The sequence below is a fragment of the Sciurus vulgaris genome, assembly GCF_902686455.1.
Source record: "Sciurus vulgaris genome assembly, chromosome: 9".
Lineage (NCBI taxonomy): Eukaryota > Metazoa > Chordata > Mammalia > Rodentia > Sciuridae > Sciurus > Sciurus vulgaris.
This window is the reverse complement of record NC_136469.1, coordinates 41,470,581-41,758,938: the sequence shown is the minus strand read 5'-3', so window position 1 is coordinate 41,758,938 and position 288,358 is coordinate 41,470,581. Positions and strand designations below refer to the sequence as shown.

Sequence of the window (288,358 nt, the reverse complement as noted above, 5' to 3'; positions counted from 1 at the left end):
TTTGTTGAAGAGGCTATCTTTTCTCCATTGCATGTTTTTGGCACCTTTGTCTAGTATGAGAAAATGGTATTTATTTGGGTTTGTGTCCATGTCCTCTATTCTGTACCATTGATCTACCTGTGTATTTTGGTATCAGTGCCATGCCGTTTTTGTTACTATTGCTTTGTAATGGAGTTGAAGATCTGGTATTGTGATACCCCCTGCTTCGCTCTTTCTACTGAGAATTGCTTTAGCTATTCTGGTTTTCTTATTCTTCCAGATGAATTCCATGATTGCTTGCTCTATTTCTGTAAGGTACACCATTGGGATTTTAATTGGAATTGCATTGAATCTGTATAGCACTTTAGGTAGTATGGCCATTTTGACAATATTAATTCTTCCTATCCAAGAACATGGGAGATCTTTCCATCTGCTAAGGTTTTCTTTAATTTCTTTCTCTAGTGTTCTGTAGTTTTCATTGTAGAGGTCTTTCACCTCTTATGTGAAATTGATTCCCAAGTATTTTATTTTTTTCGATGCTATTTTGAATGGGGTAGTTTTCCTAATTTCTCTTTCTGAAGATTCATCACTTATGTATAAAAATGCATTGGATTTATGAGCAATGATCTTGTAACCTGCTACTTTACTGAATTCACTTATGAGTTCTAAGAGTTTTCTGGTGGAATTTCCAGGTTCCTCTAAATACATAATCATGTCATCAGCGAACAGGGATAGTTTGAGTTCCTCTTTTCCAATTCGTATCCCTTTAATTTCTTTGGTTTGTCTAATTGCTCTGGCTAGAGTCTCAAAACGATATTGAATAAGAAGTGGTGAAAGAGGGCATCCCTGTCTTGTTCCAGTTTTTAGGGGGAATGCTTTCAGTTTTTCACCATTTAGAATGATATTGGCCATGGGCTTAGTGTAGATGGCCTTTACAATGTTAAGGAAAGTTCCCACTACCCCAATTTTCTCTAGGGTTTTGAGCATGAAGGGGTGCTGTATTTTATCAAATGCTTTTTCTGCATCTATTGAAATAATCATGTGATTCTTAACTTTTAGTCTGTTGATATGGTGAATGACATTTATTGATTTCTGTATGTTGAACCAACCTTGCAACCCTGGGATAAAATCCACTTGATCGTGGTGCACTATCTTTTTAATATATTTTTGTATGCTTTTTGCTAAAATTTTGTTGAGAATTTTTGCGTCGATGTTCATTAAGGATATTGGTCTGAAATTTTCTTTCCTTGATGTGTCTCTGTCTGCTTTAGGTATCAGGGTGATATTGGCTTCATAGAATGTGTTTGGGAGGGTTCCCTCCTCTTCTATTTTATGGAATACTTTGAGAAGTATTGGAATGAGCTCTTCTTTAAAGGTTTTGTAGAACTCGGCTGAGAACCCATCTGGTCCCGGACTTTTCTTTGTTGGTAGGCTTTTGATGACCTCTTGTATTTCATTGCTTGAAATTGATTTATTTAAGTTGTGTATGTCTTCCTTGTAAAGTTTAGGTAATTCATATGTCTCTAGAAACTCTTTGATTTCTTCAAGGTTCTCTTTGTTGGAGTACAGATTTTCAAAATAGCTTCTAATTATGTTTTGTATTTCGCTCGTGTCTGTAGTGATATTTCCTTGTTCATTCCGAATTTTAGTAATTTGAGTTTTCTCCGTCTTTCTCTTTGTTAGTGTGGCTAAGGGTTTATCAATTTTGTTTATTTTTTCAAAGAACCAACTATTTATTTTGTTAATTTTTCCTGTTGTTTCTTTTGTTTCAATTCGTTGATTTCGGCTCTGAATTTGACTATTTCTGGTCTTCTACTACTTTTGGTGTTGGTCTGCTCTTCTTTTTCTAGGGCTTTGAGCTGTAGTGTTAAGTCGTTTATTTGTTGATTTCTACTTCTTTTGTTGAATGCGCCCCATGAAATAAAAATCTTCCTCTAAGTACTGCTTCCATAGTGTCCCAGAGATTTTGATATGATGTGTCTTTGTTCTAGTTTACTTCTAAAAATTTTTTTATTTCCCTCCTGATGTCTTCTGTTATCCATTCATCATATAATAGTGTATTATTTAATCTCCAGGTATTGGAGAAGTTTCTGTTTTTTATTCTGTCATTTTTTTCTAATTTCAATCCATTATGGTCTGATAGAGTCCAAGGTAGTTTCTCTATCTTCTTGTATTTGCTAATCCTAGCTTTGTGGCATAAGACATGGTCTGTTTTAGAGAAGGATCCATGTGCTGCTGAGAAGAAAGTGTATTCGTTCTTTGTTGGATGGTATATTCTGTATAAGTCGGTTAAGTCTAAATTGTTGATTGTGTTATTGAGATCTATGGTTTCTTTATTCAATTTTTGTTTGGACGTTCTATCCAGTGGTGAGAGAGGTGTGTTAAAATCGCCTAGTATTTTTGTGTTGTGGTCTATTTGATTTCTGGATTTGAGAAGGATTTGTTTGACATACATGGATGAGCCAATGTTCGGGGCATAGATATTTATGATTGTTATGTCTTGCTGATTTATGCTTCCCTTAAGCAGTATGTAATGTCCTTCTTTATCCCTTCTGACTAGTTTTGGCTTGAAGTCCACATTTTCTGAAATGAGGATGGATACTCCAGCTTTTTTGCTGTGTCCGTGTGCATGGTATGTTTTTTCCCATCCTTTCACCTTTAGTCTATGGGTATCTCTTTCTACGAGATGAGTCTCTTGCAGGCAGCAAATTGTTGGATTTTTTTTTTTTAATCCATTCGCCAGTCTATGTCTTTTGATTGATGAGTTCAGGCCATTAACATTCAGGGTTATTATTGTGATATGATTTGTATTCCCAGTCATTTGACTCATTTTTGTTTTTTGACATGATTTGGTTTCCCCTTTATTTGGCTATTCCTTTAGGCTAGTTTCTCCCGTTGCTGATTTGCATCATTGTTTTTCATCTCTTCCTCATGGAATATTTTGCTGAGAATGTTCTGCAATGCTGGCTTTCTTTTTGTAAATTCCTTTAGCTTTTGTTTATCATGGAAGGATCTTATTTTATCGTCAAATCTGAAGGTAAGTTTTGCTGGGTATAAGATTCTTGGTTGGCATCCATTTTCTTTCAGGGCTTGGTAAATGTTGTTCCAGGCCCTCCTAGCTTTTAGGGTCTGGATTGAAAAATCTGCTGATATCCGTATTGGTTTCCCCCTGAATGTAATTTGGTTCTTTTCTCTCGTGGCCTTTAAAATTCTGTCTTTATTTTGTATGTTAGGTATTTTCATAATAATGTGCCTTGGTGTGGGTCTGTTGTAATTTTGTATATTTCGAGTCCTATAGCCTCTTGTACTTGGTTTTCCATTTCATTTTTCAGATTTGGGAAATTTTCTGATATTATTTCATTGAATAGATTGTTCATTCCTTTGGTTTGTTTCTCTAAGCCTTCCTCAATCCCAATAATTCTTAAATTTGGCCTTTTCATGATATCCCATAGTTCTTGGAGATTCTGTTCATGATTTCTTACCATCTTTTCTGTTTGGTCAACTTTGTTTTCAAGATTATATATTTTGTCTTCAATATCTGAGGTTCTGTCTTCCAGGTGTTCTATCCTATTGGTTATGCTTTCTATGGAGTTTTTAACTTGGTTTATTGTTTCCTTCATTTCAAGGATTTCTGTTTGGATATTTTTCAATATCTCTAACTCTTTATTGAAATGATCTCTTGCTTCCCATATTTGCTCCTTTAACTGTTGATTGGTGCAACATTTAATGCCTGCTTTTGCTCTTTCATCTCTTCCTTCAATGCCTGCATTTGCTCTTTCATCTCCTCGTTTGCTTCCCTGATTGTTTTAATTATGTACATTCTGACCTCCCTTTCTGACATTTCTTCTGCTCTGCTGTCATTGGGTTTTATTGATATAGTATCTAGATTTGTTTGGGACATTTTCTTCCCTTGTTTTCTCATATTGGTCAGATGTCAGTGGGACTTTGTGATATTGCAGAATTCTTCTATTCGCTTATATTGTCCCTGTAGATTTCCAGTGTATTACCTTCCTGCCTTCAGTAGCCTGAAGTCTTGGAGCAACTTGATAATGCAGTGCTTCCAAGGAAAGCTGCCCTTAGCCCGCTACTGGTTCCAGGACTTGGAGCTTGCTCTGTGTGGAAAGGCTCTCACTGGGGGGGTCTGCTCCAAGAAGCTAGCGTGGAAAGGCGCTTCCCGCCGGAGGAGGCCGGGCTGCGGGCTGCTTGGGGAAGTCCCTGGCTGCCCTGTCCTGGTCCCTGAAGCAACCTGCGGGCAGGAACTCACCGCCCTGGTTCAGGGACTTGAAGCTTGGTTCTGTGCAGAAAGGCTCTCACTGGGGGGCCTGCTCCGAGATGCTGGAGAATCTGGTCCTGTGGGAGTAGCCCACTGCCGGAGTGCGACAGGTTGCCTGGGGAGGACTCTAGCTGCTCTGCCCTACTCTAATAAGCCACTGGAATCCGGGCCTGTCGCCGTGTCAGCACTTCACCGGGTGGGGGAGATTCACCCTATGGCTCTATTTTAGTCCGAGTCTCTCAATGCCTCCCCTTCTTGGATCCTGGGTTCTGGAGCAACTGGAGATGCAGTCACCCTCTAGTCCACCATCTTGGATTGCCCTGTGGAAAAAACCTGCGGCCGGGGGGGCGGGAGGGCAGGTCCACCTGGAGAGGTCTCTGGCTGCCTTGCCCAGGTCCCAGAGGCTGTTTGCGGGCCGGAGGTCACCGCTGGCTTGGGGACTTGTGGCTGGCTCTCGTGGCTCTATTTTAGTCCGAGTCTCTCAATGCCTCCCCTTCTTTGATCCTGGGTTCTGGAGCGACTGGAGATGCAGTCACCCTCTAGTCCACCATTTTGGATCACCCAGAACATTCACTTTTTATCATATTCACTAGCTCTACAGTAAATACTAGAAAGGGACAATATTTATTAGTGATGGTAATTATTTAAAATCTTAACAGCACCTATAACCCTGCCACTCTGGGGAACAAACCTCCAACAAAATGAACACTTTGGGGGCAAAACTATATCCAAACTACAGCATAATCCTTGTCTTATTGCTCATCTTAGATAAAAGATTTCAAATTCTTATCGGGAAAGATAGTGTTAGCCCTAGTTTTGTTACATAAAACCTTTATCATGTTGAGTTATACTCCTTTTATAATAAATTCATTATTGGTTTTATCATGAAAGGATGCTGAATTTTTAAAATAATTTTTCTCCATCTTTTGAGATAACCTTATGATTTTGTTATTCATTCTGTTAATGTGGTGCATTACATTAATTGATTTGCATATGTTGAACCATTCTTGCATACTTGGGATTAATCCCACTTGATCATAGTGTATGATCATTTTAGGTTTTTTTGTATTTGGTTTGCTAGTATCCTGCTGAGAATTTTTGCATCTGTTTTTGCACAGCAAAGGATATAATCAACAATGTGAAAAGGTCACCTATGGAACAGGAGAAAAATGTTTATAAACTATATATCTGATAATCTGATAAATGCCTAGTATGTGTAACATAGAAGACCTTGTACAATTAGATAGCAAAAATTAAAAGGGAAATAATCTAATTTTTAAAATGGACCAAGAGCCTAAACAGACATTTTTCCACAGAAGACATAAAATGCCCAATAGGTTTATTAAAAAGTGTTCATTAATTATCAATGCCACAATGAAATATCACTTCACACCTGTTAGGAAAATAACATTTGAGGACAGTGGAGTTTGTGAGACCAGTAGAGAGTTCATTACTTTGTCCAACAGTGGAATTCTCAAGAGGCCTCTGGATCCAGACACCCAGCAGAAATTTGCATCTATTTGACAATGGGGTAGGTGAAGCTATCCTCTCTATAGCAGATAATTCACAAAAAAAGTTTAAAAGGTTGGTTGGAACTAAATGCCAGCCACTCAAAATTCACATTTACAACTTTGCATTAGCCCACCCTGGGAAGGTATCTGCCTAGTTTACATGGACAAAACTCCAATTGTCTCTACTGTCTATTGATCACTACTGTTATTGCCCTTGCTTGTTTGCCCTTTTGCAAAGAAGGGCAGGGAAGCCACTGGTACACAATGAATTCACAGGGTACAGACTTCACAACTAAACTACATTCACATGCCAGTAAAGTGAGAGTGCACTTTCCTTCACACAAAAACTAATCCTGCTCAAATTTCAACAATAACACATAGAATGTGGGAGACAAAAACCCCAAACCAATGACGAGGACCCCAGTAAGAATAACTAGGGGAGATATCAATTTATATTCTTGGTCATCAACTCCTTCAGCAAAATCAGAGAACAATTAAAAAATAATGACTTAGGAATACCCACAGAGTTACAACAGTTCTACACAAGTGAATGAAATCAGTAGTTCTGCAGTGTACTGAGAGGTATTGATGATTAAAACCTGGATTACACTGAGTTTACATGTTGAAGAGATAACAATATAGAATTTATTACAAAATTACTACCTACACACCAAAGAACATCCTCACAAAAGAGGAAGGAGAATTCATCTCTGTAAATCCAAGACCACTGAAAACATAGAAACAGGCAAACAAGTGTCCCCCCAAAAGTAATCACACCAAAAGGGAATGCACAGACGTGACATGGGATTAAATGGCAGAGAAATGATTTTCTTAAATGGATTATTAAATGATTAATGAGATAAAAAAATCTAAGAAATGAATGAAATAATTAATGAAGAGAGTAATTACAGGGGATGAAAGACCATTTCCATAAAGAGATAGAGACGCAAAAAAAATAATAATAATAATCAGAACTGCTGGGAAATAAAAAACACAAATGAAATAAAATTTTCCTTGAAAGTATCACCAAAAGACTAGATTACGTAGAAAACAGAACCTCAGTCCTCAAAGACAGGGTGTTTAAAGTGAAACACCCTTTAAAGTTTAAAGGGAAAACTTTTCTTTATTGGGACAACTTGAAGAGACTATCATAAGAGATCTCAGATAGAAAAGGACATAGAAATACAGGCCAATGGCATTAAGAAACTTGTCAGTTTCAAAGTAGCAGAAAAATATCTAGACCTTAGGAATGAGATGGACATTCACATATAGTAGTCATATAAAAGCCAAAAACAAGATTAAAAAAGAAACTTTTTTATTGTAGAAGCCCTTAGATTTATTCTTAATTTCTGAGGCTATTGTGAATGGAATAGTTTTCTTGATTAATTTATTGGCAGATTCATTATTATCACAAGAAAGCTTTTGACTTTTGTATGATCTTGTATCCTGGTATTAACTGAATTTGTTTATTAGATCTAGAGGTTTTCTGGTGGAGATTTGTTGGCTCGTGAAGGTATAGAATCATGTCATCAGCAAACAGACAGTTTGGCTTGTTTTCCTGTTTGTATTCCTTTAATTTGCTTCTCTTGCTTGACTTTTAAGTTCCAGATAGACACAAATCCAATAATATTGGTTAATTTTAACGTATCCCTCTCAAAAAGAGGCAGGTAATCCAGGTATAAAATAGACAAATACATTTCTGATAAATGATATTATAAAACAAAAGCTATAGAAAATTTTAGGTAAAACACCTTAATTTACTTTCTTTTCAGAAGCTCGTGGAAGTTTTTCCAATATAGCATATTTTAGGAGACAAAGCAAGTCTCGATACCACCAATGATGAGAATCAATCAGGGCTGAGTTCTGTTTCCCCAGATGTGAAGATTGAACACCAAAGAAACCCTGAAAGCCCAAGGCAAGTATAGAAAGCAAGTTTTACTTAAAGGATAGAACAGAGATAGACTTCTCGGTAGAGAAGGGGTCCCAGAGTTCGGTACTCAAAGAAGTGGGGGTGTCCTGCCCCTTTTATACATTTTAGAATTCCTTTGTTCTCATGCTCTCCTTCCCTGCTTATCTTGCCTTTCTCCTTTCCCCATCCTGTGTTTGAAACCAAAAGGTGGACCAAAAGGTGAAGGTGAAGTGATCCAAGGGCAGGAATGAAGTTGCCCAGGAATATGGGCAGGAAGGGACCAGCCCAAGAGACATTAATTAACAACTCCTACAATTTCCTGCAGAGAGGATAAATTTCTGGGGGCAGGTTACCTTAGCAATGGGTTAGAGGAGGAGAGGGAAGAGCTTTTAAGATGTCAGCATTTGATTTCCTTTCCTTTCCAACCACCTCCCATCTTCCCAATGTGACCCAATTATTTATTGTCTACACTGACTACCTTTTGTCCCCCAACTTCAGTCTTACCAAATTCAAAAAAGTAATTATATTATCCTTGCATCTTCAAAAAAAGTAATTATATTATCCTTGCATCAAATCATAATGAATTGAAATGAGAAACTAACAACTAGAAAACATATAACATAAGGACACTGCACTGAACAATATTCTTTTTAATGAGGAATGGATTGTAAGAAAAATTAGATATATTTTTAAATTTCTAGAATCAGACAAGAAAAGTGATACAACATATTAAAATCCCTGGGACACTATAAAGACAGTAATAAGAGGAATATTTATGTATTTATTACCCATGTTAAAAACAGAAAAATTTAAAAAAACTTACACTATATCTCAAGATCCTAAATAAATCAGGAACAAACCAATTCTAAACTACTAGAAGACATGAAATATTAACATCAGAATTAATATCAGAGCTGAGGTTAATAAAATAAAAATTAAAAATGAATAAAAAGAATCAATGCAACACAGAGTTGGCTCTCTAAAAACATAAATAAGATTTAAAAACCCCTCTCCAAACAAACAAAAGTAATGAGAGAAGAATCAAGTCAACAAAATAAGAGATGAAAAATGAGATATCATCCCAGATATATCTGTAATCTAGAAAATCATTAAGGACCATTTTGAAAACACATATTCCACTAAACTGGAAAATCTATAATATATTGACAAATTTCTAGACACCTAGGACCTATGCAAATTGAATATGAGAGTATAGAAAACCTAAACAGACCCTTGTCAAGCAATGAGATTGAAGCAGTATAAAAAAGCATTCTAACAAAGAAAAACAAGAATCAGATAAATTCTCAACTGAATCTACCATATCTTTAAAGAAAGTAGGAAATAGGAAAAAGGGAGGGAACACTGCCATACTCATTCTATAAATCCAGTATCACCCAGAGAGCGAAACCAGATAGACACATAGAGCCAGTATCCCTGATGGACATAGATGCAAAAGTCTTTAATAAAATATTAATAAACTGCATTCAAGAGCACAGTAAAAAGATTATATATCATAATCAAGTTAGATTCATACTAGGAGTACAAGATTGGTTCAATAGACATAAATCAATGAATATAATTCTTCCCATGAATAGAATCAAGGACAAAAATGATAGGATCATTTTAATAGATACAGGAAGACCTTTGGCAAAATTCAGTGTCCATTCATGTTAAAACTACTGAAGAAACTATGGATAGAAGGAACTTACCTCAACATCATAAAGGCTATGTACATCTAACCCAAAGACAATATCATACTGAATGGAGAAAGACTAAAGGAATTTACTCTAAAATCTGGAAAAGAAAAGAATCTCTACAATCACCACTCCCATTCAGTATAGTTCTTGAAACTCTAGACAGAGCATTCAAGCAAGAGAAGAAAATTGAAGAAACACAAGTACAAAAAGAAGTCAAACTATCTCTCATTACTGATGGCTTTATTTTATGCCTATAGTACTCAAACACTTCATCAGAAGACTTCTAGATCTGATAAATTTAGCAAAGTGGTAGAATTCAAGATCAACATACAAAAATCAATAGATTCTTTTTATTCAATAATGAATCCACCTAGAAAGAAATCAATAAAACTACTTCATTCACAAGAGACTAGGAAAAGAAAAAAAGAAAAAGAAAAACTTAGAAATAAATCTAAAGACATGAAAAAATTCTACAAGCAAAATTATAAAACACTGAGGAAACAAATTGAAGAAGATAGAAAGACAATTTTCATGAATATATAAAATTAATTTCCTCAAAAAGGCCATATTACCAGAATAAATCTGTGGATTTAATACAATCCCTACCAAAATATCAACATTTTTCTCAGTAGGAAAAATAGTTCTAAAATTTATATGGAATAATAAAAGAGCCATAATATCCAAAACAATTCTGAACATCAAGAATGAGGCCAGAACCATCATACTACTTGATCTTAAATTATACTATAAAACTATAGTAAACAAACAAACAAAAACTGTATGGTATTGTCAAAATAACAGATACAAAGACTAGTAGTATAGACTAGAAAACAAAGGGATGAATCCATAAAATAGAATCATCTGATCCTTGACAAAGGTTCACAAAGCACACGTTAAAGAAACAATAGCTTTTTAAAAAGTGGTGCTGAGATGTATAAACATATGTAGAAGAATGAAATTGGATCCCTCCCTCTCACTCTGCACAGAAGTCAACTCAAAGTGAATGAAAGACCTGGGAATTATAGCAGAAACGGTGAAATTGCTAGAAGAAACAAGGAGCAACACTCCAACATATTCGGTGTGGCCACTAAATTTCTTAATAATACTCTAAAGCTCAATAAATAAAACCAAAGGTCAATACATTGAATAACTTTAAATTTTAAAAAAATGTTGCTGAACAAAAAATAATTAAGAGGCTGAGGAGAGAGCCTACAGAATTGGAGAAAATCTCTGCAAGCTACTCTGTCAAGAGGCAAATAATAAGGAAAATACATAAAGAACTAAAAATAAATTAACACCCCCCTAAAAAGACCTAAAAACCCTTTCAATAAATGGGCAAAAGATCTAGAGACATTTATCAAAAGAAGAAATGCAAATGGCTCAAGACATGAAAACATGTTCAAAATTCATAGTAGTCATGTAATCAAAACTACATTGGAATTTCATTTCATCCCAGATAGAATGCAATCATCAAGAATACAAAAAATTGTAATTGCTCATGAGGATGTGGGGAGAAAATGTGCACTTATACATTGTTGATGGGACTGTAAGTTAGTACAACCACTATGGAAAGCAGTATGGGGATTTCTCAAAAGACTAGGAATGGAATCACCATACAACCAAGCTCTCCTGCCATTTCATTTTTATACAAAAGTAGTAAAATCAGCATACTGTAGTGACACACATATATCAATATTTATAAAAGCACAATCCATAATAGCCAAACTTTGGAATTCTCCTAGGTTGCCCATCAATAGATGAATGTTGAAAGGAAATATGGAATATATACATAATAAAATTCTACTCACAATAAAGAACAGTGAAATTATGTGTTTTGCTGGTAAGTAGGTAGAACTGGAGAACATCATGGTAAGTGAATAAGCCAGACTCAGAAATGCAAGGGTCAATTTTTTTTTTTTTCAGATGGAGAAATTATAGAGAAAAAAAGGAATAATAAGGGGTCTCTCAAAAGATAGAAGGGAGATTGGCAGAGTACGTGTGGGGAACAAAGTAGGAGGGTAGAGCAAAAGGAAAGGGGAAGAAGAGAAGGATGTGCAAGTATATCATAATGCATTCCACTTTTATATGTAATTATAATGTACCAAGTGAAAATTAATAAACAAATAGAAGGAAGATCCACAGTTTAGAGGAATTGGCTTAGTTGGAGAAGGGAGGGGAGGTAAAAGGAAAGTACTGGGAAATGAAATGGAGCAAACTATGTGATGTGCATTTATGAATATGTCAGAATGAACTGCACTATTATGTATAACTATACTGCACTAATAAAAACATTTTCAAAAAAACAAAAATATTCAGTGTAAAAATATATTATGGTTAAGTATACTATAAATATATTTTAATGAAACAATTATGATACTCCATACTCATCTGACAATCATTTCAAGATAAGTCAGTTTTACCTGTATATCATTCACTGCGTGTACCAGTTTTATTTTGAAGTAAATATCTGAATTATGTCACTTCCTCTTCAGGTATTTTATTGTGGATTCCTAAAGATGGAAACTATTTTAAACATAATCACAGTATAATTATCATACCATAAATATTTTAATATTTAACAAAACTTTGAATATATTTCTTAATAGTCAAACATTCTTTAATGTCATTAGACATTCAGTTATTAAGAACAATTATTCTTTATCCCAAAATAGTTTTAGTAATACACATTAAAATAATTATTCATATACCTAGAAGTTACTCTCAGTTCTAAGAAAGCTTTGAAGTAAAATGTAAAGCATAAAATCTCAGGAAGTTAGAAAATCAAAGTATAGTGAAAATATATTTTGTTTACTTTTGATATGAGAAGGCTCTATGAAGACAGTATTTTGAAGTCTATAATTGGAAGCAAGAGCACAGAGAAAGAATCCCCATTATGACACATGGATACACAGACTGTCAAAGGAGAAAGTGGATCCAAACATGGAGAAAACCCATCCAGATCCCCAAATTCAAGACTAAGAACAATCTAGCAGGGGTCTACATCTGAAGGAATCTGAATTGTATTGAGCTCTGAATTTGGATATAGCAAAAGCAAAAGCAAAACCCAAATCAATCACTGATCAAAACTATTCGATCCCCAAAACTAATGACCCAAGAGGAGAACTTATGATCATTTTAAGAAGAAATATTATGTATAGACAAAAAGGCATGAAAAAATAGAGATAAAATATTTAACAGAAGAAGATCCAGCACTAGAAATAAAAACATGATATTAAAGATGAAGAATTATTTGAATGAACTTATAAACACACTAGACAAAGCTGAAGAAAGAATCAGTAAAATTGAAGGCATACCAATAGAATTTATCAAAACACACTCACAAAATGGAGTACAAAATGGAGTACAAAATAGAGGATACAGAAGTTTCAGGATAGTATAATTATCTAATATATATGCAGCTAATTTTTAGAGTAAACAGGGACAATGGAACAGAAAAAAATATTTGAAGAGATAATGGCTAAGAAATTTTTTATGAAAAAAAGCAATAAACCATAGATAAAAGAATTTCAAATAGGAGTGGGAATGTAACTCAGTGGTAGATTGCTTGCCTAGCATGTGTGGGGCACTGGGTTTGATCCTCAGAACCACATAAAAATAAATAAATAAAAATAAAGGTATTAAAAAATAAATAAAGGTATTATGTCCTTCTACAACTAAAAATATATTTTAAAACAAACAAAAACAAGAAGTTCAAAGAAAATCCAAGCAGGATACATATTTTTAAAATTAGATACATCATAATCAAACTGCTAAATGACAAAAATAACATAAAAATGATTTAAAAACAAATAAAAATGAAACATTATCTACCAGTAAAGTTTCAGCAGACTTGTTAGAAATGCATAATGGAAAACTAGTTAATAATGAAGCATTGAGAGCAATCACAGTCAAAACAAATCTTTACTCAACAAAAATATCTTGCAAGCATAAAAGCAAAATAAAGACTTTTTCAGACACTTGTCTCATAAAAAGTGGATAAAATGCATCTTAGAATACCTGCACTAAGAGAAATATTAAAGGATGTTCTTCCTTAGGCAAGAAGTATGATACCAGATTGAACTTTTTAGTTGCATTAAAGAATTAAGAGCTTCGGAAGTAGTAAACAAAGGAAACAAATATTTAGAACATTTTTATCTGATTTTCAAGTCTTAAAATTATTGTTAAAAATTATTGTAATAATATATTGTGATACACTATATATATCACTGTCATTGGTTTTATTATATATATGTATATACAAAATTATAATAAGTGGGTATCATTTAGTACAAAAATAAAACTTACACAAATGAATATATAATCACTAACCATGATAAATGTCATCAAGGAAATGTTAGGGTTTTTCAGGGGCTAAATTATTTGTGATTTTATAGCACATGCTAAGATTCTTATAATACAGCAAGATCATGAGAAAGTCATCTAGAAATGTTAAGCTAGGAGTTCTAGTAAAATTTTCCTTTTAAAATGGTCACTCTAGGGGCTGGGGGGATAGCTCAGTCGGTAGAGTGCTTGCATTGCAAGCACAAGTCCCTGGGTTTGATCCCCAGCACGCCCCGCCCCCCCAAAAAAAATTAGTTACTCTCTGAATATCATATGATAGTGCAAAATGAATTCAAGAGACAGCAATTAAGAGACTTTTCTCCAGATTAAAAAGCAAACAGTAAAGTTTTGGCCTAGAATGGATACAGGGAAGAAGGGAACACGTAGACTCTTCTGAAACACATTTGAGAGGTTAAAAAAAGCAATGGAGCTAGGGGTAAAAAGGTAGCACCAACATTTCTCTTTTTCTTCAGGTCATGCAGGACTATTCTGGTAAAATACAGGCAATTTCCCAAGGGGGAAAAAAAAAAAAAGTTAAAAGAGTATTCAGAAAACACTACAATAATTCTTCATTAAAGTTTATCAAGTCCAAATATACTTAAAATTTGAGATACAGAATACAACTTAATTTCATCTAAAACAAACAGCACATTAGGAGCCTAGTATAGATATTTTCAGATATTTAAATTCCTCTTATTTGTCTAATCCCTGGTTTTGTGTTCTGAATCAGGTCATTATTTATGAGAACAAGTAGAGTTATAAGACTTGTAACTGTAAGTACAGCTATGTAAGAACTATTCAACTAAATCATTTTTAAATAGTTTATGGTAGTTAATCTTTTAATGACAAGTTAGCAAACCATAGCATTGGTTTGTACAACCACGGAATTTAAATTCTAAAATATAACTTGCTATGTGGATATTGATTTTTTTTTTATAACTCCAAATTGCCTTGACATTGCAAAAAGAAGAATCCAATTATTCATCCTGTTTTCCCTGAATTTATTTCTGCAGGATCTTTAAAAATATAGAAACCAAAAATTTGGAGGCATAAAATCTTCTTTGGCATTCAGAAATTTATATCTAGACTGCTTTCTTGTTCTCTCTCTCTCTTTCTCTCTTTCTCTCCCTCTCTCTCTCTCTCTTTAAAGAGAAAAAACAAACAGTATACTGATCATATGGGAGAAATTGTTTTATATTTTTATTTTTTGTTTATTCTAATTAGTTATACATGACAGTAGAATACATTTTGATACATCATGCATAAATGGAGTATAACTTCTCATTCTGCTGGTTGTATATGATGTAGCTACACAGGTTGTGTAGTCATATATGCAAACATAGGGTAGTGATGTCCAATTCATTCTACTATCATTCCTATCCCCATACTCCTTCCTCTCTCTTCACTCCCCTCTATCCATTGCAAAGGAATTTTATACTTTCTCTCTCTCTTTATTGTGAATTAGCATCTGCATATCAGAGAAAACATTCAGCTTTTGGTTCTTTGGAATTGTTTTATTTCCCTTAGCATAATATTCTCTAGTCCATCCATTACCAACTAATATAATTTCATTCTTTTTTTTTTAAGAATGAGTAGTATTCCATTGTGTATGTATACCACAATTTCTTTATCCATTATCTGTTGAAGGCACCTAGGTTGGTTCCACAGTTAAGCTATTGTGAACTGAGCTCTACAAACATTGGTGTGGCTGTGTCACTGTATTTTGAGTCCTTTGTGTATAAACTGAGGAGTGGTGTTTCAATCAGCTTTTTCACTGCTGTGACTAAATGACCCAACTCGTACAACTGTAGGGGAGGAAGAGTTATTTGAGGGCTCACAGTTTCAGAGTTGTTAGTCCCTAGAAGGCCAACTCGATCTTTCAGGACTTGAGGTGAGGCTGAACATTATGGGGAGAAGAGTGTGGTGAAGGGAACCAGTTCACATGGTGATCAGGAAGCAGAGAGAGTTTGCACTTGTCAGGTACAAATATATACCCCAAACCCACGCCCCAATTCTCCCTCCTCTAGCTAACTTCAGTTCTCACTCAATCCCTATCAGGGGATTAAATCACTGATTGGGTTAAGACTTTTACAACCCAATCGTTTCTCCTCTGAACCTTCTTGTCTCACATGTGAGCTTTTGTGGGATACCTCACAACCAAACCATCACAGATGGGTCAAATGGTGGTTCCATTCCAAGTTTTCTGAGAAATCTATGGGAGAAATCTTAATCAGAGTTAAATCAAGGCAGTGACATAGAACGCTGGCTTTTATAGTTTCTTCCTTTCTCTCAAATTTTTTGGATTATCTAAATCTACCAGTATGATTTTAAATTACAGAGACATGATGAGTACCAACAAGTAATGGTGATTTTCCTTATGTCTGAATAAATTTCATCCAAAATAAGAACATTAAAACAAAGAGGAGATATGAGTATGAGAAAAATATTTTGTTTTCAATTTTTTATTCATTTATTTATCTTTGGGAGTGGGGATTAATCCCCAGAGATACTTTTCCAGTGAACTGCATCCTTTTATTTTTTTTAAATTTTGACACAGGCCCTTGCTGAGTTGCTGACAGTCTCGCTAAGTTGCTGAGAATAACCTCAAACTGGTCATCCTCTTGTTTCAGACTCCCAAGTCACTGGGATTACAGGTGTGTGCCATCATACACAGCAAGAAAAATATTTTGCATTAAACATTCAAAGATTATAATGTTAATTTAATTTTTTTAAATATGACAATAATGAGTTTTAATTGCAAAGACATTTTCTGAAAAATATCTGCTACTGCTTGTGGCTCCACATGATAGAATAAATTACATATACACTTTATTTTTCCTTTCTGTACAGTCATGCTGAAATGTCAGGAAAATGTCTGAAAATATAGAATATCTCTGGAGGCTCTGGATGTAGGAGAGAATGTTGCAGGGATGATAGCTTGTCTGTCCAGTAACTCCTCAGGGGAATATCAAGCTGTCATTCACTGGGGAAGAGAGCAAAAAAAGACTATGAAAGTTATGGAAGTTATTTCAAAAGGATCACAGTAGAGTTGATTAGAGTATTTGTAGATATCATAGTAAAAATGCTAATGGCACACACATGCTCCAACTACCCTTCACAGAAGACACCAGTCCACATATCTTATTTCCAGGTTAAAGAGCCAGGATATCATAAACCAGGAAAGAAAGTGGCCATTTTAATTTTCCTTGAAAATTATCCTTTTGTGTAGATTTTCCCACTTACCATTATAGATTCATACTTAGTACTCACTGGTAAATTTTTTAAACACTTGACAAGTAAAGATAGATATATTTGCTTTGTCACCCCTAGTGTTCCTGATTTACATTTCCCCCTCTTTGTGTTTTATTTGTATTCGCTTTTCTCCCCTTACACTTTCAGATAATAAAAATCTTGATATAAATAATAGATCCTGTGAATTTAACCCATTAAATATTTCTCAAAAACTTCCATTTTCCTTCATCCTCACCAATATCATGCTTGTCCAAAATGCCATCATCCTTTGTGTGGCACCAGTGAAATCCTCAAACAACATTACCAACGTTCTACCTGACCTTCCTCCAATTCCTCCTCCACACTTCACGCAGAGCCACCATCACAATAAAGAAATTTTGCTCCATCTCCATTCCTGCTTCAACATTTCATTTCCTTCCAATTTTGTACTCATAGGAAAATGTCAAAACTCTAAGATGACTACAAATTCTGTGCAGTCAGGACCCCACTGACAGCTCATCTCCAGTCCCCTTTATTAATAAATTTCTATTAAATATCTTGGGATACATTCTCTAAATTTTTTATCTTTTTCTCACATTGCTAGATCTCTGACTTTTTGGTTACTGTTGGAAGACTTCTTTGACTTTATCTTCTTTTTTTCAGGGGTGAGTACTAGGGATTGAACTCAAGGACACTCAACCACTGAAACACATCCCAGTTCTATTTTGTATTTTTTTTTTATTTTAGAGACAGGTCTCACTGAGTTGCTTAGTGCCTGCCTCACTTTTGCTAAGGCTGGTTTTGAACTCGTGATCCTCCTGACCCATCCTCCTGAGCTGCTGGGATTATAAGCATCACCACGCCTGTCCAACTTTATCTTCTTAACATTTTTTTACTTATTACACATTTTAATATTTACGAACACTCTGATTATCCCTGAATATTTTTTTACTCTACGTATTTTATCATTTTTTGTAATTTTTCTTCTGCCCCATGCATTGTATCTGTTTTTCTTAAATTCCATTTTCTACTGATTTGCTTTTGTTTTTGTATTTAATCCTGGAGATTTCTCTCAAATATATTATGATTACTTTTGGTTTATTAATATCTAAGAGATACTACCAGACAGATTGGAAGTTCTGCATGAATGGGCACATTTTGTTTAGTGGAACCCAGCCAACTTGTAGAGATTTCCCCAAATGTCAGCTAGCCATATGTCTTTCCTCAGCAGATATACAATTTATCCAAGGAAGAATGTGCCCAGTAAACTTTAATCTAAGAGCAATATTGTGTCAAAAGTCACAAATCCAAATGGCATAAGAAAGCTAGTTGGTCTCACCATTCAGTTTGTGTTTTTTCATATAATAACCTAGTTTTTGATAAGGCAATTCTTACTTATATTCTATTATGTCCTTAGTTCCTGGACTGGGCTCTCCTGGTTCAATGTCCTCAAAGAAAACAACAAAAAATAAACAAACCAAAACCCAGATTGCTGTCCAAGTAAGGGAGGGAGCAGTTTCTAACTGTATAGTATGCAAGCAGAGACCACAGTCTCTAACTCATCTTCTTTGATTTTTTTGAACACTCTTCTTTTTAGACCTTTAATTCATACCTTTAAATTTTTTCATAAAATCACCACTACTTTTGTAGCAAAGAAAATGTTAAAGGAAGTCATTCTGTAATTTTTCTTATGATTTTATTCTAAGACTGACATTGTCTTTATAATCAATAATCATTCAATGGGATTTTTCTCCCATTAAATGTACTATGAGGTGTTATAGAATATATTATAAGCATAGACGATGTCTTGTTCCACTTGTTTCTTTAAGCAGTAGAAATAACAGATGCATTTAGGTTTAAATAACTTAATTAAAGTTGTTCAAGCTAAGATTTTATATCTGAAGAATCAACATGGATCATGGAGAAAAATATGACTGGGAACAAAATGAGCTATATATCAATTCTCACTTTTCCAAAATGTTGCACCTTTAGACAGCTTGGTTGACTTCCCTGGACTTTAGTTTCTGCATCTACACAATGATGAGATTGTATTACGGATCTCTAAGTTTCTTTCTCCTTCTCATATCATAGCATTGAGTATAGTGATGTCACTGAGCACCCAGTAATATGTAATAACAGATGAAAATACCTACTGTATTTGCATTAACATTTGAAGGAAGTTTTGGCTCCTTTCAAGTAATTGACTGAAAGGTTAATTACAAAATCACCCAAAGATAGAAATTTTATACTCATTACCATACTTGTTTAAAATTGATATGATCTTCTGTCCCTCTTTAATAGTTTGATTTTTTTCTTAATACTGCCAGGGTTAGGGTTCTTTCTAAATAATTTCATATATTCCTATAGTATTTTACAGTTCTCAATGCATTTTACCTATATTTTCTATCTAATTGTCATAATGACATCAAGAAAGTTGGGAAAATTGGCATTATTTTCATTTCCCAAGTGGTAATATAAAGAGTTTCTCAGTGTCACAAAGACATTAAATGGCAAAAGCTAGAATTTCTAACTTCAGATGTGATTTTCATACTTTGTGCTGCTTTTACTACTGGATAGGTTCAGAAGATAAGCACACTCTCTTTGTAAGTACATATAGCTGAATAATCTGTTAAAGGCCCCAATAAAATAAAGATTATGAGCTAGTAAGTACTGGATCCAGATCTCAGAGTATTTATTCCTAGTATGACTTTCAGATTTCAAAGATAATTTTCACTTCATAACTTAAATCTACAAGTTTATCTATAGTTCTGTGTTGGAAGAAGTCACCTCTATGTTTATATAATAGTCCACAAGATTCTGACTCTCCTTTACAGTTAATGCTATTATTGCTAAAATTATGAGTTGTCCCACAATTATTTTAGAACTCTTTCATATTTGAAGTGGACATCACACTTGGAACAAAAAGTACCTTTAGATTAGTTATTTCATCCATCCAAACAAAGCAACATGGAGTTAGCCTTTGTAACTTCCTAGTGCTCTAAACTTCAAAGTAATACTAACCCACTTGTTATGTAGGGTAGCTCATGCAGATTGCAAATTGTCAGGGCCCTGGGTGTTTCTTTCCTGCCACTAACCTCTGGATTTGAAAGAGTATATCCTCTGTTCCCTCAGTTATTTCCATTAGGCTCTAAAAGCACACAGATAATCTTGAATTGTCCACAAGGAATGTCCATGTAGCATCACCTTCATTCCAACAGATGTGACCTCTGCCTCAGAACAAAGTTCTCACTTCTTCAGAAATGAGTCATTTGAGAATGCATTCCTCCACAGAGTTTAAGCTGTCAACATCACAGAGATGTATTTGGATCCAGAATTCACTGAAGCAAGTGATGAATTGAAATGGATCATTTCATTCCATCTCCTGTGAATAATTCTCAACCATAACTTAGAGCCTTGAAAAATCAATCTTTTCCATAATCAAATGGAAAGAAGTAGATAAAATTGTAAAGTAAAATTTTAAATTTTCATCCTGTGAGTTTGCTTAAGTAATTTATTGGCTTCTATAATTTCTTTCTAGATTTATGCCTGATAAAAGGACTAAATACAATTCCTCTACTAATAGCATCCAGCCTCTCTTTCTTTCCAAGCCTCTACTATGCTTCTACAATGAAAGCATCAGCACATGCAGTGTACTCCTCCTTCATATAGCAAAATACCTGTGTGATTTACAAAATTCATGTCCTTGTTTTCCAGCAAAAGTTACTTCCCACCTCCCTGGCTCCATCTGGATTATTTTCCCATCTCTCAGTAGATCTCTACTGAGAGTAATTTGACCATTTCTTGGGTCAATTCAACCACATTCAAACTGTATTGACCTAAATGAGTATTTTCCAACCTGTAGTTGATACCTCATTTGTGAGCCATACCTTCAATACGGTGGACAGCAAGCAATGATTTCTAAGTGAATATCAATAAAAGTATCAGAGTGAATCAGCATAAATAATATGTTTTGCTGAGACTTCCTTAGTTTTGTATAAATGTATATGTGTTTGGTGGGAAGCGATGGAATTTTTTTTTTTTCCTATGCACTTAAATGGAAAGTTTGAAAGGTGGTAGTTAGAATAAGAAATTCAAATTTTTCAAAGAAAAATCAGGATGTTGATTGTAAATGGAAATAGGCACTAAGTAGTGACCAAAATATAAATATATACTATAAAGTACTTATTTGCTACTGATTCATTTATATTTTTTCTAACATGCAAATTATTTGCTCTCCCTTAATAACTATAGTTTGAAGCCAGAATTGGGGACAGACAGTTAGTATAGAAATAGGGAATTGGGTCAAATGGAGGAAATGGCCATGAAAGCCACTATCTGCCTCTGGAAGTTGGAAACTGTCCCTGGGAGAATGGAATGTCAAGGATCTCCAGAGCCCATTGATTAGCAAATTTACCTGCCCTGGTCAGGGACTACAGGCAAGGAGTTGCTAATTAATGCCCCCTGGGCATTTACCTGGTTGAATCACTTTGGCCCTCCCCCTGCCCATCCATTTCTCACTTTTTGCATCTCACCTGCAAACCTGGGCCTAGTCACTTAGGCTGGAAGGAGAGAGAAGCAGGGAGAGACTGGAGAACAAAAGAGACCTTAACCTGTAAGAAATCCCCCGAAAACCACGCCAGACACGGGAAATCACATAAGGGAGTTTATTAAGCAAACAGTATCTCCCTGCAGGGTAAAAGAGAAAATGAGAGGAAAAGAGAAAGGGCATGCGCAAGAAAGAGTGTGAAAAGTGAGGAGGAGAAAGAAAGTAGGAAAGAGAAAGCATGAGAAAAAGATAGCTGGGTAGCTACCCTTAAGCAGTTGAATTCCGCCGGGCTAACAGGAGACCAATAACAGAGAAGGATACTTGCAAGTTGACTGATGAACCAATAGCTAGTTAGGATGGTCACAGAATGACAAGTAGTTGGAAAGTGGGGAAAATGGCTGCAGGGGAAAGGCAGGGAGAACAGCTTTCAGACTGACAAGCTAGGTTGAGATGCAATGGAAAGGACCAGGGAGCAGCTTTGTATTACATAACCTATAAAAGATATAGGGTGCTTTCACTTCTCAGGGGTTCTAGAACATCAGCATGGCCCCCTTCTCCCTCCTCGAAGAAGTCAGTATTATTACCTTTAAATAAAACCTGCTTAATATGCTTACCTTGGCGTGCTTCTCTGATGTTGTACTTCAACACCTGAGGAAGCAGGACTCATTACTGGTAAAAGGCGTTATCAGTTTGCTAAACTAAGAATAGCAGTTTCATGAATGTTTTCTATGAATTTGGGAAAGCAATTTACTTATTAAGCCATTTAAATTTGTCATCTCTGCTATCCTTCCCATTCTAAGAAGCTTATTCCACCTGTGTCAAGTAGTAACATCTTTAGCTTGAAAGGTCTCTTGCATGCTCAAACACTGAGTTACTTCTTAACAATTCCAGTCTCTTCTATTTAGGAAGGTTATTTTTTATTTTAACTTAGGGACTTCCCTGAGACCAATATCTAGTGTCTGAATGTGTAAGGAGGCTATAAGATAACTGAAAAAGAATGGGACCAGTAATCAGAATGCCCAGACCAGCCACAGGTCTACAATGAGTCATTGCATTGAACTCCATAACCTTGGACAGATAGACTGCCCTTTTGGGTTTCTTTCAGTACAATGGTGCTGAAAGGCATGCCCATTTTCAGGTGGCTGCTGTTAATGGGGCAGATTCCATGCCTGGTGTGGGATTTATGGGTTCGATAACTTTGAATTTAGGTGCCTGCTGCCCTGGGGTGAAAGAAATATGGGCGTGCTCAACAGCCTTAAGGTGCCAGCTGTCTGGAGCAAGAAGACATCATGCAAATAAATAAGCCCCAAATAACCTGTCCCTGCTGACTTTGTTTAAATTGAAGAACATTTCCTGACAACAAATCCCTCTGATGTGCTTCCCTTAAATAAAATATTTGCAGCCCTTTTTCCTTTGTTAGGAATCCAACTCATCAGGTCTGATCCACCTACCAGGTCCTCACTTCTAAAACTATTTTCTATGACTTTTGTCTTTATTTTTAGATATTATTTCAGACTTTTAATTTCTCAGCTGACTCACACCTCCCTGTAATTATCTGACCCCTCCTTGTGCAGGACACAGCAGCAGGATATATTGGGACTTCAAATACTCTGTGACTCAGTTTCTTTAAGTGTGAAAAGAAGAAATAGGGTGAATTTGTCACCTAAGATAGCTTTATTTTATCTGACCCACTCAGGTAACAGTACATTGATCATTTGGTTTTTAAGGAAAAAATAAATAGCACTTTTTATTTTTAAATCACCAATACTAGCACATAGGGAAAAAGAAGACTCCTGACAGCTACTTAAGGCAAAAATACACCCAGAAAGAGAAAACAGACACTAGGCCAATGAAGGAAAAAGGATCAGAAATTTACTCTCATTTGTATACTACTACTTCTTTTTTCGCACTGTCCCTTTGTCTTGCCCAAATACTCTCTGTATTTGTTGCTTTTAATTCTCTAGACTCTTCTCCTTACTTTTCCTCATTTTCTTCTTCCTGGATAATATAACATGGTTAGGTGATACAGGAAGAGAGGTAGAAGCTGTCTCATACTAGTTCTACAATTTTTGTCAAGTTGCTTAAATTCTCAGTTTCAATAAAGTAGAGATAATAATAAAGATCTTACAGTGTCATATTTATGAAATGTTAAAATATGTACAACATTTAGCACATTGGTGCTGGTAGGCTCTCAATAAAAGGAAAAGAATATCAATAATTATATGGTAAATAATTTTGAATTTCATCAGAAACAAAATAAATACAATATAACATGGTGATACATTACTTTTCACCAGTAATATTAACAAAGATGAATGAGAGTGATTATGCCCTAATTTTTAAGGTGAAGTGTAATCATGCAGATCCTTGCATAAAAGTAGTATCTAGTAGGATATAATAACTATATCTGTGTTGAAGCAAAGGTGAGGGGAAAGAAAAGTAAGAATTGTAAATATATTTACATGATCCAAGACCACTTAGCAAATTCCTCCAGTTCTGCTTCCAACATGACATAGTTTTTTTCAACTCCATATCCATTGTTCAAACTTTATTAAGAATTAAAAAAAAACTAAATAAACAAAATGAATGTATTGTGTCCATCTACAACTAAAAATATTTTTAAAAAAAGAAGAGTAATTTAATCTGAGATGCATTCCCTCTGTGCCCAGTTTTGAACTGTATATTGTAGTAGATATCAACCTAGAAAATAAAATAACTATTTTTAGAAAAATAACTATTTTTAGATGCTATTCATCTTCATGAACACACCCTTCTGTTCTCTGCACTTATTAGGAAGACAAGATTTCACATTGGAGAGTAGGATCCTACTCTCTAAATAATAGAAGAGGATTGATGAATGGCCAATCGTGGTGTACAGGCTAAGTGGTACAGATTATAGACAAGGAGAATCTGTATAGACCAACCACTCATAAAAAGCTTTGCCTGAAAGACAGAATCTACTAATCCTCTACATAAAAATCTCCTTTCCACTTCCCTATAAATATACCAAAATTTAAATTTGGCATGTATATTTAAAATTCTCAGAAACTTGAGGAAATCAAATAAATAAATAAATGATGTTGCAAAAGCATTACAAAGTTCCTGCCAGTGTATTTCTAGACAGTGTAGCCCTCATATCCTTCCTAAGTCTCCATGGTAGAATAGTCCATAGGGATCATTTTACCATCTGCAACTGTTAATGGAGCATTCTTTGAATACCCACCTCATTTCTAATTGTCATATATCAGTTTCCATAGGAAGAAAGTAATAAGATAGTTTTGTGTGTAAGGCAGTTGCTAGGAAGGTTATTAGACTTAATATCTGTGAAAAGAAGGGGATAAAAACAGGACTGGGCAAAAGTTGTTTGAACATTAGTGCAATTTTAGTGAGACTTAAGCCTACTCTGGGAAATTGTAAAGCTGAGTGAGTCTTCTAAGTTGTTCTGAATCAATGGGATAAGACTAACATTTTATATCCCATGTAGACCAGGCGTTGATGCAGGTCACTCCAGAAATGCAAAGTGTCCTGTGTGAGGTGGTTTCTTAGCAGCAATATCTTGTATAGAAGGCTGGTAGCTGAAGTCCTTATGCTTGAAGCATTCCCAGTATCTGGGGGAGTAAACTTTTCAACTTGGAAGTGGAAATCTGAGTCATCATATTGGACTCTGTGTGGCCCATGTTTTTAATGCTGCATCATTCCAATGCCTCCCTGTGCCCTCAGCACAGAGTTCTGCTGGTCATGTTTATCATGCACATGCCTTTTGTATTTGATGTTACTGGAAAAAGACCCTAAAATATACCTATCTCTGGAAAAACAAGTATATAAGGCACATATAAAAGTCACACTGAGGTCAAAATTCTGAAGTCATCATATCTGCAGCCCAAACTGATCTATATTGATGGAATTCTTTTTTTTTCCAATATTGACATGATAGATGATAGAGTAGTGGCTCCATGACTGCTTCTCTTTATCATTAATGTGCCTACATGAGTTAGGACCCCAGAAAACAGAAAAATCTTCCCTCATTGCTCTATGTCATGCTTCTGCTGCTTTGTCACATATGTACTTCCAAGATCTAGAACCCAGGAAGGCCCATGACTCCATCCAGAGGGAATGTGTTTTGTTTTTGTTTTCCTATCTACCCTACCTTACACTCCCTACCTACTTCCTCAAAGACACTCCAAAGCTAAGGCCTTTCCCTTCTCTAACCCAAATCACATTTCTTGCCAGACCGTTTAGTCTTCTCCCATGGAATAAGCAGCTCTTTTCTCTCTCTGAACCTTGTGAGGAAACATATCCCACCCATTTGAGCATAAATGGCATTGCCACAGTGTGATGGTCAGCACTGCAGGTATAAAACAGATAGAGCTACTAGGGTCACATGAACCTACTATCTGGCAACTGTGGTTGGAAGACTAAGGATCAGTCAAAATGATCAAATCTATGGAAAACAACAACAACAGTCCTCTTGTAGAGGAGTGCAACACCATTCATTTAGTATTTTAACATGGCATGTTCAAGATGTGATGTTAAAGGGCTGTCAGCCTTGTGGAAGGGCTTAAGCTGGTATTTTTCTCAATCTAGCAAGATGAGAAAGACAGCTGCTTCAGAAAAAGAGCCAAGCTCTTCTGCTAAGGAGCAACATGATGTATTGTTTGTTACTTTTCCTCTCAACCTTAGTTTCCTGGTTGGAAATGGGAGAAAATCTCATTTCATGATAGAATTTTTGTGAGGATTTGATGAAAATAAATAAAGAATGATCTAATATAGTAACTAGCAGATGGCAGGCACTCAGAAAATAGGAGCTTGATTATCACTTCATATGGAATCTGATGGGGCCTGTTATCACCAAAGAGCAAACTATATCCTATAATCAAGGATGTTTAGATTTTTCCATGCTACCTCTATTCCTCTTTGTTGTCTCTAACTATTGAGAAGATGATTCAAATGTTCCCAATTCAGTGTTTCTTTTAAGAGAAAACCAAAATCCGTATTCAAGTTTTTGAGCACTAAGGAAGGACTGTGGTCAGTCACTGAAGTGGTGACACTTTTGACTGCAGCATAGAAATAGCAAAGCAAACATTGAGCCTTAGATTCTGGGTTCCTCCTCCCAGAAGATTACTAGAGTTCAAAGACTGGGTATTATTTTATTAAGGATTTTTTTTTTCCTGCAATGCCAGCATTTTGTAGGTATAATAGTGTGTAGGCACTTTTGAGAGAATAAAAGGCTAACATGACTAAGAGAGGTTGATTCTCAAGTGCCCACAGGGACTTGGCAGGTAACATATTTAAGTGTTTAATTGAAGCAGGTCAGATGTAAAAACAATTTGACAGACAAGAGAAATCCAGGACTGTGGTATTCAGAACACATGGAGGGCACATAATATATCCTAAAGAAAAGCCCTAACAACCGAGGGATAGGAGTATAGATTGCTACCACATCCATATTTTTTTCAAGAAAAGATAAATAAAGGGACTGCTATGTGAAATTTATAATTTTTTAATGTTGTCCTACTAATTCAAAATTTTAAGCTCATTTTTATTCCACTTGTGCAGGTTCTAAATCTTATGTGGAAGAAAAGTAAGAATAAAATCCAAAAATGTCAGAATCTCAACATTCTCATAACATTAGTATGACTTCTGTTTATTAATACTTCTCAGTATTTAATGCACAGAGAATATTTCCTAACTAATTAAAAATCAAGGGTTCATAAGAGTGCTTTGGTCAGGACATGATAATCTGGAACAGTTAATGAAACTCAAGTAAACACCATAAACTCTTATCAAGTTTCACAGCCAATCATTCACATATATACTAAGCTACATGTGTAATTATGAAGGCAGTCTTTTGAAATGAAGTCATCTTTACTGATGCTCTTCACTTCATGAACACAGAATAAAATCTTCTTTATTTCCTTATCTCCAAATCTTTTCTTCATCAATCCTTCCATTGTTACTTCTCATAATTAATGTCACTTGCATCATGTAATCCATCTCTTCTAATTCTAAACTAGAATACATAATCAATGGACATGAAGAGTTTATTTAATCCTTTGGCCTAGGTACAAGGTAGACAATGCAGTAGTTGGTTCATAACAGATAACAGAAGACTGAACCTTGAGTCTATCATCCCTACCCTGAGGAAATAGCTGTGTTGGGAATCAAGTGATAAGATTTCATCCAGGAGGAAGAATAGGGTCGAACATAAAATATCCAAGCTTAAGTGGATGTTCAAAGAAATGATCAAGGCACTATTTCATAATTTAATATTACTATTGACAGTAACATCCTGTTTATTTATAGCAGTTTTCAATGTTCTAAAGATCCAACAATGCGTGGTCTCTGAGAATCAGACAGAAAGGGTCGTATGATAAGGATTTATATATTTACAGAATGATTATTTGGTCTTCATGTCTGAGGCAATTTGCAGGCAATAATGACAATGAGGGAAAATCCATCTACCAGAGGACATACACTTCTGAAAACTTCTGGAAGCACAGTGGTCATGATACCTCGAATATGGCAACAGTAGAACCCAACACAAATTGTTCTGAAGTTTTCAACTGGCCTGCTAGAAAGCTGTATGGAAATCATGGAGTCTCTAAGTAAGCAAAAGGTCTCCCCATGGAGACTGTTCTGAAAGCCACAGAAAGCTTTGGTATTAGCATTGCCAACAACCTGACAGGCCACCATTGTTCTAATGTAATCCTGTATCTACCCACACTCCCAGTAGTTACAAAGTTGGGAAAATCCTTTGTGTCCTTCCTTTGACTTCTAATTCCTTTGCCTTCCTTTGCCTTCCCTTGACTTCTAATTTTTTCATTCATTCTGTAAGTTTAATTAGGTTTCTGAATAATTTTATGGCTACAAAAAAACAAATTAATCTAAAAATCACTAGGAGATACAGCACAGTTGGGATGTGGGTCAAGGGTATTTAAAAATGACTATATACAGAAATCATGAAGGTGGGACATCAGAGAGACCCAAGTAGACACAATTAGAGCTCAGTGGCTAAAATATGCTATTATAGGAGTACAAATAAAGAAACTAAAGGACCAAGAAAATTGAGATTATCTGGATTATCAGTACAAAAACCACTTACTGAAACCAGAGTCTTCAAGACACTACTGTTCTAAAGAACACAACTGTTCAAAAGCCGTATGTGTTCCAGGCCAGTGTCAGTTTAATATAAAGGATCCTGGTATACTGGACTAAATACATGATTTAATTTAGACACTGTCTGAGAGGGTAAGCTCTGTCATATTTCCTCTTCTGGAGATTGTGGACCACAAATTTTGAGATCATCCTACTTAAAAAAAAAAATGACAAATTACATGCAAAATGACCAAATAGTCAATGTTAGCTATTAATTCAAAACCAAAGCACTGCTCAACCAAACGCAGAAGTCAAAGGATCTAGCTTTGTAGACTGTACATACACTAGTAGAAATTAAGGAAGTTGGTATATCACAAACAATCCATAAATTGTATAGAAATATATTCACTTTTCTAATTTGGTGGAGAAATAACATTTGACTTAGGATTAGCAAAAAAACTATTTTTGTGACAATGTAGATTTTGGCAAAGAAATATGTGTCTTTTCTTTTTAATAGTAGTAATTTTGGGTAAGTATAGTTAAATAAAACCAATTAAGTATTTAATGTAAGGATAAACTACCTCTTGTTTCTCAGATTCATTTTTTAAAGTATATCTAATAAAAATAATGTCATATCTGAAATCTGCCAGTCTGCCCATAGAGGATGGCTTAAGAATTTTCTGGGCTTTGTTGAAATCTACTCTGGACAATGAATGTTTCTGGAACTGAATAAAATTTTCATTGATATCTGGCATTTTCACTGTGTACATAAGTCTGTCAGTCTTTCTAGCCAAACAGAAGGAAATGAACATGCTCCTTGGTCCTAGAGATGGAAGACTAATTAAGTTTTCTTTAAAAATGACTGAAGTATTCTGAGATTAATTTTTTCAGTGTTTTGTTTTATCCAGTTCCTATATGATATTAAAGTTATACATCAAAGACAGGAAATCAAGTAAAGCTGAGAATTCTACTGAGAACATCAACTGAGGCCCATAGGATTTGTGTATCAGATTGTAATTCATTTCCCACTTACTCAGAGCTCATTACCATATACTTCTGATAAATAAACTAAATTGTGAAACTCAGAAACTACCAGGGCTGGACAGAAATGCTGCTCAACACAAAAGGAAGCAATCTAATACACCTGAAATGCCAAGGGACTTAAAAAACAAAAGGTCTTTTACATCTGCCATTTTCTTGGAATACATTAATCAAAATCATAAAGACTACATGCAGGCTGAAGATGCTTTTACAAAGACCCAAAATACTTTGCAGTAGAAAAATGCATACTACTATATTTTTTAAAGACAATTTCAAATATATAAAAAAATAAATAAGAGAGATATAAAAACCAGGAACAAAAAGTAAAAGCAATAAATTTTGTCAAATTCATTATCTAGTAAGTGTATGGTAGTAAGAATGGTGATAGCTAGTAAGATACATAAACAGTTGTTTCACTAAGGAAACTAAAAACTGAACATGGCCAGAAAACAAGGTCATGAAATGATATTTTCACAGTCTTACAATGCAAATATTTTGAAAGAAAAAAATGAGATAAGGCAAAACAGCATTTGTAACCAAAAGAAAGCTAAAATTGGGTTTGGGGAGCTTAGTTGGTAGAATGTTTGTCTATAGGCACAAAGCCCTGAGTTCAACCCCCAGCACCATAAAAAAAAAAAAAAAAAAAAAAAAAAAAAAAAAAAAAAAAAAAAAAAATCAAAATCAATTCATAAAAGAAATGAATGAATTTAGCCTGTGTTTTCATAGAGGAAAGGAATTTGAGTCCAGTTTTTTAGGACAGGTGCAAAAATTATAAACTTAATTTATTTAAATCAAATATGGTCCTTGCCTGTGTGGTCTCTTGAAGACAAGTGACTATTGTTTATATGCCAAATTTTGAGAGGAGAATCTTTTGTTTTTAAGTAATGTCATGGAAGCTTTGCATTTGGTAGTGGATTTTTATTTTATTTTTCATGGTGCTGGGGATTGAACCCAGGACTTTGCACATGGTAGGCAATCATTCTGCCACTGAGCCACATCCCAGCCAAACAGAAGAATCTTGGTCAATGCTAGCTCTCTGGTACCTCAATTCTCTTCCACTTTATGTAGAAATTCTCTTTTCACATTTTACAATTCATGTAGTCCCCTCTCCTTCTATTCTCAATATTGGCATTACTTTCTGTAGAGGACTGAATAGTACCCCGTTTACCCATGCCCACCCAGAACCTGAGAATGTGACTTTAGAAATAGGATCTATTTAGTAGATCAGTAGCTGTAATTCATTTAAGATATCAAGAGGAAATCATCCTGAATTTAGGGTAGGCCTGAAATCCTATATAACCATCCTTATAAGAAGATGAAAAGACACAGAGGCATAAGAAATGAGTCCCAAATGATGATCAAGGCAAAGATTGAAGTGGTGTGTTTACATAGGCTAAGAAGTGCCTGTGTTACAATTGGGATCTTAAATTTCTCCCAAAAGTCTGTATTTTAAAGCCTTAGTCCTCTGCTTGGTGCTATTAAGAAGGAGTAGAACCTATACGCAGTGGTGCCTAGAGGAAGTTTGTTTTTTGTTTTAGTCAACTTTGACCAAAAGACCTGACAGGAACAACTAGAGGAAGAAAAGTTTATTTGGGAACTCATGGTTTCAGAAGTCCACAGAAGGCCAACTCCATTTCTCAGGACCCAAGGTAAGGCAGAAGTCATGGCAGAAGTGTGTGGAAGAGGAGAGAAACTGGGAATATGGCATTCAGGAAAAGGAGAAAGAGGGAGAAGGAGAGAGAAAGAGAGAGAGAGGGAGAGTGAGAGAGAAAAAGAGAGAGAGGGAGGGAGGGAAGGAAGGAGAGAGAGAGAGAGAGAGAGAGAGAAACAGAGAGAGACCACTAGGGTGCTCTTTACCAGGACAAGATATAAACCCCAAAGGCACACCAAGAGACACCCACCTCCTCCTGCCAGACACTACCTGTCTAGTTACCAGGTTAATCCCTATCAGGGGATTAATGCACTGATTGAGTTAAACCTCAATCAGTTAAACCTCTTATAACCCACATTTCAGCTCTAAACTTTCTTGCATTGTCTCGTACAAGAACTTTTGGAGGACACACCAATCTACACTGTACAGAGTTCTTCTTTTGTTGAAGGCATGCTCTTGAATAGACTAGTGGCACTCCAGTTCCCATCTCTTTTTCTTTCTGTTCCAGTCATAAGGTGAAGAGATTTACTCTGTCTTCTCTCTTGCCATGATTTGTTGCCATACTTCCAAATCAACAGGGCCAAATGACCATGTACTCAAATCTCCAAAACTGTGAATGAAAATTATTTATTTCAGGTATTTGTTATAGTAATAGAAAGCTGATTATCACAGTCTGAGAACCTCTTTGGACAGGGAGAAAAAGTAAATAACAACACACAAAATAATATCTCAAAAGTCATACTGTCTCACCTGTAAAGTTTATGGACAAAAGTGCAGGTTGGAATGTAAGTAATCACCTTTATGATTATATAAATGATTATGATGTAAGAAAACATCAATTTATTATATTTAGAAATATAATAAATTATATGTAAAAATATATAAAATATAGCAAACATATTTTGGCAGGTAAGCAAATAAATGATATGCCCAATCACACATATCCTCACAGCATGTTCACTGAAACCATCCAGTGCTGCATATTTTTTAGATGATGTAATAAATCTATAATACTAAGTAGGAAATAGATGGGCCTTAATCTATGAACTATAGGAATTATTTTTTATTGGATATTGCATAAATCATCAATAAATAATTAGCTAATTCGTCATAATGCACCACACATTTAAAAAATAGAAGACATTTTCAAAGAAAAATCTGCAATTTACATGTCTAAAGTCAGTTATTTCCACTCTCCCCCCCCCCCCCCAGGAAATGGTCATTTGGATTGAAACTTATATATGTGATAGTAGTGTACACAAAATTTGCTTTTCACCTCTTGCCATTTAATCTGATATCTCAAATACTTTCATATGTTGACTTATTTCCACAACTTTATTTAATAATACCATAATATTCTATCAACTGACAGTACTTTGTGTATTAGTCAGGGTTCTCTAGAGGAATAGAACCAAAAGGATTATAAAGGGAATTTATTAGATTGGCTTACTCAACCAGAAGCATCTGGACAATTCACAATGGCCATCTGCAGGCTGGAGAGCTGAAGAGCTGGAGGAACTGGTAGCTGTGGAATCTAAGATGCTAAATCCTCAGAATAAGAGGGATCCATGATGCTACTCCAGTCTGAGACTGAAGGTCTTTGGAAACTCTGTGGAGAATTACCGGCAGATTCGACTTTGGAAAAGTGAAGGAGAGAGTCTAATATCCTCAGGCAATCACAACAGCAATCAAGAATCCATTCAAGAGGAATCCAGCTTGCATCTGCTACAACTTCCTTGTTCTTCCAACTTTCATTCCATCCAAGATTCCAACCTATTGGAGGGTGCTGAGGACACTTAGGGAGGGTCTTCACTTCGCTATCCCACATGTCAATCATTCCCAGACACACACTTATTGACACACCCAAAAGCCTCTTAATTTTCAGCATCTCTTAATTCAATCAAGTAGACAATTAAAATTAACCTTTACACTTTGACTTAGCTATTTTTCATATTTTTAGTATTAAATTTATTCTTAACTTTTCATTAACTTGTAATTGGTACTTAATGAATTCTTCATACTCATAGGTTTCTTTTTCTTCTTTTGAAGTTTCCTTGGAATCATTCCCAAGAGGAAGTACAGAGTCAGATAACATAAAGTTTTCAATGGTTTGTGATATACAATATCAAATTGTTTTCTAAGAGGTGTATGAAGTCATATGTAATATACCAGTATTTGGGGGGACTTTCCAGCATTAAGATGTTATTAATTTTAATGTTTATGTTAGTATAAAGTTTTCAGAATTGCCTGATTATTGTTTCAATTTGTATTCCTTTGAATAAGTAAGACTGAATATTTTAAAATGATATTTGATATACTGAATAAGTTAAATATTAATTTTTCTTTATTTAAAAAGTAGAAGCAAGATACCTCACAATGCATCTTAACACCAAAAAAATGCTGGAAAAAAGAGAAACAAATTGATTAAAAAAAATTCCTCAGTTTATCAAGCATGCGATATAATCACAAAATCCTGTCATAAAATCATCCATACACATGGAATTATTTTTCTTGAGTTGAATCCTATAATGGGCCATTCTGATATTCTCAATTACACCCAACTATTAAAGAACTCTTTGCTGTATGGTATTTTCATTTAGTTGTAAATAGTCCTATATACTTGAATCATAGAAAAAAGACTCATTCAAATCTTCGTATGATTACCTTCATTCATTGATTCTTCTTTTTGGTTGAATTCACAATAACTAAGAAACAACTCAGAAAATTTTAATGCAGCTTTGACTTTAAAATTGCAATTAAATGCAATACTCTTAGTGTGGCTACTAGAGATAAGATATTTTTATGTGCTACTAGTAAAGCCAATACTTTCTGCTGTTTACTTTATGTGCAATTGTAGTTGGGTGGCTTTTAATCTGTCTGATTCATTGAAGTTCTGTATATCTCCCTGATTTTGACAAAATCTACCTATCTAACTATCAGTAATTCAGGAGAGAAAATGCATACCCACCAAAAGGATATCACACTAAAGACTATTTGCAGATGTCCCAAAATTATTTTTCTGTGTAGTAGGTTTTAACAGAATAGTAAATAATAAATATAATATGCTTATAATAAAGGTCAAGAAATTGAGTTCAAGAGTTGAAAATAATTATTCAAGTGATAATATTACTTTTTCTTTTTTTTCTTTAAAATAGTTTTAAAATGGACTGATAATGAGTTTTTAATACTATTGAAAAGAAGGTAAGTTTATGCACTAAGTATGTAATTTGCAAAAACTGTTCTTTATTTTGGTTTGACTAGATTTCTGTGTATTTTGTCAAATAAAGATGAATTGACTTTTAGGAGAATTGTCAAGTACAACAAAGATAGTTCCTATGATTTTTGGATTGTAGAATATGGTTCCTAGAAAATTTACATTCATTTAGTATTTTACATGGGTTCCTTTGAATCAATTCATATTATTTATAAAGACTGAAAATTTATAGTAAGGAAATAATTCATGAAAGCACATGTATATTTACTGAAAGAGGAAGGAAAGAGAATAAAGGAATAAAGGGAGTGAGGGAGGAGAAGAAAAGAGAAGGAACAAGAGGGAAGGATGTAGTAGGTATTTCACTAAATAAGTAATAAATATAATAGATTATATTAATCTAAATATAATAGATTATATGAATAGCTCAAATTTTAAAATCCAGTACCTTCTAAGATGGTGAAAAATATTTTTCTGTTGATTAAAAAAAAGTAAGTTAGACTTGGGATAAAATGAATTAGGATTAATACTAATTAGATTACTAGTAATACTAAAATTACTATTAATGCTAATTAAATTAATTCTAATTCATTTAATCCCAAGTTTAACTTATTTTTCTTTTTAATCAAGAAAAAAACTCACATTGCTATAAAGAACTGGAAAAAAATTGCCTGGAAAACAATTTTAAATATGCATCAAATATCTTAAAAATGCTGATATCATTTGATGGAGTTTCACTTTAGAAATCTGGCCAAAAGAAAAAAATCAGAGATCAGAACAAATATGTATGTATAAAAATGCCATTTTGTGCCATAAATTGTGGCAGCATAATATTGGAAATAGTTAAAACAGTGAAGAAAGAATCTGATATCATATCTGTGTACATATGTGTATGTATATATACATAATAATTTGTATATGAATGTATATTTATGTTTGTACATTAATATATTTTTTCTATTTCTCTATCATATACATACATAACTATAAAGGAAATTAATAATAAAATGTTGGCTAACTGGTTTTTAAAAAATTCTGTAACATGCATTTCTTTAATCAAAAAATCAAAAACTAATCTAAAATTGAAATTTCAATGTGATGTTATTTTTCTTTTGAAAGCATACTCTTAAAGAAAGCAATTTCTTGCCTGTTCTGAGAATTTTCCAGAATATTTGAACAATAGATTTTTCTATGCAGTTGGCAACAAAACCTGTATTGTTATTTTGGATTTGTAGATTAATTAATCTATAATTTCCTTTCATTTTTATGTCATTTAGATGTTCATCAGATAAATATTCAGAAATTGTTCTATCATGTTATCTGTAAAGTTCAGCAACTAAAATTCAGTTAATTTCTCCATTCTTTTGTGTCCTTATTGATAAAATGAGATGGAATTTGATCATTATGATCAATAAAGAACAAGAATTTTTCCTGTATGTCAGGAATAAGAATTGTTATAAAATGCAAATACAGGTAAATGGTCTGGGAAAAATTTAGGAGGTCTTCTTCTGATTACCTTTGACCTTTCAATTACAGAGTCAAATGAAGTCAAATTAAATTTTTGAAGTTTTCAAATTAAGTCTTTGAATCTTAAACAGATTGACAATTGTATTTCTACATATCTCTAATGCTATTTTATCTGAATCTTTTCTTTTTATATACATATTAACAACTGGGCACTTTTGTAGCAGTGGAACTTACACTACTTAAGTTTTGGAAAAATAAGCCTTTCAGCATTCAAATTACTTAATTGTCTTTCCCATTTGACCTTTCAACACATCAGCAGAATCAAACAGGAAAAATCAAAGGCCCTCTACACTCCTAAACTTGAAAGCATCAGTGAACAGATTTTATGCAAAATATCCTCCCGAGGCTAAAGGGTGAGATCACACAACCTTTCTTTGGCTTCTTAGACACTCTTAATTCTCTATCTTGGTACTTTCTGATAAAGCAGCAGTCATATTATGAATGATAGTACTCTATTGATTTGGAGCTAACTTGTCCATTAAACCATAAGATTTGCATTATGTTAAGTTACTGATAAATTATCCTTTTCTGTTTAAGCATTACTTTATTCACCATAATTATTGATCCCTGAAAGCCATTTTTTGTGCTATAGTGCTTTAACCAAAGTGCTTTAATAGAAAGTTCATTAGTGACCTCATAAAGTTACACACACACACACACACACACACACACACACAGACAAAAGGAAAATAATTAGAAGAGTTAAGTCACATAAATAACAAAGTTAGAATATGCCATACAGTGCTGGAAATCTTTTAATAGACTTCATTCACATATGAACAAGTAATATAAAGAGGAATCTAAAGTGTGTAGATGCTGGGTCCTGTCCAAAATGAAATACAATTCAAGATTTCCTACAGAGATTCCACAGTGATCAGTCATATATCAGACATAAGGAAGTGGAAAAACAATGGTAATGTGTTAAAATACATTTTCAGTAGACCTCAGACCAAGCCCTGGAAATCTACAAATAATGAATTTAGAGGGGAAGAATATGGCCCTGCATAGTACAGTAATTCTTTTTATCTAATAAGGTATAAGACAGACACAAGTGTGTATAAATCATTTTGTGTTGTTCCATTTGTGCCATATGTGGATTCATAGGAGTACTTTGGACATGGTTGATGTCAAAGAGAAGAAATATGATAGCAGTTAGATAGGAAAGGTTATATTCTTTTGTTAAAAGCACGAAGCTCACTTCTTCTAATCTATGATTATGAATTAATCACAAATGGCTGTTGGAATTTTAAAAATTTAGAGATGATACAACTAGAAATTTTGTGCTCAAAAATTCCCATACACTTGCAAACAACATGACTTAGTAGGACTATGAAACAAAATTATTTCAAATTCCAGTTGTTCTAAATTTACCACAAGTAATGTAACAGGAGAAACAAATTCAATTAGTAATGGGAGAAAGTCTTAAGTTTTCATCCTATAGAATATATATACAATGAACAGATTATGCATTAATAATTTTTTAACAATTACAGGTTGCCTGGGGAGGACTCTAGCTGCTCTGCCCTACTTTAATAAGCCACTGGAATCCGGGCCTGTCGCCGTGTCAGCACTTCACCGGGTGGGGGAGATTCACCCTATGGCTCTATTTTAGTCCGAGTCTCTCAATGCCTCCCCTTCTTGGATCCTGGGTTCTGGAGCAACTGGAGATGCAGTCACCCTCTAGTCCACCATCTTGGATTGCCCTGTGGAAAAAACCTGCGGCCGGGGGGCGGGAGGGCAGGTCCACCTGGAGAGGTCTCTGGCTGCCTTGCCCAGGTCCCAGAGGCTGTTTGCGGGCCGGAGGTCACCGCTGGCTTGGGGACTTGTGGCTGGCTCTCGTGGCTCTATTTTAGTCCGAGTCTCTCAATGCCTCCCCTTCTTTGATCCTGGGTTCTGGAGCGACTGGAGATGCAGTCACCCTCTAGTCCACCATTTTGGATCACCCAGAACATTCACTTTTTATCATATTCACTAGCTCTACAGTAAATACTAGAAAGGGACAATATTTATTAGTGATGGTAATTATTTAAAATCTTAACAGCACCTATAACCCTGCCACTCTGGGGAACAAACCTCCAACAAAATGAACACTTTGGGGGCAAAACTATATCCAAACTACAGCATAATCCTTGTCTTATTGCTCATCTTAGATAAAAGATTTCAAATTCTTATCGGGAAAGATAGTGTTAGCCCTAGTTTTGTTACATAAAACCTTTATCATGTTGAGTTATACTCCTTTTATAATAAATTCATTATTGGTTTTATCATGAAAGGATGCTGAATTTTTAAAATAATTTTTCTCCATCTTTTGAGATAACCTTATGATTTTGTTATTCATTCTGTTAATGTGGTGCATTACATTAATTGATTTGCATATGTTGAACCATTCTTGCATACTTGGGATTAATCCCACTTGATCATAGTGTATGATCATTTTAGGTTTTTTTGTATTTGGTTTGCTAGTATCCTGCTGAGAATTTTTGCATCTGTTTTTGCACAGCAAAGGATATAATCAACAATGTGAAAAGGTCACCTATGGAACAGGAGAAAAATGTTTATAAACTATATATCTGATAATCTGATAAATGCCTAGTATGTGTAACATAGAAGACCTTGTACAATTAGATAGCAAAAATTAAAAGGGAAATAATCTAATTTTTAAAATGGACCAAGAGCCTAAACAGACATTTTTCCACAGAAGACATAAAATGCCCAATAGGTTTATTAAAAAGTGTTCATTAATTATCAATGCCACAATGAAATATCACTTCACACCTGTTAGGAAAATAACATTTGAGGACAGTGGAGTTTGTGAGACCAGTAGAGAGTTCATTACTTTGTCCAACAGTGGAATTCTCAAGAGGCCCTGGATCCAGACACCCAGCAGAAATTTGCATCTATTGACAATGGGGTAGGTGAAGCTATCCTCTCTATAGCAGATAATTCACAAAAAAAGTTTAAAAGGTTGGTTGGAACTAAATGCCAGCCACTCAAAATTCACATTTACAACTTTGCATTAGCCCACCCTGGGAAGGTATCTGCCTAGTTTACATGGACAAAACTCCAATTGTCTCTACTGTCTATTGATCACTACTGTTATTGCCCTTGCTTGTTTGCCCTTTTGCAAAGAAGGGCAGGGAAGCCACTGGTACACAATGAATTCACAGGGTACAGACTTCACAACTAAACTACATTCACATGCCAGTAAAGTGAGAGTGCACTTTCCTTCACACAAAAACTAATCCTGCTCAAATTTCAACAATAACACATAGAATGTGGGAGACAAAAACCCCAAACCAATGACGAGGACCCCAGTAAGAATAACTAGGGGAGATATCAATTTATATTCTTGGTCATCAACTCCTTCAGCAAAATCAGAGAACAATTAAAAAATAATGACTTAGGAATACCCACAGAGTTACAACAGTTCTACACAAGTGAATGAAATCAGTAGTTCTGCAGTGTACTGAGAGGTATTGATGATTAAAACCTGGATTACACTGAGTTTACATGTTGAAGAGATAACAATATAGAATTTATTACAAAATTACTACCTACACACCAAAGAACATCCTCACAAAAGAGGAAGGAGAATTCATCTCTGTAAATCCAAGACCACTGAAAACATAGAAACAGGCAAACAAGTGTCCCCCCAAAAGTAATCACACCAAAAGGGAATGCACAGACGTGACATGGGATTAAATGGCAGAGAAATGATTTTCTTAAATGGATTATTAAATGATTAATGAGATAAAAAAATCTAAGAAATGAATGAAATAATTAATGAAGAGAGTAATTACAGGGATGAAAGACCATTTCCATAAAGAGATAGAGACGCAAAAAAAATAATAATAATAATCAGAACTGCTGGGAAATAAAAACACAAATGAAATAAAATTTTCCTTGAAAGTATCACCAAAAGACTAGATTACGTAGAAAACAGAACCTCAGTCCTCAAAGACAGGGTGTTTAAAGTGAAACACCCTTTAAAGTTTAAAGGGAAAACTTTTCTTTATTGGGACAACTTGAAGAGACTATCATAAGAGATCTCAGATAGAAAAGGACATAGAAATACAGGCCAATGGCATTAAGAAACTTGTCAGTTTCAAAGTAGCAGAAAAATATCTAGACCTTAGGAATGAGATGGACATTCACATATAGTAGTCATATAAAAGCCAAAAACAAGATTAAAAAAGAAACTTTTTTATTGTAGAAGCCCTTAGATTTATTCTTAATTTCTGAGGCTATTGTGAATGGAATAGTTTTCTTGATTAATTTATTGGCAGATTCATTATTATCACAAGAAAGCTTTTGACTTTTGTATGATCTTGTATCCTGGTATTAACTGAATTTGTTTATTAGATCTAGAGGTTTTCTGGTGGAGATTTGTTGGCTCGTGAAGGTATAGAATCATGTCATCAGCAAACAGACAGTTTGGCTTGTTTTCCTGTTTGTATTCCTTTAATTTGCTTCTCTTGCTTGACTTTTAAGTTCCAGATAGACACAAATCCAATAATATTGGTTAATTTTAACGTATCCCTCTCAAAAAGAGGCAGGTAATCCAGGTATAAAATAGACAAATACATTTCTGATAAATGATATTATAAAACAAAAGCTATAGAAAATTTTAGGTAAAACACCTTAATTTACTTTCTTTTCAGAAGCTCGTGGAAGTTTTTCCAATATAGCATATTTTAGGAGACAAAGCAAGTCTCGATACCACCAATGATGAGAATCAATCAGGGCTGAGTTCTGTTTCCCCAGATGTGAAGATTGAACACCAAAGAAACCCTGAAAGCCCAAGGCAAGTATAGAAAGCAAGTTTTACTTAAAGGATAGAACAGAGATAGACTTCTCGGTAGAGAAGGGGTCCCAGAGTTCGGTACTCAAAGAAGTGGGGGTGTCCTGCCCCTTTTATACATTTTAGAATTCCTTTGTTCTCATGCTCTCCTTCCCTGCTTATCTTGCCTTTCTCCTTTCCCCATCCTGTGTTTGAAACCAAAAGGTGGACCAAAAGGTGAAGGTGAAGTGATCCAAGGGCAGGAATGAAGTTGCCCAGGAATATGGGCAGGAAGGGACCAGCCCAAGAGACATTAATTAACAACTCCTACAATTTCCTGCAGAGAGGATAAATTTCTGGGGGCAGGTTACCTTAGCAATGGGTTAGAGGAGGAGAGGGAAGAGCTTTTAAGATGTCAGCATTTGATTTCCTTTCCTTTCCAACCACCTCCCATCTTCCCAATGTGACCCAATTATTTTTGTCTACACTGACTACCTTTTGTCCCCCAACTTCAGTCTTACCAAATTCAAAAAATAATTATATTATCCTTGCATCTTCAAAAAAAGTAATTATATTATCCTTGCATCAAATCATAATGAATTGAAATGAGAAACTAACAACTAGAAAACATATAACATAAGGACACTGCACTGAACAATATTCTTTTTAATGAGGAATGGATTGTAAGAAAAATTAGATATATTTTAAATTTCTAGAATCAGACAAGAAAAGTGATACAACATATTAAAATCCCTGGGACACTATAAAGACAGTAATAAGAGGAATATTTATGTATTTATTACCCATGTTAAAAACAGAAAAATTTAAAAAAACTTACACTATATCTCAAGATCCTAAATAAATCAGGAACAAACCAATTCTAAACTACTAGAAGACATGAAATATTAACATCAGAATTAATATCAGAGCTGAGGTTAATAAAATAAAAATTAAAAATAATAAAAAGAATCAATGCAACACAGAGTTGGCTCTCTAAAAACATAAATAAGATTTAAAAACCCCTCTCCAAACAAACAAAAGTAATGAGAGAAGAATCAAGTCAACAAAATAAGAGATGAAAAATGAGATATCATCCCAGATATATCTGTAATCTAGAAAATCATTAAGGACCATTTTGAAAACACATATTCCACTAAACTGGAAAATCTATAATATATTGACAAATTTCTAGACACCTAGGACCTATGCAAATTGAATATGAGAGTATAGAAAACCTAAACAGACCCTTGTCAAGCAATGAGATTGAAGCAGTATAAAAAAGCATTCTAACAAAGAAAAACAAGAATCAGATAAATTCTCAACTGAATCTACCATATCTTTAAAGAAAGTAGGAAATAGGAAAAAGGGAGGGAACACTGCCATACTCATTCTATAAATCCAGTATCACCCAGAGAGCGAAACCAGATAGACACATAGAGCCAGTATCCCTGATGGACATAGATGCAAAAGTCTTTAATAAAATATTAATAAACTGCATTCAAGAGCACAGTAAAAATTATATATCATAATCAAGTTAGATTCATACTAGGAGTACAAGATTGGTTCAATAGACATAAATCAATGAATATAATTCTTCCCATGAATAGAATCAAGGACAAAAATGATAGGATCATTTTAATAGATACAGGAAGACCTTTGGCAAAATTCAGTGTCCATTCATGTTAAAACTACTGAAGAAACTATGGATAGAAGGAACTTACCTCAACATCATAAAGGCTATGTACATCTAACCCAAAGACAATATCATACTGAATGGAGAAAGACTAAAGGAATTTACTCTAAAATCTGGAAAAGAAAAGAATCTCTACAATCACCACTCCCATTCAGTATAGTTCTTGAAACTCTAGACAGAGCATTCAAGCAAGAGAAGAAAATTGAAGAAACACAAGTACAAAAAGAAGTCAAACTATCTCTCATTACTGATGGCTTTTTTTATGCCTATAGTACTCAAACACTTCATCAGAAGACTTCTAGATCTGATAAATTTAGCAAAGTGGTAGAATTCAAGATCAACATACAAAAATCAATAGATTCTTTTTATTCAATAATGAATCCACCTAGAAAGAAATCAATAAAACTACTTCATTCACAAGAGACTAGGAAAAGAAAAAAAGAAAAAGAAAAACTTAGAAATAAATCTAAAGACATGAAAAAATTCTACAAGCAAAATTATAAAACACTGAGGAAACAAATTGAAGAAGATAGAAAGACAATTTTCATGAATATATAAAATTAATTTCCTCAAAAAGGCCATATTACCAGAATAAATCTGTGGATTTAATACAATCCCTACCAAAATATCAACATTTTTCTCAGTAGGAAAAATAGTTCTAAAATTTATATGGAATAATAAAAGAGCCATAATATCCAAAACAATTCTGAACATCAAGAATGAGGCCAGAACCATCATACTACTTGATCTTAAATTATACTATAAAACTATAGTAAACAAACAAACAAAACTGTATGGTATTGTCAAAATAACAGATACAAAGACTAGTAGTATAGACTAGAAAACAAAGGGATGAATCCATAAAATAGAATCATCTGATCCTTGACAAAGGTTCACAAAGCACACGTTAAAGAAACAATAGCTTTTTAAAAAGTGGTGCTGAGATGTATAAACATATGTAGAAGAATGAAATTGGATCCCTCCCTCTCACTCTGCACAGAAGTCAACTCAAAGTGAATGAAAGACCTGGGAATTATAGCAGAAACGGTGAAATTGCTAGAAGAAACAAGGAGCAACACTCCAACATATTCGGTGTGGCCACTAAATTTCTTAATAATACTCTAAAGCTCAATAAATAAACCAAAGGTCAATACATTGAATAACTTTAAATTTTAAAAAATGTTGCTGAACAAAAAATAATTAAGAGGCTGAGGAGAGAGCCTACAGAATTGGAGAAAATCTCTGCAAGCTACTCTGTCAAGAGGCAAATTAAGGAAAATACATAAAGAACTAAAAATAAATTAACACCCCCTAAAAAGACCTAAAAACCCTTTCAATAAATGGGCAAAAGATCTAGAGACATTTATCAAAAGAAGAAATGCAAATGGCTCAAGACATGAAACATGTTCAAAATTCATAGTAGTCATGTAATCAAAACTACATTGGAATTTCATTTCATCCCAGATAGAATGCAATCATCAAGAATACAAAAAATTGTAATTGCTCATGAGGATGTGGGGAGAAAATGTGCACTTATACATTGTTGATGGGACTGTAAGTTAGTACAACCACTATGGAAAGCAGTATGGGGATTTCTCAAAAGACTAGGAATGGAATCACCATACAACCAAGCTCTCTGCCATTTCATTTTTATACAAAAGTAGTAAAATCAGCATACTGTAGTGACACATATATCAATATTTATAAAAGCACAATCCATAATAGCCAAACTTTGGAATTCTCCTAGGTTGCCCATCAATAGATGAATGTTGAAAGGAAATATGGAATATATACATAATAAAATTCTACTCACAATAAAGAACAGTGAAATTATGTGTTTTGCTGGTAAGTAGGTAGAACTGGAGAACATCATGGTAAGTGAATAAGCCAGACTCAGAAATGCAAGGGTCAATTTTTTTTTTTTCAGATGGAGAAATTATAGAGAAAAAAAGGAATAAAAGGGGTCTCTCAAAAGATAGAAGGGAGATTGGCAGAGTACGTGTGGGGAACAAAGTAGGAGGGTAGAGCAAAAGGAAAGGGGAAGAAGAGAAGGATGTGCAAGTATATCATAATGCATTCCACTTTTATATGTAATTATAATGTACCAAGTGAAAATTAATACAAATAGAAGGAAGATCCACAGTTTAGAGGAATTGGCTTAGTTGGAGAAGGGAGGGGAGGTAAAAGGAAAGTACTGGGAAATGAAATGGAGCAAACTATGTGATGTGCATTTATGAATATGTCAGAATGAACTGCACTATTATGTATAACTATACTGCACTAATAAAAACATTTTCAAAAAAACAAAAATATTCAGTGTAAAAATATATTATGGTTAAGTATACTATAAATAATTTTAATGAAACAATTATGATACTCCATACTCATCTGACAATCATTTCAAGATAAGTCAGTTTTACCTGTATATCATTCACTGCGTGTACCAGTTTTATTTTGAAGTAAATATCTGAATTATGTCATTCCTCTTCAGGTATTTTATTGTGGATTCCTAAAGATGGAAACTATTTTAAACATAATCACAGTATAATTATCATACCATAAATATTTAATATTTAACAAAACTTTGAATATATTTCTTAATAGTCAAACATTCTTTAATGTCATTAGACATTCAGTTATTAAGAACAATTATTCTTTATCCCAAAATAGTTTTAGTAATACACATTAAAATAATTATTCATATACCTAGAAGTTACTCTCAGTTCTAAGAAAGCTTTGAAGTAAAATGTAAAGCATAAAATCTCAGGAAGTTAGAAAATCAAAGTATAGTGAAAATATATTTTGTTTACTTTTGATATGAGAAGGCTCTATGAAGACAGTATTTTGAAGTCTATATTGGAAGCAAGAGCACAGAGAAAGAATCCCCATTATGACACATGGATACACAGACTGTCAAAGGAGAAAGTGGATCCAAACATGGAGAAAACCCATCCAGATCCCCAAATTCAAGACTAAGAACAATCTAGCAGGGGTCTACATCTGAAGGAATCTGAATTGTATTGAGCTCTGAATTTGGATATAGCAAAAGCAAAAGCAAAACCCAAATCAATCACTGATCAAAACTATTCGATCCCCAAAACTAATGACCCAAGAGGAGAACTTATGATCATTTTAAGAAGAAAATTATGTATAGACAAAAAGGCATGAAAAAATAGAGAAAAATTTAACAGAAGAAGATCCAGCACTAGAAATAAAAACATGATATTAAAGATGAAGAATTATTTGAATGAACTTATAAACACTAGACAAAGCTGAAGAAAGAATCAGTAAAATTGAAGGCATACCAATAGAATTTATCAAACACACTCACAAAATGGAGTACAAAATGGAGTACAAAATAGAGGATACAGAAGTTTCAGGATAGTATAATTATCTAATATATGCAGCTAATTTTTAGAGTAAACAGGGACAATGGAACAGAAAAAAATATTTGAAGAGATAATGGCTAAGAAATTTTTTATGAAAAAAGCAATAAACCATAGATAAAAGAATTTCAAATAGGAGTGGGAATGTAACTCAGTGGTAGATTGCTTGCCTAGCATGTGTGGGGCACTGGGTTTGATCCTCAGAACCACATAAAAATAAATAAATAAAAATAAAGGTATTAAAAAATAAATAAAGGTATTATGTCCTTCTACAACTAAAAATATATTTTAAAACAAACAAAAACAAGAAGTTCAAAGAAAATCCAAGCAGGATACATATTTTTAAAATTAGATACATCATAATCAAACTGCTAAATGACAAAAATAACATAAAAATGATTTAAAAACAAATAAAAATGAAACATTATCTACCAGTAAAGTTTCAGCAGACTTGTTAGAAATGCATAATGGAAAACTAGTTAATAATGAAGCATTGAGAGCAATCACAGTCAAAACAAATCTTTACTCAACAAAATATCTTGCAAGCATAAAAGCAAATAAAGACTTTTTCAGACACTTGTCTCATAAAAAGTGGATAAAATGCATCTTAGAATACCTGCACTAAGAAATATTAAAGGATGTTCTTCCTTAGGCAAGAAGTATGATACCAGATTGAACTTTTTAGTTGCATTAAAGAATTAAGAGCTTCGGAAGTAGTAAACAAAGGAAACAATATTTAGAACATTTTTATCTGATTTTCAAGTCTTAAAATTATTGTTAAAAATTATTGTAATAATATATTGTGATACACTATATATATCACTGTCATTGGTTTTATTATATATGTATATACAAAATTATAATAAGTGGGTATCATTTAGTACAAAAAAATTACACAAATGAATATATAATCACTAACCATGATAAATGTCATCAAGGAAATGTTAGGGTTTTTCAGGGGCTAAATTATTTGTGATTTTATAGCACATGCTAAGATTCTTATAATACAGCAAGATCATGAGAAAGTCATCTAGAAATGTTAAGCTAGGAGTTCTAGTAAAATTTTCCTTTTAAAATGGTCACTCTAGGGGCTGGGGGGATAGCTCAGTCGGTAGAGTGCTTGCATTGCAAGCACAAGTCCCTGGGTTTGATCCCCAGCACGCCCCGCCCCCCCAAAAAAAATTAGTTACTCTCTGAATATCATATGATAGTGCAAAATGAATTCAAGAGACAGCAATTAAGAGACTTTTCTCCAGATTAAAAAGCAAACAGTAAAGTTTTGGCCTAGAATGGATACAGGGAAGAAGGGAACACGTAGACTCTTCTGACATTTGAGAGGTTAAAAAAAGCAATGGAGCTAGGGGTAAAAAGGTAGCACCAACATTTCTCTTTTTCTTCAGGTCATGCAGGACTATTCTGGTAAAATACAGGCAATTTCCCAAGGGGAAAAAAAAAAAAAGTTAAAAGAGTATTCAGAAAACACTACAATAATTCTTCATTAACTTAAAATTTGAGATACAGAATACAACTTAATTTCATCTAAAACAAACAGCACATTAGGAGCCTAGTATAGATATTTTCAGATATTTAAATTCCTCTTATTTGTCTAATCCCTGGTTTTGTGTTCTGAATCAGGTCATTATTTATGAGAACAAGTAGAGTTATAAGACTTGTAACTGTAAGTACAGCTATGTAAGAACTATTCAACTAAATCATTTTTAAATAGTTTATGGTAGTTAATCTTTAATGACAAGTTAGCAAACCATAGCATTGGTTTGTACAACCACGGAATTTAAATTCTAAAATATAACTTGCTATGTGGATATTGATTTTTTTTTTATAACTCCAAATTGCCTTGACATTGCAAAAAGAGAATCCAATTATTCATCCTGTTTTCCCTGAATTTATTTCTGCAGGATCTTTAAAATATAGAAACCAAAAATTTGGAGGCATAAAATCTTCTTTGGCATTCAGAAATTTATATCTAGACTGCTTTCTTGTTCTCTCTCTCTCTTTCTCTCTTTCTCTCCCTCTCTCTCTCTCTTTAAAGAGAAAAACAAACAGTATACTGATCATATGGGAGAAATTGTTTATATTTTTATTTTTTGTTTATTCTAATTAGTTATACATGACAGTAGAATACATTTTGATACATCATGCATAAATGGAGTATAACTTCTCATTCTGCTGGTTGTATATGATGTAGCTACACAGGTTGTGTAGTCATATATGCAAACATAGGGTAGTGATGTCCAATTCATTCTACTATCATTCCTATCCCCATACTCCTTCCTCTCTCTTCACTCCCCTCTATCCATTGCAAAGGAATTTTATACTTTCTCTCTCTCTTTATTGTGAATTAGCATCTGCATATCAGAGAAAACATTCAGCTTTTGGTTCTTTGGAATTGTTTTATTTCCCTTAGCATAATATTCTCTAGTCCATCCATTACCAACTAATATAATTTCATTCTTTTTTTTTAAGAATGAGTAGTATTCCATTGTGTATGTATACCACAATTTCTTTATCCATTATCTGTTGAAGGCACCTAGGTTGGTTCCACAGTTAAGCTATTGTGAACTGAGCTCTACAAACATTGGTGTGGCTGTGTCACTGTATTTTGAGTCCTTTGTGTATAAACTGAGGAGTGGTGTTTCAATCAGCTTTTTCACTGCTGTGACTAAATGACCCAACTCGTACAACTGTAGGGGAGGAAGAGTTATTTGAGGGCTCACAGTTTCAGAGTTGTTAGTCCCTAGAAGGCCACTCGATCTTTCAGGACTTGAGGTGAGGCTGAACATTATGGGGAGAAGAGTGTGGTGAAGGGAACCAGTTCACATGGTGATCAGGAAGCAGAGAGAGTTTGCACTTGTCAGGTACAAATATATACCCCAAACCCACGCCCCAATTCTCCCTCCTCTAGCTAACTTCAGTTCTCACTCAATCCCTATCAGGGGATTAAATCACTGATTGGGTTAAGACTTTTACAACCCAATCATTTCTCCTCTGAACCTTCTTGTCTCACATGTGAGCTTTTGTGGGATACCTCACAACCAAACCATCACAGATGGGTCAAATGGTGGTTCCATTCCAAGTTTTCTGAGAAATCTATGGGAGAAATCTTAATCAGAGTTAAATCAAGGCAGTGACATAGAACGCTGGCTTTTATAGTTTCTTCCTTTCTCTCAAATTTTTTGGATTATCTAAATCTACCAGTATGATTTTAAATTACAGAGACATGATGAGTACCAACAAGTAATGGTGATTTTCCTTATGTCTGAATAAATTTCATCCAAAATAAGAACATTAAAACAAAGAGGAGATATGAGTATGAGAAAAATATTTTGTTTTCAATTTTTTATTCATTTATTTATCTTTGGTAGTGGGGATTAATCCCCAGAGATACTTTTCCAGTGAACTGCATCCTTTTATTTTTTTTAAATTTTGACACAGGCCCTTGCTGAGTTGCTGACAGTCTCGCTAAGTTGCTGAGAATAACCTCAAACTGGTCATCCTCTTGTTTCAGACTCCCAAGTCACTGGGATTACAGGTGTGTGCCATCATACACAGCAAGAAAAATATTTGCATTAAACATTCAAAGATTATAATGTTAATTTAATTTTTTTAAATATGACAATAATGAGTTTTAATTGCAAAGACATTTTCTGAAAAATATCTGCTACTGCTTGTGGCTCCACATGATAGAATAAATTACATATACACTTTATTTTCCTTTCTGTACAGTCATGCTGAAATGTCAGGAAAATGTCTGAAAATATAGAATATCTCTGGAGGCTCTGGATGTAGGAGAGAATGTTGCAGGGATGATAGCTTGTCTGTCCAGTAACTCCTCAGGGGAATATCAAGCTGTCATTCACTGGGGAAGAGAGCAAAAAAAGACTATGAAAGTTATGGAAGTTATTTCAAAAGGATCACAGTAGAGTTGATTAGAGTATTTGTAGATATCATAGTAAAAATGCTAATGGCACACACATGCTCCAACTACCCTTCACAGAAGACACCAGTCCACATATCTTATTTCCAGGTTAAAGAGCCAGGATATCATAAACCAGGAAAGAAGTGGCCATTTTAATTTTCCTTGAAAATTATCCTTTTGTGTAGATTTTCCCACTTACCATTATAGATTCATACTTAGTACTCACTGGTAAATTTTTTAAACACTTGACAAGTAAAGATAGATATATTTGCTTTGTCACCCCTAGTGTTCCTGATTTACATTTCCCCCTCTTTGTGTTTTATTGTATTCGCTTTTCTCCCCTTACACTTTCAGATAATAAAAATCTTGATATAAATAATAGATCCTGTGAATTTAACCCATTAAATATTTCTCAAAAACTTCCATTTTCCTTCATCCTCACCAATATCATGCTTGTCCAAAATGCCATCATCCTTTGTGTGGCACCAGTGAAATCCTCAAACAACATTACCAACGTTCTACCTGACCTTCCTCCAATTCCTCCTCCACACTTCACGCAGAGCCACCATCACAATAAAGAAATTTTGCTCCATCTCCATTCCTGCTTCAACATTTCATTTCCTTCCAATTTTGTACTCATAGGAAAATGTCAAAACTCTAAGATGACTACAAATTCTGTGCAGTCAGGACCCCACTGACAGCTCATCTCCAGTCCCCTTTATTAATAAATTTCTATTAAATATCTTGGGATACATTCTCTAAATTTTTTATCTTTTTCTCACATTGCTAGATCTCTGACTTTTTGGTTACTGTTGGAAGACTTCTTTGACTTTATCTTCTTTTTTTCAGGGGTGAGTACTAGGGATTGAACTCAAGGACACTCAACCACTGAAACACATCCCAGTTCTATTTTGTATTTTTTTTTATTTTAGAGACAGGTCTCACTGAGTTGCTTAGTGCCTGCCTCACTTTTGCTAAGGCTGGTTTTGAACTCGTGATCCTCCTGACCCATCCTCCTGAGCTGCTGGGATTATAAGCATCACCACGCCTGTCCAACTTTATCTTCTTAACATTTTTTTACTTATTACACATTTTAATATTTACGAACACTCTGATTATCCCTGAATATTTTTTTACTCTACGTATTTTATCATTTTTTGTAATTTTTCTTCTGCCCCATGCATTGTATCTGTTTTTCTTAAATTCCATTTTCTACTGATTTGCTTTTGTTTTTGTATTTAATCCTGGAGATTTCTCTCAAATATATTGATTATTTTGGTTTATTAATATCTAAGAGATACTACCAGACAGATTGGAAGTTCTGCATGAATGGGCACATTTTGTTTAGTGGAACCCAGCCAACTTGTAGAGATTTCCCCAAATGTCAGCTAGCCATATGTCTTTCCTCAGCAGATATACAATTTATCCAAGGAAGAATGTGCCCAGTAAACTTTAATCTAAGAGCAATATTGTGTCAAAAGTCACAAATCCAAATGGCATAAGAAAGCTAGTTGGTCTCACCATTCAGTTTGTGTTTTTTCATATAATAACCTAGTTTTTGATAAGGCAATTCTTACTTATATTCTATTATGTCCTTAGTTCCTGGACTGGGCTCTCCTGGTTCAATGTCCTCAAAGAAACAACAAAAAATAAACAAACCAAAACCCAGATTGCTGTCCAAGTAAGGGAGGGAGCAGTTTCTAACTGTATAGTATGCAAGCAGAGACCACAGTCTCTAACTCATCTTCTTTGATTTTTTGAACACTCTTCTTTTTAGACCTTTAATTCATACCTTTAAATTTTTTCATAAAATCACCACTACTTTTGTAGCAAAGAAAATGTTAAAGGAAGTCATTCTGAATTTTTCTTATGATTTTATTCTAAGACTGACATTGTCTTTATAATCAATAATCATTCAATGGGATTTTTCTCCCATTAAATGTACTATGAGGTGTTAGAATATATTATAAGCATAGACGATGTCTTGTTCCACTTGTTTCTTTAAGCAGTAGAAATAACAGATGCATTTAGGTTTAAATAACTTAATTAAAGTTGTTCAAGCTAAGATTTTATATCTGAAGAATCAACATGGATCATGGAGAAAAATATGACTGGGAACAAAATGAGCTATATATCAATTCTCACTTTTCCAAAATGTTGCACCTTTAGACAGCTTGGTTGACTTCCCTGGACTTTAGTTTCTGCATCTACACAATGATGAGATTGTATTAGGATCTCTAAGTTTCTTTCTCCTTCTCATATCATAGCATTGAGTATAGTGATGTCACTGAGCACCCAGTAATATGTAATAACAGATGAAAATACCTACTGTATTTGCATTAACATTTGAAGGAAGTTTTGGCTCCTTTCAAGTAATTGACTGAAAGGTTAATTACAAAATCACCCAAAGATAGAAATTTTATACTCATTACCATACTTGTTTAAAATTGATATGATCTTCTGTCCCTCTTTAATAGTTTGATTTTTTTCTTAATACTGCCAGGGTTAGGGTTCTTTCTAAATAATTTCATATATTCCTATAGTATTTTACAGTTCTCAATGCATTTTACCTATATTTTCTATCTAATTGTCATAATGACATCAAGAAAGTTGGGAAAATTGGCATTATTTTCCCAAGTGGTAATATAAAGAGTTTCTCAGTGTCACAAAGACATTAAATGGCAAAAGCTAGAATTTCTAACTTCAGATGTGATTTTCATACTTTGTGCTGCTTTTACTACTGGATAGGTTCAGAAGATAAGCACACTCTCTTTGTAAGTAGATATAGCTGAATAATCTGTTAAAGGCCCCGATAAAATAAAGATTATGAGCTAGTAAGTACTGGATCCAGATCTCAGAGTATTTATTCCTAGTATGACTTTCAGATTTCAAAGATAATTTTCACTTCATAACTTAAATCTACAAGTTTATCTATAGTTCTGTGTTGGAAGAAGTCACTCTATGTATATAATAGTCCACAAGATTCTGACTCTCCTTTACAGTTAATGCTATTATTGCTAAAATTATGAGTTGTCCCACAATTATTTTAGAACTCTTTCATATTTGAAGTGGACATCACACTTGGAACAAAAAGTACCTTTAGATTAGTTATTTCCATCCAAACAAAGCAACATGGAGTTAGCCTTTGTAACTTCCTAGTGCTCTAAACTTCAAAGTAATACTAACCCACTTGTTATGTAGGGTAGCTCATGCAGATTGCAAATTGTCAGGGCCCTGGGTGTTTCTTTCCTGCCACTAACCTCTGGATTTGAAAGAGTATATCCTCTGTTCCCTCAGTTATTTCCATTAGGCTCTAAAAGCACACAGATAATCTTGAATTGTCCACAAGGAATGTCCATGTAGCATCACCTTCATTCCAACAGATGTGACCTCTGCCTCAGAACAAAGTTCTCACTTCTTCAGAAATGAGTCATTTGAGAATGCATTCCTCCACAGAGTTTAAGCTGTCAACATCACAGAGATGTATTTGGATCCAGAATTCACTGAAGCAAGTGATGAATTGAAATGGATCATTTCATTCCATCTCCTGTGAATAATTCTCAACCATAACTTAGAGCCTTGAAAAATCAATCTTTTCCATAATCAAATGGAAAGAAGTAGATAAAATTGTAAAGTAAAATTTTAAATTTTCATCCTGTGAGTTTGCTTAAGTAATTTATTGGCTTCTATAATTTCTTTCTAGATTTATGCCTGATAAAAGGACTAAATACAATTCCTCTACTAATAGCATCCAGCCTCTCTTTCTTTCCAAGCCTCTACTATGCTTCTACAATGAAAGCATCAGCACATGCAGTGTACTCCTCCTTCATATAGCAAAATACCTGTGTGATTTACAAAATTCATGTCCTTGTTTTCCAGCAAAAGTTACTTCCCACCTCCCTGGCTCCATCTGGATTATTTTCCCATCTCTCAGTAGATCTCTACTGAGAGTAATTTGACCATTTCTTGGGTCAATTCAACCACATTCAAACTGTATTGACCTAAATGAGTATTTTCCAACCTGTAGTTGATACCTCATTTGTGAGCCATACCTTCAATACGATGGACAGCAAGCAATGATTTCTAAGTGAATATCAATAAAAGTATCAGAGTGAATCAGCATAAATAATATGTTTTGCTGAGACTTCCTTAGTTTTGTATAAATGTATATGTGTTTGGTGGGAAGCGATGGAATTTTTTTTTTTCCTATGCACTTAAATGGAAAGTTTGAAAGGTGGTAGTTAGAATAAGAAATTCAAATTTTTCAAAGAAAAATCAGGATGTTGATTGTAAATGGAAATAGGCACTAAGTAGTGACCAAAATATAAATATATACTATAAAGTACTTATTTGCTACTGATTCATTTATATTTTTTCTAACATGCAAATTATTTGCTCTCCCTTAATAACTATAGTTTGAAGACAGAATTGGGGACAGACAGTTAGTATAGAAATAGGGAATTGGGTCAAATGGAGGAAATGGCCATGAAAGCCACTATCTGCCTCTGGAAGTTGGAAACTGTCCCTGGGAGAATGGAATGTCAAGGATCTCCAGAGCCCATTGATTAGCAAATTTACCTGCCCTGGTCAGGGACTACAGGCAAGGAGTTGCTAATTAATGCCCCCTGGGCATTTACCTGGTTGAATCACTTTGGCCCTCCCCCTGCCCATCCATTTCTCACTTTTTGCATCTCACCTGCAAACCTGGGCCTAGTCACTTAGGCTGGAAGGAGAGAGAAGCAGGGAGACTGGAGAACAAAAGAGACCTTAACCTGTAAGAAATCCCACGAAAACCACGCCAGACACGGGAAATCACATAAGGGAGTTTATTAAGCAAACAGTATCTCCCTGCAGGGTAAAAGAAAATGAGAGGAAAGAGAAAGGGCATGCGCAAGAAAGAGTGTGAAAAGTGAGGAGGAGAAAGAAAGTAGGAAAGAGAAAGCATGAGAAAAAGATAGCTGGGTAGCTACCCTTAAGCAGTTGAATTCCGCCGGGCTAACAGGAGACCAATAACAGAGAAGGATACTTGCAAGTTGACTGATGAACCAATAGCTAGTTAGGATGGTCACAGAATGACAAGTAGTTGGAAAGTGGGGAAAATGGCTGCAGCGGAAAGGCAGGGAGAACAGCTTTCAGACTGACAAGCTAGGTTGAATGCAATGGAAAGGACCGGGAGCAGCTTTGTATTACATAACCTATAAAAGATATAGGGTGCTTTCACTTCTCAGGGGTTCTAGAACATCAGCATGGCCCCCTTCTCCCTCCTCGGAAGTCAGTATTATTACCTTTAAATAAAACCTGCTTAATATGCTTACCTTGGCGTGCTTCTCTGATGTTGTACTTCAACACCTGAGGAAGCAGGACTCATTACTGGTAAAAGGGTTATCAGTTTGCTAAACTAAGAATAGCAGTTTCATGAATGTTTTCTATGAATTTGGGAAAGCAATTTACTTATTAAGCCATTTAAATTTGTCATCTCTGCTATCCTTCCCATTCTAAAAGCTTATTCCACCTGTGTCAAGTAGTAACATCTTTAGCTTGAAAGGTCTCTTGCATGCTCAAACACTGAGTTACTTCTTAACAATTCCAGTCTCTTCTATTTAGGAAGGTTATTTTTTACTTTAACTTAGGGACTTCCCTGAGACCAATATCTAGTGTCTGAATGTGTAAGGAGGCTATAAGATAACTGAAAAAGAATGGGACCAGTAATCAGAATGCCCAGACCAGCCACAGGTCTACAATGAGTCATTGCATTGAACTCCATAACCTTGGACAGATAGACTGCCCTTTTGGGTTTCTTTCAGTACAATGGTGCTGAAAGGCATGCCCATTTTCAGGTGGCTGCTGTTAATGGGGCAGATTCCATGCCTGGTGTGGGATTTATGGGTTCGATAACTTTGAATTTAGGTGCCTGCTGCCCTGGGGTGAAAGAAATATGGGCGTGCTCAACAGCCTTAAGGTGCCAGCTGTCTGGAGCAAGAAGACATCATGCAAATAAATAAGCCCCAAATAACCTGTCCCTGCTGACTTTGTTTAAATTGAAGAACATTTCCTGACAACAAATCCCTCTGATGTGCTTCCCTTAAATAAAATATTTGCAGCCCTTTTTCCTTTGTTAGGAATCCAACTCATCAGGTCTGATCCACCTACCAGGTCCTCACTTCTAAAACTATTTTCTATGACTTTGTCTTTATTTTTAGATATTATTTCAGACTTTTAATTTCTCAGCTGACTCACACCTCCCTGTAATTATCTGACCCCTCCTTGTGCAGGACACAGCAGCAGGATATATTGGGACTTCAAATACTCTGTGACTCAGTTTCTTTAAGTGTGAAAAGAAGAAATAGGGTGAATTTGTCACCTAAGATAGCTTTATTTTTATCTGACCCACTCAGGTAACAGTACATTGATCATTTGGTTTTTAAGGAAAAAATAAATAGCACTTTTTATTTTTAAATCACCAAATACTAGCACATAGGGAAAAAGAAGACTCCTGACAGCTACTTAAGGCAAAAATACACCCAGAAAGAGAAAACAGACACTAGGCCAATGAAGGAAAAAGGATCAGAAATTTACTCTCATTTGTATACTACTACTTCTTTTTTCGCACTGTCCCTTTGTCTTGCCCAAATACTCTCTGTATTTGTTGCTTTTAATTCTCTAGACTCTTCTCCTTACTTTTCCTCATTTTCTTCTTCCTGGATAATATAACATGGTTAGGTGATACAGGAAGAGAGGTAGAAGCTGTCTCATACTAGTTCTACAATTTTTGTCAAGTTGCTTAAATTCTCAGTTTTAATAAAGTAGAGATAATAATAAAGATCTTACAGTGTCATATTTATGAAATGTTAAAATATGTACAACATTTAGCACATTGGTGCTGGTAGGCTCTCAATAAAAGGAAAAGAATATCAATAATTATATGGTAAATAATTTTGAATTTCATCAGAAACAAAATAAATACAATATAACATGGTGATACATTACTTTTCACCAGTAATATTAACAAAGATGAATGAGAGTGATTATGCCCTAATTTTTTAGGTGAGTGTAATCATGCAGATCCTTGCATAAAAGTAGTATCTAGTAGGATATAATAACTATATCTGTGTTGAAGCAAAGGTGAGGGGAAAGAAAAGTAAGAATTGTAAATATATTTACATGATCCAAGACCACTTAGCAAATTCCTCCAGTTCTGCTTCCAACATGACATAGTTTTTTCAACTCCATATCCATTGTTCAAACTTTATTAAGAATTAAAAAAAAACTAAATAAACAAAATGAATGTATTGTGTCCATCTACAACTAAAAATATTTTTAAAAAAAGAAGAGTAATTAATCTGAGATGCATTCCCTCTGTGCCCAGTTTTGAACTGTATATTGTAGTAGATATCAACCTAGAAAATAAAATAACTATTTTTAAAAAAATAACTATTTTTAGATGCTATTCATCTTCATGAACACACCCTTCTGTTCTCTGCACTTATTAGGAAGACAAGATTTCACATTGGAGAGTAGGATCCTACTCTCTAAATAATAGAAGAGGATTGATGAATGGCCAATCGTGGTGTACAGGCTAAGTGGTACAGATTATAGACAAGGAGAATCTGTATAGACCAACCACTCATAAAAAGCTTTGCCTGAAAGACAGAATCTACTAATCCTCTACATAAAAATCTCCTTTCCACTTCCCTATAAATATACCAAAATTTAAATTTGACATGTATATTTAAAATTCTCAGAAACTTGAGGAAATCAAATAAATAAATGATGTTGCAAAAGCATTACAAAGTTCCTGCCAGTGTATTTCTAGACAGTGTAGCCCTCATATCCTTCCTAAGTCTCCATGGTAGAATAGTCCATAGGGATCATTTTACCATCTGCAACTGTTAATGGAGCATTCTTTGAATACCCACCTCATTTCTAATTGTCATATATCAGTTTCCATAGGAAGAAAGTAATAAGATAGTTTTGTGTAAGGCAGTTGCTAGGAAGGTTATTAGACTTAATATCTGTGAAAAGAAGGGGATAAAAACAGGACTGGGCAAAAGTTGTTTGAACATTAGTGCAATTTTAGTGAGACTTAAGCCTACTCTGGGAAATTGTAAAGCTGAGTGAGTCTTCTAAGTTGTTCTGAATCAATGGGATAAGACTAACATTTTATATCCCATGTAGACCAGGCGTTGATGCAGGTCACTCCAGAAATGCAAAGTGTCCTGTGTGAGGTGGTTTCTTAGCAGCAATATCTTGTATAGAAGGCTGGTAGCTGAAGTCCTTATGCTTGAAGCATTCCCAGTATCTGGGGGAGTAAACTTTTCAACTTGGAAGTGGAAATCTGAGTCATCATATTGGACTCTGTGTGGCCCATGTTTTTAATGCTGCATCATTCCAATGCCTCTCTGTGCCCTCAGCACAGAGTTCTGCTGGTCATGTTTATCATGCACATGCCTTTTGTATTTGATGTTACTGGAAAAAGACCCTAAAATATACCTATCTCTGGAAAAACAAGTATATAAGGCACATATAAAAGTCACACTGAGGTCAAAATTCTGAAGTCATCATATCTGCAGCCCAAACTGATCTATATTGATGGAATTCTTTTTTTTCCAATATTGACATGATAGATGATAGAGTAGTGGCTCCATGACTGCTTCTCTTTATCATTAATGTGCCTACATGAGTTAGGACCCCAGAAAACAGAAAATCTTCCCTCATTGCTCTATGTCATGCTTCTGCTGCTTTGTCACATATGTACTTCCAAGATCTAGAACCCAGGAAGGCCCATGACTCCATCCAGAGGGAATGTGTTTTGTTTTTGTTTTCCTATCTACCCTACCTTACACTCCTACCTACTTCCTCAAAGACACTCCAAAGCTAAGGCCTTTCCCTTCTCTAACCCAAATCACATTTCTTGCCAGACCGTTTAGTCTTCTCCCATGGAATAAGCAGCTCTTTTCTCTCTCTGAACCTTGTGAGGAAACATATCCCACCCATTTGAGCATAAATGGCATTGCCACAGTGTGATGGTCAGCACTGCAGGTATAAAACAGATAGAGCTACTAGGGTCACATGAACCTACTATCTGGCAACTGTGGTTGGAAGACTAAGGATCAGTCAAAATGATCAAATCTATGGAAAACAACAACAACAGTCCTCTTGTAGAGGAGTGCAACACCATTCATTTAGTATTTTAACATGGCATGTTCAAGATGTGATGTTAAAGGGCTGTCAGCCTTGTGGAAGGGCTTAAGCTGGTATTTTTCTCAATCTAGCAAGATGACAAAGACAGCTGCTTCAGAAAAAGAGCCAAGCTCTTCTGCTAAGGAGCAACATGATGTATTGTTTGTTACTTTTCCTCTCAATCTTAGTTTCCTGGTTGGAAATGGGAGAAAATCTCATTTCATGATAGAATTTTTGTGAGGATTTGATGAAAATAAATAAAGAATGATCTAATATAGTAACTAGCAGATGGCAGGCACTCAGAAAATAGGAGCTTGATTATCACTTCATATGGAATCTGATGGGGCCTGTTATCACCAAAGAGCAAACTATATCCTATAATCAAGGATGTTTAGATTTTTCCATGCTACCTCTATTCCTCTTTGTTGTCTCTAACTATTGAGAAGATGATTCAAATGTTCCCAATTCAGTGTTTCTTTTAAGAGAAAACCAAATCCGTATTCAAGTTTTTGAGCACTAAGGAAGGACTGTGGTCAGTCACTGAAGTGGTGACACTTTTGACTGCAGCATAGAAATAGCAAAGCAAACATTGAGCCTTAGATTCTGGTTCCTCCTCCCAGAAGATTACTAGAGTTCAAAGACTGGGTATTATTTTATAAGGATTTTTTTTTTCCTGCAATGCCAGCATTTTGTAGGTATAATAGTGTGTAGGCACTTTTGAGAGAATAAAGGCTAACATGACTAAGAGAGGTTGATCTCAAGTGCCCACAGGGACTTGGCAGGTAACATATTTAAGTGTTTAATTGAAGCAGGTCAGATGTAAAAACAATTTGACAGACAAGAGAAATCCAGGACGTGGTATTCAGAACACATGGAGGGCACAAATATATCCTAAAGAAAAGCCCCTAACAACCGAGGGATAGGAGTATAGATTGCTACCACATCCATATTTTTTTTCAAGAAAAGATAAATACAGGGACTGCTATGTGAAATTTATAATTTTTTAATGTTGTCCTACTAATCAAAATTTTAAGCTCATTTTTATTCCACTTGTGCAGGTTCTAAATCTTATGTGGAAGAAAAGTAAGAATAAAATCCAAAAATGTCAGAATCTCAACATTCTCATAACATTAGTATGACTTCTGTTTATTAATACTTCTCCAGTATTTAATTGCACAGAGGAAATATTTCCTAAACTAATTAAAAATCAAGGGTTCATAAGAGTGCTTTGGTCAGGACATGATAATCTGGAACAGTTAATGAAACTCAAGTAAACACCATAAACTCTATCAAGTTCACAGCCAATCATTCACATATATACTAAGCTACATGTGTAATTATGAAGGCAGTCTTTTGAAATGAAGTCATCTTTACTGATGCTCTTCACTTCATGAACACAGAATAAATCTTCTTTATTTCCTTATCTCCAAATCTTTTCTTCATCAATCCTTCCATTGTTTACTTCTCATAATTAATGTCACTTGCATCATGTAATCCATCTCTTCTAATTCTAAACTAAGAATACATAATCAATGGACATGAAGAGTTTATTTAATCCTTTGGCCTAGGTACAAGGTAGACAATGCAGTAGTTGGTTCATAACAGATAAAGAAGGACTGAACCTTGAGTCTATCATCCCTACCCTGAGGAAATAGCTGTGTTGGGAATCAAGTGATAAGATTTCATCCAGGAGGAAGAATAGGGTCGAACATAAAATATCCAAGCTTAGTGATTGTTCAAAGAAATGATCAAGGCACTATTTCATAATTTAATATTACTAGTGACAGTAACATCCTGTTTATTTATAGCAGTTTTCAATGTTCTAAAGATCCAACAATGCGTGGTCTCTGAGAAATCCGACAGAAAGGTCGTATGATAAGGATTTATATATTTACAGAATGATTATTTGGTCTTCATGTCTGAGGGCAATTTGCAGGCAATCATGACATGAGGGAAAATCCATCTACCAGAGGACATACACTTCTGAAAACTTCTGGAAGCACAGTGGTCATGATACCTCGAATATGGCAACAGTAGAACCCAACACAAATTGTTCTGAAGTTTTCAACTGGCCTGCTAGAAAGCTGTATGGAAATCATGGAGTCTCTAAGTAAGCAAAAGTCTCCCCATGGAGACTGTTCTGAAAGCCACAGAAAGCTTTGGTCATTAGCATTGCCAACAACCTGACAGGCCACCATTGTTCAATGTAATCCTGTATCTACCCACACTCCCAGTAGTTACAAAGTTGGGAAAATCCTTTGTGTCCTTCCTTTGACTTCTAATTCCTTTGCCTTCCTTTGCCTTCCCTTGACTTCTAATTTTTTCATTCATTCTGTAAGTTTAATTAGGTTTCTGATAATTTTATGGCTACAAAAAAACAAATTAATCTAAAAATCACTAGGAGATACAGCACAGTTGGGATGTGGGTCAAGGGTATTAAAAATGACTATATACAGAAATCATGAAGGGGGACATCAGAGAGACCCAAGTAGACACAATTAGAGCTCAGTGGCTAAAATATGCTATTATAGGAGTACAAATAAAGAAACTAAAGGACCAAGAAAATTGAGATTATCTGGATTATCAGTACAAAAACCACTTACTGAAACCAGAGTCTTCAAGACACTACTGTTCTAAAGAACACAACTGTTCAAAAGCCGTATGTGTTCCAGGCCAGTGTCAGTTTAATATAAAGGATCCTGTATACTGGTGGGACTAAATACATGATTTAATTTAGACACTGTCTGAGAGGGTAAGCTCTGTCATATTTCCTCTTCTGGAGATTGTGGACACAAATTTTGAGATCATCCATACTTAAAAAAAAAAATGACAAATTACATGCAAAATGACCAAATAGTCAATGTTAGCTATTAATTCAAAACCAAAGCACTGCTCAACCAAACGCAGGAAGTCAAAGGATCTAGCTTTGTAGACTGTACATACACTAGTAGAAATTAAGGAAGTTGGTATATCACAAACAATCCATAAATTGTATAGAAATATATTCACTTTTCTAATTTGGTGGAGAAATAACATTTGACTTAGGATTAGCAAAAAACTATTTTTGTGACAATGTAGATTTGCAAAGAAATATGTGTCTTTCTTTTTAATAGTAGTAATTTTGGGTAAGTATAGTTAAATAAAACCAATTAAGTATTTAATGTAAGGATAAACTACCTCTTGTTTCTCAGATTCATTTTTTAAAGTATATCTAATAAAATAATGTCATATCTGAAATCTGCCAGTCTGCCCATAGAGGATGGCTTAAGAATTTTCTGGGCTTTGTTGAAATCTACTCTGGACAATGAATGTTTCTGGAACTGAATAAAATTTTCATTGATATCTGGCATTTTCACTGTGTACATAAGTCTGTCAGTCTTTCTAGCCAAACAGAAGGAAATGAACATGCTCCTTGGTCCTAGAGATGGAAGACTAATTAAGTTTTCTTTAAAAATGACTGAAGTATTCTGAGATTAATTTTTTCAGTGTTTTGTTTTATCCAGTTCCTATATGATATTAAAGTTATACATCAAAGACAGGAAATCAAGTAAGCTGAGAATTCTACTGAGAACATCAACTGAGGCCCATAGGATTTGTGTATCAGATTGTAATTCATTTCCCACTTACTCAGAGCTCATTACCATATACTTCTGATAAATAAACTAAATTGTGAAACTCAGAAACTACCAGGGCTGGACAGAAATGCTGCTCAACACAAAAGGAAGCAATCTAATACACCTGAAATGCCAAGGGACTTAAAAAACAAAAGGTCTTTTTACATCTGCCATTTTCTTGGAATACATTAATCAAAATCATAAAGACTACATGCAGGCTGAAGATGCTTTTACAAAGACCCAAAATACTTTGCAGTAGAAAAATGCATACTACTATATTTTTTAAAGACAATTTCAAATATATAAAAAAATAAATAAGAGAGATATAAAAACCAGGAACAAAAAGTAAAAGCAATAAATTTGTCAAATTCATTATCTAGTAAGTGTATGGTAGTAAGAATGGTGATAGCTAGTAAGATACATAAACAGTTGTTTCACTAAGGAAACTAAAACTGAACATGGCCAGAAACAAGGTCATGAAATGATATTTTCACAGTCTTACAATGCAAATATTTTGAAAGAAAAAAATGAGATAAGGCAAAACAGCATTTGTAACCAAAAGAAAGCTAAAATTGGGTTTGGGGAGCTTAGTTGGTAGAATGTTTGTCTATAGGCACAAAGCCCTGAGTTCAACCCCCAGCACCATAAAAAAAAAAAAAAAAAAAAAAAAAAAAAAAAAAAAAAAATCAAAATCAATTCATAAAGAAATGAATGAATTAGCCTGTGTTTTCATAGAGGAAAGGAATTTGAGTCCAGTTTTTTTAGGACAGGTGCAAAAATTATAAACTTAATTTATTTAAATCAATATGGTCCTTGCCTGTGTGGTCTCTTGAAGACAAGTGACTATTGTTTATATGCCAAATTTTGAGAGGAGAATCTTTTGTTTTTAAGTAATGTCATGGAAGCTTTGCATTTGGTAGTGGATTTTTATTTATTTTTCATGGTGCTGGGGATTGAACCCAGGACTTTGCACATGGTAGGCAATCATTCTGCCACTGAGCCACATCCCAGCCAAACAGAAGAATCTTGGTCAATGCTAGCTCTCTGGTACCTCAATTCTCTTCCACTTTATGTAGAAATTCTCTTTTCACATTTTACAATTCATGTAGTCCCCTCTCCTTCTATTCTCAATATTGGCATTACTTTCTGTAGAGGACTGAATAGTACCCCGTTTACCCATGCCCACCCAGAACCTGAGAATGTGACTTAGAAATAGGATCTATTTAGTAGATCAGTAGCTGTAATTCATTTAAGATATCAAGAGGAAATCATCCTGAATTTAGGGTAGGCCTGAAATCCTATATAACCATCCTTATAAGAAGATGAAAAGACACAGAGGCATAAGAAATGAGTCCCAAATGATGATCAAGGCAAAGATTGAAGTGGTGTGTTTACATAGGCTAAGAAGTGCCTGTGTTACAATTGGGATCTTAAATTTCTCCCAAAAGTCTGTATTTTAAAGCCTTAGTCCTCTGCTTGGTGCTATTAAGAAGGAGTAGAACCTATACGCAGTGGTGCCTAGAGGAAGTTTGTTTTTTGTTTTAGTCAACTTTGACCAAAAGACCTGACAGGAACAACTAGAGGAAGAAAAGTTTATTTGGGAACTCATGGTTTCAGAAGTCCACAGAAGGCCAACTCCATTTCTCAGGACCCAAGGTAAGGCAGAAGTCATGGCAGAAGTGTGTGGAAGAGGAGAGAAACTGGGAATATGGCATTCAGGAAAAGGAGAAAGAGGGAGAAGGAGAGAGAAAGAGAGAGAGAGGGGAGAGTGAGAGAGAAAAAGAGAGAGAGGGAGGGAGGGAAGGAAGGAGAGAGAGAGAGAGAGAGAGAGAGAGAAACAGAGAGAGACCACTAGGGTGCTCTTTACCAGGACAAGATATAAACCCCAAAGGCACACCAAGAGACACCCACCTCCTCCTGCCAGACACTACCTGTCTAGTTACCAGGTTAATCCCTATCAGGGGATTAATGCACTGATTGAGTTAAACCTCAATCAGTTAAACCTCTTATAACCCAACATTTCAGCTCTAAACTTTCTTGCATTGTCTCGTACAAGAACTTTTGGAGGACACACCAATCTACACTGTACAGAGTTCTTCTTTTTGTTGAAGGCATGCTCTTGAATAGACTAGTGGCACTCCAGTTCCCATCTCTTTTTCTTTCTGTTCCAGTCATAAGGTGAAGAGATTTACTCTGTCTTCTCTCTTGCCATGATTTGTTGCCATACTTCCAAATCAACAGGGCCAAATGACCATGTACTCAAATCTCCAAAACTGTGAATGAAAATTATTTATTTCAGGTATTTGTTATAGTAATAGAAAGCTGATTATCACAGTCTGAGAACCTCTTTGGACAGGGAGAAAAAGTAAATAACAACACACAAAATAATATCTCAAAAGTCATACTGTCTCACCTGTAAAGTTTATGGACAAAAGTGCAGGTTGGAATGTAAGTAATCACCTTTATGATTATATAAATGATTATGATGTAAGAAAACATCAATTTATTATATTTAGAAATATAATAAATTATATGTAAAAATATATAAAATATAGCAAACATATTTTGGCAGGTAAGCAAATAAATGATATGCCCAATCACACATATCCTCACAGCATGTTCACTGAAACCATCCAGTGCTGCATATTTTTTAGATGATGTAATAAATCTATAATACTAAGTAGGAAATAGATGGGCCTTAATCTATGAACTATAGGAATTATTTTTTATTGGATATTGCATAAATCATCAATAAATAATTAGCTAATTCGTCATAATGCACCACACATTTAAAAAAATAGAAGACATTTTCAAAGAAAAAATCTGCAATTTACATGTCTAAAGTCAGTTATTTCCACTCTCCCCCCCCCCCCCCCCAGGAAATGGTCATTTGGATTGAAACTTATATATGTGATAGTAGTGTACACAAAATTTTGCTTTTCACCTCTTGCCATTTAATCTGATATCTCAAATACTTTCATATGTTGACTTATTTCCACAACTTTTATTTAATAATACCATAATATTCTATCAACTGACAGTACTTTGTGTATTAGTCAGGGTTCTCTAGAGGAATAGAACCAAAAGGATTATAAAGGGAATTTATTAGATTGGCTTACTCAACCAGAAGCATCTGGACAATTCACAATGGCCATCTGCAGGCTGGAGAGCTGAAGAGCTGGAGGAACTGGTAGCTGTGGAATCTAAGATGCTAAATCCTCAGAATAAGAGGGATCCATGATGCTACTCCAGTCTGAGACTGAAGGTCTTTGGAAACTCTGTGGAGAATTACCGGCAGATTCGACTTTGGAAAAGTGAAGGAGAGAGTCTAATATCCTCAGGCAATCACAACAGCAATCAAGAATCCATTCAAGAGGAATCCAGCTTGCATCTGCTACAACTTCCTTGTTCTTCCAACTTTCATTCCATCCAAGATTCCAACCTATTGGAGGGTGCTGAGGACACTTAGGGAGGGTCTTCACTTCGCTATCCCACATGTCAATCATTCCCAGACACACACTTATTGACACACCCAAAAGCCTCTTAATTTTCAGCATCTCTTAATTCAATCAAGTAGACAATTAAAATTAACCTTTACACTTTGACTTAGCTATTTTTCATATTTTTAGTATTAAATTTATTCTTAACTTTTCATTGTAATTGGTACTTAATGAATTCTTCATACTCATAGATTTCTTTTTCTTCTTTTGAAGTTTCCTTGGAATAATTCCCAAGAGGAAGTACAGAGTCAGATAACATAAAGTTTTCAATGGTTTGTGATATACAATATCAAATTGTTTTCTAAGAGGTGTATGAAGTCATATGTAATATACCAGTATTTGGGGGGACTTTCCAGCATTAAGATGTTATTAATTTTAATGTTTATGTTAGTATAAAAGTTTTCAGAATTGCCTGATTATTGTTTCAATTTGTATTCCTTTGAATAAGTAAGACTGAATATTTTAAAATGATATTTGATATACTGAATAAGTTAAATAATTAATTTTTCTTTATTTAAAAAGTAGAAGCAAGATAACTCACAATGCATCTTAACACCAAAAAAATGCTGGAAAAAAGAGAAACAAATTGATTAAAAAAAATTCCTCAGTTTATCGAAGCATGCGATATAATCACAAAATCCTGTCATAAAATCATCCATACACATGGAATTATTTTTCTTGAGTTGAATCCTATAATGGGCCATTCTGATATTCTCAATGTACACCCAACTATTAAAGAACTCTTTGCTGTATGGTATTTTCATTTAGTTGTAAATAGTCCTATATACTTGAATCATAGAAAATAAGACTCATTCAAATCTTCGTATGATTACCTTCATTCATTGATTCTTCTTTTTGGTTGAATTCACAATAACTAAGAAACAACTCAGAAAATTTTAATGCAGCTTTGACTTTAAAATTGCAATTAAATGCAATACTCTTAGTGTGGCTACTAGAGATAAGATATTTTTATGTGCTACTAGTAAAGCCAATACTTTCTGCTGTTTATTTTATGTGCAATTGTAGTTGGGTGGCTTTTAATCTGTCTGATTCATTGAAGTTCTGTATATCTCCCTGATTTTGACAAAATCTACCTATCTAACTATCAGTAATTCAGGAGAGAAAATGCATACCCACCAAAAGGATATCACACTAAAGACTATTTGCAGATGTCCCAAAATTATTTTTCTGTGTAGTAGGTTTTAACAGAATAGTAAATAATAAATATAATATGCTTATAATAAAGGTCAAGAAATTGAGTTCAAGAGTTGAAAAATAATTATTCAAGTGATAATATTACTTTTTCTTTTTTTTCTTTAAAATAGTTTTAAAATGGACTGATAATGAGTTTTTAATACTATTGAAAAGAAGGTAAGTTTATGCACTAAGTATGTAATTTGCAAAAACTGTTCTTTATTTTGGTTTGACTAGATTTCTGTGTATTTTGTCAAATAAAGATGAATTGACTTTTAGGAGAATTGTCAAGTACAACAAAGATAGTTCCTATGATTTTTGGATTGTAGAATATGGTTCCTAGAAAATTTACATTCATTTAGTATTTTACATGGGTTCCTTTGAATCAATTCATATTATTTATAAAGACTGAAAATATTATAGTAAGGAAATAATTCATGAAAGCACATGTATATTTACTGAAAGAGGAAGGAAAGAGAATAAAGGAATAAAGGGAGTGAGGGAGGAAGGGAAGAAAGAGAAGGAACAAGAGGGAAGGATGTAGTAGGTATTTCACTAAATAAGTATAATAAATATAATAGATTATATTAATCTAAATATAATAGATTATATGAATAGCTCAAATTTTAAAATCCAGTACCTTCTAAGATGGTGAAAAATATTTTTCTGTTGATTAAAAAAAAGTAAGTTAGACTTGGGATAAAATGAATTAGGATTAATACTAATTAGATTACTAGTAATACTAATAATTACTATTAATGCTAATTAAATTAATTCTAATTCATTTAATCCCAAGTTTAACTTATTTTTCTTTTTAATCAAGAAAAAAACTCACATTGCTATAAAGAACTGGAAAAAAATTGCCTGGAAAACAATTTTAAATATGCATCAAATATCTTAAAAATGCTGATATCATTTGATGGAGTTTCACTTTAGAAATCTGGCCAAAAGAAAAAAATCAGAGATCAGAACAAATATGTATGTATAAAAATGCCATTTTGTGCCATAAATTGTGGCAGCATAATATTGGAAATAGTTAAAACAGTGAAGAAAGAATCTGATATCATATCTGTGTACATATGTGTATGTATATATACATAAATAATTTGTATATGAATGTATATTTATGTTTGTACATTAATATATTTTTTCTATTTCTCTATCATATACATACATAACTATAAAGGAAATTAATAATAAAATGTTGGCTAACTTTGGTTTTTAAAAAATTCTGTAACATGCATTTCTTTAATCAAAAAATCAAAAAACTAATCTAAAATTGAAATTTCAATGTGATGTTATTTTTCTTTTGAAAGCATACTCTTAAAGAAAGCAATTTCTTGCCTGTTCTGAGAATTTTCCAGAATATTTGAACAATAGATTTTTCTATGCAGTTGGCAACAAAACCTGTATTGTTATTTTGGATTTGTAGATTAATTAATCTATAATTTCCTTTCATTTTTATGTCATTTAGATGTTCATCAGATAAATATTCAGAAATTGTTCTATCATGTATATCTGTAAAGTTCAGCAACTAAAATTCAGTTAATTTCTCCATTCTTTTGTGTCCTTATTGATAAAATGAGATGGAATTTGATCATTATGATCAATAAAGAACAAGAATTTTTCCTGTATGTCAGGAATAAGAATTGTTATAAAATGCAAATACAGGTAAATGGTCTGGGAAAAATTTAGGAGGTCTTCTTCTGATTACCTTTGACCTTTCAATTACAGAGTCAAATGAAGTCAAATTAAATTTTTGAAGTATTTTCAAATTAAGTCTTTGAATCTTAAACAGATTGACAATTGTATTTCTACATATCTCTAATGCTATTTTATCTGAATCTTTTCTTTTTATATACATATTAACAACTGGGCACTTTTGTAGCAGTGGAACTTACACTACTTAAGTTTTGGAACAAATAAGCCTTTCAGCATTCAAATTACTTAATTGTCTTTCCCATTTGACCTTTCAACACATCAGCAGAATCAAACAGGAAAAATCAAAGGCCCTCTACACTCCTAAACTTGAAAGCATCAGTGAACAGATTTTATGCAAAATATCCTCCCGAGGCTAAAGGGTGAGATCACACAACCTTTCTTTGGCTTCTTAGACACTCTTAATTCTCTATCTTGGTACTTTCTGATAAAGCAGCAGTCATATTATGAATGATAGTACTCTATAGAGTGATAGATTGGAGCTAACTTGTCCATTAAACCATAAGATGTTGTGCATTTATGAAGTTACTGATAAATTATCCTTTTCTGTATTAAGGCATTACTTTATTCACCATAATTATTGATCCCTGAAAGCCATTTTTTGTGCTATAGTGCTTTAACCAAAGTGCTTTAATAGAAAGTTCATTAGTGACCTCATAAAGTTACACACACACACACACACACACACACACACACACAGACAAAAGGAAAATAATTAGAAGAGTTAAGTCACATAAATAACAAAGTTAGAATATGCCATACAGTGCTGGAAATCTTTTAATAGACTTCATTCACATATGAACAAGTAATATAAAGAGGAATCTAAAGTGTGTAGATGCTGGGTCCTGTCCAAAATGAAATACAATTCAAGATTTCCTACAGAGATTCCACAGTGATCAGTCATATATCAGACATAAGGAAGTGGAAAAACAATGGTAATGTGTTAAAATACATTTTCAGTAGACCTCAGACCAAGCCCTGGAAATCTACAAATAATGAATTTAGAGGGGAAGAATATGGCCCTGCATAGTACAGTAATTCTTTTTATCTAATAAGGTATAAGACAGACACAAGTGTGTATAAATCATTTTGTGTTTGTTCCATTTGTGCCATATGTGGATTCATAGGAGTACTTTGGACATGGTTGATGTCAAAGAGAAGAAATATGATAGCAGTTAGATAGGAAAGGTTATATTCTTTTGTTAAAAGCACGAAGCTCACTTCTTCTAATCTATGATTATGAATTAATCACAAATGGCTGTTGGAATTTTAAAAATTTAGAGATGATACAACTAGAAATTTTGTGCTCAAAAAATTCCCATACACTTGCAAACAACATGACTTAGTGAGGACTATGAAACAAAATTATTTCAAATTCCAGTTGTTCTAAATTTACCACAAGTAATGTAACAGGAGAAACAAATTCAATTAGTAATGGGAGAAAGTCTTAAGTTTTCATCCTATAGAATATATATACAATGAACAGATTATGCATTAATAATTTTTTAACAATTAACACTATTTAATCCTATAGTTCAAGTGTTTTCCCTCAACTTCTCTTTTGTTGTTCTTTTACTACACTTCTGTCTTCTTGTGAGAGTATTTCTTAGAGTAGTTTTAAGACTACAATGAGATAGATTGGGGGGAAATATACTCAAATGTATTGTTGAACAAATATCGTGTGTCTAAAATTAGGTCAAATACATCAATGTGTCATTTAAAAGGAACACTTGTAAAAATTACCCCAACCGTTGATTTTTGCAATGTTGTTCATTGAAACTATTGGTTTATACACTTTTTTAAAAAGAATGCTTCTCCATCTAACATTATGACAACTTTAAAGTTGTGATTTGCTTTTTTAAAAAAGTTGAAGTTGATATTTCAGTAGTAATAAATACTTCATGAAATGTTCTTAGGTATATTTAATGTTTGGATTTAGGTTCATTATTATTTTAACTATGCATTTTAGGAGATAAGAAAAATCATTTCCTCCTGAATTGGAAGCCAACGATTAAGTTAGTCTCAAATCTTACTCAAGATCTGGGTTGCAGGTAGAGAGAGTGCCTCATTGGTAGAGGGCAAAAAAGATTTTCAGACAGTGCATGTTACATGGTGGGTCTACATATAAGGCACTATTCCCAAAACACAACTATTTATACTCTTTCTTCCTATTTTTGCATAAAGGTTTCAGGCAGAATGTTTTGCCTTTACATTTTTCCTATTAATATTATGTTTAATGAAAAATTTTAATCTGAATTCTCTAAGACATTCCAAGCATAGGAACTCACAGTGTTAACTAGTCCCAGCCCTCAAATATTGCCTCAGATAATCATGCAAAGCATACTGCAAATCAGCATCCTCTTTTCTTTTTCTACATTAAAAAAAATATCTTCATACTGTAATTTCTTTATCTTTACACAGACCCATATGTTTTCCCCTGTATTTCATTCAGGACAGTCTAAGAGGTAGAAAAAGCTATTAATAAGATACAATAATATACACTTCACAGAAGAAGATCTACAAGCAATCAACAAACACATGGAAAAATGTTCAACATCTCTAGTAATAAGAGAAATGCAAATCAAAACCACCCTAAGGTTCCATCTCACCCCAATTAGAATGGCGATTATCAAGAATACGAGCAACAACAGGTGTTGGCGAGGATGTGGGGAGAAAGGTACACTCATACACTGCTGGTGGGGCTGCAAATTAGTGCAGCCGCTATGGAAAGCAGTGTGGAGATTCCTTAGAAAACTTGGAATGGAACCACCATTTGACCCAGCTATCCCACTCCTTGGCCTATACCCAAAGGACTTAAAATCTGCATACTACAGAAATACAGCCACATCAATGTTCATAGCTGCTCAATTCACAATAGCCAGACTGTGGAACCAACCTAGATGCCCTTCAATTGATGAGTGGATAAAGAAACTGTGGTATATATATACTATGGAATATTACTCAGCCATAAAGAATGATAAAATTATGACATTTGCAGGCAAATGGATGAAATTGGAGAATATCATGCTAAGTGAGATAAGCCAATCTCAAAAAGCCAAAGGACGAATGATATCGCTAATAAGTGGAGGTTGACACATAATGGGGGGGAGGGAAGGGTTAGAGTTAGGGTTAGGGAGGGGGGCAAGTATGGAGGAAGGAACTACTGTATAGAGGGTAAAGAGGGGTGGGAGGGGTGGGGGGAAGGGAAAAAAATAACAGAATGAATCAAACAACATTGCTCTATGTAAATTTATGATTACACAAATGGTATGCCTTTACGCCATGTACAAACAGAGAAACAACATGTATCCCATTTGTTTACAATAAAAAAAGAAAAAAAAAAAAAAAAAGATACAATAATATAGTATTTTAAAAATCAAGCTAAAATATTGCTTGGAGGAATTTTATGAGAATTTGCTCCCCTTATGGAGCTTGTGGTGCTTGCAAAAAAGTGAAATTCATTATCATCTCTAATTTTAGTATCACTAAATAATCACTTGATTATTTCACTTTATTATTATCTTCATTCTCCTTCAAGGATCTTCAATCATCCTGATTTTTTATTTCAGTGTTTTCTTCAGTACCAAATTCTTGATGAAATAATACCTGACTGAGGAATCATTGTAGGATTTGTTGGCAATGTGATCATTCAGCAGCTTGATCATCTCCTTCATCTCCACTGTATCTTAACTCTTTTCTTCTTTGAAGGGTATAACATTACACTAATATTATGCTCTTTGTGTTCTAAAACCAGGACAAGGGAAACCACACAGCACTGAATTCTAAAATTTTAGATAAAAAAATCACACTGAAAAGTAAATAAAACATGGCTACAATGTACAATGTTTATAAGGTTAAATGTTATCTAGAATTATAGATTATAAATTTCCATTCATGGGATGATAATAATTTAAACAAAATGACTACAGTGCCCCACATTATCATACTGAAGTACTAATGGAATCAATAGAGCTAGAGAATAAAAACATGCTTAAAACCCTTAAACATTTTATGCTTTCACTTTATAGGTAAGAAAAATTAAGGAAGAATAGATATGAATACAGGATCTTATATTTTTCTGGTTTTGTTTGGATTTTTGTTGTTGTTGATGTTTTTTGTTTTTAATTTTTTTGTGGTGCCTGTACATATGAGGAAAGTTCTTTACCAACTGAGATATATCCCTGGCCCAGGATCTTATATTTTTCAGTGCACAGGAATCACTAAAGGTGACTGTAAAAACACAGCTTCCCAATATGTACCAAAGATTTTAATTAAATAGGTTTAGGCAGATTTGACAGGACCTCCATTTTCACAAATGTTCTCAGTGATTCTGATTCAGAGATTACACATTAAAATTCTTAAGTGTCTATGGAGTTTTGACCATAACTTGTAGAAAGGTTGACATATAGAAATGTAACCATTTCTTCGAGTGTTTGACTTACTTATCTACACAAAAGTCATTTTGTCTCTTTTCCTATTATGGTACAGAGAGGAATGACTAACATGTGATTGGTGGTTTCCAATTTAAAATAGAGCTGAGAACTCAAAAATTGACCCATGGGCTAGAAAAGAACCTCTGACTGGTGTAAGATTTACAAGGACAACACCATCTTGAACACATAAATGACAGCTTTGATTTGCTCTCATTAAATGCACTCTGGTTAAAAGTACTGCACTCTTTGAAATTGAAATTCATTCTTAAAATGCCAAATAGTCGAAATATTTTCCTTACACAGAATCTTAAAAAAATAAAACTGCAACAAAATGGAATCTGAAGTCATACATCAAATGTATGAAGCAATATGCTTATGAAGAATAGAAAAGAAATTTCCCATCTTTTATTAGCCTTCTGTTTTAGCTCCTAGAAAAATAGGATTTCTAATTCTTTCTGCTTGGATCTATCAGAAAAGCAGCTATATCTGAGACTGAAATGAAATGAAAGAAATACTGTAGAAAATTTATTTTCAGAGAGTGAGAGTTAAAAAACAGAGCTGATCTGTTTAAGATAATCATCAGGTTTTTGCAATTTAAATAAACAAAAAGCTTATTATTCTTAATTGTAATTACCTATCATGACTTAAAACACCATAGTACCACAAATAAAAATACATTTTTCTCAAGAATGATAAGTTTATCTGAAGGAATTAAAGGACCAGGGTTGAAGCCTTCATTGTATCACTAACTTGAACTTCTAAAAGTCTTGTCTGCTGTACCTGTACAGTAATGCATGGAATCATTTAAGAGTGAAATGAGATTTTTTTGACAAATATTTTGCTTATTTTTAAAAAGCAAAAAATAATATGTTAAAAAAGATGCAGAGAAAAAAGGCTAACATACTTAGTGGTAATGTAAATTAGTACAGTCATTATGTAAAATATTTTGATTATTTGGCATATGGAGAGCAATAGGAAAGTTCCTTACAAAACTAAAGTAGATCTCCCACATGTTCCAACTATCCCACCTCTGGTTTTATAACCAAAGGAAATGATGTCAGCATGTCAAAGAGATACCTTCGTGCCACTATTTATTGTAGCATTACTCATAATAACTAAAATATGGAATTTACTGACATATCCATTAGCAGATTTATGGATATAGAGAACATGGTGTTTGGGTACATAATAATAGAACATTATTCAGTCATAAAAATGAACTAAACACTGTCATTTTTGGCAAGATGGGTGGAACAGGATGACACTGTTACATGAAACAAGCCAGACACAGAAAGATAAACACTGTATGTTCATACTCCATGTAGGAGCTAAAAAAGTTGACCTCAAAGAAGAATAAGTAGAATAGTGATTTCTATCAGGTAGAAAGGATAGAGAGGTAGTGGAGATATAGAAGGAAGTTGAATAATGAATACCAAAATATAGGTAGAAGAATAAGCTCTCGTACTCCACAGCACAGCAGGATGACTATGTTCCAAACAATCTACTGTATATTTTATGATGAACTTAGAAAAGAGGAGCCTGAAAACTTCAAACATAATTAAATTATAAGAATCTGTAAATGCCAATTACTCCAATTTGGTCATTACACATTGTATAAACTTACTGAAGTATCACACTGTATACCATAAATAACTACAATTATTATTTGTCAATTTAAAAGAAAAAGAAACAAACTTCCTAACTCCAACTGAAAACCAAAATCCCAGACTAATGTGATCACAAGTAATTGTTGCAGCGAACAGGTAACCATTTCCTTCTCTCAGGTGCCTCCAGTGTGGTGTTTGTCTGAAAACCCACTGTGTATACACTGTGATGAGAGTATAGAGCTGATCTTCATAATCAAATATGATGGACTGATGATTGACATCTACACAATCCAAACAAATCTATTGTTATCTGCATCCTCTCCAGCAACAGTATGTCTGCTGTATTAAAAAATAAAAGAAAGAAAAACGCTTTAAATAAAGTTTTAGGTTTGAAAACAAATATTTTGCAAACCATAAAGTCACCATATAAATTCTTGCCTATATTTTCATTTTCTGAAAAGCACAAATTCATTTTAGGTTTTAAAAGTTTCTAGCATAACTTCGAGAAGTTATCAAGTTTAAGAAAAACTTACAACTATTGCATTAAGCACATGAAATGTGCTTCATGGGATCCCGGCATCAGATATCGTATTGTTCTGCAATATAAAGATACAGTTAAACATTCTGGAGGCCTTTCAGAAAAGGAACATTTCAATATGGTTATCTATTCTCTGTGAAGTACTCTGGAACATGAAAGGCTCTGGGTGTTAATTGACATTTCACCTTGAATTGAAGAGTCTCTATAAATCACCAACATTATTTTTAAATGTCACATTGTACTCTTTACACCTTTTTATTCCATTTTCTTCATTTCCAAAGGAAATTCAGTATGATTACATGCACAGATTTGCTTCCATTAAGGATAATGCACACGAAATTCAATGACCCTCTCCATTCCTCCTTGACATAGCTCTAGTTCAGAACATAAATTTGTTACAAATTTACAAAATTCAGGTTTATATTTCCTCATTTTTTAAACTCTTCTTAAATTTTTCCTCACCTGTGAAGTAAATTCATAGACTTTTCATTAAAAAAAAAAAGACTAATTTAGCAAGGAGAAAATACAGTTACCAATATAGTTTTAATCTGCATTTATTAAGTAACTGTTCAGTAGTAATTCTAATAGATTAATGCTAATAAAGATTTAATGCTACCAAATCTCTAGGCAGTCAAGTGATGAGAGGTGAGAATAAGAATGTCCTTTACCTCAGGTAGAAGTAAAGGGTGCTTAATGCCATCTAAGTAGGATGAGAGGAATGATCTGGGTTGGGGGATAGAGAAATCACAGAGGAATGCCCTGATCTAATAGAGATTTCATGAAGAAGTTGATAGTTCAAATGAACTTTAAAGGAACACTTCATTTTGGTAAGTGCAGAGCTGAGAAGAGAGCGTTATAAACTAAAATGCTGAGTAAAGGTATGCAGGAAAGAACCATAACTTATTTAGCGCAGGCAAGTTTGTCTAAAGCTAAGAATTGATTTATAAATAAGTTTATAAGGATAGATTGTATCATTATAAAAAGGCTCATAACTAGTAAGAACCTTGGACATGAGGAATTTTAAAACTCACAACTAATAAATATTTAGCAAATTTTTAATTTCCAAAAAATGCAATAGGATAGTAAGTTTGAGTTTGCCTAAATTTTTAACTATCATGTGAAAATATCAACAAAATCAAAGTTCATATATGTACAAATTTAAAGGAGTTAATCAGTATTAAAAAAATCTAGATTATTTGGGTATGTGAAATAAACTCCTGCATTAATAGTCAGGACTTGGAAATCTAACTTCTTTATGTTTCTAGTTATTGAGGTTTCCGAATACATAAAAAATGACCTAAACTGACTTTTAAAAAAAAAATGCTTAAATTTAACTAAAAGATGCTTAAATTTAATTAAAAGATGCATGAATTTAACTAAAATATGGATGAGATTTTTTTTCATGCTACATGCTTGTTTTGATTGCATTTTTCTACATTGCAGCCAGATGTTTTAAAGTGATTTCAAGAAACTTTTTCTTACAACAAGAAGTCATGACATTTAAATGTCACAAATATTCGCTACAGAGGTCTTCATTTTGAAAAAGTTAGATCAAGATACTTATAAAAGCACACCAAAATGTTAATATAAAGATATCTCTAAGTATAAAGTAATGGGTCCTATTTCTTCTTTGATATACTTTGTACTTTAAAAATCACCTATAATTAACATGATTCTTACAGAAAAAAGTAAAATGAAACTAATTTCACTTAACCATACCTACTATATTATGTGTAATAATTCAACATCAAATGATTTAAAAGTGAAAAAACAGCAATGGCTCAAATAAGATAAATACTTATGTTCACATGAATACCCCTCAGGAATACAGATCTGTTCTATCTCAAGGCTCCACAGTCTTGAAGGTGCGACCCTTATCTTCTTGATTCAGTAAAGTTGTAACTGAATTCTCAGCAACAAAATGGGAAAAGACAAGGGAAAAAAAAAGAAAAAAAAATAAGAAAGAGAGTAAAACCTGGGTCATCAGAGGTTATTAGTTATCTGTTGTCATATAACAAATTATCATGAATTTAGCAATTTTTTAAACCTTTTTTATTTGTTCTTTTTAAATATACATGACAGTAGAGTGTATTTTAACATATTGTATATACATGGAGTATGACTTATTCTAATTAGGATCCCATTCTTGTGGTTGTTCATGATGTGGAGTTTCACTGGTGGTGTATTCATATATGAAGGTAGGAAAGTTATAATTTAAGCAAAAATTACCTTCTGGTTTCCATGGGTCAGGAGTATAGATAGTTCAGTTCCTCTGCCTAAGGTTTCACAATGTTGCTATCAAGATGTTTGGTTACTGGATTCCCATCTGGAAGTTCAAATGGATAAGTATCATTTTCAAGCTGGTTCAAATTGTTAGCAGAATTCATTTCCTGTGGTGGTAGGACTGAAGGCCCCAGATTCTTAATGGCTATTGACTGAAGGTTTTCCTAAAAGCTTTGACTGAAGGTTCTTTTCAGTTTCAATTCATCATATAATGATGCAGTCAATCTTTAAATCAGCTAAATCCCTAAATCTTTAAATCCCTAAATCAGCTCTTAATTTTAGGGAAACTGGTCTTTCCCAGTAAGTCTTACATGGTCCTTTCCTACACATTTTTAATCAGTCTTCTAGTATACAGTGGTCTCTTCCCTACTCTTCCTTTAAAGTTCAATTGAACTCTCAGTTTCTCTGTGAAACCTCTCTTAGATAAGATCAAGTCCTAGCCTCAGTGCCTAGAAGCTATTCATAGCTGCCAAAGTCCTCCCAGTTTCTACCTCCTCCTGCAGTTTGCTACCACATTATCTTCTTCATTGTGGTCCTTACTTTATTCAGCAGAAAAGAGAGCCTCTTAAGAGTCAGTCTACTAACAAGATGGGCTCTATGTAACATAAGATTACATGTGACATCACCTGACCTTTGCCACATTCTATTGGTTAGAAATTAGTCATATATTCTGCCTGCACTAATGTGAGAGTATTTTACCAGTGCCCAAACACTAGGGAGCAGGAAATAAGGAGGCTTCTTTGCAGTCTTGTCTAACACAGGAATGTTCACAGAAACAATCACACAGTTCTCTCTCTTGTAGTCCATTGACAAGAGATGAGCCACCCCTGGTTGGGAAATGTAGACTCTTTTTCTTTTCTTTTCTGGATGGCTATATGTCTTGAAACAAAGACAACTAGAAAACTGTTTTTCCAATCAGAAATTTGTAGCAAGTAAGTGAAATCTGTAGCAAATAAGGAAAATGATGACATCTAGTGTAGATTAGAATGGTGTTATATGATTACAACTACTAAACTTACTATCAGTTGTAGTTTAAAAGAATAATTGAAATTAAATTCCCAGGTCCATAAACTAGTTTATTATTTTCTTCTGCTGTAAATAAAAAGCTATTACAAGTTTTATAACTCTTGGAAGACCAATGTTAACCATATACCCCTACTCTGCTCAGTAAGAGACTTAAGTTCTACACACACGATTTACAAACTAACAGGATCTTTCAATGATTAATTCTTTAGAATTGAATTCATTTGTCCAATAAGTATTTATTTGCCTTTTCCAGAGGATTTAACCATATTCTGTGGAAGGAAAATAAAATTATCATACATCTCAATGATTAAAACAGTATTCTCTGTTGACCATTAGTTCCTATGATTTCATTTCATTTCATTTGTATGTGTTTGATTTCAAGTGTGTATCATGAGAAAAGTGAATAAGAGCATCTACTACCATTTCTCCCAAAATGCAAAAGATGCTGAGCAACATTTAAATTTAGAACAGGATGAATGGGGTTCCTATTGCCTATTTCTTCTATTGCTACTGAGGCCCTTTGTTCCTGTTTGAAGAAAGAAACTAAATATGCATGAATTGTCTCTCTTCCCAATTAAAATTTTCATTTTTAATACTCATTCTCTAATGCAAGTGTTTCATGGAGAATTCAGTCAAAAAGCCTCCAGTTTAAAAATATTGGATTTGTCAATCCAGAATATACAGGGCATCTCAATTTTCTCTGCCATTTCTCTTTATTCTAGAAACATTTCATTTCACTACTTCAAAAAACATACTTTTAAGGGAACAAAACAAAATTAATTCACACAACTCTTACTTGTTAAATGTTTATTATTCACTTCAACTTCTTGAAATCCAAAGATCAGATATAATAGAGAAACATCATAGTAAGCTGGTAGTGAGTGAAAGTATTCTTGGGTATTTATTAAGCCTGTTTTCAGATAAATTGAAAGAGAAATCATTCATTTTTCTCTCGCAGTGAATCTGTCTTATACTGCATGGCATGAGGCCAAACTATAAAATGATGTTTTAATGTTGCGAGTTAGATCAAAGAAACACCTTAATGATGTTTGGTCTTTCCAGAATATTAAGAGATAGCTTTGAAGACCCATACAATATGTTCTGCAATCTGATGATTGCTTATATTTCCTCATTAAGATGGAGTAAAAGTTCTTTCAATGGTTTATGCTAAGCCTATAGATATGAATGCTTTTAATGCCAAATAGTCATCACCCAAGGCTTGTAATTAACTACATAGCTTATGATTAGAACATTAAAGTTTAAGCTAGTCTCACATAGGGAAAAGCACTACTTTTGAAGACAGACTATTTAAAAGTTGAGAAGGAATTATAAAAATAATGTGTAAAGGATCTTTGTAGATAAGACCTGTTTTTAATTGACAGAATAAAATAAGGTGATTTCATTCAGCAGGGACAGTATAAACCATTACCTCTTAAGAAAAAAAATCTTCCTTTTCTTTAGTGTATACTAAATGTAGGTTGATGTGCAAGAAAATGAAAATGAACCAGGGACTGCAGAAGTCTTGAGGAGGTTTCACTCACCTGTTACCCCTATCTTGCTAGTTTTTACCATTCTAAAATCTCTCTATTTTTAAATGTAATTTTCTTTTCCTTATTTAAATGATTTTATGCAAAAACAATTAAAATACTGAATTTATTGTTTATTATGATTAAGAAAACAGGGAAGTAGTTTACAGTAATAAATGTTCATTTATAAAAATATATAAAAGGCTGAATGTTCTCTGATATGCAGATGCTAACTCACAATGAGGGGGCATAGGGAAGAATAGAAGTACTTCGGATTAGACAAAGGAGAATGAGGGGGAGGGATGGAGAATGAGAGTAGGAAAGATAGAATGAATTGGACATTACTTTCCTATGCATATATGAATACATGACCAATGTAATTCCACATCAGGTACAATCCAAAAGAATGGAAAGTTATACTTCATATATGTATAAAATGTCAAAGAATTCTGCTGTCATATAGAATGACATGTATAACTAATAAGAACAAATAAAAAAATATACAAAAATATACTCTGTGTTCTGAAGAAGCTCTAATCCAACAGTTCTTGAAGTGTGTTCTCAGATAAGCAGCATTTGTGTAACCTGTCGCTTAGTAAAACACAAATTCTCAGGCCTCAACCTGGATCTGAATCAGAAACACTGAGGGGTGGGGCCCAGCAACCAATGACAGAATGAACCCTCCAGGTAATACTGATGTGCACTAAAGTTTGAAAATTACTGCTCCAATCTAGTCTGCTAAGGTTTCAATTTTGGGTGGTTTATAAATTATCATGGGACTTTTACATTGCAAATTCAACTTTGCTTATTTTTATTTTTTATAAGAAATATCTGCAAGGAGACCTAGAGGCAGTTATATTTCTGTAGCTTAAATGTTCCATTTGTACAGATGGAAACTTCTGGAATAAAGCTAAGATTTGACCATGTCATGGGAAAAGATGGCATCAGCTGTTTATACTTCCAGAGGTATGGTTGAAAGTAGCAGAAGCTGGTGAAGGCAGCAACTCTCCCCAAAGCAATGGGAAATTTGATTATGCCTCCAGTCCAACCTAACAAAAGAAACTCCCAAAATATAGTCATAAATACATTGTGTCTTATTCTGTAGAAAAGAGTTTTTTTTTTTTGTTTTTGTTTTGCAGAAAAGAAAGAAAAAGAAAGAAGAAATGTGAATGCATTCGTAAGTACACCTATGCACTTTGAAACATTCAGAAATGTATAGACTTACAAATCCTGTCCATTCACTGAAATCTCGTGGAAGAGCCCAAACTCCTTTCCCTTAATCAGTACATTAAAAGCTACTGAAGGACAAGAAATGTTTCTGCTTTTTCTTTCCCTTCCTTTTTTTTTTTTTTTTTTCTGTAATATTCTATTCCCAGAACCATTTAGTAGGTATTCAATAATTTTTAGACAACTTAAAATAATGAATGTTATTGATGCTCTGAAGATAGAGTAGGCACTCTAGAGTAAATATGTAAAGTGTAAAAATATTGAAAGTTTTCTTTTTCTTTTTTAACTTTTTTTTAAAAAAAATTTTTTGTGGTGCTAGGAATTGAACCCTGGACTTTGTACATGCTAGGAAAGTGCTCTGTCACTTAAGTAAATCCCCAGCCCATGTAGGTTCCTAAAATTCCTCATAAATAAAGGACTCTCAAGGGAGCCTCCAACTAAAATGAATAAAATCAATCTGATACATGGCATCGGGCCAAAGAATTCTACCTTACTGACATTTCCGTATGCTCCCAGAAGGAGCAATGGTTTCAGTTACTTTGTATACTCTTCTATACACTGAGCAAGAAAAATATACAACTTTGTAGCCTTGAAGAAATTCTAATTCAAAGATATTGTGATGTAATTGAGAATCTTCTACATATCCAAAGTCTTCGTAAAGTTAAACAACCCAAATCTTTGATTTCTATATCCTTTGGGTCTCTTTGAGTTCCATTGGATAGAAAATTTAGTCCAACCTGTTTAAGCCAAATGTGAATTTACTGATTCATGTATGAAAATAGCCAGATGTAGAACTTGTTTCAGCCATAACAAAATTCTGGGTTAAACAATCTCCATCTGGGCTTTTCTTTTTTCCAACTGCCAGGTCTGCCTCTCTTGAACATTGGCTTCACTTTCTGACTGCACATTGGCACAGAAGGTCTAAGCTCAGATCTTCACTGTGCAAAACCCTGAAGAGTCTATTTGTTCAAAGAAGGTAAAACCTACCCCCAGAATGATTCCTTTTTGTATTTGATCACCTAGTCTTGGTCACACGCCAATCCCAGTAGCAGGAAGAAGACATGGCTATCACTGGCCAGACCTGAGTAGTAGGTCACCCTGCCCTAACAAGTCAGAGCAGATAGTAATATCACCTGAAATAAATGGATTGAGGAGTAGGATGGTGGTTGCATCCTCCAAAATAACAGGGGTATTCTTTCTATAGAGGAATGAGTACTGGGAAATAAAATCACAAACGTCCACTACAGGTTCATTAGTAGATGCTACTAACTAAAACTCTCACGTGTTTTAGCGGAGTCAAATGAGATTTTAAAGCAATCATTCAATTTAGGCTCCTAATCAAACTATAGTTTCGGAGAGCATAACTTGAATCCAAACTATCGTCTCCGAAATATCTCATTTGCTGACCTTCCACTTGCCTTCAGGGACTGGGGATACACAGGGACCTTCAGAAAGCTGATGAACACAGGACACTCTGAGCATACAACCTTGCAGCAGCCCGCCGCGCTGCTCTGTCCAGTGCCAATGGCAGGGGATCATGCCGGTGCACCCTACCATCCTCTGTCGCTTAGAGGCCCGCAACCATTTCCTTGGCGGCACAACCCAGCTTTCAACAATCCTTTCGGAGGGGCGTTCAGAACGTGAAGCCTAGGGAAGGACCCCAGGGTCTCCACGAGGCCGCAGCGGCCAGATCAGCGTGGCCACCCTGGTGGATGGGTGGCGCGGATGGAGGCTGCTCGCGTCCGAGGTTCCCGCCTCCGCCCCTTCCCCGGCGGGTGCGCGCGGGCTGTGAGCGGGGAGGCGGCGGCGGAGCCCGCCCCGGGAGGCAGCGTGAGGGCGGCGGCGGCGGCGGCGGCGCGGCCAGGCGGGTCCCGGGGATACGGTTTGCAGGCTAGCGAGCGCAGGAGGATCCGGCGCGGCCGCCCGGCTGGCCCGGCAGCCACTCTCCGAAAGGCGCGGCCGGTACTGACCACCCAGTCGGCGTCGCCCACCGACTGGGTCGGCGGGGACGCGGGGCGGGCAAAGGGGAGGATCGCCCGCGAGTCGTCCCTACCGGGCTGGAGTACCGCGCCGCCGGGACCGTAGGGCAGCCTCTGGAAGCCCGGGAGGCCGAGGACCCCGGAAGGAGGATGCCTGCGGATCGCTGCAGCCCGAGGTAATCATGATGGATGACCGGACAGGTCCTGGGCTAGAAACAGAACCCGGCGAGTTGAAATGTGTACTCCAGAGGAGGCACCGCGATCAGAACAAGTTTCTCGGGGCTTGAAATGAAGGTGTCTTGAAATTGACACTCGTTTTGTTAATCGGTCTTTCCTCTTCTGTTTTAAATAAGTTTATTTGAACAATGAAAAAAGAGTTTCCTGAGAGACTGTGGGCTTGTAAATATAATCCCGAAAGTTTTACATGGTGTGGTTATTTGCTTATGTATATTTATTAACGTGTTAACTCTTCCACTAGTCAGAAAATTGACATTTAAAATATTCTTTGAGGAACATTGCAAGTTCGTTGTTGCATGCAGACATCCTGTTATTTATCAGTTTAGTTAGCATCTGTCTTCCTGAAGTGGTACCAAAGCCGGGTCTCTTGACGATGGGTCTTGCATGTGACACTCTTGCCCTCTAGTGCCTCACCAGCTTGGTAGCAGTTTGATGGCTAATATTAATAAGCTATTACATAACACAAGGGTACTGGGCCAGGACTGGTATTGCTGCCACTTGTAAAGCAAAAAATCCCGAGTCGATGGTATCAGATGCAGTTTCAGTTTCTTTTCTATCTATTGAAACTTTCTCCAACATTTTGAACTGTTTGGGTTTTAATTCCAGGTAAGGATATCTGTTTACTTACGCTATATATTAATAACTTATTCATAAATGTAAGGATTTTAGTATGAGATAACTTTGTTTTCAATTAATCAAGAATTTCAGGATTAAACAAGAGCCTCATTTTATTCTTTAACAAGTGGAACATTTTGATTAAGTTAGCCAACAATTTAAAATTGTCCTACAGTACATTAGTTAAAAAGATGACATCTTTTGTCGTGGTAGAATTTTGTAAGTAATATCAAAGATTTAAACTATAGCTACTTGCTTATCTATACAATAATGATCCTCAACAAAGCTTTGTATTTGGTGCAGTTTATTTTATAACCATTTTAAGATTACATGATTAAAAAATTAAGTGTAGCTGGAAAGAATGAGTAACCTAAGAATTGTAAATTAAAGAAAATAGGTATATCTCCTATTTAATATGGCCAGTTGGGGGAGGGGGTGGGGAACAATTCAAATACATTTTTAAGGGGTTCACCCACATAGTTTTTCTTATATCTGGGCACAGTTTGAGCCTCAAAGTATTTAAAGTTAAAAATTTATGTGTATTTTTATAAACATATTAGGATATAGCAACATATATAATCTGAAAGTTTTGAGTAAAACAATTCAAAGCAATATAAATAGCTACATTTCTAATATTTTGTTAAGATAGAAATAAAATAAGTTGTGTGAAACTGATCTCAAACCTATTTTTTTTTTGTTTCACTCTTAGAAAATATCATGTTATCAAGTATTGAACAATGTTACTCAACAAAAGAAAGCAGAAAGATGAAAGGAAAACTGATTCAGCTGAAGGGATTTTTTTTCCCTTTTGCTTCACCCATAGTTTCTTATCAATTTTGTATTTGAGAAGGAAATTTCAAAATATATTTGAAAGAGACTTTTTAAAAATAAGTGCTGAACATAGTAAAAAATTGCCTTAGCAGAGGTCTTTTCTTTTTCTCTAGTTAACCCAGTATCTACCATTTCTGCAATATGGTTATTGTTTTCTTTATGATCTTGATTGTAAAACAGAAGGCCTGTGTCTTGTGTAAGTGACAAATGTGAACTGGTTACAGGAGTTAATATATTTCTTCGTAGTCTTCAGAATGAAGGTTTTCCAGGTTACTAAAATGTTTGTAATAACAAAACTTTTATCTATTTCTGAAGAGATTTGTTATAGTTTGGTTGAGTTACAGTGTACTTTCTCTTCTAATAAATATTCTTGAGCAAAAGTGTTTATTTCCAAAGTTTACAACAAATATTAAATTTTGGTATAACTGAAATATCTATTGAGAAAAAGAAGAGATAACAAAATATTTGAGTTTTTTCTGGATTATACATTGTGATGAAAAAGTTACTGTGAGTCATAATCTAAATATTAAATGGTTGACTTGTTTCAAAATTTTAAAATCATAATAAGGTGATAATTTTTTTCTTTTAGCTCTGAGAGTCTGATTAGATGACTTTCTTGAAAACTGGTCATCTTAGCTGCTTTTTGCTGATTAGGGCCAGCTTCTAAACTTCAATGTGCATTTGTTGAGGTACAAGGTATATCCAAAGAAAAGTATACTTAAGTAAATACTTTGTGATTTTTATGCACTATAAAAAGAGGGAAGTAGAATTAAGAATAAAAGCAATATTCTCAACTACACGAATGCCTTGAAATTCTAATAGCTTAATAGTTAGACAATGGGGAAAAGCAGTAGAACTTTACTACCCCATGTGGTGATAAGCATTCACACTGAAATGCATGAACTGAGAATGTGTGAGAATGAAGGGTTGCTACCAGACCACAAAAGTAGCAGCCTGCAATATAATGATAATTAGTCTGAACAACACTTGAAATTATTTTATTACTGAAGTTTCTCTTAGAATTGTAGCAAAAATTGATTTTAGAGTCCGTTGGTTTGTCTGGTTTTAATAAAACTTATATCCTTAGGTACCTGGATATCACAAGTGATTTATCCCTTAACAATATTTACTCTATAAAGTTACTATATAGTTACTCTATAAACATTTTCATAAATTTCATGTAAATCACATGACTAAAAAAAAAAAGTTCAGCCCTACTACAATTAATGCTTATATCATTTCACATAATCTCTTATGAATAATTTATAGCTGTAACTCTTTAATATCTGCCACTAACTAAGAGCTTAAATATCAAGTATTGTAGTTCTATTCTACAGTCCTTAATCATGTCAATGATGCCCATCCATCTGACCTACATTTCAATTTTTAATCTTTTTTTGATTATGGTATTTGAAAATAACATGAAAGTAGAATGGATTCTAGGTCTGGCTCTGCCATGAGAGATGGTGTTTTTGGGCAGCCCCCTTGTGGGCTTTGGGGCTTGGTTTCCTCATCTGCAGAATGAATATATCAAAGACTCTTACATGTTCTGTTTTCTGTCTAAAACTATAGAAATTGATCTGGAAAATAGGACAAATACATATGAAGAAGCATTATAGAATAATATAAAATTTAACTTGTTGATAAATACTTTTTTTGAGGTTTTTACTAGTAGAGATGTGGGCCGTTAAATTAACACTCATAGAATATTTACATTGTACAAACTCATCTAGTCTTCACAAAGATTATTTGAGGTAAATAGTATTCCATTTCAAAAACGAGAAAAGTGAGACACTGAGTGATCACCTACCTGTCTAAGATTACATTCCTGGCAAGTTGTGGAGCTGATACTCGAACTTGAGTCTGGCTTCAAATAAACATGCCTTTAGCCACGATGTTACATTTTCTCTAAAATATTCATGCTTGATATGCTTCTTAATATATTATAGGCAATCCATGAACCACTCTGAGCATTTCTGCAACTTCTACCCCTGCATTTTAAATAATCATCCATTCCTTCTAGAGGTATTTAATAAGCACTTACATTTGTACCAGTGATGAAATGAAGCAGTGCCCAGGAAAATTAAATGTAGGATCTCCACTAATGAAATATGAATAGTCGTGTTTTGATTATTTCTTTCTCTTTTCTTGTTACCCCAACTGGTGTGAGTATCACTTGTTTAAGAGGTGCCCAAAGAAACAGGAATTTTTAAATCTGACCTCTTCATTGATGTACTCATAGAATGAGAGAAATAGAATCAGAACCTACAATCCTCAGGTCTCCCTATCAAATTTATCCACTGTTATTTTTTTTTTTTCTGCCCTTTTTCGTGTCATCATCTTTGTGAAGGTTGATTTTTTTTTTCTTTCTCTAGTTAATGAAATCTGCCTGATCTCAAACTTTACATCTTATGGCCCAGGTCGTGAGTGAGAGCTTTGGTTTACACTCTGTTGCTTAAAACTGCGTTGACATTGCCCTGGTATTAAGTGTGCCTTTTCTAGCACAATCTAAGAGGAAATAGGCAGACATTCCCCCCCTTATGTCATACAGGTAGAACAAACAGCAAACAGCAGCAAAAGAGTTTTCTTCTTTCGCCTCACCTCATGCCATAACACTAAGGGAGGTCAACAAAATGTATTATTTCTTTTATAATTTCTAAATACAAAGAGGGAGTGAACATTACAATAATCATTTTCTATTTAATGTACCTAACAAAGTTAATGCCCCCATGTGTAGCTTTTCTCCCATCCATTTTTTAAAATTCCCAGTTTTAAAGACAGTATATTTTTTGGTTTTATTCCACACAAATCAGCTTCTTTCTTGCCTACCACAGGGTTCATTTAACATGACACAGTTTCACACAGTTTTTCCCAAAGAAAACCATGTTATTTGTCAGTTTTTAATATTACTAAATTGCTTTTAGCAAATTCATGTAATGCATTTGAAGCCTCCAAATATATTTTTCAATGCTATAAAATATTGCTAATTTTGAGGAATTCTGTTGAGGTCTTTTAAATATCTTTTATTTATGTTAGAACCTGAAGTTCTTTAGTTATTAATACTCATTTTCCAGATGGTAATCTTTTTTCACATTTCTTGTACTGCCAACTTTAACATGATTCTATTTCATTTAGAAATTGATTTTTACTCTGGGATGATGGTGGATGTTAGTGAAAGAGAAAAGATAGGTTACATTGACAAGTAGGTAATTCCTCTCGTGGCTAATGCAGTACTTTACAAATTGTGTGTTTGTATATATTCAGCTCTTCACTATATATATGGAATATATCCTGTGATTCCAAAAAAAAAAAAATTGTTACCTCTGCCTTTTATTAATGGTAAATTATTAAATATTGGCTAGTATTTTATTGGTGGAATGTTTTAAAAAAACAGTTACACTGCAAAGCAACACTAGTCACAATGAATTCTGAAAAATCTAAGAATGAGAAAAACAGATATTTGAGTAAGATTCAGTGAAAGGCACATCCAGGATGTGCCTGATTTATGACTCTGGTCAAGATGGTCAGTGCTGTTCACAATGTTTATATTATTTTTCTGACTGTTTGAGGCCAATATGACTGATGGAGGTTCAGATTCATGGAGGATGGTTTGACTGGAATGTTGCCCTAGTTTGTGAATGCAACTGCTATTTATAAAATTTAGTGAAGGCCTTTGCTTTACTCATTCTACAAATATTCAAATATAATACATTCTTACATTAAGCACTGTGTTAGACATTAAGAATAAAGAAGTATTTACAGATGCTCCCATTTATGGATAAAGATTATGCAAATTATCACATGTTGGTGAAATATGCTACAGAGGTAGAGGTGGTCTAAGTGTTTAACAGGAGGTTTTACAGGTCTAGGGGAACGAGGAAGAGTGGTGAAGCAAGGATCCTGGAACCATAGACTTTACAGGAAGAAATCAGATGAAGAAACAGAGTAAATTATTTTCAGACAAACATGACAACATATGAGAAGCACTGATATAGGAAAGAGATTGGACCTTTTCAAGGAACTGAAAGACCTACTTGCCTGGAATGTGCAAGAGGAGCATGCCATCTACTCTGGTCTGAGGGGTGAAAGTGGGAAGACTATCACATAGGGTCTCATGAGCATGCATAGAAATTTGGATTTTAATGCCCCACTGAAAAAAGTTAGAGGGATCCAAGAATATTTGTGGTAAGATTAGTTGTAGTAGATCAAGTGAGTAATGTTGCCTGCAAAATAATGGAAGTGCACTGGATCCAGTGAGTTTTGGGGAAATGGAAGTGAGAAGTCTTAGGCTTATTTAAATTAGGGTTGAATTAAAATAAGGTGTCAAGAATGACATCAGATGATTGTGGAGAGAAAATGGTGATTTGAGAAGGAAAAATCATAAATTCAATTGTGGATAGGTTGAATTTGTTACATGATTTCAGTGAAGCTCAACAGTGCCAGTGTTTAATAACAAAGAATACAATGTGATTTGCCATTGCTGCTTTATCAGGTTGTTAGGTCAGTTGAAGTCCTAGAGCTTTGATGGAGGAGTCCTGAGTAACAAAATGTGGAACTTATTGAAGAGTAGATGGTAATGAAAACCAGGGAGTGTGTGACTTCTCTGAGAAAACAGTGAGGAATAAGAAGCCCCAGGATATGTTGCTGGTTATACCTGTGACTAAACCTTCTCTGTTGCTCAGAGACCCATCTGAATTTAGATCTCTGGACCAAGAATGGATTCTGTGGTTCCTGTAATTCTACTTATATGAAAATGCTTATAACTGCCTTTTATAAACCCTTAGTGCACTTTCACTGACCATTTTCAGGATATTTCTCTGTCGTTATTTCTAAGATAATCACCATAATAACAATAAATTTTGATTGCTCATTTTATGTCAGGCTCTTTTCTAAGACATTTTAGGTTTATTTAATAATATTCATTAAAGCCATTTAACTAGCTACCATAGTATGCCTCTTTTCATTGGAGGATTCTTCAGGACCTAAAGGTAATAACTGCCCAATATCCTTTCTTATATATAACTAAACATGGGAAGGGAGTGGGATGTGGCAGTTGTCTTCCCAAGTGTATGGTATCTTTGATGCAGGCTGTCAGAGTTCAAATTTCAATTCCACCTCTACTAGTTGTGACATCTTAGGCAAGCCTCTAAAGGATCTAACACACTGTTTTCACATATAAAGATTGTATTAAGGTTGTTAATGAGGCTGTTTTTATTATTCTACTTCCTGTCTTGATGTTATTTCCTTCAGTATGCCTTAGAGGAAATTCTGATTAAGTGGTGATGTTTATAACTGCTCCAGACTTTTCTGTACCTGTGTTTATTTAAGAGCATCTACTCTTGAATAAACAGTGGTTTGTTGATTTTCTAATCAACAATATGTAGTTTCCTGGTCATTCAGCATATTCTTCTTATAATTTGTACAGGGAGAGGAATTCAACCATAGTCATCAGTCCTGTAGTGATGATCAAGGCAGTTTCAGTCATGGAAACTCTGGCATGCAGGCCAGTGTGCTTGTTCTTAAGTTACTCAAAGAAACCTCCTGATCAAGCAAAGGTCTGTAATTTTACTTGTATTTTTGTGAGGACACTGCCAGAACACAATCATCACTATACTGAAGTGTTTACCTCTTGATCTTGTTAGTTTTTAAAAATGCTTTTATACAGTTTCTTATTTGAAAAATTAATGGAAATAATAGGAGCCTTGGCAATTTGAGTTTAACAAGGAAGAGGGACATTAAACTTATACTATTTAGCAAGATTTGTGATAAAGGCTCCAATGAGGGTAAAGGCAGTGGTGGAGTGAGTGAATATAGTCAGGAAAGGCTTTCCTGAGGAACTGGGTTTGCATAGCACATTGAGATTTGCCAGTGACCTATCAGTGTAAGTGATCTGCTTGAATTTGTCTATATTCGATTAGTTCATTAAACATTGTGGTGTTGCTTTCTGATCATATATCATTTAGTTACTTCACCTGCCTGCACCTGAAATGTATATCACAAGCTAATTTTCATCTGAGCTCCTATCTCTAAGACTGGCAACTTTATTTTGTAAAACAAGCCTGCCATCTTCTCCAGCTATAATTTCTTTTTTCCTCCCAAGTATCTTTTCATTTCTGTTCATCTTGAGGACTACTTTAGTTTGGACTTACACCACCTTTCACATGGATTGCTACTGTAGCCCCTTGATTAGGACTATCTTGACTCTACTTCTTCACTTTGTAGCATACACTGTGTTCACATTTCTACTTTTTGTCCATTCTGGATGTCACTGCTACACTAATCATCTGTGAACACTATTTTTGTTGTTTCTCTCTGTTTAAATATTTTTAATGCTATTTCCATGTCAATATTCTTGTACTTCACAGTTATTACCAAGGGCACTCATTAATCTGCAGCATTCTTTTAATCAAATGTTATGTTCGATTTCACTTTAACTCATGCCCCATAGTTTATTCTCATTCAGGCAAATTCACTATAACCATTTTAATTCTTCACTATGGCTGGTTGGTTTTTGTTTGTTTGTTTTTTTGCATGCTGTTTTTCCCATCCTCATATCCAGGCCTTACCCACCATGCAGTGTCTTCTTAGGCACCATTAGAAACTGCCACTGATTTTCCTAAGCTTTACTAATATCTCCTTCTCTCTCTCTCCCTCTCCCTCTCTCTCTCCCTCTCCCTCTCTCTCTCTCTCTCTCTCTCTCTCTCTCACACACACACACACACACACACACTCACATACACTCTTTCTTCTGAAACCTGTAACATAGTCTTACAACATAAGTCACAGTTTATTATGTGCAACATAATGTTGGTTGTTGGTTTACAAGGCTCATTTCCCTCAATAGAGTCCGTTTTTATAGAGGCAAGATTCATTCTTAATATTCCTCATGTGACCCTGAAACTGAGTACAGCACTGATCTCAAAGAAGTTTTTCAATAACTACTTAATGACTGATTATAGAATGATTAATCGATAGGTATCTTTAGTGGCCAAAGTTTTATAGATATTGTATTAAATTTATCACATGTTGGGTACTATAATTTATATTTATACAATAAAGCAGATGCTAAGTCTGTCAAATTTTTGAGTAACGATAATTATATTTATAGTAATGTCTAACAGTAAAAGTTATGTCATTAGAATAAAATAGAAGTATCAAATAAACTGGTAGGCATAACATGCCATTATATTCAATAAATTCCATTAATAGTCTTGGGGTTCTTACTCTGTGCCTGGAACAAAGAAAGAATGACTTTAACAAAATTTTAATTATAATTACTGCAATAAGTACAAAGGAGAGATACTTTGCACAATCACCTTGTGTACCTATTGGGTCTTTCCAAGTTTAGAAGGCCAGAAATTTTTTCATAGGGAGAAACTGTGTGGAGAAACTTAATTGTCTACCTTAATACCTGCCTTAGTGATGTCTCCCCTCAGAGGAAGGTAGGGTCTTTGCCTCTGCCTGCTCCTACAATGACATCCACTCTAGAAGTCCATCCTGGGGTTTTCAGAACGAATACTAACATAGGAGAAAAGATGAAACAATTATTTCTGGATGAATATAAACAATACATTTTGAGAGTCCACACCAGAGACTAAAGTTGGCCACTGCCAAGTGAAAAGTGCAGATAAAAATAGTTTTCAGAAAATGGGGGAAACTTAATGTATCTATTTAAATTTGTTAGACCAAGTCCTACCCTCAGGGACATAAAGTGGAATTCCCTTTGGCATCAGAAAAAAAGTTGAAAAGTTGAATGGAAAAGAAATGTCCTTTAACTTTTTATACCTGTTAACAGAAAATATAACTTTGATGATTCTTTATATCAGTTCTAAATAGTGAGTGGAAATACTCCTCACCACTCTCCCTCATCACGATAAGAACAGTATGATTACATATCTTTTGCTTCTGACAAAGCAAACAAATTGGGAAATGTTGTATGAATTGCAAAAGGGAGCAATACATTTCATATCCAGTCAAAAACATTTCACAGTTGAAATTGAGAAGTAGACAGGGAAAGATGTGAGATTTTTGTATACTGCCATTAAACTTTAGAATATCATATTCATAAACATGTAACCAACTCAAAAGTGTAATTATTTATCAAAATGAAATGACTATAGTTAAAATGAAAACTCTCCATTGTTCAGATAATGTTTTCATTTGCTTAAGTTACACATAGGCCTATACTAAGCTTGTTTAAAAGAGTACAGTGTTATCCTTTATAGTAGCTTTATTTTAAAGCATGTCAAATCACTTGATGGCATTTTCCATAGCAGTCAAGCTGCGCACAAACCTCACATGGCATACCAAGTACTCTTCAGCAAAAGCTGAAGTGTCCCTCAGACTTATCACTTCCCCACATTCTCTTTTCAATGATCATTAACATTTCATGATTACATGGTGAGGAATGAGCCTACATTGGATCTTTATTGGCTGGCCAGACTCAACTCTGTGACATCCTCCATGTTGCTGATTAATTCTAATTCCTGAAAAATGTTCCTGTTACTATGTTTGTTCCCTAATCAGGGAAGTGTAATGTTTTCCTGTGAGCTTTCCTAACTATGAAGTTCTTTGTATCAAACCTCTTCATAAACTGGGTAAAATTTATTTTTTAAGTATTCCTTACTCGTACCTTCTACTTTTCATTCAGGTCCTTCACTCAATATTGTGCTCACTTCTGCCTCTATAACATCCCCAACATCTCAAGTGTTTATTCAAATTACTCTTTCAAGGTTTTGCCCAGATGCTATCTCCCTATGGCATTTTACAAACTTCCCCACTTAGTATATTCTCTCTCTCTTATTATTCCATCATAGTTACTTGCCTATTATACACAACCCAAATATTTTGATTTTAGTCACTGTCTGTGCTTTAAAATTTAGAACATTTCAAAGAAATTCATTATGCTGAACATGTGCATTTTAAACAAAAAGATACTCTATAAATATTTGAATGAATGACATAGATACCCTAAATAATAAGCAATAATATAAATTTACAATACAAATATCAGGAATATTCTGTTATATTTCAGAATATTTATATTATTCATAAAGGTAAACATATATCATTTAAAATACTGTTCACTGCTTTTTTCACAGAATATTACAGAATTTTAAATTCTAGAGATATTGGTGATTATTTATTTTAACCTCATTAATTTATTTGGAAGATATTGGTGACAAAATGGCAATTTAGAAGCAAAAGTACAGTGAATGCTAAACTTATGGCAAATATCAGTGTTTTCCACCAGTGTTTGCTGTCTGTTAGCCTGTCTTATGCACAACGGTGAGACTTTTCTTAAGTTTTTTATGTTACATAACATTTCCTTGCATAAGACTCCCCCAAAGTCTAAGATGTGTCCATGCTTCTAGTTATTTTCAGTTGCTAAATTGTCAGAGGTTACTAAAATTTGAAATGGGTTTGAAATTATTGCATAATAAGGTGTTTGATGACATCTCAGTTGTTTTCATTGTTAATAAACCACTTTTATAGTCATTTTTCATATAATGATGGAGATTTTTTCCCCAAAAGCAGAAACAGAATGATAGAGAAAATGGATGTGTAGGTACATATGCTCCAGTATGTGATTACCAGCCTCTCCACAGTGCACACTAAGATACACCAGAACTAAATGACCCTAGGAAGTATTTCACTCCTCACATTCATTTTAAATGTAATTTTCTGTTCACAAAAACCTAGCCATGTTAATATACGGTTCTAAAATTATCAGTTGGGTTGTGGGACAATATCTGTATTTTGAAAGGGTTAGTCTAATGAAAGCAACTATTTTAAGGTTGTTTTTCTAATTAATTTGAAATGTATACTGAATGATAAAATTCTTTATATTAACATTTTAAAAACAAAAGACTATTGCTTTAATTGTGCCACCTAATGAGACATGTCTAGACTTTTGTGAACTTTTAGTGTGTGTAATTAAACATAAATAACTTGAATATGCAATATATGGTATTCATCTGGATGATAGGAATTGGCAACATATGGTTCAGGTAACATTCTATGGTGTTAGGGCTCTATTATCGCCAGAGTGTGACTCAAAGACCAATGTTTTTCTGTATTAGGGATAGTGACCCTGAGGTCACTGGTACCCTTTTCCTCATTCCATATCTCCTTTGTCCTCATCCAGATCTGGGAGAAGGAATGGGAGGTTTTCTGACCTCTATAGCAGTTCACCTGCTTCCTAGTCTGCCACTAAACAGTGTAAAAATTTGCTCATTTTCATACTGTGGACTGAATGTTTTGTATTCTATTCTGTTTTATTCTGTTTTCAGACTGTATTTCCTGTAAGTCCTAATCAAGCAATTCAAATGTGCTGCAATGGTGACATAAACTATTGACTGAGACTGGGAAAAGAGCTGTAACATCATATTTTATTTTACTTTTTAAATGGTGCTTCTGTTGGAATAGTCAAGGAAAATCTATACAGCATGAGTTTTATCATGAAGCTTCACAGACACTTTCAAAGGACGGTTATTTTGCTTGCCACTTTTTGTATGGTGAGCATTATTATTTCTGCTTACTACCTGTACAGCGGCTACAAACAGGAAAATGAACTCTCTGAAGTGACTTCAGAAGTGGACTGCAGTGACCTCCATCACCTCCCATATAGGCTTACAGAAGTGAAGACAATGAAGCTTTTTGATGCCTCAAGGACAGACCCCATAGTCCTTGTGTTTGTGGAGAGCCAATACTCATCCCTTGGTCAAGATATCATTATGATTCTCGAATCAAGTAGATTCCAATATCACATCGAAATTGCTGCTGGAAAAGGAGATCTCCCAGCACTTACAGACAAAACTAAAGGCAAATATGTTCTCATTATTTATGAGAATATTTTAAAATACATAAATATGGACTCTTGGAATCGAAGCCTTTTAGATAAATACTGTGTAGAGTATGGTGTGGGTGTCATTGGATTCCATAGAACTAGTGAGAAGAGTCTTCAGAGCTTTCAGTTAAAAGGTTTCCCATTTTCTATATATGGAAACCTTGCAGTGAAAGATTGTTGTATTAATCCTCATTCTCCATTGCTTCGTGTGACCAAATCATCTAAGCTTGAAAAGGGTTCTTTACCTGGAACTGACTGGACGGTTTTTCAAATTAATCACTCAGCCTACCAACCAGTAATATTTGCTAAAGTAAAGACCCCAGAAAATCTTTCTCCTCCCATTTCTAAAGGTGCTTTTTTTGCCACTATCATACATGACTTGGGGGTTCATGATGGAATTCAGAGAGTTCTTTTTGGCAACAACTTGAACTTTTGGCTGCACAAACTCATCTTCATAGATGCCATCTCCTTCTTGTCAGGGAAGAAGCTGGCACTGTCTTTGGACAGGTATATTCTCGTTGACATTGATGATATATTTGTGGGAAAGGAGGGAACCAGAATGAACACCAACGATGTTAAGGTAAGGCTCTATTATCTGAAAGTTTAGTTCATATCTCAAGAGCATTAACAACTGTCCTGGTTTGAACTAGAACTAAGGAATTTTCTAGGACACAGGACTAATATTTTATTGGAAAAGTCTGGGACGGGCTACTATAATTGGCTACCATGTCTCTCACCTTATATCACCTAAGTAGATAGTATATTTCCCTTTAAATCAAGAAAAATAAAAGTTGAACTAAAAGATTGAATATTGCAGGATCCTGAAATGGTTTTCCATATCTATTTGTAATTACAGAGTAGAAATGATTTTGTTTAGTTGCTTACTAGAAATTATCCACCTTGGAAAACTGCCTAATCTGCAACTCAGTGCATTTAAATGTGACATTAAAGTGAATTTGTTTTGCAGATCTCTTAAGTAGTAAGTTCAATATTTTTGAAAGTCAAATATATAAGTCATTTTCTCTTAATATGTTTTTTGAAACTGAAAAATATGGGGAGGTACAAGTATACAGCATATTTATTATATGTACAAACATAAGGATGTAACTTGATTTTTGTGTACACTTCTAGTACATGCATGGATTGTATTATGCTACACTTAAATTATATTACATTTCTTACTGTATAAAACTGCTTCCCTTAAACAGAAAGCAGTCATTTAAAGGTAGTTTATTATTAATAATTAGATGGTTGTTTAATGTTAATAAAAGTCACAATTAAGATTAGCTACATTTATCTTAGTTTCCTATTAAAAATGCTATAGGAATCCATCTCTGTTATACAATATTATTGGTTTTCCAGAAATAGGAAATGTCCAAAGAATACATCTTGAAAATGTTGTCTCTTTTCTCTAATCACTGAGTTTCTGGCAAACAATATTAATATTAATTGAACTACTTAGATGAGCTAAGGATACCAGAGGACCCATTTACTTTTCCTTTAAAAGCATGTGAACATTAAAAAGAAAAAATATCCATAGTAGAAATTAATTAATATATGAAAGTTTTATTTGGATTTATTAAATCTTTTGAAACTTGCTTTTGTCAGTATTAACTTAAAAGGAAGCTCGTAATTTAAGCATTCATTACGTGGTTGAAGATTACAAATATTCTTATCACAAATAATAATATAATTTTCCTTCTAATTTTTCAAATTATTGTTATGGAAAACATTTGCAATTTATATGTATTTTTTCTATGAAAGTTTTAGACTCCCCCAAATATATTGATACGGCATTTAAAAATATGCTAAATAAAACTCTGAGCTTTGTATGAAATGCCCTAATATTTTATGAACTACAAAGTGCCTTTTGCACTCTAAAGGTTAAGTCAGTTTTTAGGAATATAAAAAAATGAAAGGCTTTCTATTCATATTAAAGAATTTAACGTGTACTTTATGAATTGCTTGCATTTGTATAGGAAGATATTTTCTAAGCCATCTGAAGGCTTTAAACATGTTTTGAATTATCTGGGTTTTTAAAGTACTTCTTAATTGCCTCTGTGATGGCATCTCAAAATACCTATTCATTTCAGACAGTTGCCCTGAGAATATAATATTCATTCTTTCTTTCTATACCTTTTAAGTATGTACCATATGTGTAATACTTTTGGTGGTATATAGGTAGAATCATAATGATAATGATTTCAATTTCTTTGTAAAAGGGGGCTGGAGAGAGTGTAGTGTTAGAAAAGCATGTTGAGCTGAGCATCTATTTAGTACTTTATATGGCCATATCACATGCCAGACACAGAGGCAGGTACTAGGGACTCAATGATAAAGCACAGCTCTTCTCTTAATATGTTCACTATTTTGTGGGGAAGATAAATTGGTAGATAACTTGAAACAAGGTAAGTCCAATAGTATTTATGTAAGAAATACAGCAGTCTATAGCATGCATGATGTACCAGAATCTACTGAGTATATAGGAAAGAGTTTGAAGGCAAGTCTGTAGCCTTATGATGATTTGGGAGGTTGTGGCAGTGTTTCAGATGACTATTTCTTGAAAATAGAAAACAGGAATAAGAACTAAGAAAGAAGGATGCTTTTTAAAAATTATTTAAAAGACAAAATTGAACAATTTAATAAATGTTTAAATGGAGATAAAACAGAATATAATCAAGGATAATATGATTTTTATCATAAGTGAATAATTGCTGATAATACCAACAATAAAGAGGGATATGATCATCATGAAGGTCATGATAAATCATAAAATTTCAGCTTTATCAATGGGCACATGGAACATACAGATGTTTCACAGGTCATCTGAGCAGTAGATTTTAAAGTCCTCATCCTGTAGTTCTCATGCAAATGAAAGGATGTGAGATCAGCCATGCAAAAGATTTATAGAGTAATAAGAGATGACCAAGTATAGAATCTTAAGGAAAAATCATCTTTCGGGAAAAAAGTAGAGGGAGATAGCCCATGAAATAGGGTTAAAAACACAATTAGAGACCAGGAAGCTGTACTGCTGTAGAAAATTAGGAGTGATTTGATTCAGGGAAGATGTAATCAGCTGTGTAAAACCCAACAGCGAGGTTCCCTGAGATAAGGACCAGCTAGTCTCCTTAGGGAAAAGTTGAAGGTCATCGAAGACTTTTGCAAAGCCCATGTGTGTGTGGAGTAATAGAGACAGAAAGCCAGCTGCAGTGAGTTCAGAGTGAACCAAGAGACCAAGAGGAGGAGAAAGAGTAAAGAGAACTTGGTGGAAAAACATTGTTATAAAGGACAGAAGAGAAGTTAGGGCGGTAGCTGGAGGGTGACCTGGTGTAAAGGTGACGGATCTTGCTGGTTTGCCTAGGGCTGAGGGAGGTTGGAGCTAAAACTTAGAGTCTCAAGAGTTAGTTTAGTTAGGAGTGGCCTAAGAGAAAGGAAGAGAAAAGATATCAAAGATTATGAAGTTGAAGAAAGGTGAAGGATGTGGTGATTAATAGTACATAATTAATAGAAGCATTTTAATCAAGTTCTTTAATCATTACCATTTATGAGCAAATTTTATATTATCTTTATCTGAAGTGTGAGGAAAATTGAAAAGAATGTGAGAAAATTGAAAGTCATAGACTGTTACTTGCAAAATTAAAATGATAGTGTAAAATATAAATTTTAACTACTAATTACTATATATATTTTTTCCTTATGTGTAACAGAAAAAATGTTTCCTTAATGAGACTGGAATTAGCAGCAATATTATCTTTACCTATCTACCTATCTGTTGAATAATATGAGCATGTTTTAAAGAGACTCAAATCTACAAAAGAAGCTATGGCATGACACAGAATATAAGGTTCTTTGTGCAAAATCAATCAATCAATCAATCAATCAATCAATCCCAGGAATAACAACAATGAAAAAAATTCCCAAACAGAACACCAGACTTAAGGTGGCATCTTTATTAGTTTAGCATTATGCAAGCTATGGGTCAAAGTCCTTAAATAACTGAAATACAAAATTGTTTAGGTAAAGTATTCTAATTCTTTTATTAAATTCCAATGAAATTGTATTTATTTAGTGCAGGACTAATTAAAATTAAGCCCAAGTCAGAAAGAGAAGTTGTCCACGTGTGTGGGTGGGTGTGCGTTCCTGCACATGTGTGTGTAGAGTAGTGGACTGGTTTTGTGATGTTAGAGTTCAAGTTAGCACAAGGTCCTTATGCTTTGATACCTATTCTGAAACTTTCTGAGACTATGTCTACAGAGTGGGATTTTGGAGAAGGAAAGTGATACCTTTGTAATTGAAACATTTTAGTCTTACCTGAAAGTATGGTATGACCCAATGAATATTAACATCTCACATTCTCTTTTAGAAACATTATTTCACTCTTGGTCTATTCTATCTTTAAACCTAGAACAATTCATATAATATTTGTTCCTCAAGACAGATGAAATGTTGAATTGGAAGGTTTTTGTAAACCGGTATTAAATGGTTTTATTGAAATTTCTGTAGTTGAATATGCTCAATAAATAAATGTCATATCTCTGTCTCTTTGCTGTGTCCCATCTTCTCTTTCTGTAATAGGCACATATTCTGCTTTAACGTTGACAAACCTAACAATCCAGCAGAAAATGAAGAACTAACCCAGTTACACCTGAGCCTGTACCTCTTTTGGTGGAACCCAGAGTCCCTTCTGCTTACTACCCTAAATCTTTCCTACTGTTTCCTTACATTTCAGTATTCCTTAACTTGTGTGTTTTTTGGTTAACCCTTAAAAACCAAACCCACTATATTATTAAAGTGACCTCATAAGAAAGAGCAATTTATAATGTCGTGAGTGACTTTGTCATACTTTTTATCTGAAGAGCTGAGAAAGTCTAGTGGAAATTGCTTGAAAATAAAAGTAGGAAGCTGTAAATTGTGAGGAATAAGTATCATTAAGTTCAGAAGATGAACTTAGCAGACTTCTTAGTTTTGTTTTGGACTGACCCTGAGAGACTGTAATTGGAGTGTAAAGGTGAGCTCTCTGCTGTAAGCTCTCTCTGTAAGAATATTCACCATCTCAGCTAAGGTAAAACCGCAAGCTTTATAAAGCTTACTGAAAGAAAACAACATACCAAATGTTTGGGGGTGGGGCTGCAATCAGTTACTCTATCATAAGTAAAAGTAGAAAGGAAGCAAAAATTTCCCCAGATCCCTATTTATACATTTTACATGAGTACTGTGGTTTGTACACTGTACACAGTACTTTTCCTTTTTTTTTTCCCTGAACCATATTTTCCTAACTCCTTTCTGTTATCTCTGGTGCTTTTATATTTTATTTGCTGACAACCATTTTAATTGTGGTTTGATACTAATAGCTTAAATTTTTCAGAATAATTTTTAACTGTATTTAATATCTCTTATATACCTGACAGGAACATACATTTTCAGCCAAGACATGTCTATTACCTCAACTTTGTTAATGGTGTTTTGCAAATCTATATTCTCTCTGATTTTTTCTTTTCTTTTCTTTTCGTGGGGGAGGATGGGGAATAGAACATTTGATGTGACCCAGAGATATTTTTTATTCTCCAGTTCTGATGGTGAATTGTAAATAAGTCCTTGTTATTTTGTCAGTTGTGTATTTTGAAGCTAGTTTAAGTGAATATATTTTAGATTATATTCTAATTTAATATTTCATTATTCTGTTTACAATTTTAATTTTGATTTTTTTTTTTTTTTTTTTTTTTTTTGCCTTTCTTTTGCCTAATACTCATGCCAACTTTCTTTTGGTTACTATTTGAAAATTAAGCCTTATCCCATTTTTTAATATTTTTAACCCCTCTTCTTTGTCTTTACGTTATAAATTGATGTTGAAAACAGCTTCTAGAGCCATACTGCAATTTATCTACTATATTGATATCTACTATTTCAGTTAACAAGATAAATTTACATGAAGTTAATCAGACTATCAATGGACAAGGAATTATTTCAGCCATCCTATTTCCTGCTTTATCGTTATCCTATTTGTTCTTTTTTTTCCTCCCGTCTTCTATTATGTTTGTTTGAATTATCAGTTTCTTTTTTGACTCACTACTGGTTTGAAATGCACACATTTTTTCCTATTATTTTAGTAATATCTTCCAAAACAAACAGATAAGCTAAAGAAGTGCTAATATTATTCAGTATCAGTATCTTTAAACATTAGTCAAAAAGCACGAAGTACTTTATCTCCAATTATGCACATTGTAATTTGGCTGATGAGATAAAAGTCATCAAACATTTGTGGTAGTAGAAAGTGTCTACTTCCACCGTTTTTAATTGTTTCTTTCATAATTGTCAAAAAATTAGACAATTTGTGAGTGAATGTATATAAATTGTTTCTCTTTTCTTCATTCCCTCCCTTAGTTTGATGGAGTATTTATGTATCAATTTGATAAAATGTGATAATAATACAAGGACAAAATTTGCTAGCAGTACTATCATCATGCTCAAAAAGCCATAGTGTTTTAACAACTATACTGTTGTTTTAAGGAAATAATTATCAGGAAATCACTTTATAATCTGATCTTGGAAAACAAGAAAATAGCTTATCTAAGGATAAAAAAAACTATTTCATATCCATAATGTTTTTATGCTTACCACATTTTATTAAATTTGTTAGGTTATGAGATACAATGTATCTCTATTCATATCAATACTAAGGAGTCATTTGTTATGCAGTGGCATTCTAAACTAATGAGTTGCAAATCAGTTAAAGTTGGAAAAATACTGTTGCTAAATGAACAGTGAATCTGTCAACAGAGTATTTGGTAACTGTTTACTTTTTTTAAATGTTTGTTGCACTAAGTTGTGTCCAACCATGATAAAGAGAAGGGTCGTTATGATGGTATCAAAGCACAACTCCGCAATGCCAAGTTCCATATTCTGAACTACTAGAAGATTACAAGAGGGAATTTCAGAATAAGGACTTAGGGTCTAGAGATAACCAATTTAGTGTGGAAAGTTGTGTGTCAATCACTTCTTGAAATGCATGATTCAGATAAGTACAATGATTTGACCAATATAAAACTCACTTTAAGTTTTCACTAAGTTCAGCTTTCTAGACACTGCAATTCTGATAACTACTATAAGTTTGGAAGTTTTGGACAAATTAAAGTTAATTCAGTGACAAACCCAAGTGCCAGAAATTGTCCATAATTCAGATAATTTAACTTTTCCATCTGGATATATTCAGATTTTAAAGTCTATGTGATTATTTTAAGTGCTTTAAGGCATTCCTAACATTTTTCAAAAGTCCCACAAACAAGATAGGAAAAATCAAAGAAATTCAGAAATACTGTCATTCAGTCTGTAAGAAACATAAATTAATATTGTAAGCTTGAGGTGAGGGCTGGTGGCCAAACAAAAGTAGACAGAGAGGGCTGAAGCAAGCTGTATTGGAATTTGGCTCTCCATGGAAATTCCCAGCCCCCAGGTCAGGGTGGAGAGCCAGAGAAAATTACAGGTGGCCTGGGCTACCCAGGCTCTTTATAGGCCGGAATAGGTGTGTGTGTGTGTGTGTGTGTGTGTGTGTGTGTGTGTGTGTGTGTGTGTGTGTTGGGGGGGGGGGGTCCTGTTGAGTGATAGGTGGACAGGTCAGTGGAGTTTTTCTGATTGATCGCTGCCTCAGTCATTTTGCTCTCTCTCACATAGCTGCTCAAATCCCAACCTAACAAATATCTAAAACTTTGTTTTGTTCATAACTTTTGTAGGCTATCATGAAACTATTAACTCAAATACAAAACAGATCTTAAATTATGATGTTACTATAAAACAAGTTATGTAATCTGTCGTTTTATAGTTCTAGAGGTCAGAGGTTCAACATGGATTTCACAGAGCTAACTTCAGGGCTTCACTAGGGCTATATTCCTGTCTGGGGGCTGTAGGTAACCTTGCCTTGCCTTTTCTTCTAGCATCTCCCACATTCCTTGCCTCCTGTGGTCTTCCTATGTCTTCCAAGGCAACAGTGTTGCATCTCTCTGTGCCTTCTTTCCCAGCCCCACCTCTTTCTCACAAAAACTGAGAAAGATCCTCTGCTTTTAACCATACATGTGGTAAGATTGACTTACATGGATTATTCAGTATAATCTTCCATATTAAAATCCTTGATTTAAGAATATCTGCAATATTGATTTTGCTATGGAAGGTGCACATCCACAGGCTCCAGGGATTAGCATGTGGATAGCCTGGCAGGAGAGGCAGGAGAAACAGTACTCTCCATACCCTAAACTGTGCTCTTCAAAGTAATAATACCATCAATGCCTTTAGTGACTGAGCTCTTCCATCCACCAATAAAAAAGACTTTAATCACTTTATTACTGCTCTCCTCATTGGGAAATGAAAATTTTATGACATTTATGTGTTCAAATGACTAATTTAGCTCTCCGAGTCAATAGTAGTAAAAATTGGGAAAAGTACCAGGTAACAAATACTTTAGCACTTCAGAGATCAAGGTAGGAACACAGGTAACCCTCCCTTCACTTAAGTAGTTTAAGAAACTTGGCTCTCCAAAGGTTGCTCAGTTGGAGAAGATGTGTAGTTATTATCAATTCACTAGGCTTATTTTATATAATTATTCTCTTAACCTCATGTTCCCACCATCCTCGTCTATTAAAAACATCAATGGAGTTCTGTTAATATATTGAATAATGATCTTGGATCAATATACAACAGAACAAAACTTAGGCAGGCCATTTCTCCTTTACAGATCCTTGTAAACAAGGTATTTTAATTCACATAGAACAATAACATACTTGATATTTTTGAGTGAATTAATTGAGTGGTTTTGACATTAAGTTGTTCAAAAGTTAGAATTGCTGTCATTGGAGCCTTAATATATCCTGCTAGATGTGAATTTCCAATATACTGAAAAAAATAGTTCTAGGAAATTTTGTATAATGCCTTAACAAAATTATTAGACAGTATTTTCAGAAGAAAGAAGACTTTAGAGTAAAATCCTGTTTTTAACTCTAGTATAATTGCTTTGAAGAACTACTTTAGGTTAATTTTCAAAGGATTTTTTCATAATATGCTAGTTGGCTCTAGAAATACAACAAATATTAAAAGGAGTACAGGGAGCAGAGAAGAGGACTCTCCTAATCTTTATTGTTTCTTTTCTGACATGGGACATTGTCATTTCTCTTACTGAAGGGCAAATGAACAATGGAAAAGAAAGAATGCATTTTCATTCTTGTTAGAACTAGATCTCCAATGGTATTGTCACTTGTAACTTTCTAAGAACTAATTAGTGCTCAATCGCTGTTCTCAAAGAAGACCCAGCTGCTCATTCCACTTGATAAAGCCCTGTTTCCCTAAATGGGATCAGTCTCTAATGGATGCCAGTGACAGGAGGCTGTTCATCAACCCTCAGGGTAGTTCAGAGCTTCAGAGGACTGGGAGGCCCTTGCTTAAAGCTCTGTACTTAGAAATTGACACAATGTCAATGCAAGATCCTCAAAAACAAGGAGAGCCTAGGAGGGCAATTCACTGCACGTCTTTGTTTTCAAGCCATCAACACATTTCAGAGTGGTTCTCTGTTATAGCTGAATGCCTCCTAGGAGCAAAATCATTACTGAATTTAAATAAATCCAACAAATCACTCATATATGACATATTCAGCTGTTCATAACTACCTTTATTGTTGACAAGCTTAAAACACAGACAACTGTTAAAGTCACCAGTGATGAATCAACTTGTAATTTGTAAATGAACAAAGAGCAGGGTGCTCCAGTATTTTTTTAAAGAATCTGTCCAAGAATTTGCCACTAGTTTCATCTTAAACATTGTTTAACTCAAGGATGTTTAGATGTATACAATCACTTATCACTAATGAGACTATTTTCATGCATTTCCAAACCACAGAAAAGGCAATAGAAATTACTTTAAATCCTTGCTTAGAAATGGAAATTTCCCCATTTCACACAGATTTTGACTTGGTTGATCTAGAGAGAACCCAGCTTACCAATGTGCTTCTAATACAGATGTAGAGATCCGCATTTGGGAAAGCACTGGTTTAAATAGACTGCTTTTGATATTGCAAAATGTGAAGACATGGGTCCTATTGCTTTTCTCTCTAGAAAGTATATTAAAATCATGTTTTTAACATATATATGTAATATATAAATACATAGGGACAAAGGGCCACACTAAAATTAGTAGTTTCATAACTGATTTCAACCTGATGCTGAAAGTTTTCACTTTTATTTATTTAAAACAATATAAAAAACTATATGACAATATTATGTCAAATTATAGAAATAGATATAGATATACATATAGATATAGATACAGATATAAAACTGCCTGTGGAGATATATAGGATAGATCTTACATGAGTGATTTAAGTTATTCCCCTAAGTGGATGACTTAGTATTGCCTACTAAGAAGATATTGGATAATTTTGACAAAAGTAGATTAATGTAAAGTACTTTGCTTCTGTGATCAGATATTCAGAAGAGAGAGACTTCAGAAGTGGAGAGGATTTTAAACAAGAGGCTAAAGAACCAGGATAGAGAAATTGTAACTGTGTTTTTTGTTGTTTGTTTTTAGTTGGAAGAAACAGAGAGAGAGAGAGAGTGAGAGAGATTATATTTCAGGTTTGATTGAATGTCAGATAAATTACAAATTCAATTCGGGTGAGTTACAGGTGAGATATAGCTACTTCACTGATTTTTTAAAAAAAATGTTAGGGATATTTTGAATGAAGAAAATAAATTTTATCCTAGAAAACTTTAATTGGAGATTCAAGTGTTTGTCTAAGAGAAGCTACAGTTAGGGTGGGTTTGGGGTTTTTTTGTTTTTGTTTTTATGTTTTGTCCAAATGTTCAAAAATTAAAATAAATTTTTATTGTTTTTAAATATATAAATGGTGAACTTTGGAATGAAAATAATTAATATAAAAATATGCAAAGAAAAAAGCCAAATAATCTCTCAGTCCTACTACACTCTAGACTTCGCCAACATATTGGAAAATCTGATAGTTAAAAACAACTTTTGAACTTCATTTTTTTAAAAAATTGTATTTTTATTACTTTATGAGAGAGGATTACTATGTTTACATGTTTATTGTTCTTGTATATTTCTCTTCTGAAATTTGTTCCATTCCATTCATCAAGGTGTTTACTTGGTTATTTCTCAGTTGGTATATAAACCTCTTGTATCCATATGGAAATTATCATAAGTTATATTAAAAGGGCCTCCTTAAAACCTCAGGAGAGGGAACCTTCTACAGCCTCTTTCAGAAGTAGCAAGGCTGACTCAGCAGCTGGCACTCAGTTCCTGCTGTGGCCAGCATGCTGACAAGCAAACCCTTACTGCTCATCCCTCCCCTGCAAAGATGCAAGGCGAACAAGTACACCACCTTCATCCTAGGGACATTGTGAGGAGGCAGTGCACCTATGAACTTTACAAATTGTCAGTCTGTCTCTGGGTTTGTTTCTTTTTCTGAGATTGAAACATTGGATTTAATCACTTCTGAGTCTCAATCAGTTCTAACTCTATGAGATAGTCTTTAAGATTTTACTAAGGGAAGCCCAGCAACAATTGGTTTGAACAGAGTAATTTTATGGTAAAATAGGGTGAGCAGAACTCCCTCTTCTGAGAATTAGAATTCCCATCATCCTTCTAAGAGGTGCGCTGTGCCTGAACAGCTGTAATGAGAGGTATTTTTGGAGGAGATGGAGTTAGTTTTCCTGTCTTTAGCCTCAGGTGAGGCATACAATTCCAAGGCATTCTGGTTTCCCTGAATAACTTCTTATTCACCTATTATATAACTTATATAAAATATTTGAAATATGTTTATATAACTATTTACAAAGTGTTATTTTAACATGTTCCATAAACTTATTTTTAATCTGAAACAAATTTCTCAGTTCCTTGGCCTCTAAGCAAATCCTTAAACATTCTCTTCTCCCAGATTTGCAAAATCTCAACTATTTTTCTCTAGACTTGCACGTTTTATGGACTGAAAAGCTCTTTATCATTGCTTCTTTCTCATTGGTTTTCCTTGCCAATTAACATGGCTGAACATACTGTTCATGCTAAAGGAGAGATTGTGTCCAAATCTCAGGTTTGAATCTTTCTAGTTTATTCTCTTTCATAATCAGTTTCCATATCTTTAATGTGAGAATAATACCTACTTCATGGCAGATATGTGACCTATGACAGTCTATTTCAAATGCCTATACTAGTAGATCTTCAACAAATTTAATCTTTTTTTAAAATATATATTTTAGTTGTAGATGGGCACGATACCTTTTATTTATTTATATATGGTGCTGAGGATTGAACACAGTGCCTTACATGTGCTAGGCAAGTGCTGTACTACTGAGCCACAACCCCAGCTCCAACAAATTTAATCTTTTAAAAATATTTTTAAAATACTTGCACTGGGAGCAAATATTTGAATAGCACTTTGGGAGTAATTCTAAAATGAGTAAAATTAATTATTTTCAATATCTCAGAGTTATTACAAAGGGAAAAACGAATCTCTTTTGCTCATCATCTCAAAAAATACAAATTGGCATCTGCAATATGCTTGACATTCTTCCAGGTGCTGGTGATACAGTGGTAGCCAAATAAAGACAAGTTTGCTACCTGCGCATATCTTACACCTCTGGTGAGAGGTGAGAGACCATAAACGCATAAGCAAAAGAACAAATAAAATAATAGTAAATAGGAATAGAGATGTTTGAAGAAAAGAAAGCAGGGTCCATGAAATGAAGAGTGGTGGAAGGTGCTGAGGGTGGGTAGGAGTGAGCAAAATTTAAATGCTGATTTGGAGAAGCCAGATATGGAAATCCTCTGTGATGTTGCTTGTGAGTTGAGATTGAGAGGGAAGAACCTTCAGAAAGTACAAATATCTGCAGTGAATGAGTTCTGTGCAAAAGAAGCAGGCGCTCCCATGGGGCAAGTTGTGGTCAGAGAGAGAGAGGACAGCATGAGTGAGTATAGTAGATGTGAGAAACCCAGGGATGGGATTAGGGGTCCGATAGGCCATGGAGGGGAGTTTGACTTCTATTCTGATTTTCAGGAAAGTCATTGCTATTCTTTGGAAAAGTAGTGGTAAGATCTGATTCATGTTTTTAAAAAATTATATGTTGTCATATGAAGAATGAGTCACAGAAAATAATGAAATGTGAGAACCTAGTCAGATATCCATTACAGTAGGCCCAGCAAGTGATAATGATGATAAGAAATTAACAAGAAGTTAACAAGTTTGAGATATAGTGGAAACACAGCTCAAAGAACTTCTTAATGGATGGCATGTTGGGAACATTAGAAAAAAATGGAATCAGAAGATTTTGGCTTGACAGCAGTGTATTCCCTTAGCTGGGGAATGCTGAAAAGAGTACACTACAGTGGTTGTGACATACCTGTGGACACAGGCCAGGTTTGCATCCCAGGTTCATCTCTTACCAGTCTTGGCCAAATTATATAGCTTCTTTTCTTCAGTTTCTTTTTGTTAAAAATCAGGATTATAACATCTGTCTCCTAAATGTGCTTTTTAAAGATAATATGATTAAGTTCATGTAAAGTTCATAGAATAGTGCCAGACGCATGCTGTTTTTATTGAGGGCTGATGATGACAAAAAGTTCTATTTTGTATGTTAGGTTTGTGATACCTTTTAGATACCCAAATTAGGCAGGCAGTTAGGTATTTAAGTCTTGAGTTCAAGGAGTCAGGTACAAAGATATAAATTGAGAACTCTTTAGCATATTGGTAGTGTTTAAAGTCCCAATACTAGGAGAAACCTTTGAGGAACAGACTTTGGAGAAGAAAAGAGAACCAGTAGGCACTTCGTTGTTAAAGTCATAGCTCAGTTATACTTAGATGTCACAGAAATGTTTTAAGATTCTGAATAAATTCTTTATCTCATTATTTTTAGAGAAATCCTGTTCACAAATTAAATCATTAAAGTTTTATTTGAAATTCTGAATCACACATTTTCCATTTTCCATTTCCTATATATGCTTTTTTATCGGATTATATATTCTTCATGGTAACATTATGTGTCATCATTCTTAATGTCCTATACTATCCCTGTCACTGAGTAATACACATAGGCTCCCTCAATAAATATCTGTTGGGATAATTATTTAAAGGACTTTTGATGAATAATCTGTCTTTTCCTTGGTACCATATGAAGATCTAGTGACTGAGGATAAGAATTATTTTGCTGTAAGAAAGAAGATTAACTGAACTAATTTTATTGGAAAAAATTTGACCCCTTTGGAAAAACAAAGATGAATTCAGACTCATAAATAAACTTACTTTCTAGATCATTTGTTTCTCTACTGCACAAGGAATAGAGGAAAATTGAGAAGATGGTGGGACTTTAGGATTTGGGCAGACTTGTGCTCAAATCTCAGATCCACACAAGTTGTGAGACAGAAACTAGTTTCTTACCTTATTTAAATCCATCTTCTCTTATTTAAAATAAAGTTGATAATAATAACTATCTCATGATGTTTAAAGGGGTCCATGTGGCCTGGAATAAATTGAATACTCACATATTGGTTTCCTTGTCTCCTCTATATAACATGTTGCATGTTAGGGTAGGGTTTTTGCACATACTTATCTATTATTTTCAGTAGACAAACCAAAATTATGTATAATCATGTATCAATTAATAGCAGGGGTGCATCTGAGAAATGCATTTTTAGGCAGTTTCATTGTTGTGAGACTATCATAGTGTGTACCTACACCAATGTAGATGTTGCAAGTCAATCACTTAATGTAACTTCTTGATGCAATTAACAAACACAGTAGGCATGAGATGTATGAAAAGCTGTTACCATTGTAGGAGGGTATACCATGTTACCATAAAGTTTTATAAGTAGACCAGATGCACCCTGAAATGATGACAAAAATATAGTATATTAATATGTAAATCAGTAACATTTATTATCAAGTGTATGTAACATTCATAACTATATGTGCTATACTTTTGTGTGACTTATATTCTTTTGTATAGTAGGTATGTTTATGCCAGCATTGCCACAAATACAGAAATAATGCATTTTGCTATAATGTTATGATGGTAACTTCACTAGGTAATTTAAGAATTTTTCAGCTCTATTACAATATGGGACTACCATCATGTATGTAATCTGTTTTTGTCTGAAACATTGCTATTGGCATATGATTATAAATTTAAAACTTAGTTTTTTTTTTATGTAATGCATATAATGCAACTGATAGATTGTGCATGTGTGTATGTGATGGATGTGTGAATACAAAAGTATATTGCACTATAAAATGTATTTTTGAGTTTTATGTAAATAATTTTACTTATTTTTAAACAAAAGTACATATGTGACAAGATCTTTCGTATGTAACTGTAGGGATTTGTCTCATGGTAATAATTTATTGCTTATAAAAAAGACTTAACAACAGCCATAGGCAAGGACTGCTATGATCTCCTTATTTCCTGCCTCCCAGAGGATAAACTGTGTTAATTAATTACATTTGAAGGGGGAGTAAGCCTCTCTGCTATATCCACATCAAGCTATTGTCTCATTACTTACTGATACTTGTTACAATTTATTAACTGTGAATTACACCTCACAGAAAATTAACCCTTCTTTCTACACTCAATTTGACAGATATGAAAGTTGCATAGAGTTACAAACCAGCTAGTTGGCTTCCTGAGGATATAGATATGAAACAATTTCCTGCAGCATTGACTCTTAGAAGAATTTAACAGCTTTTGTAAATCTAGTACCAATGCTCATTTTCAAGTCAGGTGCAAGCACATAAATCATGTTCAGCAGTGTACCTGTCTTTAGAAAGCTGTTTACAGCCATGTATATTTATTAGATTTTCATGGTTTCGAGCAATGTTTTCTTTTCCCTGTCCTATTTTTTTGCCCAAATACACACACACACACACACACACACACACACACACACTCACACTCACTCACAAATTTCTATCACAAAACGTGTCTGAATACATCATAAAGCATTGCCTTTGGGAAATATTATTTTTCTACTTATATGTTGTGCTATTGATTCAAATAAAACCTTAAAGAAACTGAATCTTTTGCAATCCATGGGTATTTACATGTTTGCTTTTGCCACTGTTAAGAATTGTGAGAAGTCTAAGATTTCACAAGCAAGCTAATAAGTCAGCCTGACACAATTTCATGGATACTGGCAGAAGGCACATCAGTCCCTGGTTAGAAAGAAAGGAATTCATAATAGCCAGAGTGCCAGCATTTGAGCTGGTTCTGTAAGTTTCAGGTGCTATAGAGTGATATGAGAGGGCCATATGATATCTATGCATATACTGAATTGCATTACAGAAGAATAAACTTTGGAAACCCAGATCTTTTATAATTGGCAGTAGGCCTGGATGACCTTTATCCCAGAGGAAAATATTGTTTTCTCTTTACCAGAAAGTAGGTAGAATTGTCCTTTGCTACAAAGGAAGACACTATTTCTATGTTCTGAGACTGTTTCCAAATATCCTTGAAAAAACATTACACAGCAAAAGCAGTCAATGTCTGTGCTTCCAAGACATGCATAAGTATAAGAGTACCATGAATTGTCCTTTTTTTTTTTTTTTTGGAAGTGCTAGGGATTGAACTCAGGGCCTCATACATGCTAGGTAAGCACTACCACTGAATTATATACCCATTTCCCCCGTGAATTGTTTTCTTTTTTTTTTTTTTTATTGCAAACAAATGGGATACATGTTGTTTCTCTGTTTGTACATGGAGTCAAGGCATACCATTTGTGTAATCATAAATTTACATAGGGTAATGTTGTTTGATTCATTCTGTTTTTTTTTTTTCCTTCTCCCCACCCATCCCACCCCTCTTTTCCCTCTATACAGTCCTTCATTCCTCCATTCTTGCCACCCTCCTTAACCCTAACCCTAAACCTAACCCTAACCCTAATGCTAACCCCTCCCACCCCCCATTATATGTCATCATCCGCTTATCAGCGAGATCATTTGTCCTTTGGTTTTTTGAGATTGGCTTATCTCACTTAGCATGATATTCTCCTATTTCATCCATTTACCTGCAAATGCCATAATTTTATCATTCTTCATGGTGGAGTAATATTCCATTGTATATATATATGCCACAGATTCTTTATCCATTCATCAACTGAAGGGCATCTAGGTTGGTTCCACAATCTGGCTATGGTGAATTGAGCAGCTATGAACATTGATGTGGCTGTATCTCTGTAGTATGCTGATTTTGAGTCCTTTGGGTATAGACCAAGGAGTGGGATAGCTGGGTCAAATGGTGGTTCCATTCCAAGCTTTCTGAGGAATCTCCATACTGCTTTCCAGAGTGGCTGTATTAATTTGCAACCCCACCAGCAATGTACGAGTGTACCTTTTTCCCTACATCCTCGCCAACACCTATTGTTGCTTGTGTTCTTGATAATAGCCATGCTAATTGGGATGAGATGGAATCTTAGGGTAGTTTTGATTTGCATTTCTCTTATTACTAGAGATGTTGAACATTTTCTCATATATCTGTTGATTGCTTGTACATCTTCTTCTGTGAAGTGTCTGTTCATTCCCTTAGCCCATTTTTCGATTGAATTATTTGTATTCTTGGTGTAGAGTTTTTTGAGTTCTTTATAGATTCTGGAAATTAGCACTATATCTGAAGTATGAGTGGCAAAGATATTCTCCCACTCTGTTGACTCTCTCTTTACATTACTGATAGTTTCCTTTGCTGAGAGAAAGCTTTTTAGTTTGAATCTATCCCAGTGGTTGATTCTTGCTTTTATTTCTTGTGCTATGGGAGTCCTGTTTAAGGAAGTCTGATCCTAGGCCGACATGTTGAAGATTTGGACCTACTTTTTCTTCTATAAGATGCCGGGTCTCTGGTCTGATTCCAAGGTCCTTGATCCATTTTGAGTGAGTTTTGTGCAGGGTGAGAGATAGGGGTTTAATTTCATTCTGTTGCATATGGTTTTTCAGTTTTCCCAGCACTGTTTGTTGAAGAGGCTATCTTTTCTCCATTGCATATTTTTGGCCCCTTTGTCTAGTATGAGAAAATTGTATTTATTTGGGTTTGTGTCCATGTCCCTCTATTCTGTACCATTGATCTACCTGTCTATTTTGGTACCAATACCATGCCGTTTTTGTTACTATTGCTTTGTAGTAAGAGTTGAAGATCTGGTATTGCCATACCCCGTTTCCAAGTATTGCTTCGCTCTTTCTACTGAGGATTGCTTGAGCTATTCTGGGTTTCTTATTCTTCTAGATGAATTTCATAATTGCTTGCTCTATTTCTGTAAGGTACATCATTGGGATTTTAATTGGAATTGCATTGAATCTATATAGCACTTTTGGTAGTATGGCCATTTTGACAATATTAATTCTGCCTATCCAAGGACATGGGAGATCTTTCCATCTTTTAAGGTTTTCTTTAATTTCTTTCTTTAGTGTTCTGTAGTTCTCATTGTAGAGGTCTTTCACCTCTTTTGTGAAATTGAGTCCCAAGTATTTTATTTTGTTCGATGCTATTGTGAATGGGGTAGTTTTCCTAATTTCTCTTTCTGAAGATTCATCACTTATGTATAAAAATGCATTGGATTTATGAGCATTGAGCTTGTAACCTGCTACTTTACTGAATTCACTTATGAGTTCTAAAAGTTTCCTGGTGGAATTTCCAGGTTCCTCTAAATATATACTCATGTCATCAGCGAACAGGGATAGTTTGAGCTCTTCTTTTCCTATTCCTATCCCTTTAATTTCTTTGGTTTGTCTAATTGCTCTGGCTAGAGTTTCAAGGACGATGTTGAATAGAAGTGGTGAAAGAGGGCATCCCTGCCTTGTTCCAGTTTTTAGGGGAAATGCTTTCAGTTTTTCACCATTTAGAATGATATTGGCCATGGACTTAGCATAGATGGCCTTTACAATGTTAAGGAATGTTCCCGCTATCCCAATTTTTTCTAGTGTTTTGAGCATGAAGGGATGCTGTATTTTATCAAATGCTTTTTCTGCATCTATCAAAATAATCATGTGATTCTTAACTTTAAGTCTGTTGATATGGTGAATGATATTTATTGATTTCCGAATGTTGAACCAACCTTGCATCCCTGGGATAAAACCCACTTGATCGTGGTGCGCTATATTTTTAATATATTTTTGTATGTGATTTGCTAAAATTTTGTTGAGATTCTGCATCGATGTTCATTAAGGATATTGGTCTGAAATTTTCTTTCCTCATTGCGTCTCTGTCTGGTTTAGGTATCAGGGTGATATTGGCTTTATAGAATGAGTTTGGGAGGGTTCATGGAATACTTTGAAGAGTATTGGAATAGCTCTTCTTTAAAGGTTTTGTAGAACTCGGCTGAGAACCCATCTGTTCCCGGACTTTTCTTTGTTGGGAGGCTTTTGATGACCTCTTCTATTTCATTGCTTGAAATTGATTTATTTAAGTTGTGTATATCCTCCTCGTTCAGTTTAGGTAATTCATATGTCTCTAGAGCCATGAATTGTTTTCTAATGCCACTAACACTTTTCTTCATGGATGTATGTTACAGTTTAATTGTGTTTTCGATGTGTAAGCTTTTACAGTTAATATAAATTTGGGTGCTATGAATATTTAGTCCTCAAATCACATAGTCCTCTTGCAAGGAATATCTCAATTTTTTCAAATAAAGTAAAAATTCAGTTTTTAATTTTTGCTCAAATTCCTTAACCTCTGGTTGTCTCAATTTCCTCATTGTAAAATGAATAATAGTATCTAATTTGACAAGTTTTGGGTAGATTAAATGGGACAGTCCATGTAAAGTGCTTATCACAGATCCTGGTACATATTAAGTGTCCATCATTCAATGTGTAAGTATACTTTGATGACAGGTATTTATCCCCCCTTATTAAACCATCAACATTGGGCTTTTTTTTAGACATACCTTGAGAGTGCTTGTTTGTCTTTTGTTGATATAGAAGCATTTATCAGGAAAGGGTAGTGATAGAAATAAATGATATTTTTTGAAAATGTGTATTTAAGTTGATTATTTGATATATAATTAATGCTTTTATATATTATTACTTTTTATTTTATTCATTTATTCCATTCTTAACATTGTTTTCATAGAGAGTGTAATTTTAGCTATGAATAGAATTGAAGTCAGACATTATTGAAGGTTGCATAGTTTACATATGGAAGAACAAGAGTCAAAATCTGAATCTAGACTGAAACTCTTGCCTTTTAAATTTCTAACTGTTTAATCTTACTTCCCTTACTTCCTGTCTATCTTTTGGGACTGGCTATTGGAAAATGATTGAAAATCCTCTCTACTCTTTAGGTACCTGCATTCTTCTATGTTTGACTTTTGTTTATTTATTTATTTATTTATTTATTTTGAGAAAACAGGGTAATGTAAGTCAGAGGATATAAAGTAGCAGCTATATAGGATGAACAAGTGTAGAGATTTAATGTACAACAAAAGACTATAGTTAATAAAATTGTCATGTATTTGAGATTGCTGCAAAATGCATAGATTTTAGCTGCTCTTGCCTCAAAAATATTTTTGAATGTATAAATATGTGAGATGATAGTTATGTTTATTTGCCTCATTATGCTAACCATTTTGCTATGCATATATGCCTTACATCATTACACTATATCGTTTAAACAAAAACAATGATATTTGCTTTTAAAAATATGTCTACAGTGTGCTAGGATTGAGCAATACTTGTGACCCAGATGCCACCTTTTGTACTACAGGTTACAACCAGATCCAAAGTTCAGTCAATATGTTTTTCTTATTCTTCTTGAAAATGATTCCTAGCTTAACAATTTTTAAGTCTCTTTCAGGAACTTTAACTACAGTGTGACATCTCTGAGAAATGCTATTCTGCTTCTTTGGTCTCTTGGCTTTTATAAAAAGCATTACATTAATCAGAAAATATTATGTCAATAAACCTATAATCATATCAAAATCCTCATTATGATAAATTATTAAGAACACAGGGTTTTACTTTGATAGACATTATTTTACAGACAAATAATAGTAAAAACATTCTTTTTGAACTTAACTCCATAGGAATTTTCTTTTATATCAGTTTTTTTCAGAATATTTAATTATACATTCTTTAAAGTAACTGATATGAAAATCAAAGTGGAGAAATATTTTTTTAACGCTGAAATCAAGTGTGCTATGGGTTTGCAGCAGAATTACTATTCTATATCACCAGAAATTTTTATTGACAATAGCAGACCAAATCTAACGTCTTCTGTAATAATGCTTTTAGTTGTATCAAAAATATAACCACATCAAGAAAAATTTTTAAAAAAGTCTAATATAAGGGTTCAGACAACAGTCTCAAGATCTGCCTGAAGACATTTAAAATTCAAATATAATCATTATAATCATTCTATATAATCATTATATAGACATAAATTGAAAAAGGTACTAATAAAATTATTCTGGTTCTTTAGTTGAAATTAGTCTCATAGTCCCTGAAAATAATAAATTGATGTTATAATATAGAGCAAATAAATCAATAAACATAATATCCAGTGTATTAGGTGGGGGAAAACAATTACAATCTTTCATTGATGACATTGTTGCATCCAGGTACCTGCTCTTACTGAAGATGATTATTCTTGAGTTGTGTTTTTATTATTATTATTATTATTATTATTATTGTTTTTTTTTTTCTTGTGGAGATGTGAAAGAAGAAGAACTCCCCCTTGCCTTTTGGGGTTTGTTTTGTTCTTTGTTGTGACCCTGCTCCATTAAAATTTTTAGGGGAAAATAACAGATATATGTGTGTGTGTGTGTGTGTGTGTGTGTGTATGTGTGTGTGTGTATATACCAAATCTAACGTCTTCTGTAATAATGCTTTTAGTATGTGTATATATACACATACACACACACACACACACACACACAAACACATCATGGTCTCACAGGAAAATGAGAACATGAAGCCATTAAGTAAAGAATTACACTGTTTACCTGGTCAGCTTTCCCTGGGAGTTCAATTACTGTATTGGCTTTAATCTGTTCCACTGAGCATTTACTGGGAGCATCAGCCATTATTGACTACCACCTCACTACATAGCTATATTGTTACTTCAAATTTATCTGAAATACAATGTGCTAGATTTGAGCAGTATTTCAGTATTTCAGTAGAGATTTTTTGTTCTGTTCCATGATACCATCATCTATAGGAAAGTTTTGTTATTTTACATTAATATGTTAGTAAGTAGGATCCTCATTTTCTTGGAGACCTGCTCCTCCCCCATGACTATTTCTGAAAAATTCTGTGACTTTTCTCATACCTGTTTCATACCTATTATTCCTCTGTCTTTTTTGTACCCTGTTCTTAATATTTCAGTTTTAACATCTTGCCATCAAGTCTCCTTCCTAGAACTTGTTTAAACTCTGAGCTGTTTCCAATTTATGAGGAGTTTTGGAAATTTCTCTTTGCTTTGAGTAATGAAATAGGGACTAGGATTCAAACAGTGTAGTAAAATCTTTTCATAGTTTGTCTCTGGTTCATTGATATGATCCAGATTCTCATGTGTACATCTCACTAGATTTTAACAGTTTTATTTCAGTACCCCTAACATCTTAAAACTTAGTCATTCGGATACCACCCACTTGCCCTTTGACACCTTCTTCCTGATTGGAAGAGGCATTTATGTGTATGAGTCACCTCCTGCCAGCTTTACAGGAATTACATAAAAGCTGCCTGCTAACCATCATGGCCTAAGGATAAAAAAATCACAGTTAGTGTTAAAGTAAAAGTCATTATCGCTTGTGGAGAAGCACAATAGAGCACTTTAGGACCTTAACGCTCAGAACATCATACCTTTATCTATACTCTATACTATAAATGAGCAAACTCAAATCCTATGCTTTCATAAGTTTGCATAACTTGTTAGTATAATAATACTAAATCCATTTAAATTTTTTTTGGTGTGTGAATCGTAACAAAATAAATGAAAAGTTAATTCCTACTCAAGACAGATTATATATATGTCTAATATTCTAGATTATATATGTGGAGATGTGAAGAAAGAAGAACTCACATACATTCTTGGATTTCAGAATCAATTTTATCTATACTCCCCATTTTGATGTTTGTTTTGTTCTTGACCCTGCTCTATTCAAATTTGTAGAGAAAAAAATAACATATACATATATCATGATCTCACAGGAAAACGAAAACACAAAGCCATTAAGTAAAGAATTTCACTGTCCATCTGGTCAGTGAAATTATATGAAGAGAGAATATGGATTAAGAAGTAAACATAATATGAGCAAAACATTTTATCTTTCCATGCTAATACAAAAATATTAATGTGAACAGACATTTAAAGATAGAACATATGGCAGAAACAGTTTTTTTTGTGTGTGTGTTCCTAAAAAATGCAAAGTCCTGTCTATGTAAGTTACAATATGTAGAATGCATATTAGTCAAGAATTTCTAATTTTCTTGTTCCTGGGCAAGATAGCTTAGGCCACATGGAAATATGACTTTGAATTCCCCATTCTGCCTCTTATTATTGGATGGGTTTAAGCTACTCTCTTAACATGTCTGAACTTAATGTAAAGGGGTAAAAAAATAGTTCCTTCCCTTCCCCTCTTGAATGATTGTAAGGATCAAATGAGACACATAAAAACTTTTTGAGAATTATACGTGTGACACAAAAGTGAAGTGATACAAAGGTGAACAAATGTTTTTATCTCAGCATCAGAATTGTAGCATTCTAGTATTCCATCATTATTCTCTTGGTGGCACAAAATATAGTACTGCTTCAAAGTGTATATATGCAGGCATGGAATGCCAGTTCACAGTGTCTTTCTGTTAGAGTGTCTCTAGATCTTGACTTTCCTCAGAGGTGACTGTAAGATCCTTGGTTTACTACTGTGCAAGATGATTAGGAAGGTAGGGAAAAGCTTAACTCTTGCTGTTGAAGAGACTCCTGGATGGTCCATATTCCTTTCCTTTCCTTTCCATCAGTCCTCCTACTCACACATTCACAGATATGTGAAACCTTAAAGAAAGTCACATGGCATTTCTCCAGATACCTCCACATTGTCTCCATCATAGAGTTTCTCTCAGCTGTAAATAACCCTAATCAGTTATAGTGCCTCCTAGGAATTTGGGTGGGACATGGAAGTTTGAATGCCAATCCAGAGCTTCTTCAGAATTTATATTTGGCTTTCATGATGGGAGGTGTAGTAGGGGGAGTGAAGAGTAGTGTGTCTCTAAAAATGCATTAAGTCATTGTCCTTCTGAGAATGATAGGTTCTTAGAGATTTTCTTCCCATTTTGCACAGAAGGTTTGCTCCCAGTGTTACAAAGGACAGCATATAATCAAGATCATGGACAGAGAGCCCACAGAACGGGAGAAAATCTTTACTACCTGCACCTTGGATAGAGCATCTATCTCCAGGATGTACAAAGAACTCAAAAAACCAACACCAAAAAACAAATAACCCAGTCAATAAATGGGCCAAGGAACTGAATAGACACTTCATAGAAGAAGAAATATGAATGATCAAAAAATATATGAAACATGTTCAACTTCTGTAGCAATTTGAGAAATGCAAATTAAATTCCATCTCACTCTTTTCATACTGGCAATTAACAAGAACACAAGTAATAATAAACGTTGGTGAGGATGTGGGGAAAAAGGTTTCTTCATACATTGCTGGTGGTACTACAAACTGGTGCAACCACTTGGAAAGTAGTATGGAGATTTCTTAGAAAACTTGGAATGGAACCAGTTATCCCACTTCTTAGCTTATACCCAAAGGACTTAAAATCAGCATACTACAGTGAGGCAGCCACATCAATTTTTATAGCAGCTCAATTCACAATAGCTAGATTGTGGAACCAACCTAGGTGCCCTTCAACAGATGAGTGGACAAAGAAAATGTGATATATATATATATATATATACATATATATCTACACACACACGCAATGGAATATTACTCAGCTTTAAAGAGGAATAAAATTATGGCTGGCAAATGGATGGAACTGGAGAATATGCTAAGTGATATAAGCCAGATCCAAATAACCGAAGGCCAAATGTTCTTATATGTGGATGTTGACACTTAAGAAGGAAGGGTAGGGAGGGAAAGCATAGACGTTCATTGAGTTAGACAAAGTGGAATGAAGGGAAGGAAACGAACCTCGGAATAGAAAAGACAGTAGAATTAATTAGACATAACTTTCCTATGCTCATATATGAATATATGACCAGTGTAACTCCACATCATGTTTGACCACAAGAATGGGATCAAAATTGTCATGGGTTGCACCCCACATATGTATAATATATCACAATACACACTACTATCATGTATATCTAAAAACCACAAATAAAAAAATAAAATTATGGAAAAAAACAACAAAGGACAGCACATAGAAGTCAACAAAGGTGTATAACACTCAAGGTCAAAAAGACAGACCTTATTAACTTTTCCTAGAGGGGAGTTCTGAACCTAGAAGCCTACATATTAATGCATGGATGGTTGACCTTACTAATTCTCAAGTAGGACAGGCTTCCCAAAGTAGAACCTGTGGGCTGTTGTAAGATACAACTGAAGATCATTTCTTATAACAGGGAAATTCACCATATAAGGGATATTAAAGGTGAGTTACAATGTGTCTTGTTTTTATCATGGTGAAGCAATCACATCTCAAAACAGTAAGCCGGAGACTGGAGTTCTACAGTCCCTCCCAAGGGCACAATCCCAGTGGACCATAGGACCTTCTACTAAGCCTACCTTTTAAATCCTCACTGGCTCCCCATATTCCCACTCTGGGGACCAAGCCTCTGATACATGAACTTTTGGTGGAAAAAATTTAAAAAACCAAACCACAGCCTTGTGTAACTGTTCCATTATACCTCCACTTCTACAGCTCCACAAGGCATCACTTCATCTGGACTATATGCAGGGTCTCAGACATGAGACCCTGGCTTTCCAGCCTTTCTTTTGAAATTTCAGTGGAATCCATCATGTCTTATTAATTCTCTTTTACTGTGAACCCATAAAACTGTCATCACCTGGACACCATCAAGGACTGTCACTAACAAAAGTCATGCTCAGGTCTACTTAAAGCATGGCTGCGGTTGTGGTGCATTTCACCAGGAAACATGGAGTGGAATTATTCAGTGGTTTTGGGTTTGACCCATGGAGAACAACCTCACTCAGCCTCTGAAGCAGATTTGAATTTCTAGGCCTCTGGCCCTGTGGTGGTAGTGTCACATGTGAAGAAGTGTCCCCAAAGAAAGTTCTGGGGAGTTCATGGATAGAAGGGGAATGGGAGAATGTGATTCAGTACCAGAAGGGTTCTTGGCATATGTGATGGAAAAGAATTTCAGTGCACACCAGTTCAGAGGCATAGATAGAGACATATTAAAGAAAATAGATACATATCCAGGGGAGAATTAGGACAATCTCAGGAGTGAGACACCTTTTGGGGCAAAGCAAGGAATTTAAGGGAGAACATATGAGCAAGGCATGTAAAGGGTTCCTGACTCTTTTATGGGAAACATGAGTGAGGACTATGGACAGGTTTGTGTGAGTGGTATTGACATCTAAAGATGTTTTGGTGGTCTGACAATCTCAGGATCCTCAGGCTGTTGTGGTTCTCAATTCACTGATCAGTTAGCACTGAAAACTCCCTTAAGTTATAGGTTTCTCTAAATTTTGTGAGATGCCTTTGGGTCTTTTCCCAGTGCTCTTGAGGATTAGTATTCCTGTTAATCTCTTTTGCAAGTGTATGCTCTCCTATGCCCTTCTCAATGGCACCCTCCTGACCTAAACACATTTTCACTCCTTCCTTGGCCAACCTACCAGTTTTCCAAATCTTTCCACTCTGTTCCATTTGCACCTGAGTCTCACTGTAAATTTAAAAGCTATCAATAATACCCATGCCACAACCTGAATGTACTGTTGTTTTGAAATATATGCCAAATAAATTAGTCTATCAATCTTAATTTTGATGTTCATAACATCTTAAGGCGTGAACTTAAATCAGTCAGTCTCTTTGTTATACTGTAGAGATGGCCTTTTTTTTTCTAACTTCTGAAACAGTGGTCCACTTTATGCTTTGAATATAGCCCTTGCTGCTCTGCCACTGCACTTATTTTTAAAATGTACATATTTCTTTCTTTTCCTATCTCCCTGCTCCTCCCTAATCTCTCCTGGTCCCTAATCTCAGGGAAAACAGAATTACAGTTCTTCCTGATCCTAGGCAGAATTATCTGTCTCTGAGTGCACACCCACTATAGGAAAAAAGCAATCCAAACTTTGAGGATGGTACCAGAAGATCTCAGAAATAACTACCTTCCAAATTAACAAGTGAATTACAACTCCAACAGAGAATACATGGAATGTAACCTTTGAGTCACCTCTTTAAAAGCCCCTTGTTCCTGCTGATGGACAGCCTTTGGGACAGAACTCCCCTGTGTTTCCCCTTTGTAATCAAAGCAATAAACTTTGTTTTTCCTCTTCTCAAAATGTGTTTTTATTGGATTGGCATTGGGATTAAGGACTGAGCTTTTGGCAATACTTCTAGTAGAATTCTCATTTACATCTTCATTCTGGTCAAAGACATTTCAGCTCTTCTGTCATCTCATCCTCTTCTGAACCCTCACTAGAATTGCCTGCAATGCTCCAGCTATGGCATTTGGGCTGTTCCTAGCATGCTTTTTCAAACTCTTCCCACTTCTGCCTTTCACCCAATTCCAAAGTTGTCACCACATTTTTAGATATAGTTATAAAAGAAGTCCACTCCTCAGTTTCAATTTTCTGTTTTACTGCATTTTTCATTACTATAACAAAACATCAGAGGTAGGCTAAATTCATAAAGAAATGAGATTTACTAAATTCACAGTTTTGGAGCTGAAAGTGTAAAAAGCATGGTATAAATTCTGGTAAGGGACACTCTATACTCCCCCTGCCTCATATACATCACTGTGTGGGCCTTGGGAATGACAGGAGCATGTGTGAGAAGAAGAAATCACATTGCCAAACAGGAAGCCAGAGAGGATGGACTCTCACAATCCCCTTCCAACTATATGCCTATATTAGTAACTTTTTTGTCACTATTATAAAACATCTGAGAAAATCAGCTTAAAGGAGGAAAGATTTCTTTTGGTTCATGGTTTCAGTTCATGGTCACATGGTCCATTGATTCTGGGTCTGAGGTAAGGTATGAATGTTATCGTCCTTGTCACTGATGCCAATCCAATAACAAGGACATGGTTTTGAGAAAAAGGAAAAAGAAGTTTTATTGCTTTGCTAGCAAAGGAGAAATACAGGGGACTCCCATCCAAGAGGCCGTGATTCTGCTTATCAGGAGGAATAGGGGAATTTTAAAGAATCTCTTCAAAGGTGGTATTCCAGGTGTGTTCTGGCAGGGGGTCTCAGGGTACTCTGATGGTGTGTTAGCATTCACTTGTTAATTTGGAAGATATTCACTTCCTAGATCCTCTGGCAGGCATCTTCTTCCTGTGGGGAAAAAGAAAAATGTCCTTTTAAAAATAAGCCTTAGAACAATGAGGGCTGTATTCAAAAGGTGAAGTGGAGTGTCTGGTTATTTCCTTAGCCCATTTATTGATTGGGTTATTTGTATTCTTGGTGTAAAGTTTCTTGAGTTCTTTATAAATTCTGGAGATTAGTGCTGTATTGGAAGTGTGTGTGGCAAAGATTTTCTCCCACTCTGTAGGCTCTTTCTTCACATTGTTGATTGTTTTCTTTGCTGAGAAACTTTGTAGTTTGAATCTATTCTATTTATTGATTCCTGCTTTTATTTCTTGTGCTTTGGGAGTCTTGTTAAGGAAGTCTAGACTGACATGATGAAGATTTGGGTGTACATTTTCCTTTATTTTTTTGGTGCAGGGTTTCTGGTCTAATTCCTAGGTCCTTGATCCATTTTGAGTTGAGTTTTGTACAGGGTGAGAGATAGGGGTTTAATTTCATTTTGCTGTGTATGGATTTCCAGTTTTCCCAGCACCATTTGTTGAAGAGGCTATCTTTTTTCTCCATTGTATGTTTTTGGTACCTTTGTCTAGTATGAGATAACTGTATTTATGTGGGTTTATCTCTGTGTCTTCTACTCTGTACCTGCCTGTCTATTGTGGTGCTAATACCATGAATACCATGCCATTTTTGTTTCTATTGCTCTATAGTATAGTTTAAGGTCTGGTATTGTGATAACCTCCTGCTTCACTCTAAGGCTAAGGAACTGAGTGCATACTTCACAGAAGATCTATAAGCAATCAACAGATATATGAAAAAATGTTCAACATCTCTAGTAATAAAAGAAATGCAAATCAAAACTATACTAAGATTTCATCCACCCCAATTAGAATGGCAATTATCAAGAATACAACAATAGGAGTAGGCAAGGATGTGGGGAAAAAGATACACTCACACATTGGTGGTGGGATTGCAAACTGGTGCAGCCACTCTGGAAAGCAGTATGGTGATTCCTTAGAAAACTTGGAATGGACCCACCATTTCACCCAGCTATCCCACTCCTTTGCCTATACCCAAAGGACTTAAAATCAGCATACTATAGTAATGTAGTATCTGTAATGTACTATAATATAATATCAATGTTTATAGTAGCTCAATTCACAATAGCTAGATTGTGAAACCAATCTAGATGTCCTTCAATAGATGAATGGATAAAGAAACTGTGGTATATATACACAATGGAATATTATTCAACCATAAAGAAGAATAAAACTTTGGCATTTGAAAGTAAATTGGAGAATATAATGCTAAGTGAGATAAGCCAATCCCCCAAAACCAAAGATGGAATGTTTTCTTTCATAAGTTGATGATGATACATAAAGGGGATGGGGGGATGGGGGATTAAGAGAAGAATGGAAGAACTTCAGAATGTGTAGAGGGAAATGAAAGGTGGGGAGGGGGCACGGGGAAGGAAAGATAATGGAATGAGACAAACATCATTACCCTATCTCTACTTCATGTAAAACCAGAGAAATGAAAAGTTGTACCTCGTTTGTGTACAATGACTCAAATAATAATAATAATCATCATCATCATAAAAAGGTGAAATGGACCACTGTTACATGAACACCACTGCAGGGAGGATATGGCAGAGCAAAGCTACTTACCTCATGGTGGCCAGGAAGTAGGAAGACAGAAAAATCCTGCAAAGGGCAAGACACATGCTTCAAGTAGGTGCTTCCAGGTCCACCCTGCTGTCCCTGCTTCTCCAAGTAGGCCTCACCTGCTAAAGTCATCTCCAAAGAAAGACTAAGTCTTCAATACATAAGCCTTGGAGGGACATTCTAGATCTAAAGAATTATAGCCTTCAATTAATGCACAGACCTCCCATAAGACCCCTCTTATGGGTTCTACACCATCATCACCACATTGAAGAAAAATCTTCAAATGCATGAATCTTGTGGAAGACATTTAAACATAACTAAGCCATGACAGTATGAAATTGATTATACTGCAAATGTTTGTGTGAAAGGAATGTGTAAAAGGAACATGTTCTAAAGCCTTCCAATTTTTTAACCACTATTGTCTTTCTCAAAATCATCACTCTATACAAAACATAGACATGGGTGAAAATGAACTGCTAAAGATGTGCTTTTTCAAACAAATCAAGTAATTTGATTTGTAAACCTTCTCTTCCTTGGTAATGGAATATATAGTTTTCAGTGGTTTTTTAGACATTTGGACAATAGCATCACTGACTACATTTTCATTTGATTTTATTTGAAGTTCTCTTTATAAAGAAATTGGGTGTTTTCCCAGATCCTGTCTGAAGTACCTAAAACTCTTCCCTCTGCAGGAGCTAAAAGGTCCTTGATTTACATCTAAATTGGGTCACTGAGAGCAAATGACTGGTGGCCTGATTCAAATAAAATAATGACATCTTCCCCAGTTTTAGAGTCACCTCCCCAATTATAACTCAAAATGTAAATCAAGCCTACAACTTATTATTAGAAGAAATACTGAGAATGGTCTGAAGTTACAAAGTAAACAAATGTGAACTTATATATCCTGTTCAGTTATTTAAATGATTAAAACTTTGAAGTTCTGCTTTATGTTTCACCTGTGTTTATATGAACCCTGCCTACCAATTACACTTAAACATCTGGAATGTGTTTGTGTTTTCCTGTGCCAGCTTCTTCTTGAACGAGGGGTTATTGACAGGGTACTTAGAAGCTGTGATGCTTAAGAAAGGGAGGATTTTATGTAAGGAAGAACACTCTAATGATCCTGAGCAGATGAAAAGATGAAACTCTGAGAACAAGTTAGTAGCTGAGTTGATAACTATAAAAGAAAATTTAGTCAAAGCTACTTCATCATAGAAGTACGTGCCAGGCTTATTTCCTTACGCTCAAAGCACACCTAAGAGGAAAAGGCACAGAGGTTTGGAGCACTCACAGGAAGCCCCACACCATGAATGAGGAAAACAATGATATATTCTCAGTACATGTAGCAGCCCAGGCAGAGAACCATTTGATGCTCATGGCATTGTCTAGCAGCTCCTGTTGGTTGTCCATTAGGAATGAGAACCTACACCTACATGTGCATGCCTAGTGCAGCCCTGCCATCAGAACTTGGAGAACATTGAGCGAATCTGCCTTCCAGGCTGTTTTTCACAGAGGTGAATGTCATATATGTTCAATAGCAAGTTACATTTTGAAGGCAAATATAATTTAAGGTTTGCTTCTGCTTTGGGAAATATGTTGAGCCATAGAATAGATGGCCTGTCTTATCAAAGCTCATGGGAGTGAATATGAAGTCAAGAATCAGGGGCTTTTTAACTCTGAATTAATTGGGTTGGAGTTTTTGACCTTTAATTAAACAAAACAGAAGAATAAATGGATTTCCTTCCTGTTTATAATAGAAACTTAAAATCAAGTAAGCTACAAGAACAAGCTGCTAATTTTTGGTAACAAATATATATAAAATATAAAACACAAAGCACTATTTCTGACTGACATTGAACTCATTATTTATTTGGAACCTGTAACTTTTAATAATTTCCTTCACTCAAAAGGAAGAAAAAAAATTAAAGGAAAGAGTTATTTCTCCTCAGATATATTTTTCAGGCATAAGTAGTTTTCAAGCATTTTATGAGCTAGTCGGCTGTATGAAAAGAGGCTTCATCACCTGAAGAAAATATTTTCAGAAGCAGAATCCCAAACCAAAATACAAGAGATTTTTATGATGCAGAAGTTTTATGAAAGGGTCTGATTGGTCCGTTACAGAGATAAAGTACTACTTCTGTATATAAGATTAAAATTACATTTTAAAAATTTAATGGAAATGAATATTATTTTGTTTTGTTTTTACTTTTATAACCTAACTGGTGGATACTTAAAAGTATGCTGTTAAATCAAGACAGATTTTTTGCAAATTCTGCAAAGTTTTGCTGATAAAACCTAAGACCCAAAGAATTTTTTTTCTTTATAGGAACAATGTCAATTCGTACAGCACAGTCCTTGGAATGAGGAATAGGCAGTAAAATGTTCATTCTTTGATTTAGAGAGAGATGCTTCCATTTTCTCAGTGGAAAATACTGAGCATGGCAATCTCCACGGTGTCTTTTAGTTCTCACATTCCACTCCATGATTATCACAAACAACATACATATTTTGAATCCTAGCAGAGCACTTTCTAACCAGGCTCTGGTTACCAAACATCTTCTGGTCACACTGAGGAAGTGTAATACCATCTCTTTCCCTTTTCCAGTGTAGTAATTTGCTTCCCCAACTACGTCTACTGTAGTTTAGTCCACACAGAACTAATATTAGTACCTGAAGTGTTGTATATTTTTGTGTTTGCATTATAATAGACTGTATTTTATATTTCTGTAATTGCTCTCCTTTTTCTTAATCTTATATGTAGTAGTATCATATTTAATGTTACACAATACCTGTTTTAGTAGTTGAAGTAAGGTATTAAAATGTTACTGTGATGATTATGTTCCAGCTAAGCTTTACATATATTCTTTCATTGGAAACCAATGAGTACTTATTGTCACCTTGTTTTTTCAGAAACAGGAAACAGGCTCAGAAAAGATATTTTCCAAAGGGAAAACTTAGTCCAGGCCCACAAACCTTCCTCCCAGAAACCATACTATTTGTCTTTCTGAACAGCCTCTCAGTTACAATTGTCAGAAAGTTACAAAAAGTTGTTACCTTAGCTTGGTTTGTCTTGAAGTCTCTGTCAGATGTTAGGCTATTACTGTTTCTGATCTCTTCAGGTCAACTGGCCTTTCCTCTCTTTTCATCTTCAGAGTCACCATCCTTTTTGTTTTTTCTACTGTCCCTCTACTGTCTCTCTAAATGTTCCTTCCAGAGAACCTAGGTTGATCCAGAGAATTTTTTCCCTCAATTTTAGTTTCCTTTTTTGTCCCTAGAACTCTACTTTAGTGTTGGGCTGATACAGCTCTAAATTCTAGGTTAGAAAAATATATTTGTTTATACATTCAAGAAATATCTATGAGTGTTTACTGCGTGGTACTGGGCAATGTGTGGTGCATGAAGCAGGCAAATTCCCTGCTCACTTGTTCCTTATGTTCAATATGAGTAGATGACAGTATAACATTGCAGACACTGATGGGTGTTGTGGAGAAAATTATGTAAGGCAAAGCAGATAGGGAAGTCTGGGCTTAATGGGGTAGAGGAATGTTGCTAAATTTAAAGGATATCCACAAAAAACCTTCCTGTTAAGGTACTATTTGAAGAAAGACATTTGAATTAAATTATAACGATATAGGGGAAAAGACTTAATGACAGAGAGAAAGAAAGGGAAGTGAAAAGCCCCCAAAATAGAAATAATTTTGTTGTGTTTCCCTATCAACAGAAAGTTCTGTTGTCTGGACGGAAGTAAGAAGAATTAACTGACACCCAAAATTGTTTGACTCATCTATAATTTATTCAAGAGTGACATTTCACTTTTAAAATATGAATCATTTTCCAGAAAACTGACTTTAGATTTTAATATCATTTTTATTTAGTGCTTTACAATGTAAAAAGACTTTTCCCAGGTAATATCTCAGTTTCTTCTCAAACCTTCCTGTCACTTAGTGATGGTCTTAATTTGATTATCCTACCAACTGATGCAAGATATAATGCATAGTATATACTCAATAAATATATATATTGAATTAATGAGTTGATTTATTAGTTTGGAGGCACACTTTTAATTTATGAACTTTATCATGTTCATTATTATTGAATATTAGTGATTGCTTTATACTGCAGTGAAGCCTCAGAGGCTGTGCTGATGTGTTAGATCATTTGCTTCTACCTTAATTTGCATGTGTATTTAATATTTATGGTGATTTATACTTTTTCTGCCTAACTCTTCCATTATGCTCTTTAGCATCTTGCCCTGCATTTGCTTTCTATAGGCTCATAATTTGTATTATATAGTCTGTTATGTTCTTAGAAACTAGGTCACGAAGCTTATTAGAACTATATGAAAAATAAGGTGATTTCAAATGAGAGGATGAAACCCTTTCTTAAAGAATAAATTTGTATTGGTGCATTTGTGCCATTATAACGAAATGACACAGGTAATTTGCAAACAATATAATTTTTCTCCCTATTCTAGAGGCTGAAAAGTGCAAGATCAAGACATCAACACATTTAGTGTTAGGCGAAGGCCAATTCTCTCTAGTTCCAAGATGAACCGTTGATGCTGTCTCCTCTTAAGGAGATGAGTGTTATATCCTTATATGGTGAAGGGACAGAAAAGGCAAACCCACTCTCTCTAGTACTTTCATAAGGACCCTAATTGCATCCATGAGAGCTCTGCTCTTATGACATTAATCACCCCCAAAGGGCCCACCTATTAATATTATCATACTGGTGACTGCATTTCAATATATGAATTTGGGTTGTGCATACAGACCATGGCAAAATTCAACTTTACTATTTGCTTCCTAACGGCTCTATTGATATGATAGGCTTTTTGCTTATTTCGGTATCTATTATTAGGTTCTAGTAGAATAAAGTGTCTAGGCAAATTGTACACTTATGCCTTTTCTTCAACCTGCATCAGAGAAAATTATAAAGCATTCAGTCCTTCTAAAACAGGATCCAGAATCTGATCTAGAGTATATTAGAGGGATGTTCTTCATTAAACCAAAACTTACACATTTATAAGCATTCATGACTTCCAGTTTTGTGTGAGTCTTACTTTCACCAAAGCAGGGGCTCCCATCCAATATTGATGAGAATTTCTCTGCCACACCCTTTAGCCCACAGCAATGGCGTCTGCTGACGATTGGACTGGACCTCTGAAACTGCAGGCCCAAAACCGGTTCTGGGTTTTTTTTTTTTTTTTTTTTCCTTTTTCTTTTTTTATGTTTAGGATAACATTCAATAAATTGCATGAGAAGTTGAGTACTTTTTTAAAAAATATGCTTTGTGTTAGATTGTTTTGTCTGTGTTATGAGCATTCTTAAGGTAGGCCAGGCTAAGCTGTGGTGTTTGCATTTTTGACGTATGTTATTTTCAACTTAAAATGGATTCATCAGTATATCACTAGTATATCACTAAGGCAAGAAGTATCTATTCACTAATAGTAATAATAAAAGAATTGAATTCTATGAAGAAATAATGCAGGGAAACCATATGTGGAGTTATTAGCAGGGCATCTGTTTAAAAGAAGATGATAAAAAATTTATTAAAAATCAAATTTATAATGGATATGTTAATCAAGTTGATTTAACCATCTTATAATGAGTCTATTTATCAAAACATTATATTCTACATAGTTAAATATATAAAATTTAAATTTGTCCATTATACCTTAATTAATATGGGGGATTTTTTTTTTTCTTAAAAAGCAAATAGAAAAAAAAAAAATAAAGAAAAGAGGGTGCTCAAGAAATACCTCACCAAAGAGATTTTATTTAATCAAAGTCCTGAAAGTGTAAGTAAATCACATGAGTAAATGGAGAAGGCTTTTATGAGTGAACAGCAAGACTGAAGACCTGAAGGTGAGAAGAAAGTTGGAATGTTCCAGGAATCACACAAAGCCAACCATGTGCAGAGTTGAGTGAGTATGAAGGAGAATAAAAGACGATAATGTGATAAGGTATTGGGTGAGGGCTAAATAGTGTGAAGATTTCTGAACATCAGTTGTCACTTTTCCCAAGAGTTCATGATGTGTTTGACTTTATACCACTTTTGTTTAAAGCCACAGTGAAGAGTATGGGGCATCTATTGGAAATAATTTTGTTAACTCATACAAGGCCCTTATAATAAAATTTTGGAAAAAATCATGAGGACAACAGTACTCACAGTGGTACACTCTGACTTTTAAAATTTCTTTATCGAGGCGAAGTTTACTTATATAAGTTTTATAGTAAAAAATTCAGTGGCATTTAGTGATGCATGTATAAAGTTCAAATACCACCTCTGTCTAGTTCAATATTCTCATCACCTCATAAGAAACCTCATATCTACTTAATAGTCACAACTAATTTTCCCTTATCCTATAAAACAATACAATATTTTTTCTATGGATTTACATATTTTATTCAGATAGTACATTATAAATGCAGTTATATGCTATGTCACATTTTATGTCTGGTTTCCTTGACTTAGCATAATTTTTTTGAGGTTCACTCATGTAGTAACATGTAGTAGTACCATTTCTTTTAATGAACGGATAATATACCATCATATACAAATTCCACTATTTGTTTATCTATTGTTTCCACATTTTTGCTATCATGAATAGTGCTACCATGAATATTTGTGTACAACTATTTGTCTGAACAATGTTTTCAATTCTTTGGGGTGTATAGCTATGAATGGAAATGCTGAGTAATGTGGTAATTCTGTTTGTCTTTTTCATGAACCATTACTCAATTGTTTTCCACATTACTGAACCATTTTATAGTTCCATGGTTCTATAATTCTTAAACTACCTATGTACTTTATAAATGTTTGCTTCCTCACACCTTATCTTCACTAGGTTGGATCTGTTTACCCTAGGTTATCATATATTACCTAAAGTGGTAAGTTGATCATCTGGTTCTCCCAAATCAGTGGAAAAGGAGGTGTTTTTTTTTTTGTTGTTGTTGTTGTTGTTTTGTTTTGTTTTTTATTAAGGAAAATGAAATGAAAAAGATAAAGAAAAACTTTAATGGCTACAAACAATGTTGTATTATTTCTAACTCAAAGTGCTCTACATGTGATAAATGTAGATATGGATATAGAGACAGAGACAGAGATGGAGAAATATGTAGATATATGTATGCATAGAAAATCTACTGGTTCCATTTCACAGGAGAACCCTGACAAACACATGAGTTTTGATTAATCAATCAATTGAATAATGCATACATAGGCAGATAGATTTGTTTTAAGGAATTGGCTTAGATGATTATGGAAATTGAGAAATACAAAAGTATTCAGTCAGCCAGCTATATATCCTTGGAAGCCAACAGTTTAGTTCTTGTCCAATTTTGAAGACCTGAGAAACAGGAGAACTGATGATATATGAGACATCCTAATGCCTTGAACCTCAAACTCACAAAAAGACCAATGTTCCAGCTCAAGGTATCAGACAGAAAAAATTCCCTCTTATTTCCAAGATGTTCAGTGGTTTTGTTTTATTCATTCCTTTAACTTATTGGATAAGATCCGCTCATGTTAGTAAGAGCAATCGGCATTACTCATCCTAATGTTAATCTCCAAAAACACCTTATCAGACATATCCAAGACATTGTTTGACCAAATATATAGGTAACCCATGTCCTGTTCAAGTTAACAACATGAAATCAAAATTTTTCAGAGTACTTTTGAGCCAACACATTTTCTAAGACCTCCTCTGAATTCTGATAATCTTTGTATATTCTAGTTTTTCCTACAGTGTTTCTGATTTGAGAATTCATAGTACCCCTTACCTGTGTGGTCCATAGAGTTATTGACTAGTTCATAAGTACTTTGTACTGGGAACTATGGAAAGCAATAGAAATCAAAGACTTCATACACTAAAGGAAAAAACAGACCTATAAATAATTAGAAACTGTCTTGAACTATTTGAAATCAAGGAACAGGTCAGTGAATCTTAGCAGGTGCTATATGTCACATCTTAAAATCACTCAAGATGCTTTGATCTTGCTTAAACAATATTACACAGAATATCTGGGTTAGAATTCAAAAACCTGTATTAAGATTCGCAGATAATTTTCCTTGTACATAGTAGTTTGAGAAGCACTGAAATAGAACATGCTATTTCAGAATGTTTTTAAATAAAATGCTTTAGAATTACTATTTTCCAATTTGAAATGTTGAAATATCTACCAATTCAAAATAGTTTCTGAAAATAAGATAGTAAAAGAATGTTCAAAATAAGTAATGTACAATATTCATTTCATTTTCAAATCTTTATGATTTCATTACATTATTAGATCAATCTGAAATTCATTTATGTTGATACTCGAGTTATGTACTCATTCTTTTTCTGATCTTTTTTTTTATTGTAAACAAATGGGATACATGTTGTTTCTCTGTTTGTACATGGCGTAAAGGCATACCATTTGTGTAATCATAAATTTACATAGAGTAATGTTGTTTGATTCATTCTGTTATTTATTCCCTTCCCCCCACCCCTCCCACCCCTCTTTTCCCTCTATACAGTCCTTCCTTCCTCCATACTTGCCCCCCTCCCTAACCCTAACTCTAACCCTAACACTAACCCTTCCCTCCCCCCATTATGTGTCATCATCCACTTATTAGCGATATCATTCGTCCTTTGGCTTTTTGAGATTGGCTTATCTCACTTAGCATGATATTCTCCAATTTCATCCATTTGCCTGCAAATGCCATAATTTTATCATTCTTTATGGCTGAGTGATATTCCATTGTATATATATATATACCACAGTTTCTTTATCCATTCATCAATTGAAGGACATCTAGGTTGGTTCCCCAGTCTGGCTATTCTGAATTGAGCAGCTATGAACATTGATGTGGCTGTATCTCTGTAGTATGCTGATTTTAAGTCCTTTGGGTATAGGCCAAGGAGTGGGATAGCTGGGTCAAATGGAGGGTCCATTCCAAGTTTTCTAAGGAACCTCCACACTGCTTTCCAGAGTGGCTGCACTAATTTGCAGCCCCACCAGCAATGTATGAGTGTACCTTTCTCCCCACATCCTCGCCAACACCTGTTGTTGCTCGTATTCTTGATAATCGCCATTCTAATTGGGGTGAGATGGAATCTTAAGGTGGTTATGATTTGCATTTCTCTTATTACTAGAGATGTTGAGCATTTTTCCATATGTTTGTTGATTGCTTGTAGATCTTCTTCTGTGAAGTGTCTATTCATATCCTTAGCCCATTTGTCGACTGGATTATTAGAATTCTTGGAGTAGAGTTTTTTGAGTTCTTTATAGATTCTGGAGATTAGTGCTCTATCTGAAGTATGATTGGCAAAGATATTCTCCCACTCTGTAGGCTCTTTCTTCGCATTGCTGATAGTTTCCTTTGCTGAGAGAAAGATTTTAGTTTGAAGCTATCCCAGTGGTTGATTCTAGCTTTTATTTCTTGTGCTATGGGAGTCCTGTTAAGGAAGTCTGATCCTAAGCCGACATGTTGAAGATCTGGACCTACTTTTTCTTCTATAATCTGCAGGGTCTCTGGTCTGATTCCGAGGTCCTTGATCCATTTTGAGTTTAGTTTCGTGCATGGTGAGAGATATGGGTTTAGTTTCATTCTGTTGCATATGGATTTCCAATTCTCCCAGCACCATTTGTTGAAGAGGCTATCTTTTCTCCATTGCATATTTTTGGCACCTTTGTCTAGTATGAGAAAATTGTATTTATTTGGGTTTGTGTCTCTGTCCTCTATTCTGTACCATTGATCTACCTTTCTATTTTGGTACCAATACCATACCGTTTTTGTTACTATCGCTTTGTAGTACAGTTGAAGATCTGGTATTGCAATACCCCCTGTTTCACTCTTTCTGCTAAGGATTGCTTTAGCTATTCTGGATTTCTTATTCTTCCAGATGAATTTCATAATTGCTTGCTCTATTTCTGTAAGGTACGTCATTGGGATTTTAATTGGAATTGCATTGAATTTGTATAGCACTTTAGGTAGTTTGGCCATTTTGACAATATTAATTCTTCCTATCCAAGAACATGGAAGATCTTTCCATCTTCTAAGGTGTTCTTTAATTTCTTTCTTTAGTGTTGTATAGTTCTCATTGTAGAGGTCTTTTACCTCTTTTGTGAGATTGATTCCCAAGTATTTTATTTTTTTCGAGGCTATTTTGAATGGGGTAGTTTTCCTAATTTCTCTTTCTGAAGATTCATCACTTATGTATAAAAATGCGTTGGATTTATGGGCATTGATCTTGTAACCTGCTACTTTACTGAATTCACTTATGAGTTCTAAGAGTTTTCTGGTGGAATTTCCAGGTTCCTCTAAATATATAATCATGTCATCAGCGAACAGGGATAGTTTGAGTTCTTCTTTTCCAATTTGTATCCCTTTAATTTCTTTGGTTTGTCTAATTGCTCTGGCCAGAGTCTCAAGAATGATGTTGAATAGAAGTGGTGAAAGAGGGCATCCCTGCCTTGTTCCAGTTTTTAGGGGGAATGCTTTCAGTTTTTCACCATTTAGAATGATATTAGCCATGGGCTTAGCATAAATGGCCTTTACAATGTTAAGGAATGTTCCCACTATCCCTATTTTATTAGTGTTTTGAGCATGAAGGGGTGCTGTATTTTATCAAATGCTTTTTCTGCATCTATTGAAATAATCATGTGATTCTTGACTTTAAGTCTATTAATATGGTGAATTACGTTTATTGATTTCCGGATGTTGAACCAACCTTGCATCCCTGGGATAAAACCCACTTGATCATGGTGCACTATCTTTTTAATATGTTTTTGTATGCGATTTGCTAAAATTTTGTTGAGAATTTTTGCGTCGATGTTCATTAAGGATATTGGTCTGAAATTTTCTTTCCTTGATGTGTCTCTGTCTGATTTAGGTATAAGGGTGATATTGGCTTCATAGAATGAGTTTGGGAGGGTTCCCTCCTCTTCTATTTTATGGAATACATTGAGAAGTATTGGAATGAGCTCTTCTTTAAAGGTTTTGTAGAACTTGGCTGAGAACCCATCTGGTCCCGGACTTTTCTTTGTTAGTAGGTTTTTGATGACTTCTTCTATTTCAGTACTTGAAATTGGTCTATTTAAATTGTTTATGTCCTCCTCGTTCAGTTTAGGCAATTCATATGTCTCTAGAAACCTGTTGATGTCTTCGAAATTTTCTATTTTGTTGGAGTATAGATTTTCAAAATAGCTTCTAATTATGTTTTGTATTTCAATCCTGTCTGTTGTGATATTTCCTTGTTCATTCCGAATTTTAGTGATTTGGGTTTTCTCTCGTCTTCTCTTCGTTAGTGTGGCTAAAGGTTTATCAATTTTGTTTATTTTTTCGAAGAACCAACTATTTATTTTGTCATTTTTTTGTATTGTTTCTTTTGTTTCAATTTCATTGATTTCAGCTCTGAGTTTAACTATTTCCTGTCTTCTACTACTTTTGGTGCTGTTCTGTTCTTCTTTTTCTAGGGCTTTGAGCTGTAGTGTCAGGTCGTTTATTTGTTGAGTATTACTTCTTTTATTAAATGCCCTCCATGAAATAAATTTCCCTCTAAGTACTGCTTTCATAGTGTCCCAGAGATTTTGATATGATGTTTCTTTGTTCTCATTTACCTCTAAGAATTTTTTAATTTCCTTCCTAATATCTTCTGTTATCCATTCATCATATAATAGCATATTGTTTAATCTCCAGATGTTGGAATAGTTTCTGTGTTTTACTCTTTCATTTATTTCTATCTTCAATCCATTATGATCTGATAGAATACATGCTAGTGTCTCTATCTTCTTGTATTTGCTAACATTAGCTTTGTGGCATAATATATGGTCTATTTTAGAGAAGGATCCATGTGCTGCTGAGAAGAAAGTGTATTTGTTCTTTGTTGGATGGTATATTCTATAAATGTCCATTAAGTCTAAATTATTGATTGTGTTATTGAGATATATGGTTTCTTTGTTCAATTTTTGTCTGGAAGATCTGTCCAGTGGTGAGAGAGGCGTGTTAAAATCACCTAGTATTATTGTGTTATGGTCTATTTGGTTTCTGAAATTGAGAAGGATTTGTTTGACGTACATGGATGAGCCACTGTTTGGGGCATAGATGTTTATGATTGTTATATCTTGCTGATTTATGCTTCCCTTAAGCAGTATGAAATGTCCTTCTTTATCCCTTCTGACTAACTTTGGCTTGAAGTCCACATTATCTGAAATGAGGATGGATACTCCAGCTTTTTTGCTGAGTCCATGTGCATGGTATGTTTTCCCCCATCCTTTCACCTTTAGTCTATGGGTATCTTTTTCTATGAGGTGAGTCTCTTGCCGGCAACATATTGTTGGATCTTTCTTTTTAATCCAGTCTGCCAGTCTATGTCTTTTGATTGATGAATTCAGGCCATAAACATTCAGGGTTATTATAGAGAAATGATTTGGTTTCCCGGTCATTTGGTTCATTTTTTAAATTTTGTTTATTTATTTGTTTGACACAACTTGTTTCCTTCTTTATTTGACAATCCCTTTAGGATAATTCCTCCCTTTGCTGATTTGGTTCTTTGTTTTTCATCTCTTCCTCATGGAATATTTTGCTGAGAATGTTCTGTAGTGCTGGCTTTCTTTTTGTAAATTCTTTTAGCTTTTGTTTATCATGGAAGGATTTTATTTCATCGTCAAATTTGAAGGTAAGTTTTGCTGGGTATAAGATTCTTGGTTGGCATCCATTTTCTTTCAGGGCTTGAAAAATGTTGTTCCAGGCCCTTCTGGCTTTTAGGGTCTGAATTGAAAAATCTGCTGATATCCGTATTGGTTTCCCCCTGAATGTAATTTGGTTCTTTTCTCTCACAGCCTTTAAAATTCTGTCTTTATTTTGTATGTTAGGTATTTTCATTATAATGTGCCTTGGTGTGGGTCTGTTGTAATTTTGTGTATTTGGAGTCCTATAAGCCTCTTGAACTTGATTTTCCATTTCATTCTTCAGATTTGGGAAATTTTCTGATATTATTTCATTGAATAAATTGTTCATTCCTTTGGCTTGTTTCTCTAGGCCTTCCTCAATCCCAATAATTCTTAAATTTGGCCTTTTCATGATATCCCATAGTTCTTGTAGATTCTGTTCATGATTTCTTACCATCTTCTCTGTTTGTTCAACTTTGTTTTCAAGGTTAAATATTTTGTCTTCAATGTCTGAGGTTCTGTCTTCCAGGTGTTCTATCCTATTGGATATGCTTTCTATGGAGTTCTTAATTTGGTTTATTGTTTCCTTCATACCTAGGATTTCTGCTTGGATTTTTTTCAATATCTCTAACTCTTTATTGAAATGATCTTTTGCTTCCTGTATTTGCTCTTTTAACTGTCGATTGGTGCGATCATTCAATGCTTGCATTTGCTCTTTCATCTCATCATTTGCTTCTCTGATCATTTTAATTATGTACATTCTGAACTCCTTTTCTGTCATTTCTTCTGCCATGCTGTCGTTGGGTTTTATTGATGTAACATCTAGATTTGTTTGCAGCATTTTCTTTCCTTGTTTTCTCATATTGTTCAGGTATCAGTGGACCGCTGAGATATTGCAGATTTCCTCTATTGACTTACAATGTCCCTGAAGATTTCTATATATATTCCCCCTTAGCCTTCAGTAGGCTGAAGTCTTGGATGAAGTTGATAATGCGGTGCTCCACAAGGAAGCTGCCTCTCTAGGAGTGGTGTCCTTCAGGTGGGGTATAATTCCTGCTAGTGGGCAGAGGTGCCTCCACTTGGTGACCAATGGCCATCCAAAGGGGACCTAGGCTGCGGGCTGAGGCAAGGCCTGTTTGGGCCTGAGTCTCTGGTTTTACCATCCTTGTGGGGAAACCTCACCCGGCAGGGAAGACTCACCCGGTGGGGAGGTCTCGCTGGTCAGTTCCCTCCTAGAGGTTCCCCTCAATTTACAGCTACCGCCTGGGCTGGGCTGCCTTCCTCTGCAATGTTCCCAGGGGCCCGGCCCTACCTCCTGGGCCTGGGAGCCTCACCCTTCACAGATGAATCTCCTTAGGCTGCCCCTCCTCAGAGAATCTGCCCGCAGGCCTGGAACCTTCGCTCCGCCCTAAGCCTGTCTCTGTGGGGCTCTTCCACCCAGAAGCCTCCTAGATCCTGGGACCCTGCTCTGTACCTAATCGCCTGGCTATGCGGCCCCTCCTCTGAGCAGCCACCTGGGGCCCCGAACAATCGCTCTGAGTCCCAGAGACCCGCCACACGCCTCTTCCTCCAGACAGCCGCCCAGTATTCTGGTGCGGTCACTAGGAGTCCAAGCAACTCACTTCGTGCCTCCTCCTCCCACCAACCACCCGTAGCCCTGGGCAATCAATCACTCCGAGTCGAAGTGACCCTCCCCTTTCCTCCTCCTTCTCCAGATAACCCCCCGGGTGTTCAGGAGCGGTCGCTCTGAGTGGCTCTGAATCCACGTGACCCGCTGCACGGGTCCTCTGGGCAACTGCCCAGAGCTCTGGTGCGGCCACTCAAGACCAAGCGACCCACCACGCTCCTCCTCCAGGCAGCCCCCCTGTGTTCAGGAGCTGTCACTTTAAGTCCAAACAACTCACCACTCGCCTTCTCCTCTGAGCAGCCGCCTAGAGCGCTAATGCAGTCACTGCGAGTCCAAAGGACCCGCCGCGCTCCTCCTCCTCCTCCTCCTCCTACTCCTCTGGGCAGGTCCCGGTGTTCAGAATTGGTCTGAGTTCAAACAGCTCGCCACGCAGCCCCTCCTCTGGCAACCGCCTGCAGCTCTGGTGTAGTCACCCCGAATCCAAGCGGCCGTGCTCCTCTTCCTCCTCCTCGTCCTCAGGGCAGGCCCCGGTGTTCAGAAGCAGGCGCCCTGAGTCCAAACAGCTCGCCGCGCAGCTTCTCCTCTGGCAACCGCCTGTAGCTCTGGTGCAGTCACTCCGAATCCAAGTGGCCACGTTCCTCCTCCTCCTCCTCAGGGCAGGCCCCGGTGTCCTGAGTCCACACAGCTCTCCTCGCCACTCCTCCCCTGGGCAGCCGCTGGAGCCCCAGTGGTTGCTCCGAGTCCCAGCGCTGTGCCAAGCGGCCTCCTTTATGGTGCTCACAGTTGTCCGCGTTCACTGCTCCAGCGGGGGGAGGGGCTCTCGCCGGCAGCTCTACTTCACAAAGTTTCCCGCGTTCCGGGATCACCGTCCCATCCGGGATGCCTTCCCAATGGGTGAGAGTCACCCGGCTGCTTTGAGTTGGTCCCAAGTGTCTCAATATCTCCTCTTTTGAATCCTGAGTCCTGGAGCAACATGAAATGCAGCCACCCTCTAGGCCGCCATCTTGAAACTAGTGCCTCTTTTTCTGATCTTGCATCATGCTGAGCTTTGGGGATTCAGACATTTGGGAACATAGACATAATTACTATCTCATGGAGTTTATAGTCAATCTACTTTACCTCACTTTTAATATATAGAACAAACTTCTGGATTTGGATGGCTCAGCATTATTTCTTATGTTTGTGTATGTGTGTGTGTGCACATGTGTGTATATTTAGCATTTTTACTTCTTGAGGAGAATAGATTTACTACTCATATGGTTCCCACCTATTAAAAGATATAACTTGCTTTAGAATAATAGTAAATGGTGATACTCTATCCTTTTATATTGGATCCTTTTGTGGGCTGTGCCATGTTGGCGGCATCGGGATGGCGCCTGATCACATCGGCAGCGAGGAGGTTAATTGACATAAGCACACTCAGGTGATTTTCTCGTCCACGCACACAATGTATGCGCATGTGTTCTCCAGCACTAATTGCCTGCTCCGAGCGTCTTGCCTAATCTTTGCGTAAGAGGCGTGGCCCTGCTCTCCGCCTCCTGGAGGTGATATAAGCGTAGGCGGAGTGAGACAGGGAGACAGCAGCCATTAGCAGAAAAGCAGTAGCAGAAGACACGTGGCGTGGCAGTAGCCAGAGAAGAAGACACGCCATAGCAGCCATTAGCAAAAAAGTAGCTAGACGCGCAGCAGCAGCCAGAGGGAAAAACACGCGGCAGTAGCTAGTAGGGACATACGCAACAGCAGCCATTAGCAGAAAAGCTAGAAGAAAGAACACAGCAGCGAGTAGGGGCAGCGGCGGAAGGCAGATCGCAGAACTGAGAACTGAGACGCATCACTAGGGCACCTTATGCAGGACTTTAAAGCATAGCAACTCTCTTCCTCTGGGCTCTAAGCAAAGTCTGTCCTTCTCTCAAGGTCTCTCTTAAGCAAAGTCTCTCTCTCCTCTCAAAGCAAGTAAACCTCATTTCCTCTATCCTCTATAAACAAGCAAGAAAGCAGTGCACTAAAGAGAAAGATAGAAGTGCCTCAGTTTCCACTCCACCACCCATAAAACCCGTGCAAGTTGTTGCTGCAAGCGGTGACAAATATCCACAGATTTTGGAACTGCAAAGAGCCAGCAACAGTATCCCATATTTCTTTTTCTCTTTTGCTGCAAAAAGCAGGTATTTTAAATTAAGATACTAACATTATTTTTATGATAACACAGAAAATGTTTTTTCTGCATAACTGAATGATTGAGATGCAGCTAATAGTTTCCTATAGATATTGTATTGTAAGACATTATAAACTAATTTTACATGTATTTTTAAGAGTACATTAGTATTCTATTTAAGCATATCAACCCTAAGTAAAAATAATATGTATAGCAAATACTTAGAGTAGCACTTAATAGTTTACTGTTTCCTACTCACATATTATTTGCCAATTTCAGTTCAACAAGTGTTGTAGGAAAGTCATTCCTCACTATATAATTTAAAGTTTATGCATAATATATAATCTAGACCAGTTAAATATATACAACAAAAATAATTCAAATTTACTAGTGACTTTTTCCCTGAGCTTTCACATAAACCTTTGTCCCTAATCTTTTAATACAAAACAAACAACAAAATACATGAACATTGTGGTGGAACAAAATGAATTCACTGTCCTTTAAAAGGAAATTCAACCCTTTACAGGTTACTATAATGCAACTGCTTGGGTATTTCTCATCTTTAGTGTTGATTAGACAACACTTAAAGAACTAAAGATCAATTTGAAAATATAATTTAACATTTTAAATGTCTTTAAAAGTTTTTGCATGGGTAACAGGAAGAAATGGGAGATGGAGTTGCTTGACAGGACATAAAGAAGTTTACAAAATTGCTTGAAGAAAGGACAGTGGATTCATCCTAGAGCTAGAACTCTAGAACTCAGTTTCCACATGCTAGAAAAGGTTTTTGGGTTTTGGGACATATATACATTTTGCATGTGATTTTTATAATGAATCTATGATCTATATGTTGTTATTCTATTTTTCCAGAAACTGATTTGGCGAGGTTCAGTAACTTTTTCAAGTATATACAGTAGTTAAGAACAGAGTCAGGGTCCAAAATTATTATGATTCTAAATCTGCTGCACATTCATTGTGCCATGTGGGTGAGGCCATGTTCAAGAACAGACCTAAAACAATTTAAAGAAGGAGTACTATAATCTCTAAAAACATCTCATTCTAATTAACAAGTTTCTGTATGAAAATTCATGGAAAACACCCTCTCATCTTTGGTCTTTATATTTTAGATTGTCAGAACAAACATTTTTCCTTTTAATGTTTAGAATGTATACACCTGGGAGCTGAGTGGATGTTTTACCATTAGGAATGTTGTAAGTCAATACAGTACCATAAGTATTGGTATCATGTTAAGAGATTATAAATACTATAGCAGACAGTGACCAAGTACCATGTTTCCCACTAGTTCACTGGTCTTTCCTGCATTTCTTTCTTATTTCCTTGCTGAATGCCAGTTGTGTAGCTAGGTCAAATAGTAGTTGATCCTGGTCTTATTTATTGTTTACTGTATCCCTCTAAAGGTGTCTTCCCTCTAATTGTTCATGATACCCCACTATCTTTTCTAATCTAATTAACTGTTTCCAGCATATTTCAGTGTTTTCTTTATCTATAAACAAATCTTTAATATAGAGTCTTCCTAATTCTATACCTCATCAGACAGAGATTGAGGTGATTTTTGGAGAACATCATAGTTCTTTGGTATCCTGCTGTCCAACTCTACAAATGTTGCACTCAGTGAATGCTCTATGATCTAAATGCCAATGGGTAAACATTTTAGTTTAGCTGATATGATTAATAATTTTATGCAGAAACTTGACTGGGCTAAAGGATGCCCCATCAGCTGATAAAACATGATTTTTGTGAGTGCCACTGGGGAAGTTCTAGAAAAGAGAAGATTTTGAACTAGTGAACTGAATAGCATAGATGGCCCTCACCAATGTGAATGGGTATCTATTATTCAATGGATGATGGACTGAATAGAATGAAAAGATGGAGGAACAAATTCACTTTCTCTGCTTGAGCTGAGATTTCCATCTTTGTCCCTCCTTGGGCAGGCAATCCTTGTTCTCAAGCTTTTAGCAACAAAGCTAAAAGGATTTTCAGCATCACCCCCACCACAATTCTCAAGCCTTCAGACTGTAACTGTATTACACTGCTTTCTTGGTTCTCTAGCTTGCCTCCACAACCATATTTCCAATCCTATAATAAATCTCATATCTCTCTTCTGTTGGTTCTGTTTCTCTCAGGAATCCTAACAGCTTCAGTATTCAAAGACCAATCTAATCTTCCCATTTCCAGTATAACTTCAAGTTTTGGGAGCTAAGAGTGACAATCAGTTGGTAAGAGTGGAAGGAAGATCACCCTCTTATTCCCTTGTATTGCACTATATCACCAAGTTTTTATATGCCAGTGATAACAGTGTCCAGTGTTAATATTCTTCGTTTTGAGATTTGAAATCCAAAATGCTTCTTTAAATCAATTGTTCAGCATTTAACTAGCTTTGTGACAAAGGGGAATTCACTTAAATTATTTAAGTAATGTCTGCCATTATCTCTCTTTCACTATTTCTGAGACCTATGTCTGTCTGTGTGCAGATAAATATATACATAGATATAGGAACTTATAATAAGTTGTCCAATTGCTTTCATTTGCTTTAGCAGATGTAGAAATTTTTATTTATGATAAAATTAGTACATGATTGATTAAAATATCTTAATTCTAATTTTGTGTTCAAACCCAGTATTTTTTTCTTGCTATTGAAAAACCATATATGGCAATGAAATTTCTTCCCTGTCTTTAATTTGGTTTGCCAACCCAGTTTGTTCACTTACAGACAACAAAACAAGTAAAAATATAATCTTGGAAGCAAAAATTAAAAAATTAAAAATCAGCAGATGTTCTCCCAAAGAATGTCACACGTGTGATGAATACTAACACAAATCTCAGTATGACTTTTTTGAAATTACAGTTAATTTCAATTTTTGTCACTGATTTACTGTTTCTTATATTCATTCTCTTAAAGAAAGTTGGATAAAATCCAAAAATATTTCAAAGTTGCCATTTTACTTAATTCTCAAGCGCTCAATTTTGTTAAATTTGATCTTTCTTTTGCTTCTAACTAGATCTTTCAATGTTTGTGAATGTTCTTGGTTTTGCAGAATGAGGACTTTAAAAATTAAGGAGTGGGATAAGCATACAGACTCAAATTTGAAAAAAGGACTTTGAAATGTTATGTGTTGAGTTGCATTTAAAATGCAGTTCTCTTATAGTTTTATTGCTTGTTTCTTTTTAATCATTGAATAAGCATTTTAAATTTTGTTACAAAGTGGTTTTGTTTTATGAAGAACACACTAAATTATTTTCTGCTATAGAAATGTCTGCTTCATTTGTGTATAAAATTGTATTGATATGTGACTTTACAGTTCTAATTTATCTATATCTATATATATTCAATGTACCTAGATTTATTTATTGAAAAAATAGAAGTCATAATATTAGCATCCTTATTATTTATTTTTAATTATTTTAATTTTTCATTGGGAAGTATGTTACTTTTAAAATGGTCAGTGATTACCCTAAGTATATATTTTCGGAACACTTTAAGAAAAGACCATTGTTCAAAAGTTAAATTAGTTTTGAAAGTAGATATCTATGTTCTTTAAGTTTTTGGTTGGTATGGAGGATACTAAATGGTGCAACTTAGGGGTCCTCATTTACTTCCCTCATCCTTAGCCAAGGGGCTCTACATATCAGAGAGGTTGATTGCTCAAGAAACTTGTGAGCTGTTTGAATATAGTGTGATAACATTGATTTAGTTTGTTCTGATTAGACTTTTAGGCATTATCAGATTACTTTAGAGAATAAAGCAAATATATAAATATACATGAACAAATATATAAATAAATAATAAAGCATTTATATCATTTTATAGTAATTTCTTCATAGTAATGAATAAAATATTTTAGTTTAAAATTGAGTAATAATAAAAATCATTCTAGTAATGAATTTAGTGAAAAGAATACGGGCCTAAGAATATTGCTTGTACATAAGCTTCCTGCACTGAACAGGAGAGTGATAAGCATATTTTAAATAGATGAAAATAATGGATAATTACAATATTTAATGTTAATATCATAAACATTTCCAAATTCTGGTTTATAAGAACAATTTAAATGTGAGCAATATTAATACTTAAGTATATAAAATGTCATCTAGAAATAGGTTCCACTCTTCAACATACATAGGCATTCTAGTATCTGCCAACTGTTTCAGTGTATCTTTTAAGTATTCCCATATTTGTTTCTAGAATATCAAATAATTGTGTAAAATTTCCAAATCAGACCTGAAAAATCAGGGCTAATTTAAGTATTTGAAATCAATTCATTCTAATTTATGAAGGGACTGATTCCTAAGTATATTATTTAAATTTTAAGGCCTAGAAACAGGATAGATTCATTTGTTGCCTATCAAATATCATTTTTCCGAATATATAAGGAACTCAAAAAACTCTACACTAAGAATACAAATAATCCAATCAACAAATGGGCTAAGGAAATGAACACACACTTCACAGAAGATCTACGAGCAATCAACAGATATATGAAAAATTCTTCAACATCTCTAGTAATAAGAGAAATACAAATCAAAACTATCCTAAGATTCCATCTCACACCAATTAGAATGGCGATTATCAAGAACACAAGCAACAATAGATGTTGCCGAGGATGTGGGGAAAAAGGTACACTCATACATTGCTGGTAAGTTGCAAATTAGTGCAGACACTCTGGAAAGCACTATGGTGATTCCTTAGAAAACTTGGAATGGACCCACCATTTGACCCAGCTATCCCACTCCTTGGCCTATACCCAAAGGACTTAAAATCAGCATACTACAGAGATACAGCCACATCAATGTTTGTAGCTGCTCAATTCACAATAGTCAGATTGTGGAACCAACCGAGATGCCCTTCAATTGATGAGTGGATAAAGAAACTGTGGTATATATATACAATGGATTATTACTCAGCCATAAAGAATGATAAAATTATGGCATTTGCAGGCAAATGGATGAAGTTGGAGAATATCATGTTAAGTGAGATAAGCCAATCTCAAAAAACATAAGGAAAAATTATCTCACTGATGAGCAGATGATGACACATAATGAGGGGTGGGAGGGGGCAAGAATGAAGGAAGGAGGGACTGTATAGAGGGAAAGGAGGGGTGGGAGGGGTGGGGGGATGGAAAAAATAACAGAATGAATCAAAAACTATTACCCTATGTAAATGTATGATTACACAAATGGTATGCCTCTATTTCATGTACAGAGAAACAAGATGTATCCCATTTCTTTACAATAAAAATAAAAAAAAGACCCCCCCCCCAAGAAAAAATGTACATTAGAAAAGAAATGCAGATTACAAAGTGAAGTTCAAATTCAAGTTTAGTTTGAACAAACAAACAAAATGACAAAAAGAATGGCAGGCTTACCGGATTTTAAGTTAGAAAATTGAATAACACAAGGCACTATTTAGAACGTACTTCAAATCTTTATTTTAACCAATGAAAGGGAAATAAAGAATAAAAGGAAGTGATTAAAATGGAAAAAGAAGAAATATGTGATGAAGAGGAAGGAAAGATATAAAGAGTCAAACAGAATGATCCCCTGGGATAAAGAACTAAGGGAGAAAGGAAGGTAGAAGAAGAATGAAATAAATTAAATATATTTAATAAATGATTAAATAAATGAAATAAAGAATTTTAGTAATTTGAGTTTTCTCCCTCTTTCTGTTTGTTAGTGTGGCTAAGGGTTTATCAATTTTGTTTATTTTTTCAAATAACCAACTCTTTATTTTGTTAATTTTTCCAATTGTTTCTTTTGTTTCAATTTCGTTTATTTTGGCTCTGATTTTAACTATTTCCTGTCTTCTACTACTTTTGGTGTTGGTCTGCTCTTCTTTTTCTAGGGCTTTGAGCTGTAGTGTTAAGTCGTTTATTTGTTGATTTCTACTCCTTTTGTTGAATGCACCCCATGAAATAAATCTTAATCTAAGTACTGCTTTCATAGTGTCCCAGAGATTTTGATATGATGTGTCTTTGTTCTCATTTACTTCTAAAAATTTTTTTATTTCCCTCCTGATGTCTTCTGTTACCCATTCATCATATAATAGTGTATTATTTAATCTCCAGGTATTGGAGAAGTTTCTGTTTTTTATTCTGTCATTTATTTCTAATTTCAATCCATTATGATCTGATAGAGTACAAGGTAGTATCTCTATCTCCTTGTATTTGCTAACAGTAGCTCTGTGGCATAAGACATGGTCTATTTTAGAGAAGGATCCATGTGCTGCTGAGAAGAAAGTGTAGTCGTTCTTTGTTGGATGGTATATTCTATATAAGTCGATTAAGTCTAAATTGTTGATTGTGTTATTGAGATCTATGGTTTCTTTATTCAATTTTTGTTTGGACGATCTATCCAGCGGTGAGAGAGGTGTGTTAAAATCGCCTAATATTATTGTGTTGTAGTCTATTTGATTTCTGGAATTGAGAAGGATTTGTTTGACGTACATGGATGAGCCAATGTTCGGGACATAGATATTTATGATTGTTATGTCTTGCTGATTTATGCTTCCCTTAGAGACATATGAATTACCTAAACTGAACGAGAAGGATATAAACAACTTAAATACATCAATTTCAAGCAATGAAATACAAGAGGTCATCAAAAGCCTACCAACAAATAAAAGTCAGGGACCAGATGGGTTCTCAGCAGAGTTCTACAAAACCTTTAAAGAAGAGCTCATTTCAATACTTCTCAAAGTATTCCATAAAATAGAAGAGGAGGGAACCCTCCCAAACTCATTCTATGAAGCCAATATCACCCTTATACCTAAACCAGACAGAGACACATCAAGGAAAGAAAATTTCAGACCAATATCCTTAATGAACATCAATGCAAAAATTCTCAACAAAATTTTAGCAAATCGCATACAAAAACAAGTGGGTTTTATCCCAGGGATGCAAGGTTTTCAACATTCGGAAATCAATAAATGTCATTCACCATATCAACAGACTAAAAGTTAAGAATCACATGATTATTTCAATAGATGCAGAAAAAGCATTCGATAAAATACAGCATCCCTTCATGCTCAAAACACTAGAGAAAATTGGGGTAGTGGGAACATTCCTTAACATTGTGAAGGCCATCTACGCTAAGCCCATGGCCAATATCATTCTAAATGGTGAAAAACTGAAAGCATTCCCCCTAAAAACTGGAACAAGACAGGGATGCCCTCTTTCACCACTTCTATTCAATATTGTTCTTGAGACTCTGGCCAGAGCAATTAGACAAACCAAAGAAATTAAAGGGATACGAATTGGAAAAGAGGAATTCAAACTATCCCTGTTCGCTGATGACATGATTATATATTTAGAGGAACCTGGAAATTCCACCAGAAAACTCTTAGAATTCATAAGTGAATTCAGTAAAGTAGCAGGTTACAAGATCAATGCTCATAAATCCAACGCATTTTTATACATAAGTGATGAATCTTCAGAAAGAGAAATTAGGAAAACTACCCCATTCACAATAGCATCGAACAAAATAAAATACTTGGGAATCAATCTCACAAAAGAGGTGAAAGACCTCTACAATGAGAACTACAGAACACTAAAGAAAGAAATTAAAGAAAACCTTAGAAGATGGAAAGATCTCCCATGTTCTTGGATAGGCAGAATTAATATTGTCAAAATGACCATACTACCAAAAGTGCTATACAGATTCAATGCAATTCCAATTAAAATCCCAATGGTGTACCTTACAGAAATAGAGCAAGCAATTATGAAATTCATCTGGAAGAATAAGAAACCCAGAATAGCTAAAGCAATCCTCAGTAGAAAGAGCGAAGCAGGGGGTATGGCAATACCAGATCTTCAACTCTATTACAAAACAATAGTAACAAAAACGGCATGGTATTGGTATCAAAATAGACAGGTAGATCAATGGTACAGAATAGAGGACAGAGACACAAACCCAAATAAATACAATTTTCTCATACTAGACAAAGGGGCCAAAAATATGCAATGGAGAAAAGATAGCCTCTTCAACAAATGGTGCTGGGAAAACTGGAAAACCATATGCAACAGAATGAAATTAAACCCCTATCTCTCACCCTGCACAAAACTCAACTCAAAATGGATCAAGGACCTCGGAATCAGACCAGAGACCCTGCATCTTATGAAGAAAAAGTAGGTCCAAACCTTCAACTTTTGGCTTACGAGTAGATTTCCTCAACAGGACTCCGTAGCACAAGAAATAAAAGCAAGAATCAACAACTGGGATAGATTCAAACTAAAAAGCTTTCTCTCAGCAAAGGAAACTATCAGTAATGTGAAGAGAGAGCCTACAGAGTGGGAGAATATCTTTGCCACTCATACTTCAGATAGAGCGCTAATATCCTGAATCTATAAAGAACTCAAAAAACTCTACACCAAGAATACAAATAATCCAATCAACAAATGGGCTAAGGAAATGAACAGACACTACACAGAAGAAGATGTACAAGCAATCAACAGATATATGAAAAGTGTTCAACATCTCTAGTAATAAGAGAAATGCAAATCAAAACTACCCTAAGATTCCATCTCACCCCAATTAGAATGGCGATTATCAAGAACACAAACAACAATAGGTGTTGCCGAGGATGTGGGGAAAAAGGTACACTCATACATTGCTGGTGGGGTTGCAAATTAGTGCAGCCACTCTGGAAAGCAGTATGGAGATTCCTCAGAAAGCTTGGAATGGAACCACCATTTGACCCAGCTATCCCACTCCTTGGCCTATACCCAAAGGACTTAAAATCAGCATACTACAGAGATACAGCCACATCAATGTTCATAGCTGTTCAATTCACTATAGCCAGATTGTGGAACCAACCTAGATGCCCTTCAGTTGATGAATGGATAAAGAAACTGTGGCATATATATACAATGGAATATTACTCTGCCATGAAGAATGATAAAATTATGGCATTTGCAGGCATTTGGAGGATATCATGCTAAGTGAGATAAGCCAATCTCAAAAAACTAAAGGACAAATGATCTCACTGATAAGCGGATGAGGACATATAATGGGGGGTAGGAGGGGTTAGCGTTAGGGTTAGGGTTAGGTTTAGGGTTGGGGATAAGGAGGGTGGTAAGAATGGAGGAAGGAAGGACTGTATGGAGGGAAAAGAGGGGTGGGAGGGGTGGGGGGAAGGGAAAAATAACAGAATGAATCAAAGAAGATTGCCCTATGTAAATTTGTTTTTTAATTAAAATAAATATATATTAAAAAAAGGAAGAAAAAAAATGAAATAAAGAGCAACCGGTTTTAAAAAGTAAATGAAATTAACAGATGGGTGAGTACATAGGTTGATGGGTAGACATAGACAGATGATAGATACTGCAGACAATTATAGTATCAACATCTAATATTTTATGATACTTTTAAAAGTTTCCCAACCATTCCTGTATATATTATTTATTATAATTTGCATCAACATTCCATGGGTAGATCACAGTCTCCAATTTACAAGTTAAGAAAAACGTTCACACATGTAAAATGAATTCTCCTACATCATTTAATAATAACAACCATATGATTAGTAGTATAGTAGCAGCAGCAGTAGTAGAAGAGCAGCACTTAAGAATTGCTGAGCATATACTGTATTCCTTCTAGTCACTGAGCCAAGAGCATGAATGAATTATTTCATTTAATCCACATTTGAGGTAATTATTATTATACCTGCCTTATAAATTAAGAGGCTCTCTGGGAAATATTTAACAACATGCCCGTAGATAAACAGGGGCAAATGCAGAATTCCAGTTGAAACATCTGACCCCTAAACTTGTCCTCTTAATAACTGCAATATAAGTACCAAAGGTAGAATTTCATTCATACCTTCACATTCCTTACCTGACATTCCTCCCAGAAGAAATAGAGCGGTTCCCACTGTACACCCAGGCAGCTCCCCAGCTTACCATTGTCCAGCTTATTACCTAGAAGTCCCATTCCTCACTTCATAATGCCTACCTGACCAGTTCTGTTTCCCATGAACCCATGCCCCACCCTGCCTGTGTGTCCCCAGTGGCATGGCCATCGGTTAATCTTAGTCCTGTAACGAGGTGTGGGGATGTACCAACAAGCCTGTCTTTCATTTCTGAATGTCATCAGGATCCATATGATATGTGGTTCAGTTATGCACACCAACGAGGTTACTCATTTAAATAAAATGATATTTGGTACTTAAATTTCAAAACTGATTATTGATCAGATGAGTTTAAATTTAACAAAAGATCTCTTCCTCCCCTTTACACAATAGGGGGAATCATTTTCATTCAAATAAAGCATACATCATCAGGTGGTAACTGAATAAAAAAAGCTTATTTGTTTATCCCCAAGGATTGAAATCTATGAACATGACAGTGCAAGGTTCCCAGTTGTCAGCTCTGCTATCAGGAAAACAACATTTAGTTAGGCCACAGATGTACTAAAAAGTAAGAAAGAGGGAAAGTATCTGGAATGTTAGAGTAAGTAGAGATCGAAAATTTGATATATATCTTTAATCTAGGATCCACCATTAATTTTATCCATGAAAAAAGCAATTTCTTCTCCGTTTCCTCAGGTATAAAAGATGTGTTAAAAAATCTCCTTAACCAGTCTAACAGTGCTACTTTTTGTCCAGTTGAGGTGAACACTCAACCACTACAATGTGTGTGTGTGTGTGTGTGTGTGTGTGTGTGTGTGTGTGTGTGCGCGCTTATGTACATGCACATGTGCATGTTGTGAGAGGGGAAGAATATGAAAAATGGAATTTAAGTAATGAGAAAGAAAAGTACAAGAGGGAAAAGTCCACTAAATATTCATAATTGTTATAAATATATAACATATAGTTAGGTAGCATAAATATATAACAAAATATATAAATATATAACAAATATATAACAAAATGGTATAGGACATAGCAAAACTTCGCTTCAAAATAGTTTATTTGTAAGGAATAGTGTATTTTGTTGTCTGTTTTATTAAGGAAAGGACAAATTAGAGAATTACTTTACCATGATATCCTCTTTTGAATAGCAGTCGCTATCTTTTGGGATTCTCAGATTTAATATAGAAAAGTCTTGCATTTTGAAGACCAAAAATGTATCTGACAAATGATAATTTGTTTCTTTCCACATGTGGTATTACAGAGTTTTCTTTAAATTGAGTGATATTCTTTTGATAATTGTTATCTATGTCCCTGAGTAGTAAAATTTTATGTACTACATACAAGTTCCTTTGATGCACAGATTAAACTTTTCATTTAATTGCCTTTTTTTAGCTGAAACTTTTTGTTGATTTATTACAAGCTAAAGGATAAAAATATTTAAGTCTATGTAACCTCTAAAGTATCTCTCTAATTTTAAAGTGATAAAGTACTTTCCATCATTTAATTCTCCCAGGTATAAAGAAGTAGTATTATTCTCTGCCTGCAAAAGGAAGAGATCTTTTTAAAACATCTGAATGTCATTTTTGACTTAATATATTTTTAAAAATTCTATATTTCAGGCTCTGCTTGAGACTCAGAATCTTTTGCGTGAACAAATCACAAATTTTACATTCAACTTGGGATTTTCAGGGAAATTTTACCACACAGGTAAGAAAATGGAATTAACTGTTCTATAAGGCTTTTTTTGACCACTCTATTTAAAATAGTATACCCCTCTGTCTCATACTTTCCTAACTTCCTTATGTACTTCCCCTATTTTTCATATAATTTAACTCCATCTATCATACTATCTTAAACCTTTTGAAATGTTTATTATTTAAAAGTTTATGGTATTATCTAATCATCTTCCATTTTATTGTTATAATTTATGTATATAAAATGAATAAATGTGCTCTTTAGTGAATTTTCACAAACTATACACATCTGTATAATTCATAGGCAGATCAAGTAAGATAACACTACCTGAGTACTGTCACCTCATACTCCCTTACAGTCACTAGTTTCCCTCAAACAAAATTATACTCACTTCTAATCCCATCTGAGATTTGCCTCACTTTGAGTTATGTGTTAAAGTACTCATTTGTTACCTGTTTTTTTTGTTCAACATTATTTTTGTTTCACACATATTATTATGTATAGGTTTTAATTTCTTCATTTTTCATTGCTTTGTATTATTCCATCATTTGTATATACCACCATTCCACCATTTCTTTATCCATTCCATTCCAATATAGATGATTGGGTTATTTCTGGACTTTGATTTTTTTAGTAGGCCTGTTATGAAAAATCTTAAACCTGTTCTTCAGCAACTTAAGTATTTTCTTTTAATTAGATATCAACAAGGAGTGGAATTTCTAGTTGTATGGACCATAGATGATCAGATTTAACAGAAAATGACAATCAGGTTTCAAATAGTCTTATCAATTTATATTTCTAATTGTATCAGTGTTCTAAAAACCATGCTCCAAAATCTTGCTAATGTTTGCTTTTCTTTTGAATTTTAGCCTTTGTAGTAGGTATGTAGAAATGTCGTGTTAAGCTTTCATTATATATTTTTCTGATGTCTAGCATACAAGCTTCTTTCCTATGTTTATTGTCTCTATATGTCTTTCATTGAGAAGCACTTTTTTTTCTATTTTCTGGATTTTATTATTGATTTATAGAAATTCCTTATTCTCAGTTAAATGTGTTACAAATACTTTCACTGTGTGAGTTGTCTGTTCCTAATGGTGAGTTTGATGTAGAAAAATATTTAATATTAATGTTTTCCAATTAATTCTTTCTTTCTTTTATGGCCACCTTGTTTAAAAAATACCTGCATATCACAGTAACATGAAATTTTCCTACAATCTTAGAATTTATAAATCAGTGATTCATCTGGAAACTGAGGTGTAGAATGGTTAGTTTGCTCATAGTCACACAGCTGTTGGTACCAATGTATGTTACCTCTACAAAATTCATAATAAACTGAATAGGTATCTCTGCAGAAGAGAATATGAGGAATGAATGACAAGGATGAAAATTAGTTACTTTTCAATTGATTTTGTTTTTTGCATTTTATATCATATATATTTATCATCCATTCAACTAAATTGTGAATTAAATGGTAATTTTTAAAATGATATTATATTTAAGCACATTTTTGTAATAATTTTCCATAATTTTAAATGCTTTTAAGTTTTTACTTTGGAAATATGAATTCTTTTGTGTATAATTAATGTGTTCTTTCAAGAGTTTAATAAGATTATTATGGTGATAATTCTTCCTATATATATCCAATATCATCAATACATATTTTCATATGCATATAAGAAAAATCAATAATAACTTCATTTTAGATAAATGTAATAAATATTACATTTCTGCAGTAAGTGAATTTTCATGTTTCCATGGAAGTTTTAGAGTTATGAGAAGTGACTCTAGTATATTTTATGTCACATAGTAAGTCCTCCACTATGTATTTTCATAAAACTATATATGACTGTGCTTCTTAATTTGAAAATTTTGTGACCTCAACATAGGAGACTCTGAAAGCCTTATTCTCCTAATTAAACAAATATATAAAAGACACCTTTTCAAGCCATGGGCAGTGATGCATACCTGTAATCCCAGTAATTTGGGAGGTTGAGGCAGGAGGATTGCAAGTTCAATTCTAGCACTGGCAATTTAGTAAGACCATGTACAAAATAAAATAAAAAGTGTTGGGGATGTACCTCAGTGATAGAATGCTCCTGAGTTGTGTCCTTGTTACCGCACACATACACACACAAGCAAATCAAAACAAACAAACAAAAATACCATTTTCTGTGATTGTTTTAAAGGTTTATTGGGAATTTCATAATCATGGTTTAACTTTCTGTTATTATTGAGCAAGTTTCAGTATTTTTTATAACCTCAAAAATGAAAACACAAAGATATATTCTAAATTCCTTGCTTACAGTAAAATTCTACTACCTTGGTATGAATATATGAAATGAAAACATTTATTTTTATATGCTAAAGCTCAGTTCATCTTTCTAGCACCACTAAATTTGTCGAATTGAATCTTCACAAACTTATTGCAATAAAGAGTATCTGTAACCTCTCTAAATTTATCTTAATTTCAGAGTGATTATTGTAAGATTCTTTGACTGAGATCTTTTGAAAAAAAAAAAAGTTAATATACAGATAAGGAAATCATCAGACTAAGATCAAGGACATATAGAATATGTAGTTATGAGTGAGGGAGAGAGGAAGATTATAGAAAGAACCATAGACGGAAACAGGGAAACCCAAACTCACCAAAGAGATACAAGAAAACATTCCTGAAACTTGATTCTCTTCTCACCAAACACTGAATGCAAGAAAATTATTCCACTTGTCCCTCTCATTTCTCATCTGTGGAAGATTTGTCCTTTATTTGTTTATTTTTTTACTCAGGTATTTCCCATAGCTCACAATGAAAGTGCCCTCTCTATAAGCCAGGGAAAGTAAAACACAGGAGGACGCTAAGACCAAGGTTCAAAGAATTTTTTATCTTTGTAAAATATGAAAACTTACACAAAATCATGCCCAGGGTTGTCTTAAGACCAGTAAAATAGTTTTTCAGTGGGAGCACATAAAATGTAATACTCAATCTTTCAAAAGTTAGGTATTATAAAATTTAATTACATTGTTTCCTCTCTAAATTGATAATTAATTTTCTATTAAATTTTCTATCCTTGTACTAATCTCTAATGGAAGGAGAAAAGCTGTACTGTCATAATAGTATAAGAGTTTATTTCAGGAAAAAGCTTTACTTAGGTGATTTATTTTAACTTTTGAAGGGTTTGTGCGTTTGACATAGAGAATAGAGATAGATTAAAAACAGACTTCTCTTTTAGTGAGCAGTAACCATATCCAATGTACTTTGCTAAACACTTTATATCTATATATATATAGTTGTTGATGAACCTTCATTTTTATTTTTTTATATGTGGTGCTGAGAATCGAACTCAGTGCCTCACACATGCTAGGCAAGTGGTCTACCACTGAGCCACAACTCCAGCCCTGTTAAACACTTTTAATATACCTTTTCATTGAATCCTAGGAGTTATATAGTATGTTGCTGGCTTTCTGGATAAGAAAATAAAAATTTAGAGTGCTAGTCATAAATTATTAAGTATCAAAAACCTGTTTTAACCCTAAATCATTTAGAGCCCAATTCTTATGTATTAGAAAAACTGAACATTTGTTGTTTACTTGGCAATCGTTAATTAGGGAACCAAATGGCAAAAGATACTTCTTATCTGTAGAGTCCTTAGATTTTACCAAATCACACAGAAGAAATAGTATATGTAAATTTACTTACATCAAAAATTAACTAAAATGTTAAGGGCACAGTGATATTGAATTAAAATTTTGATCTTACTTCTTTACTCCACATTTAGTAAATGAATCATATAGGTGGGGCTCTGAATTTGGAATTGCTTCATCTGAATTAGAATTCAGATTCTAGATTCAGATTCCATCCCAATACTTTCACTGAGTTGAGACAAGTTACTGAATCTCTCTAAAGACCAATTTCCTAATCTGTAAAATGAGGCTCTGACTTCATAGGGTTGTTATGAGAATTAAAACAAATGATGTTGTAAAGCATGTAATTTGTGCTTGACAAAAGGTAAATCTCAGTCAAGGAGGCTTTTTAATATAACATTAGGTAAGGAAGTACTCTGATAAAATAGTGCAGAAAGTTATTTAAATAGATAAATAATGTAATTTACAGTAACTTTATAAGTGAGTTTTGTAACAACTTCAGAAATGGTCTTTAAAAATTGAAGAATTTGACTTCTCTTTCTTCTTTCTTCCTCCAGTTTGACAAGGAGGACAGAGCAAGGGAAAAGGGGGGGCTCAAGATGCTGAGGCAATTCAATCATGAACAACTACATTTCAGCTGCTTTTTATTATAATGTTTGGCATTTGTTCTCAATATAATTAATTCTGATTCAAAACATTCCTAAAGTGGGGTTAAAGAAAATCATATAAAATGGAGCTATCAAGAAAAAAAGGACAGACCTCCATCTACGCTTACTATGTGAGTTAAGTCAGTTAGAGGGCAGACATCATTTGTCTAACCTCTGCAGGATTCCAGGGTACACACATAGATTTCACCGTAGTATTCAGGAAAAGGTAACACCTGAGCTATCTTTTTGAAGATCGTTGAGATGTGTCGCTCTGTCTTGATAAATAAACTTTGAGCAATGTCTAATTATGAAATGGGTGAAGGAGAGGTGACAAGAAAGATGCAGGCAAGGAATGTGACAAGGAATGGAATGCAAAAGCAGCTGTCAGGAGATTTTTTATAAACTAGGGATCCTCAGTTTACTTTACCTACAATCAGGAATGAATTGATTACTAAGAAATCCCAGGAGACTTCTACCAATTTCCAGTGTGAAAACTGCAACGAATAACTGACTTAATCTTCAATGACACAGTATCCTGAGGGACCAAAATGAATTAAGAAATTATTTTGTTGTGACTGTATATATAACCCATGTCAAAATGATTTACTTCTGGAGCTCTATCACTCCTTTCCAGTTTAATTCCAATGATTACATTTTGTACTTATCCCCATTTTCTCTGAACTACAAATTTTACGAAGATGGGAAAAGTTAAAGAGTTTTAATGTCCTTGGGAATGGTTATATACTTCCATCTTGCAGTAATATCCATGTCTCTTGTTTAACAACATTTACAACTGTTTTATCACAGTCCCTGGTTTTTCCCTACCAAATTTTGCTTTGTTACATTTTATGTTCAAATCCTTATATGTATGTAAGATAATGTAAATGTAATATATGAAAATACATAATTTGATAGATAAATAGAGGTAGATCAGTGTAACTGGAGTTCATTAAATAATCATTTTCTGCCTAAAGGAACTGAAGAGGAAGATGAAGGGGATGACTGTCTTTTGGGATCTGTTGATGAGTTTTGGTGGTTTCCTCATATGTGGAGTCATATGCAGCCCCACCTCTTCCATAATGAGTCATCTTTGGTGGAGCAAATGATTCTCAACAAAAAATTTGCCTTGGTAAGTAACTCATGTTGACTATCACATTGAACTAGTGTTTGCTTATTAGAGAAATGACAAGATTTTTTTTACTGAAAATCTTTTTGAGGCTCTCCATATTTTGGCAGTTGTTAAGCAGCTTTACTATGTGATTGTTAAGAAACTCTTGATATTGTAGGCTTTCAATATGTGGCTTTTGAGTTTGTATTGGGTATGTATCATTATGCTTAATGCATTGAGGGGTCTTATTTAAGAGAGACTTCACAAAATACAGAACCAATAAATAACATTACAGGCAGAGCTGGTAAGACATGTTTCCTGTCTAGAAGAAGATTTCTGCTGCACTGGGGAGGTAGAAGTATCCTCATAAAACAATTGTGCAATAAAATGAGATATACCATGACCTAGTGTCAAACTGTCAATACACAAAACCCATGGTTCAGAGAAACAAGTGTCAATTGTGACACTTGTGAAGGAGCAGTTCTAGTGGAAATGGGATTAGGTACTTCCTGAAATATTAATAAGAGTTAAGTACCAGAATGAATTTGAGTGAAGTGAGGCTAAGGGAAAAGACCAGGTAGATTATCATAAAGTGGACATTAGGTAATAAAGATTCTGTCTAGAAATAGTATGGAAATGAAAGAAAAACTATTGAAAGGCAATCCAAACAAACATGTTAGATAGATGGAACATTTGCTTGACTGAAGAAAGGTATAGTGCTTTAGACTGCAGGGTTTATGATTTGGGACAGGGGACTTTAAGTCAAAACTTTTAATAAGTACATTATGAGGGGAAATAGATTGTAAGCAGACAAGGTACTGAAGCCCACTTATATAAATTGGTATTCTACTGGAGTCAAGAGCTCAAGTAATTGATCTCCATGTTATCTTACTCAAACTTACACAAGAAAAGGTTACAATTTACAAACTTTTTTTTTTTTTTTCTCACAACTGTAGAAAATCAGGTTTATTATGAGTAGAGTCCATACTTGTCTTTTTAATTCAGTGTATTTCTTGGGAAAAAAGTTTCAAGGGCAACCTTGCTATGCATTGATATTTTGCCAAGAAGCAAAAATAGTGCCCATGCATGTTGATATGAAAGTATTTTGATACTATTTGCAAACACCTGTAAGATAGATACATTTCCCCCCAAAAGCACAAAAATAGTAACCATTATATAAAATTGAGTAAATACTGCTATGATATGTAATTGAGAGTATTAAAATTCCTATCTCAATGGAACAGGTAAACATCTAAGACTTCTAATGTTAGCAGTGTTAATCAGCAAGAGATGATGTGGAGAAGAAAATGAGCTGGTAGTTGCTTCATAAATCTGTAGTAAAAAAGAGAAAGGAATTTGTGAGAGAGGAAGATATGTAACTACAGTAGATGAAAGCAGCAATAAAAGATAAAATACTGAGAAGTGAGGAGGGCGTTTTGTTGTTTTTTCATAGACTTAAAAGCATAGACAAATATGGCATTCACTGTTATGAAAGTAGTACAGTATATAGAATGATAGGTGTTTAATTATTACTTGAATGAATCAGTGAATGAATCAATGAAAGCCAATATTATGTTTCATATTTAAAATGGCTATAAACACTGGAAAGTAAATATAGTGAAAATAGTCATGCATAGGGCTTATATGTATTTTCGAGAATTCATAACTAAAAAGCATCATAAATGGAAAGAATAATCCAAAATCAAAATCTAGTAATTTTCTCACCTCCTAATTTAAGTGTCAAGCAAAGATTCCTTACGAATGTGACTTCTTACTACATGTTGACAACCCAAATTATGGTTCTTGATGCAGTACAGAATAGTTGTAAAGGATCTTTAGAAATAATACCAAATGTTATTTTTAATGTTTAATCAAATATAAATCCAGTGGATGGTTGGGACAGGGGTAAACAGACAAGAAAGAAGACTGCATCTAGGATTAGTTGGTTCCCAGTCATAACAGCACAAGAGATTGTACATATGTAAAACACTTGAGAACAGTGATTAGCACATAACATTCATTATATAGCAGCTATTGTTTTTATTATCATTGATTTAATATAATAATACTGCTATCTTCAATTTTTGCTTGGGCTTCTGAAGAGTTTGAAGTGAAAGGAGAGGCGATACCAAATATGATAACCTTGGTTGTATAGGGAAACAGAGAACTCGAGGTGGAACTCACCTTTTCCCTTTGGGTTTCCTAAAGATCCATATCACAGATAGATTCTAAAATGATTCAGGAGACAAACAACTGAATCTGAGGAACTTTGCATAAAAGTTACCAGCATAGAAAAATTTCAGTGAAAAATTGAATTAAATTCTGACTCAACTATCTATTTACTAGCTGCAACAAGCAAATTGTTAGTATGTGCTAATATTTCTTTTCTAAATTGGTTTATATCCTTTTTTTCTCCATCTGCTTGAAGGCGCTAGGTTTTAATATAAGAATGAATGATTTCCAAAGAAGAAATTGAAAGAACATGCAAAGAAGCAATGGGCTCTTTTAGGAGAATATGGGTGTTCAAACAAGAATTGAGGTCATGGATGCAATATTCAAATCTCGATTATGTTAGAGGACATTTAAAGTGCCCTTCTAGTTAAGAGAATCTGAGACTATAATCTAAAACTCTGGTCCCTCGCTTTCACTATCTACAGTCAAACACCTGCCACTTACATTGAGTATTAGCAAATACATCTGATCTATTATCCTTTCGCACAATGTGGACATTTCTGATTCACAAAGGAATTTGTTGTCCATTTTAATTTAGCTTTGAAAGCTCTGTCTAATAACTTATTATGGAAGGTCAAGCAAATCTGTTAAGCAAATTTGCATTTGATGACTACAGCCATCAAAGGAAATGCAGCTTTAGAGGTTACTTAGAAAAAAATTTGTAGTTACCAAATATGGGCTAATTGAGAAATTCAACTGAAATTTTAAAGGGAGACATATTTTCAAAGGTTATCAATTCTAAGGTAAACAGTAATTGTTGAAAAGATTTTCTCCCACTCTGTAGGCTCTCTTTTCACATTATTGATTGTTTTCCCTGATAAGTAGATGATGATGTATATTGGGGGTGGGGAGTGAGGGGTGAGAGAAGAATGGAGGAACTTTGGAGTACATAGACAGAAATGAGTGAGAGAAGGAGGGTATGAAAAATGGTGGACTGATACAGACATCATTACCCTATATGTTCATGTATGAATACATGAATGATATGAATCTACATTGTGCACAACCATAGAAAGGAAAAGATGTACCCCATTTGTGTACAATGAATTAAAATGAAGTCTGTAAAATAAAAAAAAAAAAATTAAAAAAGGACTAGGGGTGTAGTTCAGTGGTAGAGTGACAAAAACAAAACAAAACAAAACAAAAAACCAGATTAATTGCACATTAATGATTGCCCTAAACACAGTTTGAAATGTCTGAATGTATAGCTTTAAAAGTAAGATAAAGCATCATTTGGAAAGTAAAATAACATTGTATTTAAACTTCAAAAATTATCAGTAATACATAATTTCAACTGAATAATTACTCCTAAATTTTGGCAAATAGTGGTAGTTTATTTTTAATTTTTTATATGTATTTATTTATTTTGAGTTGGGGAGTAAGCCAGAGCCTTGCACATGTAAAGCAAACACACTACCACTGAGATACATCCACAGCTTTTTAGTTTAATATTTAATAATACAATGATTAGTAAAGATTGTTATCATAGATCTCTTCCAATGACCAATTAATATTGTTATATACAATATTATTAGTAGAACAATATTCCTAAAAACATAGTCTTTTTGAAGATTGTACTTTTGATATTGTTATTTTTAAAAAATAGTGTCATTTTTTCCTCTCTCTTTTCCAAGTTCTGCAGAACCTGTTAATTTACATCCCCTGAAATATCTGTTGTCAATTATACAATACTTTAGATTAGTGAGTACATTAACTTTTCCGATGTAGAAATAAAGGTTATGTAGTATCAAAATACAATATAAAATATATTGGAAGACTTGTTGGCTTGAGGAATATGTGATAAACTCTCAATTAACTTGCTTGCCAGCTAGAGAAGAGATAATTCCTATTATTTTAATTTCAGTAAAGCACATTATTAAAATGACATTGTATTTTCATTTTATGAATACTTAAAAAGCATAATTTTAGTAGTCTGAATAGGAGTGGAGAATTCCAATCAGGATGCAGAGTGCACTCTGAATTTATAGACCACTTCTAGAGTAATGCAACAACATAAAATAATGAAAGACACTTAAGAAAGACACTGAACATTATTCAGAACAGAGTGACCAAAGTATATAATATACTTAAAAAATGAATGACAGAGGAAACGTGAACAGGGCAAGAGATAGAGGAGAGGACTAAGGGCTATAGTGTTCATAGTATCAAGGCTGATACTCAAGAGTTCTGGAAAGGCTAGGCCTGGGAGCTCATGTCTATAATCCTGGACATTCAGGAGACGGAGGCAGAAGGATCACAAGTTGGAAACCTGCCTCAGCAACATAATGAGAAATTCTGCAACTTAGTTAGACCATGTCTTAAAATAGAACAATGAAAAATAAAAAGGACTGAGTGGTAGAACACTTCTGGGTTCAGTGACCAGTATAAAAAAAAGAAGAGACCTGGTATGGCCATGCATACCAGTTATTGCAATGTGATAATACCACTATCACTAACCTCATTACCATTTCATGCCCTCCCCTAAGATGTCCCAAGCCTTGGAACTATTCAGCAACTAAAAGGGCCAGAATGAGTCTCCAGCATCCAGTTCTAATTCTGGAGCTGGCAGCAATTCTGACATATCAACATAATGGCATGTGGTTTGGTAAATATCTTGAGTACCACTGAATACAGTACTTGAATATAATCAATCAGTCTTAAGATTTAGGATTGGAATCAGTGTGATCACAAAGGAAATCACAGGAGAGTAGAGTCCTATAGATTTAAGAAGTAGGGTTCTTCTAATTAAAAAAATTAGGTAGACAGAATGGTGCTTGACATCTAATAGGTGCTCAGTGAATGATTATTTGGTAAAAGTCAATATTTCTTCGGGCTTTTAAGAGTCTATTCATTTTGGTCTTAAATGTATTCTTGTTTTATTTATATATATATATTTTGTTGTTGTTGTTGTTGTTATTATTTCTGTGCTATGACTCAACCGATCAGGAGAAAACTGACATTGAAAAAAGTTTATTATTTAGATTTCCAAAGAGGGAAAGGCATGTCATATATGTAGAGTTACATGAGGAAGCACCAGGATTGTTCAGGAGGCAGAGTGAACAGTGGGGACAGTGCACAAGAGTATTGTGATTTGATTAGGAATGGTTAGACAAAGCAGGGTAAGCATGCTTAGGATCAGCTCCTCTGCGTAATTTCAGAGAGTTCTGAGGTATAGGAGCTATTTCTAATTGCCTAGTCATTGGCCCAGGGAATATTTTGCTCAGTTTGAGAACCTAATGAAAGAGAAAGTTGAGTATAGAGGGTGTGAATTGGTTGATTTGCATTTGAAAAGTGTGTTCTCAGGCATACTTTGCTATCTTTAGGAATTCATTGGCCCTGGGTCTCACAGTGTCTTCAGGATTAGCCAGGTCCCAATATCAAAGCATAGAATTACTAAAAGTGAAAAGGCATGATTGACAAATTTACTTATACTTCTTTTCCAGTTATGTGTCTTAAAGAATTCTGTGGGTTTTTGAACACCCTCATCATCCCAAATGCCATAGTTGAATCAGTTCTAACTTGTCACTCTTCTTCCTAAAAAATGTTGCCCTATATGAACAATATAGTCCACAGATGGATATATGTGTGTGTGTGTGTGTGTGTATGTGTGTATATATATATGTGTATATATATATATATATATATATATGAATTGTTTTTTGTCCTTTATGTACACTTTATTTCTATTGATGTAGCCAGAGGTAACAATAATTTTGTTAAACCATTATATCACACCTGTGTCTGCCAGTTCTCTATGAACTATTTATAAAGCCTTCTTGTATTTATTTTTGTACAATTTATTTTGTTAATAAAATGCTGTCCTTGAGATTGCAATTGTCCCTTTAACATTTCATATTTCTTCTATATTCATTGTTTCAGTATATAAACATCCTCTTAAAGATCGGTTTTGTTATTTTACTTGCTTTATGTCTTTCCCAGCTTTGTGTCATCCCTATTTTTTATGACTTCTACATTTCTATTAAGTTGCTGATAAACTTCAATATAATAATATCATGGTTAGAGAAATGTGGTAGAGCAATGCAGTTTTAATTCCAAGTTAACATAGGTGCAGTAGTGACCACTACTGAAAATATTTGACCCATCAACTGCAAATCTGCTAATTCAACCAATATCCATAAAGATTACAAAAGTGTGTCAGGGATCTTTCTAAAATTGAGAAGGAAGATATGTGTGGCATTATTCTGATATCAATTTATAAGTTTTATTTTAAAAAGAATTTACATAGTAAAGTCATGAAGCATAATAATTATTGCTTTCTTCTTTGTTACTTCTTAGTAAACTGTCTAGTAATCTCTTCTAAAATTTCTTCAGTTTGACATTAAGCTCATTGATTTATATATTCCAAAATGCTCTAATTTTTCTCCTGTTTTGAAAGTTTGCATACTTTCAACTTATGCATCATCTTATACATTATTTCTCTATGATTAGTAAAATGATTTGCACATCACATCTACATGCTTTATATTTTAGTTACCTTAAAATTTGCCCTTCTAAGCTTGAAATATTTAGTATAGTGTGGTTGATACTTTATCTAATTGTCTCTTCATTTAATTTTATCTGATAAATATCATAAATATTTTTTCTTGATAAAGCAGAGTTTCACCTCTTACTCTCTTGTCAATTAAAATATCTCAGACTTCTCTTCCTTCCCCACTCAATCATATAAAGTTATTTGTGGCTAACCAGATTCATCTTCAATTAGCAATTTTTGGAAAATAAACTTATTCTGAGATTTAACCTCATTGTCATTATTTTTTTGCATCTTTAATTTGCTTTCTTGTTTTGTTAGTCTTTGACATTGGTATGTCTACTTCCTTTCATTTCTCATATGTGCTTAAAAACCCTAGCATATACCAGGATTCCATATTGAACATTTACTATATGGCTGTAATACCTATTAATTTAATAAATGTATTTAGTTCTCTTTTTGATCTTATTTACTGCTCTTCACAGCCCTCTCCCTGTCATTTTCATTTTCTAGATGACAAAGCTGGTACTTGGAGGGGTTAAGTAAATGTCTCAAGTCCATAGGCAAGTCAAGGATTCACACTTTAAAGCATTCTGAGTGCTGAGCCACTATGCTAACCAAGTATATCCCTTCTCTATTCAAATAATGATATTCTTTAGAGAGAATTACAGTTTCGGATATGTTTTCCATTAGCTGTATTACACTGGTGTACCACTTGCAGTTTGTTTCACAACTACTTGTTCATCAGAATATTTTTATTTTTTATTTTTTTTTTTTTTTTTTTGGGTACTGGGGATCGAACCCAGGGTCTTGTGCTTATAAGGCAAGCACTCTACTGACTGAGCTATCTCCCCAGCCTGAATATTTTTGTATCTACTTTCCTAAATTGAAATATCACATCTAAATGTTATTGGAGTTACACATTTTTAAATATTTTGAACTCCAAGATGATATTGTTAGTCCCCCAGAGTTCTAGCACTTCCATGTATATGGTAGAATCACAGAACATTACAGAGGGAGTGTTGAAGATGGAGAGAAGCAGGGAATGATCAGAGGTAAGTAGACAAATTGGATCAATATTGAAGTAATCAATAGAAATAATAGTAAAATTTATTAGAGTATAATATAATAATAGTAACAATAGTAATGATAGTAATGTTATTACTATTGTAATTATAGTAACAATAATATTGTTGATAGCAATAACAGTAATAATAGTAATCTTTATTTGCTCTTTCTCAAAGTAGAGGTTATAAAGGCCAGTTTAAAGTCATCAAAGAAGTGGGATTATAAAGGAAAAAGATATGAAAACTATTTCTGAGATAGAACTAGTGGAGCTTTTTATTGGATGGATAATGAAGAAACAAAAGAGAATAACAGGTCAAACATAACATCAAAGCCAGGCACTGTGGCTCACACTGGTAGTCCCAGGGAGTTTGGGAGGCTGAGGCAGGAGGATCGAAAGTTCAGAGCCAGTTTCAGCAACTTATTGAGGCCATAAGCAACTCAGTAGGACCCTGACTCTAAATAAAATATAAATAAGGACTGGGGATATGGCTCAATAGTTAAGTGACCCTGGGTTTAATCCAAATTTTTTACTTTGGTACCAAAAATAAAAAATCTATAAATAAACATAACATTAAGGTGTGAGACTCCCACTATTTTGTCTGTGTATTATATGAAGGTTTGAAGCTATAAACTGCTGCTTTTCCTTAAGAAGCTCTGTACTTTGCCTAAGTAAGGATACCCCTCTCTCATCTATATCTATAATGATTCAATTTTTTTTCTCCTTTAGATATTTCATGAAACTTTTGAAACTGGTTTGATTATTCCAGGAACTTAGAATCATTTTATTTGTAATTTCCTCTTTAGATTACCTTTTCCATTCTGTGGGAAGACTTCATATTTTCTAGCAAGTTAAAGTGTTGAAAAGTATTAATTCATTTACATTTTTCCTCTAACAGAAATGCTAGATTTTATCTCCAGAATATGTATTTGGTGACTTAAACTGATTTTGTAAAAAGAAAGATAAATTTAGTACATGTACTATTCAAATATAGTCCCTCGCTGCCCAAATTCATGTGGACATGAAGTGGACTAGAAGCCTTTATGAATTCTCCTATAAATTCTTACTGGTGGGCTGAAGTGGGATGTGGAAATGGGGTGGGGAAAAGTCTATTTCCAGATCCATGCATGCTGATTCTGAATTTTGACTGTTTTTTCAACCTATCTTTACTTAAAATGGAGAGAGCACATGTTTTCTGAGAGGTGATAGACACAGAAGAGATGACAGAAGAATAAATAAAATTCTGCATAAGTGCTAACCTTGTCTTTTTTTTTACATTTTCATATTTCCCACTCCATGTTCCCAATAATTCAATTATTTCTGTCAGTTCTTTCCTTCTTACCATTTTTTTTGCTCATTTTCAAAACTTTTCATTCCCACTTCCAAATTTTTTCTTCCATACTTCATCAATATCTCCATATTACTCTTCCTAATTCCCCATTCTTGTCCTTTAATTTATGCTCAGATCAGGAAATGTTATAAAGCTCAAAATTATGTGATTCTGTTTGCCTTGTGTATTATAGAAACTGAAATTTCATGTAGGATGTTCTTGACTTTCCTAAGGAAATGTAGGAGAAGTTGTTGCACTTCAAATATTTACCAGACATCGTGCTTAATTTTTCTACATGTCCTTAATTAACCCTCAAAATCACCTGTTATGCTAATTATTACTATATTAATAATGAATCCTTGGTATGGTGGCACACACCTGTAATCCCAGTGACTGGGGAGGCTGAGCCAGGAGGACCACAAATTCCAGGCCTGTCTTAGCAATTTAGCAAGGCCATAAGCAACTCAGGGAGAATGTGTCTCAAAATTAAAAATCAATAAATAAATAAATTATGGGCCCAGAGTGCTTATATATTTTTTTCTAAGATTACACAGCCAGTGGAAGCTGGAGAAAGGATTTTATTCCTGGTCTTTCAAAATCCAAAGCCCTCGTAACTACAGTAGTTTGTGTACTTGAAATTTGCCATATTAGTGATCCAGCTGTCACATAAACCTCATATTCAGCATTTTATTACTTCCCAGTATGTTTTAAACAGTTTTTTCACTGCTGCAACCAAAGGACCTGACAAGAATAATTTTAGAGGAGTTGAGTTGAAATTTATTTGGTACTCATGGTATCAGAGGTCTCAGCCATAGATGGCCAGCTCTGGGCAGGAGGTGAGGCAAAACAATATGATGGAAGAGTGGGTGGAGGAAAGCAGTTTAGGATGTGGTCATTAGGAAGCAGAGAGAGCTCTGCTCAAAAAGGAAAAATATATATATATAAGCCCCACCCCTAATATAAGCACACCCCTAATGACCCACCTCCTCTAGACACATCCTCCCTGCCTACAATCACCACTCGCTCAAATCATTCAAGTGGATCAATACATTGATTAGTTTAAGATTCTTATAACCCAATTATTTCATCACTGAATGTTCTTGTATTGTCTCACACATGAGCTTTTGGGGGACACCCTGTATCTAAACCATAGCAGGGTATATTTACAAAACAAACTCAGTGTATTAAAATCTGACTTTTTATAGTGTTTTCTCTTAAATAGATGTTCATGTGAGTTATGTAGTCTTGTGCATTTGTGCAACCAGCACCACAAGCATTACCTTCCTAGTCCCTATTATAAGTAACAGAAGGTATGCAATAATTTTACCAAGCAAACATCAGCACCAGCTGATATTCTTTCAGGAATATCAAAACCCAATTAAAATTTCTGTTAGATTTCTAGTTTAATCAACCTTGTACATTTTCAAGAAGATTAAATGTTTTTGAAAGTACTTTGGGAATTGAGACTGTTTCTGAATTTTTTGTAGGTTTTAACATCTCAGAGACCCTAACTGTCCAATAAAACTCATTGCTCTAAGCTGAGAAAACTATATCAAAATAAACCTTCCACTTCCTCCGTTGTGTACCTAGGTAATTTTCTTTTCAGTTGTTTCAATACAGCATAAAAAATAAAGCTTCATAAATTCTTTATTTTACAGTTGAAAACATTCCTTCTTTTGTTTTACCTGAATAAATCTCAGCAATTAAAAACATATCAACCTGTGGTAAGTGTGTTTGCATCATACTTCTGAATATTCTCAAAAAGCACATCCTTTAGTGTCTTGTTTATTTATGAGATACTCAACAAAGCTGTGACAACACTTCAAAAAATTCTGATGGGAACTGTAAAAGAAGAAAGCAACATGCCCCGTTCAATGGAGAAGTACTTAAATTAAATTATAAAGTTTCTAGGAAAGACTGGGAAGGAATCTGTTTATTGCATGACCCTCAAATAAACTTTTCATAGATACTACAAATGAAAGTGAAGGTTACAATAGAGTTATGCACATCTTATAATCCTTTTTTTCAGTATCAGTACTGAATTTTTAGCTTAACTTTGTTTCTGAAATTTCTATATGCATTTGGCTTAATCTCAGCAAATAATTCAGCAGTTTACTTGCAGTTGTACTGGAAGAAGATTATGTGGTGTCAAGGAATGGTTTTAGCTGATGTCATTCCTATAGTCTTATGAAATCTGTGGTATACCCAATTATTACTTACCTCCCATTTCATACCTAATATCAATTGATTTTGCCAGAAGAAATTTATTCAGTTTACACTTCTACTTTATACATAATGTCAATTTTTTTTAGTCTAAATTTATTCTGTCAAGTAAAACTTTTTACATACAGTTGATCATATAGTGTATCTTTTAGAAATGCTCCTCTTAAATAAGAATTCTGATTTTCTTGGGGCAGAGTGACAGTGGAAGAATTATTAGTTTAACTTTGTTTTCTTTCTTAATTAGTTATTTCAAAAAGAAAGAGGAAACTGTTAATTGAGTGAAAGAATATTAGCCAATAATTTTGCTTATTTATTTCAGTCCCTTAAACTTTGTGAAAGAATTAGTTTTATTATGCCTCCTTGGTAAGTGAGGTAATTAAAACTTGGTGAAGCTACATAATATGCCCAAGGTCCTCCAGTCAATGAAACTGAGCACTGAGACTGACTCATAAATCTATGTTTTCTCCATGATACTGTGCTGCTCTCTGTCTTCAGCATTCCTGTTACATTGATAATCTCATTGTCATAGATTTGGTTGTCTTTAGGTCTAGAAATAAGACTATTTTCTCATTATATAAACACTACCTACTCTATTTCAGAGAGAAGTAACCTCAGAGTGATAAGATCACACTTCTGGTTTATGAGTTAATGTGTCCTTCCAGTTCTCAAGATTTCGTTATTAATAATTTTAACATCTTTATCCAAAGATTTTGCTACTTTTGTTTTTGTAACCATGACTTTGTTATCCAAACTTTTAGACAGAGAAGATCTCATTACTGTTTTCTCTATCCATAACAATATCATCAACCAGAAAAACATCTAAGCCTCAAATTGCAGTTTTTATTAGGATTTCATTTTATAGACAAGATCAATGGACTCATTGGTCATGTGTTTGAATTCAGTTTCCAACTCTCCTCTCCTACTCTGTGTCTGGCTGACATTACCTATCTCAAAGCATCAACTCAGTAATGACATGATTGGTCTTTCTGGTATAGTCACATCCAATTCTAAATCATGGCATAAATTCATATATGATTTCATGTGCCCATCGTGAATAAAAACACATTCCCATTACTTGGAAAATTCCAAAGATTTAAGGAACCAGGAAAGAGGAAGATTAGCAAAATTCTTTATTATACAATAGCTGCAACAGAAGATGATTTTACTCTGTCAACCAAGTCCATTAAAAACAACATGATCATCACAGTAGGTTTTTCAAATAATCAGCTAGCAGACAGAAATTTATATTATGAATTATAAAAAGACTTGAGGGTTATTTTTTGACCAAATCTACACGTAGCAACTAAATTTTTATTAAATTGCTGTTACGGTTTTGATTTAAGGTGTCCCCAAAAAGCTCACATGTGAGACAATGCAAGAAGATTCAAAGAAGAAATGATCAGGTTACAAGAGTCTTAACCCAATAAGTGAATTAATCACCTGATGGAATTAATTTAGTGGTAACTAAAGGCAGGTGGGTTGTGCCTGGAGGAGGTGTGGTATTGGGGGCATGACTTTGGGGTATATATTTGTATCTGGTAACTAAAGGGTCTCTCTCTGCCTTCTAATCATTATGTGAACTGCTTCCCTCCACCACACTCTTCCACCATCATGTCCTGCTTCTTGAGTCCCAAGGAATGGAGCCTGATGTCTATGGACTGAGATCTCTGAAACCATGAGCCCCCAAGTAAACTTTGCCTTCAAAATAAACTTTTCCCCCTCTAATTTGGCTGGTCGGGTTTTTTAGTCATAGCAGTAAAATACCTAACTAAAACAATTGCATATCACATTTTAGGAGGTTATTACTTCCTTATATAGGTTGAAATAACATTGCACATGTTAATTTAAGATTTCATCTCATTCCAATTAGAATGACTATTATCGAGAACACAAGCAATAATAGGTATTGGCATGGATGTGGAGAAAAGGCACACTTGTACGTTGCTGGTACAGCTGCAAATTGGTGTAGCCACTCTGTAAAGTAGTATGGTGATTCCTCAGAAAACTTGGAATGGACCTACCTTTTGACCCAGTTATCCAACTCTTCTGTTTATACCCAAAGAACTTAAAATTAGCATACTACAGTAACGCGGCCACATCAATGTTTACAGCAACTCAATTCACAATAGCTAGATTGTGGAATCAACCTTGATGCCCTTCGACAGATGAATGGATAAAGAAACTGTGGTGTATATACACAATGGAATATTATCCAACCATAAAGAAGAATAAAATTATGGCATTTGCAGGATGGAGTTGGAGAATATCATGCTAAATGTGATAAGCCAATCCCCAAAAACCGAGGTGGAATGTTTTCTCTCATAAGTGGATGATGATACATAACAGGGGTGAGGGGTAGGGGGTTAAGAGAAGAATGGAGGAATTTCAGATTGTGTGGAGGGAAATGAGAGGGGGAAGGGGGCAGGAGTAAGAAGGATAGTGGAATGAGATGGATATCATTACCCTATGTATATGTATGATTACATGAATGGTGTGAATCTACATTGAATACAACCATAAAACAAAAAGTTGTAGCCCATTTGTGTAAAATGAATCAAAATGCAGTCTGTAAAAATAAAAGGATTAAATTATGGATTACATTAATGCATTTATATTTAGCATCTGAATGTAAGATTTATAAAACACAAATATTATTTTGTAGAAACAGAATTTTATATCTGAACCTTAGTGATTAATTGCAGAACTCCTCTATTACATAGCTGAAAAAAGAAAGTAGATTCATTTGCTGATCATATATTTCAAGACTTCTAATTTCAGACGAGATCGGGCGCATTCAGGGTGGTATGGCTGTACGCTGAAGACTTCTAATTTCAAACCATAGCAGAAATACCATCATTTATCATGTGAATTAGTCTAACATTTAGTAATTTTGGCATGCAATAGCAAACCTTAATTTCTAACATAAAAATAAATTCAACTTGCCCAGAATTGTATTATATTTTGTTCAGTTTTCTTTGAACAGTAACTTTACACATATTGTACTACCATGCCAATAGTCACTGCCATTTCTTATTTTCCACAGTCATAGCAGTTGCTGTAGGACTTCAGGCCCTGGTGCCAGTGGCCCTACAGGTCCTCATAAACTGAGGTTTGTGTATGGACAATCATTTTTACTTTAGGAAAACAAATTGAATTTAGATGTTTAAAAATACATCTTGTATAAAAGAAAAGTTTCATAAATGTGTTTTCTTCATGTATATACTTGTACATGAAGATATATATGCCTACACACACATATATATGAATATATATGTATGTATATATATATATACAAAAAGGTTCATATGTGCACATGCACAAAATATATATACACATATATGTGTTTGTATATATGTGTATACACACATGTGTATAAAATATGTGTATATATAATATGTATATATATGTGTATATACATGCATATATATATTTTTATATGTGCATATAACCATACTATATTTTTATATGTATTTAGTAGGTGTATGCATGTATGAACCTTTTTATGTCAAAATGTTTGAAACTCATTTTCCAAACATATTCCTATCATCTGGAAAAAAATATATTCTTTTTTTTTTTAAATAATCTCTCAAATAGTCACAGTTCTTTTATTTTGGTGAGGGGGTACTAGGGATTGAATTCAGGGACACTCAACTACTGAGTCACATCCCAAGTCCTGTTTTGTGTTTTAGAGACAGGGTCTCACTAAGTTGCTTAGCACCTGGCTTTTGCTGAGCCTGGCTTTGAATTTGTGATTCTCCTGCCTCAGCCTCTGGAGTTATAGGGATTAGAAGTGTGTGCCACTGTACCTGCTAGACACAGTTCTTAACCATTTGAAAAGTCAAAGCAAAAAAAAAAAAAGAAAAAAAAGTTGTTATAGAACCAACTCCAAAATGAAATGTAAATAGAGGGAAGCTTTAAACCCACATAAATTGTAAATGTAAATTTACATAAATTGTAAATGAATTCTTAATACTGTGAGATAGTAAACCAAAGCTTAAACCTCTACACACTGAGAAAATGGGACATTCCAAACAAAATGAAATGCAGAAAAGCATTAAGAAGTATTTCCAAATTATGTTGTAATGAGTTTAAAGTTGTTTTTTTCTCAGTAGATTGCAGAATATTGTCTGTCTTCCTATCACTGTTTTTTTTTAATTACATTAATTTACATACTTGTTAATTTGTGAAATATAGAAAGGCAATGGGTCTTCTAGTCATTAATAGACATTAAAAAGTTTCTCTTATTTGGAAAGACTGAAATATAGATAAACAATAAAATTAATGTACCATTTTAATTACTATCAGAAGTTTAAATAAATACATGCTATCAAACATAGTGATAAGCAATGATTTCTTCAGTAATTAATTATATTGCTTGGATACCTGAATACTGATTTTTTTTTCTTTTTTTTTAGTTTATTGGGGAAAAAAGAGTCGCTTTTTTACTTTATAAAATTTTATTTTCTTCACAATGACTACTTAGAAATATTTGGATGACAGTTTAGGAAAATCTAATATTCTTTAATTTATAAGTATAACCTAAATGTATAAATTCAATATTATAAATGTATGTTTTGCACTGAAATTTTTTAATTACAGTCTCAAGTGTTTTCGATTATTACTTATAATGGTATCACAATCTCCCTGTGAATTATCATATGCTCAATTTTCAGATGAATTTATAGTTTAACTAAGGTAATTGAGAATTTGCAGTTGAATTTTGTAGTTTACAGAGAAGATTGAGAAAGTGAAAATTCAAATGAAAGGAAGATGGTTAGAATTAATCTATACAATTGTTCACTACTATTTGTCAAGTGCTTACTGATAGCAAGACATTGGACAGATAGCAGTGAAGAAAACAGAATCCAGATTTCATAGAGATTATTATTTAGTGTTGAATAGAGGCATTAGGATATTAATTATATGAAGAAATAAGTGCTTACAAACTAAGAAGTATACTAAGAAAAACGAAGTTTACGAAAAAAATCTTGATGTGTAATTCATTTAGATTGGAACTTTTCAGTAGAGGATTCTCTGAAGATATGATGGGATAAATTACCTAAAAGATATTGCAAATATATTCAGGTAAAGAGTTAAAGTAGGAACATTTCAGGCTGAGACAATACATAGGAGGAAACTGAGATAGGCAAGTGTCTAGTGAGTGTTATGGTTTAGATTAGATGTCCCCAAGAATCTCATATGTGAGACAATGCAAGAGAGTTTAGAGATTAAATGAAGTTAAAGCCAGTCAGCACATTAAATCCTGAAATGGATTAACTGGGTGGTAACTGTAGGCAGGTAGTGTACGGCTGGAGGAGATGTGTCCTTGGGAGCCTACCTTTGGCGTTTGTATTTTGTCCTGGTGAGAAGAGCTCTCTCTACCATAGCTGCTTTCCTCCACCACACACTTCTGCCATGATGTTCAGCCTCACCTTGGACCCCAAGGAATGGAGCTGCTGTCTGTGAACTAAGATCTCTGAAATGGTGAACCCCCCAAATAAACTTTTCTTCCTCTAAATTTATTCTTGTCAGGTATTTTGATCACAGCAACAAAAAAGCTGACTAAAACAGTGAGTTTCAGGAAAGGGTTAATGTGACTAAAATATCATGAAGGGTACAGGAAAGGTGAAACACAATTAAGCTAGATAGTGAAGAAAGGGCATAGAGACTTTTAGCCATGCTAGGAATTTTGTATTTGACATGCAAGGGGAAATTATGGAAGGATTTTGAATTGAAAGTCACATGACATTATTAGTGTTTTTAAAATATTGCTTTGGCTATTGGGTAGGAATGGATTAGAAGGAAGCAAGAAAGGAATGGGTAGAATATTTGGAGCCTGTGCCCAATTGTTTTAGTCAGCCCTTCCGCTGCTGTGACTAAATTACACAGCTAGCACAATATAGAGGAGGAAGAGTTTATTTGAGTGTTCATGGTTTCAGAAGTCTCAATCCATAGACAGCTGGCTCCATTCCTCCTGGCTCCAGGAAAGAAAAGAGCAACACAGTAGAAGAGTGTTGCAAAGGGAAGTGGTTTGTGTGGTGATCAGGAAGCAGAGGGACTCCACTCTCCAGATACAAATATATACACCAAATTCCATCCTAATTCCCACCTCCTCCAGCCACACCCTACCACTTTAGTTATCACTCAATTAATCCCTATCAGGGGATTAATTCACTGATATTTAAGACTCACACAACCCAATCACTTTTCCTCCGAACCTTCTTGCATTGTCTCATATGTGAGCTTTAGGGTGACACCTCATATCTAAACCATAACACCAATGATCAAAGAATAAGATAGTAGATTGGACTAGAATGGTGATGATCATAACAGCATTGGAGAAAAGTGGATAGATTTAAGATATGTGTTAGAGGTGGTACTGAAAGGACATGCTAATGAGCTGAGTGAATTTAGGAAGAGAATGAGAATACAGGGTTTGACCCTGTATCTAGCTAGTTGATAATTGATAGTGTCTCAATGAAAGGAACAATGATGAAAGAGCAGATATGGGGGTACTGAGGCTTTTTGAGATTTAATAATCCCACTTTGTTCTATATATTTATTTTATATTTTATTGTAACTTAGTCATTTGCCCCAATCTTTTTGCTCCATGTCTTCTTCCACTAGGAAAATCTTGACATAGATTACAGTGCTCCTGTATCTAAGATGCTTCATTCAATCAAGGTCCAAAGAAAAAATATAATGAATATTTTAAGCTAAAATATGTACTATTATAAACGTTCTGCTCCCAGATTATGAAACATTTTTTTTTAATTTTTTACAGACTGCATTTTGATTCACTGTACACAAATGGGATACATCATTTTGTTTCTGTGGTTGTGCATTATGTAGATTCATACCATTTGTGTAATCATACATGTACACAGGGTAATGATGTCTGTTTCATTCCACCATTTTTCATACCCCCTCCCTCTCATTTCTCTCGATGTAATCTAAAGTTCCTCTATCCTTCTTTCACCCCCCCACCCCTCCACCCTCATTATATAGTTATCAGGGAAAACATTAGATTATTGGTTATCAGGGAAAACAGTTATCCAGTTATCAGTTATCAGTTATCCAGTTATCAGGGAAAACATTAGATCTTTGGTTCTTTGGGCTTGGCCTATTTCACCTAGCATGATATTCTCCAGTTCCATCCACTTACTTGCAAATGCCATATTTCATTCTTCTTTATGGCTGAATAATATTCCTTTGTGTATATATACACCACAGTTTATTTATCCATTTATCTGTTGAAGGGCATCTAGGTTGGTTCCACAATCCAGCTATTGTGAATTGAGCTGCTGTAAACATTGATGTGGTGGCATTACTATAGTATGCTAATTTTAAGTCCTTTGGGTATAAACTGAGGAGTGGGATAACTGGATCAAAATGTAAATCCATTCCAAGTTTTTTGAGGATTCTTCACACTGCTTTCCAGAGTGGCTGCACCAATTGGCAACTCTACCAGCAATGTAAAAGTGTGCCTTTTCCCCCATATCCACACCAACATCTATTATTGTTTATGTTCTTGATCATAGCCATTCTAATTGGAGTAAGATGAAATCTTAGAGTTGTTTTAATTTGCATTTCTCTAATTACTAGAAATATTGAACTTTTTTTCATATATTTATTAATTGCCTATGTGTCCTCTTCTGTAAAGTGTCTGTCCAGTTTCTTGGCCCATTTATTGATTGGGTTCTTTGTATTTTTCGTGTAAAGTTTTGTTAGTTCTTTTTAAATTTTGGAGGTTGTCGGGGTCTTAAGGCCCCTTGCTCTTCTCCACCATCGACAAGGGAAGGGGACACTCCCCAACAAGGTCAGACCGGGATAGGTAGGGCCGACTGACCGCCCGCTCCCAGCCCTCCGGGTGGAGGACAATCAGACGCGTCAGGGAGACCAGTCACAGAAGGAACTCGTTTATTGAGGAAGTCACACAGTTTTTATGTAGGGTGGAGGCTAGGCCGGAACCAATCAGCTTAAAGGTCAGCAAGGCATGGGGGGTTCACGCAGGTGAGAGTCCCATAGGACTATATGGCAAGCATGAGTTGATCATGTTCGCAGAACTGTTGTTAACCAATCCCAGACGGTGATCCAATTCATCGTCATTAACTATTGAAACCGCCTTTGAGGCCTTGATCTTGCTCACTTGCCAGGGAGTAAGGGGTCAGCCTGAGTTAGTTAACGTGTCATTAGTCCCAACAGGAGATAAGTGCTGTGTCTGAAGTACATGTGGAAAAGATTTTCTTCCACTCTGTAGGTTCTGTTTTCATATTTTTTATTATATCCTTTGCTGAGAAAAAGCTTTTTAATTTGAGTCCATCCCATTTATAGATTCTTCCTTTGATTTCTTGTGCTTTGGGAGTCTTGTTAAGGAAGTTTGATCCTAAACCAACACGATGAAGATTTAAGCCTACTTTGTCTTCTATATGGTGCAGAGTCTCTCTTCTAATTCCAAGTCCTTGATCCATTTTGAGTTGAGTTTTGTGCAGTGTGAGAGATAGAGGTTTAATTTCATTTTACTGCATATGGATTTCCAGTTTTCCCAGCACATTGGTTGAATAGGCTATCTTTTCTCCATTGTATATTTTTGGCTCCTTTGACTAGTATGAGCTAACTGTATTTATGTGGGTTTGTCTCTGTGTCTTCTATTCTGTACCATTGGTCTGCCTGTCTATTTTGGTGCCAATACCATGCCATTTTTGTTACTATTGCTCTATAGTATAGTTGAAGTTCTGGTACTGTGATACCTCCTGCTTCACTTTTACTGCTCAGAATTTTTTTTTTTTTTTTTTGCTATACGAGGTCTCTTATTCTTCCAGATGAAGTTCATGATTGCTTTCTCTATTTCTATGAGGAATGTCATTGGGATTTTAATTGGAATTGCATTGAATCTGTATAGCACCTTTGGTAATATGGCCATTTTGACCATATTAATTCTGCCTATCCAAGAACATGGTAGAGTTTTCCATCTTCTAAGGTTTTCTTCAATTTCTTTCTTTAGTGTTAAGTAGTTTTCATTATAGAGATCTTTCACCTCTTTTGTTAGATTGATTCCCAAGTTTTTTTTTTTTTTTTTTTTTTTTTTTTTTTTTTTGAGGCTATTACTCTAACTAAAAAACTTGGAAGAGAGTAATCAGCCAAGAACCTAGCATTATGACCAAACCTTGTGAAAAATGACAGTCTACTTTACAGTGTATACTGCACACATTATTAACCTTAACTTTTTTATTAGTTAAGATTTCAGGTGGCCAACCATGGAGGTGCACACCTCTAACCCCAGGGACTCAGGAGGCTGAGGCAGGAGGATCTTGAGTCCAAAGTCAGTCTCAGTAAAAGCAAGGTGCTAAGCACCTCAGTGAGATCCTGTCTAAATAAAATATGAAATAAGACTGGAAATGTGGCTTAGTGGCCGAGCACCCCTGAGTTCAATCCCTGGAAACCTCCTGTTCCCCCCAAAAAAGATTTCAGGTGTTCTCTCTGGTATTGATTGCAAATGGGCTGAGGCAAATTTATGTTGCCTTTAGCTAAAATTCATTTAAAAGAGACGTCCTATCAATTCTCAGTGATTCACAGATTGGAACTACATGACAGAATGAGAGTTTTGAACAGATGAGTTGGGAAAATGGATCCAGGAAAAGGTAGTGGGGGTAGACGTCATGGTTTGCCACAGAAACCTCCTGAGACAGAATCCCAGAATCTACAGGGGAAGTAGAAAACACAGTCTATCTCTTTTGGCTAAAATATTATAGTTTAGTAATAGGATCACAGCATATTAAAACAATGGAAGTAGGGTAATAATGGCAAAAACAATGAATAGCATTCACTGATGTGTTTCAGAAACTGTATTAAATGCTTTCTTTGCATTAATTATCTGAACCCCTTTGAGGTAAGTTACCCTCTTACCAGCACATCCAGACTAGAACATGAAGGTCTAAATCATAAATCATTTCCCAAATGTCACTTAGATGGTAAATGGGATAGTGAAATGGCAGATGTGTGAGTCCAGGAGTAGAGTTTTCTGCCACAGTGCCACACTGCACCAGCACACAAATTAAAGATGAAACTTTAGTGCCAAAAGATAGAAAGAAAAAATAAAAACAGTCTGAACATTGGTTGCCAAATATTGTTAGACAACCCAAAATAAGAAAAACGTCTCTGTTTTGTTAAACCATGGATTTACTATATAGGGCTTCTGAATATAAAGCTTACTACTTACAGGAATGTATAATTACTTTGAGCTTTTGATTAATGTAATTTCTTACAAGTCAGCAGGCCTTTGAATTTTACAGTGTAGCTCCAGTTTTTGTGAACTTCATCCTTGCTTCCTCCTTCAAAAAATTTTTAATTTGTGATCATTCATTTTTTTCTTTCTTTATCTATGATTGACATTCATTTTCTTTCATCTTTGCCTTTATCTCTGGACGTTTATTCTTAAACCAATTTGGTTGAATGCTTTACTGATCTTTTCTAACACAAATTGTGTATTGATATATGATTCTTAGTTAAGAATTGGTTTAGCTTGAGCTTGTAAAAACTAGTTTTAAAAAGAAGAGGTAGTTCACCTCAATTTTGCTGTGGTTCTAAATGATATGATAATAATTGCATAGTTATATAAACTTCAAAAACTTCATAAAATGAAGGATATCGGTTTTTCCCTCCCATTGTTCAGCAACTCAGCTATGGTCCACTCCACCTCTACTACTACCTATTCTCTCTCTGAGCAGCAATGTGTTGGCTCTCTTTTCTAGCACCCTGATCTATACATGACTCAACTGAGTTTTCAGCAATGAACAGGCTTTAAGATAAGATGAAAGTGACATTCCAGTTGAGGGGAGAAATGCATACAGTATACAGGAAAAGACTTGAAGGAAATATGAGAAATTGGGATGACAGTGAATGCTTGTAGGAGATGAGGCTATGTTTGTTGTCTGGGACCAAAATCTTAGTCTTTACGCCTGTAAAGAAATCTGCACAGGTGTAAGACAAACCACTGGGAGTCTGTTTTTCTTTTATCTTCAGGTGCTTTCTGTACATCCTTGTCCTTTTGTTATTATGGAGCCTGAAAAACAAAGCTGGCCATATTTGACTTTTAAAATATCTGCTATAGCATATTTCTACAGTTCAATCCATTTAATAGCCTAATTCTATGGTTGTATATATGTGAAATTGCTCTTTGGCATGAAGAAAGCCATGACTAATTCAAAGGTAGCCTATTTAAATGGAACCTTTGAAGACCATCAAGCAATTGAAAAATGGGAATGAAAAAAATTCATTCAGGAGGAAAAAAAAATGCATGTCCACTACTGAAACCACAGGGGTTCTTTTTCTAAAAGACAAGTTTCATTTTTTGTGCCTGTGCAGTTTTCCTCTATGCCAAAGAGCAATATATCATGATCAATGGACTACCACCAAGTGGAAAAGAACAATTGCCATTATACACAGTTGTCCCAAATCCGTTCTAAAATAATTCAGATTTCCATAGATTTATTTTTGGAATTGACAGAATCTTAGCAGGACCATTTAAATAAGAGGCATTGTAACACATGACTAGTTACTTATGAGTATAGTGTGATAGTGTGTGTGTGCGTGTGTGTGTGTGTGTGTGTATGTGCGTGCATTAGGTACAGAGAGAGAGAGGTTGAGAGACTGAGATTGATTTGGAAACATTTATTAATTGGACTAATTTTATATATGGAATTTCACTCCAAAGTAACAATTTCTGAGAATATTTGGTTCTTTCAGCACCTTCTACTTTGCCTATGAGGGTCTATGCTGCAAAGTAAATTGCTCTGTAGAATTTTGCTATATTAGTCAATCAAAGGCCTGCACTTTTTTTCTGAGACAAGGAATGTTGTCTATTACTGGCCTCATGCTGAGAGACCAATAGAAATGTGTCAGACTTGATAGAAACTATACAGCAGACAAAAGACTTAATGAGCTTGGAATATTTGCTCTTCTAATAAATACTGTTTTTATCCTGTGGAACATTCTAAATATTGTTTGTAACAAGTGTCATTTAAATTATGGAAATTTTAAGCAATTAAAAAATGTGGCTTTGACAAGGATGTACTGAGGGAGTTCCATGCATTGTCTGTCTCACTATCTCTCAATCACAGTGTATGAAGATCAGGACTGGTGAAATGGCTACTCTGCTTCCTAAAGTCTAGAGGTCTTAATATTTGTCACCTTAACTTTATTAAATAATAAGTAATAATGGACTCAAACAACATATTTTTAGTATCTTGGAAAATCCTTGGGTAAAATATATCCAGGACAAATTTTCGCATATTCTAATTAATGTTTTCTTGATCTTATTAGGAGCATGGTATTCCTACTGACATGGGCTATGCAGTGTCCCCTCATCATTCAGGTGTCTACCCTGTACATGTACAGCTTTATGAGGCCTGGAAGAAGGTTTGGAATATTAAAATCACCAGCACTGAAGAATATCCACATCTAAAACCAGCTAGATATCGGAGGGGCTTCATCCACAAAAACATCATGGTGAGCTTCTTTTGGTATGCACTAAGTACAACTAATTCTTCCAGGCTTACCTTTCTCATTCAAAGCAGTAGAAGAGAAAAAAAGTTAAAAGCATAACAGTAAGAACAGCTCCATGCTGTAGAAAGCACATTTGTCACATCTAAGCAAAGAATGTCTCAATTAAAGTCACTTATTTTCAATTCTTCAAATTTAATTTTTTTTCTTTTCTACTGGCACTATGGCTAGTAAGTAGGCATTGATTTGACAATACTAAGATAGCATTTCATCAAATTGGAAAAAATTTTAGAAACCATTGTTTCTTCAAAAAGTTATTTGGTAGGTAAAACTAACACCAACCTGATATATTCACCATGGTGCTCTTTTATAAGCCAGTTACACTGAATTGTTTTTTCTCACCATGGCAAGCTAAAAATAACTAAACTATTTGCAGCAACAAGCCACATGTGAAATCCTGCATAATTATTAACAGAGGATAAAACAAATAAATGGCAATGTTAATCAAAGCATTACTATCAATTGCCTAATTCTTTCCAGAGCTTCTCTCTTTTGTTTTGTTACTTTTGTTCACTGGTGGCAAATGTATGTTGTCAAAATGTATTGCAACCTTATACTTTGCAAGATCCTCTCAAAGGAAGTAATTAAAATCTTAATTTTTCCCAAGTCAGAAAAGCCAAGAAAAGTACCAGTGAAGGTAGTAATGGGCGCAGTAATTTAGACTCACATACTAGGAAGAAAGACTGAAAGTAACCTGCAACTCTCAAGCTGATATGTTTGAACAGATACCTTTGTATTAATCGAGGTATAACTAAATTTTTCAATCTTTTTTAAAGATGATTTTCTAACATCTGTAAAAATTACAGGGGGAAATGACATTTAACTTGGATCAGCTCACATCTTGATTTTTTCTCAGTAAAAAATGTTATAAATGCTTGATGGAGATATAATGGACACATTTTATCCCAGCCTGCTCTTCTTCTTTACTTAAAATGAACTTACTGTCTTTCAAGTTGCCAGCCTTCAGAGAGTTTAAAAGACCTGTCATATATCATAATTTAAAAGCATTCAATACTCTTCTGTCATTTTAAAATCATAGACACTCTTATGACAGTGAAGTTAAGTCTCTAAAGACTTTATTTAATGTTGTTGTGTTTTATTTCTTTTTCTGTACTGCCAGAAAACTTGCTGGGATATGTCCCTTGAGAAATGTTCATTTTCTGTTTCTCCTGAAACCGTATTTTACTTGTATTATAAATGCACAAATCTTGAAGGTAATAAAGCCTTTAACAGATTTTCTGTTTTGATAGAACTATCCCTGTGGTCCCACTTTTGCATGGAAACCCTCTATTTTAGTTTATAGATTCTTGGATGAGTTTCCTGATGAGAAATCTTCAGCAGGCAGTTGATTATGTAGCAAGGGAGACAGGACACTGGTAGGAGACATCTAAATAGAAATAAAGCAGAGACCACAAGAGCCAATATGCCCTCATAGTAAGAGGCTCCAAAAAAAAAAAAAATTGAGGAACTGAGGAGTGAACTTTAGGTCAGACTCATATTTTGCTAAGTAATATGAGGGAAACTTTTTTTGTTGAGCCATTCACAAATGAAACTCAAAGACTTGAAAGAAAACTCCTTATCTTCCCTTCAAGCCAGCTATGGATTCTGCTCTCCCTAATTCAATTCTGCATTTTGAACATCATACTGGAATCTCACTTCTAATTGATCTTTAATTTCTATCAATAATTTATTCTCTAGCACAAGAAAGCCATTTCAAGAAACATCTTGTTTCTTGTATTTTGCATTGAAGGATCAGGGCAGTAGACTCTGATCCTTATCACACTCCCAGTTATCTCTTTAATTACTTATGGTCATCCTTGGATTCTCCTAGCATTTATGATGATGTTCCTGCTCTTATTGGGAGTAACCCTTAGTTGCAGGGTAAAGCCTGACCTTCCCTCTTCACAAATCTCATTTTTTTTTTTTAATCTTTCTCCATTTAGCAGGGAATTATCTGAGCAATAAAGTCTCAAGGATAGCTCAGTATGCATTCTGTAATTTTATGAGTAAAATACTCAAGTGAAATCCTAAAAGTATTTTAGTTAGAGTCACACACTTGTAAAATGTAACAGTAACCTGGTATATAATCACATGTGGGCATTTTCTTATTTAACTTTTGAATATTTCTCATTAGTATGTGATTATTGTGATTCATTATTTTGAATATTTCTCATTATTGTGATGAAAATATGTGTCCTTCCATTTTCTCATATGGATATCATGCAGTTTAGAATAATATTTGTTAAAATAAATCATATATATATATCTTTAAATGAAGAGATATACCTTTATATATTATATTTATATGTAAAAAATATACACCTTTATATATATAAATAATATACACCTTTATATATATATATATATATAAAGATATGTAACTATCTGTATATATATTTAATTTCTAGGAAATTATATTTTTAAGAATCATTAGGAAATATATCAAATTTAATCAGACTTCATTTTTTTACTGTTTTTTTGGTGGTGTTGATTTTGTGCATAATATTATGATAGTGTATAAGGCTTTCAAACAGTCATCACCAATTGATGACTCTACAATTTAAACTTGATCTTTAAGCTACTGTTATTTAAACTACTACAAAAAGAACAACAGAAGAATTAGTATATTTGTAAAGTTTTGCAAAATATGGCAAGTCCTGAACAGCTAATATTTTGAAAGCACATACTTAATCAAAGTTGCTTACGAGTTAAGACAACAAAAATGAAGGTCTGCTTGCCTAGTCAATAAGCAGAAAGGCTGCCTGTTGTGTTAGGTGCTGTAAAATTTGCAGCATTCCAAAATGTATTCATTGATTATCTGCCTTTTCAAGTATACAGTGACAAACAGGTCATCATAAGGTTATTATATGATACTGGGCTAAAAACTGTACCATCTTGAACATCTTTCTTCTTTTGTAATTTCATCAATATTTTAATCAGGAAATCTATAAAAATTTGAAGCCTTCACCACAAATATGCATGATTGATGAAATAATGTTTTTTCATATACAAAGGATGCAAACTTTTTAAGTAGTGACCATTTTTCATTTTGTTTATAACACTTCCTAAAAATTGTAACCAAATGAATAAATTCTTTCCTCTATGTGGAAGTAGTGGGTTTCACACCTATTATTTTCGGCAGTCCTTTCCAGAACTTATTTGTGTTTCAAATATTTGTTCTAATTTAAAATGCCAGTTCCTAAGAAGCGCATTAAGTTAATAATTGATTATATTCTGTAATGCTTGTGTACAATTTGGCAGAAGGTATTAATCTTTACATTTTTTGTCCATGATTACAATTTAGCCCAGACAATCCCAATCTTTGTAAATTCTCATTTATTTCTTAAGATGCTAAAACATGTTGGGTGCAGTGGTGTACACCTGTAATCCCAGTGGCTAGGGAGGCTGAGGTAGGAGGATTTTGAGTTCAAAAGCAGCCTCAACAATTTAGCAAGGCCCTAAGTAACTCAGTGAGACCCTGTCTCTAAATAAAATATATACAAGGGTTGGGGATGTGGCTCAGTGGTTAAGCACCCCTGAGTTAAATCCCTGATACAAAAAAAAGTAAAGAATAAAAGATGCTAAACTATATTAGACTTCTTAATAAAAACATTGACTTTGATACTTAAAGTAGAAAAGGAGCTAGAATAATTCAAAGCCCATTTAGTTTTAAAATATTCTTTTAACTTCCTTCACTATTCATTCTGTAGTAATATCATCCATTCTTTCCCAGAGCTTAAAGGATTTTTTTATACTCAAGTTAAAATTAACTAATGACACCAGATTGTACATCATCTTTCATGAGAAAAGTTTTTAAAAAGTAATTTGTTTGTTAAATGCAGAATTTTTTTTACTTGGTTATTTTTCCTTCAGGTTCTTCCAAGACAGACCTGTGGACTTTTCACTCATACTATTTTCTACAAAGAATATCCAGGAGGTCCTAAAGAACTGGATAAGAGTATTCAAGGAGGGGAACTGTTCTTCACTGTGGTACTCAACCCAGTAAGTATTTGGAGTTACTTTTAAAATAAATAATGAAAAATGACAAGGCAGGTAAAAATTACACTGACAGAGAGAATAGGGATTGGGTAGTTATCAGACAAAGAAACATGAAGTTCCAGCTCTAAAACAGTAGTGAAAATGTGAATGGGATCACATCTACAAATGGGGATTCGTTAATTCTAAAAGCAACAGTGACATGAGGAGCTTCTGGCAGAAACAAAAATACTCCAGAAGATCAGAATTTAGGTATGTCTGCATTTTTTTAAATTAAAAATCATAAATTTACATAGGGCAATGTTGTTTGATTCATTCTGGCATTTTTTTCCCTTCCCCCCCCACCCCTCCCACCCCTCTTTTCCCTCTATACAGTCCTTCCTTCCTCCATTCTTACCACCCTCCTTATCCCTAACCCTAACACTAACCCCTCCTACCCCCCATTATATGTCCTCATCCGTTTATCAGTGAGATCATTCGTCCTTTAGTTTTTTGAGATTGGCTTATCTCACTTAGCATGATATCCTCCAATTTCATCCATTTGCCTGCAAATGCCATAATTTTATCATTCTTCATGGCTGAGTAATATTCCATTGTATATATATGCCACAGTTTCTTTATCCATTCATCAACTGAAGGGCATCTAGGTTGGTTCCACAATCTGGCTATGGTGAATTGAGCAGCTATGAACATTGATGTGGCTGTGTCTCTGAAGTATGCTATTTTAAGTCCTTTGGGTATAGGCCAAGGAGTGGGATAGCTGGGTCAAAAGGTGGTTCCATTCCAAGCTTTCTGAGGAATCTCCATAGTGCTTTCCAGAGTGGCTGCACTAATTTGCAACCCCACCAGCAATGTATGACTGTACCTTTTCCCCCACATCCTCACCAACACCTGTTGTTGCTTGTGTTCTTGATAATCGCCATTCTAATAGGTGTGAAATGAAATCTTAGAGTAGTTTTGATTTGCATTTCTCTTATTACTAGCGATGTTGAACATTTTTTCATATATCTGTTGATTGCTTGTACATCTTCTTCTGTGAAGTGTCTGTTCATTTCCTTAGCCCATTTGTTGTTTGCATTTTTGAAGAAAGTTTTTTCACTTAAAAACTCTCCTATTTCTATAGGAGGCCATTTCTTTTCCACGTAGTCAACAATTACATCTATTAATTTTTTTTTCCTATTAAGAGATAAGCAAACATTTGTATTTTATAAGTACAAAGGAAAGGAATTAGATTAGCGATTGTGGTCATTATTCCTACATTCGTGTTACATCTTACACTGCTAGATCACAGAGTAGTCCTATTTAATGGATTACTCCTCTTCCTCCTTCACATCTTAATACTGTGATATCAGCATCCAGTGAACCATTCTGCATACATTTCTCTTGAGGCATGTATTATAAAGTTGTTCAGAGAAGGAAGAACTAATTTAAGTAAGCTGTATAAGGAAAAACTGTTACTGATTTTCACCCAGAAGGGAAATCACTAACATAAAAAGTAAAACTATGTTTATTTATCAGATATATGGGTTTGCCACTGGCGTTAGCAATGTTCAACATGAAAAATTCAAATGGCTTCCAATGTGAAAAAAAAATTCTATCATGATAAAAGTTGAATTAGATAGAAATAAACAATAAAATTTGAAAGACTACTTCCATGACTTTAATTTCACAGGCAGGTTCTGCAAATTAAATTACAGGTATTTTTATCACCTGCTCCTATTCAGTAACTATATCACATTTTAGCTCTTAGAAAACGAGATATAAATAACTCATATTTGGGAAAAATCTGCAGGTGTGTTAAAAACAAACATGCTTTGGAACAGTGGTAGTCTTTTGGAAGGTCTGTCAACTTCAGACCATAAGGTATAAATAATTCTGATTTATACATCAGAAATAACCTGAACATCTTAAGTTACCTATTTACAAATGGAACTATCTTTTGAGTTACATGACTCTTTTCTCTCAATTTAGACAGTAATGTGCAAGCAAAAAGAGTTAAATAGATGTCTAATTATGAACCAAAGATTCAGCTAAACTACTCTTAAAATGCTAACATTTTTCACCCATAATATTAAGACCCTTAATCTATGATCTACAAAATTCTTATAATTATATTTCCTCTACTGATAGGGCAATATGACTATGAACCACTCTAATTTAATTCTTTTAATGGATAGTTGCTTTAGTGCTTAAGAAGTTCATGGTAGTATTGTTATTTCAGAACTTTCTAGACCAAATAAATTTCATTCAGCATGCAATAAATTTAAAATTAGATCATTCATTACAATGCATTCATATTAAGAATTTTACCCACTTTTGGTAAGAACTATTATGGTTTTCATCAATTGAAGTAAAGTTTGTATTAATCTAGACTAACTGGTAAAATTCTTTAGCAAACCTCACTACTTTTCAGACCTTATCAACAATATTTGGGAATTTCATTTATCTTGATGAACTGATCCATAGGAAATAAAGTGATTGGGGGACTTCACAAAATTGCTCTTTCTTGATTCAGAGAATTTTCAGAAAACAACTACTTTCAAGATTCAAATACTCAGACTCAAAATAAGTGATAAATCTTATCAGTTACCACGAGATAGACAAGGAATCCAAAATCCCTCATTTGATGCACCAGCTCCAATTGTAGTTACCTGGAGATTTATGTCATGAAGTTTACATTTAGACTCAACTGAATCTAACCAAAAGGAATTCTGCTACTGTTAGTGATATCTGCCTTGAAGAATTGATTGAGAAGAGTTGACATGTTTCCCATAAGTTCTCATACTGAAATTAAATGTCTGAATAAAGTTAAAAAGCCACCAGGTGTGAATCATGCTATTAATTTAGCAGATGATACTCTTTATTTAATTTTTTAAATTCTTTTTAGGTATATATTACAGTAGAGTATATTTTGTCATATTATGCATACATGGAATAAAACTTATTCTAATTAGGATCCCATTCTTGCAGTTGTACATGATGTGCAGTTACACTGGGCATGTATTCATATAGGAACATAGGAAAGTTATATCCGCTTCATTCTGTGTTTTCCATTCCCTTCCACCCTCCCTTCCCTTCATTTCCCTTTGTCTAATCCAGTGGACTTTTATTCTTCTCTTCCTGCCACCCCACAGCCCTTATTGTGTGTTAGTATCCACCTATCAGAGAGAACATTCAGCCTTTTGATCTTTGGGACTGGCTTATTTCACTTATCACGATAAGTCTCCAGTTCCATCAATAAATGGAAATGCTTTAATTTTATTCTCCTTTATGGTCAAGTAGTATTTCATTGTGTATTCACACCACATTTTATTTATTCATTCATATGTTGAAGGGCACGTAGGTTGGTTCCATAGCTTAGTTATTGCAAATTAAGTTGCTGTAAATATTAATGTGGCTGTGTCATTGTAGTATGCTGATTTTAACTCATTTGAGTATGTATATTGAGGAGTGGGATGACCGAGTCAAATGGTGGTTCCATTATAAGTTTTCTGAGGAAAGATGATACTCTTTATTAGGTCAGAATAAGAATGAGAAAACCTCGATGTTATCAAAGTTTTTATTTGCTACAAGGAAAATGTAAGTTTTAATTATAATGGATTTCAAAGACAACCATTATAAGATGCCATTATTATATGCTGGACCTCAATTAGAAGTACTCTTTTCTGAGAATACCAAATGGTACTCACTGCAAAGAGTTAGATGTGTACTAGAAACATGAAACCTTAAAAACATTTATATATCTCTCATTTAAAAATAAAAATGTAATAAAGACTTTAGCGAGGTTTCAATTATCTTGTCATCTGTCAACATAATATCAACGTTCTAGAATAACTTAACAGAATTAGGGTGAGAATGACTGCAATAAAATCTTCAGAGTTAAACTGGAATAGATCATAAGAAAAATAAAAAGCTGAATGGAATAACTTTCAACTGAAGGGCTTCACTGTACTTTTTTGTAGCTAAACAAAGATGTGTCAATCAAGTAAATTTAATGCAAACAAAAGTTACAAAGACAAAGGTTAGCAATGTCTAGGAGAGAGAAAAACCTTGCTCACTTCTAAATGAGTATTCCCAATGTCATAAGCTTGGAAACCTCAGGTGTGGGTTAAATTCAAGAGTTTGAGTAATAAACTTTGAAGTTCGGATCCATTTAGGAGGTGGGCCCATCAGGCTATCTGAGCCTGGGACCTTTAAGAATTTAGTTCTAGTTCTGCTTTTTCTGATTCTAAACTCAACTATAAACATGTAAACATTCTAATCATGGTTTGCTTTCCTCTGTAATTACTACTGTAGGGAAAGAATGTGTTGATCACAGAAACTGTGATAGTAATTTCCAAAATAATGTAATAAACTGTATTTTAATTGATGAATATTTCCCATGCCACCTAACTACCAAAAAAGAACCCTGTGATTGTACAGATTCCAGTATTTGCTTCCTTCCTAATTCATAATTCCCCATTTTAAACTAATAGATGGTATCTTGTTTTTATTTATTGGTTTCATGGACTTCACTAATTTGATGCTGTCCTGAAAAATGGACTCTGTCAGTGTTTAGTTTCCAGTTCCACCTATTTTAGGAAGATGATCTTAGGAAGATGTGATAATATTTAACATGTCTTCCTAAGTGTAATGAGCAGAATCATTCTGGTTTACATAGAATTGTACTATTGTGGAACCATATAATCATCCCAGATGTTCTAAACAAAGATGTTGCCTTCTTACTTCAGTGTTCTGATTTCTAATCACAAGATATTCTAGTCTTTGCTTATGCTCTTTCTCAGTAAACACACTCCAGGTATTGAGTCATTAACAGTTGATATCAATGGAATGTTTTTGCCACCCTCCAACATGCTTAGTGATAATAAAGTTAGTACTTGCTTTATTTATTAATAAAAAAGAGTTTTGTATTGCCACATTTCATCACATTTGCTAGGCATACCTGACAGCATAAGAATATTATACTTCTTTATAAATCTGCAGCACATAAAACCAATAGCTAATATCTTATGCCCACATTTTATTAATTTTTTCTGCATGTATTACAATTCAGACAACACAATTCATAAAAGAAGATAGCCTATGTAGACAAAATAAACTCACATTGAATTAAAAAAAAGTAATTTGCATTTGTATGTCTAGTGTGAGTTTGACTGTAAGAATCATCTGAAACTTGTTTTTCCTAACAAAAAGTGTTTACTTACATCTTAGAAAACATTCTGATAACAGAAAACTCTGTTGCAAAATAAGTAAAGGATAACAGCATCAACTTTACATAATAGGAAAGTGATTCCTGAACATGCTTAATAATGAAAACTCCCTACGACTGTCTTAATGCATGCGATACTACAGGGGAAAGAACTCTGCATATTTATTATGTACTTAATGTGATGGTAAGACAAATTTGGGAAATTCTGTAGAATAAGGAACTGAAAATAAAAATTGAGGACCTCCTATCATCAAGGTTTCAGTTGAAAACAATTGCAAATCAAAAGAAGAAGAGCAGGAGGAGGAGGAGGAGAAGAAGAAAGAAGGAAAACTCATGATTTTCCAAGTGACCAGAGAACTCTAATACAAATGGGCATTAAAATAGAAGTAACTCCTATTCATACTTTAAAATTTAGTTTAAGGGTCACCTTCCTGAGGAAATCTTCTTGATTGTGTTTTAGAAGCACCTCATTTTGTTTCCATAGCATCTTCTCATCCAAAGCACTTCTTATCCTTCATTCTAATTGTGAGTGCTATTAGGATGTTTTTTCCCAAACCATCCAGTTTCAAGAATATCTCAATGTGATACTTGTACCTAATTTTTATTTAACCTTGCTGATAAGGGAGACAGACTGGTTTTTCCAATGATCTGTTATAGACTCAGAATGTAAAAGGAAAGGAAATGGAGGTCCTAGTAAGATAATGCCCCATCAAGAATAGAGGTAAAACATGTTTCCTGAGTTGACTGGTGATGAATTGTATGTTTTGGGGGCACTCTTCACTTCTAGTAGTGTTCCTGTATGGAGATTTGATTTTCTCTGGTTTAAGGACTACAGACTTAAAGTACCTCAAGTAATGGGAGTGTAGGACTCTGAAATGCTGAACATTCATATATCACAGAACCTAGAAGGTGTTGAGTCTAAGGCCCATGAAAATGAGAATTGCAGATCTTAATCTTGCCTTAGTACTTTAACATGAACATAATGCATATGTTTGCATGTGTGTGTGCATTTGTATTCCTTCTATCTCAAAAGTGCTTCTTGTTTATGGTTTATGTTTTTTGCAGGTTCCTTAGTTAGTTGTATTCATATCCCAGTGTGATTACATCAGATATATTCTGTATCAGAATTCAGTTTCAACACTTATTGAGGACTGCCTTGTCTTCTTGTGGTTTCTTAGGCAAAAATTCAAGCTAGGCAATGTATTTGGGCTAACTCACCTTTTTCAATCAGCTCACGTCAGTCCTGGCCTGCTGTAGAATAACTGCTCTGGTAATTTCCCAAACCCTTTTAATCTATGATTGAGCAAGGCTGCCTAAGGGATCCTTTCAGCAAAGGTGCAGGTATTGTGACTGCTTTATAGACTGTATCTGAATCCTGGGGGAACAGTGTAGTTTTCATCCAATTTCAAATGGAATTATTTTGTGTTATCATTTTATCAGGGATAAAATTAATATTTACTCATCTCCAGATGTTCTCCACCTCATATTTTATGTCACACTTATCTCACAATGTAGTTGTTTGTGTATACATCTTTTCTACTATACGAGAGGCAATACTTATGAGAAAGATTTGTGTGTTTCATTTTTGTGCTTCACCCTGTCTAAATCAATGTTTTGATTGCAGTAAGAGGTCAATAAATGATTTTTAAATGATCAACTGAATGCTTAAAGAGTTGTTTGAGGGCATGACTTGATTTAAGACATCCAAATGTGAATAATAACAAGGCTTTTTTGACAAAACTGCATTTTGGCAGATTACCAGCTTGCAAGTAAATGAAATTTGAAGCTCAGAAATGTAAGTGACTGTAAGTCTTTAATAGGCTCTCACAAGTGATAACAAGTTAGCTTGACATGGAAAAATGGAACAGAAATATTATCTATTTCATATCCTAATTTTTATTATCTATTTCATATCCTAATTGTAGGTGAGTCACTGGAAAATCAAAATGAACTGTCATGCTCAAAGTTACCTTGGTAGCATTCTGATGAGAATCTCATCATTCTTTAATCTTAGTTCAATGCTTTTACTACCCCACATACTGTTTCTACACTGGTTAAATTGCCCTTGACGCGATGTACATTACCTCTTATTGTAACTTAATTATCTGGTCCTGGGAAAAGTGTAAATGGTTTGAAATGTCAGCCTTTTCATTGAGTAAAGGCAGAGTGAATAGTGAAATCAGTCTAAATAATATATTGCAAAATAGGTAACAACATTTGGTCTGAATGATTACCAACAATTTAAAAATAACAAATAGCTGGGTAATATCTAGAATATCGAAAGCCCAACTTCCCTCTCTAGAAGTATTACCTGCAATTCAGGGACAAATTGTTCAACTGATCCAAGAAGAGAATGTTGTTATTCCTTGTTCAGTTCTCTGATAGTTTCCCATAACCATTAGATAAACAGAAAAGCCCTTCACTTGTAAAAACAACAACAAAAATCAAATCTGGCTCCTTCTGACTTTTCTGGACTCTTTTTAAAATAATCTTCTGTTACTATTTCATTCCATGTCTTCAAGTGCTATCACTTCACATTGAAATAATTTCCTGAATATTTGAGCTCATGTTTCATCTGTTCATAGAGATTTTTCCCAGTCTTCCAATTCCATTGATTTCTTTTTCTCTGCTATATTCTCATAGTACAGTACTATAATCAATTATTTTTATCCTCCAATAGCTTGAGCGTTCCTTGATAAAACAAAAGTCACGTCTTGTTTTAATTTATGTTTACAAAATTTTTGGTACAGGTTAGCTTCTCAATAAATCATAATGTGCTAAATTTCAATACCTGTTTATGTCCCCATTTTTTGCATTAAAAAAAACTTTCACTTGAGAAGTATCTAATTGAGTCAAGAATTCACTTTACCCAAGAAAGTTTGCAGAACTGGGTTTTTATTCTCTCCCAACAAATCATCTAGGGAACCTTTAATAAGTCATTAAATTTGTGAAAATATTCCTAATTTTATTCATAATAACCAAAACACAAAGTGAAGCTACACTGAAGTATCATTTTTTTAATCTATCAGATTGTCAAAAATTCCCAAAACTGATAACATAGTCTGTCAGCAAAAATATGGAAAAAGAGGCACTCTTTCATTTTAGAAGGTGTGTAAAGTGAAGTACCATTTTTTAAATATATCGAGTTGTCAAAAATTCAAAAAACTGATAAATTATTCTGTTAGCAAAAATACGGAAAATGATGTACTTTTTCATCTTAGGAGATGTGCAAAATGGTGCATTCCCTAACATGATAAATTAAACAACAGGTAACAAATCTACGGATGAATTTAAATTTGGTGGCAGCAATTCTTCTTTTATGAATCCACCTTGAAGAAAGAATTGCTAGGATCTACTTTTTTAATACATAATTTGTATTTTTATACATAATTAGTGAAAGCACCCAGAAACCACTCCAGAAGCGGGAACTCACGCAAGAGATTTTATTAAGTGGACAGGCAGAGTGTCTCCCTGCAGGGTGAGAGAGAGAGAGTATGGGCACAAGACAGTGAAAGCCAGGCGGGGAGAGAGAGAGAGAGAGAGAGAGAGAGAGAGAGAGAGAGAGAGAATGGCGGGGGAGCTATTCTTAAGTAGTGGAATTTCATGGACTAATAACAAAGGACCAATGGCTGGCAAGGAGGTTCATGGGCCAATTACTGGCTACGAGGTTCAAGGGCTAACAATCTGGGTTGTAAAGTGGTGTCGGGGAGGCAGAATAATGGCGGCTGCAAAATAGCAGATCTTATGCCAATAATTAGAATGGAAATCAATTTTTAAAAATTATTTATTATAAAATTGATTTTACTTCAAATAATGGGAACACTTTGAATATGTATTCATAAAAGACTGATAAGTAATCTGTGGAACAGTCATAAAAGAGAGTAAGTACCATGCAGATGAAAATGAAATAAGGAATAGTTTGAATTCTCAACACCACAAAAACAAAATAGAGAAGAAGAATGGGGGAGATATGAATTCACTGTGATGTCACAAATTATTAAGTAAAAAATATATTCCATTTGGATATGTTATTATTTGCCAAGTTTGATGAAATGAAATATTGGAAAGACCCCCCCTCCCCCAACACACAGATATTTACTTATAGGAGATGAAAGCAAGAAAATAGGAAAATGACTGGGAGGATCATTATACTTGACTATAACTTTGATTTTAAACATGCAATTTTTACCGAGACTAATAAATGAAAAAAGGATGAGAGGGTAAAATGTCAACAGGAAAAATGAAAATAAATGAACAAAATGACCTATTTGAGATATAACATCCATTTTATATATTTGATTTATTACAGAAAATAATTAAAATATTTGAATACAGTATTCTGACTATATACATTGATGTAGTCATAATGCACTGTTAAACTTTATTAGTAAATTTTATTTTATTATTTTTGTTGTATTTATGATACATTTTTCATGCGTTTTTAGAGAAAAAAATGAATATATCAGTGTTGGGAGAAACTGAGTTTTCACTGTAATTCAAAAAATACAAAAATGGACAAGAGGGCAATAAGAGAAAATTGTAGTATTTGGATTTGAAATGAGGAGATAAGTAGGAACAAGTTTTCCTAATTCTATCTACTAAAGATGCCTAGAATCGATGGCATCAGTAGCAAGGCACTCAGCTCATCCTTAGATTTTAATTCCTAAATGTTATTTTTTCCCAATACTAATAAAACCTGTTTCCAAGTTGTGTACATGAAAAGTAAAAATTGATTCTGAAACACCTTGTACCAGAAAGGAAACTCTTGAAGACTAAGAGGATTGTACTAAGACCCAAATCAGCTTTAAAAAACTCTTGGTAACTGATTTTGAACATCAGAATGGTTTCAGAAAAGAAGTTCTTCCACAGAGAAAACCAGTTAATAAATTATTTAACTAAATAAATAAATTATCTAATTAGAAAATCACCTTTTGCAAACCTCAATGAAAACAATTGATTCAGATGAAAATCCTCAATGATTGCTAAAACTTGCAAGAAACATTGTTGGGAAACAATATTTTACATTGTCTTAAAGTTTTATTCCACAGATTACTTATCAATTATAAAAAGAAAACTGATCCTTTATAATGGGGAAATTTGACAGTTTCTACTTTAACCAACTGGTCAAACTTAGCATCACCAATAGTGGAATAATTCAACAAGACAGTCTGATACTATTCGGCTTCTGATGGGATTCAACATAAAGCTAAAAATAAGATGACTTCATTAAGATACTAGAATAGGAAGTCTCAAACCATCCTTACTCCCTTGTAGTCATCAACTCAGCAATAAGTGAACTAATGCCCTTTGCGAGAAATTCAGAAAAATGTTAAAAGACTGTTAGGCCCAAAGGAAGCACAAAACCTGTCTTGTGAAAGCCAGAAGGAAAATTTATGACATTCACTTGCCAGAGCCCTTCCACTTGATTCAGCACGGAGCAATGGGAGAAAACTTCCAGCTCCTAGCTTCTCCCTGGAGAGAGAAAGAGAAGACTGGAAAAAGTGTCTAACATTAAGACCTTTGGGAAGGGTTTCCAGGAACTGGTTTCTATCTTGCCTTAATCCAGCAGCTGACAGGAGAAAGCTGACAAGAACTTTGGGTGTGCTGAGAACCAAACTGACAATCTGGTAAAGCATACACTGATTCATCAATGTTACCCCCTACTCCACCTCACCATGGAAAAAGCAGAAGAAAATCCCAATTCCCAGCTTTTCTCTGGAAGGGAAAGAATTGCTTTGTGCATTCAATATTCAGTCTTCTTGGTGAGATGCCCAAGGGACTGGCTTTTATCTTCCCTGTTTCAGAACTCTAATGGGAATTGACATACTATAGAAGCTGGGAGACTCAAGAACAAAAAAGATTCAGGTAGCTTGCAGCAGCTTCTGAAAACCTACACTACTGTGTATAAACACCAGAGAGAGCAAGAAATTATAAGTTTTTGAAAAAACAAACCAGAAAATCCTTAAATGGGAATTTACAATGTCAGAAAAGACATACCCATACAATAGGTTTGAAAGTCTCTTGGAATCTCTAACCCAGTTACATGTGAAGATTTTTTCCTTATACAAAGGCAGTTATTTGAAGACTGGGAGAAGTAGCTGTTTTTTCAAAGGTAAACATTGTAACACAAAATAATAGACATAACAGGAAAACATGACACAATCAAAAGGTCAGAATTGATCTCCGGAAACTAACCCTAATGATTGAAGATAGATGAATTACCTGACAGAAAATTTAAAAGGACCCTCATAAAGGTGCTCAACAAATGCAGAAAAAAAAAATGCATGAGCAAAGTGTGAATTTAATGAAGAGTTGAAGAATATTTTTCAAGAATCAAATAAAACTGGATGTGGTGGCTCATGCCTGTAATCCCAGTGGCTTGGGAGACTGAGGCAGGTGGATCGAGTTCAGTGTCAGCCTCAGCACCTTAAGTGAGGCCCTAAGCAACTTAGTGAGACCCTGTCTCTAAATAAAGTATAAAAAGACTGGGGATGTGGCTCAGTGGTTAAGCATCCTTGGGCGCTTATTTGCCAAATGGACCTAATATTATGTAGAATGTTTTACTAGATAGATACAGAATACACATTTTTTCTCAGTGCACACAGAAGACATTACAGAATATATCACACAGTAGGGCACAGAACAAATCTTTTACAATTAAAATCATTATAGGCATCTATTCCAACCACAGAGAATAAAACTAGAAATATTTAGCAGAAGGAAAGTTTGAAAATTCAAAAGCATGTGGAAATAAACAAAGCATTGTTTAAAGACTGGTGGGTCAAAGAAAAAACCAAAGGAAGATTAGTATTAGGATATATATTGTATATTAGTGTTAGGATATTAGTATTAGTATTGTACGTTAGTATTAGGATATATATCGAAATAAGTGAAAACAGACACATGAAAATTTATGGTGTGCATCTAAAGGGAAAGACAACAATAAATGCCCACACTAAAAAAAAGAAGAAAGATCTCAAACAACCTAACTGTACCTCAATGAACATCAAAGAACAATAAAAAGAATAACAGAAGAAAATAATATTTCGAGCAGAAATAAAAGAATAGAAAAACAATAGAAAAGAGTTGGGTATTCTGAAAAGATTAACAAAGCTGAAAATCCTTTAACTACAAATCCTTTAACTACTAATCCTTTAAAAACAAGAGAGAAGATTCAAATTAATAAAATTAGAACTAACAACTGACCACAGAAATAAAAACATTTTTAATAGACTTCTATGTAAAACTATATACTAACAAATTAGATATCTAGAAATAATAAGTTCCTACACACATTCTATCTACCAGGATGAAGGAATAGAAAATTTGAACAGACATATAACTAGAAAGGAGACTGAATCAGCAATCAAATGCCTTCCAAAAAAAAAAAAAATCCTCAGAACCAGATAGATTTACTGATTAATTCTATCAAATATTTGAAGAAGAAAAAGTCAATGTTATTCCTTCTTTAACCCTACCCACAAAAAACTAAATTTCTGAAATGTAGCCTATGAGCTCAGCATTATTGATACCAAACTAAGACAAATCCACTACAAGAAAAGGAACTACAGACCAATATCTCAAATGATATAAAAATTCTTTAAAAATATCAGCAAGTCAGTACAACAATGTATTAAAAGGTCATAAACCACCACCAAGTAGGATTTATCTATGGGATAAAAAGATTGTTCAACATGGAAACATCGGTTGATGTGATCCACCATACTAACAGAAGAAAGTATTAAAAAACAAAAACAAAAACAAAAACACCTCTGATTTTGTTCATCTCGATGCAATGAAAGCATTCTAAAAAGTAATCATATTTTCTTTATTTTCTTTTTTGTTTATTTTAATGGTGGTGCTGGGGATTGAACCCAGTGCCTGTGCTTGCAAGGCAAGTATTCTACCAACTGAGCCATATCCCCAGCCCAATCATGTTTCCTTGGTAAAAATTCTTAATGAGAATTTGAACTAGAAGGAAAATATCTCGACATAATGAGCGCCTTATTTAAAAGGCCCACAGCTAACATCACTCTCCATATTTAAAACTGAAATTTTATCTATAAACTAAAAGGGAAAGGTATCCACTGTCTCCATTTCTCTTCAACATAGTACTATTATATGAGTTAGGCAAGAAAAAGGAAATCTAAATGGGAAAGAAAGAGTAAAGTGGTCCCTCTTTGTAGGTGACATAATCTCATATATAGAATCAACCAAAAAATAAAAAAAAAAGAAACCCCATTAAAATTAATAAAGTTGCAGGATACTAAATCAACATACAAACATCAGTTATTTTTGTGTACTAACAACAATACATCACAAAACAAAATTAAGAAAGCAATCTTATTTACAATAGTATAAAGAATAAAATGATTAAGATAGTGGAAGACACATACAAAGAAGACTGCAAAATACTGTAAAAAGTTAAAGACACTAAAATAAATGGAGAATCTCATGTATTGATTTGGAGTTTTTCGTTAAACTATCTATATTACCCAAAGTAATCTACAGATCCTCAATACAATCTCTTTCAAAATTTCAATAGCATTTTATAGAAATTAAAGAATTCTAAAATTCATATGTAAACCCAAAAGATTCAAAATAGCTAAAAGATCTTGAGAGAGAACAAAGCTAGGGCATCATAGTAATTTCAATATAACTGGTTCTCTTATAAAAATATATAGACCAATAGAACACAATAGTCCATATCTGAACCCTTTTATAAATGTATGTGTGTGTGTGTGTGTGTGTGTGTGTACTATTTTCAACTGATCTGTGGTTGCTCATGGTTTCCGTAGTTCAGAATTTGGAAAAGATTAGAATGAGTGACTCTAGGTTCAAGTTTCTCATGGGTTCAAGTTGGAGTCAGGTGATAACTTCAGCTTTAAAAATCACATGGCTAGAACAGTTGTGGACTGGTGGGGTATTCACTCCTCACATTTCAGTCAAGGATCTCAGTAGACTGAGGTCATTCTGAAGGTTATGTGCTTTCAAGGGAGGTGTTAATCCAATTACACAGATAACTGGATGATTGAGATCAGGCCTGTTTTCTAAGATAAGTGGATTTGTTAAACCTCATCTTTGTAAACCAGTGAACCCTGTGTTCAATAGGGTTCGTTGGTCAATTCTGTGCATAAGGATCTAACATCCACCTATAGCACCAGTGAGCAGAGTAGGTCCTCGCAGGGCAAAAGAAGACCATCCTCACCTCAGTTCTCCTGCTGAGCTTATACCGTGCCACCATGGTACCTTTTGTAAAAATGTCAGTAATGTTGCAATAATAATAGAGGTCTCATGAGAAATTAGATATTTGGTAGACATTAAAAATCAGGGTTTCAAAGAGTATTATCAAAACATTTGCAGTGCTCATTGCAGTTGGCATCAGTGAAGGGAACATACTCCAGGTGAGATTCTCCATCCATAACAAAAAAAAAAGATGAAACATTCCTCTCAGAGTACACAGGAAAAATGCCAGAAAGATTTGGTTAGGAACCCTTTGCAGTCAAACCTTGATTCTAAAATTGCTGTATTTCCATTTGGCAAAAACCTTTGGAAACTTTGTACTCTGGTATACTATTATTCCACTTCTAGGGATCTATCATAAACAAGTAGTATTAAACACAGAAAAAGCATTAATTGTGATGGAAAGAAAATGGAAACAAACTGAATACACAATTGAAGGATAACATTTAAATAAATTATACCACTTAATAGAATAATTATGCAGATTTTTAGATGGATACTTATGGATAATTTGGTTTTATAAGTTATGAAGTGTTATGTATACAATATTATATTTTACAGTGTTAAAATTTTGTTTCAGAACTAATATATAAAAATAATGAAAAGATATTCATCTTTGAATGTTGAAAGTTGGATTTTTTCTTTCTACTTTTCTGTATTTCACATTTTCTTTAATGAGTTTTCATCACTTTTTATAACAAGAAGGGTAAAGCATTAATTTTAAAAGTTCTTATTAAGAATGATTACCCTTGTCTAATTATGATTCTTTATATTCTCAGAAAATACTGTTTAGCTGAATCCCTTAATATTTTGTCTACAATAATTTGTATGTTAATTTGTATGTGCATTGAATTTCTTCAAATTTCAAGACATTAATACCTTCTAGAAGTTCAATGGAGAAGTAATACTAGTAGTAATATTTTGACTATCTGTAATCTCCTTTCTCCCTGTAATGACTGTATAGACTATAGCCAAAAGTAAGAAAAAAAACAAAACAAAACAAAACAAAACAAAACAAGAAAGCCCTTTTGAGAAGAGAGATAAGGAGACCAAGGGAACCTACTATGTGTGAGACAATGTGCCATATACTGGTATAATGACCTTATTTAATTCTCACAATAACTCTGAGATATTTTTAATATATTAACTTTTTTGACCTTAGCATCAATTCTTTGAGGTATTTTACAGATGAGGAAACTGAGAATCAAAAATATTAAAAAACTTGACCAAGGAAAGTTCTACACTACTCCCATTGTCACAGCTTTGATAGATTCATGACCCACACAGAAAACCTTAAATAACTTCATTTTTAACACAATTTAGCCATACTTCTTACTCTGATTTCTAATTCTAAGTGATGTATTAAATTAAAAAAACATTAGAAGATGAGGGAATGGAGATAAAGAATGCTAGAAAATAACAGAAAACTGGTGAAAGCAATATGTAAATATATATGTATTTATGTATAAATATTTAAAAAGAAATTTATTCACATATACATATATGTGTATGTATATATATTATGTATGTGTGGAGATATATATCTATATATTTTATATATATATATATATATGTATTTGTGTGTGTGTGTGTGTGTGTGTGTGTATACGTAAAACAGCCCAGGAACTAAAAAACAAACAAACAAACAAATAGAGCTGTAAGGCAGTGAGGAACTATTTTATAATACGATTTTATATGTACTTAATAGAGTAGAAGGAATGTAACACAAAATTATTTTACACGAAGGCACCCTAGCTCTCTCCTTCAAGGGTTATCCATAGATGAAGTGTTTCTTTGTTTTATTTTGTAATACATGAAAACCCAGGAGATTTATATATGCAATCTGATTACTAAATTGAAGCCCCTTGGAAAAGGTAATATTCAGATTCAGAACTCTAGTTGCTGATCTACCTACCTAAAAACCAAACAATAGACTTAACAGTTACTTGGTTATTGATGTGTTTGAAATATTTTGCTAGTACAACTTAAAAATGGAATTGAATCATCAACAGAACCTTCCTATGCTACTGTGGTTTAAATTAAATGCTATACTTTGTATAAACAAGATTTTTGTGGTTTAACTTTAGGCTGTTCTCTGCAGTCTTCCCATATAACGAGAATGCTTCAGAAGTACAGCTTCGTTTCCTGTGTAGGCTGGAAACTGTTAACTGCAAAGTTTGGAGACAATCTGAGTGAGCTCTATGCCATATGCTAAACTAAACTTGATATGAAAAATCATATCAGTTTCCAGTTTCCCAGAACATTAAAAATAAAAAAGGAACTCAAGCTTTATAAATATAAAAAGCATCTGTCTGCACAGGAAATTCTACTCTGTTATTTTGCAAATGATCCTTACTTATATTTACAAGAGAAATCAGATCTGATGAACTATATAGGAAGTAATGCACCATTTCCTTTACATTTTTGAAATATATTTTCATAATTCTGTACAGCTAGCTGGACTGTGAACTAACCACCATTGTGCAAAGATCTCAACAGTGCTGCCCAGTACGGTCCTCAAGCTTTTATGTTTCCAAATGGAAGGAGATAGAATATTTTGATAGCATGCTAACTTAAACATTTCTATCGGATGTGATTTTTGTGTTTAAATGCTCCCAGTGCCATTTCCTACTCAGGAAGACTCCTGAGTATTCACAAAAATATTGGCAAAGTTTTCACTCCAATTTTTTATTTCTTCTGGATTCTCTAAACCTCAAAAGAATTCTCACCAGTTGTGAGTGCAAATGTCCTTGAGTTAATCTTCAGTAACCCTTTTAAGAATCCCTTTCTGTGACTGCCTACTGTCCTGCTGTCACCTTCCGTTACCACCTATAATTTTGTCATTTATATTTCTCTGAACCAGCTAGCTATTCTGAAGGTCATCTCTTTCTCTCACACTATTCTATGACCCTCATAAGATTACCAGCAGTCCTCTCTCAAATTTGAATGTAAACTTTTTGTCTTACTTCATCAATTCAATACACTAGTGAAGGTACTTGATTTCACTGTTTTCTTGCTTCAAATACTTTTTTTTCTTCTACAAAGACTTTTGCCAAAAGCATCCCCTCACTTTTTTCATCTAATAGCCTATTTGTCCAGTATTTTCAACTAAATTTCCCTTGATTGATAAACCATTTTTTTCTTTTTCCTAACTTTATCTTGCTTAGCTTTTATTTACATTCATTTTTTAGTAACTTAATTCTCCTTTTACTCTCAATTTGTTTATTTCCATTATTTCCTCTAAAGTCATACTAAATATCATATATTAATAATAATTATTCATCTATCACTAAATCATCCCTACATTTGCTAATTTCTCTGATTTAAAAGTTGTTGTCTCTTCAGGTTCCTTTCTTTATAAGATACATCTTTTAGTTAGCATTTTTTTCTCCTCCATTCAATCACAGGAAGATCGTAAAATTATTTTCCCAGATAAAAATTTTACCTGCTCTCTACAATCTAGACCGGAACTCTACATTCTCCTTAATAAAGGGTGAAGCTCAACTCCATCCTTGTGGTAACTAGTAACAACCTCAATTGTGTGTTTTGCCTCTGCTTGTTCCTGGGGATGTGTAGATATATCAGATTTCTTTCTCAGCCTGAATCTATGTAGGAAAAAAGCTTGACATCCATCAAAACAGGCGATTCCACTGTGAATTAGAAAAACTCTACTGAAAGAACTCCACATAAATTCATATTCTCAGTGTGGAACTGGTTTTCATCTTACCCCAATTAGAATGGCGATTATCAAGAACACAAGCAACAATAGGTGTTGGCGAGGATGTGGGGAAAAAGGTACACTCATACATTGCTGGTGGGGTTGCAAATTAGTGCAGCCACTCTGGAAAGCAGTGTGGAGATTCCTTAGAAAGCTTGGAATGGAACCACCATTTGACCCAGCTATCCCACTCCTTGGCCTATACCCAAAGGACTTAAAATCAGCATACTACAGAGATACAGCCACATCAATGTTCATAGCTGCTCAATTCACCATAGCCAGATTGTGGAACCAACCTAGATGCCCTTCAGTTGATGAGTGGAAAGAAACTGTGGCATATATATACAATGGAATATTACTCCACCATGAAGAATGATAAAATTATGGCATTTGCAGGCAAATGGATTAAATTGGAGAATATCATGCTAAGTGAGATAAGCCAATCTCAAAAAACTAAAGGACGAATGATCTCGCTGATAAGCAGATGTTTTTCTATGTTTGTAATTGTCTCTGTGGTTAAACCTCAGATGCTTAGGGACTACTTGACCTTTTGGCCAATACATTGTACATTCTTACCTCCAACCAAAGTGAGGCAGAAAATGCAAATACATGTCATTTTGCTGTATTAGCTCAGTAAAATGTTTATTTAGAAGGTCAAAATTTTTAGTGATTTTTATGAGGTACCTCCAAAATATTTAATTTAAAATAATTATTCTAGTTATCATTCAATATACATTTAAAGAAAAGACTAGTAAGCAAACCTATCCCTTATGTGTTTTATTTATGCATTTAACATAAATACTTCTAAGTGTTTCTTCTTAAATTAAATTACATAATGTCTTTATGACATTATATTGAGATAGTTGCATACATATTATTATTATTGCAAGATAATGGTCATGGCCAAAGTTTTTTTTTTTTTTTCTTTTTCTTTTTTTCTATACTGAGGATTGAACCTAGGGGTATTCTACTCCTGACCCCTGAACTAAGTCCCCCTGCTCTTTTAATTTTTTACTTTAGGACAGAGTCTTGCTGAATTGCTCAGGTTTGCCTGGTATTATCGACCTGTAGGGAGTGACTAGTCAAAGACCATTTTACAATCTAATCTTTCATCTTGATATTGATGATGATCAGTTCATCATATCATCCATCTTACCCTGAGATAAATAAATTCTAACATACTAATGAATCCAACTTGTATTTGAGTTCATTTCCCTAACCATGTGCCCTTTTGTGAGAATTAAGAAAACTATTGTTGAATCATTTTCTCTAGGGTAGAATTTTCTCAAGGAGATGGTTGAAAAGGGTGCATTAAGAAGTATGTACTCAGTATCTAATACAAGACACCCACTATGTTAACAGAATAAGAAAGTTGTAAGCCATTACTTCTTCTATTGAAAAATTTACATTTTATTTTTGGAGATATGAAATAAACATCTGGAAAAATGGAGAATATTCAAAACACTACAATTGTAGCCAGGTGCATTTGTTCATGCCTATAATACCAGCAACTCTGGAAGCTAAGGCAGAAGGATAGAAAGTTTAAGACCAGCCTCAACAATTTATTAAGACCCTAAGGAACTTAGCAAAGTCCTATCCAAAAATAAATAATAAAAAGAACTGGGGATGTATAGCTCAGTGGTAAAGCACCACTGTGTTCCATTCCAGTACCCCCCCCCAATACTATTTAATTTGAGATTGAATTATTACTATCAAGTGAAATTTGACAGGGAAAAATATCATTGTGAACTTCATCAGCAATCGCAGTCTTCGAGGAGATGGCGAATTTAAATTGATCATGAAGAAAAATGAAAATATTAAGTGGACAATGAAGTCCCTGAATTGTAAGGAGATGAGGAGAAATTCAGGGCAGGAAGGAACAAATCCACATAGGCAGTAAGGAGCAGGTTCAGGTTAGGTCAAAGAACCAGAAGGAGAACTACTTACCTTAGGGAGCAGAGGGAAGTAAGAGTCTTGGAGCAAAACAAGTAAAAGAGAAAATCATTTAAATAATCCAACTATCACATTTCTTTAATGTTACAAAAATCTATCTCCCAGGGTTATGATAAAGATCAGGTTTGTGAAAATAAAATATGTGAAAGTGCTTGTAAGTGTACAGATACCAAGAACTCCTATGAAATAGGACTGAATTCCTAGAGAGAATAGATTCCTAGAGAGATAGATTATGAAGCATTTTGTCATTTGCTTCTTTTTCCACAAAATAGCATAGCAGATTATCATTCAGGATCTGATATGATGTCCAAACTGGATTATTTCTAAAAATTTAATCTTCAAGTCAAAGAAAAAATATCCTCTACCAAGTATTTTTTTTTTTTTTTCTGGATAAAATCTTTGGGATCATTGCTTTTATCAGATTCCATTTTAAGAACATTAAAAATATTCTTTTATTTCAATCTCATTATCTTTACTCTATCAACCTGTCTTGTAATGTAGTTGGATATTACAGAAAAACATAATAAACATCATCACTCTTTGAGACATTCCACCACAACTAAAGACTACAAAGCAGATGCATTTTTACAACAAAAAGAAAGGAATTTAGTTTATAAATTCAAATAAATTTATAAAATTTCACATACAGATTTTTATTTCAGCCTTGCTACATAGTTTGTGTGCTTAATACAATTATTAAAGGATACCTTTTAGATATAATTTATAGCTACCGAATATCCATTAAGAAATTAAAATAGTGTGTATGTAGTGGTTGAGCTAATTACTCATTTATGTTAATGATGAGAATGTTATGTCTCATCATTCCCCAACATTAGATTTACATTTTGGTATAGCACCTCCCAGATTTTCTGAACACCTGAGGATTATTCTTTCTGCAGATGGTTGCTGTCTCCATTTCTTCACTTATCTGAACTGCACATTTAGAAGACCCATTTAAGTCTTTTATTCTTCATTGAAATTCACAAAAAAAAAGTTTACCTTTTAAAAAATCCCAGAAGTCCATGTGCTGCAAAGTTTATATGATTTATAAACTAAATTCAGGAATTTAAATTTATCTGAATTTAATTTAATTTAATTTATACCAGTTTTTATTTTCTTTTTACCCATTCACCCATGAATGTACACTGCTTCCACCTTGTGGCCTTTATGAATAATGTAGCTGTGAACATAGATGTACAAATATCTCAAGACCCTGATTTTTTATTTTTACTATTTTTAATAGCAGCTGCACCATTTTACATTTCCTCCAATGATATACAAGAGTTCCAATTTCCACAACCTTGTCAACACTTATTTTTAATAGAAGCTATCCTATAGATGAAGTGATTTTAATATTGCCAACCCTTGAAAAGTGTCAACTTCTGTTCATGGATATTTGAAGAAGACATGAGATTCTTCGATTAAAGAATAGCAATAGCAATCAATAGTCAGAATATCAGCATTTGTGTTGGTTTTCTGATCCCCAAATTCCATAAGAGAAATGAAGAGAGCCAAATGTTATCTACATAACAGGGACCCCAAGTTCAGAAAACTAAATTTTATATAATGGTCAGTAAGCCTGTCTGACTCTTGCCCTAGACAAAGATATTAATTTGAGTTAATCATGCTCATGAGATAAACCTATTCTTCGCCTGGAGTGAAACACTATTTCTATCCTCTGAGGATCCTTATTTTATAAATATTTTTTCTTTTTCTATTAATTTTTTTTTTATTTTTACAGGCTGCTTTTTGATTCATTGTCCACAAATGGGGTACAACTTTTCATTTCTATGGTTTTACACAATGTAGATTCAAACCATTAATGTAATTATACATATACATAGGGTAATACTGTCTGTTTCATTCTACTATCTTTCTGTTCCCCACCCCACCCGCCCCATTTTCCTCTACACCATTCAAAGTTCCTTCATTCTTCTCTTCCCTGCTGCTCCCCCACCTTGTTATATATCATCATCCACTTATCAGAGAAAACATTCGGCCTTTGGTATTTTTGGGCTTGGCCTATTTCACTTAGCATGATATATTCCAACTTCATCCTTTTACCAGCAAATTCCATAATTTTATTCTTCTTTATGGCTGAGTAATATTCCATTGTGTATATATATCACAGTTTATTTATCCATTCATCAATTGAAGGGCATCTCGGTGGGTTCCACAATCTAGCTATTGTGAATTGAGCTACTATGAACATTGACATGGCTGTGTCTCTGTACTATGCTGATTTTAAGTCCTTTGGGAGGGAAAAGCTGGGTCAAATGGTAGGTCCAGTTCAAGTTTTCTGAGGAATCTCCATATTGCTTTCCAGAGTGGCTGCACCAATTTGCAACTCCACCAGCAATGTGTGAGTGTGCCTTTTTCCCCACATCCACACCAACACTTATTATTGCTTATGTTCTTGATAATAGCCATTCTAATTAGAGTTAGATGAAATCTTAGGGTGGTTTTAATTTGCATTTCTCTAATTACTAGGGATAATGAGCACTTTTTCATGTATTTGTTGATCACCTGTATATCTTCTTCTGTGAAGTGTCTGCCTTGAATATGGTTTTAGTTATTTTTTTTTTTTTTTTTTTTTTTACTATAATGAAATACTTGAAATGGGCCACTTAAGAAGGAAAGAGTTCTTTTGGCTTATAGAGTTCTGGGTATTCAAATACCTCATAATAGCGAGCAATAGTGGGACACTTGTGAAAGCAAAATTACAACTAAAGTCAGGAAGCAGAAATGGCTACATGGGATCAGGTTTGCTTCTTTCATAACCACCCTCCCCTAAGAACTCATGGGCCTGCAGGAAAGTTGCCTTCACAGAGCACATCTCCAATGACCTACGGACTTCACACCAGGACCCACTTCTTTAAAGTTCTCTGATACTTCCAAGTAGTACCACTCTGGGGACCAAGACTTTAAGACATAAGCTTTTGGGTAGGGACACAATTAAACCATATCCAAACCACAGAGAAAAGCTAGCCCAGAAGAAAGGTAGTCAATATTTCTTCTCAAAAGACACATAGAAATGTGAGAGACTCATTGAAATCAGATCCTCACAAATATCTAATAATATTTTAACACCATTAGCACTAAACATAAGAAATATATGGAGTACATAAATCAGGGTTTTCAAAAATTACTTTTTATTTTCATTAAATTGACTTTTAACTCCAAGCCTTTATTTCTACCATACAAACTGGAAATGCAATTTCAGTCATCTGTTGGAGGTGAGAATTTGGGTAATGGAGGGAGGCTAGAGGTCCACTCCCAATTAGACTTAGGGAAAAGCCTAGAAAAGTTGCTTGCCACCTGGAAAAATGAAGTAATATCCTCCAGTCTTGAACCTATTATTGTTGTCAACATGTTTATATCTTTGGTTTAAATGAGAAAGACTAGCAAGAATATTAAAAAGCAACTTTATTCTTTTCCCATGCCTATCCCAGTAAGTCAGTATATAGGGCTAATTCTTCTTCTCCATAGAAAAAGAACTCAAGTAAGCCTCAGAACTTTGGGGGATTATACTCATAGAATGAAAGTCATCTAACCACTTTGTAATGTCTCAATTTAGTAAATATACAGCCAGTCCTATGTGATAGTAAAAGTACTGAATTTCATTCAAGGTTAAAATTTCTCTTAATCCTCACCTTGTCCTATAGTTCTAGTCTAGTGCAGAAAAGAAACCCCCAGTAAAAAATGGGGAATGATGGGTTTTGTTTTAATTCCTGCCTTACACCTCTAGTTAACGACAGTTTCTAACCTGTCTAAGGTTTTAGCCAGGGAGACAATGGAGAAGGAGGAGAAGTAAAGACCAAAGAAACTTCTGTTTAATTACTTCTTCCATGAGTTGCTTTCTGGCTTTTAGGGTTTAGATGATTAACTGTGTGAGCTTTCCAGGGATCTTTAATCCAACAATTCCTCAACTAATTCAGAAAAATATGTACCATTCTCTTGGGGTGAATTTGGTTTTCCACTCACTGAATCAAGAGGTAAAACCACCATCCTCTTTGGAAGTCAGAAGGGTAATCGGGGTACACAGTAATACTTCTAACTCTTATTTAAGAAATATTCCAGTTTTCAAACTCCTTTAAACTACTTCAACATTATAAATGCATACTGTTTTCCTCAGCATTTACACTTCTAAGAATTTGTCCTGGGATATACTTGCAAAAAGTGAAGTGATGCATAAACAAGGTCATTCATAATAGCACAAACTTACAAGGATGAATGAACTATATGGCATGGCAATCTATATTAGCATAATGAGATGACACCTAAAAGTATGAAGATTGTTCTAATGTAGAAATAGAACAATTTCCAAAATTTATTAAGATAAAAAGCAAGGTACCATTTGTACAATTTTCTTATATTTTTGTTTAGAAACAAAAAAAAATAATACATGTACATAGTTAATTTTATAGAGAGAATTTTTCTTGAAGACCACACACACACACACACACACACACGCACACACACAAATAATTTGTGACTTCTTGGTCAATATACTGGATGGCCAAAGAACAGTACTAAAAAGAGTTCTGTTTTTGCTATACCTATATATGTCTTTAGAATTTTATATTATGCAGTATTACCTTTCAAAAATAAAATTTAAAAGCAGTGAGACCTAATGTCAGAGTCTTATCTACAAGATTGAAGTGATTATTTACCAGAAGTTGATGGTAGAGAGAAGCAATTATAAAGAAGAAGAGATTTGCAAGAACATAAATTTGTGGAAAGTATTGTGTCATTTTATAGACTGATGTAGAGGACTGTAGACTGTGCACTTTAAGCAGAAAGAGAATGTAAGGCATCATGTGTTTGGGGAATGTAATTATCATCCAGATTTACAGATGAAGCACTCAAACACCTGGAGGTTTATAATCTCACCCAGTCAGGTGATAGCATAGCAAAGACAACACAAAAATTTCAAGCTAAGGATTTAAGAAACAGATATTTAGAGAAGAGCAGAAATTTGATTTTACAGCTAGAAGGAACATGAGGCTTCTGCTGTTCTCCCTCTTACTCAACCTCCCTTAAAAGGTGAATTTTCTTAGCCTGTCAATAGTTCATAGACACTGGTACTTAATGAAACTATTTATAAAAACCCTTTGCAGTCCTTTCAAATGTCTAATGTGTCTGAGACTTGCCTGATTGTGATAACAATGATAACATCTAAGCAAAGATTCTTAAAATTTTTCTTTAAGTCAATGAAATCTTGATGATTAGTCATGATGGAATCTAAATTTCAGATTTCATAACCTCATTAAGTCCCTTATATCTCTTCTGTGCGGTTCTGAATAGTTGCTACCATGTAATGGTTGGTGTTTTTAGAAAGGAAATAATAATAAATGGTAATTCCTTTTAATAATTTGGTTTACCTGGTCCCTTAAGGTAATTTACTTTTATAACTCATCACTACTAAACAGTATTACTAGAGATTGGTTTGTAAGTTATTTTAAAGGACTTATAATTTAAAGTAAGACTAAAAAATTATAGTCCAAAATTTTGGACTTCCTCTAAATTATTTTAAAAATAGATAACTGGTGTAGTTACAATCTTTGTCCTCAGTTACTTCTTTCATGGTATTTTCTCACCACAACTGAATCAGCTTCTTCACCTGCCAGCAGCTTTGGCAGTAGGTAGCCTCTAGTTGTTTTTTTTGTTTTTTGTTTTCGTTTTTGTTTTTGTTTTTTGGGGTGCTAGGGATTGAACTCAGAGCCTTGTGCTTGCAAGGTAAGCACTCTACCAACTGAGCTACACCCCGGCCCCTCTAGTTGTTTTGATTCATAAAGGTTTGAAATATTTTATTTCTGGTCTTTCCACATCTTTACAGAAATACCTTTCTAAGTATTTTGATTTTAATTACCTTTTTATACAGTGCCTCTTGAATCTGAATTGGTTGTCCTATCCATTTGAAAGCCCTGGAAAAGCTACTTTATTTTTTTTATCTTTGGCCGAACTTTATTTTCTGAAACATTCTATTTCAACAAGATAGTTATATGCAGCTCATACAAGTCCAATCAAGGCCTGGTATTTTCTCTCTCCTAAAGTTAATCCTGGGTGACTTTGTTAACACTTAACAAGTGTTTATTCTTTAGTATTATATTTTCTTGTCCTTTGAGTATTTGCCCTCTATTTAAATATCTTAGTTTCTGTACAAAATTAGTACTCCAAAATCTTTCAATGTTTTATGTAACATTTGTCTTAAAATAAATAAATAAAACTAAGATTGTAAAATGTTTTGAATATTTAGAAATTAAGCAAGTACTTTCCAGCTTTTATAAACCTAACATTTTTTTTAAATTCATAAAGCAAATATACTTGTTTGGTATGTTGATTTCTTCCCCACTCCAGGGTGAATTCAGCCATGTAAGAAAGTACATATTAGTTGATACCTCCTGGTGAAGCTGATCTTTGTGATTACCTATATTTCATTCATGCACATATGAGCCAAAATCAGACTTTCATTTGGGTCCATTTTCTTAAAGCATTTTTAAAAATTCTCTGAAGTCTTTGAGGTTAAATTATATTCCTTTAACAACATTTAGTTTAATTTCCTCTCTATCTCTTCATTATGATGTGGAGGCATTGCTTTAAAACTCAGAAGCAAAATGTTTTTTGCAAGAAACTAAGGATTTTTTCCTTTGTAAAATCTAACATAACCTTTGTGCTGTTTCTGGTTTAAAAAAGATTTTTTTCTTAATCTTTTTTAAATCTATTATAAGCTATAACTATATTAATTATCCTGTCACTTAGTGAGTCTAATGGAACAAGAACAGCTGTTGTTTGGTCTCTAAATAATAGTAGTAGGGTCTTTCAGAGTAATGAAGAGACAAAATCAGAACAATACAGCAATGGACACAATACAAAAGTATTTGAAAATTGGTGTTCTGAGAGTTGGAGACACTTTCAATGGCATGTAAATGTTTGTTCAGAAGTTAAAGTAATATCAATGAATTAAACCAATGGAATTACTTCTGGTACCTAACAGAAATGTAAATTGATCATCAATCAGCATCTTGTAATAAAAAGGCTGAACTTGCAGTTCTGAATGTATAGCCAGAAAAATTAAGTGTGAGACATAAATGTTATCAAAAAGACAAACCACTCCAAGCTAAATTGCTTTAAATTATGTGGACCTCATTCCTGTACCTTTGAAACCTGTCCCTAATTGGGAGCAATTGATTTACCCTTCCAGCTTTCTTTTAAAGCCTATCAGATCTCAAATTTGAAATGTTAGGAGCTCTTTGCCAAATTATTATGCAGTTGAGCTTTCCTTTGAGAGTCTTAAATGATGACTAAGGCACACAAGTTGGGTAGAAAAGCAGTGCGCAATAAATTTAAACCACAGAAGTTGAAGGGACATCTTTTTACTCCCATTGGAGAAGGTGATAAAATCAGTACAGGTACATTTAGCATACATTTTTAATCATAAAATCATTATGATAGTACAAAAACACAAAAAAATATTAGACAACAAAGTGAGTAGCTATGAGAGGGATCTTCATGCCAAAATTTCGCATTTCCCATCCTCATCCAGGAACAAAAAGGTCAAATTTCTGAAACTTAAGAAGTCTTTCTAAGGAAAACTTGTAACAGATTGTGCTGCTCTGTGAGCATGATCCCCACCATGTGTACCCCTGGGAGAGCAGAGGCCTGAGTGCCTGCTGTGCTCTTCACCTCAGCTCTGACTCAAGGGCCATTGGTGTTACAGAAAAGAGGGGAGCTGAAACTTCAAACCTCGGTTCTTGTGTTCTAAAGAAAGAAAAATTAAATTCAGACACAAGAAGCCATGCAAGAGAAATTTATTGTAAGTTAAAGTGAGGTGAAAGTGAAGTAAAAGCAAAGTAAGGCTCAAGCAGGGATCTCTCTCTCTCTCTCTCTCTCTCTCTCTCTCTCTCTCTCTCCCCCTGTCTCTTCTCTCTCTCTCTCAGAGAATAACAAAGGAGACAATCCTTTCTCCAAATTTATTACTGAACTGGGGTCCTCCTTCAGCAACCTTCACCAATCAGGTATTCAACTCCTTCTTCATGTCAGGCAGTGAAGTTTTTAACCTTAGTTGATCTACAGAATGTCTTGGTAGCCATCCTATTTAGGGGGGATTTATCTCCAAGTCAAACCCATGTTAATGTGGGCACTGGGATCAGTAGCTGGTGAGAAATTACTTTAGTGAGTCTGCACTATTAAACAAAACTTCCTTCTCAGACAAATGAAGACACCAGACAAAGCTAACCATAATTCCTAGCTTCATACCAACCTCAGTGGACACTGTCAAGAGTTAGTCCCATTAATCCTTTTTTTTTTTGACATATTTTCCCATTAGTTTCTTTGCTTCTGTTTATTTTCTACAAAGAAACTACCACCTTTGTTTTCTTATCTACTATGAAAGTAGTTTAAAGAAAACCCTAAAGTAATAAGAACTTTAGATTATGTAGAGGGAAATGAGGGGGGGTATGAAAAATGGTGGAATGAGACAGACATCATTATCCTATGTACATGTATGATCATATAAATGGTATGAATGTATATTGTGCACAACCATAGAAATGAAATGAATGTACCCCATTTGTGTACAAAGAATCAAAATGCAGTCTGTAAAAAATTTTTTAAAAAATTTAAATTAAAAAAAAAAAGAACACTTGTGACTTTGTCATGCATTTCACCATGTGGTGGTCACTGCCTAACGGTTGAGACCATTGGAGACCCGGATAGATGTTCTCTACAGGAGGGAAACCCAGTAAATTGATGACTGTCTCACAACAGAAAAAGTGGTTTGTCAGCAGAGGGAGACAAAATCTGAGAATGTTGTGACTTTTTTTACAAAGTCAAATCAAAGACCTCTAAATCCTAGGGTCTAGTTAGCACATTAGTCTTGAGGTCCTTTTAAAAGGAACCTTGTTCAAGAAGGATCCTGGCAAAAGATAGTATGCTGGCCTACTACAGGAATTGACATTGGTGAATCCCAACAGTGATTTCTCCAAAGTTGATTATAAACAGTCTTGTGGCAGCATAAGTAAAATAGTGACTCCCCCTTGCATCTCTTTCCCTCCTTTGCCTTCATGTCCCAAACAGTAAGGGTTCAGAAACCCCAATAAACAATAGGAAGAGTAAAATAATTTTCTGAAGAAGAGGCAAGGTACCCTCTCTTGCACCAGATTCCAGCACAGAAGAGAAGAAAAGATTTAATATTGCAACAACTTTGGAGTTTTGATTATTATCTGGATCAGAAGATTTAAACTACTCAGTCAAGTTCATGTTATTAACTTAAAGTGACATAAGACTTTTCTGTCATCTGAAAGACTAGATGGGGGCCATTCCTGTTCTCACCTTCACCTAATGATAAGGGGAAAACCAGGACACAGAATATATTTTAAAGGAAGTTGGAAAAAGCATTAAGGTTGCTTTAATTATAATATCTCATGAATTCGAACTGTTTAATACTTGAGTTACGTAATGATTTTTTCATTAGATATTATTTTATTAAAGCATTATATTAATCTTTTTATACCATAGAACTCATTCAAATATAAAATTTTAAAGAACGAACTAAATAAAATTTCTAAATGTTCTATTAATCATGTTTCCTTACAAAGATTAATTGTAATAAATCCATATTTTTTAAATCTGATTACATCATTTTGTTTACATCTCATTATGAAGCAGACAACCTCATACTAGAAGTAGTACAAGCGTTGGCTCTGTCACTTTCCTGTCCTTCACTTGTACTTTCATTATTAGTATTGGCTACAAATTATTGTTTCTTAAAAATTTTAGTAAGATTTTTGAATATTTTCTGATGGCTAACTTAATTAAAACTAAAAAATAACATTTGTAAATTTGTGTAACTGCTACATATCCTAAGTGAAATGTATTCTATTCTTCTGTTGGTAATCACTTTCGAATTATCTGCATTTTTGAGCTCTCCCTCTGTCCTCAGGATAGCCTGTTACCAGAAGAGGGATTACTGGTAAACTAAAGAAGTCAAGGACTCATTGCCACCTACTTTTACGGACCCCGACAATTTATTTGAAACCACTTTGTTTTCTACTCTATCTTCCCCTCTGTTAAATATCCCTTCATGTCAGTTGGGGTTGGAGTGTCAGCAAGCATCTTTTTGGCTTTAGGTGGAAGTTGAATGGAGGATATATTTAATTTGGGCTCACAGTGATTTTTTAAGAATCCAGTTTTTCCAAAAACAAATATTGCACTTGAAATGTGTACAATGACCTAATGAAGAAACTTACCACAAAGTGTATTCCATTAATTGCATTTTACAAATAGTGTTAGAGAAGCAGATGTAGAATAGAGAACCTCTTCCAACCCCTCTTGCAGATCCTTTCTTGTTTCTCTCTTTAAGGTCTAAGATTAAAAGTGAATAAATTATTACCCATGTAATATTTGGCAATATCAAATGGCATGTCACTGAGATTATTTCATGACAATTTACACCAAAACAATTCTACAGCTTCAGGGACTATCTGATTGGGAGAAAAAAAATGAAAGGACAAAAGTGTTCTCTGAATGATTGACTTATTTTTCCTACTATCCTACTTCTTATTATTTTCTATTATTCTTTCTGATGTAAGAACCAAATTAATTCCTAAGTATGTTCACACATCTTCTGTTATGGTTAAATATGAAGTATCACCAAAAACTAATGTGTGAGACAATGCAAGAATGTTTATAGATTTGTGCAGAGGTGAAATGATTAGTTTATGAGACATGTAATATAATTGCCTAATTAATCTTATATGTATTAACTAGGTGGTAAATAGAGGTAGGTAGGGTGTGGCTGAAGGAAGTAGGTCACTGGAGGCACGACTTTGGGGTTTATATTTTGTCCCTGGTGTCCTTTTTCTCTTGCTTTCTGGCTGTCTTGAATTGAGCACTTGTTCTCTGCCACACCCTTCTTCCATAACGCTCACCTCACTTCAGGCCCAGAGCTATGAAGTTGACCAACCATGGATTGAACCTCTGAAACTGTGAGACAAAATAAACTTTTCTTCCTCTAAGTTGTTTTTTGTCTGATGTGTTGGTCACAGTGGCACAAAAACTAAAACGCCTTCTTCAGAGTAGATAAAATAACTATGACAAGTTAACCTTGGTATTGGAATGTCAAGGTTTTCAATCTCAAGTTTAATACAACTAAATTAATTGCCTGCATCTTTCTCAGAATGTTTGGATGCTCTCTATGTTCATAGAAGCGTTTAACATGTATTTTCTCATTGAATCCTCACAAGTAATTCAAATGGAGCTATTAAAACTACCATATCCTCCTCCATAGTTTAATGAAAGATAGACCATTTTTCCTACTCCCTTATTACCTCTCATTCACATTTCACTCAACTGTGACTCATCAATTCAAATCTAAATAGTCAAAGCTAATACAACTTTGAAATAATGCATCCCGGCCAGAAGAATTATGTGAAATAAAAGCCAGTGATGACATTAAGAGGGCAGGGGTTTTTTTTCTAAATTTAACTGTAAATTTATGGACTACAGTAAAGTGCTTTTTCTTCATGGTTTGTGTCTGTTCATGCATTTGGAAAAAGGAAACAAAGCCCAGAGAATTGGAGAAGTGTGCTGAATTTAAGCCAGGTGGTACAGAAGATACTAGCCTTTAAAATACTGTTGTGTTTGAGTGATTTCATTAACTTCTAAAATGTTTTCTTAGGAATGTAGTTAAATATATAAATAGAATGTCTCCATTGTTTATAACAATAACAACCTATAAGTACCATAAAAGTAGCTGGGAGTACATCTCTGTGGTCAGCCACATGCCTAGCATGTGCAAGGCCCTAAGTTTGATCCCCAGTACCTCAAAAAAGAAAAAAATGAAGTAAATAAATAATAAATACACACATACACAAGAAGGTCAACAGTAGAAAGTTGATTATGTAAATTTTGATGATTAGCTAGATTACCATGTAACCACTCAAGTGTACCTGTATGTAATTTAAAAACATTTTGAATGATGCAGTAAAATTCTAAAGATATATTACTAAGTACAAATATTATATATCAAATTATATCATACTTTAAGCTGCACACACAAGATTTTATTTTATAAACAATTTATATATACAACCATTTATAAAATGTTTATCATATATATTCCATATAAAACAATTTATAGAAAACAATTTTGAGCATTTTGTGATAGATTTTGATCTTCTCAACAAACACTCATCGTTAGCCTATTATACAATTAACTTATGTTTAACAAGCATTTCTTTAATGACCTATACCATAGATAAAAGAAGATTATAACACAGTCACTGTGTTTGGTGAGCTCATAGTTCAGTAAGAGAAACATATAACACATCAAGACAACTTACTGCAATAGCTGCTACAACTGTCTGTAAGGTATAGTGGAAATACAAAGAGGGAGTAGTCACCTCAAACTGGGGAAGTCATGGATGGGTAAAAATACAGGAGATAATTCCAGGTGGAACAAATATCATGGATGCATACTACAAATTCATGGATGCGATTTCTGGAATAGAAAGTAAAAGTAGATGGAAAGAAGGTGAGTGCTAGTTTGTGATGGACTCCTGAAGCATTGAGGGAACAGATTCTACAGCTGCACTATCTAGTATGACTACTCCAAATTGATGTGTACCATAAATATAAAATACTATGTCAGATTTTGAAGTTCTAGTATTAAAAAATGAAAAACATCTCATTGATAATTTTAATACTTATTACATGCTAAAATGATATTTTATGTGTTAGATTAAATACATTATTTAATTTCAGACATTTATTTTTATTTTTTCTAAGTTGGCTACTAAAAACTCTAAATGACACACACACACACACGTATATATATGCACATGTGGGGCTGGGGATATAGCTCAGTTCTTAGAGTGCTTGCCTGTCAAACACAAGGCCCTGGGTTCAATCCCCAGCATGGCAAAAAGTACACACACACACACACACACACACACACACACACATATACACACACACACATACATACACACACATATATATACAAATACATATATAATATAGATAAATATATGTATATATATGTATCTGTGTGTATATGTGTATATATAGATATATAGATATATGTAACTTGCCTTACACATCTATATATAGATATATATAACTTGTCTTATATATCTATTGGACAATACTTCTTGAGGACAGATTATAGAACCAAAATACTAGAAGAGGAAGACCACTTAGACAGATTTAAAAGAAGCCAGGTAAAAGGCAATGAGGGAGTATACCAGGCAGGTACAAGTGGGGATAAAGAGGAGGAGATGGATTATAAAAGAGATGATGTTAACAAAACCAGATCAGTTGAGTGAGGAGTTGGTAAGTATCCAGAGTACCCTTTTATTTTTTTCCATCATAGGAACAGTAGTAATCGTAGGTAAAGTTAAGTAATAGAAAAGGAAAACTGGATCTGAGTGTAAAGATTCATTTAATTCACATTTTATTTACTGAACATCTACTCTGTCATCATTATCCAGTATGTTAGGTGCTAGGGACCTAGCAATGATGAAACAAATATGTCCCTGCTTTCCCAGAGCTTACTAACTCAATTAGGAACATATACAGAATTCAGTTTAGCCATGTTTAAAGTGAGATGCCTATGGAACATTCAAGAGAAATGCCAGTTAGACATTTAGAGGTTTCTACGTAAAACTGTGGAAAGGATACGAATGGTAGTTTGAGATTCAGGGATCAATATGATGATTTTACTTGGAGACAACAGGTAAAGAACAAAACCCTGATAAACATCAGCTTTTTAAAGGTAATGTGGAGAGAGAGGAATCAGTGAAGGAGATAGATGAAGGAAGAGGAGTAGGAATAAAACAGATTCATAAAAACCCAAGGATAGAGAAAAATTTAAATTTAAATGTGGTCAACGATGTGAAATGTAGCAGTCTATAAAGATTACCAAGTGTCCATGGGATTATGGAGCTAAGTGGCTATTACACTCCTTTGGGAAACCATTTTCAGTGGAATAGTGGGGACAAAAGCCAGGTTTCAAATGTCTGAATGGAAGCAAGGAGTAAAGGCAGCATCTGTATACTGTTCCTTCAAAGAACTTGACTGAGGACAGTGGCTAGAAAAGATAAAAGCTCAAGCGAACCTAAGGTGAGAGAGATTCAAACATTTTTTTCAGCTATTAGGGAAGGATCCTTCCCTAATAAGGCATCCTGTCAGTAGAAAGTATTGAAAATAGAGGGAAGCAGAGGAATAAGTGTATTGTGGGAGTTGAAAACAGATGGCATTAAATATAGTGATCTTGAGTATAAATTTGTACAGCTTTTCTTGAAGCTACTGGTAAAGGCAAATGTATATGCAGAGTGTAAGATGCTTGAAAGAGTTACTGCCTAATGACATTTACTCCCTGTTAAGTTTTAAATGATTAGCTAAAGAGAGTGGAGATTGAGCCAGAGGCCTCAAAAGAGGGATGAAAATTTGAAATCTGCTAAAGGAAATTGAATAATGAGGTGAAAAAAATTAATGTATAGAATATCTAAGTCTATTGAGGGTTCAGTTGAGATCAGGGATCACATGCGTCTATGATATGAATAGCTCCTACTGTGTGTTTTCTTCTAGCTGCGTTGAACAATCCATTTCTGGGGCTGAAATAATTAACTGGAAATATTGATCCAAAGTCTCAGATTCACAGAACACTAAAAGCAGAAAGATGATTTAGGAATCTGAAGATCATTATAAGAGGGATATTTTTGTCATTGAGCATAGCCTCTAGCCTGGTAGAGAAAGTGATCAGAAGACAGATGCAGGAAAGAATGAGAGAGTTAAAGAGACTAGAAGTTTATACTGAAAAGATAAAGGAAGAAAGTTATAAAATGAGAGATGATATTTCTCCAAAATAACAATAATATAGCAAAAATAATAAATAGCAATTATCTATTAAGCAATTATATGTGACAGGGCTTGAAATGTTTTATTTTGTATATTATTTTAATGATGACCCTATGAGGTAGTTATTATTGTTAGAAATTTTTTTTTCTTTTCAAATAAGTAAAGTACTGAGGGTTGAAATAACTTTCAAAGATTACAGAATCAATAGATGTCAGAGCCCACTTTCTTAACTACTGTGCAGATCAAAGTCAAAGACAAAAGTATATAGTTTATTTACAAATGAATGAGGTTTAACAGAAAAGAGAGGAAAGGGGTGGGAATAAAATAAGTGGGGTTGTGGCTCAGTAATAGAGTGCCTGCCTATCTTTTGTGACACACTGGGTTCGATTCTCAAAACCACATATAAGTAAATAAATTAAAGGTCCATCAACAACTAAAAAATATTTTAAAAAAGAAAATAAGTGGAGACTTGGGAGGCAGAATTCAGGGAGAGGAATACAGAGTGAATGGGGATAAAGTTAAAGAAGATGAAAATAAATCATTGAGGAGGCTCACAAAGTTAATGATAGTAAAACATTACCAGAACGAATCCAGACTAACCAGTACTGAAAAAAAATGTCTTTAGAATTCCTACCTTTTTTTTTGAATTTTTTTTTTATTGTAAACAAATGGGATACATGTTGTTTGTCTGTTTGTGCATGGGTTAAAGGCATACCATTTCTATAATCATAAATTTACATATGATAATGTTGTTTGATTCATTCTATTATTTTCCCTTCCCCCACCCCTCCCATCCTTCTTTTCCCTCTATACAGTCCTTTCTTCCTCCATTCTTGCCCCCCTCCATAACCCTAACCCTAACCCTAACACTAACCCCTCCCAACCCCCCCTTATGTGTCATCATCCACTTATCAGCGAGATCATTTGTCCTTTAATTTTTTGAGACTGGCTTATCTCACTTAGCATAATAGTCTCCAATTTCATCCATTTGCCTGCAAATGCCATAATTTTATCGTTCTTTATGGCAGAGTAATATTCCATTGTATATATATACCACAGTTTCTTTATCCACTCATCAACTGAAGGACATCTAGGTTGGTTCCACAGTCTGGCTATTGTGAATTGAGCAACTATGAACATTAATGTGGCTATATCTCTGTAGTATGCTGATTTTAAGTCATTTGGGTATAGACCAAGGAGTGGGGTAGCTGGGTCAAATGGTGGTTCCATTCCAAGCTTTCTGAGGAATCTCCACACTGCTTTCCAGAGTGGCTGCACTAATTTGCAGCCACACCAGCAAAGTATGAGTGTACCTTTCTCCCCACATCCTCGCCAACACCTATTGTTGCTTGTATTTTTGATAATCGCCATTCTAATTGGGGTGAGATGGAATCTTAGGGTAGTTTTGATTTGCATTTCTCTTATTACTAGAGATGTTGAACATTTTTTCATATATCTGTTGATTGCTTGTACATCTTCTTCTGTGAAGAGTCTGTTCATTTCCTTAGCCGATTTATTGATTGGATTATTTGTATTCTTGGTGTAGAGTTTTTTGAGTTCTTTATAGATTCTGGAGATTAGTGCTCTATCTGAAGTATGATTGGCAAAGATATTCTCCCATTCTGTAGGCTCTTTCTTTGCATTGCTGATAGTTTTCTTTGCTGAAAGAAAACTTTTTAGTTTGAATCTATCCCAGTTATTGATTCTTGCTTTTATTTCTTGTGCTATGGGAGTCCTGTTGAGGAAGTCTGGTCCTAGGCCGACATGTTGAAGATCTGGACCTACTTTTTCTTCTATAATCTGCAGGGTCTCTGGTCTGATTCCAAGGTCCTTAATCTATTTTGAGTTGAGTTTTGTGCAGGGTGAGAGATATGGGTTTAGTTTCATTCTGTTGCTTATGGTTTTCCAATTTTCCCAGCACCATTTGTTGAAGAGGCTATCTTTTCTCCTTTGCATATTTTTGGCCCCTTTGTCTAGTATGAGAAAGTTGTATTTATTTGGGTTTGTGTCCATGTCCTCTATTCTGTACCATTGGTCTACCTGTCTATTTTGGTACCGTACCATGCTGTCTTTGTTACTATTACTTTGTAGTAAAGTTGAAGTTTGGGTATTGCGATACCCCCTACTTCATTTTTCCTGCGAAGGATTGCTTTAGCTATTCTGGGTTTCTTATTCCTCCTGATGAATTTCATGATTGCTTGCTCTATTTCTGTAAGGTACATCATTGGGATTTTAATTGGAATTGCATTGAATCTGTATAGCACTTTTGGTAGTATGGCCATTTTGACAATATTAATTCTGCCTATCCAAGAATATGGGAGATCTTTCCATCTTCTAAGGTTTTCTTTAATTTCTGTAGTTCTCATTGTAGAGGTCTTTTACCTCTTTTGTGAGATTGATTCCCAAGTATTTTATTTTTTCAATGCTATTTTGAATGGGGTAGTTTTCATAATTTCTCTTTCTGAGGATTCATCACTTATGTATCAAAATTCATTGGATTTATGAGCATTGATCTTGTAACCTGCTACTTTACTGAATTCACTTATGAGTTCTAAAAGTTTTCTGTGGAATTTCCTGGTTCCTCTAAGTATATAATCATATCATCAGCAAATAGGGATAGTTTGAGTTCTTCTTTTCCTATTCATATTCCTTTAATTTCTTTGGTCTGTCTAAGTGCTCTGGCTAGCGTTTCAAGGACGATGTCGAATAGAAGTGGTGAAAGGGGGCAACCCTGTCTTGTACCAGTTTTTAGGGGGAATGCTTTCAGTTTTTCACCATTTAGAATGATATTAGCCATGGGCTTAGCATAGATGGCCTTAACAATGTTAAGGAATGTTCCCACTATCCATATTTTTTCTAGTGTTTTGAGCATGAAGGGGTACTGTATTTTATCAAATGCTTTTTCTGCATCTATTGAAATAATCATGTGATTCTTGACTTTAAGTCTATTGATATGGTGAATTACATTTATTGATTTCCTGATGTTGAACCAACCTTGCATCCCTGGGATAAAACCCACTTGATCATGGTGCACTATCTTTTTAATATATTTTTGGATGCGATTTGCTAAAATTTTGTTGAGAATTTTTGCATCTATGTTCATTAAGGATATTGGTCTGAAATTTTCTTTCCTCGATATGTCTCTGTCTGGTTTAAGTATCAGGATGATATTGGCTTCATAGAATGAGTTTGAGAGGGTTCCTTCCTCTTCTATTTTATGGACTACTTTCAAAAGTATTGGAATGAGCTCTTCTTTAAAGGTTTTGTAGAACTCAGCTGAGAACCCATCTGGTCCCGGACTTTTCTTTGTTGGTAGGCTTTTGATGATCTCTTCTATTTCAATACTTGAAATTGGTCTATTTAAATTGTGTATGTCCTCCTCGTTCAGTTTAGGTAATTCATATGTCTCTAGAAACCTGTTGATGTCTTCGAAATTTTCTATTTTGTTGGAATATAGATTTTCAAAATAGCTTCTAATTATGTTTTGTATTTCAATCGTGTCTGTTGAGATATTTCCTTGTTCATTCCGAATTTTAGTGATTGGGTTTTCTCTCGTCTTCTCTTTGTTAGTGTGGCTAAGAGTTTATCAATTTTGTTTATTTTTTTCAAAGAACCAACTATTTATTTTGTCAATTTTTTGTATTGTTTCTTTTGTTTCAATTTCGTTGATTTCAGCTCTGAGTTGAACTATTTCCTGTCTTCTACTACTTTCGGTGTTGGTATGTTCTTCTTTTTCTAGGGCTTTGAGCTGTAGTGTTAGGTCATTTATTTGTTGATTTTTACTTCTTTTATTGAATGTGCTCTGTGAAATAAATTTTCCTCTAAGTACTGCTTTCATAGTGTCCCAGAGATTTTGATATGATGTTTCTTTGTTCTCATTTACCTCTAAGAATTTCTTAATTTCCTTCCTAATATCTTCTGTTATCCATTCATCATGTAATAGCATATTGTTTAATCTCCAGGTGTTGGAGTAGCTTCTGTTTTTTACTCTTTCATTTATTTCTAATTTCAATCCATTATGATCTGATAGAATACAAGGTAGTATCTCTATCTTCTTGTATTTGCTAACATTACCTTTGTGGCATAATATATGGTCCATTTTAGAGCAGGATCCATGTGCTGCTGAGAAGAAAGTGTATTTGCTCTTGGTTGGATGGTATATTCTATAAATGTCCGTTAAGTCTAAATTATTGATGTGTTATTGAGGTCTACGGTTTCTTTGTTCAATTTTTGTTTGGAAGATCTGTCCAGTGGTGAGAGAGGCGTGTTAAAATCACCTAGTATTATTGTGTTATGGTCTGTTTGGTTTCTGAAATTGAGAAGGATTTGTTTGACATACATGGATGAGCCACTGTTTGGGGCATAGATATTTATGATTGTTGTGTGTGCTGATTTATGGTTCCCTTAAGCAATATGTAATGTCCTTCTTTATCCCTTCTGACTAACTTTGGCTTGAAGTCCACATCATCTGAAATGAGGACAGATACTCCAGCTTTTTTGCTGAGTCCATGTGCATGGTATGTTTTCCCCCATCCTTTCACCTTTAGTCTATGGGTATCTCTTTCTATGAGGTGAGTCTCTTGCAGGCAACATATTGTTGGATTTTTCTTTTTAATCCAATCTGCCAGTCTATGTCTTTTGATTGATGAGTTCAGGCCATTAATATTCAGGGTTATTATGGAGATATGATTTGTATTCCCGGTCATTTGGCTCATTTTATTTATTTATTTATTTATTTATTTATTTATTTATTTTGACACGACTTGGTTCTTCCTTTATTTGAAAATTCCTTTAGGATAGTTCCTCCTGTTGCTGATTTGCTTCTTTGTTTTTCATCTCTTCCTCGTGGAATATTTTGCTGAGAGTGTTCTGTAATACTGGCTTTCTTTTTGTAAATTCTTTTAGCTTTTGTTTACCATGGAAGGATTTTATTTCATCGTCAAATTTGAAGGTAAGTTTTGCTGGGTATAAGATTCTTGGTTGGCATCCATTTTCTTTCAGGGCTTAGTAAATGTTGTTCCAGGCCCTTCTAGCTTTTAGGGTCTGGATTGAAAAATCTGCTGATATCCGTATTGTTTTCCCCCTGAATGTAATTTGGTTCTTTTCTCTCACAGCCTTTAAAATTCTGTCTTTATTTTGTATGTTAGGTATTTTCATTATAATGTGCCTTGGTGTGGGTCTGTTGTAATTTTGTGTATTTGGAGTCCTATAAGCCTCTTGAACTTGATCTTCCATTTCATTCTTCAGATTTGGGAAATTTTCTGATAGTATTTCATTGAATAGTTTGTTCATTCCTTTGGTCTGTTTCTCTAAGCCTTCCTCAATCCCAATAATTCTTAAATTTGGCCTTTTCATGATATCCCATAGTTCTTGTAGTTTCTGTTCATGATTTCTTACCATCTTCTCTGTTTGGTCCACTTTGTTTTCAAGGTTAAATATTTTGTCTTCAATATCTGAGGTTCTGTCTTCCAGGTGTTCTATCCTATTGGTTATGCTTTCTATGGAGTTTTAATTTGGTTTATTGTTTCCTTCATTTCAAGTATTTCTGTTTGGCTTTTTTTCAATATCTCTAACTATTGAAATGATCTTTTGCTTCCTGTATTTGCTCTTTTAACTGTCGATTGGTGCGATCATTCAGTGCCTGCATTTGCTCTTGCATCTCGTCATTTGCTTCCCGATCATTTTATTTATGTACATTCTGAACTCCCTTTCTCTCATTTCTTCTGCCATGCTGTCATTGGATTTTACTGATGTAACATCTAGATTTGTTTGGAACATTTTCTTCCCTTGTTTTCTCATACTGTTCAGGTATCACTGGACCACTGAGATATTGCAGATTTCCTCTATTGACTTATAATGTCCCTGAAGATTTCTAGTATATCCCCTCTTAGCCTTCAGTAGTCTGAAGTCTTGGAGGAAGTTGATAATGTGGTGTTCCACAAGGAAGCTGCCTCTCTACGGGTGGTGGCCTTCCGGTGGGGTATATTCCCTGCTAGTAGGCAGAGGTACCTTCACTTGCTGACGAATGGTCATCCAAAGGGGAACTAGGATGTGGGCTGATGCAAGGCCAGTTTGGGCCTGTGTCTCTGGTTTTACAGTCCATGTGGGAGAACCTCACCCGGCAGGGAAGACTCACCCGGTGGGGAGGGCCCGCTGGTCAGTTCCCCTCCTAGAGGTTCCGTTCAATTCACAACTACCGCCTGGGCTGGGCAGCCTTCTTCTGTAATGTTCCCAGGGACCCGGACCTACCTCCTGGTCCTGGAAGCCTCGCCCTTCGCAGACGAGTCTCCTTAGGCTGCCTCTCCTCAGAGAAGCTGCCTGCAGTCCTGGAGCCTTCGCTCCGCCCCTCAGTTTGTCTGTGCGGCTCTTCCACCAAGAAGCCGCCTAGGTCCTGGGACCCTGCTGTGCACTTAATCGCCTGGCTATGCGGCCCCTCCTCTGAGCAGCCACCTGGAGCCCCTTACAGTCGCTCCGAGTCCCAGTGACCCGCCACACGCCTCTTCCTCCGGCAGCCGCCTGGTATTTCGTGCGGTCGCGCTGAGTTCAAGTGACCCACCGTGCACCTCCTTCTCCTCCAGGCAGTCACCCAGAGATCTGGTGCATTCGTCCCAAGTCCCAGGAACTCACTGTGCACCTCCTCGTCCCAACTGCCACCCGTAGCCCTGGTGCAGTCACTCCGAGCCCAAGCGCCCCGCTGCACTCCTCCTCCTCCTCCAGGCAACCCCCCTGTGTTCCAGAGCGGTTGCTCTGAGTCCAAAGCACTCACCACGCCCTCCTCCGGACAGCCACCCGGAGCCCTGGTGCAGCTGCTCCATGTCCATATTTTTCATGATGAGAAAACCAAAACTTCCAGAGTTTGATCATTGCATCATAAAAATAAACTTTTTTTGTCCCCTAAAGAAAATTTCTGTGGAATCCAAGACAAGGAGAATAAAGAATAGAAAGTAAGTTATAGTATACTTGTCCTCTGCCAAACAACCTACGAAATGCTGTGAAATAAAAGTAAAATGTGTAAGGGACAATGTCCAGGACAACAAAAGTTGTTGTCCTAGAAGTTTTCTTCAAAGTTGTCTATGAAGTTTTTTTAAAATACAGTAAACAGGACCACAGAACGACCAGCGGCTCTGATGATATGAATTTTTATGAAAATAAACATGCATTTCAATGGGAAATAAACATTTCTATGTGAAAACTTAGGTTTAGCTAGTTTTCCTCAAATTATATTATTTTACAATTAATTATTTTATTAATATTTATGGTTATACATAATAGTTAGGTTCAGTTTTACAAAATCATAATGCATGGAATCCGATTTACTCCATTTCTCCTCTGGTGCTCACCCATGTTTCCCTTCACTCCTTTCTCCCCCTAGTCTCCTTTATCTACTACACTAGTATTCCTTTCATTACATAAAGGAGGAATTCACTGTGGCATATTTATACACGCCCATAGCTAATTTCATCAAATTCATTTCGCATTTCCTCTTCTTTCATGTCCATCTTCTCCACTTCTTGATCTCTTCCTACTCCTCTGATCTTCCCTATCACCTGTATAATATCCAAGCCCCCTTTTTCCCCCTTATTTTGCTCTAGCTTCCACATATGAGAGAAAACATTCAGCTGTTGATTTTCTGAGTCTGGTTAATTTCACTTAGCATGATGTTCTCCAGTTTCATCCATTTACTGGCAAATGCCATAATTTCATTCTTCTTTGTGTCTGAGTAAAACTCCATAGTGTATATATGTCACATTTTCTTGTGTGTGTGTGTGTGTGTTGTCAACACATTTATTAAATAGTTAATGAGAGCAGAACATAAAGCAAATGAATACAAAATTAAGGGTTGTATGGTCTTTAAAATATTAATTTTATTGCAGACAAAATTGTATTTGTGTAGAAATGTAATCTATGTGATATTCGGATTTTTCATTTTAATTTTTTTCTCTTTTTAAATTTAGCTTTTAATTTTGAATAGACTGTATTTTGATTCATTGTACACAAATGGGGTACATCATTTTGTTTCTATGGTTGTACACAATGTAGATTCATACCATTCGTGTAATCATACATGTACTTAGGGTAATGATGTCTGTCTCATTCCACCATTTTTCATACCCCCCTCCCTCTCATTTACTTCTACATATTCTAAAGTTCCCCCCCCCCCATTATTCTCTCATTCCCCACCCCCCACCCTCATTATATATCATTCTCCACTTATCAGGGAATACATTCAGCCTTTGGTTTTTGGGGGCTTGACTTATTTCACTTATCATGATATTCTCCAATTCCATCCATGTTTTTGCAAATGCCATAATATTATTCTTCTTTATGGCTGAATTAATCCACTAATTTATTGACAGGCATCTAGGCTGGTTCCATAACTTGACTACTGTGAATTGTCCTGCCACACTGGTGTGGCTGTATCACTATAGTATGCTCATTTTCTTTCTTTTGGATAAACTCTGAGGAATGGGATAGGTGGGACATGTGGGAATCCATTCCTAGGTTTTTGCAGGATCTCCATTTTTCCAGAATGGTTGCACTAATCCTCAAATTGTATTCTGATGGCAATCAGCATTAGGACATCTAGAGATGATTCTCTAAAACGGAAGTACCAGCACCCCCTAAAAATATTTAAAATCATAATATCTGTGTATAGCCTACTTACCAGAACATTTAGAAAATTTTCATGTGATTTGTAGATATACTAAAGCTTTTGAGTCTGGTTACCTGGAAGGATACTAAAACAAAACTGGGAGAGTGGTGGAAAGGAGATTTGTTTTTTCTTCCTTTTGAATTTTGAGTATTTTCATGAACAAAACTTAAAAGTGTGAGCATCATATTCATATTTGCACCTCAGAAGCAGGCAGAGCATCTGGCAAAAAACAGGATGATCAGATACATACTTGTGGATTTGAGCTAAGTTCCGTGGACATGAAAAGCTTCTTTCATTAATAAAAACAACTTTTTATATGTACCTATTTTCTTCAGCCCTCCCCTGACCTTCTCAAAAGAAAAAAGAATAATTATGGCATTGTCAATAACTTTTACACTACAATCTATGTTTTGCTCCTTAATCTTCTTAGTACTGATTTGTGCATCTCCATACCTGGAACTTAACAGAATCACAGGGTTGATGTTGGAAAGTATACATTCCCATATCCTTCTCTTAGCTACAGGTTTATAAGTAGTATCTGTTTTTCTCATAAATGGTAGTGCATATAGCATTTACGATTTACCTTTTGCTTTTTGTTTTTATAAAAAAACAAGTAGCTTATTTTTTATTTATATATATACAAGAAGGTCAAACCTTTTTTTACATTTTTATTAGTGCTCTATAATTATAATTATAGATACAGTGGAGTTCGTTTTGACATACTTATATATGCTTGTAATATAATTTGCTCCATTACAATTCCCATTCCTTAGCCAGGCACAGTAAGTGGCACATGTCTGAAATTTAGTGGCACAGTGGAGTGAGGTAAGGGTAGGGTTGGGGGTCTGAGGCAGGATGATCACGAGTTCAAAGCCAGTCTCAGCAATTTGGCAAGGCCCTAAGCAACTTAGAAAGACCTACCACTAAATAAAAATTATAAAAAAAGGATTGGGGACATGGCTCAGTGGTTAAGCACCCCTGGATTCAATCCCCATTACTTCCACTTTCTCTCCCTTCCTTCTTCCCCCATCTCCCCTTCATATATTGGTTTTCTTTGTACTTGTTTTTTTGGGGGTTTTTTTGGTTTTTTTTTTTTTTTTTTTTTTTGTAATTTGCACCTAACAGATGAATGTAGCATTTATTGTGATACATTCATACATTATTGTGACACAATTTGGTAAGTTTCTTCAAAGAGTTTTGTTTTTTTAAAAATTTTTCCTGCCTGAGGGGCCGGGGATTCCAACCGTGGTCCTTGTGCATGCTAGGCCAACACTCTCCAGAACGAGTTATTTCTTCTGGTCAGTTTCATTCAGTAGTTCATCCACTTTGCCATCCATACTTCCTCCCCTTCAATTCCCTTCCTCTGCAACTCTATTCCTCTTTCATTTTCCTAGGATCCCCTTTCCTTTTTTAATTCTTATTTTTCTCTAGCTTCTGCATATGAGAAAAAATATGCAACTTTTTTTTGGTAATAAAAAGGAGGTCACTTTTACTCAAGAGGATATGACGATTGTAAATATATATGTACCTGACAGTGGAGTCCATAAATATACAAAGCAAATATTAAGAAATCCAAAGAATCAGAGACATTGCAATATAACAATAGTGGGAGATTTCAGTATGCCACTTTCAATAATAGACACCTAATCCAGACAGAAAATTGATTAAAAAAAAAAAAATTGAAGTTAAAGAACACTTCAGACCAAATGAACAAAACAGACATATAAAGAACAATTTATCCAACCAAAAGACAAACCACAATCTCCTCAGGTGCACACAGAACATCTGCCAGCATGGGCCATAAGTAGAACACAAAACAAATATTGTTAAATCTAAGCAAAAATATGCAACTTTTTAAGTCAAACTTTCATTTCTTTCAATGAGATGATCTGTAGTTCCAGTAATTTACCAGAAGATGGCACAATTCCTTTTTTTAATGACAAAATCTCCATTGTATATATGTCATGTATATGTACCACATTTTCAATATTTAGTCATCTGTTGACAGGCACCTGGGTTGATTCCATAATGTGGCAATTGCGAATTGTGCTGCTATAAACCTTGGTATTCATATATCAGTATAGTATGCTGATTTTAGTACTTTTTGATTAATAACAAGGAGTGGGAAATTTGGGTCATGTAGTGGTTTCATTCTTAGACTTTTGAGGAATCTCCATATGCTTTCCAAGGTGATTATACTAATTTCTAGTCCCACCAACAATGTATGAATATATCTTTTCCCCCATATCCTCACCAGCATTTATCATTATTTGTATTCTTTTTTTAAGTTTTTTTTAATTTTTTTATTTTTTTTAATTAAAAATCATAAATTTACATAGGGCAATGTTGTTTGATTCATTCTGTTATTTTTTTCCCTTCCCCCCACCCCTCCCACCCCTCTTTTCCCTCTATACAGTCCTTCCTTCTTCCATTCTTACCACCCTCCTTATCCCTAACCCTAAACCCCTATTCTTGATGATTGCTGTTCTTATTGGAGTGAGATAAAATCACAATGACATTTAGATTTGCATTTCCCTTATTACTAAGGATGTTCAACATTTTTCATATATCTGCTGGTCATTTTTTATTTTACCTTTTAAGAAATATTTATTTAATTTATTTGCCTTTTATTGATTGGGTTATTTGATATACTTTGGTTTTGTATGTGTTTTTAAAAATTTTTGTTTGTTTGTTTTCAGTTCTTTATATATTCTGGATATTAGTCCTCTGTCTGAAGAGCAAATATTTCTCTCATTCTGTGAGTTCTCTCTTTGTGATCTTAATTGTTTCCTTTGCTGTGCAGAAGTTTTTTAATTTAATGCCATCCCATTTATATAGTTTTGGTTTTATTTCTTGAGCTTTGGGGATATTGTTAAAGCAATTGGTGCCTGGACCAACGTATTAGAGTTTTGACCCTATGCCCTTGTATAACAATTTCACCACTTCTGGTTTAATCCCTAGGTTTTTAATCCACTTTGTGTTGACTTTTATGCAGGGTCATCAGACATAGGGATTCAATTTCATTTTTCTACATACAGATATCAGTTGTTCCACCACCATTTGTGGATAGATTATCTTTTCTGCAACATATATTTTTGGCACCTTAGGTATGAGGTTGCTCTATCTACATGGGTTTGTTTCTCTGTCTTTTCCATTCTGTTGTTCTTTATGTCTGTGTTGATGCCAATACCTTGGTAATGGTGGTGTTACGATAGCTCTGTAGTATAATTTGAGATCAGTTCTTGTGATGCCCCCAGCATTGCTTGTCTTGCTCAGGATTGCTTTAAATATTCTGGGCCTTTTATTCTTCCATATGAATTTAAGGACTGATTTTTCTAGCTCTGAGAAGAATGTCATTGCTATTTTGATGGGGATTGAATTGAAAATGTATATCACTTTTGGTGGTATAGTCATTTTGATAAGATCAGTTTTGCCTATGCAAGATCCTGGGAAGTCTTTCCATGTTCTAAGGTCTTCAATTTCTTTCAGAAGGCCAAATTTAAAGGTCTAAATTTTTGAGAAAGATTCAAAATGATAAAATTCTTAATTTTCAATTCCATGACTATGGAATTGAAATATATATTCTATCAATATGTTGGTAGCTATTTAAAATCATTTTCCATTTTTTTAAGGTTCTAAGATATAACATGTTCAGGCAAAGTGAATAAATACAATTAAATATTCTTGATCACATTGAAACTTTTCATTTTATTCCATAAAATGTAGATTACCATTTTCAATTATTTATAGTAGTACTTACTTTTTTTCTGTACATCATTGCTAATCTTAAATAACTTTTTTCTGTCTTCTCAGCCAACTTTACCTCAAAGATTTTCTTGAATATTTCTTTCAGTTTCTTAAGTAATGACATTATATTCAATTTTATGATGGTTATAATAACCATTATTACTATTGAGATACATGACATATGTATATATATATATTTCAGGAAAATGCTTTTGTTGTATCAATTGTTTTTATTTTTTAGTATTAATACCACAGTGGTTTGCTCTGATGTTGAAAAATCTCTTGCAGAAATCTGTTTGTCAACAACTAAGTGACAAGAATTATTTGCATTCACTTAAGCCAGTAGCTTTTAAAATGCCTATTATACATCCCAGATCAATTTAATAAAATCTATAGAATTTTAATTATTTTATTCTAAAAATTTTCCCACATTGGCTATGATTTTTTTTAATGTGTAGATTTAACCTTGGTTAGCTTCTTTCATAGCAAGAGTTAATTTTATCTAGTCAATTACAGAAAACTTTTTTTTTGCGGGGGATACCAGGGATTGAACTCAGTGGACTCTTAACCTCTGAGCTAGATCCCTAATACTTTTTATTTTTATTTTATTTTTGGTACTGGGAATTGAACCCAGAGGCACTTATCCACTGAGTCACATCCCCAGCTCTTTTTTGTATTTTATTTAGAGACAGGTTCTTGTTAAGTTCCTTAGGGCCTTGTTAAGTTGCTGAGGCTGGCTTTGAACTCGTGATCCACCTGCCTCAGCCTCCTGAGCCAATGGGATTACTGGCGTGCATCATTGTGCCCAGCCATGAAAAACCTTTCTTAAGAAATGCATCTAATATTGGGATTAATAGACTGAGTATTATTTACACAAAATAACAACTAAGACACTGACATTTTGTTGTTATTGCTTCTAAGAAATGCATATCAGGGGAGGTTCATTTAATGCTAATGGCAATTTATTGATTACTTAAACCATTTAACTGGAAATACTTTGGTATAAATCAAATTAAATATAAATTACAAAATCCCAACCTCCTGAAATAGTGCCACTCTAAATGACAACCATCTACACATCAAAAGGTGTTAGGTGTTGATATCTAGGATATGTTATTCAGGATTCATCTTATTGCAACAGCATGGATATGTGACAACCATTAGTTTAAACTCAGTTTTTAGTTTTTGTTGTTATGAAATATATCAAAATCTCAGGAAAAATATTCAGAAAGTCTTGTTGTTAGCATATTCTGTAGTATTCATTAACATAATAGGAGTCTTAGCAATTTGTCCGAAATTCAAATTTATGAAACCCTATGCAGTCTCCTTAAGGAGATTAAAAGCTAACATTGGTATGATTATACTGTCCTCTAGTGTCAAAATAACTGATGTTTACACTGAAATTCATTTGCCTTTTTCAGATCAGTATTTTCATGACTCATTTGTCCAACTATGGGAACGACCGACTGGGATTATATACATTTGTTAATCTGGCCAACTTCATGCAAACCTGGACCAACCTTCGTCTTCAGACTCTGCCACCAGTGCAGCTGGCTCACAAATATTTTGAACTCTTTCCTGATCAGAAAGACCCTCTTTGGCAGGTGAAATTGGTTCAATAATTTGAACAACTAATGAATTCCATAACCATATCTTATAGCTATAAGAGATATTCCAAATCTGAAAAAGTGAAGAAATCTGAAAAATTGGTAAACAGGTTGTGTGCTGGGCTGGTAGCTAACCAGTCAGCCTTTAACATATCCTCCTATCTCTAATGATTAAAGCACATTAAAAGGTCTCTGAGAAGTGTTCACTTCTGACATCTGCCTCCTGAACCATAAGGCACACCAGTAGCTACAGAATATCAGTTGCTTTCAGAAATATTATTTGGGAATTATTTTGGACCCAAGGAAACCGGGATATTTCACAGATAAATAACTGAACTCCTTAAGAAAAAAAAAAAAAAACACATTAAACTGTTCTAGGGAAAACCTAGACTTCAAAGCATAGAATTAGATGTTGTAGCACTGTGGGAACCATGTTGGACCAAAATTTTCTACTACATAATTTGTGGGAAGAAATATCTTAGCAAATAGCTAAATATACTTTTTATGTGTCACACTGGGCTTTTTACATCTCTTAATTCATTTAATCAATACAAATGTCTATGTGGTAGGTACAGTTATTATCCTCATTTTATACATGACCATATTACATCAAAAACAGGCTGAGTCAGTTAAGCAAAGTCATATGTCTCATGTGTTACAAAGAAGGAGCCACTTTGATGCTGGCTAACTCTAGAGGTTGTGTTCTAAGTGCTGCTAGAGGTACAGAGCTGATAACAAAATAATACAGTCTTCAGAAATAAAACTCAGTATATTTCACTAATTGAAGTTGTGGTCAGTTTTGACCTCCATATTAAACCATTCATCTTTGAACTAAAAACTAATTCTCCTGGAGCATAAACAGATAATTCTAAGAGACATAACTGTATTTAGCAGGTTAAAGTTGGTGGTTGTGGAATTGTAGCAGCATATTACTTTCCAGTTGTTATAACAAGTACATTTTCATCTTAACCACTACAAAAACATCATCAAATGTTATCCACCGGAAAGACATGAAATTTTCTGCTTATTGGACACCTTATTTTTAAACTAAAATCATTACTTCAGGTAACAAGCTTAAAATAACTTTTTTCCAACAGCAATAAGAATATCCCCCCTTTTAGTTTTCACTAAAAAGCAGATTTATTTAACTTTACCTATATAAAATATTAACTGAATGTAAATAAAAAGTGGTCCTGTTTGCCCATTCCTGAAATAATATTCAGAGCTACTGTAATTCTTCCCCTTTTACTACATAATATACACTTTGAAGTTAAAGGGTATTCCAGATACTATCTTACACATGGGTATTTGTTTTAAGTTATTATAGATATAAAACAATCTTAAAGTAATAATTCACCCTTATTTTACCCTTTTTATAAAATGTATTACTTTTAAACATCATTGTCTGTAAAGTCACATTTTTAGATATACATTACCAATCATTGAAGGCATCTGAGGAATGACTGTCTCTTTAAATATTATAATAATGATTAGATCCCTATCCCTTTTAAGCACATCAGGGAAGCTTAAAGTTACTTGGAATAAAAGTCTGACACCTTATATTTCATTTATTTATTTAGGTTGGCAGGAAGTACATATTATAATAATGATTAGATCCCTATCCCTTTGAAACACATCAGGGAAGCTTAAAGTTACTTGGAATAAAAGTCTGACACCTTATATTTCATTTATTTATTTAGGTTGGCAGGAAGTACATTCTCTATTCAGCAAGCTCACTATAAAGAAAAAAAAAAAGTAAAAACTTAGAATATAGAACTGGCCAGTAACAAAATTAAACTCTCAATACTATGAGATTGTATATCCAAAATGGAAATATATCCCCTCTCCCACCTCCTCACTCTTAGATTCAGTATGAAAAGACATTGCTCTAACACACTCATCATGCCACTTATGGACTTTCAATTCCAAAAAATTAAAAAACAAAAGAAACCTCCTTGTTTATTTTGCTTTTTCCTATGACAGCTATAAGGATGAAAGTTGAAAATGATGATACACAATAAACGCACACAAATACATCTCTATATTCTTCTCCAAATTAGAATCCTTGTGATGACAAACGCCACAGAGACATATGGTCTAAAGAAAAAACCTGTGATCGCTTACCTAAATTCTTGGTAATAGGACCCCAGAAAACTGGTAAGTACTTTTAATGCTATGATTAACCAGAGTGTAAAAATATGAAAGACTAGACAGTGAGTTCTTCCTATAAAATTGATGGATAAATAATATTATCTTACATAATCTTTGTTTAGTTCAGTAATAGACTTAAGTATTTTATCAAAGTGTTTTTCTTTTTCTTTTTTTTTTTTCATGAAAAGAATGAAGTAGATGTCATACAGTTTGAATATCCAGCAATTAATTTGGTGACACATATCATTTTTTTCCTCAAAGATCATCATTGGAAAACATTAACATTTCTAAAAGCAAAACTAATCATGTGTTTAGAAAGTGCAACAGGATTTTGTCAAAAGTCAAGAGGAATACATATAAATACCCAGTACTCTATAATAAACCCCTCCAGAACAATAGTTCTTAGTCTGCCATCTCCCTGATATAATTTATTTGTAAACAATAAGTTGCAGAGATGGCTATTTCTTAAAAGTTTAAAAGATAGCTGACAAGCAGAATTCCTATACATAAAACAAAAGTTTGTGCTAACAAAGGTATTTATTCATACCCAGGAGAAATCTTTTGTACTGTTTCCTAAATTGGTTTGTAATTTTTTTCCATAAACTTTTTTTTTTTCTGTAAGAATCAGTATCAAAATGAAGCCTAGTGGAAGCTTTAAAATACCAGACATTTAAACTGTATGCTCGGTGATAAATTATTTGAGTCTCTTGGAATCTGGCTTCGTGGAAAAACAGCTATTTCAACTGTATTGCTTATTATACCTCTCTGGAAAAAAAACTGAGGAGGATTCTATGCAAGATCCACAGAGTTAAATATTTTCATTTTTTTCTTAGTCCCATTTGCAAATATCCATCTGAAAACAATAAGTATGACATTTTTTCTTATGCTTATGTATTTTACTCATCCTTATCTATCTAAAGTCAAAAGGCAACTAGGAAAACATTGAAACTGAAACCTTTTCCGTGAATTCCCACTGTCATCACATACCCTTGTCATTACGTCTACTCTCTGAAGCTTGACATACCATGTTTGCTTCAGGAAACCCTGCTGGGGATGCTTCCTCTTATGCTGGCCTGGTTATACAGGTATTTTAATATCATGGTTAGATGGCGGAATTATTACTTGTCATCCTAAACTCAATTTGGTTTCCAAATGTTTATATTACTATTTGGATATGATATTTGTCTTTGGGAAAAAATATTGAAAATTATTCCTTTTCATATAAATTTATTTTTTGATGTTATTGAGATATAATTTACCTACATTCAAATTCAATCATCTTAGATGTCCAATTTGATAACTTTTGGCATTTGTACATAGTTATGTAATTATCACCACACTCAAATTATAGAACAGTTTTGTCCAAAAAATTTCTCCATATCCCCTTGTATCCAATTCCTCCAAACCCCACCCTATCCCCAGCCAAAGGCACCACTTTCTTGTTTTTACAATTTTTTTTATTTTTACAGACTGCATTTTGATTCATTGTACACAAATGGTGTACATCTTTTCATTTCTATGGTTGTGCACAATGTAGATTCATACCATTCATGTAATCATACACGTACATAGGGTAATGATGTCTGTCTCATTCCACCATTTTTTATACCCCACCTTCCTCCCTCTTATTTTCCTTTATGTAATCTAAAGTTCCTCCATTCTTCTCTCACCCCCACCTTCCCACCCACATTATATATCATCATTCACTTATCAGGGAAAACATTTGACTTTTGGTATTTTGGGATTGGCTTATTTCACTTAGCATGATATTCTCCAATTCCCTCCATTTCTCTGCAAATGCCATAATATTATTCTTCTTTATGACTGAATAATATTCCACTCTGTATATATAGCACAGTTTCTTTATCCATTTATCTGTTGAAGGGCATCTAGGTTGGTTTCATAATCTAGCTACTGTGAATTGAGCCACTATAAACATTGATGTGGCTACATAATTTTAAGTCCTTTGGGTATAAACCGAGGAGTGGGTTAACTGGGTCAAAATGTGGTTCCAAATGCAAATTAAAACAACTCTAAGATTTCATCCTACTCCAATTAGTATGGCTGTTATCAAGAACACAAACAATAATAGATACTGGCATGGATGTGGGGAAAAAGGCACACTTTTATATTGCTGGTGGAGTTGCAAATTGGTGCAGCCACTCTAGAAAGCAGTGTGGAGATTCCTCAGAAAACTTGGAATGAACCCACCTTTTGACCCAGTTATCCCATTCCTTGGCAACCACTTTCTATGACTGTAGTTTTACCTTTCTTAGAATTCCATATAAATGGAACTATACAGTTTATACAGCCTTTTGTGTTTAACTTCTTTCATTTAGCATGATACTTTTAAGATTCATCTATGCTATCTATATCCATCAACCGTGTTTGGAACTGAATATTTTAATTAGACAAAAGGATTTCCTCTAATCAGTTCCATAAGAACTAAATAGCTTTCTTTTCCCACACCTCTGTGTGTGTGTGTGTGTGTGTGTGTGTGTGTGTGTGTGTATGCTACCAGAGATTGAACCTAGGGTTTCTTTATCATTTTACCATTGTGCTACATTCCCAGTCCTTTTTATTTTTTTATTTTGAGACAGGGTCTTGCTAAATTGCTGAAGGTCTTGCTAAGTTCCTGAGGCTCAACTGGAATTTGCATAGTCCTCCTTCAGCTGCTGGAGTCACAGGCTTGCACCACACTAAATAACCTTATTTTTAACTTTAGTTTTGTCAGAAGTATTTTCCTAGATAATTTTGTATAGATTTAGTTATCTGGATAGTCAAATATTTTTTAGTGTTTTATAAGTGACAAAAAATAAAAACTAAAGGTACATAGTTTTTTTTAAAAATGTGTATGTCTATCGTTACGTAGTTGATTTAATATTGACAAAACATATGTACAAAACAGTTTATCCAGTCTTAAAAATACGTGTGGATAAAGATGGAATTCAAAAACCATGGATCTATTTTTTTGACCACTGATAGATTACCTTTTATTGACTATGCAAAATAATTACATTATATTCATCTTTTTTCTGTTTTTCTAATTGATGCTGGTTATGAAACTGTTAAAAAAAAACAGTAATTCTTAAAAATAAAAATCAGAAAAGAATGTTTTTCTAAAACATTTCAGAAAATAATTAATGTTTATTTTCATATTATAATATTTGTACTTTTTATCTTTATCTTTATAAATATTTATTATTTTCATTGAAAACAACGAGAACAACAACAAGACCTTAGACCTGAGAGTATAGTTTAGAGTCAGAGTGCTTGTAGAGCATTCATTTAGCCCTGGGTTATATCTCCAACACCACAAATAATTAATTAATTAAAAGGACTTATGCTTTCTTCTAAATGGTGTCTCAACTATTTTATTGAGATAAAGCATATTTAGTATATTTTCTTATTTTAATTCTAAATCGTATTCCAATGAATTTATGTTTTAACATGCCTTATAAATATTCTCTTATGGCATTAAATGGGTACTATTTCCACACAGATTATCTCACTTGACCCTGATCACGTATTTTCTTCTCCAGTACACAAACCAAAAAACTGATACTTAAAGGTTAAAAAATTTTTGTCCAAGAATGAATCAAACATTATCCTATGTAAATTTATGATTGCACAAATGGTATGCCTTTGTTCCATGTACAAACAGAGAAACAACATGTATCCCATTTGGTTACAATAAAAAAACAAATTTTGTTCAAGTTCACAGAGTTGGTAAGTACTAGATATAAAACTTTTGACCCTAGGATTTACCTGACTACAAAGAGCATACTCTTTATACTTCACTATCGATTTCAAATACTATAGAACTTTTTTCCCCAATAAGTTTTGTGTATTGTTTCACATTTCTTCTAATTCAGTGATTATCAAAGGTGATCATCACACCAGCAGCCTAAGCATCATCAGGGAGCTTGTTAGAAATGCAAATTCTTGAGGTATACCATAGTACAACTCAATCCAGAAACTCTGGGATAGGTCCCTACTATCTGTATTTTAACAAGTCCTCTAGTGAATCTAATACATGCTGAAAATTGAAGATCACTATTTAAGTTAAACTTGTAAAGGGTACTTTTACTTCATATATCATAGATTTCTATATTTCATCCCCTGTAGTTATTTGTGATTGTATATAAAGTGTTCATTGTTTGGCTTAGATGTAATCTAGAAACACTACCTGTTTCAATTAATTTATTTGACAATATTTAATTATTTGAAAAATAGTAATTTTAATTTTTTTGGTTGATAGTTATGATAGAATTTAGGTCCAATACTAAAGAAAACTTGTCAGAGACATAAGAAAATTCAAACCCAAAACACCAAAGGCCAAATGTTTTCTCTGATATGTGGAAGCTAAATCACGATAGGGTGGGAGGATAGTGAAGAATAAAGTTACTTTATATTAGTTAGAGGGGAGTGAAGAGAGGGGAAGGAATGGGGGAAGGAATGATAGAGTGAAACAGACATTATTACCTCATATACATGTGTGACTGCATGACTGATGTGATATGCAATATGCATAATCAGAAAACAGATTACACTGTATGCATGATCTATCAAAATGTATAAATACATTCTACTGCCGTGTACAACTAATTAGAACAAATAAAATAAAAAATTTAAAAAAGTAAGATGGCATGGTGGGTAGATAGAGTTGAATAGATGGATATGTAGTAAAGCAAATATTGCAAACTTTTGGTTGTGGACTCTAAGCATCAGGTAGAAGTATTTTCTGTATGATCCCTTCCACTTTTTAAATGTTGAAAATCTTCTCTTAAAAAATGTTGGATGAGTCGGGCACAGTAGTGGTGCACTGGGATAGGTCCCAACTGTCTGTGTAATCCCAGGAGCTCAGGAGGCTGAGGCAGGAGTATCACAAGTTCAAAGTCAGCCTCGGCAAAGGCGAGGTGTTAAGCAACTCAGTGAGACTCTGTCTCTAAATAAAATACAAAAGAGGGCCAGGGAGTTCAATTCCCGGTACCCTATCTCACCACCCCCCCACCGAAAAAAAAAAAAAAAGATGAAAACTAAAAGAAACTGAACACAGAACTCCCAGAGCTTCTCTTAAGTTTGAAGACATTTCGATGTGTCATCAAGCTGTAAAAATTACCAAAACATTGAGGGAAATGAGGGGAGGGGTATGAAAAATGGTGAAATGAGACAGACGTTACCCTATGACATGTATTGATTACATGAATGGTGTGAATCTACATCGTTCACATCCATAGAAATGAAAACATGTACCCCATTTGTGTACAATGAATCAAAATGCAGTCTGTAAAAATTAAAAAAAATTTAAAAAAAAGAAAAAAAGAAATGCAGGATGCCTAAAGAGCATAAAAAGTAAAATCAAATTCTCCATAACTAAATCTGATTATAAAAACTGGTTCTTTGAGAGATCAGCAGGTATTTTACATGAAAGACAGCAAAAAGGGCATGAGGCTATTTCTAAATAACAATTTTGGGGTTAAAATTGATTCAGTCCCTACCCCTGGCAGTCCTACCTACAATCCTCCCACCTCCAAATCATAAAAGTCACAGAGGATTTCAATGTGACCTATTTTTGGGCTGCAGATACCAGCTGGGTATCCTGTGACATGGAATACAGAAAATGACAGACTCATACTTGAAGCTTCTTAAGAACATGGTGAAAATGTTGAGCTCTTTAGTTCTTGTCTTTTGTATAAAGTCTATCGTTCTAAAGATCCACATCTTTTTTTAAAAACAATTGAACATTGTATAATCCCCCTCAGCTGTATTGAAGTATAACTGACAAAATTGTCTGTTTAAAGGCAAAAAAAAAAAAGGAAAGTCAAACTTTTGTGCACATGGCAATGTGACATTATTTTTTTTATCGTAAACAAATGGGATACATGTTGTTTCTCTGTTTGTACATGGTGTAAAGGCATACCATTTGTGTAATCATAAATTTACATAAGGTAATGTTGTTTGATACATTCTGTTATTATTTCCCTTCCCCCCACCACTCCCAACCCTCTTTTCCCTCTATACAGTCCTTCCTTCCTCCATTCATGCCCCGCTCCCTAACCCTAACTCTAATCCTAACACTAACCCCTCCAACCCCCCATTATGTGTCATCATCCACTTATTAGCCATATCATTGGTCCTTTGGTTTTTTGAGATTGGCTTATCTCACTTATCATGATATTCTCCAATTTCATCCATTTGTCTGCAAATGCCATAATTTTATCATTCTTTATGACTGAGTAATATTCCATTGTATATATATACATATATATGTGTATATATATATATATACACATATATATGTATATATATATATACCACAGTTTCTTTAACCATTCATCAATGAAGGACATCTAGGTTGGTTCCACAATCTGGCTATTGTGAATTGAGCTGCTATGAACATTGATGTGCCTGTATCTCTGTAGTATGCTGATTTTAAGTCCTTTGGGTATAGGCGGAGGAGTGGGATAGCTGGGTCAAATGGTGGTTCCATTCCAAGTTTTCTAAGGAATCTCCACACTGCTTTCCAGAGTGGCTGCACTAATATTCAGCCCCACCAGCAATGTATGAGTGTACCTTTCTCCCCACATCCTCGCCAACACCTGTTGTTGCTCGTATTCTTGATAATCGCCATTCTAATTGGGGTGAGATGGAATCTTAGGGTGGTTTTGATTTGCATTTCTCTTATTACTAGAAATGTTGAACATTTTTCCATATGTTTGTTGATTGCTTGTAGATCTTCTTCTGTGAAGTGTCTATTCATTTCCTTAGCCCATTGTCAATTGGATTATTTTTATTCTTGATGTAAAGTTTTTTGTGTTCTTTATAGATTCTGGAGATTAGTGCTCTATCTGAAGTATGATTGGCAAAGATTTTCTCCCACTCTGTAGGTTCTTTCTTCTCATTGCTGATAGTTTCCTTTGCTGAGAGAAAACCTTTTAGTTTGAATCTATCCCAGTTATTGACTCTAGCTTTTATTTCCTGTGCTATGGGAGTCCTGTTGAGGAAGCCTGGTCCTAAGCCAACATGTTGAAGATCTGGACCTACTTTTTCTTCTATAATCTGCAGGGTCTCTGGTCTGATTCCGAGGTCCTTAATCCATTTTGAGTTTATTTTCATGCCTGGTGAGAGATATGGATTTAGTTTCATTCTGTTGCATATGGATTTCCAATTTTCCCAGCACCATTTGTTGAAGAGGCTATCTTTTCTCCATTGCATATTTTTGGCCCCTTTGTCTAGCATGAGAAAATGGTATTTATTTGGGTTTGTGTACATGTCCTCTATTCTGTACCATTGAGCTACCTTTCTATTTTGGTACCAATACCATGCCCTTTTTGTTACTATTGCTTTGTAGTAGACATGAAGATCTGGTATTGCAATACCCCCTGTTTCACTCTTCCTGCTAAGGATTGCTTTAGCTATTCTGGGTTTCTTATTCTTCCAGATGAATTTCATAATTGCTTGCTCTATTTCTGTAAGATACACCATTGGAATTGCATTGAATCTGTGTAGCACGTTAGGTAGTATGGCCATTTTGACAATATTAATTCTTCCTATCCAAGAACATGGGAGATCTTTCCATCTTCTAAGGTGTTCTTCAATTTCTTTCTTGAGTGTTCTATAGTTCTCATTGTAGAGGTCTTTCACCTCTTTTGTGAGATTGATTCCCAATTATTTTATTTTTTTCAAGGCTATTGTGAATGGGGTAGTTTTCCTAATTATTCTTTCCAAAGATTCATCACTTATGTATAAAAATGCATTAGATTTATGTGCATTGATCTTATATTCTGCTACTTTACTGAATTCACTTATGAGTTCTAAAAGTTTTCTGTGGAATTTCCTGGTTCCTCTAAGTATATAATCATATCATCAGCAAATAGGGATAGTTTGAGTTCTTCTTTTCCTATTCGTATCCCTTTAATTTATTTGGTCCATCTAATTGCTCTGGCTAGAGTTTCAAGGATGATATTGAATAGAAGTGGTGAAAGAGGACATCCCTGCCTTGTTCCAGTTTTTAGGGGAAATGCTTTCAGTTTTTCAACATTTAGAATGATATTAGCCATGGGCTTAGCATAGATGGCCTTAACAATGTTAAGGAATGTTCCCACTATCCCTATTTATTCTAGTGTTTTGAGAATGAAGGGGTGCTGTATTTTATCAAATGCTTTTTCTGCATCTATTGAAATAATCATGTGATTCTTCACTTTAAGTCTTTTGATATGGTGAATTACATTTATTGATTTCCTGATGTTGAACCAACCTTGCATCCCTGGGATGAAACCCACTTGATCATGGTGCACTATCTTTTTAATATATTTTTGCATGCGATTTGCTAAAATTTTGTTGAGAATTTTTGCATCTATGTTCATTAAGGATATTGGCCTGAAATTTTCTTTCCTCAATATGTCTCTGTCTGGTTTAGGTATCAGGGTGATATTGGCTTCATAGAATGAGTTTGCGAGGGTTCCCTCCTCTCTTCTTCTATTTTATGGACTACTTTCAAAAGTATTGGAATGAGCTCTTCTTTAAAGGTTTTGTAGAACTTGGCTGAGAACCCATCTGGTCCTGGACTTTTCTATGTTGATAGGCTTTTGATGACTTCTTCTATTTCATTACTTGAAATTGGTCTATTTAAATTGTGTATGTCCTCCTTGTTCACTTTAGGCAATTCATATGTCTCTAGAAACCTGTTGATGCCTTCAAATTTTCTATTTTATTGGAGTGTAGATTTTCAAAATAGCTTCTAATTATGTTTTGTATTTCAATCCTGTCTGTTGTGATATTTCCTTGTTCATTCCAAATTTTAGTGATTTGGGTTTTCTCTCGTCTTCTCTTTGTTAGTGTGGCTAAAGGTTTGTCAATTTTGTTTATTTTTTCGAAGAACCAACTATTTATTTTGTCAATTTTTTGTATTGTTTCTTTTGTTTCAATTTCATTGATTTCAGCTCTGAGTTTAACTATTTCCTCTCTTCTACTACTTTTGGTGCTGCTCTGTTCTTCTTTTTCTAGGGCTTTGAGCTGTAGTGTTAGGTCATTTATTTGTTGAGTTTTACTTCTTTTATTAAATGTGCTCCATGAAATAAATTTCCCTCTAAGTACTGCTTTCATAGTGTCCCAGAGATTTTGGTATGATGTTTCTTTGTTCTCATTTACCTCTCAGAATTTTTTAATTTCCTTCCTAATTGCCCCAGCCTGCAGGACATCAACGGGTACCTGGAGGGGGGTGCTGGGATTGAGAGAGACAAGAGACACGAGAAATGGAGACAAGACAAAAGCCTGATCAAGTCTCATTTATTAGGGGAATAAACACAGTTAATATAAAGTACAGAAACCAATGAGAGTAAAGCGCGTGGAGGCAAGACTAGTCTCGCGCCAGAATTCCAATAAGGAAGTGTAATTGTCCAATCATGAAGCACCACGCAATGTAGTCTGATGCACCTGGTATTGTCTGACAGGTGTGTAAACAGGTAATGGCACGTCCCACCAGCATCTGGCAGGCGCCATCTTAGCTCAGCATGAGGCGAGGCAGGGGGCGTGACCATGAGTCAAAGTGCCTGACCATGAGCCAAGGTGAGTGACCATGAGCCAAGGCGCATGACCTTGAGGCAAGGCAGGGCGCGTGACCTGCCGGCTCCGGACACCTAATATCTTGTTATCCATTCATCATGTAATAGCATATTGTTTAATCTCCAGGTGTTGGAGTAGTTTCTGTTTTTTACTCTTTCATTTATTTCTAACTTCAATCCATTATGATCTCAGAGATTACAAGGTAGTATCTCTATCTTCTTGTATTTGCTAACATTAGCTTTGTGGCATAATATATCTATTTTAGAGAAGGATCCATGTGCTGCTGAGAAGAAAGTGTATTCGCTCTTGGTTGGATGGTATACTCTATAAATGTCCATTAAGTCTAAATTATTGATTGTGTTATTGAGATCTGTGGTTTCTTTGTTCAATTTTTGTCTGGAAGATCTGTCCAGTGGTGAGAGGCGTGTTAAAATCACCTAGTATTATTGTGTTATGGTCTATTTGGTTTCTGAAATTGAAAAGGATTTGTTTGACATACATGGATGAGCCACTGTTTGGGGCATAGATGTTTATGATTGTTATATCTTGCTGATTTATGCTTCCCTTAAGCAGTATGAAATGACCTTCTTTATCCCTTCTGACTAACTTTAGCTTGAAGTCCACATTATCTGAAATGAGGATGGATACTCCACCTCTTTTGCTGAGTCCATGTGCATGGTATGTTTTTCCCCATCCTTTCACCTTTAGTCTATGGGTATCTTTTTCTATGAGGTGAGTCTCTTGTAGGCAACATATTGTTGGATCTTTCTTTTTAATCCAATCTGCCAGTCTATGTCTTTTGATTGATGAATTCAGGCCATTAACATTCAGGGTTATTATTGAGATATGATTTGGTTTCCTAGTCATTTGGTTCATTTTTTAAATTTTATTTATTTATTTGTTTGACACAACTTGTTTCCTCCTTTATTTGACAATTCCTTTAGGATAATTCCTCCCTTTGCTGATTTGCTTCTTTGTTTTTCATCTCTTCCTCATGGAATATTTTGCTGAGATATTCTGTAATGCTGGCTTTCTTTTTGAAAATTCTTTTAGCTTTAGTTTATCATGGAAGTATTTTATTTCATCATCAAATTTGAAGGTAAATTTTGCTGGGTATAAGATTCTTGGTTGGCATCCATTTTCTTTCAGGGCTTGATAAATATTGTTCCAGGCCCAGCTTTTAGGGTCTGGACTGAAAAATCTGCTGATATCCGTATTGGTTTCCCCCTGAATGTAATTTGATTCTTTTCTCTCACAGCCTTTAAAATTCTGTCTTTATTTTGTATGTTAGGTATTTTCATTATAATGTGCCTTGGTGTGGTTCTGTTGTAATTCTGTATATTTGGAATCCTATAAGCCTCTTGAGCTTGATTTTCCATTTCATTCTTCAGATTTGGGAAATTTTCTGATATTATTTCATTGAATAGATTGTTCATTCCTTTGGTTTGTTTCTCTAGGCCTTCCTCAATCCCAATAATTCTTAAATTTGTCCTTTTCATGATATCCCATAGTTCTTGGAGATTCTGTTCATGATTTCTTTCCATCTTCTGTGTTTGTTCAACTTTGTTTTCAAGGTTAAATATTTTGTCTTCAATGTCTGAGGTTCTGTCTTTCAGGTGTTCTATCCTATTGGTTGTGCTTTCTATCTTAATTTGGTTTATTGTTTCCTTCATTTCAAGTATTTCTGTTTGTTTTTTTTCAATATCTCTAACTCTTTATTGAAATGATCTTTTGCTTCCTGTATTTGCTTTTTTCACTGTCAATTGGTGCGATCATTCAATGCCTGCATTTGCTCTTTCATCTCATCATTCAGTGCCTGCATTTGCTCTTTCATCTCATCGTTTGCTTCCTTGATCATTTTAATTATGTACATTCTGAACTCCTTTTCTGTCATTTCTTCTGCCATGCTGTCATTGGGTTTTATTGATGTAACATCTGGATTTGTTTGGGGCATTTTTTTCCCTTGTTTTCTCATGTTGCTCAGGTATCAGTGGACTGCTGAGATATTGCAGATTTCCTCTATTGACTTATAATATCCCTGAAGTTTTCTAGTATATCCCCTCTTAGCCTTCAGTAGGCTGAAGTCTTGGAGGAAGTTGATAGTGCGATGCTCCACAAGGAAGCTGCCTCTCTAGGGGTGGTGGCCTTCAGGTGGGTTATATTCCCTGTTAGTGGGCAGAGGTGCCTCCACTTGTTGACCAATGGTCATCCAAAGGGGAACTAGGCTGCGGGCTGATGCAAGGCCTGTTTGGGCCTGTGTCTCTGGTTTTACCGTCCTTGTGGGAAGACTCACCTGGTGGGGAAGACTCACCTGGTGTGGAGGTGTCACTGGTCAGTTCCCCTCCTAGAGGTTCCCCTCAATGTACAACTACTACGTGGGCTGAGCTGCCTTCCTCTGCAACGATCCCAGGGGCCCAGACCTACCTCCTGGGCCTGGGAGCCTCACCCTTTGCAGATGAGTCTCCTTAGGCTGCCTCTCTTCAGAGAATCTGCCTGCAGTCCTGGAAACTTCGCTCCGCCCCAAAGTGTGTCTCTGTGCGGCTCTTCCACCAAGAAGCCTCCTAGGTCCTGGGACCCTGCTCTGCACCTAATTGCCTGACCATGTGGCCCCCTGAGCAGCCACCTGGAGCCCAATACAATCGTTCCGAGTCCCAGCGACCCGCTGCACGCCTGTTCCTCCGGACAGCCGCCCGGTGTTCCGGAGCGGTCACTAGGAGTCCAAGCAACTCACTGCGTGCCTCCTCCTCCCCCCGCCAACCGCCCGTAGCCCTGGGCAGTCACTCCGAGTCCAAGTGACCCACCCCTTTCCTCCTCCTCCTCCTCCGGGTAGCCCCCCGGGTGTTCAGGAGCAGTCGCTCTGAGTCCAGGCAACCCGCTGCACGCCTCCTCTGGTAGCCGCCCGGAGCTCTGGTGCAGCCACGCCGAGACCAAGTGACCCACCACGCTCCTCCTCCGGGCCGCCCCCCAGTGTTCAGGAGCGGTCACTTGAGTCCAAACAACTCACCACTCACCTCCTCCTCTGAGCAGCTGCCTGGAGCTCTGATGCAGTCACTCCCAGTCCAAGCAACCTGCCGCGCTCCTCCAGGCAGGCCCCAGTGTTCAGGAGCGGTTGCTCTGAGTCCAAACAGCTCTCCTCGCAGCTCCTCCTCTGGGCAGCAGCTCAGAGCCCCAGTGGTTGCTCTGAGTCCAAGCGCTGTGCTGAGCGGCCTCCTCTATGATGCTCCCAGTTGTCCGAGTTCACTGCTCCAGCGGGGGGAGGCGTGTCTTGTTGGGCAGCTCTACTTCACAAAGTTCCCTACGTTTGGGACGACCGCCCCATCCAGGACACCTCCCCAATGGGAGAGACTCACCTGGCTGCTTTGAGTTGGTCCCAAGTCTCTCAATATCTCCTCTTTTGAATCCTGAATCCTGGAGCAACATGAAATGCAGCCACCCTCTAGTCCGCCATCTTGAAAACCTCAATGTGACATTATTAAAAGCAAAATTAGAATAGTAATTTCTCCAAGTGAGAGAAATATTGCAAGGCCATGACTGATTGCTATTCCTGTGTATTAACTTCAAATACAATTAACAAAACGTATTCCACCAGATTTTGTAAACTGTAAACCACATTAGAATAGAGAAGTAGAATCTGTAGTATATTTTTCTCCTAGAAGTACTGAATATGTAGTCCAGAAATATTTTTGTGTTGTGATCTTATAAACACACTCACATGTAGGTACATGGTTAAATCTTTGAAAAACTGAACTCAACCTGCCTTCCTTTATTTTGTAGATATCTGATTAAGCTGCACTCTTTGCCTCTTAATTTAAACTAATAAAATACTAATTTTTAGCTTATGACATTGCTCACTTAAAAAAATTCACACCCTTGCTTCACAATTGTTGCAAATATACATGGACACCTATGATATGCAATTCTGTGTTCAATACAATGTTAATATTTTAAGTTATGTCAATAAGAAATGGTACTAATTTTTTCAAATTTAGCAAGTAAAGCAATAGCTACATTACTTTTGTAAGTATGAAAGATATGAAAGAACACTCGAGTTTATGCAAACTTCTTAAAAGATCAAATTATGTTTAATTAACTATCATCAACCTCAGGAAGAACTTTTGTAGGAGAACCAAACTATTCATTTTGGTAATGTGATATATTGACTAATGACATTATATTTATATGGCACTATATTAAGATTAAAATATCTTCAGGTCCATTATGTCTCTCATCCTCAGAGAAAACACATGAAATATACAAGGACTTAAGAAAACTGAAACAAGAGAAGCTGAAAACCAGTGTCACAGACTAAATCAGTGACTGAACTAAAATCGAAAGCTGCATCTATTAATCCCTGAAAAAGGCATCTCACATCCCTTTATCTCCATGTTTTTAGAACTTGTTTCTTTTTCAATGCTGGTTATCTATTAAGTTTAATCCAAGGAGTAATTATAATGAATCTGTTTGGATTATTACATTATTTAATTAATTAATGACTTTGAAATGGTAATAGTGGAAACTGTCTTTTTGTTACATTAATTTCTAAATTCCTCTTGTCATTTTAGGTACCACTGCTTTGTTTTTGTTCCTGGTTATGCATCCTTCCATCCTTAGCAACTCCCCCAGCCCAAAAACCTTTGAGGAGGTACAGTTCTTTAATAGAAATAACTACCACAGGGGGATTGATTGGTAAGATGGGTTATTAGTATAAATCTAAAAGTTTATGTACTGTTCACAGTATAAACATAGTGCTAATATTTAGAAACATATAAGTTTGTAGCCATAAATAAGAGTTACCCTCTGTGCCTTGGAAATTGATCAGATAACATGAAGGAAGACAGAAATCATTCATAACAAACTCATTTTGGTATATGGAGTGACATTGCTTCATGAGACCCACGTGTAACTTCAATTGATATCAATTTTCTGTGATGATGATTGCAGACATGAAATTAAAAAATAGCATGATACCCAGGAATTTCATTCCTTTGTACTCTTAAGAAAACATTTTCATATTTTTCTCTTGTGCACTTTTCATTATGTGATGCTATGGTTCATGAATATCATTTTTTATTTTGTTTTAGTATAAAAGGCAAAATAATAAGTATATAGAAATATAAATGTGTGTATATGTCATGAGTAATAAAAGCAATAAAAACTCTACCAATAATGTATGAAATTTATATTTTTACCTTTGAATTAAAATTGGAAATATATTAGGCATCTGAAGAAAATAGTTAAAATGTGAAAATTTAGATACATAGAAACTAGTACATAGTAGAAATGGATGGTACAATGTAACACTTTAATCATGAAATAAAAATCTAGAGGTTTTGCTCCTAAGACAAATGCTGGACAGAGAGTGATATAAAGGAGTGAAATTCATGTGATAATTCTAGAGCATAAACATAAACGTTTTGCATTGATTTTAGCACGAAGAGTCATGTATGTTAACCTCTGTTTTGTCCGATTATGGGATCTCAATTTTGTAAGTACCAACCACCTAAAGTGTTGCTTATGGGTAGTCTGAATGAAAAAGTAAAGTAATGGATTGAGTAAAATTTGAATACCCACTACAATTCACATATGTTAAAATTGTTATATATGTCACTGCCAATTCTTTATAGAGAACTTGGTATTGATTGTTTGGTGTTAAATAATAACAGGGAGAATTGAGAACCATCAGTTACTTCAGCTGCTACTTGACTGTGGGAATAATCAATTTTTTGTTGTTATGTATTGTATGAAATAAAACCTCTTTGATCATAAGCTAGTAATGTGTATAGGCACTCTGATATAAATAAAAAAGTCTCTTAAGCTGTTTACAAAAGAGGACTTAAATAAATAGAAAACTAAAGAGCAATGAAGGATTTTAAGTATAACTCACTGAAATTACCCCAAATACAAACATTTTGATTGACAAAAGTATACATTTACTAAAGGCAATTAATTCAAATAAATAGTAACTGCAAAATATCAATATATAGCACTAAATGTAGCTTTGCACACAATTTCAAATATTTACATTTGTCAAACTGGTCTGACCTCTTTTATGAAACATTAACTACTTAGCTGTCCTTTTAGAATCAGTTCCAAAAGGTGTGGAAGATTGTGTGTCTCAGAGTCCCAGGGTCATTTAAAGAATTAACTTAGACACAGTTATTGGATGCTTGAACCTGCATTTTTGGAGAAATGGATAAAACTAGGGCTATTTTAACTGACAAACAGCTTAGGGTACTAAAAAAGTAGGGCAAATAAAAATTAAAAGCATTATCTTTAACAAAATAGTTGAGATTTGCAATCAGACCTTCTCAGAAAAATATTTGAGTTATGCATGCTTGTAAGTTTAATGTTTTATCTGTTGGTATTATTATTTTGAGTTATATGAGGGTTAGTGGAAGGTTGGAGTGGGCATGGAAAGCTATACAATCCTGTTAACATTTAGAACCCCTAAAGTCATAATGTGGCTTTGAGTAAAATCAAGTAAAAATACTCAGAGTCAACATAAATAGGAAATAAATGTTGAGTATTACAAACAAAACAAAACAAAAACAAAACACATTTTTTTCAGGTTGAAAAAAATGCTAAGGTGTTATGTTTAATAGAAGTAGCAAATTTGAGGAAGGCAGGCATTCACTTCTAACCCCCAAATTGCTAAAACATTCTGGTGTGCTTGCTAATTCTTTGGATAATCTGAATATGTATTTTCCAACAGTGAGCCTGTTTGGGGAGCATTCAGGTACCATTCTATAAATATGAACCTGAATTCTTTTTGTTTATTGATCAAACTTTTTTTCAATACTGTATAGCACTTTTTCAACATTTTACTATAGAAAGTGTGAACATATAGGTGATAATATATTACCTTCTGTTTGAGTGTCAACACAGTATAGGTCTAACATCCAGAACTACGTAGGATTTCAAAACTTAAATTGTTTCAGTTATGAAATGCTGAGAAAATAGGACAATTTTTTAGAAACTTAAAGTTATATAATTTCGAAACCTCTGCTCTTTTTTTGGTGATATTTGGAATCTTTCTCAAAAGCAAACTTGGATCAAACAGGACACCACTATTCATTGGTGATAACCTTGACACCCCTGCAACCAGCATAAGCTTCTAAATAATATCCTAAAATGTGTCATCCTCTGTAACTCGATTGTATACCAGAAGACATACCAGATCAAACTCTCCCAAAAGCTTTGTATATCTCTTTCTTTCTGAAAGGAGGCCAGAAATAACCTATCACCACCAATGCAATTTCCAGAAAACATAAATGAATTTCTTTACTCCTCTGAATGTTAAGACATCACTTGGTTGAACCAGCTATAGTTTGCAAAGCTTTAACAACTGGAATCTCACCACAAATGTTCTTATGTGAAACTACGAGATCTCACCATTGAAAATTCTGTGAAAGTCTTACATGATCTCATTCTAAAGAAAACAACACACTATAAAAAGAAGTTCTCCCATGCATGTTAATGTTTGTTCAGTTCAGTGTTTATTGAATTACCTTTTCTTGTTTGCCCACAGTCATGGTGGCTTAAGAATTGAAGGGGTTGGTGCTGGAGAGTGAAACAATTATTATAAAATGTAAGAAACCATGGAAGTCTCTGAGGAATCCCTTTTCCTCTAAAAGTTGTCCCTTTTTGCTTTAGAAATATATATGATCATCTGCTAAGTTCATTATACTTGACAACTTTTATCCTTTAATACAAAACATGAAGCAGAATCACAGAATCCTCCATTTTAGTGCTTGAGACTACAGGTATCCCTTTTTAACGCTGCAAGTAAATAGAGTATAAAAGATAAAATACATATTCTAACCTTGGGAATTTGGATAGGGTTTTATATTTGAAAATATATACATATGTTCAAATCTTTCATTGTAATTACTCCAAAGAGAGATGTAAATGACTCTCTATGACAGAAACAAATAAACAATGTTTACAACAGGTATGTTCTGCTGTATGATTAAATATAACATCAGCACAACACACCCGTGGAGATAAAATTATTTTATTATGATAAAGTAGAAAATGTTTTTTTCTAATACCTTTAAAATATCTTTGAACTGAGTCTATCATCTACTTTCATCATATTTTCCTTCTGTTTGAATAGTTTGATTTTTGTCTGTATAGTCTTAATTTAATACATTTAGATACATTTTAAATCGTTTGTCATTTATTTGATCATTCTGTGTCTACATTTTTGTTATCTGTTACCTTTTTTTTTTTTTTTGCTATTAAGCAAACAAAATGTCTTTAGAAAAACATTTTCAAAAGGCATTATAGTGTTTTGGACATTTCCCTTGCTAATTCTAGAGGACAATGCCTTTAAGGAAAATTTTTGTTTAGGAAACAAATGAAAATGTGGAACACCTCTGTTATCTTCAGTCAGTCACTAGGATATAAGTATAAAATAGGATCTTATTTTGAGAAAAATATTCCTTTTGTAGGTATATGGATTTTTTCCCTGTTCCATCTAATGTTACTACTGACTTGCTGTTTGAGAAAAGTGCCAATTACTTCCACTCAGAAGAAGCTCCTAAAAGAGCTGCGTCCCTGGTCCCCAAAGCCAAGATCATCACCATTCTCATTGACCCATCAGACCGAGCATACTCCTGGTACCAGGTAAGAGTAAGCAAATCTAACTGGGAGAAGTGGGGTGTGGATAATGGAATATCGTTTTTAGCAATAACCTCTATCTCAGGTATTAACAAAAGAGAAGATCTGCTAGTTGGATGGTATCAGCAGAAAAGTAGATGACTTTTCCTTTGTTTTCCTAAAGAAACTAACTTTCTGTGTTAACCTTTTAATTTTTTATTTAATTAATATATTTAATAAAATGTGTTAATTCAATAAATTAAATTAAAATATGACAAAATATGTACCCTGTTTGCATGTATGTGAGTATGTAGAGATATACATCTATTTCCATACACTCAGTTCCTCTATAGCTCTGCATTTTAAGTATGCATTTTAAAAATCATGAATATTCATTCAATTCATCTATGTTTTATAAAAGGATAAATAGAAAAAATTTATGCTTTATGTGTTATAAGGTCTCTGTGTGTCTCTGTCATTGTATTTTGAAAGCAACCATAGATGATATGTTAATGAAAGAGCATGGTTGTGTTCCAGTAGAATTGTATATACAGAAACAGACCTTAGGCATGCATAAATTATTTCCCCATCTCCAAAAGAACTTAAATAACTGCTTGTACTCTAGAAGTAACTTAGTGGCAAAGCTTATATAAGAATTCTTCATCCTTGGAATCCCAATCTGTTTAAACCTACTCTAAGTCTCTTTCTTGTATAGTCATTGTCATTATTTCTCTGATGATGGTGAGAACTCAGCACAAATATTATTACTGTAAAATAATTAAACAGACTGTAATAATACTTGTATATAAAATATATTTTTATTTAATAAATCATTAAAATAATAGAGAAGAAACCTGTTCCAGGGATATTTTAATGACCAAATGGAAAGTTCTGATAAAAGGCATTCAAAATGAAATATAAGAAAATCAGTCTTGCCTCCAGGATCCTTTGTTATCATTGCTCATTTTTTAAATTTAAAAATACTTTCCTCTTATTTATATTTCCATCCATTGATCAATAATTTTAATGACAACTGTATGCCAAGTATTGTTCTAAAACTGATTTGAACGTGTTAATGTGGCTGCTATACATGAGAATGCTTTTCATATAACTGGAAAAATTCTATATGTGTAAATAACAATATAAATTAGAAAGAAATAGGTGATGAACTGACGGACACCTTCTGTGATAAAGTCCATCTTAAAGACTATAGGGAAAAAGTTAGATTGATTAACTGACTGCAGCAGAGATGTCCAGACCCCAGAAGAATCAGTGCACATTCTCTATAGAAGTGAAGGATTTATTAGGAGAGAAATTGAGGTGAAGTTGAAATATGGAGTGTTCTGAGAGGGGCAAAACATAACTATGTATAAAGAAATTATTATCAGGCCAGGCTAACAAAGAAGACTATGGGTTATACTTCTTAGAAACTATGAAGTTAAGATGAATATGTTATATTGTGTATACAAAAATTCTTTAAGCTCTGCAAGGGAATTGAATATAAGATAATTCTGTGCTCTGAGTGACCCACATAGCTCAGATTCTCCAGGCAGGGGTGGGTGTAATGTTCCACTGAAATAATTTCAGACACCCAACTCCTTGAAATTATGATATTAAATTGAAGAACATAGTTCCTTGGCACCAAGACACCTCAGTTAACAAAAGCAGTTTGTTGGGAGAGGTTTTGTGACAGGGACAGAGTCATACAAAACAGAATCCTAGTTAAGTATACTGAAAATTGACAGATTTGATTTTGCACCTTTTAGCTTTTCTACCCAAAATCTGGAGAAAAGGGAAATAAGCCATAATTGGCTCAAAAAGACAGAAGAAAATTGGATCGTGGCAATCAGCCCCTGAAAAATTGGAAATTTACAGAAAAAGAAGGTTTCAAGTTTGCAAGCTAACAAAACAATCTAAATATTGCAAATAAATCACTCCAGAGGGGTAAAATGCAGACCTTAACAAAGTCTAGTAGAATCTGTAGTATAGTAATTTGAATCCCAATTGAAGCAAATTCGCTTTTCAACTAGATGTGGTAAGCATCCACAAATTCAGCACTAAACCTGAGAATTTATTGGTCAACTTAAGGAAAAGGTGATTTTCTCTAGTCCATGGACTGGAATCTGAGTCATTATGAAACATTTTCATATTTGGATTGCTGCTTTCTGCATTTTCTGCACAATAAATGGTTCTGATTCACTGCAAAGGTTACCACTAGATAAAATAATCTTGGTTTTCAGATGCTAGGCAACATGATAAAGTCTGTGGATTTTGTACATGTCATAGTTTTCGGTAGTTTTCTCCATTTTGAAAAGCCAATAGGTTTTATATTGTTTTTTATTGTTTTTTTTTTTTTCCTGGTCTAGAAACTACATTACTAGGAGGAACAAAAACTATTTTGCAGAATTAGTGCTTATGTATTATGGATATTCACTGAGCATGATGAATGGTTTGTTTATGGGCTAAAAAGGGGACATAATGCAGCTTTCAAAAGTTTACTTTCACATAAAATACATGTACCAAGGAAACAACTCAGAAAAGTTGGTTAAGGAATCCTCCCAATAAGAATTCAATCTCTACCAAATAAGTCTTTAAAAAATATACACATCAGTGTCATAATTTAAAATTTTGATGCTCCAAGCAAACATTTTCATCCTTTATTAATTTCAAAACAAATAACTCTTCAGCAGTGAGGCACTCTTTCCTTTAGCTTTAGGACTTGCCAGAAAGATTGGTTTTTAATTATTTATGCCTATGGTTCAAGTTAGTTTAATTATCCACCTTTTCATCAGCATCAGCGATCACATGAAGACCCTGCAGCTCTGAAGTTTAGCTTCTACGAAGTAATCTCAGCCGGGTCCCGTGCACCCATGGAGCTGAAAACCTTGCAGAAGAGATGTTTGGTCCCTGGGTGGTATGCCAGCCACATTGAGAGATGGCTTGTTTATTTCCCCCCTTTTCAGGTATGGAGCAATAAAGATTTACATCATGTAACAATCTCATTAAGTCGATGACTTTGCCTCAAGGATAAAGGAAAATTTTACTCATTAAAACTACTAGATTTTTACCTCTTACTTATAAATAATGAACTGTGGCAAAGAAAAATAGAGGCAGAGTTATAAAAACGGTTTAATTTTCTGAAAGTATTTCAGAGTAATTTTCTCTGCTCCATTTTCTGGTGCCTTGCCTGATTGTAAAGAGTTTCAATAGCTTCCTGATTAGATCCCTGATTCTTATTCTGACATAAATAAAGCTTGAAGGGAGCCTCTTCACTAAACAAGGCAAATATTGTTTTGCTTAATTAAGTGCCATTATTTTGCTTCTGAACCACCTTGTTGATTTTTTTGGAAGTCCTATGCTTTTCTCACATTCCTTGCTTTTTTTTTTTTTTTTTTTTTTTTTTTTTTCCTGGCATCAACTTAGGTTACCAAATCAAATCCTTTGGCTCGTATAAACAGTCTAGTGTGATGTCAGAAGTGGTGTGTACTTGGGTATTTAAAACTGCAGTGTCTAATGTTATAGTTGTTACCACTTACAGTTAATTCAATTTGTATTAAAATTAAATGAAACTAAAACTGCAGTTTTTATTTGCATTAGCCTCATTCAAATGTTCAATAGCCACATGTTAGCACAGCTATAGCACATTCTTACTATCACAGAAAGTTCTATTAAACAATGCTAATCTAGACTGGATAGAAATATTGGAAAATAGTTATGGGCCAGAGTCGCCTTATAGGCTTTGTCACCTTCCATTCTGGCCTTAGTCATTTTATCCTGCCGGGTCCACTCTGATCATATTAACAAATTCTTCCCCTTAGTTTTTTGAGGAACTATATCTATGCCCAGGTTCTCTGAGAATTCTTGCCTTCTTTTCCATATGAATTATCAAAGTATTTCTTCAGATTTTACATTGCTATACTCCTCAATAGAATTACTAATGAATGACAGGTCTTCTTTCTTACTACAAATGGGCTTATTACGAACATCCTTCTTTTCCACAGTGTTCCTTTCCAACATCAATGATGAAATAATCACCTTTGTAAAAAATTTGGCTTATATTTGTGATTTTGTAGTTAAATTTCTAAGCTCCCTTGGTCCCCACAATTGGGTTTTTGCTTTTAAAGTGTTTGTAGGACTTCTTAAATAACAAAATGAGTGTGCTTAATTAGCATGATTTATTTCTTTATTCAGATCATTAACAAGGACTGTGTGATTATATCTAATAATGATGCATGCAAATGCCCTTCGGACCTTGTCTCTGAATAAGTTGGGAGTGCAGAAATTTGTTTTACAGTTAACATGTCTTTTTTCAACATTAGTTGATTTATTTTTTTTATTATTATTATTATTACTATTTTGGTAATTTAGTTGCTAATTATCGATGGGCAACAACTAAGAACTGATCCTGCTACAGTGATGGATGAAGTACAGAAGTTTCTAGGAGTCTCTCCTCATTATAATTACTCAGAAGCTTTAACGTAAGTTTGTATTCTTATTAATTAATTAAACTTTCAGCATAGAAACAAATTTAAAGAAACTAGTTTGGTGATTCAGTGGTCAGTTACATGTTAACCATGGGGAAGAACAATCAAAATGATGTGATGAAGAAAGGCACTAAATTGTCTGTTGATTCCTAAACATGCAGATTTCTCCTGGAAGGAAAGAATAGAAAAAACTAGTTGTGAGTCTCAAAACCAACAACAAACCTCAAAAGTAGCCTTGAAATAAGTTTGTAAGAGCTGGCCCATTTAACAGACAATATCTGAACTTCTTGGAAGTATGAAGAGATTAGGTGATTTTGGATTGGGTTTTTTTGCAGTTTTCAGAAACAATTTCATATAGGGAGAAATATTCCAATAGGTGACAGCATGAGGAGAGAGAGAGAGAGAGAGAGAGACAGAGAGAGAGAGAGAGAGAGAGGGAGAAGTACTATTATTGCTCTAATACATACTTTCATTTATTAAATTTCATCTTTATGCAAAATTAAATGTGACCCTGTCATCCCTTCTTCAGAGACCTCAGCAGTTACAGCACTGGTTTGTTGTTGTCTGTTTGTTTGGGTAGTTTTATTTTGTCTTGTTTTATTTTTGCTGGTTTCCTTTGATCTTGATATTTGACTCCATTGGGTTCAACAGGTGCATTAGAATTTAAGAAAGCCCTCAGTGTCAGAATTGTCATATGCCTGAGAGTGAGTGCCTCCATAAATGTTCCACTTTGGCTGCCTCTCTTTCATCACCTTAGTTCTGACTATATTTTTAAATGAGACTTCCATTTAGTATTTTTAAAACAGATGCCTGTCTTACATTGACCATTTATAATGGTTGGCAATGAGATTTATGAAGATTTGTATTTTTTCCTATCTCCTGTTTAGATCAACTGGAAAATAAAAAGCTGGATGGGCAACAAAACTCATACACACACACACGCACACACACACACACACACACATATGTATATATTATATATATATAGTTTAATGTTATGACTACTCGTGGACTGAGCTTTAAAGTAAAAATGACTGCATTATGGAATTCACTCACTATGTCAGTGTAAAATTCAGTTCTATAGATCAGATCAACTGTTTTTTCCAATTTATTATGCTCTTTATTCTATGTCAATTTAGAAAGTGAGAGGAAGATTTATTTTATCTTTTGGAATCTTTTGTTATAAAGGATTGACAGAAAAGCATTAAACACTGATATATTTGTAAAAAACACATGTAGAGACATGTAAGAGAGACATTTTGGTTGAAGGATAAAGGAGTAGGTGGAATTCTAGAGTACTGAGCTTTCTTCCTGAAAGTCATTTACTTAGCTGTTACTATACGCCCCCACCCCAAGGGGCCGGGGATTTGAACCCAGGTTCTTGCACATGCTAGGTGAGTGCTCTCCAGAAGGAGCTATTTCTTCAGCTTCTAGCTGTTACTATTAACCTACTGATTTCTGTGTTTTCTTTTCTACTAGTACTGCCCAAGTTTTGTAGAGCTTAGTTCAATTACTTATAGACATTAGATTTCATATTTAACATTCAACTTAACCTTAAAGAAAGCTGAGTGAGTTTACAGTTCAAGTCCTCTTTCTGTTTTATATCTTTTTAAGTATTTCTTAGAAAAGAGAGCGTTATCCTTTCTAAATAGTTTTCTATTTCAAGTGGACTTATCTTTGGGTCTTTTTTTATAGAGTATATAACAAGGTTTGTATTTCAGAAAAAAAGAAGTGGTGTATTCTATAACGACATAATCACTTTTTTTGTATGGATAGTCCTTGACCTGTCCCCTCTGTATCCAGCTTGGCAGAAAGCTTTTTATCCAACTTCACTGCTGAGAAAAGGCAATGTCAACATAGAGAATTAATACCAAAGCAACATACTGTATACAAAGGACTGTGGATCACTTCAGACCTGAAATGTATCTAGCTAAAATTACTCATTATGTTATTCTCTCACCTGGTTGGGGGCTCAATGAGTAAAGTATGAGATAAGATAAGTACAGTCCCTCAAACTACAGTTTCTGGTCCAGCAATCCTACTTATGCTCTCATCCTACTGATAGGGGTAATGCACGTCTATTTAGTTTCTTTTCATATTTTCTTGTCCATCATCGGTTGGTCTAACACATCTTGAGAAAAACCAGTAGTGCATTTTTAGAATATTTGGAAGTTTTATGTCATTTTCTTAGGTCTAAAGTAGTCTTCCTTCACCCCATAGACTTTGCAGTTCTTTATCTGAATCCTGTCCTCACTGTTTAGTTACTCTTGTTAGAGTAACTCTGATAGTTGTTTTTGTGGTACTGTGGAAATATTGGGATGGCTATGAGTACAAAATATATATTCTCATAAATGTCATTTATATCAACAATTAAGAGATCCTTTATATACTTTTGTATTGCTTTATGTACTTTTGTATTTCCTGCTATGATAATATCATCTCCTTGTTGTTTAAATTTTTTTGAGCTTAAGACCTCTAAGAATGTAGTAAACTATCATCCAATATAAATTCCCAACCAACCACTTAAATACAGTGCTTTATACACAATAAAATAAATGAATGAAACTAGGTTACACAGTTTTTGTTTGTTTGTTTTTGTTTTTTACTATCCTCTCTTGTGGTGAAAGAGTGCTCCAATTTAAGAAGTCTCTAAACTGATTATTTTTAGTATAGTAAATTCTACTATCAAAACTATTTTTAAAACCATTGTCAGAGTGTTGTTTATTCCTTTCCATAATTGCTAAAGAAAATATTTAAGAATTCTAAAATTTATGCCAACTAAATGGATAGTCTGAGATCTTAAAATTATCTTGTATTGTCATAATGGGTTTTAAAAGTTGTATTGATTACGTAAAAATATATCTGATTTTCTCAGTGAGTGGGTGTGATTTGAAATGAGGACTATTAGCTTAAAACAATACATTTTGGAACTTTCCCATCCAATTAAAGTAAGTTACATTCTACAATTTTTTCAGGGTATTTATTGAAACAAATGCATACTGCCTTAAAAGAGGGGCAGAAAGAGAACAGAAGAAGATAATATAAGCTTGATATGAATTGTGCTAACATGATAAATTAAAATTAAAAATGTAAATTTTAAATTTGCCACAAATATATTCAGTCATAATCATCACCTAATCATTAATGTCCGTGACAGAATTCTTCAATTCAGAAATACTTGTTGGTTAAATAACTGAAACTGCATCTCATTTCTCAGTTCATTAATATATTTGTTCAATGAAACCAGACTGTGATAAATAAATTTTAATATATCGATTTACTTTTAAAACTTCGATGAATGGGCATTATGAATTTGAAAGTCAGAGATAGACTATACAGTTTATTTTGTGTGTGCGGTGTGTGTGTATTTTTGTTTGTTTATGAGATTTGGTTAAGTCACAAAGGATTGAAGATGCTTCAAATTTAGAAAGACTTCAAATGTTTCTAATACCACATCCATGGTAACCAAATTTATATAGCCCAGAAGTTCTTTCCCAATGCACTGCAGATGAGTTTGGGTAAGAATCTACCATGAAAAGGCTTTTTTAATAGCAAAACTATAGTCATAGTAACTAAAATCCCTTCATCCTCTAGATGACCTATGAAGGACCTCCTAGAAATGTTAAGTAGTGAAAATAAATATATTTACTAAACACATTTACTATATATACTAATTAATTTATATGTATATAGCCTCATAAAACTATGTAAGAGGTACTATGAACTCCATTTTTCAGGTGAAAAAAACTAGAGCATAAAAAAATTAAGTCAAAATTTACTCAGCAAATAGTTTAAGGAGGCAGAATTGGAAATCAGCTATCTCTGGAACCTACACTGACCAATCTTAAGCTCTTCCCATTGTCATAAGAACCAGAGAAAAACTGTATTGTAAATTTTTAATAATGATTAGTCTATCAACAGGAAGTACTTCCTTTCAAAATCTAAAAGCTTGGGCTGGGGTTGTGGCTCAGTGGTAGAGCATTTACCTAGCACATGTGAGGCACTGGGTTTGATGCTCAGCACCACATAAAAATAAAGAAATAAAATAAAAGTATTGTGTCCAACTACAACTAAAAAAATTTCATTAAAAATACTGAAAGTGGACTGGGGATATAGCTCAGTTGGTAAAGTGCTTGCCTCACATACACAAGGCCCTGGGTTCAATCCCCAGCACCACCAAAAAAAAAAAAAAAGAAAGAAAAAAGAAAACTGAAAGCTTAAAATGAGCTTTTTAAGTTATATCAGTCATTGCTATGAACAGAATCTATCTCTAGTCTTACTGAATTTCACATTACAAATAAATGTGTAATCATAGAGGCATGCAATTAAAGCACATTGAGATACCACTTTATTCCCATTGCAGTGGTTATAATCTAAAAGATAATAACTGATATTATCAAGAATCTGGTGAAACTTGAAACCTCATATATTGCTAATGGTTGTGAGTGGCTAGAGGAAGTTGGTCTCTGGGAGCATGTCCTTGGGAACTATATCTGGTCCCTGGTTCCTTAGCTCCTTTCTCACTCTCTTTGCTTTCTGGCTACCATGAACTGAGCATCTTTCCTCCTCTATGCCCTTCCGCCATGATATTCTACCTCACCTCAGACCCGCAGTAATGAAGTCCATCAACCATTAATTGAACCTTTGAAATTATGAACTGATTACTAAAAGTAATCACTCCATAGCACACCAAAACCTTTTCTCTTAAATGACTTTGGAGTTTGTGATACACAGATGTGGATGAAGTTTGACTTTTTATTTTTAAACTCTACAAAAGAAAATAATGGACTTAAAATTTATGAATATTTTCATACAAGATGAAGGAGATAGTCTTATTAAAATAAACATTTCCCCCTCTAATTTGTTCTTGTCAAGTATTTTGGTCACAGTAATGATAATGTGATTAACAGAGGGTTATAATGAAGGCTCAAATAGGGAAATACAAAATATTTTGATGAACAAATATAAATTTAACATACTACTATTATTGTTATTGTAATTATAGCATGAAAATCCCATTTATAGGTGCAGTTACTTTAATATAATTCTCATACTAAAAGAAGAAATTATTTTCTCTGGAAAAGACTTAAATGGTTTATAGCTATAGAATCCTAAAAATAATCACTCCATGGTACACCAAAACCTTTTCTCTTAAATGACCCTGGAGTCCTGTGATATGTAGACATGAATGAAGGTTGATTTGACATTTTTAAACCTTATCAAAGAAAATAATGAACTTAAAATTTATGAATATTTTCATACTAGCAGAAGGATGTAGTCTTATTAATTTCTATTAATAGGAGGTTTTACTGAAAATTTTCCTATTGGGCAGTGAAATCTTAAGAGTAGTTTTGATTTGCATTTCTCTAATTGCTAAAGATGTTGAACATTTTTTCATATATTTGTTGATTTATTGTATTTCTTCTTCTATGAAAAATCTGTTCTGTTCCTTAGCCCATTTATTCACTGGGTTATTTGTTTTCTTAGTGTAACGTTTGTGAGTTCTTTATATATCCTGGAGATTAATGCCTATCTGAGGTGCATGTGGTAAAGATTTTCTTCCATTCTGTAGGATCTCTTTTCATATTATTGTTGCCTTTAGTGAGAAGAAGCTTTTGAGTTTGAATCCATCCCATTTTACTTCTTGTGCTTTGGGAGCTTTGTTAAGGAAGTCAGATCCTCAATTGACATGATGAAGAATTGGGCCTACTTTTACATCTATTAGACACAGAATCTCTGTCTAGTACCTGTCTTTGATCCACTTTGAGTTCAGTTTTGTGCTGGGTGAGACATAGAGGTTTGATTTCATTTTGTTACAAGCGGCTTTCCATTTTTTCCATTTATTGAATAGGCTATCTTTTCTCCAATGAATGTTCTTGGAGCCTTTGTCTAGTATGAGATAACTGTATTTATTTGGGTTTTTCTCTGTGTCTTCTATTTTATACCATTGGTCTGTGTCTGTTTTGGTGCCAGTATCATGCTGTTTTTGTTACTGTAACTCTGTAATGTAGTTTAAGATCTGGTATTATGATGCCTCCTGCTCCACTCTTCTTGCTAAGGATAGCTTTGTCTATTATAGGTTTCTTATTTTTCCAAATGAATTTCATGATTGCTTTTTCTAGTTCTATGAAGAATATTCTTGGGATTTTAATTGGAATTGCATTACATTTGTATAATGTTTTTGGTGGTATAGCCATTTTTCAGACAACAATAAATGGTGAAGATGTGGGGGAAAAGGTACACTTATACATTGCTGGTGGGAGTACAAATTGGTGCAACCATTGTGGAAAGCAGTATGGATATTTCTCAGAAAATTTGAAATGGAACCACCATTTGACCCAGCTATCCCACCCCTCAGTTTATACCCAAAGGACTTAAAATCATCATATGACAGTGATGCAGCCACATCAATGTTTATAGTAGCTCAACTCACAATAGCTAAACTGTGGAACCGACCTAGTTACTCTTCAACAGATGAATGGATAAAAAAAATGTTATATATATCATGTGAACTGTTAGCATTAAAAAATAATTAAATTATGGGATTTGCTGGTAAATGGATGGAGCAGGCTAAGCAAAATAAGGAAATTCCAAAAAAAAAAAGAAAACTGAAGACCAAATGTTTTCTGTGATATGCATTTTCTAATTCACAAGAAGTGGGTGTGCTTGGGAATAATAGAGTTACTTCACATTAGGTAGAGGGTAGTGAAGGGAGGGGAGGGAATATGAGGATAGGAATAATAGTAGAATGAATCAGACTTTTTATTACCCTATATACATATGTAACTATGTGACCAGAGGGGGATTCTATCTCATACACAACCAGAAGATTGAGAAAGTATACTCTATTTATATATAATGTGTCAAAGTTGCCAGGCACAGTGGCCCACACCTGTAATCCCAGTGGTTCAGGAGGCTGAGATGGGAGGATTGTGAGTTCAAAGCCAGCCTCAGAAAAAGTGAGGCACTAGGCAACTCAGTGAGACCCTGTCTTTAAATAAAACACAAAATAGGGCTATGGTTGTGGCTGGGTGGTTGAGTGCCCCTGAGTTCAATCCCCAGTACCCCTGTTTCCTCAAAAAGCAAAGGGATGCAGTTAAAAAACTTCCAGTTTCCCTGGTTATAGATTGATATGCAAATAAAAATACTTATGTTAGGGCATCATACCTAATAAACTGCTTAAAAATACTTTCTTTAACGTTTTTTGGGGGTTTTGTAATTTTTTAGGTTTGATTCTCACAAAGGTTTCTGGTGTCAGTTGCTGGAAGAAGGCAAAACAAAATGCCTTGGAAAGAGTAAAGGAAGAAAATATCCACCAATGGATTCTGATGTAAGTGTAGAGCTTAAAAATCTAAGCTAATTGTACAAAATAATAAATAGTAATATCACATCTATTTTCTTAGAAAAATGATTAAAGTCAAAATTCAACTGCTAAAATTTAAAGTGACATTTGAGTTTAGAATATCTAGGTTGCTTGTTTAATTTTTCCAATTATCTAATATTACCTGTCATGCAAGATTAAAGGAAAACAATAGAATTTTGCAATATTGAACAAGAATAAAAAGATACCATCTCATTCCAAAAAGAGTGATATCTGCCCAGAAATATCAGCACTAAAAATGTTAACCAAATCCAAGACAAGAAATATATCAACTAGAAATTGAAAATATGATCAAAAGATTTCCTTTTTCATTATGAAATTATTCCATAGTGGTAAGTGTAGCCTAGATAATATTACTGATATAATATTATCTAACTAGTACTAAACTTTGTACTGTTCATATGCTAATATGATGAAAACATTAATATTTTTCTCAGATGTCTAGCATACTAGTAGATAATTCAGGTTTTGAGGAATGGAGACATGTACATTAGAATGGTGACATGATGAATACTTAATGCTATAGTTTTTTTTTTCAGGTTGAATACCCTATATTTTTTCTTTAATACTTATTTCACATGAAGTTTATTCATATTTTTATTTCATAATTAGTCTACTTAAAATATAGTTTGGATATAAGAATGCAAATAGATTATGATATATAATTTTTTAGAACCCAGAAATTAAAGTATTTGGGAATTTTCCCCATAATCTTTAATACCTAATTTTAACTGACAATATGAGGTGGTCTGAGAATCCTCAGGTAATCTGAATTTATTGGAAAATTTTGTCTAACAAGATTTTGAGGACTATTTGTTGTTGTATTGGGCCTGAAAGAAACATGGCCTGTGATCAAAAAGCTCATAATTAATTTCTGTAGTGAAAACATGGGGAAAGGAGAGGTTCTACTGCTTTGATAAAGAACTCATATTCTCTGAAGTTCAATTTTATTTGCTTGATTATTAAAATATACCTTCAGAGCACTATAAAATAATCCTAATACATTAAACAAGATTGAAGATCCACTTCTATACTATTTCAAAAGAACAATGCAAAATTTATTCTTTATATGTCAAAGTTTTTCCCCTGTATATTTATTAAAGTTAAAACATTTAAAAGACACCATAGGATATCTTGCTTAATATTTCATTTTACTCTGTTCTTACATAGATACACAGAGATATAATACAAAATTTGGTAGTAAAGATAAATGAGAAAAAGAACTTTTCAGGATATCAATTTCAAATCTCTCTACAAGGTTGCTGTGTAGTACATAATTAGTTTACTGAAGGGAGTAAAGTGTCTGGTTTGGGTATATGGTGTCCACAGAAAGGCAAACATAAAGGGCCTCAAGAATGTTAACAAAACACTATGGGCTAAATAAACAGATCACATGCTTAATAGAAATTTTAATCCAGATCTGATGCTTATTTAAGCATAGTCAAAATGTGTAAAATATACTTTAATAAACAAAATTGAATGTACTTTTATCTCTTCCTCAGAGCAGAGCATTTCTGTCAAGCTACTATCGGGATCACAATGTGGAGCTTTCAAAGCTGCTGCACAAACTGGGGCAACCCCTCCCATCCTGGCTGAGACAGGAACTGCAGAAAGTGAGATAGCATTGAGAGAAAACATGTTGAGGATTCATCTTTTCCAAAGTTTCCAGAAGCTACCAAAAGGCTGTCAAAAATATACCTCTTCAAATAAGAAGAAAGGACAAGACTCCTTCCATGTGCTGGCATGTGGATTACTAGAGGAAAAAAAAAAAAAAAAAAAAAAGGACTAGAAAAAGTATCTGATACAAGCCTTGAGGTCTATGGCCTTCTGCTTAACCCTCATCTGAGCCTGTGAGATTGTTGTAGACTACTTACTGTGCACTCATGTGTAAGTCAATAGCAACCAACATAAATGACAAACACAAATGCAAAACTGTTCCATTTCATATTAATATTTACACTTTTATATGTCAGCTAAGATTGTGTCTATAGATTTTTAGACCACTGTTTGCCTGTATAATGTTTTCTTAAATTCTTCAATTCTATGAAGCACCCTTCAAAACAAGCACCAAAATAAACATCACAATATAACATAAAATTCCAGAAGCATAACACATGAAAAATGCTTGCCAAAACTTAAATCCACTAAAGTATTTAGAAAGAATTGTGAAATATAATTTGTGCTAGATCAGAGAGTGGAAAAGTTATACATGTGCTTTATCTGCATAGAAAAGAGAAGTGCTGTAGCAAAAAAGTGATTTTTCATATATATAGTTCATTTATGTAAAAAATTACTAACTCTTCCACCATAAGGTAATATATATTGCAAACTTGTTGGATGATACATAGAAACACACTGAGTATAGCAAAACAGTAAATGATAATGTAAGTGTACTGACCAAATTCTCTAAAAGGGAGAAAGGATATACCTAAAGATATATCATTGAGAACTCTTTGCCCACTTGCTGTATGTTCTAGATCTATTCCAACAGTCCTCTCTAGTTCTACAGAAATGCATGCAGAGTGTCTGAGGTATGTGTCATCTCTGGTAACAGACCATCTTTTGATATGAATAACTTAGTTATATTCCCCAGAATAAAACCTGACAAATTAAAACTAAGGACAGTTTCCCTAGATGATGTGTTCAGACTCTTTACACTAATATTATTAAAAAGCCACTTTTTTCCTGGTAGTCAAAAATAAAATTGTATAATGTGCAGATTTATAATAAAAACAAAAATATGTGATTTGTAATCTGATGTTTAAAATGATACTTGTGATACAATGCAGAGAAAAATAAGTGGAATAAAATCCCATTTTGAAACTATTTCATATATCATTGTCATAGAACATAACAGAACACAGTTAAATTTATGGATAGCTACAAAATTAAATGCAGGAAGTACAAAGATGAGGGTGACCTGACTCTTGAAGTATATTTACATTTATATTTTAAAAATGACAAATATTCTTAATAAAATATTCAAAACAGGAAAAAATTTAAAATAAATCAACTTATTTTCTTATGTTAATATTTACTTAAATTTTAGATGTACTTGACACATGCATAAAATTTAAAGAGTAAATAAATTCCCTGTTATGATTACATGTCTTTATCAAAAATCCTTAAAGGTATGATTAGAAAAAAACATATTCAAGGAAAGTCTATAGCCTACTATTTTCATTTCATTGTCACTATAATGTGTAAAATTAATTCTGTGAACAATTTAGAAAAGTTTGATCCTTATACACACAGTAAATTTTAATGTACATTATAATTATTAATTACATTTTTTGAGGTTTTATGTACCCCCAAAATACATTAATTTTTAAACAACTTGGGGGGGGAACAATTTTAAGACCCCTAAGTAAAAAGCAAAAGCAAAATCATTTAGATAAACATGATAAATTCAGTCTTCATGCTTACCACATTGATTCTTTTGAAGCAACACATGCCAAACATGCTAAAAAAATTATCATGGTCTTTCATCTCCATTAATTTAAGAAAACTGACCTAAGAAGGACAGTGAGAGGAGGCAGCAGCAGCACATACAGTGTCATGTTTTCAAATGTCAACATTTATGCTGATAAAAGAAAAACAAAGGAAAGCTGATACACATATGCTTTAAATATGAGATGTACATTTGAACTTCGAAGTAAGTTGTCAATGGTATTCTTTTGTCGAGGTAAATTGAGTTGACTGAACAACTTACCCTTTAAAATGATTGTTAAAACATACTCAATGCCTGTATAGTGAAAGGAGAAAAGGGAAGATACAGCACCAAAATCAACTCTATCACAAGTACGGAGTTTGATGCTATATACAGCTGGAAGTGTTTGAAAGGATTTTTGAGCACTCAGTGTGTTTGGAATACAGCATCAAATTCTAGAGGATGGGCATACTTTCTACACTGGATAATCCAGTTGGTCATGCTATTCTGAAAATAACATAAATACACATGAGAAAAGAATGGGAGATAACATGATTTTTTAAAAAGTGGCTTTGTATAGAATTCCCTTTTTCATTGCTTAAAATACGAAACTTCCTCAGGAAGATATGAAATGGTTATTTCCATGTTTATAGCTATAATATTCTTGTCATTCACATTGAATGAAAATTATTGGAAACATTTTTTTTCTCTGAGTTTTTTAAAAGAAAAAAACTGAATATAACTCTGATAGTGGCATGGTACCTCATGTAAAACAATAAACTCTGATAAGAAAATGAAGATTTTGGGACTGGTGATTTTAGGAAATAAGTAGGTACTTGATAATTTTGCCTGGGGACAGTGGGATGTGGTTATAGAACATAGATAACCACTAACATAATTTAAAATAGAGATGGATGAAATGCTTGTGAGTAGGGAATAAGTAAAAATTTGTATATAACTTTTCCAAATTCTCCTAAATTCAGTGTTATTTGTTGTGATTTTTTTCTTTTTAGTTCTATCAGATATAAAGCAGCTCCTACATCACTTTTGGGACTCTGGAATAAAAGAATAAGATAATCACACAGCTGTTGCTTCAGAGACTTGAGAACCCTTGTGATTGTAGAATTTCTGACTCCCAGTACTCTTTTCTGCTCTCCACAAATGAACCCCTTTATTTCTTTAAAGCTTTAAAAGGTGTTAGCTAGTCTTTCCTTTATAAAAATATAGAAAACATCATGTGGGGTAAGCCAGACTCAGAAAGTCAAAGGTAATATGTTTTCTCTAATCTGTGGAAGCAAGAGAGAGAGAGAGAGAGAGAGAGAGAGAGAGAGAGAGAAGGGACATCAGGAAAACAGAAATGAGACACATTGAGTAGAGAAAGATGATCAAAGGCAGGGAAAGGAGAAAGGAAGGGGAAAGGAAGGGGAGGTATTGGGGAATGAAATAGACTAATTTTTGCCATATGCATAGCAAATATATCACGATGAATCCCACTATTATGTATAATTGGAATGCACCAATAATTTAAAAATAATAACAAAATAGTACCATATCTATTTTAAAAATCTAGAAAAAAGTCTCTAAACAAAAGATGTGGAGCTAAATGTCTATCTTCATTTTCCACATTTTCCTCTATTACAATCCTTTCTCTTCTAGATGTCAAATTTCCTCATGTTGCAACTCACCTTATTTTCATGTAGCAAGTACCCCCCATCTCTCTCTCTCCTTCCCTCCCTCCCTCCCTCCCTCCTTATATCCCTCTCTCTCTCTTTATCACACACACACACACACACACACACACACACACACACACCATATACACATATCTCTTATCTGGAATACATCTGAGTTCCAATTTTCTTCCCAAATATGCCATCCGCTGTCCCATCTACTCTAGAACCAGTCTCAGTACTAGCTAATAAACCAATACATCAATACTAGTGACTTAACAATGGCATGATATTATGCTTCCCAGAGATATCAGCCCTGCATTTTCTAGAAGATACATTTTAAGCCCTAAGGAATGACTCACAAATGAGAGGCACTGAACCGGTTAAATATTTTGATTTGAAAGTATCTTCATAACTTCAAATTACACTGTTCTAAGTTCTAATCTGCCAAAGTTCTACTCTGCTTGATGATTATCAACAATTTAGCTGTTCCTTCTTCTTTCCCATACTTCACACCTCTCAGCCCCCCAAACACAAACAAACACTCATATCCAAACAGTCAGCAGTCATGGAGCAAATCAAATACTCTGTGGTGCATAGTCTTTAAAAAATTATTTCTGGGTTGTCTTGGAATATTCACCATCTTTTCACTTAAATTCACAAGAACTGACAAACTTTTATAAGATCAAACTATGAATTTGATCTTTGAGGATGAAGACTAAAAGGCAGTGTAATAGTCAATTCAAGGTCAGTTTGACTGAGCCAGATCAAATTTTATTACTAGGCATGTCTAGGAGGTTGTTTGTGGATGAAATTAATATTTACATGGCTGAACTCAGTGGATTATCTCCCCCAAATCAAGTAGGCATTGTCCAACCCTTTGAGGTCCTGGATGGAGCAAAAGGTAGAAGAGAAAAGAATGCTCCTGTCTTTAGCTCTCTGACATCTTCTCTTTTCCTTCAGATGGATTTAAATCAGTGACTCCCCTGGTTCTCAGGCCTTCAGTTTCAGATTGAATTACACTACCAAATTCACCCACTTTCCAGCGTTCAGACAGGAAATCGTGGGACATTTCAGCATGTATAAGCATGTGAGCCAATTCCTCATAATAAATCAGATAGAGATGATGGATAGATAGGTAGATAGATAGATAGATGATAGATAAATAGATGATAGAATATTTAGATGACAGAAGATAGGTAGATCGATAAGCAGACAGATATGGAGGGCCTATCATTTTTGTTTCTCTGGAAAGCCCTAAGATACACAGTGTACCACTGATTTCTTTGATTCCATCCCAAAGAATATCTAGAATCGGCCCAGGGTACCGAACAGAATTGGGGCTGCTTTTTCCCATCCATGGCTACAACTATTACCTTTAATGCACCTGATTTTTTGTTACACTTTTTTTTATTAATTTTTCAATCTTTTTGAAATTAGTTATACACGACAGTAGAATGCTCCTGATTTTTGTCCATGTGAATTCCCTCTATATGTCACTGATCTTGATAAATGATAGAGTCAAATTGTTCATTTATTTATTAGTATATTAAATAAATCTTCCCTTGTACCATCTTCCATTAATCCTGTACCTAACCAAGATTTGAATATTTATTACTTCTTAGCCTATTCTTAAAAGTTATGAATATAAAGATTTATAAATCACTAAAATTGGAACTAACCATATATCGACCATATCCTTTGGCAAATCTCTTAGATACAAAGGAACCATGAATAGAGTCAATAAGTAAGAAAATATTCACTTGTCAGATTCAAGTGAAATATCTAAACACATCAGTCACAGTTCTCAAAATAAATAGCACCAATAGAAATATAAGTGTGTGTGTTTATGTATAAAAATATAAAAAAATACATATATACACACAGAGACATACACATATGTATGTATGTTTTCTTTTATATAAGATTCATTATAAGTTATTGGATTAAGTGGCTTTGAAAGTGATAAGTTCCACAATCTGCTGTCTGTACTCAAGAGACCCAGGAAAGGTAGAAGTGTAATTGAAAGACCTGAGAGTTAGAAAACCAATGGTATAGATTTTTGTTTGGGTTTAAAGAACTATGTAAGCACTGAAAACAGAAGATCAAAGTTCTAGCTCAAGCAACCAGGCAGAGTTAATTCAACTTTCATCCACCTTTTTGTACTTTCAAGCACTCAATGGATTGGATGTTACCCCTAACATACCAATTGATTGTAACCTTATCCAGAAACATCCTCATGGCCACATTCATAAATAATATTTAACCAACTACCTGGTTATCCTAGGGCCCAATCAAGCTGACATATAAAATTATACATTAAATTTAACAATACCTTTAGAATTTTAGAAAGTAAAAGAAAATATAAATTAAATGATTATAGCATATAGTATCCACAATATTGTTAGGAAGAATATATTTGTTCACATTTTATGATAAAACTGAATTAAACTGAATGAAATGTGAGACATTGCCAAAGCACACCGAATCTGTGGCAAATTTACATAAAACTGACTTCTTCAAGCTGCTTCCTGGGTATAAGGGAATAAATTAAGTTTAAGAAATGCCTGCTGTCTGCATTCCTGATGCCAAAATGCTCTATTCAAATCAATAACTGAAATAGAAACCACACTTTGCTCTTAAATATTATGCATAATTTTTATAGTTGAACCAGAGAAGATGGGCTTCTTAATTTCATAATTTTCAAAGTTAAAAACACTTTGAATAGACTGTAGTTCAATATCTGATCTTAACTGAAGAACATGAGGTAGGTGACTTTGGAGCTTTGATTTTTCCCATCTGTCTAGGGAAGTTGAATGTGACCACTGGTAAGAAAGTACTGCTTAATTTTACCACATGGAGGTATATCAGTTGTTGTAACATTTGACTCTCCACGTCTCTTCATCTCCTTTGCCATAGCGGAGGAGTAGTTTAATCACCTAAGTGGTAAAATTGGAAGTAGAATTTGGATTTGAATAGCTCAACTTCTCTCTCTCTCTCACGTCTCTTTGGATCTACTATCCCAAAACAATCTGGTTTGCTTTTGGCCTATGTTAAGTTTAGCAGAAATTGATATCTGGCTACATAATTTAAAGGTACAGATGTAATTAAAAGAAGAACCAGAAGCAAACAAACAAAATATATATATGTATATTTTCAAAAGTTAGGAAGATGAAATATTGTGAGGAAAAACAATATAAATAAGCTAAATGTCTCTTCCTTCACGTTGGAGCCAACAGTTACTTCTTAAAATTAACAAATCAAGAAATGAAACGTAAAAAGGCAATTGGAATTAAAGATGGAATAAGTAGAATTTAAACAGAAACAGTGAGTTATTTTTGATAAGTGGGACTTGAGTACAAGATTAGGGAGAAATATTGGAAGTGTTATTTCCAAGTATATGTATTATGTTGTCTTAAGAACAGCAATAATAATTTAGCATAAAAATAAGGCTGCAAATATTCAGGACCAACAACGTCCATCCTTGTGGGAAGAGTCCAGTTATAAGAGAAAGATGTAAGTACCAGTTGAATTCAGTATCAGATGTTGGATATTATTCAGGAGATTAACTAGTATACAGGATCTCTCTTATGGTATAGTTTTAGTACTCTAGTACAGTATTCAAAATGTATAGTATGCAGACCCCTGGCAGGTCTGAGTGCCCTTCAGGATATCTGTAAAGTCAAAACTATTTTCAAAATAATACTAATTGATTATTGTACTGATATTTTCATTGTGCTGATATTTTCATTGGTGGTACAATAGCAATAATAGTTTTAAAACATTCCATGCTTAAACATAAGTAAAGGCAGTGGTATCATCTTTACTAATATTATTGTATTCTTATCATCACATTGTTTTCAAAAAGTTAGAGTCACTTGAAATTGTCCTTGACATTTAGTCATAAAGAAGTCTGGAGTTATATCATTTGCTTGAAAATGGATGGAACCGGAGAACATCATGTTAATCTGAATAAGCCAAAATTAGAAAGACAAGTGCTAAATTTTCTCTCATATGTGGAAACTAGAGGAAAAAAATGAGATAAGTGGGATTTTCATGAAAGTAGAAAGGAGACCATTAGCGTAGGGAAGGTGATCAGTGGGAAGGAGGAAGGGAGATTTGGGAGAGGTATTGGAGGGTGAAGTTGCTGTTATATGCATGTATGGTTGTGCCACAATGAAACACACTATTTTGTGTACTATATATCAATAAAAATTATCAGTTATATTGAAAAAAGAAGTCCTTGGCAAAGTAGTAGAATTATTAATATTAATATACTTCAACCCTTGAGTGCATGTCTTTTTTATATTATGAGTGACAAAATATGACTTTTGCCTATAGCACCTCTGCTACATACTAAAGTCTAAAAGAAAAGAACTTGGGCAATTGTTTGAGTTGCAAGGTGAACTAGTCACTTTATTCTTGGAATGTCCTTATTACTTGAAAGAATGAGAGCAAAGTATGATTATTCAGACTTGAGCAACTGGCAGACATTTTCTTGAAAATGAACAAAGTGAGCCTGTCAGTTCAAAGAAAACAATTGACAGTATTTTTGCCAATAATAAAATTTGAGCTTTAAAGTCAAAATTAAAAATATAAGAATATGTATCTGCTACCATGAACTTGATAGCACACTCATATATAAAGGCCTTTCTAAAGATATTGGTGGTAATATCAACAAGTGTGGTTTTCTAATACTGTAAAAGGCAAGGTGTCAACACTTGGAAGATCTGCATAATTTAGTGAACCAAAGAACCAGTGTATGACATCACAAAACGTTATACATGGTACAATCATTATCATGGTAAAAGGATCATTCTTAGAGCAAGAAAAGCCAGTAGAAATTAATGAAGAAGAATAGGAAAATTCATTGATTTAGTTTCAGATTCCACATTGCAAATATTCTTTAAGAAAATATCACTAGTCAAACTTCAACAGTATTAAAATAGTATTAAAAATACCCACAATTATCTACACAAGTTATAAATATATATTTCCATTTCACACATACATATTTGAATCAGGTCAGATTTTCATTATATAGTTCAACAAAAGCAACCTAAAAATAAATTGAATATAGAAATAGGAGAATTGAGCAGTTTTCTATTAAGCCAAACATTAAAATGTATTTGCAAACATGTAACGCATGTAACTCTTCTTATTTTCTTTCCTTTTAGAAAAACTGAGGTTTTTTTATTCATTAAAATTATGATCTTAGCTATGTATGGTGGTGGCTTCTCTAATTCCCACAGTTCTGGAGGCTGACACACAAGTTCAAGTCAGCCTCTTAAGCGACTTAGTTAAACCCTGTCTCAAAATACAAAATAAAAAAGGACTGGGAATGTGGCTCAGAGGTAAAGTGCCCCTGGGTTCAATCCCTGGCACCAAAAGAACAAATAAATAACTGTTGGGACTAATGACACGTTAACTAACTCAGGCTGACTCCTTACTCCCTGGCGAGTGAACAAGATCAAGGCCTCAAAGGCGGTTTCAAAAGTTAATGATGATAAATGGAACCACTGTCAGGGATTGGTTAACAACAGTTCCCCAAATGTGATCAGCTCGTGCTTGCCATATAGTCCTATGGGACTCTCCCCTGTGTGAATCCCCCACTGGTGCCTTCCTGACCTTTAAGCTGATTGGTTCCCACCTAGCCGCCACACTACATAAAAGCTGTGTGACTTCCTCAATAGACGAGTTCCTGCTGTGACTGGTTTCCCTGACACATCTGATTATCCTCAGCCCAGAGGGCTGGGTGCAGGCGGTCAGTCAGTTCTACCTTTCCTGGTCTGGCCTTGTTGGGGAGTGCTCCCTTCCCTTGCTTGTCACTGGTCAAGAAGAGCAAGGGGGCTAAAGACCGCGACAAATAATTAAAAACAAAATTATGATCTTATTCTGACTTTGCTCTTATTATTTGCAAGTTAAAACATTTTATCTTTTCAATTTTGGTTTCTAACAGTAATTGTTGATTGGTAACAGCTCTTATAACAAAAGCCCTTTGGAATTCTCAATAATTTTTAAGAACGTAAGAGGATCTGAGACAAGGATAAGAGCTACTGGCATGGGATTTGGAAGCAATAAAAGTATCTAAAGCCAAGACTCACATCATTGAAAGAAACTAAGCTAAACATCAAACAATACTTCCCTTCCACCATTTCTCCATTTTATTCCCAGGTTAGAAGATGCCTCACTAGAGATGAAAGGTATAAGAGAAGTAAATGCAGATTTGGATTTTTTTCTCCCCTGGTCCTTTCTCATTGCAACCAAACTGAGTCCTAAAAATGAAAGTATGATAAATCTTCAAGACTGAGGATCAAAGAGTAGGGAAAGCTGTGTTTGACTTCTCATTTGAAACTGTGCAAAGCAGCAAACTTCTCCATGTACTCTGCCCACCGATGGTGTAGGTTCTCCCTCATCCAGTAGTAGAAGTAACACATGGTATCTAGATACCTGAGATTGCACACGTTACACAGTGGAAGGGAAAATTCCCATGGTCCAGGGAAGCTACACAGATCAGTGAGGACAGACATTTAAATTCCAAAGGACCTAGTAAATGGCAGAAGAAGGATATTTAATAAGCAGAATAAATTGAGGACCATAAATCATGGGAAGAGCCTAGATGTGGGAAGATAGAGATCACTTACCAAAGGTGGAACCTGATGGGATTCATTCTATGGGAGTAGAGAACAGATAATGACTGAGGACCAGAAGTTTCCCTCTTATTTTGTGTCCATTGTCATGACCACCTTGGGAAGAAAGGATGATACAAACCCTGAATTGGGTTTATGTAGAAGATATTTAAAAATTCCTGAAAAGATGAAAAATACATTGAATATATACAGTTAATGAAAACTAACATGGAAAACAAACAAAAACTCCTACATTTCTGCACAGTTTGTTGATAATGGTATTTACAACTACTACATAAACATTATATCCCAGATCCAATTAGCACCAATGGAAACTCAGGGAAAAAGAGGTTATTTATAGACTCTGCCTTAAGACATACCAGAAGTAGGTCTAGTGATCTAGACTTCAGTCTACTAGTGAAACACACCTGTAGATGGTGATATTTCTCCATTACAATCTGTGTCTTCTTGTGATGGATACACTCTAAGAGTGACACCTGGCTCCGCAACGCCAGATTCAAGCAGAGGATATCTGTTTCTCGGTGAGGCAATTTTTGCCGCTTAACGATCCCCTGCTCTTTACCCCATTTGTCTGCTGTGATCACCTGCAGTCTGCCAGCATATTGACACCTTTTTTGAGAGCAGATTGCTCACTGTTGGGCATCTATCATCCGCCATTTGCCTGCCTCTCGCCTGTCCATCGCCTGCCTTACCCCTATCCATCACCCAACGCTCGCGGTTCACCTCCGGATCGTCGACAGCTGCCAGCAGACTGACCGTGGACCACCAGTGGAGAACCAGCTGCCTGCTGCTGCCTGGAACTTCACTGTTGCAGTACCTGCAGGTTTGATTACCCGTGGCTGCCGCCATCTTGAGACAACAGCCAGGCCCTGTAGGACCCCTGGCCAGACTGACTGAGTCCCGTCTCCAGGATCCCTCAGCCTGACCGATCACTCCCTGCCTCTGGGGCCCTCACATCAACTGACTGCTCCCTGCCACCAGGACCCCCAGATCAACTGACTGTGCCCTATCATCGGGACCCCAGACCGACGGATTGCACCCGGCCTCCAGGAACCCGCAATCACACCAAACACACCGGACCTCCAGGACCCCTGCCGGACCAACTGCATCCTGTCTCCAGGACCTCCAGCTGACCACGTCCACCCCTGAGCTGCAGCTCCCCATTTGCCAACACATTTGGAAGCCAGAGCAGCCATCTTGGATAATCCTGGAAGCCAGTAGCTCCGATCTTCGGGTGGGGCAAATCCCATCCTGCCAAGCCTGCTGGAGGCTTGAAGCTCATTCTCAGGTACCTCTCATACATCAGGCTACTGAACACTGGGAGGTTTCATTACAATATGACTATTATACAGTAGTTTTTCTTTTTTCTCCTTTTTTAAAAAAAATTTGTTTTTATTTTCTTTACGTTTCTTGCTTTCTTTTCCTTCTGTTTACCTGTTCCCTCAGAGTCACTTTCTCCCTTATTTACATGATGTTATTGTCCCCATAGGGGCTATTTGGTCTAGGATTGCATAGTGTCTGGTTGGGCACTGCTAATATTGATCTCCCCTTAAAGAAAGGGTTTTGGAAACCTATAGGGCCACTATAAGCCTATAGGGGGAAATCTGCAATACCCCCAGATCTGCAGTACTAGAGGGGAAGATACATGAACAACATGAAAAAACAAGGGAAGAAAATGATCCAAACAAATCTAGATTCTATAGTAATAGAATCCAATGATAGTATGTTAGAAGAAATGTCAGAAAAGGACTTCAGATTATACATGATTAAGATGATTCGTGAAGCAAAGGATGAGATAAGAGAGCAACTGCAGGCAATGAATGATAATACCAATAAGCTAAAAGAGCACCTGCAGGAAGCAAAAGATCATTTCAACAAAGAGATAGAGATTCTCAAAAAAAACCAAACGGAAATCCTTGAAATGAAGGAGACAATAAACCAAATAAAAAACTCAATGGAAAGCGTCACCAACAGACTAGACCACTTGGAAGACAGAACCTCAGACAATGAAGACAAAATATTTCATCTTGAAAATAAAGTCGCCCAAACAGAGAAGATGGTAAGAAATCATGAACAGAATCTCCAAGAACTATGGACATCATGAAAAGACCAAATTTAAGGGTTATTGGGATTGAGGAAGGCACAGAGATACAAACAAAAGGAATGAACAACCTATTCAATGAAATAATATCAGAAAATTTCCCAAACCTGAAGAATGAAATGGAAAATCAAATACAAGAGGCTTACAGAACACCAAATGCACAGAATCACAACAGATCCACACCAAGGCACATTATAATGAAAATGCCTAAATAGTGTATGTCCTCCTGGTTCAGTTTGGGAGGAGCATATGTCTCTAGAAATTTGTCAATGTCTTCGGTACTTTCTATTTTGTTGGAATACAGATTTTCAAAGTAGCTTCTCATTATGTTCTGTATCTCAGTAGTGTCTGTTGTGACATTTCCTTTTGCATCACGTATTTTAGTAATTTGAGTCTTCTCCTTCTCTTTGTTAGTGTGGCTAAGGGTTTATCTATTTTGTTTACTTTCTCAAAGAACCAACTTTTTGTTTTGTCAATTTTTTGAATAGTTTCTTTTGTATCAATTTCATTGATTTCAGCTCTGATTTTAATTATTTCCTGTCTTCTACTACTTTTGCTGTTATTCTGTTCTTCTTTTTCTAGGGCTTTGAGCTGTAATGTTAGGTCATTTAATTGTTGACTTTTCATTCTTTTCTGGAATGGGCTCCATGCAATGAATTTTCCTCTTAGTACCGCTTTCATAGTGTCCCAGAGATTTTGATATGTTGTATCATCATTCTCATTGACCTCTAAGAATTTTTTAATCTCCTCCCTGATGTTTTTTGTTATCCATGTTTCATTCAATAGCATATTATTTAGTCTCCAAGTGTTGGAGTAATTTTCTATTTTTACTATGTCATTGATTTCTACTCTCAGCCCATTATGATCTGATAGAACACAAGGCAGTATCTCTATTTTTTTTGCATTTCCTAAGGGCTGCTTTGTGGCTTAACATATGGTCTATTTTTGAGAAGGTTCCATGTGCTGCTGAGAAGAAAGTGTATCCGCTCGTTGATGGATGAAATATTCTATATATGTCTACTAAGTCTAGGTTATTGATTGTGTTATTGAGTTCTATGGTTTCTTTGGTTGGATTTTGTTTGGAAGATCTATCAAGTGGTGACAGCTGTGCGTTAAAGTCGCCAAGAATTATTGTGTTGTGGTCTATGTGATTCTTGAAATTGAGAAGGATTTGTTTGATGTACAGGGATGCACCATTGTTTGGGGCATAAATATTTACTATCGTTATGTCTTCCTGATTTATGGTTCCCTTAAGCAGTATGACATGTCCTTCTTTATCCCTTCTGACTAACTTTGGCTTGAAGTTCACTTCATCTGATATAAGGATGGAAACCCCTGCTTTTTTACTGGGTCCATGTGCGTGGTAGGTTTTTTCCCATCCTTTCACCTTTAGTCTGTGGATGTCTTTTTCTATGAGATGAGTCTCTTGCAGGCAGCATATTGTTGGGTCTTTCTTTTTAATCCATTCTGCCAGTCTATGTCTTTTGATTGATGAGTTTAGGCCATTAACATTCAGGGTTATTATTGAGAAATGATTTGTATTCCCAGTCATTTGGCTTATTTTTGGTTTTTAAGTTGGCTTGGTTTCTCCTTTGAGTGGTTTTTCTCTTAAGATAGTTCCTCCTTTTGCTAACCTACATTGTTGTTTTTCATTTCCTCCTCATGGAATATTTGTTGAGAACATTCTGTAGTACAGGCTTTCTATTTGTAAATTCTTTTAACTTTTGTTTATCATGGAAGGATTTTATTTCATCTTCAAATCTGAAGGTTAGTTTTGCTAGGTATAGGATTCTTGGTTGGCAACCATGTTCTTTCAGAGCTTGAAATATGGTGGTCCAGGCCCTTCTAGCTTTTAGAGTATGGGTTGAGAAGTCTGCTGCTATCCGTATTGGTTTCCCCCATATGTAATCGGATGCTTTCCTCTCGCGGCCTTCAAAATCCTATCTTTATAACCAAAGAGGTAAAAGATCTCTACAATGAAAACTACAAAACACTGAAAAAAGAAATTAAGGAAGACCTTAGAAGATGGAAAGATCTCCCATGTTCTTGGATAGGCAGAATTAATATTGTCAAAATGACCATACTACCAAAAGTGCTATACAGATTCAATGCAATTCCAATTAAAATCCCAATGACGTACCTCACAGAAATAGAGCAAGCAATCATGAAATTCATCTGGAAGAATAAGAAACCCAGAATAGCTAAAGCAATCCTTAGCAGGAAGAATGAAACAGGGGGTATCGCAATACCAGAACTTCAACTATGCTACAAAGCAATAGTAACAAAAACGGCATGGTATTGGCACCAAAATAGACAGGTAGATCAATGGTACAGAATAGAGGACATGGACACAAACCCAAATAAATACAATTTTCTCATACTAGACAAAGGTGCCAAAAATATGCAATGAAGAAAAGATAGCCTCTTCAACAAATGGTGTTGGGAAAACTGGAAATCCATATGCAACAGAATGAAACTAAATCCCTATCTCTCACCCTGCACAAAACTCAACTCACAATGGATCAAGGACCTTGAAATCAGACCAGAGACCCTGCATCTTATAGAAGAAAAAGTAGGTCCAAATCTTCACCTTGTTGACTTAGGATCAGACTTCCTTAACAGGACTCCCATAGCACAAGAAATAAAAGCAAGAATCAATAACTGGGACACATTCAAACCAAATAGCTTTCTCTCAGCAAAGGAAACTATCAGCAATGCGAAGAGAGAGCCTACAGAGTGGGAGAATATCTTTGCCACTCATAGTTCAGATAGAGCACTAATTTCCAGAATATATAAAGAACTCAAAAATACACCAAGAATACAAATAATCCAATCAACAAATGGGCTAAGGAAATGAACAGACACTTCACAGAAGAAGATGTACAAGCAATCAACAGACATATGAAAAAATGTTCAACATCTTTAGTAATAAGAGAAATGCAAATCAAAACTGCACTAAGATTCCATCTAACCCCAATTAGAATGGCGATTATCAAGAACACAAGCAACAATAGGTGTTGGCGAGGATGTGGGGAAAAAGGTACACTCATACATTGCTGGTGGGACTGCAAATTAGTGCAGCCACTCTGGAAAGCAGTGTGGAGATTCCTTAGAAAACTTGGAATGGACCTACCATTTGACCCAGCTATCCCACTCCTTGGCCTATACCCAAAGGACTTAAAATCAGCACACTACAGAGATACAGGCACATCAATGTTCATAGCAGCTCAATTCACAATAGCCAGACTATGGAACCAACCTAGATGCCCTTCAATTGATGAATGGATAAAGAAACTGTGGTATATATATACAATGGAATAGTACTCAGCTATAAAGAATAATAAAATTGTGGAATTTGTAGGCAAATGGATGAAATTGGAGAATATCATGTTAAGTGAGATAAGCCAATCTCAAAAATCCAAAAGAGGAATGATCTCACTGATAAGCGATGATGACTCTTAATGGGGGGGTGGGAGTGGGACAAGAATGGAGGAAGGAGGGACTGTATAGAGGGAAAAGAGAGGTGGGAGGGGTGAGGGGGAAGGAAAAAATAATGGAATGAATCAAACATCATTACTCTGTAAATTTATGAATATGCAAATGGTATGCTGTTACTCCATGCACAAACAGAAACAACATGTATCCCATTTGTTTACAATAAAAATAAATTAAAATAAATAAATAAAAACTTATACTTCAAACATTTGTGAACAGTAAAAAAAAAAAATGACACCTTATGTATAACCATATCTCCTTGAATACAGATATGACCTGTGAATATGTTACTCAATGAGCACACCCCACATTCAATCTTTTAATAAATCCTATTGACTCTCTTCAATTATATTCCAAGTCATTTCTGACCAGCTCAATTGCTGCTATCCCATTTTAAGATGCCATCATCTTTATCCTGGATATCCTCCCTTCTTGCACACATTTTGAGACAATCTATTGTCAACCCACCACCCAGAACAACCTTTTATAAATTAAATCGGACCATTGGTCTGTCAAAATTCCTCATTAGCCCTCCTTTTCATTCAGAGTACAAATGCGTAAGTGGCCTGTGAGACCTTACTCGACTGGCATCTGTTGCCTTTGTGGTTCCAGCTCCTCTTCACCTCTCTCATTCTGCAATAGCCCTACTGGCTTCCTTCTTGAGTACTGTGCAGGGTTTTTGTGCGGATATACTCCCAAATGGTCATGTGCTTACTCCAAACCCTCTCTTTGTTCAGATGTTTTCTTCTCAATAAGGCTACACTGACAGTCTTATATAAAATTTCACCCATTCCTCCCTACCCTGAAACTCCTGATTCCTATTACCTCGGTGTAATCTTTTTGTTTGTTTTAACCATAGCTCCTATAATCTTAATCTTAACTATTGACTGATTTTATTGTATCTGTTGTCTTCTCCTACTCATATATGCTTCTCGAAGGGAGATATATTTGTCTGTTTTCTTTCATCAGTGTATCCCCACACATAAGTGTTTAATCTCTGACCCAAAAATAGATGCCTGATAAATGTGTATTGAATAAATTAATAAAGCTAGCAATTAATAACCAAAGGAAGATGAAACTACATGAAGTATGATAATTTCAACACAGCATATTTTTCCTACATTTTAGTGTTAGAAAAAAACACAACCTTTTGTAGATTAATACATTTGAATAACAAAGAAATGCATCTCCTCAATCATACAAAGATTTACTACTACTTCATTTTTCTAAATAACAACAAATTCAAACTTTAATAAAACAATTAAAATTATCAAAAACATTCTAATGGAAGGTCAAAATTTCCTAAGCTTCGAGTAATGCTTTGTTTATCAAACATTTCTTACAAATTATCCTAACCATACTACCAAAAAGAAGATATTTCCAGTTCCCTTCTACTAATGAGCAATCAGGTTTAGAAAGGATGCATAACTTTTCCAAGTTCACAAAAATAGCCAAGTAAAGGATTTGATCTCTGATTTATATTATACCTAATATCATTTTTCTTCCTTTATACACAATACTATTGAAGTGTAGGTTCTGATTCTGTCCGATTACATTCAGACCCCAGTTATGACCTTAGGTTAATTACATTATTCTCAACACCTCAACCTGCTTGATTGTAAAATGGTGATAATAATTATACAGTCCTCTCATTACTGTTGTGAATCACATGAGTTTGATGAAAACGTAAGGGCTCAATTAACATTAGCTATAACCATTGTTATTGTTTCCAATAAATAATTGGTATTTTCAAGATGACTTTTTATGTACACTGGATTTTATGTAATTTCCCTTTATAATCCTTCTCAGTCTGTCTAGTAATCTAAAAAATGATGAATATTTAAAACTTCTTGCTTTTGTCAAATTTAAGTCCCCAAGTCCAGGGAATTCTTTCAGAATGCTTGTAATTTCAAAGCTGTACTGTTCATTTTACATAAAATATTATAAAGATAACAGAGTTTTAAAATAGACAAGTACGAAAGTCATTTTTTGGTTCTAATTTGACTTGATTTTCTATAAATTTACTTAGAATTAAGGAATAACTACTAAAACTTCTTATATGTTAAATTGGATTATTTTTATATACCATCTGAAGTCTTTTATTTTACCTAATAATAAATATGAAGATTTTTCTAGATTCAGCTTAAGCATTATATATGTCCTGTTAACTCTTTGAGGGATTAAATAGAAATCAATCAATATATTCCTTAGTGTCTCATAAAGAAATCTCAATCTCTAATACTGAAACTCAAGACTCAGTGATAA

General features: G+C 34.5%; 1 protein-coding gene across 4 annotated transcripts; it reads left to right on the top strand.

Moving 5' to 3' along the window:
• Nucleotides 1–83,442: 83,442 nt before the first annotated feature.
• LOC306669957 (bifunctional heparan sulfate N-deacetylase/N-sulfotransferase 3) lies at nt 83,443–273,872 on the top strand. Of its 4 annotated transcripts, XM_079154209.1 has the most exons (16): nt 131,836–132,211; nt 133,156–133,178; nt 144,865–144,957; nt 154,205–154,292; nt 159,541–159,695; nt 170,450–170,515; nt 183,336–183,521; nt 187,449–187,577; nt 236,378–236,560; nt 238,624–238,720; nt 252,844–252,967; nt 256,735–256,909; nt 259,675–259,845; nt 261,251–261,360; nt 268,594–268,696; nt 270,250–273,872. In XM_079154209.1, exons 5-16 carry the CDS (start codon nt 159,612–159,614, stop codon nt 270,367–270,369), a joined length of 1,548 nt encoding a protein of 515 aa, XP_079010335.1. In that variant the 5' UTR covers nt 131,836–132,211; nt 133,156–133,178; nt 144,865–144,957; nt 154,205–154,292; nt 159,541–159,611; the 3' UTR covers nt 270,370–273,872. The 4 variants fall into 4 exon arrangements, with proteins under 4 accessions (XP_079010334.1, XP_079010333.1, XP_079010335.1 ...); XM_079154207.1 differs by lacking the exons at nt 131,836–132,211; nt 133,156–133,178; nt 144,865–144,957 and adding exons at nt 84,354–84,477; nt 95,610–96,746; XM_079154210.1 differs by lacking the exons at nt 131,836–132,211; nt 133,156–133,178 and adding an exon at nt 142,875–143,503.
• The last annotated feature ends 14,486 nt before the right edge of the window (nt 273,873–288,358 follow it).

Excerpts from the sequence above, each read along its gene's own strand:
- LOC306669957 (XM_079154207.1), top strand. The coding sequence starts at position 95,766 with ATGAGTTTTATCATGAAGCTTCACAGACACTTTCAAAGGACGGTTATT. Across the intron at positions 170,516-183,335 it reads TAAAAACATATCAACCTGTG|GAGCATGGTATTCCTACTGA; the intron begins GTAAGTGTGTTT and ends TGATCTTATTAG. Across the intron at positions 238,721-252,843 it reads AATAGGACCCCAGAAAACTG|GTACCACTGCTTTGTTTTTG; the intron begins GTAAGTACTTTT and ends TTGTCATTTTAG.